The sequence below is a fragment of the Rhinopithecus roxellana genome, chromosome 4 (assembly GCF_007565055.1).
Source record: "Rhinopithecus roxellana isolate Shanxi Qingling chromosome 4, ASM756505v1, whole genome shotgun sequence".
Taxonomy (NCBI): Eukaryota; Metazoa; Chordata; class Mammalia; order Primates; family Cercopithecidae; genus Rhinopithecus; species Rhinopithecus roxellana.
In genome coordinates, this window is record NC_044552.1 from 47,851,629 (window position 1) to 48,139,986 (window position 288,358).

A 288,358-nucleotide genomic window follows, 5' to 3' on the forward strand; every position below is an offset into this window, starting at 1 on the left:
TCTGTTTCCATACAGTCTCTGTCACAACTACCCAACTTTGCTCCTACAGGGTGAAAGCAACTGTAGGCAATATGCAGAGAAACCTCAAAAAACAAAAAACAAAAAAAGATCATGGCTGTGTTCCAATGAAACTTTATTTATAAACACAGGTACCAGCCCAGATTTGGTCCAAAGGCTGTAGTTTGCCAGCTCGTTTTCTAGAATGTTCAGTACTTTCTAAAAAGATTTTGTTTTCTAATTTTATATTAGATGTTTATGACATTCATGAAGCTGATTTATCTTCAGACTTTTGAATTTTACTTTTGCTTTGATTTTTGGTGGGAAGAATGAACATGACCTAAGATAATACTGACTAATTCACTGTCTTTTGTCATCAGCATTAATTAAGCTGTAAATCATAATTGTGTTAGCATGTTTTGTTAGATTACAGGCCTATAAAGGCTACTGGTTACCCAGAGTAAAATTGCCTCATTAAAAGCACTGGAACAGAGCCTTTAACAACTGCTGAGGCAAGGTTCATGGGCCTCTTTAAGTTAAACTTAATCTTTAATAAACTTTAGTTATGAATATGTATTTACTTAATCTTTCTTCTCATAGATAGATGGAATATAATTTTCTTCTAAAGCTTTTGCACTATAAGATTTCAGGTAGTGAGGAGGGGCGGAGCAAGATGGCCGAATAGGAACAGCTCCAGTCTCCAACTCCCAGCGCGAGCGACACAGAAGACCGGTGATTTCTGCATTTTCAACTGAGGTACTGGGGTCATCTCACTAGGGAGTGCCGGACAATCGGTGCTGGTCAGCTGCTGCAGCCTGACCAGCGAGAGCTGAAGCAGGGCGAGGCATCGCCTCACCTGGAAGCGCAAGGGGGAAGGGGATCCGTTTTCCTAGCCAGGGGAACTGAGACACACAACACCTGGAAAATCGGGTAACTCCCACCCCAATACTGCGCTGTAAGCATACAGGCATTCCAGGAGAATATATCCCACACCGGGCCGGGAGGGTCCCACGCCCACGAAGCCTCCCTCACTGCTAACACAGCAGTCTGCCGCGATCTATCCGCAAGGCAGCAGCGAGGCTGGGGAGGGGCGCCCGCCATTGCTGAGGCTTAAGTAGGTAAACAAAGCCGCTGGGAAGCTCGAACTGGGTGGAGCTCACAGCAGCTCAAGGAAGCCTGCCTGTCTCTGTAGTCTCCACCTCTGGGGACAGCGCACAGCTGAAGACCAACAGGGGAAGTAGCGGGAGCCGGTGCAGACGCAAACGACTCTGTCTGACAGCTTTGGGGAGAGCCGCGGATCTCCCAACGCGGAGGTTGAGATCTGAGAACGGACAGACTGCCTGCTCAGGTGTGTCCCTGACCCCTGAGTAGCCTAGCTGGGAGAAATCCCCCACTAGGGGCAGTCTGACACCCCACACCTCACAGGGTGGAGTACACCCCTGAGAGGACACTTCCAAAGGAAGAATCAGACAGGTACACTCGCTGTTCAGCAATATTCTATCTTCGGCAACCTCTGCTGCTGATACCCAGGCAAACAGGGTCTGGAGTGGACCTCAAGCAATCTCCAACAGACCAACAGAGAGTCCTTCTGACTGTCAGAAGGAAAACTATCAAACAGGAAGGACACCCATACCAAAACCCCATCAGTTCGTCACCACCATCAAAGACCAGAGACAGATAAAACCACAAAGATGGGGAAGAAGCAGGGCAGAAAAGCTGGAAATTCAAAAAATAAGAGCGCATCTCCCCCTGCAAAGGAGCGCAGCCCATCGCCAGCAACGGATCAAAGCTGGTCAGAGAATGACTTGGACGAGAGGAGAGAAGAAGGCTTCAGTCCATCAAACTTATCAGAGCTAAAGGAGGAATTACGTACCCAGCGCAAAGAAACTAAAAATCTTGAAAAAAGAGTGGAAGAATTGACAGCTAGACTCATTAATGCAGAGAAGATCATAAACGAAATGACAGAGATGAAAACCATGACACGAGAAATACGTGACAAATGCACAAGCTTCAGTAACCGACTCGATCAACTGGAAGAAAGAGTATCAGCGATTGAAGATCAAATGAATGAAATGAAGCGAGAAGAGAAACCAAAAGAAGAAAGAAGAAAAAGAAATGAGCAAAAGCCTGCAAGAAATATGGGATTATGTAAAAAGACCAAATCTACGTCTGATTGGGGTGCCTGAAAGTGAGGGGGAAAATGGAACCAAGTTGGAAAACACTCTTCAGGATATCATCCAGGAGAACTTCCCCAACCTAGTAGGGCAGGCCAACATTCAAATTCAGGAAATACAGAGAACGCCACAAAGATACTCCTCCAGAAGAGCAACTCCAAGACACATAATTGCCAGATTCACCAAAGTTGAAATGAAGGAAAAAATCTTAAGGGCAGCCAGAGAGAAAGGTCGGGTCACCCACAAAGGGAAGCCCATCAGACTAACAGCAGATCTCTCGGCAGAAACTCTACAAGCCAGAAGAGAGTGGGGGCCAATATTCAACGTTCTTAAAGAAAAGAATTTTAAACCCAGAATTTCATATCCAGCCAAACTAAGTTTCATAAGTGAAGGAGAAATAAAATCCTTTACAGACAAGCAAATGCTTAGAGATTTTGTCACCACCAGGCCTGCCTTACAAGAGACCCTGAAGGAAGCCCTAAACATGGAAAGGAACAACCGGTACCAGCCATCGCAAAAACATGGCAAAATGTAAAGACCATCGAGGCTAGGAAGAAACTGCATCAACTAACGAGCAAAATAACCAGTTAATATCATAATGGCAGGATCAAGTTCACACATAACAATATTAACCTTAAATGTTAATGGACTAAATGCTCCAATTAAAAGACACAGACTGGCAAACTGGATAAAGAGTCAAGACCCATCAGTCTGCTGTATTCAGGAGACCCATCTCACATGCAGAGACATACATAGGCTCAAAATAAAGGGATGGAGGAAGATCTACCAAGCAAATGGAGAACAAAAAAAAGCAGGGGTTGCAATCCTAGTCTCTGATAAAACAGACTTTAAACCATCAAAGATCAAAAGAGACAAAGAAGGCCATTACATAATGGTAAAGGGATCAATTCAACAGGAAGAGCTAACTCTCCTAAATATATATGCACCCAATACAGGAGCACCCAGATTCATAAAGCAAGTCCTTAGAGACTTACAAGGAGACTTAGACTCCCATACAATAATAATGGGAGACTTCAACACTCCACTGTCAACATTAGACAGATCAACGAGACAGAAAGTTAACAAGGATATCCAGGAATTGAACTCATCTCTGCACCAAGCGGACCTAATAGACATCTATAGAACTCTCCACCCCAAATCAACAGAATATACATTCTTCTCAGCACCACATCGCACTTATTCCAAAATTGACCACATAATTGGAAGTAAAGTACTCCTCAGCAAATGTAAAAGAACAGAAATTATAACAAACTGTCTCTCAGACCACAGTGCAATCAAACTAGAACTCAGGACTAAGAAACTCAATCAAAACCGCTCAACTACATGGAAACTGAACAACCTGCTCCTGAATGACTACTGGGTACATAACGAAATGAAAGCGGAAATAAAGATGTTCTTTGAAACCAATGAGAACAAAGATACAACATACCAGAATCTCTGGGACACATTTAAAGCAGTGTGTAGAGGGAAATTTATAGCACTAAATGCCCACAAGAGAAAACAGGAAAGATCTAAAATTGACACTCTAACATCACAATTAAAAGAACTAGAGAGGCAAGAGCAATCACATTCAAAAGCTAGCAGAAGGCAAGAAATAACTAAGATCAGAGCAGAACTGAAGGAGATAGAGACACAAAAAACCCTCCAAAAAATCAATGAATCCAGGAGTTGGTTTTTTGAAAAGATCAACAAAATTGACAGACCGCTAGCAAGGCTAATAAAGAAGAAAAGAGAGAGGAATCAAATAGATGCAATAAAAAATGATAAAGGGGATATCACCACTGACCCCACAGAAATACAAACTACCATCAGAGAATACTATAAACGCCTCTACGCAAATCAACTAGAAAATCTAGAAGAAATGGATAATTTCCTGGACACTTACACTCTCCCAAGGCTAAACCAGGAAGAAGTTGAATCCCTGAATAGACCAATAGCAGGTTCTGAAATTGAGGCAACAATTAATAGCCTACCCACCAAAAAAAGTCCAGGACCAGATGGATTCACAGCTGAATTCTACCAGAGGTACAAGGAGGAGCTGGTACCATTCCTTCTGAAACTATTCCAATCAATAGAAAAAGAGGGAATCCTCCCTAACTCATTTTATGAGGCCAACATCATCCTGATACCAAAGCCTGGCAGAGACACAACAAAAAAAGAGAATTTTAGACCAATATCCCTGATGAACATTGATGCAAAAATCCTCAATAAAATACTGGCAAACCGGATTCAGCAGCACATCAAAAAGCTTATCCACCATGATCAAGTGGGCTTCATCCCTGGGATGCAAGGCTGGTTCAACATTCGCAAATCAATAAACGTAATCCAGCATATAAACAGAACCAAAGACAAGAACCACATGATCATCTCAATAGATGCAGAAAAGGCTTTTGACAAAATTCAACAGCCCTTCATGCTAAAAACGCTCAATAAATTCGGTATTGATGGAACGTACCTCAAAATAATAAGAGCTATTTATGACAAACCCACAGCTAATATCATACTGAATGGGCAAAAACTGGAAAAATTCCCCTTGAAAACTGGCACAAGACAGGGATGCCCTCTCTCACCACTCCTATTCAACATAGTGTTGGAAGTTCTGGCTAGGGCAATCAGGCAAGAGAAAGAAATCAAGGGTATCCAGTTAGGAAAAGAAGAAGTCAAATTGTCCCTGTTTGCAGATGACATGATTGTATATTTAGAAAACCCCATCGTCTCAGCCCAAAATCTCCTTAAGCTGATAAGCAACTTCAGCAAAGTCTCAGGATACAAAATTAATGTGCAAAAATCACAAGCATTCTTATACACCAGCAACAGACAAGCAGAGAGCCAAATCAGGAATGAACTTCCATTCACAATTGCTTCAAAGAGAATAAAATACCTAGGAATCCAGCTTACAAGGGATGTAAAGGACCTCTTCAAGGAGAACTACAAACCACTGCTCAGTGAAATCAAAGAGGACACAAACAAATGGAAGAACATACCATGCTCATGGATAAGAAGAATCAATATCATGAAAATGGCCATACTCCCCAAGGTTATTTATAGATTCAATGCCATCCCCATCAAGCTACCAATGAGTTTCTTCACAGAATTGGAAAAAACTGCTTTAAAGTTCATATGGAACCAAAAAAGAGCCCGCATTGCCAAGACAATCCTAAGTCAAAAGGACAAAGCTGGAGGCGTCACGCTACCTGACTTCAAACTATACTACAAGGCTACAGTAACCAAAACAGCATGGTACTGGTACCAAAACAGAGATATAGACCAATGGAACAGAACAGAGTCCTCAGAAATAATACCGCACATCTACAGCCATCTGATCTTTGACAAACCTGAGAGAAACAAGAAATGGGGAAAGGATTCCCTATTTAATAAATGGTGCTGGGAAAATTGGCTAGCCATAAGTAGAAAGCTGAAACTGGATCCTTTCCTTACCCCTTATACGAAGATTAATTCAAGATGGATTAGAGACTTAAATGTTAGACCTAATACCATAAAAACCCTAGAAGAAAATCTAGGTAGTACCATTCAGGACATAGGCATGGGCAAGGACTTCATGTCTAAAACACCAAAAGCAACGGCAGCAAAAGCCAAAATTGACAAATGGGATCTAATTAAACTAAAGAGCTTTTGCACAGCAAAAGAAACTACCATCAGAGTGAACAGGCAACCTACAGAATGGGAGAAAATTTTTGCAACCTACTCATCTGACAAAGGGCTAATATCCAGAATCTACAAAGAACTCAAACAAATATACGAGAAAAAAACAAACAACCCCATCAAAAAGTGGGGAAAGGATATGAACAGACATTCCTCAAAAGAAGATATTCATACAGCCAACAGACACATGAAAAAATGCTCATCATCACTGGCCATCAGAGAAATGCAAATCAAAACCACAATGAGATACCATCTCACACCAGTTAGAATGGCAATCATTAAGAAGTCAGGAAACAACAGGTGTTGGAGAGGATGTGGAGAAATAGGAACACTTTTACACTGTTGGTGGGATTGTAAACTAGTTCAACCATTATGGAAAACAGTATGGCAATTCCTCAAGGATCTAGAACTAGATGTACCATATGACCCAGCCATCCCACTACTGGGTATATACCCAAAGGATTATAAATTAGTCTACTACAAAGACACATGTACACGTATGTTTATTGCGGCACTATTCACAATAGCAAAGACTTGGAATCAACCCAAATGTCCATCTGTGACAGACTGGATTAAGAAAATGTGGCACATATACACCATGGAATACTATGCAGCCATAAAAAAGGATGAGTTTGCGTCCTTTGTAGGGACATGGATGCAGCTGGAAACCATCATTCTTAGCAAACTATCACAAGAAGAGAAAACCAAACACCGCATGTTCTCACTCATAGGTGGGAACTGAACAATGAGATCACTTGGACTCGGGAAGGGGAACATCACACACTGGGGTCTATCATGGGGAGGGGGGAGGGGGGAGGAGGGAGGGATTGCATTGGGGAGTTATACATGATATAAATGATGAATTGATGGGTGCTGACGAGTTGATGGGTGCAGCACACCAACATGGCATAAGTATACATATGTAACAAACCTGCACGTTATGCACATGTACCCTAGAACTTAAAGTATAATAAAAAAAAAATAAAAAAATAAAAAATAAAAAAAAAAAAAGATTTCAGGTAGCATCAATCATTTTATTCATTATTTAATATTTTCAAACTATCTAGGAAGATATTTTTTCCTAAAATGTTTCTGTCAACAAGTAGTGTTAAATCCTCCCCCAAACAAACAAACAGACCTTTTGAACATGGAAGAAGCACATAAAAGATCTAACTAAAAGATGGAGGTCTTTTAGTTTATTTTTAATTAGTCTTAATATTCTAAGTAGCTTGAAGACTTCCACTTCCAGCCACTGTCTTAGCCTTGCCATCTCCTTTCAACTGTCCTCTCCTCCTGCTCAAATAAGCACAGTGAGAAAATCCAAAAGATCTCCATGTAAGCAGATGTAAGCAGGCATCTACTGTGAAGGTAGAGGCAGGTCTATTGTCCACTGGATAAGATGGTGTGATCTGTCACCAGTGGGAACCATGGGATATAGGTCTTCTTTAAGTAAAGGGATTTTGCTTATGCACTAAGTGTTTTTGAAATAGACTTTAGATTCACTTTGCAGTGGGGATGGGGAGTATCATTATCTGCCCTTGAATCAGACCCTTCTGGTAAGTAGAACAGTAGGAAGGACGGGAAAGAGACAGTTGTCTCCTTAGTTGGCTCTGTTGTTGGCCTTGAGCTGTTGTTTCCCACAGTTTTTTGGACTAACACTGACCAGACTCTAGTGATTCAAGTGTAAAAGGCATGCAAATTCTGGCTTCTCATGATGAACATGTATGTATATTCCATTACCTGTTCCACTCCCCATTTAGCATCTGTTCTGGACAATCTACCCCAGAGCTTCTTGTGCTTAGGGTCCCCATCAAGATTTGTGGGACAGCCACTTGACCCATGGAAAACTCATACAGTCTTACTTTTCCAAGGAGCTTGAAGACTTCCACTTCTAGCCCCTGTCTTAGTCTTGCCATCTCCTTTCAACTGTCCTCTCCTCCTGCTCAAATAAGCACAGTGAGAAAATCCAAAAGATCTCCATCTAAGCAAGCATCTACTGTGAAATGAGATCTTGTTCTCTCTTTCTTGTAGGGACCTCTATTTTCTTATAGTCTTTTTCACATTTGTTTGGGTGAGGCACCTTCTCTTTGCTATTGGTAGAAGAGAGAAAATGCCCTTCATCAAGAACTATGATGACTCCTGAGAAACAGGAAAGTCTCACTCAACACACCACTTCAGTATGTTGGACTTAGTTGATGGTGATGGTGAAGGATAGAAGTGAATAGATTAGAAATATTTAGAAGATAACATTTATAGAACTTGGAGTTCAGATGATATGCATTAAATTTAGGGTGTACAGAGAATGGTATGAAACAGAAGAACATCAGACTAGTATCGGATTGAGGTATATGCATAATAAATTCAGTTTTTGAAATGTTAAATTATAGGTGGCTTGTAGGCATTTTGATGGAAATATCACACTGACAACTAGTTAAATGGGTCCCAACTTTAGAGGCCAGGTCCTCAAGTAGACATAAATTTGTGAGTCATGTGAATAAAAACTTCTAGTGAGGCAGTATCGGATTAAAGGGGGAGATTGTTTAGGATTGATTTTTGAGTGTCTTGGATTCTGACATTTAATTGTTGGGTGGATAGGAATAAACATCCCAAAATGAATGAGAAAGAGCCACCATAAAAGTAGAAGGAAAGCCAGGGGATAGTATCCAAGGTAGACAAGATGCTTAAGTCTGAGAGAAGTGGTGGGATAAGAGTAGGTTTCTGGAGGGTGATTTGTGGTTATTCCATTTATGTTGCTTCTACTGATGTATGAAGACATTAACCAAATTGAAATGCAAATGGGAATGGACGTGTTATGAAACCCTTTTCTTGTGGATTTATTTGAAATGTTTATGTTGCTAAATAAACATTTATTCCAGCAATTTGCTTTCCATGTGTGATATAAATAGTTCCAAGGAGACTTCATTCATCATAAAGACATATGATAAATATGTCTTATGTGCTACATATCATAAGGAAAACATTATAAACAGAGAAATTGTCCTAAAAGGGAACATAATTTCATTGTTTATAGATATTTTCATCTTTGTGTGTTTGTGTGTGTGTCTGTGTTTGTGTATGAGAGTGTTTCTCTTTCTGAAGCTAATATTATCATTTGTTCTTTCTTCTATGATTTTCTTGTGGTGTCTTTTTATGTTTTGTGCAGGATTAATGATCAAATATCACGAAAATGTTTAAATAACCGCATGAATTGTATGAAGATTATTGTAGCAAGAATGTTAAGCAGCTGTTTTTCATTTCTCTTGATAGAAAGCAAGAACATAGCTTCACATTAAGCCATAGAGGTTTGGGTAACAACAAAATAGAACTTTTGCCTAAAACAGAATGAATGATTGTGGGTTCCTAGAATACAGAATGAAACACAGCTAAAGTGAGCTGTGATTTGGGAATATTCTGGGGACATACGCTTCGCTTCCCTGACTGTGGGCATTGTTTTGAGTGGGACTTTCTTTTGTAATGAACACAGTTTTTGAGTTATCTTCAGCTTAAACGTCTTGTTCACCTTGAAGATGGCAAGCTTCCAACAATTGATACCAAGTTGCGTTTTAAGTCTTATTTCCCACCACACCCATATTTCCATTATCCATTCACTACTCCATAGAGTATTGCAATACTTCCTGTAGTAAAACCACAATCTCCAAACATGGCCTTTGTGTCATTGGGTCAGAGCTTTCTCTAAATCTTTGGAAGATCTAGCTCATATGTTACTTCTGCCATAGACCATTCCAGAGTATCCTAATGAAATGTAACCTCTCCTTCATATTAATTTCTTTGGCCCTTTATGAAATACCACTGATTTAAAAACTTATTCTTTCATTCACTTATTAATTCATTCATTCAACAAGTATCTATTAAGCATACTATGCGTTAGACTCTGTATTTGTGCTAGGTGCTAGGAATAAAGCAGTTATTGCTTTTGTGGAGTCTGCATTCTTGCAGGAGTGGAGTGGTTGGGATTGTATGGTTTAGGGCCAGTATTTCTGGGTTTGCATCCCATGTCACCTTCTAGCTGTGTAACCTTGTTCAAGATTATATATTTTTATGCATTAGTTTCTTCATCTGAAAACTGGAAATAAATTACAAGAACCTGAACCAAATTATTCTGAATTTGGTTGCTGTAGCACACCAGATCTGTGTCCTCACCTTGCTTTCTAGCTGGAGTAGTCCTTGTAACATCTTCCCTTGGGCATAGAACCAGGCTGCTGCCACTACTGTAGACCTGGGAGCTGCATGGTGGCTGCTGCTTGTATAATTAGAGAGAGGTTGGATTTTTAGATTCATTGCAGTGCGTTTCTACCTCCCCAAATTGCTTGATTTCCTGTAAATTTGTAGCTTGTCACAAAGCTGTAGCCAGCTCTGTATCCCAGTCCCTAATAGTATAAAATATGCTAGAATATTTTATATTCTAGTATAACTTTGACGAATAAAATACAATTTTAGATCAGATCTACAGAAGAAAAACAGACCCAAATCTAATTATAATATGTTCCCCTTCTTTCCTGACACATTGCTGTCTTCTTGCCCTCCTGCTTCCTGGGGACTGTCCACTTTCTACAGGGCTAGCATTATGCTTTTGGCCGAGGCTCTGTTTTCTAGGGAGCTCAGACTAAGATACCATGCCATTGGCTTATTGTGAGGATTAAATATAAAGTTCTCAGAACAGTGCCTGTCGTGGAGTAGATGCTTACAGTATTTACTAGCTAGCCACTAGTAAATGTTAGCTACTGTTATTGTGGGAATAGTGAATGAGAGTACAGAGGATGGTCTAAGTTGAGAGAAGGAGGATTATTTAAGAATTTCAAAGAAATACTATTTAAGCCCAAAACCTTAAGGTTCGGTAGTATTTTGCAGGTGTAGCATTTAGGGTGGGACACATTTATGGTGACTATGTCAGGCAAAGGAAACATACTTGAAAGCCTAGGGATAAGAAAGACCCTAGCTTTGAGAAATTGAATGCATTAATAACTAAAATTTCTATCTGTTCTATTCAGTTGTTATTTATATGTAAGTTTTGCAGAGACAGTAAGCTTATCAAAGATTCCATTTTCTTTTCCATATTTCCTAATCCTCTTGCAGTTTTGGATAATAAAATGTGGAGAAAGTGACATGTGTCACTTCAGAGCTGAGGCAGGTAAAGTCCACATTCTTCCTCTGCTGCGGGGATCAGAGACCACATCTTCCAGATGAATGGAATACAACATGGTAAAGCTCCCACCACCCAATTCCCCAGGTAGAGCTTCCCGCTGAACCACCTGTAGTGAGAACAAGAAATAATCCCTTGTTGATTTAAGCCCACCGTAATTTTGGGACTGATTTGTTATTGCAGTATTGCCTAACTATTTGTCCATTCAGGATACTATCACAAAAAAAAAAAAAAAAAAAAAAAAAACCCTTAGACTGGGCACCTTAAATACAATAAACATTATCTTTTTACAGTGCCAGAGGCTGGGAAATCCATGACCAAAGTGCCTGTAGATGCAGTGCCTGATGAGGGCTTGCTCTCTGGTTCACAGATGATGTCTTCTTGCTGTATCCTCATAAGGAAGAACAGGTCTCTTGGGTCTCTTTTAGGTGGGCACTAATCCCATTCAAGAGGGCTCTGCCCTTATGACCTAATATCCCCCCAAACACCCTACCTGCTAATACCATAGCCATAGAGGTTAAGATTTCAACATGTGAATCTGGGAGGGATACAAACATTCAGCACTGACTTATCCTAACTAATACAATGAGTAGTCTTGTAATCTGACTGTAATGCTAGCTTCTGGACCAGGACCATGATTCGGGTGAGGCAGGCAAGAGAGGTGCTTAGGGTGCAAATCTGAGGGAGGTGTTCCTTCTCAGGGCTGTGCTAGTGAGTGCCAGAATAACCAAAGCAGAGTGAGGGAGAGGGAGAGGGTGGGGCATGAGATCTGAGAGGTCACGGGTTCAAACACCATTGAAAGATCTTTGGATTTGTAGTAGAATTATAGTCAACTCCTTATTTTCTATAAAAAGTGAAGACAAAGAAGTGTCAAGAAAACCAAGAACCAGAGGAATTCATTAAGACATTAAAACTTGTCTTTCAAATAAATATATTTATTAGACTTTAATATGTAAGAAAATAATCAAGAAGTTTGTGATTTACTTCTAAGGTTTTTTTTAAATGTATAGATATAGCTATAAAAGGTATATATACACACACACACACACACATACACAGAGTGAATTAAAGCAAAGTGTGTTCCAAAATGTGGCTTGTTTTAGTACAAAATTGTTTTCCACTTTACTTTCTAAAAAAATCCTCCCTGTAGATTCGATGTTTCCTTCCTTTCTCTCTTCTTCCTAAGGGAGAGAGGGGAAGGAAGAAAGAAAGAAAGGAGGAAGGAAGGACAGGAGAGGAAGAGGAACTTCTTCTGTAACTCCCTCCTCTCCTCCTCCTCTTTCTCTCTCTTTCCTTCTTTTCTTCTGTCTTCTTCTTTCTTCTTTCTTTCTTCTTTCTTTCTTTCTTTCTTTCTTTCTTTCTTCTCGTTCTTTCTTTCTTCTTTCTTTCTTTCTTCTTTCTTTCTTTCTTCTTATCTTTCTTTCTACTTCTTTTCTTTTCTTCTTTTTTTTCTTTTCCTTCTTTATTTTTTTTGACAGAGTCTTGCTCTGTCACCCAGGCTGGAGTATAGATGTGTGGTCTGGGCTCACTGCAACTTCCACTTCCTGGGTTCAAGCGATTCTCCTGCTTCAGCCTCCCAAGTAGCTGGGATTACAGGTGCACACCACCATGCCTGGCTAATTTTTGTATTTTTCGTAGAGACAAGGTTTCGCCAGGCTGCTCCCGAACTCCTGACCTCAGGTGATCCACGTGCCTTGGCCTCCCAAAGTGTTGGGATTACAGGCGTGAGCCACTGCGCCTGGCCAGATTCCATGTTTTCTGTAATAATATAATAGTACCTCACATCTTTTGTTTAATTATTTTATCCAAGCCTTTCTTGTGAGTTAAGTCCATGGTTACAGAGTCATTTAGAGTTGTGTCTTGAGGGAGGATAAAAAATAATATAACTTAATTCTACAATCTAAAGGAATATTCTCCTGTTAAATTGAACTCATTGTTTGGTTCCAAGTCTCTTTCACTTTTGTTGAGTTTGAAACATGCTGTGTGTGTGGAGGGGAGGTAGTGGGTCACATCTACACTCTGGGTTAGAATTCAAAGGTTAATGTGGGAAAGTATGCCATGCTTTCTCTCCTCAATAATGAGACATCTGAAAATGCCCAGAATGACTCCAGTATATCATATTACGGCACAGAAAGCAAAGGCTGAACTGGCTGTGTGCCATGTGTTTCTTTAAGCTCTAGTTATAGAGAGCACATATTTGCGTCTGAAATAATTGGTTTTATGAAAGTAGCAGCAATATTCTATGTCCTTTGCAGATTGACTGTAGCATTTTGCTTTTGGGAAAAGTGCATGTTTTTCTAAGAAGCTATTAATTAAATTAAAGTATAATGCATAACTCTCCCGAGTGATAGGACTTTTGAAAGATACTGCCAAAAGAGAAACAATGAAATGCATTCAGAGAAGACTATATTGGATGTGCCCAATTCTTAGAAAAATAAATGCAAGAACATCTAATCTCATCACAGTTGGATACATATGTTTTTGCAGACAGAATGTAATTTTCTAAAAATGTCAGTTGTGTTTCTCATAAATACTGAAAACATATCCTAATATTTGGAAGCAGCCAGGAGAAGCTATGATTTTTCAATTCAAATTTAAATACATAATTAGTGAGTGAGCACTCAGCAATGATGGGAATGTAGTAGAATGATAGCGCCAGTAGTGTGGAGTCAGAGATGAATGGAAGGAAAAGCAACAAATGGAGATGGAGGGAGTGGAAGGCACTCAGTAGTCTAAGTAGAAATGCAAATGGCAGCATTGAAGAAGCATTGGGGGAATGCAGTAAACTCCAGGCCAGGATGGTTCTGTCTCAGTGTCTCCGACCATCACAATCCAATGTAGAATGCTTTGAGGGATGCTAGAACTCATTATTCTATTCTCCCCTTCCCAAATCGTTTCTTCTACTGGCCAAGTCAGGGTATCTCCAAGAGTTCCTTGAGAACACTGCTTCTCCTGAATGTCTATGTGTTCCTATTAAAACAAAGGGGGAGTACAAATAAGTTTGGGATACAAGGAATAAAAGTTAAATGGGTATTTTTAGTTTTGGATTTTGCAGAGCCCTTAATATGTTAATAATGAACTGTAAACCTTAGGAGATGAGATATTGTATGCAGCAGCTCTCGAAATAATCCGAATACAGATCTGTTGTTTTTTTCTTGAAATATTTCATAGGACACATGTTTGTGAAACACATTTGAGAAATGCTGGCTTGGATGCCTGAAAATTGCTTATCAGCTAATTATTCAACTGAATTAAGATATGAAGATTCCAAAGCTTCTTTAAAATAAATATAAAAATATTTCTGGAGGTCCTACAAAGTGAGCCATTATCAGTTAAAAACTTGCCAGCACTGACTCAACAAGTGACAGGTAGCTTGCCACCTGTGAGCTAATAACAGGTCTAGAGATGCGCAAATAGAGTGCATGTGTGTGGCCTTTGACTGGTGAGCACCTAAGGTTAGACGGATGCATTTGAGGTCCTCCACTGGATGCAGGTAGAGTGGAGTAGTTGGAGGTGTTTTAGTGCAATTTCAGGGGAGCTTGGCAGTATGCATTTGCTAAGTAGCTGGGCAGAGGCTGAAGGGTACCTAAAAAAAGAGCGTAGGGCAGACTCTGACTTTAGGGCTAAAATCTAAGTATTTAATTTTAAGAAGTATGTACCCCTGAAAATAAATAAATTATTAGCTACTGCTTAAAAAAATGGTGTTGTTTAAAAGTTATTGCTAAAAATACATTGTGAATGTTGTCAAGAATTTCAGAAAGTCCAAAATTTCTGAGTAATGTTTAAAGAATGAGAAAGAAATGAATATTTTTCATCAAAAAGGCACCCCTTAAGAATATCATTTTTATCACAAAATAAGATGTACTTATTGTAAAAAACTTCAAGAATATGAAACATAAAGAATAAAAGAAAAATTACCCATATTATCCATATCCTCAATCCGTAAATACCCGTGTATTATCTTCTAGTTTTCCTCTCTCTCATTGTATAATTTCTGACTGATGAAATAATGAACATAAATTTTAATGATGACACTATAATTTAATGCAGGGGTTGACAAATCTGACCTGCCACCTGTTTTTGTGAAGCCCATAAGCTAAAAATGGTTTTTACATTTTTAAATTGTTGAAAAGATTAAATGAATATTTTATGATATTTGAAAATTACATGAATTTAAATTTCACTGTTCATTAATAAAGGTTTATTGGAATATGGTGATATCCACTTATTTACTATTTTCTGTGGCTGCTTTCACAGAACAATGACAGAGTAGTGATTATAAAATTGACAGCATAGCCTACAATATTTATTATTTGGGTCTTTACAGAAAATGTTTGCTAACCCCTGATTTAACCTATCCACAATTTGGGGGCTTCTGGGTTTCTTTCTTCATTTTTTTCTTGCCCATTATAAAGAATGTGTTAATATTATATTTGTGTGTTAATATATTTATATCTTGTATACAAATATTTACCTACTTTTCTGATTGTTCTATTGGATATTTTCCTAAAAACAGAATTACTTTGTTAAAGGGTATGAATATTTTAAGGCTCTTGCTGCATAATGCCAAATTTATTTCCAAAAAGCTCAAACTAAGTTATACTCTCACTAGAACCATATGAGAGCTACAAACATTTTCCTTTGACAAAATAAGCTCCATAGTACCCTGCCTTAAACTATTTTAAGTGCAATAATAAAACAAAGTGTTAATCAGGTCCAAACTTGCTAGTAGTGAGAATTTTCTGGGAGAATAAGATTCCCATGCTTTATGATTTTTATCTCTTTTTTCAACACAGCCCTACATTTATTCAGCTTCTGCTTTTGACACATCCTGTTGTGAGATCTCATAGAACTTGCTTACTCCCCAGACATTGTAAATCAGTGTTTAATGGAGAAATCTTTCTTTATATTATGGAAAATATAAGATTCATCAGAGACTGTATCTGATTTTGTATAAACTTAAATTTAGAGCTCCTCTGTGCAATGACATGAATTTACTTGTATTTTGAATGATTGATTATGGACAAATTCTAACTGAACCTGCCCATGCTCATTTCTCCTTTAACTGATAAATTTATCGGCCTCTTGAACAATGAAGCATTGTTCAACTAACATTGAACATGTTAGTTTCACTCACACGTGGGACTGCGAAGAATATAGCAGTGACCATGAAAGGGGCCTCATAACCCTTTTTTTTTTTTTTAAATATTATTTGGCCAGAGAAATGAGAGAACAAATAATTAGACTTCAAAATCTTCAGTCTATATTTTACCCTCTTTAATGTGAGTTATATTGTATAGAGTACAGCTTTGAATCTCTTCTTATTGGAAGCTTTACTTTCAATACTGCACGTAAGTTATGCTGATTTTGAGTATTTGCTTATTAAGTTTTCAACAATCTAATTTGATGCGAATTAAATTTTTTTTCCATCCATGGAGAACTTTTTTAAAAAGTAAGAAACTGTCACAAAACAAATTTTCACCTAGAATGAAAATGCTGGAATTAAGATACATTCTGTTAGGATTTGAAAGGAAAACACAATGTTGTTTATGAGATGAGTATTTTTCATCTCTGTTCACAACCCTATATCCACCAGAAATAAAAGTGTCGCATCAGAAGCCCTATAAGATCATCTTCACATTAAGTTTTCCAGATCTGTAAAGAACACAGTGAGAGCAGCTGGAGCTGAGAAGTGTTATGAGACCATTGAATTGACTTTAGTAATTTTAGCCTGGTCTTTAACCTCGTTGTCATCTAGAGAACCTTATTTCTTTGTTCAGCAACTATTTAATGGGCTAAAGTCTCAACTAAAACTGTTCAAAAGCTTCTTAACTTTTCCTTAGGAAAACATCAGAATAATTCACAGGGAGAGTCTAGAAGTATCCTCTTACATCCTTAGACTTCAGCAATCACTGAGAACCTTGGGTGAGGGCCTTTCTTCCAGTGAAGTCAAGCAGACCTCCTAGAATTGTTGCGGTTCAGGTTTAGAAGAACCCTGTGGAGCCCATCCTGTGCCGTCCCCTCCTCTCAGACAGCAGCTGTGGTGAGAAGCAGGGATGGGTTCCTTTTGGACCTTACCAGATACATTGTGGCTTTCTTGAATTCAGCCCCCAAAGACTTATCAGACATGAGCTTTTAGAAGCATTGAGGGTGAAGCCACATCTTCCAGATATATAGGATCCAGAAGATGACTCTGCCACAGCAGAGGAACTGCTCTGTTTTAATAACTTGGCATCCTTGTAAATATGACACGCAGAGAGCCAAGGCATTCATGCCTACCCATTGCTGCTACATAAGGCTTCCTAAGTATGCTTGTAGCCAGAGAAATCGTTGGCAGAGCAGGAAGGAGATATTTCCCTCTCTGTTCCTTACAACAGGATGTAATGCAGGCAAGTGGCCTAATTTCTGAAGACAAGTTCTAGACATAACATCTGATAAAAAAGGCATTCATATCATTAAGAAAAGACTCGCCTCACAGCGCTCTATGCAATTAGACTGAGGCAAAATCCATACAAACACTAAACACACACACTCACACACACACACCCTCTTAACAACAATGATCACTCTATAAGGTTAGGAAAAAAAGATTTTATACCCAGAATTGAAAAAGAAAGTTATGAATTTAGAAGACTATTTATTCAATTACCTATGGTTTATAGAACACGAGAAATAAAATATGCGGCTTGTAATGTATGATTATGATTATGACTTGACCGACCCCATAGCAATTAGAGCTGGAAAGAGCCATAGACAGCATTTCATCCATCATCCTAATTTTTCATATGACATATAATGAAATATCTCTTAAATCTAATCAAAGTGACCTGTATAGTAGAGTATTTGAAATTAAACAGAATTGAAATCGAAGGGAATGAGTGCGGAGTCATTTACCTGAAGAAAATAATGCGAGTTGGATCATAAATGGCTTATCATGACAGAAAAAAAATCTAGGGATAATATTTTTTTTATTATACTTTAAGTTCTAGGGTACATGTGCACAACGTGCAAGTTTGTTACATGTGTATACTTGTGCCGTGTTGGTGTGCTGCACCCATCAACTCGTCAGCACCCATCAACTCGTCATTTACATCAGGTAAAAATCTAGGGATAATTAATGAGAATTTGTGAAACTAAATAGTACAGGATTCTTTTTCTTTTCTGAAGCAAGCAGCATACTGTGGGATGTCTTCTCCAAGTAGTCTTCACTGATTTTCTGCATGAAAAATTAGCTGGAGACCTTTGCAGCACTTGAAGAAAACGAGGACTGCTAAGAGAATGGCTGGACTAATAAAAATATGGCCTTTAAGAAAAGTTAAGGAGCTGGGATATTTATAGCTTTTAGAAAAACACACCAAATAACTTCAGTATTCTCAAATATTTCCCATTTTTTTACATGTGCTCATACACATCCAACCAAGGGAGCTTTATAAACAATTATTTTGATATATACTCATAAGTTAACTTCAAAATTAATAGAAATTTAATTCTGTTATTGATCCCAGTCTGTTACTAACCATGTCTGTAAAGAATTCAAGTGCTTATAGAATCCTTATTGATAAACCTCTATTTTCAAGGTTTAACCATAATTCAAGGGGAAACCAGTACTTGCCATGTGCTTTCACTTTAGATACATTTCAGTCAAAATAAATTAACTAACAAAAAATATATCTTCCCTCTGCTTTGAGGATGCTTGTATATAAACAATTTCAACACAGAGGTCAACCACCTCTTGTCCTCCCTCTTCACTGGGTTACCACAAAGAATCATCTCTTGACGAGTTTCTGTAAGAAGAGGCCTAATAGGAAATCATCTCTATAGCTAGTTAGAAATAAGGTAGTTTCTTATTTTTACTTATGGTTTAATGTGAGGAAAGTTGAATTGGACTTTCAGCCCTAAGATAAAAATATAAGAAATGTGAGCTAAACCCTAGAAAATATGATTTCACTCAATGTTCTCCTGGTGAGAAGATTTTGGGACTCTGAAATTGAGGATGATAAAATAGAAGAATTATGTCCAAGTAGTCTGTGACTACACTTCAGTGTATATGTGTGATTTTTTTCATCTTTACCTGTCAATTTGGGGTGTTATATCTGGATCTAAGAACATGCTTCAGAAGTAAGACTTGCAGGTGACTCAACCAAATTAGAATCAGTCAAATTTCCTTGGAGTTTTGGACTTTTAAGAGAACTTATTAAAATAGTTATTATTTTTGCCAAGCTCTTTTAAGCATTGATATTTAACATTTAAAGCAAAATGTCTGAGCAGAATTTAAGATACAAAAGGATTTTATATGGACCTTCTGTTTTCTTAAGAGTCTTTCAGTATCTGAATTGGTTTTGGGTGTTCAGTTTAGAGTTCTTCTGGTTGAGAACAACAGAGACTCAATTCAAATGAGCTTAAACAAAAAAGGCTCACTAGGAAAAAATATAGAAGTAGGCCTAGTTTCAGTAACGGCTGAATGTAGCTACTCTAATGATGTCAGTAGCTTGTTTTCTGTCTTTCTTGAGTTCTACTTTTCTCTTTGTTGGCTTCATTCTCAGTCAGTGTCTCTCCTAGGAAGAGCTAGGCTTACATGGTACTTGGAGTTCACAATCTAAGAAAACAACTAACTAACTCTCTTTCCTTCCAAAGTCCTGGAGAGACCTCTAACTGGCCCCATTGGTTCAAAGGTTCATGTGTAAACCAGTCCATGTGGACACTGGCAGGTTGAATGTCCCAGTGATGTTATCATATGAACCCAAACCAAGGACTACTACAATCACTCCTGTAAAATCATGGGCCTCTGGGCTGTAATGTTTCTGGAAACAGCAGCCCAAGGTCTATAGTTCAGCAGTGAGCATCTGAAATATTTCCCAGTTATTTTCAGGGTAGGGCTATGAATTCATGACTTGTGCAGCACTTAAAGAAATATCAGAGGTTGCTAAGAGAATGATTGTTGTAATGAACATATCACTTTTAAGAGAAGTCTGGAAACTGGGATTGTTATATTTTCTTAGATAGAATACATAGGTCATATCCTCTTAGATAGAATACAGTTATTATGTGTTAGGCCCTTCGATTTAATGTGCTTATTCTAATGGATGTGCTTATTCTGAACATTTTATATTGACAGAATTATACAGTAAGTGTTTTGTTTTGTTTTGTTTTGTTTTGTTTTTGTGACTGACTTCTTTAGTTAACATGCTTAGGTTCAACCATGCTTTAGTATGTAGCGTTTCATTCCTTTTTATGGCAGAATAATATTCCATTGTAGGGATAGAACACACTTTTCTTATCCATTCATCTGCTGATAGACATTTGGGTTGTTACCACCTTTGGCTTTATAAGTAACTTTCCTATGAATATTCATATACAAGTGTTGATGTGGATATACATTTTTGATTTTCTTGGCTATCTACTGAAGAATGAATTTATCAGGTCATATGTTAACTCTACATTGAACATTTTAGAGAATGGCAAACTGTTTTCCTGAAGTGGCTGAATCATTTTTACAAGCCCACTAGGAATACATGGGTGTTCCAATTTCTCCACATCCTCCCTAACACTTATTGTTTGTCTTTCTTATTTTAGCCATCCTAGTGGTATAAAGTGTATCTGCTTGTGGTTTTAATTTTCATTTCTCCAATGGCTAATTATGTTTAGCATTCATTCATGTTCTTATTGGCCATTTAGTAGATCGTCTTTGGAGAAACGTCTGAATATTTTGTGCATTTTTAAATTGTCTTTTTACTCTTGAGTTGTAAGATTTTTATATATCTGTACACAAGAATCTAATTGTATATATGGTATCCAAATATTTTCTTAGTCTGTGGGCTGTTTACTTTCTAGATAGAGTGGTTTGAAGCACAACATTTTAAATTTTGATGAAGTCTAACTTACTTTTTCTTGAATTGCTTCTGCTTTTGGTGTCATATCTAATAAGACGTTACCAAATCCAAAGCAATGTTCTCTTATCATATTTTCATAACAGTAGAATCCAACATAAATGAATAAGGAAATTCAGGAAATGATAATTCGAAGATGTTTGTATCACACCTGAATTAAGTGAGATTTAGTTATTGAAGAAGGCATTTCTTTGTGAACCTATTCCCACGGGAAGAAATTAATTCACTACATTCATTTAGCCAATATTTATTGAGCACCTTGTGTATTCCAGGTATTGTTCTAGGCTCAGGCAACACAGCTGGGAACAAGACCAATTTCCTGCCCTCATAGAGCATAGCTTGAGTTGGATAGGAAACAAACAAGCAACAAACGTATAAAAAACTTCAGATAGCAATAAGTGATCTGTTGAAACCAAAGTGGGGCTGGGCATTCCATTTGGATGGGATGTACAGGATGGACTCACTCAAAGTGTCATTTGAGTGGAGAACTTGATGAACAGAAGCAGACAACTATGATAGGACAAAGTTTTGGAGGCAGAAGAAATGCCTAGTGAGATGAGAACACACTGGTGTGTATAAGAAAGGGCAACAGGTCTTGTTTGTGTTGGGGTAGGAGGGGTGTGGGGTGGAAAAGAAGAGTGACAGGTAATAGGGAAAGCACATGAATGTTAAAGAACTTTCTGGCTGCTCTGTGAAGAATGGACTCAAACGGGCAGAGCAGACAGAATCTTTATCTTGTCATAAGGCTGTCACCTTATTCCGAGGCTTCCCTTGTAATTGCTAAGTCCTCAAAGGTCACTGCCCACTTGACCATCTGAAAGTGAACTTCCCTCAGGTTTTGGAGCAGCTATTACTTTTGGTTAAAAGCAAGGAACATCAGTCCGCTGCAACGGACCTTGATGCCCCAGAGGGGAGTTCTTCTTCGGCGAGGGAGGCAGGCCTCCTCCGATCAGTGCAGGCGATGCTCTGGTTTTGCCCACGTGTTTGCCTCCTTTGGTGCTTGTCCTTTCAATGAGTTGCCTTTCCTGCTTTCCTGGCAGTCCCTTATTCTGCCTCTCTCCTCGCGCTTCCCTGGTCCTCCTCCACCCTCGTTTTCAATCCTCAATCGTGCATTTTCTGATGCTAGCAGGATTTGTACTGAGTGTTTCCACCAGGGCGACACTAGCAGTTCGCCCTTCAAGATCCAGATCCAAAATCCACCCTCTGGTCCTCGGCCAAGGAAAGGGGGCGGGTGGGGAGCGCGAACCTTATCTCCCGGACTCCGCCTCCAGGGGGCTGAGAGCGAGTTTCTGAGCCTCTGCGCTCTGCACTGGCCGCTGCAGGGAGAACGGACTCCGGGCGGAGGGCTGCCAATCTGTTTCAGCTCAGGTCTTGCTCGGGTTGGGCTTGCCACTGCCTGAAACATACCTGTCCCCCTGGTGCAACACTCAGCTGGCAGCGACTGCAACCCCGAGCCTGGATACTGCGCCAGGTAAGGAGATACCTCCTACTCCCCTCTCGCTGCCAGAATGACATCTCGGGGGGCCTCAGGGCTGGCCCTCCAGTGGCTGCAATTTGGCATTTTGGGTTTCCCGGGGGTGCCGTCTTCTCCCTGCGCCAAAGCAGTTGGTGAACCGTCCGGTGAATTCCGCGCCCAGGCTGGAGGCTGAGATGTCAGGATTTGTCTTGCAAAGTTACTTCATGTTAATGAATCTTGTGAGGTTCTCTGGGTGCAGATTCCTGCCTTGGAGTGTTTGGCCTCTGAGTACGATAACGTGCGTTGATTTACTCCCCTGAGCTCAACCCCACCCTCTGCTTTTAGCTTCTTGGAAGGGTCTCCAGCGTCCGTCCACACGTGGCGCTGAGCGCGCAGAGCTGTGGGTCTGGGGCTGTGTTGGGTGGGCCAGAGGTTCCTTACGGTTGCTGCGTTATGGACTTATTCCGGGACCTTAAAAAAAATCGATGCTTGGGCAGCACCCCAGACCAATTACTCAGAATCTCTGGGGGTGGGACTTTGAGCATTAACATATTTAAAACTTTTCTCAGGTGATTCCAACGTGCAGTCGACTATAGAAAGCAGAGAACTACGGCAGTGATTCGCTGTGTGGCATCTGGCCAGCAGCAGCAAGCACCTGGTAACTTTGAGAAATACAAACAAAATCTAGGGCTCTAGCTCCGCCCTAGACCCACTGAACCTAAAACCTGAGGTTGGGGCCCAGAAACCTGTGTTTTAATGAGCCCTCCAGGTGACGCTAGTGCTTGCTCAAGTTTGAAAACTGTTGGGTTGGATCTTATTTAATCAGGGAAGACACCTGCAAATTTCCCTCCACCAAGGGAGGAGGCAACAGACCACTTTTCAGAAAAACTTTAGTTATTTATTAGTAGAGTTTTGCCCATATTTTTTAAAAAAGCATACTGGGCACTTTAAAAGATCTTATAAAGGGGAGACTTAACCATCACCGAATAATTTTTAAGCAGTAGAATTTGAATACTTGCTTTAGGAGAGAATAGGAATTTTTCCTTTTCTAAAAGTTGAAATGAAGCCAAGGAAGAAATATACATGAGTCTTCCAGCTGTAATAACAGGAATCTTTGACCCCTGATGAGATGTTCCTGTATCATCACTGTCATCAGTGCAGGTTACAGAACTCATATGCAGTATTTTTTCTTTTCCTAAAGCAGTTGAGGGTTTAAGGGATTCATGCCAATTCTCTTTAGTCAAAGGGAATTCAGTGTTGCAGGCCTCTGGATTATTGAAGTGGACCATTTTTTTTCTTTTTATAGATATCTGAGATTTCAAAATTTTGGCTAAAATAGTTCCAGCTGTTTCTAAGCCATTAGTACAAAAATAGAATGACTTTGCAAATGGGCTTAAATGGATTAGAAATCTGACATTGGATAAGAAAATCTGGAATAGGCATGACTCCAATACCAGCACATGTGTGCTGCAATGAACACAGTGCTAACTCTACCAAGATTTTCTGTACAGAGAACATTTATTTTCCAAACTGCTTTTTTTCTGTGCCAATTTGTGACTGAGGTATATAGACTTGTTAAGGGTTAGGTACTAAGCTTGCATTTAAAGAATTGGGGGAAATTTACATAGTGCTTAGGAACAGGAACTTTGGTCTGAGGCAGACCTGGGTTCAAGATCTGCTCTTCTACTTCTCTGTGCTCTTGGATAGTTAGTTGCATAGCTTCTCCGAGCCTCACTTTCCTCATCTGTGAAATGTGGGGCGTACTAGTACACTTACCTCATAATTCACATTCACATTGTTGTCAGAGTTAAATGAAATAATGCTTCCAAAGTGCCTAGCATAGTAAGTTAAGTATTTGTTAGCTTAAAATACAAACTCATGTATACATACCATAAACAACATAATCCTCAAACACCTTAAAATAATATCTGTGTTGACACATGATTAGATTTTGTATTTAAATACCAACTGCACCCTTAGAAGGTGACTATATGGACATCCTCAGATTATCCTTGTAATTTTATTACATACTTTTTGGAACTTTCTGGAAAAAAGTGTTAGATTAGCTTCAAATCAATAGCCTAGTTTTTCTTTAGTCACTGTGGTGAAGGATTTCACCTTCTGGTAGCCTTTATAATGTATTAACATTCATATTTAAATAGCCATGAAATCTGGTTCTTCAGAATACTTTTTTTTATAAAAGGAAATCCAAATAATGAGAGAGCATCTAAAAGTGGCATGGTGTAGTCTTCAGGAGAGCTAGTTTAGAAGTACTATCTGGTGTTTCTTAGGTTCTTAACAGAGAGAATAAAGGAAACCCTATCCAGTTACATTATGGTTTGTTCAAGAAAATATAAGAGAAAGCAAAATGAGGACGCAGAGCATGGACAAGCCTAAACTGGCAAAAGGGGTAGGTGAGGTAATGAGTCCTTTTCTTTCTTAGCTGCAATAATTTCAAAATACTTCAAGTCACACACGCATACAATCAATTCCTTTCACATTATTTGATTGGAACTGATCTCTATTATCCTCTTAGGACCAAGTAGATCTAGTGAAAAATATTTATGGTATTAATGCCAAAAAAGATGCCAAATTATTCCGTACTTTGAAATTAATTTCCATTCTCTTTTATTTTAGTGATAAGTTGAATAGTGTATTACTGAGAATGCCTTTTATGACTCATCTGGCATGTTTAAATGCAAGAGGTTGTAACCTGCCTGTTACCAATCTTATATGACTTCTATAAGACTAAACATAAAGCAAGTTCCAGCATCTAAGCACGTTAGTAAGTCCTCCAGGAAATCAGATCTTCATTAGGATACTTTAAAAATTATAATTTAATGTTATTAAAATGATTAGAATTAGAATTTAATGTTATTAAACTAAATGTAATTACAATTTATAATAAGTAGGGTTTTCTATTTGACTTACTGTGGAAAGAGGAGTAGCTGTGGGGATGAAAAAGAAGGTCAGAGGCATATCTCTTGATGGGAAAAATGGAGATATATAGGAGCAAATTCAGACTCTCAGTAATCAAATGATGTGTTCTGGATAACTTAACTGAAAAGCTAAGAGAGTCTATGATGTTGCAATTCAGAGTGACAGATGTGGCAGCACTGCTTGCAGTGAATGGCCAACTAAGAATGATCAATATCGCAATGCCCCACAGTGACTTTATGATTCTCCTCGCATAGACGTAGGGTCCAGAGCAGATATGATCATAAAGAAGTTGTACTTGGTTTACATAACCTGGCTCACTTAGAAATATTTTGATGAGGGTTAACTGGCATTCATTTAGGTTCATTTTCAGGGCCCTCTTTGTTCCATAGTGGATGGTTTTACTATTAAGGTCAATCTTGAAACTGTTATGAATAAAACCTATCACAGGAAATGGATATGTGTTTTTATTTTGTATTTATTATCTTTGGATTATATTTCTTAGCATGCAATGGTAATTCTTTAGTTTGCTTCATTACTATTTTTGTGAGAAACAAAGTTGAAATGTTTATTTCTGGTAAGTGGTCCAGTCTCATAGGAAGAAAATGAACCATGAGACCAAATTCCTCAATTTTCTGCATAGACTCTTGGTTAAAGACAATGTGCTCTGCAGCCAGACTGCCTAGCCCTGAATCCTGACCTCATTACTGTCTAGTTGTTTGAACTTGGACAAGTTACATAATCACTTTTTGCTTCTGTTTCCTCATTGGTAAAATTGGGGTAGTAGAACCTACCTCAGTAGGGCTGTTGTGAGGAGTAAATGAGTTAACATATGTAAAGTTCTTTTTTTTTGAGACAGAGTCTTGCTCTGTCACCCAGGCTGGAGTGCAGTGGCCAGATCTCAGCTCACTGCAAGCTCCTCCTCTCGGGTTCATGCCATTCTCCTGCCTCAGCCTCCCGAGTAGCTGGGACTACAGGCGCCCGCCATCTCGCCCGGCTAGTTTTTTTGTATTTTTTTAGTAGAGACGGGGTTTCACAGTGTTAGCCAGGATGGTCTCGATCTCCTGATCTCGTGATCCACCCGTCTCGGCCTCCCAAAGTGCTGGGATTACAGGCTTGAGCCACCGCGCCCGGCCTGTAAAGTTCTTAAAACAGTGCCTGGTTCGTAGTAAGTGCTATTATTTTACTTTGGGCCTTAATGAATGCTTTAAGCTGAGCTCTCTCTTCTGTTTTCACCTCTGAAAGTGAGATCCTAAAAGGAGATAGTAATTTAGGTTATTAATGTGGTGTTCATTTCATGATTTTTCTGTTTTATTTAGTGGGATAATTTGTCTCAGAATAAGTGAAGTATTTAAAGTTTCTCAGAAAATAATATATAAAGAACAACATTTTTATAAGGTCCCAATTGATACTGCTGTGGCTGGCCAGAGACCACACCTAGGGAATCACTGCTTTAACCCACTGGTTCCCAAACTTGACTGGACATTTGAATCACCTGAGAACAGTTTTTTAGACGTGTTCTGTGTTAGAATGTTTGAAATTTATTGTGAAAAGAGTAAAGTAATCATGTCATTTATAAAGAGAGTCCCTGGAACATATCTACACACTAACTATTTCCATAGGATTTTCATGTACTCATAGAATTTTTAGAATGGTTAGGGATGTTAGAATTTGTTTAATATAAATGAGGGAACAGGTTTGGATATGTCACTCTTAGGGCTCATGAAGAGTTAGTGGTGGCACTGGATAACAATTCATATTTTTTGTATTCTACTTAGTACATTTTTCATTCAACTGTCTTGCATTCTGAAAAATCAGATAATGTTGACAAAGAGGTACATAATCCAACTTACAGAATACCATTGGAATACTGTAGTTATACCTGTTCCACTGATCCCAGTTAAATTTCAGGGACATTTACTTAAAATATTTCTTTAATTAAAGAGCACTGAAAGTAATATGTTTACAATGCTAAGAAAATAAATCTGAAGTTACCAGTTGTGAAAAGGATAATTTTTTCACCTGTGTTACTTCAAATAATTCAATATAATTTTTTCTCCATGTTTTTTCTTGGGCATTTTGGTTTTTACCCATGAACTACTCAGAGAGATCTTTGAAAATTTCGGGAAACATTGACAGTTTTCTGAAGTCCAAGCTTAGTGACCTTCTGGGAATCCTGCCAGATGCTTGTGTTTGATTCAGTGCTTAGTTTTTGTTTGGACTTGTCTTGTTTTCATCTAGGTCAATTTAGCCATGATTACAGTGTTATGCTACCCCTTAACTGTTTGTTTGTATACTCACTGGTGTCGAGAAGAAAAGACTAAGGACCAAGAAAAAAGTGTTTTTTTTAAATTCAAAGTAAAATGTTCTAGCGAAGTTTGAGCTTTTCAGAAAGTTCTTTTAAAAAGATTCTTTGGAATTTTAGTATTTTACATTAATTATGTGATGAGTAAATAAAAACACTCAAAGCTTATGTATTATATTTTTATGAGAAACTTTAAATTCATAAGTGATTCAATGGAAACAACTTATTAAAATACTAAATTAATATACTTTAACATTTTTAGACCTTGTTATATATGTATTTTGCAACTTCATTAGGAAGAGAGAGTTTGGTTCCACTTATAGGGTGTGTCTAGGCATGTGTTTTCCAGCAGTATTCAGAAGATGGAATATTAAAGATAAAACATGGAGGAACATTCCTTGTTAGTGTTCAGCCATTCATCACATAGCTATTAAGTATCTACCAAGTGCTTGGCTATCTTAGGTAAAGGGGATTCAGACAAAAAGTTGCTAAGGTCTGTTTTAGATAGTCTATTAATAGTCAATCTGCCGTTTCTTTTTTAAAAATGAAAAACTGCCTTTAATTTATTATTAAAAAATAATATTTTATAAACACCTTGAACAATGTAGAAGGCAAAAATGCTTCTAAATTAAATTTAAAAACCTCAACAAGCATAGCGTGATGTATCACTGGATTTCTTAAACCATTTTTGATTATCGTTTGACATAATGTTTATTAATCTTTAGAAAGTGTTCAATGTGGTTTGAAGTAATGTCTTGGCAACAAGTGGAGAGATTATCCCAGAGAGAAGCATTGTGGAGAAAGTAAATACCCAGGGTGCTGAGAATCAGGCTGCTCTCCATCGTTTCCCTATTGATCATCACCTGTTCTCCTTGGCAGTTTACCTTTGGATCATTTTACAGCTCCTTTACTTTTTTTTCTCCCTGTTCAGGTTCCTTGTTAGCTAGCAACCCTGGGCTAAGTTTTGAAATGACATAAAGAGAAATATCAACTGGGGAAGAGGGATGATATCTGTCTTAGTTAGCCCAGGCTGCTAAAATGAAATTCCATACAGCAGGTGGCTTAAACAACAGAAACTTACTTCTCATGTTTTTGGAGGCTAGGGAGTCGAAGATCAAGGTGCTGGTCAATTTGGCTTTTGAAAGACCTCTATTTCTGGCTTACAGAGAGTGATCTTTTTGCTCTTTTCTCACGATGAAGAGAAGGAAAACAAACTCTCTGTCTATTTATAAGGGCCTACCCATCCTGAGGGCACCAGTCTTGTGATCTAATTACCTCCCAAAGGCCTGGTCTTCAAATATCACCACGTTGGGAGTTGAGGCTTCTACACATGATTTTTGGGAGAGCAGCTTTCAGTTCATAGCAACATGATAATTGCTTTAACCAGAGTGGTATAGGAATGGGCAGAGTTTCTACTTGGGTGCCTATGGAATGAGGAGGGAGCAGGGTTGAAAGGGGAAAGAAAGATGCAGAGCTCTTAATGGAAGCAGAGGCACATGGAATCTAATTCAAACTCTTGTATTTTTGTAACGACAGCAAACGTGAGTGTGAAGTGTAAACGATAGGTACCTATAATCTAAATTATATGTCATTTCTATACTACTATTTAGATAATATTAATATTGATGTGTCAAATACTAAATAAAGACCAAGAAGACCCTGGACCGGGAATTGGCTTCTCATCCAGCCTGCCGCCAACTTACTGAGATGCTGGAAGCTTAGAAAAGCCTGCAGTAAGGAGAGTTAGACAGGTGTGCTTGCAAAGTTCTTTTTCATTTTGCTATTTGTATATTTTTCTTAGTTAAAAGCACCATTAGAGGCCATCATGGAACATCTAAAGGGTTGCATCTGAGAGCATCTCTTTATAGAGTTTAAGTCAACATGAAGTCATTGGATCCTTTAAGAAATCAGTCTACTGAGAAATGTAGAGTTTATTTATTCCTAAGATTCCTATTGAGGTATATCTTAGTTCATTTTATGCTGCTATAACAAAATACTTGAGACTGGATAATTTATAAAGAACAGAAATTTATTTCCTCACAGTTCTGGAGTCTGGAATCCAAGATCAAGGCACTGGCAGTTGTGTTGTCAGGTGGAGGATGCTTCCAGGGTGGGGCCTCATGGCTGCACACCTCCAGAGGAGAGAAACACTTCCACATGGTGGAAGGCTAAGGGCAAGCCAGCTGAAAGCTGCCTGAAACCTCTTTTATAATAGCTTTTCACAGTTCCCCGTGGCTGGGGAGGCCTTATAATCATGGTGGAAGGCAAATGACACATCTTGCCTGGTGGCAGACAGAGGAAATGAGAGCTAAGTGGAAGGGTTTTCCCCTGATAATACCATCAGATTCGTGAGGCTTATTCACCACCATGAGGCAGTATCGGGGAAATCATCCCCATGATTCAGTTATCTTCTACTGGGTCCCTCTCACAACACATTGGAATTATGGGATCTATAATTCAAGATAAGATTTGGGTGGGACACAGGCAAACCATATCAGGCTTTAATCCCTTCATATTGGAGGAGCCCTTATGGCCTAATCACCTCCTAAAGGCCTCACCCCTTAATACAATTACCTTGGCATCATGTAAATTTTGGAGGGAACACATTGAAACCATAGGAACATACTTGAATGTTCACTGAAGATGGATGTTACTGTGAATAGGTGAATAATAACAGCTTTTTCTTCCAAACAAATTGTAAATTCTTTTTCATGATGACTAAACAAATTTATCTTTGACTTCTATGTGGAAATTATATAAAAAATTTTTTTCATTGGTCTTTCCAACACTTGAAAAAAATTTTGAATTTGAATTATGGCTTTTCGTTGGAAATCATGTTTATGTGAGTAATCAAATTATATTTTTGAGCTCTAAATTATATGTTTCCCAAAATGTTAACAGTTGTGTTTGGGTTGTGAGATGATAGACTTTTTTATGCTTTTCTTTTGTTTTCTCATGTGTATTTTTAAATACATGTATTATTTTTATAATGCAAAAATAATACTTAGATACATGCTTTTTATATGGAAACATTTGGAATTATAATTTCAAATTCCCATACAAGTGAGAGATAATGATTGTTAGAATGTGATTAATTCATGTTCCTATAATTCATAAAGTACATGTTGTACCAGATGTACTTTTAAATACCAGACACTAAATAGAGATGGCAACGTCTAGGGAAAATGAAATAATTATTTCTAAAAAGCAGAAAATATTATTACTCCTTGTGAATGCCAAAAAAAGTTACATGCTCTAATACATTGAGGCCATATAGAGTAATAGCTAAGACTATGAGTGTTGTATGGTTGTGGCTCTGACATTTATCACTTGTGTGACTTTGTGCATGGTGCTTGACCTTTTGAAGCTTAATTTGCTATCTGTCAAGTGGGTATTCAGAGGACCTACTTCATAGTATGGTCAGAAGTGTTAAATAAAACAATGCACATAAACCTTTAGCATAAGGGCTGGCAGATACAAAGTACTCAGATTAGTTCAAATTAGTTATTATCATAAGTAATATTCTCCTAAGCTTTTTCATACTTATATTTGAATTCCCCTGTTTTGGAAAGCTTGTTGCTTCTTGAGGTGAGAATATTCTTCACATAACTGAGGACCTGGAGCAGATGCAAAACCAGGTTTTAGCCATTATCCACCTTGTACTTGGGAGAAGGAAGTGAGAATGTGGGAGAAAGGTGTCTGCTGAAGGTGGCAGGGCAGTGGCAGCTCTAACAAAAGCTTTTGAGCTAAAGCTTTGTGGCTGTAGGTGTTGATTCTAGGGTCCATGAGGCTGTCAGCCTTTTCCGTAATGGCACAGTTGCAGGTCACTGTGGTGGTTGGGTGAGATTAAGAGTATCCTCAGATCTTGCTAGTAACTGGAAGTGGTTTGTGGTAAGCTCCTGGGTTTAGTGATTGTGGAGGCCTTTTTTTTTGTTAGAAGACTGCCCCAAGTTTCAGCATCCACTGCCTCCTCAGCAGGTGCCTTCATGTTTCTGCAGTCCAGATTTGCTGTATCAGTATAGCCATGCATTAATTTATCCATTCAACAAATATTTATTCAGCCTTTTCCAAAGATTTGACGAGGTGCTAGGGATGCAGCCCTAAATATGACATGATTCCTGTCCTTGAACACTCAGTTTGTTGGTCAGTTTCCCCTTAGATTCTCTGGATGCCATGGTTGGTTGTCATATTACAAGGCTCCCAGCTCTAATCAATTGCTGCTTATAGTAGAGTAATTTGAGCAGGTTGTTGATTGTTCCATACCCAGTAATGTGAAGGCTTATAATTGGAATATGTTGTCAGATCTATGTTCTCCTCAAAACTGTGGTGAAGTCTGTGTATGTAATGTACATAAATTTTTACATGGTATTTAGACTAACCATGTAGTCTCTTAAGCTAAAAATAAAACAACAAAAAGAACATAATTGAATTGAATGAACTGAGGCTTCATAGAAGAAAGCCGTGGAGGCACTGGGAGAATCAGAATCAATTACTTTTAGGCTACACATCTCAGAATACTGGAAAAAATGTGAATATTTGACCTCTGAGTCATTCTAAATTAATTAAATGAATGTCCAGTTGGCTCTATAGAATAGTTAGAGCCATTTATGTATGTGTGTTTCCTTAACTGTGCCTCCAAATATTTTTAATTTTCAGGTGGAGAGTGTGATTTCACATTGGACATTTTTGGCCAGACTTATGACATTATTAAATGCTAAGGTTGACTAATTTATTAAGTGTACATTTTAAATGATTCTATACCATTTTGGATATGGTTGCTAAGTTGAATTCCAAATCTCCTTTCTAGTAATCTGTCATATTTTTGAGCCTTTGGCCTAAACAGCCTAAGCAAGATTAGAGAAGCAATTATATTTTTACATTTTCAAACTTGATTTGAACACTAATGACTTAATTTAAAACCTAAATGTGTTTATGCTTTCTACTTTATCTACTCTTTCATTTTATCCCTAAGGATTAGCATTTATCATAAAGTTAACTGAAGAAAACATTTTCCTTTTTAAAAATTTCATTGTTTGGCCGGGCGCGGTGGTTCAAGCCTGTAATCCCAGCACTTTGGGAGGCCGAGGTGGGTGGATCACGAGGTCAGGAGATCAAGACCATCCTGGCTAACATGGTGAAACCCCGTCTCTACTAAAAATACAAAAAACTAGCCAGGCGAGGTGGTGGGCGCCTGTAGTCCCAGCTACTCGGAGGCTGAGGCAGGAGAATGGCGTGAACCCGGGAGGCGGAGCTTGCAGTGAGCCGAGATCGCGCCACTGCACTCCAGTCTGGGCGACACAGCGAGACTCTGTCTCCAAAAAAAAAAAAAAAAAAAAAAAAAAAAAATTCATTGTTTTAGTATTGCCAATGCTTAGACAGGGCAAACCTGTTTTACTCAAGAGAGTGTTCTCAGGTAATCAGGACAGTATAGAGCTGCAGATTTTTCAAGTTGCAATGAAGAAGACATGTAGCCCTGGTTCTTGAGAGTGTAATACTTTGCTACTGTCTATTACTGTAGACTCTAGAGAATTTTAAAATTTGGCTTTTTTTCCTTTCGAATTTTTTCTTTTCCTGGGATTTCTGTATTCTCAGAGCCATCTATTGATAGGTTCTCAAGTAAAAACGGGGAGGAAAAGGCAGATTTTGCTCTCATCAAAAACTGTAAGAATGGATTTCAGTTTTTATAACCATTGTTTTCAATAGGGAGTTGAGAAGTTTTAAATGGAAAACTATAGAAAATTTAATAAGATAGAGAGGCACCACCAGGGAACTCCCAAATACTGTATATTTCATCACTTTTACAGCAGGGAAGATATTGTCAGCTGTAAAAACATTGAATATATGCCATATAAAAAACAAGAGGAGCAGTGAGTAGACAAGTTTAATTTCAGTGGCCATTAGGTACTTAGTGGATTGAGGCAAGCCGTAGCCAGATTGCTTATGATATAGTTGTGAGATGGACTATTTTAAATACAATTTTTTAGAAAGCAAACTAATACTCTGTTTAATTGAGTTCCATATGGTCTAATACTAGAGGTAAGCACTGTGGAAGATATGATCTGTTTCTGTCATGATTTGCTTCATGGAAGAGATGGGGCTTGACCTAGCCTTTTGAAGCATGCTTCAGTTTGAACAATAGTTCTGTTTAGACACACTCTAGTTAACACAAGTCATAGGGCTGGCAGTATCTTACAAATTGTTGTTCGTGATACGAATATTGTTTATCCCAACAATACTTGATGCCTTCACCCCTCCCTATAGCATACATATTGAGCATACTTTCCAATACCAGACACCTCCAATGATGGGAAACTTTCTATTTTAGGGAAATCCTCATCTATTGAAAACATTTTTCTTAAACTGAAAAGCTTCTCCCTGGAGTTTCCAGGTTTTGGACCTAATTGTGTACTTTGTGAGTGACAGAAACAAGCCTTATTTCTTTTTCCTTGTTCCCAGCATTTGAAGACAGCTAATATGATGCCCCAAGTGGAACATCATACTCTGAAACCACTTCTTTGAGATGGTTTGTATTTATATCTCCACTCTGGTCAGCCTTCCCTAAACACATTCAGTTTTGATCTCTCTGGCCATTGGTGGCTGAATATAAAGGATGTAGCCCTGTTCTTTCCTCAATGTAGTTCAAGAGCAAATTAATTCTTGACAGCCAGTTCACACGAATGAATTCAATTTGGCATCAGCTAAGACCATTTAGTCTACTCAGACCTGCTGCTGTTAAGCCACTTTGTTCCCAATGAGCATTCTACAATCCAAATTTTGGATCCCAGAAGTTTTGTATTTCTTTTGAATTTTGCTTTGTTGCAGTGATCTATTATTTATTCAGTTGATTTTTTTTTTGTCCAAAGTCTTCTATTCCATCAGTTAGTCATCTTTCAAGGTTTGCTTTGTCTAGAAATTTAATTTCCAAGCCATCATCTTCCCTCATTCAAATTATGAATAACCAATTAGACAGGGCAAAGCATAGAACTCTAAAACATACCACCAGAAACCTCCTACCAGGCTGACATCAGGTGTTATTCTTCATTAGGGGGCATTTAAATAGTCTTATATCCAACTTACATTAATTCATTTTCATTTTTGAACTATCATGAACAGTATTCCCCTGATGTCAGCCTAGTACAGCTATCAAAGAAGTACAGGTTAGTTTTATACGATCTATTTTTGGCACTTAGCAAGCACTGCAGAGTGTTCAGTGACTCATTCCTTTTGTAAGTTTTGTAAGTGCTCACAAATAGGAATGAGGCTTAGAATATTAAACAATCAGAAAAGCCAGAACATCAGCCAATTGGAGTGGGTTCAGATCCAGTCAAAACAGCTGTGCATACACAATCTGTACAGCAACCTTGCTTTGTACCAGCTGAGTATAGGCCTAGTTCACAATTGTTTTTAACCTTCAGGCTTGTGGGTTTACCAGAGGCATATATATGCATTGCTATTCATAGCTATTTATGTTCCCTTTTGCCTCCCATTTCTTTTTTTTTTTTTTGAGACGGAGTCTCGCTCTGTCGCCCAGGCTGCAGTGCAGTGGCGCGATCTCGGCTCACTGCAAGCTCCGCCTCCCGGGTTTACGCCATTCTCCTGCCTCAGCCTCCCGAGTAGCTGGGACTACAGGCGCCCGCCATCTCGTCTGGCTAGTTTTTTGTATTTTTTAGTAGAGACGGGGTTTCACCGTGTAGACCAGGATGGTCTCGATCTCCTGACCTCGTGATCCGCCCGTCTCGGCCTCCCAAAGTGCTGGGATTACAGGCTTGAGCCACCGCGCCCGGCCGCCTCCCATTTCTTTATTGTATACACAAGATTACTTATACTAAGTTTCTGTAAATTTATGGTGTTTATTACCTAGACCCTGAACATTAATCTATAAGCCACAAATTAAAGTGTGTTTTGAGATAAGCCTTAGAACTAGGAATGGAAATGGCTTAAGGGACTCAATGTAACATGCCTAGTAGGAATGGAAGGTTTAGGTGTAGAGAGGTAGGAAATAAGATGTTTCAGTATGCAGGAACCGAAGTCCTTGAGTGGAAGCAATCACTGGAGCAGGGGAAGATGTTGTGCTTTCTGGATGAGGGGCAGTGTTCAGTTGGCTGAGAATACATTTGTAAATAGCCTGACAAAAACAAAAAGGCCAAAAGAAAATGACCAATCAAGAGAAAGGATAGCTTTTAAGAGATGGATATGAAAAAGCATGAGAAGAGTGATTAAGAGGGTGTGATTTCTTTTTTTTTTTTTTTTTTTTTGAGACGGAGTCTCGCTCTGTTGCCTAGGCTGGAGTGCAGTGGCCGGATCTCAGCTCACTGCAAGCTCCACCTCCTGGGTTCACGCCATTCTCCTGCCTCAGCCTCCCGAGTAGCTGGGACTACAGGCTCTAGCTGGGACTACAGGCTCCCGCCACCTCGCCCGGCTAGTTTTTTGTATTTTTTTTAGTAGAGAACCGGGTTTCACCGTGTTAGCCAGGATGGTCTCGATCTCCTGACCTCGTGATCCACCCGTCTTGGCCTCCCAAAGTGCTGGGATTACAGGCTTGAGCCACCGCGCCCGGCCCAAGAGGGTGTGATTTCTAAGCAGACGAAGATAGAGAAGTGTGAGAGTGTGGGTGAGGAAACTATTGAATTGGGAAATGAGGAGGTCATTAATCTTCAGGTGAGCATTTCCACTGGTGATGGAGATGAAAGTGCATGTTTTTTGTATTTTAGAAAAAAAATCCTAAATGTGTACTATTAGGGAAAACATTGCCTTTTGTATCGTTTATGAAGGAGTGTTAAAAATGATGTTTAACAGTAAATTTGTCTTTAGATATAATAGAAAATATAGAAAGTAAATAACTTTATGGGAAATGTTCATGACAAAGTATTAAAAGAAAATGGTTACAGTTTCATAACTTATTTCTTAGGAAATGCATCTTATATAAATATGAAATATTCCTTTTGATCCTGTTTAATACTTTTGCTTTGAATTCTATTTTTCATACTGTATTTATTTTCTTTTATTAGTGTTTACCTAGTAAATTATATTTCTTCCCTTTATATTAAACATTTTCTGTCACTGAGTTTTAGGTGGATTTCTTGTAAACAGCATATATAAAGACTTAAAAAAACACAATTTCAAATTTTTCTGGATTCTAAACAGGCAAATTTAACCCATTAAACTTTATTATGATTGCTAATATGTTTGGACTTTTTCCTTGAAGTTTACTAATGTTTTCTGTTTTTACCATGCTTTCTTGTTTTTTGTTATAACTACTTTTTTCTGTTATTTGGAATTGTTTGCTTTATTTTCCTTTTCTACCAGTTATCTTTGGAAGTTATAATCCTATTTATATCATAATTTTTATAATTATATTTCTATGTATTAACTAAAACATATTTTCCTATTAATGGCTGATTGGTATCAATTACCCTCTCATTGTTTTTAGCTTCACTTTTACGATAAGAAGTCTCTAGACAATCTAAATTTTATTTCTTTTTAGGCATCCTGCCCATCCCCCAAACCCTTAGGATTTTTTTGCTCTATTCTTTGAATTATAACTTTTTGCAAAAATATGAAATAGGTCTTTTTTTGCCTATTCAAGCAGCTTGATATTTGTAACGCTTTTTCAGTTTGAAGATTCAAATGTTAATTTAGCACTGAAATTTTTTCCTTTACCATTTCTCTCCTATATTTCTCCATATGTCTCTTTTTAGTTTTTTCTTCTGAATATTCTTTTGAAATATTTTGTAAAATCTGTGTTCTTTTACATTGTAATCTGGTAGAAGTCTTCAACTTGATTTTCCATCTAGCTATTTCTATCTTCAACTGTATCCATTATTAAGTTTTTAATTTTCTGAGATGCTAATTGATTCTCTTTTTATTCACTAATATTCTTACATATATATTTGAATATATCAATTAGATTTAAATGAGTCATTTTACTGTTATTAAGTGTTTCTATGGCTATTAATGTATTCATAGAGTTCATGGTTTTTCTTCATGTTGCTGGTTTTTATTGATATTTGTTCACTCTTATTTGTATGCCTATTTTTGTGTTTGCAATTTTGTATTTAAAACTATCTGGAGCTTGCCCCCAATAATTATAAAGTTGGGCAATGTATTAGTGTCTTATTTATTGGATATGGCTGCTTACTGCTTCTCTTGGGTTTTGCTAGTGGGGAAGCTACCTGGGGCCTGTCTTGTCAATCTAGTCTAAGTGCCCAAACTCATAGATTACTGTGGATACAAACAGAAAGAGTTGCACAGTGTTCAAGAGGCCACTCTTCCTCATTTGTGTAAAGTATATCCTTCTCTGAAAGGCACCTACTTCTGCCAGAGCTCTTTTCTTCCTCCTGCTCTGAGAATTATTTTTCTTCCAGCTCTGAGTATTATTGTTCTTCTAATCTTCCCAGCAATGTAGGCCATGGAGTTGTAGAGGTATCGCATTCAGTGTTAATCTGACAATATTCTAAAGCACCTGTAATTATAGAAAGGAACAAGAGTCATTTTGATAGTTGCTTTATTACTTCTACCATGTAGTGAACATTTTGGGCCAAGCAATATGTGGCTCTGGGGATCTTGTTTGCAGTTTCTTCTGAAAAGCATTTGGATGATGTAGTAAAATAAGAGCATCTCCTTTTGGATAAAGTCTGACATATTGTAATTCTGAGACTGCACTTGGCAGATGCTTGAGAAATGTCTGTTTTTCAGGATGAACGAAGTCCAGTGCAGCTGTTTCTGCTTTACACCATTGCATCTGAAAGTCTGTATAGCAGAACGTAACCAACTGACTTTGGAGTGCACAATGAGATAGGAGAGTTTCCCACCTCATGAATCTCCTGCTTTGTAGGAAGCAAACTTGATAATAATACTGTCTTCAGTTTATGCAACATGACCCCTTTTAGAGATCTATTCTGCAAGAATTTTTCTAAATATTTAATGACAGTATTAATGTTTGTAATTCACTTTGTCACACTAGTGTAACATAGCAGAGTTTAAAATGTCTTTTTAAACATTGCATATTGTTCTTGTTTTCTAAGATGTGAGCCAAAATATTTACTAACTAGAATGTTTTTTAGTTCTCTTGAGTTGCTTTTTCCTAGGATGTTTTCATTGTTTACTCAGTTGAAAGTACAGTATTGTCAGTTTTTAGAACATCAGACATAGTTTTATTCAAATATAAGAATAAGACACATTCCAGTGCCCAATTATATGTCTTCCCCAACTCTCCACAATTTAAGGTTATGTGTACTAGTTCTCTCTTGCCATCCCACTTAGCAGATAGTCAACGTTTGACTGTGGTATTCATTTGCTAACTTTTTTTGTGTGTGTTGAAAACAATGTCAAATAGTTTAAGAAATCTCATATGTTGGAGTCCTAAACCATATACTGCAAAAATTCAGCTGGATTTTTGTAGTGCTTGTTACTAATTTAAAAGAAAGCACATTTTCATGGGATTATTTTTCATCTTGATAGCTTAGCAATCAAAAAACTTATGAAAAGAGAATGATCTGAATATTACTGTATATGTCTTTTGGAGCTCTTTAAAAGTAATAGAATTAGGATAGATATTATAATTTTTGATCATAAAATGTTAATTATAGAAAATTCATAACATATTAGTTCTAGTGTATTCAGTTTGAATAATGAAAAGAAATGACTTTTTTTTTGCAGCTTTAGAAAGCTGATTATTAACCATGTATTTACTAGTATACATAATCAGTAAAATATTTAAGACAATGGAACTGTAGCCAATTGGAAATGGAAGAGATTTTCAAATTTGCTTATCTTCTCACCCCCTGGTTTTACAGAGGAGTTCCTGAAGTCTAGCCAGGCTTGTTTTCTTGCTCAAATCCCTGCAATGTCTTAGTGGCCTTCGTTGGGATACAGAGAGTCTAGTTCCCAGTACTATCCTCTTTTACCCACACGTAGCTGAGTAACGCCAGGAAGGAAGTGAATATTGTGACTCATCACTTTTTAAAAAGTTGCTGTTACTGAACTGAATATAATGCTTCCTTTATTAACAAATGCAGGATGTTTATCATTTTTCCATACCAGAGCTTCCTTTTATATGGTAAGAAATCGCACACTAAGTTATTTTTGAGGATAATCTTTTTATTTTCCATTCTTTTAAACGTAGTCATGTTTTATTTGGGTCTGCTGAATGTCAGGATAGTATTAATTCACATTGATTGTTTCTTCCTCAGGAAACCTCTTCTGGCATCCTTAGTAAGTGGCATTAGAGTCATCTGGGAGGTAAAAGAAGATTGTACCATGTGAGGTGTGTTTTATTCTTGGCTGGTCAGCAAGCATTTTTCCTGTAGAAACAAAAGATTGGCTTTTGAACTGGTGGTGCTATGAAGGGTAGGTAGGAAGGGAAGGGTAGAAAACATTGATTGGAACTTGTATATTTAAGTAAGCAATTATAAACCTTTCACATGGGTGATAGAAACTAAGAGTTAAGATGAATTTATTTTGGAAATGAAAAATTTGAAACAAAATTGATAAATGCCATGTTTCCCATAAACATGTACAGCTAGTGTATTTCAAATTTGTGTTTTCTCAGTTGAAAATAAGAAATAAAAGATTTAAAATTGTGCATGTTAAGCATGTGATAAGGAGTTAGATACTTATACAAAAGGTATTTTGCAATTGATTATGGTTTTGAGTTGTGCTTTCTTCCCTTAAACATCAAAAAATAAGTAAGCCTGATAAAAATTATCACCTTATAAAACATGACAATACTTTATGTTAATAGCAATACAAACTAAAAAAAATTATATTACAATTCATCCTGGTCAAGGATACCATTTGAATTAATATAAAAAGTATATCTATTCCTTAAAAAAATAAAATGAGGCTGTATGGAAATAAGAAAAACTTTGGAAACTTGACTTTTTTATTTTAGGGTAAATAAAATGTAATTATACTCTTAGCACTTAAAGGATGCTAAAAATTGAGTTTGCTTTATGATATTTCTCAACTGATTTATCATTGAGAGACCATACTATTAAAGAAAGAGTAAAACTTTGACTGAGTTTTTTGAGATTGATACAAGATTTCCCCAGCCTTTCAGAGTCACAGGGCACTGGACTAGAAAAACCTAGTATGCAAATTGTTATGTTTCCATATATGTGCCTTAGTTGGGACTCCCATAGGAAAATGACTTTCAACTTTTTTTACAGGACCCACAGAAAGAAATACATTTTACACTGTGACACATCTGTATTTATTCGAAATATGTGTATCAAATATATCATAATATTTACCTTTTGTACATGCAATGTGCCCTGACATTTTCTTTTCCCTTCCATTCTATTAAACACTATTGATCATAGACCACTGAGTTGATTTCAAGATCAACCAACAGATCATGATTTGCCTTTTAAAAAACACTACCATAAAAATTCCTCCAGTTTTTTGTCGCTGCTAGTGGTGGTGGTGTTGGAGGGGATGAATTTGCAGTTATAAGAGATCCTTATTAGTTCTGTTTGTCAAATAAATTTCAGGTACACAGTCAGATTATATTTTTTGGCCTCATGATACTCATGGCCAATGAGTTGAGTGGAAATTAACATATATTTCTGCACTGGAGCATTTCATTTTCAGTGTGAGAACCTCCAGAGCTCTTTACCCTTGCCTTGGAAAATGACCATACTCCTCAGACTCAATCCTAAAATAAGGAATGTGGAGCAGAGCCACTAGAAAGCTCATAGTGGACATAGAGTATAAGCAAAAAATAAATGTTTGTTGTTATAAGACATAACAATTTTTGGATATATTTGTTACTCAGCATAATCTAACCTCTTGGGGTTAGTGTAGGATAATTCAATTATGTGTTTTGCTGGTGGAGCAGAGAATCTCCTTTTGAGATATTAACTTTATCTAAAGCACATGTAAGTTTAAAAATGTGTTTATTATTTCTGATTTTAAAATTATGCATATTCTGTTGTTGTTTTTGAGACAGGGTCTCTCTCTATTGCCCAGGCTAGAGTGCAACAGTATAATTCAAACTCCTAGGCTCAATGGTTCTGTTGCCTCAGGCTCCTGAGTATCCAGGACTACAGGCATGAGCCACCATGCTCAGCTAATTAATTAATTTTTTTTTTTTGGTAGAGACAGGGTTTCTCTGTATTGCCCAGGCTGGGCTCGAACTCCCGACCTCAAGCAATTCTCTTGCCTCTCAGCCTTCTAAAGTGCTGAGATTCCAGGTATGAGCCACCATACCCAGCCAAAATAATGTATATTCTTTATAGAAAAATTGGAAAACATTAAAAAATAAAAATTACATATCCATAATGCTATTATCTGGAAGTAATAATTTTTGACATTTCTATGAAAGAGATATAATATCACATAATTAGCTTACTATATAGTTTTGCATTTTTGAATTTTTTTCTTTGATTGATATTTTTTAAATTGTCATTAAACGTTCTTGGAATATTTGAATTGTATGCCTCTGTAGTACTCCATCATATGGATGAACCAGCAATTACTTATTCTTGTACTTTAGTCATTTGTTTTATTCCATACAAGGAGTTTTAATGGACTAAAAATCTCATCTTGATACTCAAAAGCAAGCAGTAAGCCAGACCAGGATCCATGTCCACTCACTCTGCTTAGCATCAGTTGCATCTCCCCATTACTCAAATCCTGGCACACAGTGGGTCCATATATTCACCTGTCAAGTAAGCATTTTCATCTGTGCATACTTTTTTAGAAAATTAAGCATAAATTTCATGTATGAACCATTTCATATCCATACATGACATTTACGCTTAATTTTCTAAAAACTAAGATGCTTTATATTTCTTCTACTCTACCCTCTAGCAAGAAAATTTGGTTTTCTTTTTCCTGAATTTTTTCAGGGAAAGACATCACCATCTACAAGATGTTCAAGCCAGAGGCTGGGGTCATTCTCTTTCTGCTGTCCACACCAATCAAATAGTCATAGGACCTAGCCTGTTTTAACTCCTGAATGCCTCTCAAATCAATTTCTGCCCTCACCATCCTTCAGGCCCTTACTGCCTCTCATTTGACTGCTGCCATGAACTTTCCGTCATCCTGTACACCATTCTCCCTATTGCTGTCATTGTGAGCTTTCTAAAACGTGAACCAGAATATGTTTCTGCTAAAAATCACTCCTATAGTAAACTTCAAAGACAAAGTCCACTCCTCTTCACTGAATGCAAAAGGCCGTGTTCATGCTGTTTCCTGAGTACCTGTCCCATCATTCATTTCCTTCACCCCTCACCCCATTCCCACTCTCCATGAGCAGTTCACTCCATAAATACCTTTTCAATGAGCACATCTCATTCTTTAGTGTTTTTAAGCATTTTCAGGTACTGTCTTCCTGTCTTTTTAAGGTCATCTAGCAAATTCCTGGTTTGCTTTTAATTCACAGATCAACTTTACTTCCTCTCAGAGAATTTACCCATTTCCTCTCAGCCAGCCAGGAACTAGGTATTCACTCCACCAAGCTCCCAATACCTTGCACGTACCTCCATTAACATCTCTATTATTGTACTATAGTTACATATTTGATATCTTTCTCAATAAAACCCTGTACTTGCTGAGGCCATCACTAGACTTTCTCACCTGTGTATCCTCAGTGCTTAGCACATTGCGTGGATAATAGTAGATGACTATACATGTTGTTGAATGATAGATAAACAGACAAATAATAGTGGGAAAATATTTATGTATTAAATTTTATCTCTCGATGATTCTTTCTCTTTCTTTTACAATCTAAACAATCAAGCTTCATGTATTTTTCATATCAGAACCAACTGTCAAGACGTGATCTGAAGTTCATCTACTCTGAAGTGTAATAACTGATAAAAGTTTATGTCTCCCAGGGGAGTTTTTATTTAACAAGGATGGAATGCTTAATCTAAAGAAAGGAACCTTACTTAGTAGAATTTCCCAGAGGCTTAACAAGCATATGAGATTAATTTTAATTGGGAATTGCAGATGGGACTTGTAAGTTTTCTTAATGGCCCATAGGCTTTATCTAAATCTGAGACCAATTCTCTTGCTTGCTGGCTCACAGAATGAACTAGCATGTCGTATTACAATCATTTTTGTTTCTATTATACAGCATAGATAATATGAACTTCACATCTGGTAAACATTTGTACATTGAATGTGCAGCTGCCAAGAATTGTGGTTTCTTGGTAACATCCCAGTGACGCTGAGTCAAGGTCACAAAACCAGCATTGCAGAGTTTTGGTGATCTGGAACTGTATCCTGCTTTTACTTATTGAGAAAGTTACTCTCTTAGTTCCTTTGAGGACCTGTCATGGCATCATTTTAAGTTTGGAAAATAACTTGGGCGATTCAAAGCCCATCATACTGTTTGCGGCCTCCCCCTACACAAGCCATCGCACAGAGATGGGAATCTTATCTACTTTAAAAAAAATCCAAAGAAAGTATTTGTTAATTCTTCTCAGTGACCTGTTTTCAAAGTTTGATAGTCTCATCAACAGTTTCATTGTCATACCAATGTAACTCCTCCCTAATTTAGTTTTATCACCTTGCGCTGTTTTTTATTATGGAAGTGAGGAACATTTGATTTTCATATAAACTGCAGTGCTGAAGATACCAGTGCATTGTACCATAAAAACAAACCAAACAATACCATTACACAAACAATCCAAGATAAATTAAGGTAGGAAAGTGGGGTTTCACAGTGTGACTCAAACTAGGCTTGCCAGTTAGCTTTTGCCTCCAAATGGAAGTCTAACATTTTGGTGTGTGGTTTATATTTTCAACATCCTCAGTGAATTCTGTCTTGAAAAGCCAGATGCCATTAATATAGTGGAGGAACTGGTTTATTTTATATTGATATAATTTATAAAACTTTTAAAAATATTTCATGATAGTTATTTCCCTCTGGGATTATGAAGAAGAGGGACAAATACCTATCTCTTGAAAGTTACAGTAGAATCATTAGTAGATGTGTTCATATACATTAAATGATGAGGAACATTTTTAAAAAGTTACTTTGCTCTTCTTTCTAGAAAGGAATGATATAGCATTCCTATATTTCCAGGTGAAGAAAGCAAAGTGACTTTTGTTGGTATACACCTGACTGTAAAAACTACCCTGTAGGTAATTCAGCTATGCCCTATACTTATTTTTCTCCCTATTGTTTTTTTTTTTTTTTTTTTTTTTTTTTTTGAGGCGGAGTCTTGCTCTGTCACCCAGGCTGGAGTGCAGTGGCCGGATCTCAGCTCACTGCAAGCTTCCCCTCCTGGGTTCCCGCCATTCTCCTGCCTCAGCCTCCCAAGTAGCTGGGACTACAAGCGCCCGCCACCTCGCCCGGCTAGTTTTTTGTATTTTTTAGTAGAGACGGGGTTTCACAGTGTTAGCCAGGATGGTCTCGATCTCCTGACCTTGTGATCCGCCCGTCTCGGCCTCCCAAAGTGCTGGGATTACAGGCTTGAGCCACCGCGCCCGGCCTCTCCCTATTGTTAGATGAATTAACAGTTGGTAACATTTCTAGTGTTAGATTTGAAAAGTAAAATTCAATATATTTGGATTCTTTAAACAGTTCTGTTTACTATTTGTACTGTTGGGAAGAATATTTGAAATAAGGTGAAGAAAGGACATCATGAAATAGCAGGCATAATACTCTTTGTAACTTCTAGAAACATGTACACCAACATAAAGACAGGATGCTCTGTGATTAATCTATTTAAACACTGTATACTTCCAGGGATCTCCTACCCAGGAAACAAAGCCCACAGGAAGACCATCACATAGGAATGGTAAAACATCACAGGTGCTTGGGTGACTAGCTGTGTCTAATTTTACCTTCTGCCATTCTAGAATTATTCAAACTTAATTTCAAAATATTTTTTTGTTCCCATAATTATTGTGTTTCTTTTTAAAGTAATTAAATTTTAAAAAGACTAAAAAAATTAAAGACCATGAATATGTTTAAAATTTGGAATCCTTTTGTTTTTATGCCAAAGTTCTCACCTGATTATTTTCTGATGTAGATTATTTTTCATTGAGTACCTGAAAATAGCACATCCTTTGGACAGGAACAAGCTGAAAATTTGCCCAAGTGGCAACCTGTAGGCAGACAAACACCAGGTCTCTGCTGTCAAGTACATTTTTGTTGCCTTCATTCTACCAGCTACTGTAGATTCTGTCTGGGCTAGAGTAGAGAATTTAGCTACTTAAGGCTTTCAAGTTTCCTTATTGAGGAGTGAGTAGTAGCCCACTCAAAGTGAAGCTCTAAAAGAGTTCAGAAATTTTGAGTCATTCTATTACTCAGCAGCAGGTGTTAGAATCAATGAAGACCAGTTGACCTAGTGGTTAGTTTCTTGATAGCTTGGGGGTTCTCAAAATGATTTAAAGAAATGATTGTTTAGTACAGGGGCAGTTGTTTGCTTTAGTAGAAATCTTATTGTAACTTGCATAATGTTAAAGGAAAATGAAATGTTTTAAGGCTTTGTGGGGAAAAATTTTAAATTCGTGGCTTTGGAGGAGTCAGTGGTGTTTAAACTAATTTAGTGGTTAAAGTGATCATTTTTTAGAATTTGAGAAAAGGGAAATCTTTTCTGACTTTTTTTTTCCTGGAGGGTCAGAATTTTGTTTTTCTTTCCCTGTTTATTACACTTTAGTTTTATGTTACAATTTACACTGCATGCATGGTATCTTGCTCAAGAGCATTGCTGTTCTTTATCACCGTCAATTTAGAGAGAGGTAGGAAAAGTGGTTGGTGTGCTTTGGTTCACTAGTTGTGATAGGTTAAGTAGTACTTTTTGTTAAATAATAGAGTTTAATTTAACTGCTCTGCTCATGTTACCATCAGTCATGATCGGCCTGTGTTCAGATGAAGAGACAACAAATGCATGAACTGATTATCCCAGAAAATAATGTTGGAAGAACACGGTTTATCCCAGAAGTGACTGGTAGAGTAACGGCAGTAAAAGCTTATCCAGGGATTCCAATTTTTTAAAATTCTGAATAGAACATGGGCATCTCTTCCTTTAATATACACTGTGTCAGCATTTAATACAAAAATAAATACTGAGTGAGTATTTCAGCATATTTGTCCAAATTAAATCCAATGTGTCATTATTTTCATTTAATGGCTCATATTGATGTGCTTTTTCCATTAAGGGACTTGGTAAAACAGAGCAATATCAGAGAAAGAGCAGCCCATAATGTCATTGTTTTTGTTTTGATTTAGTTACATCTGCTGATTTTTAGAAACCCAATCCTTTTTTGGTATTAAATATGATTTTTAAAAAATTCGTTTATGTCTCCCATGTTCCAAAAAGACTGTGAATTATTAAGTAGTATCACTTATTGACATAAGGTATATGGGTTTCAGAATGAGAAGCATTAAAATAGTATTTTTGTTTTAATTACATATAAAATAAAGTATAGACTATGACACACTTTTGCTAAAGAAAATTGTAAGCCTCCACATTAAGTCATGGAATTCAGCTATACATGGCTATTTGTGCTCTTTATTTAAGAAGTAATTATTGTCTATCTACTATTTTTATGTCAAGAACTATGAGCCTGAGATTTTACCCTACTTGCAAGCTAACTATTCTGGTACAGTTTTATAGGTGTTGGCAGAGAGGAGACTGTTGAGTCAGGGACGAAAGACTTTATTACGCTCAATTTCATGTTTGCATTGGTTGCTTTTTCCCCTAAGCCCTGTGGGATGATATGGAAGGACCCAGATAGACGTTGTGTGCATAGTGGGTGTGTGTCATGGCCAAAGAACTCTAAGCTCAATAAATCCCCAGTCTTATAAAAAGGGTACTTGTAAATCTCTCTAGTATTTGTACTGGAAAAAATTACCTTTATTATTCCAGTCAGGAAACAAATTTGCCCTTATCCCAGGAGAGAGACCCTGTCTCCCAAGGCTGTAGGGGATGTATCTCAACATCTTTGGCAAAATAGGTGGAAATAAGATACACAGAAAACTCCATGAGTATCTTCCAACATTTTACTAGTTTAAAAAATCAAACAAAATGTAAAATCTTAATGCATGTATCAATTAATTTAGTTCTCATAAGGTGAAAGTCTTTTGGTGACTATCAAGATGAATCATGGTACATTTTGTTATTCTGGCGATATCTAATGATGTTACACAGCAGAGCATCTTTGATTTAAAGGCAGTTTACCATGAATGCATCATGCAAATATCATTCTACATTGCTTACAATTTTTATGTTTTTTTAAAAATTAGTATTATCCCCTTACCCAAAACCCCAATGTAATAGCTATAATTATCATAAGAAACATTTACTGGTGACTGGCAGAAAATTTTAATGTGCTTTGTTTGGCATATTAAACAAATGTGCTAAGCATGTAAAGAAAATTGCATAAACTTCGTACCTAAAATTTAGAAGAATTTAATATAGTTTTTAAATTTAATGATTCGGTTACTTGGAAAAGCAAATAAATAGATGTTTCAGTCCATGTTATAGAATGAAGGATATTACTTATGGCATCCAAACAAAGCCTGAATAAAATATGAAATAAGAAAGTACAGTGTTTCCCTTCGTATTAGAGGGACACTTTTATTTCTCAGTGGGAAGACAAAAATAAACTCAAGACAATAAGGAGGAAAATAATATAGAAAAAAATAACATGCTACTGTCCTCTCATCTGCTCATGTTACCATCAGTCATGATCGGCCTGTGTTCAGATGAAGAGACAACAAATGCATGAACTGATTATCCCAGAAAATAATGTTGGAAGAACACGGTTTATCCCAGAAGTGACTGGTAGAGTAACGGCAGTAAAAGCTTATCCAGGGATTCCAATTTTTTAAAATTCTGAATAGAACATGGGCATCTCTTCCTTTAATATACACTGTGTCAGCATTTAATACAAAAATAAATACTGAGTGAGTCACATGATAGTCACTGGTATGAAAGCAAAAAATGTAAAAGGATGGTAAAAGTCAAGGACATAGATTAACCCACTCACCCTCCATTGCCAGAGCCACCAAGTCGGCTTTAGTTTTTTGGAAACTGTGAGTACTCATCTGTGTGACTCACTTTGAAATTCTTGCAAACAGTCCCTGGGAGTCCCCTTTTTGTTTCTTTTTTTAAAGAATAGGAGCTTAAACTGAATAAAAAGATATCTGATTGACAACCTCATGAAAATCCTCTAGGCCGAAAGCCAAAGGATCTTTGTGTACATGGTTTTTTTCTGAATCTTAAATGTAACCAGATGTATTTTCTTTTAATACTATCCTACTCAACTGATTTAAATGCATGATTTGTCTTCTAATGAGAAATCTGCGTTTCATCATAGAAATGGATTACATATCTTAAATTTAATTACTCACTAGAGAAGCAATGCCTCTTTTGTATTATATTCTTTGAATGTACTGAAGACTTATGTAACAATTTTATTATAGGCATGGAATATTAGAGCTTTTCAGATGTATGGATGGAGAAACATGAAAAATATAACCACCATTATCATGTGAATGAGTAAAGTATAATAAAAATCCTCGTAGACAACATTATTAACCTCCTATTTTATAATTAGTTGCCTGTAAAGCTAAAATAAAATAAAATAAAAGGAGAACACTTGTTTTTTTTTTTTTTTTTGAGACGAAATTTCAGTGTTCTTGCCGAGACTGTAGTGCCATAGCACGATCTCAGCTCGCTGCCACCTCCACCTCCCGGGTTCAAGTGATTCTTCTGCCTCAGCCTCCCAAGTAGTTGGGATTACAGGCATGCACTGCCATGCCTGGATAATTTTTGTATTTTTAGTAGAGATGGGGTTTCACCATGTTGGTCGGGCTGGTCTCGAATTCCTAACCTCAGGTAATCCATCCGCCTCGGCCTCCCAAAGTGCTGGGATTACAGGCGTGAGCCACCACACCTGGCCAACACTTTCAATTTTAAAGGACTCTATAGTTCATGGCTAAAGAAGGAAAAGCAAATTTAAACCGTGAAATTGTGTGTATGTTTAGTAGCTTTCTTGATTTGCTTTTAAATTGGTTTTTGGCAATACTTAATCTGTTTCAAAAACATTTTGATTCTGAAATAGAAGCAATACCCTGGAAACACTGATAGTAAAAGAATAGAACTATGTCAAACCTGACACAGAGAAGACTCTCCAATAAATTCAAGTTCTTATAATATTTTATTTTTTATTTTTTAGAGGTAATCTTGTTCTGTCACTCAGTGCAGTGGTGTGGTCATGGCTCACTGCAGCCTGGAACTCCTGGGCTCAAGCATTTCTCTCACTTCACCTCCTGAGTCACTGGAATTGTAGGTGTGTGACACCACAGTCAGCTAACTTTTAGAAAATTTTTATAGAGGCAGGGTCTTGCCATGTTGTCCAGGCTGTTTTAAAACTTCTAGGCTCAAGTAATCCTCCTGCTTTGACCTCCCAGCATGCTGGGATTACAAGCATGAACCACCGTGCCCAACCGTTTTTAATATTTTAAACAAATTGAGCTTTTTACCTTATTGCCTTATTCTTTGGGCAGAGGAATGCGAACATGGTGGCTGATTCCTAGTCTGGAACCTAAGACTTAAAACTTCAAAGTCAGTTTCATTAATTAAGGTCTAATTATCAATCCTTGAGGTAAGCCTCCATTCATTGACTAAATCAGTGATTTCCAATCGAGGAATTTTGTGCCACAGAGACATTTGGTCATATCTGGGAACATTCGTGGTTGTCACAGCTGGAGGTGACGCTACTAGCATCTGGTGGGTGGATGGATGCTGTAAACCTCCTAAAATGCATGAGACCGACTCCACAATAAAGAGTTAATGTGGTTTCAAATGCCAGCAGTTGAGAAACTCTGGACTAATATACACAACAGTACACTTAATGCATAAAGAAGAACTACAAAATATCAATTAACAAGAGGCAGAGTTTTCCCTTAAGAATGGAATTGAATTGTGTAGTGGAAAGCAGAGGTCATATGACCTCAAAGGGACTTTGCTAAAACTCTGGGCTCCACCTTTTTGTGACCGGCTTCCTTTAAATATCTCAGAGCCTCACTGTGGTCTTGTAAAATTGAGGTAACAGTATAGATTTTCCTTCAAAGTCTTTTAGGATTAAATAAAATAATTTGTGTAATTGCTTAGTCCATTGCCTCGTTCCTATAGGATCTCAATAAAAGTCAGCTATTTTTTCAAAGTATGAGAACGAAGAAGAGCCTTGTAGCAATTAGAACTGTCTAAAGATAGGATGGTTTGTTTAGAAGGTAGCAAGTTTCCTCTTCTTGGATAAGTTCAAGTACAGTGTGGACATCTTGTGTCCTTCCGACTCTGTTATGAATGAATGGCATTCCATCATTCTTAGTTATACAGAACCATTCTTAAATAAAACATAAAGTTTTTGCGAAACATAAAGGTTTTTCACAAGTCTTAAGCAGTTAAGAAATTTTAGGTAAGAATGACCCCAAATAAGCATAGACAATACTGATATTGTTCAGCAATTTTAAACTTCCTTGGTGTTTTAATACCAAATGTTGACTAACTTTTTGAAAGCATATTCCCTTTGTTCCTTCTACTAATCAGTGTCAGTTATTTGCTTGGATTCCCCGAGGCTATTTTCTCTGCTTCTGTAGCACCAGAATTCTTTGTACATCTTTTTTGTGTTATTGCCTGTTACAAATCATGGCTGGCCTGCCATTTATCTCTCTGTATAACATGACATTAATTGTGCACTCCTTGTATGCCAGTACTGTGCAATGTGCTGTATATGTATTATGCTATTTGATAAGCAGGCAATAAATGTTAATTCAATGAATAAATATGTTAAGCATAAATGCAATATGATTGCGCTTCAATGCATTACATACCAATACAGTCTATTATTGAAAATTGAAAAAAAGATAAAATACACCTGGAGCCCACCCTCCAAAAACTCTTTTTTTTAAAGAAACAGGATAATTTATAATAAACTTCCTGTACACAGTCAAGTGCCTTGATTGGAAGAATTGTGATTATTATATCTTCATAACACCACAGTGTTTATCAGGCATTTAATAAATAGAGGTATTCAGTAAATCAGGCACTGAATACATATTTGCTTGAAAAATGAATAAAGTGTAAGTCAGTGGATAGATGGGCAAAAATATTCATTGCAACAAGTCAGCTTCTTGACAAAATGCTGTCTTAATTGGGTAATAAAATGAAATGTATCCTGATGATATCACAAAGCATAATTGAAGCATGTCATCACATCCATCATCAGGATACAGTAATATGCTTCAATTATGCAATAGATGTTTTATTGCAATTTTTTTGTTACAGTTTTGTAAACCAGATCATGTTTATTTATTTTAAATAATTTGAACTTGCAAAAAGTCAAGACGCTTGAAGAAATGGTAGTCGGTTGGCAAAAGGTCGGGTGAATAAGGCGAATGAAGCAAAATTTTGTAGCCCAATGCCTTCAACTTTTGAAGTATTGGTTATTTGATGTGCAGTTGGGCATTGCTGTGGATAAGAATTGGGCCCTTTCTATTGATCAGTGCTGGCTGCAGGCATTGCAGTTTTCAGTGCACATCATCAATTTACTGAGCATACTTCTCAGATGTAATGGTTTTGCTGGGATTCAGCAAGCTGTAGTGGATCAGACTGACAGTAGACCACCAAACAGTGATCATGACCTTTTTTTTGTTTGTTTGTTTTTTGGTGCAAGTTTGGCTTTGGGAAGTGCTTTGCAGCTTCTTCTGGGCTCGGCTCAACCACTGAGCTAGCAGTTGCTGGTTGTTGTATATAGTCCACTTTTCATTGCATGTTACAATTTGATCGCGAACTGGTTCATTGTTGTTGCATAGAATAAGAGATGACGCTTCAAAACAATGATATTTTTGATTTTCACTCAGCTCATGAGGAACCCACTTATTGAGCTTTTTCACCTTTCCAATTTGCTTCAAATGTTGAATGATGGTAGAATGGTAGAATGAGTTCTTCAGCAACTTCTCATGCACTTGTAAGAGGATCAACTTCAATGATTGTTCTCAACTGGTCATTGTCAACTTCTGATGGCTGGCCACTGTGCTTCTCATATTCAAGGCTCTTGTCTCTTTTGCAAAACTTGAACTGCCACTACACTGTACATTCGTTAGCAGTTCCTGGGCCAAATGCGTTGTTGATGTTACAAGTTGTCTCTGCTGCTTTAAGACCCATTTTGAACTCGAATAACAAAATAGTTCAAATTTGCTTTTTGTCTAACATCGTTTCCATAGCCTAAAATAAATATAAAATGAGCAGTAACAAGACATTAGTAAAAAAAAAACATAAAGCAAGAAATGTGCATTACAATAGTATATAACATAACTGCATTTATTTAAGAATGTATTCCAGTATGAAATGGCAAATTTCAACAAGGCAAAAAATACACAATAACGTTTGCACCAACCTATTTCCATCTAAGAGGGAGCTGTTGTCTTATAGATTTATAACAATAATAAGCCATGTGGTGATTTTATTATACAGTTAAAGAGCAGCTTTTGATTCTAGGAAGGTTGGGAAATGTACTAAGAACAAAACAATGGTATGGCTAACAACCTTCATGAATTTATTCTGTTGTTTTTCTTATTATTTTTTTTTTTACAAAGCCATATACTTTTATGCTAGGAAATAATGTTAGAGGACAGTTCTGGGTATTGAATATTCATCAAGTGCATTTTCTTTGCACTTTGAAAACAAGGTAATTCAGCAAAGTTTGACTATCCCCCTAATATTTTGTACCAAATTTGTGATCTATAAATATTTTTAGTGTATTCCTCTTAAAAGAGGGTACTAAATTGTATTTAGACAATTTTATACTACAGATTAAGCAATCTTCTCATTTGAAGACACAGAATTTTAAATACTTTGCATAGCATGTCATAACATGTGAAGCTCTTGAGGTTTCATCATTACATGTCATTCTCATGTGAGATGGATTAGAATTGGCTTGCCATCCCCTTTTATACATGCAACCTCCAGCTCTCAGAGGTACTTAAGTGATCAGGAGGATCACATACCTCGTGCTTTGCAGTTAGGACTGGAGTTGACTGGAGTTGGGATGGTTTTGCTCTGTGTTGAGGAGTGAGTGAAGTTTTCTTGATGTTGCTAGGATACCACATGTGGGTGGAAGCCTTCTTCATGTTTAAGCCATGCACTGACTCCTATAGGTTGTTTCTAGAGCAATAACATTATGCCTTTTCCCATTTTAAGGGAGACAGTGTGGTAGATTGGAGAGAACACAGTTTGGGGAGTCAAGGCACTCAAGTTCTGATATTGGTCTGTCATTATACTTAATATTGGTTAGAATATTTAACCTTATTGTGCTTCAGATTCTATTGGCTAAACAACGAAATCGAGTTGGAAGGACTTTCTGGTACCTTTCAGTCATTGGGTTTGTTTTTCTTAAGGAAAATTCTCTTTATTTTTCTATTTATAGGGAGTTTCTTATTGAAATGTATTTAATGCACACTCTTCTGAATTTCTGAGAAAATTCATTTTTGACAGTGCTGTTGAGGGTGAGAGTCCCATTTGGGATGGAGTTCTGTTCAGACAGGTAGTTATCTGAGATAAAGCATTGATTTAATTGGTAGTTTTGTTTCAGATGACCCAGGAGTGGGAACCCACCAAGTTGAGTCCTCCTTATTTACTGCCAGTTGTTTAGACAGAGGACACCATTCACTGGAACTCATATAGTGTCCATTTACAGAAATTTTATTTAAAAAGCTAGCAATATACTTTTATTACACTTGAGAGTATTACTCTCCAACATTATTTCTTTTTATTTGGAAACTTAATATATTTTATAATTAGTACCCAAATGCTACACCTTAAAAGTTTCTTAAAAATATGGATTGGCCATATTTTTATAATGATTTTAACATTTGAAGAATATGTGCACAACTGAATGAGTTTGCTTAATACAGAAAATATTGTATTCTGAAAATACTGTATGTTGCTTTGGAACATATAATCAGGTCTTACTTTCTAAATATATATTCTCATGTTCTTAATTTTCAGAAAGAAATTATTCTGTTATCTTGTTATTTTAGAAATAAAAATTATGCTGATGTAGATGATCTCATAAGATGTTTCATTGTTTAAAAATGTGAGCAGGTATGGAAAAATCCAGGTTAGTGCCCATGTGTTAAGAAGTTTTGGCCTGAGTAAAAAGATATGTCAAGAAAATATCGCTTCAATATTCTACAGGTGGTTAGAGAAAAGAATTGAACTGGAATCTTCTCTTGGTCAGAGGCTGCGAATAATGTTGACCTAGCATTGGCTGCGTACAACTCATGAGTCTCACATCTATATGATGTTGACCCTTGTCAAGAATTGCTTCTGATGATTCCCATGGGAATTATTTGGATAACAGAGTAAAAAGAGATGGAGCAGAATTTTCAGCACATTTAAAAGTATCCTAGTATGAATTGGGCTTTAAAAGACTTCTTTGGTCAAAAAGGAAAGTTAGATGCATGTGAGCGGAAAAGGGACAAATTTTTGCTGTTTGTATATTTAGTTGTATCAACTTTTGGCTCTACTTGGTTCATACTTTCAAAGCTAAAATATGGATTTCCTAAAAATAAATTATCCAAAAATAATAATGTTGGTCCTCTCTGTAGGGTTGGATGTATCTGAGTTGGCTTGGTTGGTTGGAACATGGCCACTAATGCAGCAATAGGTCCCACATCGCAGTGAACTATATAGTGTTGCACATGTATTCTGTACACTTTGTCCTAGCCAGTCATTCCACAGATATGTGGCTCCAAGAGAAGCCATCACAGAAAGTGTAGGTGGATTAGCATATATCTATCACCATTGTGAAAAAATGAAACTAAATACCTTACCAGTGACAGGTGAGCCATTAAAATCTTTAATTGATTGCCTGTAACATGTAAGGAATTGTGAGGTTAGAGAATTATTGGCTTTAAACACTGCCCTCAAGGAACTCACAGGTAACTAGTCAAGCAATTGGAATATATACACATATACACATGAATTTGTAATACGTTATAGGAAAATGACAGATGACTGCTTGAAATTGGCAGATAATGCATTATAAGTATTCAGGAAAAGGGGATTCCTTTCAACCATAACAATCACTTGTTTTTCCACTCATGCTGTTGCAAATTCTGCTGTTAAAAATTTAAAGGAAGGGAAGAAAAATATTTAGTTAGCTCTTACAGTTGGTTAGAGACTGTGGAAAGTGCTTTTATGCCATTTTACTTAGCATTTTACTTAACAACCCTTCAAGGTAGATGGGGAGCATTTTACTTAACAACCCTTCAAGGTAGATGGGGTAGATTTATCCTTGCTTTGAGAGAGGAGGATAGTAAGATTCAGAGATAATTAAGAAACTTGCTTTAGTCACACAGGGAGTGAGAATTTAAGCATGTTTTAACTTAAAACCAGTACTATTTCAACTATGCCATAGTTTCTAGCAGTATGTGCAGGAAAACGCAAAAGTGCCTAGATCTGGGCAAATCTCCGGAAACATTTCCATCTTGATCCATAGTTGCACTGCCAGGTGAGGATGAGAGACCCTTTTGCAAGTAGAAGGAGTAAGTCTGGAGTGGGGAAGGTGTCCAAAGAGAACACAGCTGCAGGATAAGGTGTCCTACACCAGTCTTTGAAAAGCGGATATTTGTGATAAGTAAGGATACAGAAGGAGAGAGATGCTACCCATACTCTCAGAGATATTATTGCAATAGGTTAAAGATTCAGCGGGAGGTGAGAAAATGGAAGGAATCAAATGACAACTTCTATCTCATCAGGCTTTGCCATGAGGGGAAGGAAAGAAAGGAACATGCAAATAAAAGAATCAAGGGAAGAACAATACTTTAAGCGTCAAATTTCTCAGTTTTGAAATTGCCTGTCACACATATATAACATAGGAGGTTAAGCATTTGTGAACATGGTTGAGAGATAGTTATTGGATGTGATGAAGAGCTGACCAAGGTTACGTGACTGGACAGTTTTAATTTCAAGTTGAATGTTCAGCTATATATTAACCTGGCCTTTGGCTCTTTTTATTTGTTGTGCCTAAAAGCATTGAGTCACATAAAAGAAACTTACATGAAGTAAAGTCAAAGACTGGAGCTAATCCTGGGTAAATGATGAAGTGCTTAAATAAGGGTAAAAAAGTTTAATAAATGGAAAACATAAGACAAAATCTTTTAAAAATCATTAATGTAAAATATAACCATTTTGGTTCTTATTTTTGTTTTGCCTAACAACCATATGCCATGATCAAACGAATTTCTAATTTGGAAAAAATGTTCTAAATGGAAAAAAAAAAGTGGCCTTGATTGTTTAGGGTAGAATGTTGAGTCTATTTTGGTTATCATGATTCAGTAAAAGCTATTAAACCCACAGACTCTGCTAGTCTGTAATAGAATAATTCCTTGTCCCTGTTCTTTCTCCAACATTGGAATCAGAGGATAACCATACTCTAGATTCTATTTATTCTGGCACAACTTAGTTCATTGGATTTGTTTCCAATTTAAATGATATTTTTGCCAGGTGAAGTTGGTAATGAAAAGGAATTTTAAAATATGTATTTAATTCAGTGAGATGCTTTTCACATATTTAGCTATCATTTAGAAATTACATTCATGATAGGATGGATAAATATTTTAAGTTGCCAAATTTATTTTTATAGTTGAAATTAGCCCAAATTACCAACTTAAGTTGGATTGCAACAAACCAGTTCAGGGTTTCCATGGAAACATGATTTCATCCCATCTATGAAAACCATTTTGTGTTTTCTCCTTTATCATGGAACTTGAAATTCTGCAATGTTTTTCCTGTGATTCCTGCTCCAAGAAAAAGAAAACAGGTTTCCAATTATACAAATATTCACATTTAGCTTATTAAAGTCTAACTCCAAGGGACATTTTAATTTAGAGAGATAGACAATGGATATAGCCTGAAGTCTTTCCTATTTAGGTACCACTTTGTGTTTTTGTTATTTTTGTTTTTATTTTTAAATACTTGGGTCACCCTCCAGTCGCAACTGTTCTTAGCTATGTTAAATTCATACTTCTAATGTCCCTATTTGGTGTTTAGCTGATTTAGAAATCTTCAGTGAAAGAGCTGTGACATTCTTCATTTTTACTTTCTCCCATGCCTGGCGCAAATAGGTTCTCAGTAAATATTCATTGAATAAATGATGCATCTGACATTTGTGTGCCCTCTGTGGGCTTAGCACTGTTAAGGGCTCTGTAGTACACACACACACACAAATATATATAATATTACTATTTTTTCTGTAAAGGAGTGCTCTACGGAGGGAAAATAATGAAATGTGTGTGCTTGATACTTACTATTTAACCTCATATACGCCAGAGTTTACTATTTCGTTTAATCTTTACAACAATCATTGAAGGGCCAGTGAATTACACTGACGTTTTCAGATGAAGATACTGTGGCTAAGCAAGGCTAGGTAAGTCGTCCATGAGAGTGGTTGTTGGGCCAAGGTTTCAATACCAGCCCAGCATTGGCAAGTACACTTGCTAGTTGGAGAGACAAGTCCCTCCACACAAAGCAATTAGTGAACTAGGAGGTATTATTGTCTGTGAGGAGTTCAGACAAGGAAAGGTTTATGTGGATGAGGGTAATCATGGATAATGTAAAGGAAAATGTCACTACATAATGAGCTCTATACCATATACTAATCAATACTACATATTTGTATTTTATCTATCGAAATAAAATGTCTTGGCTTTTGGATTTGTTTATTAAATGTGTACAATTTTTTTTAAAAAAGAAGACTATGAAATGGCATAAAGATACTTTTGTCATAGAAACAACCAAAGGAATACATGCAAATTGATTTATCATAGAGTCACAGAATATCAGATTGGTCAGTCCTCTACTTTTTAATAGAAAAGAAAACAGTTTAAGATAGCAGTCACACCTAATTTTTTCTTTCTCTTTTGCTTAAATTCATATGGTGGCAGAATCAGGCAAAACTCAGTCTTCCAGCATCCAGTCTAATATTCTTTAAGCTGTGTAATGCTTTCACTCTTTCATTTGTAGCATAGGTACATATTAATGAATAAAAATAATTATAAGAATTTTGAGTATATATCATTCATTTTTTTCATGCTCCAATAAACTGTTATATAAACATGTTTCACATCCTTGTGCAAAATATTCTTAGAGATCACTGAGATGTTAAGTGCTGTATTAAGTGAGGTGAAAATGATGCTCCATATAAATTCATTACCGATTTTTCTGTGCCTTTTCCTTGGTTATATTTTGTTTCTTTGCTGACTCCACGTTATAAATTTTCCTAGGTTTTCTCTTGGGTTCCATGCAAGTGTTACGCACTTTTGTTTTTCATGTTTAGTTGTTTTCCTTGAAAGGGAAAAGTTTCAAGTTTAGAAAGATAATTGTAAACATTCTTAAATGCTAAGTCCTTGTCAATATGTTGTTATTCTAACACTAGAATTTCTCCTATACACCTAGAATCCCTCACAATAGGAATAGGTATTTTATTGGTTGCAAACCTATGCTATAAAATTTCTTATTAAGTAGTGTATATTCACAGTTAGAATAATATTCTTTGGGGAAGGGGCTGTGTTCTTGATTAGCAATTAACATTAAATAATATGTATCAATGGTGATCTCAGAATAGCAATCATAGAACCAGGATAATTCAAAATAGAAAAATAATGATGCAAACTTCAAAAATGAACCAAATTAGAGAGTACAAATCAATTGTACAAGGCTCCAAAGAACCATAATGCATTTCTAGGAAACCCTCTAGTGTGTTGCATATATAATTTGAATATAAGAAATGTTAATGAAGTACTTAGCACTAATGTTACTTGCCCTTCTTTTTTTTAATTTTTTAAAAATTTTTTAATTTTTAATTTTTTTTTTTGAGATGGAGTCTCGCACTCTAGCCCAGGCTGGAGTGCAGTGGCGTGATCTCGGCTCACTGCAAGCTCCGCCTCCCAGGTTCAAGACATTCTTCTGCCTCAGCCTCCCGAGCGCCTGGGACTACAGGCGCCCGCCACCACGCCTGGCTCATTATTTTTGTATTTTTAGTAGAGGTGGGGTTTCACCGTGTTAGCCAGGATGGTGTCGATCTCCTGACCTCGTGATCCGCCCACCTCGGCCTCCCAAAGTGTTGGGATTACAGGCGTGAGCCACTGTGCCCGGCCGCCCTTCTTAGAATTAAGAATAATTTAGGAGCAAATGATTCAGGTTAGACCAAATTTCTTAAACTTTCCAGGAAATTTGAGTTGATACCATCTTTTTCTCCAGTGCCTATGTCACAATTTTACAATCTTTCAAACTCATCAAACTTGGTTAGAAAAATTTGAAAAATAATTACTCAACTCTTCCTTAGAATTGCTGACATATGCAATGCACAAATATTCATTGGGTTTTGATAAAAGTGTTATAGACTGACGTATTTTATTAATTAGCCTGGCTTAAATTCAACTGGAAACTAGGGACTGGTAGAAGGGGCAATTAAAAAATAAGTAGTTTGAATTTTTAGAGCCTGACCCAGTGAAATAGCATTTGTTTAAAAAAATGGTGACAATCACAGTAATTCAATTATGTGTATCATACATTTGAGTGACGTCTTCCTCCCTCCCCCAGTTTGGTAATTATTCTAGAAACACTGCAAATCAGATGAGTTTTTTTTTGCCTTTCGTTTTGCTTTGTTTTGAATTGAGGTAAATAATTCAATATAGGACTTTCCTGCCTGCCACGGCTGTTTACATTACTACCCTTCATGCTCTGTGAGAATAATGCTGCTATTGACCACACCTAAGAACAGGTTAGCATATTTCTGACATATTTTTTTAGTAACTCTAACTATTAAAAAGGTCTAAGAGAAAAACAGGACTAACTGGGTTAATTTTTTTCTAACTCATTTTAGAAACAAACTAGAAATAAAAAAAAATTTGTATTTAGAATACAAATTCCTTGGTGACTATGTGCATTACAAATATTTTCTCCCACTGGGAGGCCTATCCCTTCATATATACACACACACACACACACACACACATAAAATTTACACATATATAGAATTTGCTCTCAGTTTATAAAGATTATATATATATTTATAAATAAAAATGTATATATAGAATTCTCTCTACATAAAGCTTATATATCCATTTGAATACTTAAGGACTTAAAGGAAACACAACCTCCTTGCTATTGTCACATTTAAAAAAAATACATTTTTTAAAATGGCGAATATCATCTAATGTCCTGTCCATGTTCAGTTGTCTCTGATTGACTCAAAAATATCTATTTATATTCAGTGGTTTAAATTAGGATCTCAACAAAGTCCACAATTGCATGTGATCGATGTCTCTTGTTTCCATACCCTTGTCATACCATTCATTTATTGAATAATTTTAGAATTTCTAGATTTCACTGATTTTGTCCTCTTGGTATCATATAACACAGTACTGAATTTCTTTTATTTAGGTAGCTATACAGACTTGAGTAGATTCAAGTTTTACTTTTTATTAGCAAAAACAATTCACAGAAGAGGGTGATGTGCTCCTCCTATTATATCTTGTTTGGACGAATATATGTCTTATTCTACTTTAATGATGTTAAGGAAGATTAGTGGGTTCATATGTAGTACAGCCTAATGCATCTGTCATAAATTTTCTCTCTAACCTTCCAACTAATAATATTAGCAGCCACTGGTAGCCCTTGCCTATATTTATTATTCATTAGGGGTTGAAAAACATGAATTTTGAATTCTGTTACTCTATAATTTATTAATTGTTTCTCTATCATGTTTTGTTACCTTGAAATATCATACATGTAGGAAAAGTAGGATAAATGTTTATTCTCTTACTTGTGCCCATTTATTAGCAACCTTCAAAGGTGACCCATCATGTTTTCTTATATTTGTCATTGTAAGCTCATATGTAGTTCAAGCTATTTAAATTATTCTTTTTTTTTTATAATTATACTTTAAGTTCGGGGGTACATGTGCAGAATGTGCAGGTTTGTTATATAGGTTTACACATGCCATGGTGGTTTGCTGCACCCATCAAACTGTCATCTGCATTAGGTATTCCTCCTAATGCTACCCCTCCTCCAGCCCCCCACCGCCCAACAGGCCCCAGTGTGTGACGCCCTCACCGAGTCAACATGCTGTCATTGTTCAACTCCCACTTATGAGTGAGAACATCCGGTGTTTGGTTTTCTGTTCTTGTGTTAGTTTGCTGAGAATGATGGTTTCCAGCTTCATCCATGACCCTGCATGGAATATGAACTCATCCTTCTTTATGACTGCATAGTATTCCATGGTGTATATGTGCCACATTTGCTTAATCCAGTCTATCATTGATGGACATTTAGGTTGATTCCAAGTCTTTGCTATTGTGAACAGTGCCACAACAAACATACATGTGGATGAGTCTTTATAGTAGAATGATTTATAATCCTTTGGGTATATACCCAGTAATGGGATTGCTGGGTCAAATGGTATTTCTAGTTCTAGATCCTTGAGGAATCAGCACACTGTCTTCTCCAATGGTTGAACTAATTTACACTCCCACCAACAGTGTAAAAGCGTTCCTATTTCTCTACATCCTCTCCAGCATCTATTGTTTCCTGACTTTTTAATGATTGTCATTCTAACTGGAGTGTGATGGTATCTCGTTGTGGCTTTGATTTACATTTCTCTAAAGACCAGTGATGATGAGCTTTTTTCATATGGTTGTTGATTGCATAAGTGTCTTCTTTTGAGAAGTGTCTGGTCACATCCTTTGCCCACTTTTTGATGGGGTTGCTTGTTTTTTCCTTGTAAATTAGTTTATGTTCTTTGTAGATTCTGGATATTAGCCCTTTGTCAGATGGATAGATTGCAAAAATTTTCTCCCATTCTGTAGGCTGCGTGTTCATTCTAATGATGTTTTCTTCTGCTGTGCAGAAGCTCTTTAATTTAATTAGATCCCATTTGTCAATTTTGGCTATTGTTGCCGTTGCTTTTAGTGTTTTAGTCATAAAGGCTTTGCCCATGCCTATGTCCTGAATGGTATTGCCAAGGTTTTCTTCTAGGGTTTTTATTGTTTTAGGTCTTACTTTTAAGTCTTTAATCCATCTTGAGTTAATTTTTGTATTAGGTGTAAGGAATGGATCCAGTTTCAGCTTTCTGATATGGCTAGCCAGTTTTCCAAACACCATTTATTAAATAAGGACTCCTTTCCCTGTTGCTTGTTTGTGTCAGGTTTGCCAAAGATAAGATGGTTGTAGATGTGTGGTGTTATTTCTGAGGCCTCTGTTCTGTTACATTTGTCTGCATACCTGTTTTGGTACCAGTACCATGCTGTTTTGATTACTGTAGCCTTGTAGTGTAATTTGAAGTCAGGTAGCATAATGCCTCCAGCTTTGTTCTTTTTACTTAGGATTGTCTTGGCTATGCAGGCTCTTTTTTGGTTTCCATATGAAACCAAATTGTGTTTTCCAATTAGAAATGGAATCCGGGAGCTGGTTTTTTGAAAAGATCAACAAAATAGATAGACTGCTAACCAGACTAATAAAGAAGAAAAGAAAGATGAATCAAATAGGTGCAATAAAATATGATATAGGGGATATCACCACTGATCCCACAGAAATACAAACTACCATCAAAGAATACTATAAACACCTCTACACAAATAAACTAGAAAGTGTAGAATAAATGGATTCTAATTCTGTGAAGAAAGTCAGTAGTAGCTTGGTGGGGACAGCATTGAATCTATAAATTACTTTGGGCAGTGTGGCCATTTTCACGATATTGATTCTTCCTATCCATGAGCAGGGAACGTTTTTCCATTTGTTGTGTCCTCTTTTATTTCCTTGAGTAGTGGTTTGTAGTTCTCCTTGAAGAATCCTTCACATCCCTTGTAAGATGTATTCCTAGGTGTTTTATTCTCTTTGTAGCAATTGTGAATGGGAATTCACTCATGATTTGGCTTTCTGTTTGTCTATTATTGGTGTACAGGAATGCTTGTGGTTTTTGTACATAGATTTTGTATCCTAAGACTGTTGAAGTTGCTTATCAGCTTAAGGAGATTTTGGGCTGAGACAATGGGGTTTTCTAAATATACAATTATATCATCTTTCTAAATATATAATCATGTCATCTATTTGAATACCCTTTATTTTTTTCTCTTACTTGATTGCCCTGACCAGAACTTCCAATACTATGTTGAATAGGAGTGGTGAGAGAGGGCATGCTTGTCTTGTGCCGGTTTTCAAAGGGAATGCTTCCAGTTTTTACCCATTCAGTATAACATTGGCTGTGGGTTTGTCATAAATAGCTCTTATTATTTTGAGATATGTTTCATTGATACCTAGCTTATGGAGAGTTTTTAGCATGAAGGGGTGTTGAATTTTGTCAAAGGCCTTTTCTGCATCTATTGAGATAATCATGTGATTTTTCTCATTAATGCTGTTTATGTGATGGATTATGTTTGTTGATTTGCATATGTTGAACCAGCCTTGCATCCCAGGGATGAACCCGACTTGATCATGGTGGACAATCTTTTTGATGTGCTGCTGGATTCGATTTGCCAGTATTTTATTGAGGATTTTTGCATCGATGTTCATCAGGGATATTTGCCTGAAATTTTCTTTTTTTGTTGTGCCTTTGCCAGGTTTTGGTATCAGGATGATGTTGGCCTCATAAAATGAGTTAGAGAGGATTCCCTCTTTTTCCATTGTTTGAAATAATTTCAGAAGAAAGGTACCTGCTCCTCTTTGTACCTCTGGCAGAATGCGGTTGTGAATCCATCTGGTCCTGGACTTTTCTTGTTGGTAGGCTATTAATTACTGCCTCAATTTCAGAACTTGTTATTGGTCTATTCAGGGACTCGACTTCTTCCTGGTTTAGACTTGGGACGGTGTTAGTGTCCAGGAATTTATCCATTTATTCTACACTTTCTAGCTTATTTGTGTAGAGGTGTTTATAGTATTCTCTGATGGTAGTTTGTATTTCTGTGGGATCAGTGGTGATATAACCTATATTACATTTTATTGCATCTATTTGATTCTTCTCTGTTTTCTTCTTTATTAGTCTGGTTAGCAGTCTATCTATTTTGTTGATCTTTTCAAAAATACAGCTCCTGGATTCATGGATTTTTTGAAGGGTTTTTCCTATCTCTGTCTCCTTCAGTTTTGCTCTGATCTTAGTTATTTCTTATCTTCTGCTAGCTTTTGAATTTGTTTGCTGTTGCTTCTCTCGTTCTTTTAATTTTGATGTTAGGGTGTCAATTTTAGATCTTTCCTGGTTTCTCTTGTGGGCATTTAGTGCTATAAATTTCCCTCTACACACTGATTTAAATGTGTCCCAGAGATTTTGGTATGTTGTGTCTTTGTTGTCACTGATTTCAAAGAACGTCTTTATTTCTGTCTTCATTTTGTTATTTACCAGTAGTCATTCAGGAGTAGTGTGTTCAGTTTCCATGTAGTTGTGCAGTTTTGAGTGAGTTTCTTAATCCTGAGTTCCATTTTGATTCCACTCTGGTCTGAGAGACTGTTTGTTATGATTTTCGTTCTTTTGCATTTGCTGAGGAGTGTTTTATTTTCATTTATGTGGTCAATTCTAGAATAAGTGTGATGTGGTGCTAATTAGAATATATATATTAGAATCTATATATATATATATAGAATATATATCTAATATATATTAGTATCTATAGAATTATATATATATATATAGAATACATATGTATCCTAATCCGCACCACATCACACTTTTTCTAGAACTGTTTTTGCAGTGGCTGCTACCAGTTTTTCCTCTCCATGTTTAGTGCTTCCTTCAGGAGCTCTTGAAAGGCAGGCCTGGTGGTGGTAAAATCTCTGAGCATTAGCTTGTCTGTAAATATACATATTTCATTGAGTTGGGGTGGAGATTTCTGTAGATGTCTATTTAGGTCCACTTGGTCCAGAGCTGAGTTCAAGTCCTGAATATCCTTGTTAATTTTCTGTCTTGTTGATCTGTCTAATATTGACAATGGGATTTTAAAGACTCTGATTATTACTGTGTGGGAGTCTAAGTCTCTTGGTAGGTCTCCAATAACTTGCTTTATGAATCTGGGTGCTCCTGTATTAGGTACATATATATTTAGGGTAGTTAGCTCTTCTTGTTGCATCGATCCCTTTATCATTATGTAATGCCCTTCTTTATCTCTTTGATCTTTGTTGGTTTAAAGTCTGTTTCATCAAAGACTAGGATTGCAACCCCTGCCTTTTTTTTGCTTTCCACTTGCTTGGTAGATATTCCCCCATCCTTTTCTTTTGAGCCTATGTGTGTCTTTGCACATTAGTTAGGTCTCCTGAATACAGCACACTGATGGGTCTTGACTCTTTATCCAATTTGCCAGTCTGTGTCTTTTAATTGGGGCAGTTAGCCCATTTACATTGAAGGTTCATACTGTGATGTGTTAATTTGATCCTGTCATTATAACGCTGACTGCTTTTTTTGCCTGTTAGTTGATGCAGTTTCTTCATAGTGATGATCATCTTTACAATTTGGTTTGTTTTTGCAGTAGCTGCTACCAGTTTTTCCTCTCCATGTCTAGTGTTTCCTTCTGGAGCTCTTGTAAGGCAGGCCTGGTGGTGGTAAAATCTCTCAGCATTTGCTTGTCTGTAAAGGATTTTATTTCTCCTTCACTTATGAAGCTTAGTTTGGCTGGATATGAAATTCTGGGTTGAAAATTCTTTTCTTTAAGAATGTAGAATATTGGTCCCCACTCTCTTCTGGCTTGTGGGGTTTCTGCTGAGAGATCTGCTGGTAGTCTGATGGGCTTCCCTTTGTGGGTAACCCGACCTTTCTCTCTGACTGCCCTTAACATTTTTCCCTTCATTTCAACCTTGGTGAATCTGATGATTATGTGTCTTGGGGTTGCTCTTCTCAAGGAGTATCTTTGTGGTGTTCTCTGTATTTTCTGAATTTGAATGTTGGCCTGTTTTGCTAGGTTGGGAACGTTCTCCTGGAAAATATCCTGAAGAGTGTTTTCCAACTTGGTTCCATTCTCCCTGTCACTTTCAGGTACACCAATCAAACATAGATTTGGTCTTTACACATATTCCCATATTTCTTGGAGGCTTTGTTCGTTTCTTTTCATTCTTTTTTCTCTAATCTTGTCTTCTCGCTTCATTTCATTAAGTTGATCTTCAGTCTCTGATATCCTTTCTTCCTCTTGATGAATTTGGCTATCGATACTTGTGTATGCTTCACGAAGTTCTTGTCCTGTGTTTTTCAGGTCCATCAAGTCATTTATGTTCTTCTCTAAACTGGTTATTCTAGTTATCAATTCATCTAACATTTTTTTCAAGGTTCTTAGCTTCCTCACATTGGGTTAGAACATGCTCCTTTAGCTCTAAGGAGGCTATTACCCACCTTCTGAAGCCTATTTCTGGCAATTCATCAAACTCATTCTCTGTCTAGTTTTGTTCCCTGGCTGGTGAGGAGTTGTGATCCTTTGGAGGAGAAGAAGCATTCTGGTTTTTGGAATTTTCAGCCCTTTTGCACTAGTTTCTCCCCATCTTCATGGATTTATCTACCTTTGGTCTTTGATGTTGGTGATGTTTGGAGGAGATCCCTGAATAGGCATCCTTTTTGTTGATGTTGATACTATTCCTTTCTGCTTGTTAGTTTTCCTTCTAACAGTCAGGTCCCTCTGCTGTAGGTCTGCTGGAGTTTGCTGTAGGTTCACTCAGACCCTGTTTGCCTGGGTATCACCAGTGGATGCTACAGAACAGCAAAAATTGCTGCCTGTTCCTTCCTCTGGAAGTTTCATCCCATAGCGGCATCTGCCAGATACCAGTCAGAGTTCTCCTGTATAAAGTGTCTGTCGGCCCCTACTGGGAGGTGTCTCCCAGTCAGGAGATACAGGGATCAGGGACCCACTGTGGAGGCAGTCTGTTCCTTATCAGAGCTTGTAGGCTGTGCTGGGAGATTTGCTGCTGTCTTCAGAGCTGTCAGGTAGGGGCGTTCATGTCTGTTGAAGTTATGCCCACAGCCACCCCTTCCCCATGGTGCTCTGTCCCAGGGAGATGGGAGTTTTATCTGTCAGACCCTGGCTGCGGTTGCTGCCTTTTTTTTCAGAGATGCCCTGCCCAGAGAGGAGGAATCTAGAGAGGCAGTCTGGCAGCAATGGCCTTGCTGAGCTGCGGTGGGCTCCACCCAGTTTGAACTTCCCTCTGGCTTTGTTTACACTGTGTGTGTTAAAATGCCTACTCAAGTCTCAGCAATGTTGCATGTCCCTCCCCCGACCAAGCTCAAGTGTCTCAGGTCGACCTAAGACTGCTGTCCTAGCAGCAAGAATTTCAAGTCAGTGAATCTGAGTTTGCTGGGCTCCACCGGGGTGCCACCCGCTGAACCAGACTTCTTGGTTCCCTGGTTTCCACCCCCTTTCCTAGGGAGTGAATGATTCTGTCTCGCTGGTGTTCCAGGTGCCACTAGGGTATTAAAAAAAAATACAAACTCCGCAGCTGACTGGGTGTCTGCCCAAATGGCCACCCAGTTTTGTGCTTGAAACCCAGGGCCCTGGTGGCAGAGGCACCAGAGGGAATCTCATGGTTTGCTGGTTGCAAAGACCGTGGGAAAAGTGCAGTGTCTGGGCCAGAGTGCACTGTTCCTCCCAGTACAGTCTCTCACGACTTCCCTTGGCTCAGGGAGGGAGATCCCCCAACTCTTTGTACTTCCCAGGTGAGGTGATGCCCAACCCTGCTTTAGCTCACCCTCTGTGGGCTGTACCCACTGTCTAACCAGTCCGAATGAGATGAACCGGGTACCTCCGTTGGAAATGCAGAAATCACCCACCTTCTGTGTTGATCTTGCTGGGAGCTGCAGACCGGAGCTGTTCCTATTCGGCCATCTTGCCAGCAAATTAAATAATCAAATGATTTCATCTTTAGTCAATGGAAGCCTTTCAAATTGGCTCTTGGGTCCCATTGATCTAATCCCAGTAGATTTTGAGGGTTTTCTTGTTTTCAGAATGACAAGATATCTGTCTTATGTCTCACATGCCCCAGATCTGGAATCTGCTATTTTTCCAAAGAGCTTTGGTTCCTTTTAATAGAAAATGATATTTAGAAACCACAATTGGGGTGCTAGAGTTACTTATTGATGATTTTATTCATATCACTTAATGTCTCAAAAAGTGCTCATTTCCATTCATTTCCTTTCACTGACTCCTCTTTTGTCTATGCCATGTATTATGATTTACTATCCTGTATTATTAAACCCAGGATATGCCAACACTGTATTTTCTAAGTAGGCAAATTAGGCACATCAAGGACTGGAACTCACATCACTTGACTTGCTATCCAGAATTCTTTTTGGTGTATCATGAATGAATTGGAAGTTTAGATAGTTGGAGAAAAATTTCGACCTGAGTTAGAAATTTAAAGTTTTATTAGTTTTCCATTTGGAAACCAGTGTCTTTACTTTTCTAATATTTTATTGTCAAAATTAAAGCTGAGTCAAGCAAAATAAGTTAGAAATTAGGCTAATTAATGTAATGTAAGAGGAATTTAGAGCTAGAGAAAAAGGCTGCATTTGTAAGCACAGTTTAAAATCACTGATAGAATCCTGTGGCCTGTTTTCAGTGCATTTGCTGGCACAGGCAAATAAAATACACTGTACACCATTTCTTGGCTTGTAGTGGTCTCATTATATAGACATGTATATTCTATTGTTGCTTGAATATTTAGAAGTTGCTATGGCCAGATTAGATTTTTAAACTATTCCTACAAACTCCAGACAAGCAAATTACTACAGTTCTCTCTTTCCTGTGTGGTTTTGACGGATATTATGTAATATAGTGTACAATCCAATCAAGAAATAATTCACCCACTCTGCAGTGTGAAAACAAACTCTGAAACTAGTAGTTTAAATTAGATGAGGATGTGATAGTAGTTAAGAGATCACTTAGGTGGATACCACTGTAGACTAAGTGTGAGACGAGGAAGGCGTTATCAGTGGTATTAAATAAGGGGATGATAGAAGAGATGCTGGAAGTCGAAAAAGATCTAATTAAACCAACATTCATTGAGGGTCAGTGATTTGCCAAGTACGATTTGAGGCACTAATCATGCAGTGATGAAAGAGAACGGCAAAGTGGTCCTCCTTATGAGTTATCCGTTAAATATAGGGGAGATAAGGAAGATGGATGTGTGGTCTTAGGATTTTAGCTACAAAAATGGCTAGAAGCCAGGTCATTACTGTAGTGATAGGAAATGCTGATTTCCCCCTTTTTCTCCAGAAAAACAATACACGGTTTTATTAATTAATTGACACATCTATGATGCCTTTCTCCCTACGTTTTTGGGGGCATACTCTTTAGTTACCTTTTCACACCACACTTTTTTTTAAAAATATAACTTTCTTTGGAAAGAGTGAAAACTTCAGTCTTGATCATCTAGGTTGAAAGATAGATTAATCTTTCATCTGTACTATCCTTGATTAGGGTTAATCAAAATCAGTCTTTTAGGAGATTTCCTTTGATCCTGAACTTTTTCAATTGGAAATGGATTATTATTCTGTTCTTGTCCTTCAAGCCAGGTATTCAAGTAATATTAAATAATATTCAGTAACCGAGGGAAGAGTAAACATTTTTATGAAACAAGTTTAAAAATGAATGCTTTAGTTTCTCATTAATTTTTAGTAAACTAAAATGTGACAGTTATATTAAATAGTGGGTTGGCTATAAGTCTTTATGCTTCTTATTCAAGCATTTATTGTCATTTTAAAAATTGAAATGTATTTTTATCTATAATTATGACAATAGCTTCTATTTATTAAGAGCTCACTAACTGTCAGACCCCTTTCTTTATGGTTTCCATACTTTAACTTAGTTCTCATAGCCTTATGAGAAATTAATACATATAAAGACACATAAAAATGAATTCTTAAATTTTTTACAAGTTTTCCAGCATTTTGCCCTGCTAAATTCTATTCTGTTCCAATTGATACTTCCTCCTAATACCTTAATGTCAGAATATAGAACACTATAGAAGTCTGTGTAAAAGAGCAGGGACCAGAATTTCAGCCTCTCCACCTTTTCCTGTTTTACAATTTAGTTCAAAGACAGAACCTTTAAATAAGCATGAGTTAGTGTCTAAGAGTGGACTGTATTTAGTCTTTACTTTTATTTAAAGTTTCATAACCAAGCATAGTAAGCAAATTTTGAGAAGGCATCTTTCCTGACAGTCCCTCATTTTGAAAACTTTTATTACATTCCTGGTGGCTCCTCATGCTAATTCCCATGACTCTCTGGTGATCCATTGAAAGATACATTCATTGTGAGGGGACAAGGAACTTGTTCTCATTTGTGTCCACTATTCTGAGAAATTTACTCACAAATATTTATTTATTTATAAATATAATCTAGCAATGATGACACTGGAATATAATATATAACAAAATGGAAGAGATGTGAAAGGCAAAAGAGGACATTAATAGATCAATTGCGCTTTTGATTTCCTACATCTTAAAATGAAATAATAATAATTATTATTTTTTGAGACCGTGTTTCCTTCTTGTTGCCCAGGCTGCAGTGCAATGGCGCAATTTTGGTTCACCACAACCTCCACCACCAGGGTTCAAGCGATTCTCCTGCCTCGGCGTCCTGAGTAGCTGGGATTACAGGCATGCGCCACCACGCCTGGCTAATTTTTTCTATTTTTAGTAGAGACAGGGTTTCTCCATGTTGGTTAGGCTGGTCTCAAACTCCCAACCTCAGGTGATCAGCCCAACTCGGCCTCCCAAAGTGCTGGGATGACAGGCGTGAGCCACCGCACCCGGCCAAAATGAAATAATTCTTGCATTTTTATGGAGCACTTTAGTTTTCAAAGTGAGATGACCAACTTAGTATGAAAAGCAGATCTTGATGCATCCATGCTTAAAACCCTTTAATAGACAAGCTTTGCATTTAGGAAAAACAATTCTAAACTGAACATAATGCTTGTGAATCATGCTACTTTACTTTAGTCCCTGTCATTCTTCCTCTTGCTCTCACACGCATGACTCACCGACCTTTCTGTTCCTGGAACAAACCAAACTTACTCCATCAAAGGAATGGAAAGCTTGTCCTGAGGTCCAATCAAGTGTGGCTCCTTCATGTTGCTTAAGTGTCAGCTCAAGTGTTACCTTTTCAGAGAGGCCTTCTTTGACCTCCAAATCTAAGGGAGCCCTTCCTCTCCTCCTGGCCTCAAGTGATACATTACTGTTTTCATTATACACTTAACAGTATCTGAAATTATCTTATGTATTTTTTTAGTCTGTGGCACAAACTGCATGGAAGCAGATTCCTTATTTAGTTTTGTCACCTCTGAATTCCCAGCACCTAAAGAGTATCTGTCACACAGTAGGCACTTAATAAATGTTTGTTGTTGAATGAATGTAATGGAAAGGACTCTGGAGTCAGCAAACTTGGTTTTTGAGTCTGTTGCTTTTGAGTACATGCAGGAGGCAAACCATATGACCCAATCAGGCCTATTCTCTCAACATTCTCAAGATTAAATAAACCAAAGTTTTCTCAAAGCAGTTTTAAAAGTATAAATTTTAATTATCACAACAATCCTTTGATGACAGATAATATGAATCATTGTTTTCATAGTTGAAAGGCAGATACAGATTACCAAATTTACCTCTCTTTTTCCTAAGCATTAGAAAACCACTAAGAAGGATGTTCTTTAAGTTATAGTTAGTTAATGGCAGTGTTAACTCTATAACCTGGATTTCTTGATGTCTATTTAGCCTTCTATATATTCCATATTAACAGGTGAGCTCAGTTTAAATTCCTACATTCTGGTAAAAATAATTTCTTCTTTTTCTATCACCTATTAAGAATGATTTATGTACCATTGAAAGGCTGATTAAAAAAAAACAGAATTCCATGTTTGAGAAGGTAGCATATATATCAATATTCTTTACAGTCTAATTCACTAGAAGTGAGACAAGTAACTAAGGACTTTCTGCTGTTAAGGATGTAAGCATCATGTAGTGGAGACCCTGAAACTGTAATAGTTACCATCACAAGCAGGCTTTAAGCAGTTCTGGGTACAAGTTAGACCCAATTCTGCAGGTGAATTGAAGCACTGTACCTCTGTCTCTGTGGTAGCATTTCTCACAAGGTTTTGTGGGAAGATCTGGGAAGGGAAAGATTCAACATCTATGCCCAGGATCTCTGACTCCAAATATCATCCTAGTCCTTCTACATCTGTAGAGCCACTTTCAGTTAATAAAAAAGAAAACTCCTGTTTTAATTAGTAGTCTCATTCTTGAGGGAAACCATTATTTTCCGTCGTAGTTCACTCCTGACACTGTAGTTATTCCAAATTCCTATCAAGACAAATGTTAAGCATACATATTCTAAAGCTTTTGGAAAAGTAGAATTTAGGCAAAGTGTCTAACGACCCATTTAATTTCTTACTGAGAAGGAAGATGAGCTATGATATAGTATTTCCAAATGACATGTGAAATAGACCTGAAAGCATGGCCTCCTTACTCTGCCTTTCACTGTTTGTTTCTTAGCATAAAAGACTTTTTGTTTACTTAGTATGCCATTCACTGGTCTACAGACTGTGCTGCAGGCCTTGTTGGCCTGTATTCCTTTTTTCTTATTTTAATTGTTATTTATGTGAGGTTAAACAGTTTTACCCCAGCTTTTTGAGGTATGACTGACAAATAAAAATTGTATATATTTTAGGTTGATAACATGATGTGATATAAGTATACATTATGAAATGATTACCATAATCAAGCTAACTAGCATATCGATTACCTCATTAGTTATCTTTCTTTTTTGTGGTAAGGAAACTTGAGATCTATTCCCTCAGCAAATTTCAAGTATAAAATAAATTATTAACTGTAGTTACCATGCTGTACATTAGGTCTCCAGAATGTATTCATCATATATATCAAAGTTTGCACCCTTTGACCAGCATCTCTCTGCCTCTTCACCAGCCTGGGTTAATCAACATTCTACTCTCTGTTTCTGAGTTTGACTTTAATTTTTTAGATTTCAGCATGCGATCATGCAGTATTTGTCTTTCTGTGAATGGCTTATTTCACTTAGCTCACTGTCCTCCAGGTTTATCCATGTTGTTGCAAATGGTAGGATTTTCTTTTTTTGTAAGTCTAGATAGTATTCCCTTCTGTGTGAGAGTGTGTGTGTGTGTACACACACCCCAGTTTCTTTATTCATTCTTCAGTTGATGAACACTTAGGATGTTTCCATAGCTTGGCTACTGTAAATAATGCTGCATTGAATATGGGACTGTAGATACTTCTTTGAGATAGTGATTTTATTTCCTTTGGAAATATATCCAGTAGTAGGATTGCTGGTTCATATGGTCGTCTTAATGCTGCAATGAATATGAGACAGCAGGATACCTATTTGAGATAGTGATTTTATTTCCTTTGGAAACATATCCAGTAGTAAAATTACTGGTTCATATAGTAGTTCTACTTTTAATTTTTTGAGGAACCTCTATACTATTTTTCATAATGGCTGTACCAATTTAAAGTTCCAACAAGAGTGTACAAGTATTCCCTTTTCTCCAGTCTTCACCCATGCTTGCTATCTTTTGACTTTTTGATAATAGCCTTGCTAACAGGTATGAAGTGGTGCCATTTTGATTTGCATTTCCCTGATAACTAGTGATGTAGTGATGTTGAACATCTTATATACTTGTTGACCATTTGTATGTCTTCTTTGGAGAATTGTCTATTCACGTCATTTGCCCATTCTTTAATCAGTTTTTTTATTTGCTATTGAATTGTATGGGTTTCTTTTGTATTTTAGATACTAATTCTTTATCAGATACATGGTTTGCAGATATTTTCTTCCATTCTGTAGACTGCCTTTTTATTTCATCAATTGTTGCCTTTGCTGTGCATAAACTTATTAGTTTGATGTAGTCCCACTTGTTTATTTTTATCTTTGTTGTCTGTGCTTTTGTTGTCAAATCCAAAGAGTCATTGCCAAGACCAGTGTTATTAAGCTTTTCCCGTGTGTTTTCTTCTAGAAGTTTTGTGATTTCATGTCTTTTGTTTGTCTTTAATCCATTTTGAGTTTTTGTGTATGCTATAAGGGTCCAATTTCGTTCTTTTGCACATGGATATCTAGTTTTCCCAGCACTATTTGTTGAAGAGATTATCCTTTCTTGACATTTTGTGGAAAATTAACTATATATGCGTGGATTTATTTCTTGGCCCTCTATCCTGTTCCAGTGGTTTGTGCAACTGTTTTTATGCCAGTACCATTGTTTTAATTACTATAGCTTTATAATATAACTTGAATCAGGAAGTGTGATGCCTCCAGTTTTGTTCTTCTTGTTCAAGATTGCTTTAGATATTTGGGTTTTTTGTGGTTCCATACAAATTTTAGGACTTAATTTTTTGATTTTTGTAAAAAATGCCATTGAGATATTGATAATGATTGAACTAAATCTATGGATCCCTTTGGGTGGTATGGACATTTGAACAATATTAATTCCTCCAATTCATGAATGTGGATATCTTTCCATTTATCAGTGTGAAGAATTGTATTTGTGTCTTCTTCAATTTCTTTCATCAATGGTTTAGAGTGTTCAATGTACAGATATCTCAGCTCCTTGGTTGAATTTATTCCTGAGTATTTTATTCCTTTTGATGCTATTGTAAATTATATTGCTTTCTTAATTTGTTTTAGGATTGTTCATTATTAAGACATAGAAATGGCAACTGACTTTTATGTGTTGATTTTGTATCCCACAAGTTTATTGAATTTATTTGTTTTAATACTTTCTTGGTAGAGTCTTTAAGGCCTTCTACAATAAGATTATGCCACATGCTAATAGAAACAATCTTACTTCTTCCTTTCCAATTTGGATGCCTTTGTTTCTTTTTCTTGCCTAATTGGTTTGGCTAGGACTTCTGGTACTATGTTGTAGAGAAGTAGTGAGACTGGGCACCCTTGTTTTTTTCCTGATCTTAGAGGAAAAGCTTTCAGCTTTTAACCATCAGTATAATATTAGCTGTGGATTTGTCATATACGGCCTTTATTATGTTGAAGTTCATTCATTCCATACCTAATTTATTGAGTTTTTTTAAATTATAAAATGATGGTGAATTTTGTCAGATGCTTTTGTTTTGGCGTGTATTTAGATGATCATATAATTTTATTCTTTGTTTTTAATGTGGTATATCATATTTATTGATTTACCTATGTTGGACCATCCTTGCATCTCAGGGATAAATCCCACTAGGTCATGCATATGACACTTTGAATGTACTGTTGAATTTAGTTTACTAGTAGGTTATTGAGAAATTTTACATCCATGTTCATCAGGGATATTGGCCTGTGATTTTTTTTTTCTTGTAGTGTTCTTGTCTGGCTTTGTTATTAGGGTAAAGCCAGCCTCATAAATTGAGTTTGAAGTATTTTCTTTTCTTTAATATTTTGGAAGAGTTTGGGGAGAATTGGCATTAATTCTCCTTTTAAAGTCTAATAGAATTCATCATGAAGCTGTCTGGTTCTGGACCTTTCTTTGTTGGGAGGTTTTGTTTACTGATTTAATCTCTTTACTAGTTATAGGTCTGTTAGGATTTTGTATTTCATCATCATTCAGTTTTAGTAAGTTTTAAGTTTCTAGAAATTTATGTTATGCAGTTTGTTAGCATATAATTTTTATAGTAGTCTCATAATATTTTTGTGTCTCTGAAATACCATTTATAATGGCTCCTCTTTATAATTTTATTTATTCGAGTTGTCACTCTTTTTTTTTTTCTTACTATTCTAAGTGAACTAAAATAGATATTAAAATACTCTTGGTTCATGCTACTGGGGTCACAGTTCTGCCCCTCTTTACCTCCCCCACCACATTTGTTTCAGGAAGACAGAGAGACTGGGGTTCAGATCCTTAAAACCAGGGAGATACTATTCCTGATATTTTAGAAATTTCAGCACTCTTTTTACTTTTGGGAAAAGAACAACAAAAGACAAAAGCTTTTAGCACCAAAATACACAAAGTGTGGTCTATGGACCAGAAGAATTAGCATCACCTGGCAGCTTGCTAATTGTTTTAGTAAGTTTTCTATTGCTTGTAAGAGAATACTCAAAATTGCATAATTTTAATGAAAAAAAATCATTTCTTATGAAGGCTGAGAAATCCAAGGTCAAGAGGCCACATCTGGTGAGGCCTCCATGCTTGTGGTGACTCTGCAGAGTCACAAGGCTGCAGAGGGCATAACATAATGAGGGGACTGAGCATGCTAGCTGAGGTCTCTCTTCCTTTTTTCATAAAGCCACCAGTCCCATTCCTATGCTAGTCCATTAATTTATTAATTTATTAATCCACTAATCTGTGAATGGATTAATCCATTCAAAAGGGCAGAGCCCTCATGACCCAATCATCTTTTAAAAGCCCTGGATCTCAGTACTGCTGCATTAATGATTAAGTTTTAACATGAAACTTGGAGGGGACAAACATTCAAACCGTAGCCAAAATGAAGACCCTTCATCTACAAACTAAAGCTATGTAATCATTATCTACATTTTAGTAAGGTCTCTAAGTGATTTTTATATACCTTAACATTTGAGAAATGGGAATGCTAACGGTCACCTGATTACTCTGAGTATCAAGGCTTTATAATTTTTTGCTTGTAGAAATTCTGAGTTATAGTACCCTATTTAGGGTTGCTAATGTACTTCTCTACCACGGAAATAGGGACTTTTTTTCTTATTTATCATTTTGCATTGCCCCATACTAGAATTTATAAAACTTTGGTGCACGTTAGCATATGAGGAGATTCATTTATTTATTTTTAAAGAATAATTGGTCCCTTCCCCTACAGTCTGAAGCTACTGGATTAGGGTTAGGGCATCCATATGTTTAACACACTCCCTATTCGACTAAGTGTTAAAACTTGATAAGCCTAACTTCATTTGAAGAGTACATAAACATATGTATAATGAAATATTTACGAACCACACCAGTTTTAATGATTAAATAACATGGTAATAATATGCATTTAGTGTCCTTTTGAATCTTCTACTTTAATGATTGTCAATTTAAATTATAATAACATTAGGGAATTAACTTTACCCAAGAAATCTGAATGAATTACATATACATAGAAATACTGAGATTTTTTTTGTAGAGGAGCTTAATAATTTTGAGGCTTTTGGGAAGGAAGTTGGTGAAAATTTCTTAGGACATGTTGTTACCATAAAACAGCACATCCTGGTGATGACTCATTAAAAATGCCTCTCGGCTGGGCATGGTGGCTCACGCCTCTAATCCCAGCACTTTGGGATCATGAGGTCAAGAAATCAAGACCATCCTGGCCAAGATGGTGAAACCTAGTCTCTACTGAAAATACAAAAGTTAGCTGGGCATGGTGTCGTGTGCCTGCAGTCCCAGCTAATCAGGAGGCTGAGGGAGGAGAATCACTTGAGCCTGGGAGGTGGAGGCTGCAGTGAGCTGATATAGCACCACTACAGTCCAGCCTGGTGACAGAGTGAGACTTCTTCTCAAAAAAAAATTTAAAAGCCTCTTTTTGGTCCTTTATAACTCTTTATGCAGAGGGGCTGGCCTAATTTGGAAATTGATAGTAATGGACTGATTTTCTTTCATTTATATATAAAATAAATTATACAGATATAACACATCTGGTTTAATTGCCTTAGATGAGTTCATATATCTGAACACTGACTTTGCAAACATAGCCTGTTTCTGTTACCCAGGAAGTTTACTTGTGCCACTTTCAGGCAAAGGTTTCCTGGTTTCTAACACCATAGATTAGTTTTGCCTGTTTTGGGGCTTCATACAACTAGAAACATACTGTATGCATTCTTTTGTGTCTGGCTTCTTTTATTAAATACAATGTATTTTAAATTTATTCATGTTGTTTCCTGTAACAGTTCATGATTTTTTGATTGCTGATTAGTATTTCTTGTTTTAAATTATTAAATTATTATTTTTTATTATACTTTTAAGTTCTGGGATACATCAACAGAATATACAGTTTTGTTACATAGGTATACACATGCCAGGGTAGTTTGCTGCACCCATCAACCCATCACCTACGTTGAGAATTTCTCCTAATGTTATCCCTAGGCCTCCACTCCCCAACAGGCCCCAGTGTGTGATGTTCCCCTCCCTGTGTCCATGTGTTCTCATTGTTCAACTCCCACTTATGAGTGAGAACATGCGGTGTTTGGTTTTCTGTTCTTGGAATAGTTTGCTGAGAATGATGATTCCCAGCTTCATCCATGTCCCTGCAAAGGACATGAACTCATCCTTTTTTATGACTGCATAGTATTCCATGGTGTATATGTGCCACATTTTCTTAATCCAGTCTATCATTGATGGGCATTTGGGTTGGTTCCAAGTCTTTGCTATTGTGAATAGTGCCGCAATAAACATACCTGTGCATATATCCCTATATTATAATGATTTATAATCTTCTGGGTATATACCCAGTAATGGGATTGCTGGGTCAAATGGTATTTCTAGTTCTAGATCCTTGAGAAATCACCACACTGTCTTCCCCAATGGTTGAACTAATTTACACTCCCACCAACAGTGTAAAAGCATTCCTATTTCTCCTAATCCTCTCCAGCATCTGTTGTTTCCTGACTTTTTAGTGATCATCATTCTAACTGGCGTGAGATGGTATCTCATTGTGGTTTTGATTTGCATTTCTCTGATGGCCAGTGATGATGAGCTTTTTTCATATGCTTGTTGGCTGCATAAATGTCTTCTTTTGAGAAATGTCTGTTCTTATCCTTTGCCTACTTTTTGATGGGGTTGTTTTTTCTTGTAAATTTGTTTAAGTTCTTTGTAGATTCTGGATATTAGCTCTTTGTCAGTTGCATAGATAGATAGATTGCAACATTTTTCTCCCATTCTTATGGTAGTTTATTTTGCTATGCACAAGCTCTTTAGTTTAATTCAATCCCATTTGTCAATTTTAGTGTTTGTTGTCATTGCTTTTGGTATTTTAGACATGAAGTCTTTGCCCATGCCTATGTCCTGAATGGTATTGCCTAGGTTTTCTTCTAGGACTTTTATGGTTTAAGGTCTTTTGTTTAAGTCTTTAATCTATCCTGCATTGATTTTTGTATAAGGTGTAAGGAAGGGGTCCAGTTTCACTTTTCTGCATATGGCTAGCTAGTTTTCCCAACACCATTTATTAAATAGGGAATCTTTTCCCTGTTGCTTGTTTGTGTCAGGTTTGTCAAAGATAAGATGTTTGTAGATGTGTGGTTTTGTTTCCAAGGCCTCCATTGGTCTCTATATCTGTTTTGGTACCAGTACCATGCTGTTTTGGTTACTGTAGCCTTGTAGTATAGTTTGAAGTCAGGTAGCATGATGCCTCCAGCTTTGTTCTTTTTGCTTAGGATTCTCTTGGTTATGTGGGCTCTTTTTTGGTTCTATATGAAGTTTAAAGTAGTTTTTTCCAATTCTGTGCAGAAAGCCAATGGGCAGTATGGTCATTTTCACGATATTGATTCTTCCTTTCCATGAGCATGGACTGTTTTTCCACTTGTTTGTGTCCTCTCTTACTTCCTTGAGCAGTGGTTTGTAGTACTTCTTAAAGAGGTCCTTCCCTTGTAAGTTGTATTCCTCGGTATTTTATTCTGTTTGTAGCAATAGGGAATGGGAGTTCACTCTTGATTTGGCTCTCTGGTGAGTCTTGCCCTGTTGTCTAGTCTGGAGTGCAGTGGTGTGATCTCAGCTCACTGCAACCTCTGCTTCCCTGGTTCAGGCATTTCTCCTGCTTTAGCCTCCCCAGTAGCTGAGACTACAGGCAACTGCCGCCACACCCAACTTTTTGTTGTTTTTTTGGTATTTTTAGTAGAGACAGGTTTCACCATGTTGTTCAGGCCGGTCTAGAACTCCTAACCTTGTGATCTGCCCACCTCCACCTCCCAGAGTGCTAGGATTATTGACTGTCTGTTTGTCTGTTATTGGTGTATAGGAATGCTTGTGCTTTTTGGACATTGATTTTGTATCCTGAGAGTTTGCTGAAGGGCTTACCGGCTTAAGAAGATTTTGGACTGTTGTTTTACTGTGCATTTCCCTGATGACTAGTGATGATGAGTACTATTTCATGTGCTCATTGGCCATTTCTGTATCTTCTTTTGTAATGTGTCTGTTCAAGACCTTTTACTCATTTAAAAAATTGTGTTGTTTTTCTTTTTATTATCTATGTTTTCTGATATGAGTCATTTGTCAGAAATATTTTAATGCGAACATTGGCTTGTATTCTTAAATGGTGTCTTTTAAGGAATGGAAATGTTTAATTTTGATTAAATCTGATGTACTTATTTTAAAACTGCTAGTGGTTTTTGTGTCCTAAGAAATATTAATCACCTTAATCCTAAAGTTGTGAAGATATTCTCTTATGTTTTTTCTTTGAAGACTTATAGTTTTAGCTTTTACATTTAGATCTATGTTCCATTTAATTTTCTTATGTGAAATGAGGTAGGAGTCCAGGTTCATTTTATTCCATGTGTTTTTTCAGTTGATTCAGCAATGTTTGTTGAAAAGACTTTCCTTTCCTATGCAACTACTTTGACATTTTTGTTGACAATCAATCAGTTGACCATGTAAGTGTGGATCTGTTACCAAAACTCTATTGTGTTCTGTTCTATGCTTATCTTTATGTCAATATAGTACCATACTTTCTTGATTTCTGTAGCAAGTTGCTATGGTTTGAATGTTTGCCGCCTCTGAAACTCATGTTGAAACTTAATCTCCAGTGTAAAGGTACTAGGAGGTGGGTCCTTTAAGAGGTGATTGGGTCATGAGGGTTCTGTTGTCACAGATAGATACATCCTTTTCATGGGTTAGTTGATTAATGGATTACCATGGGAGTGGGTTAGTTATCAGGAAAGTAGTTCTGTTATAAAAAGCCAGGTAAGCTCTCTCTCTTGAGCCCCCTCACCATGTGGTACCCTGTACCACACAGAGACTCTGCAGAAAACCCCCACCAGCTGTAAGGCCCTCACCAGATTTCACCCTTAGACCTTGGGCTTTCCAGCCTTCAGAACTGTAAGAAATAAATGTATTTTCTTTATAAATTACTCCATCTCGGGTATTCAGTTATAACAACAGAAAGCAGACTGACATAAGTCAGTATCAGATAATACCAGTTCTCCGACTTTGTTATTAAGAGAGTTCTTTTTCAAGATTGTTCCAATTCAAAATCATTTGCATTTTATTCATGTTTTAGAATATTTGTTAATTTTAAAAATTGGGATTTTGTTGAATCTATAGACCATTTGGGAAGGGTGGACATGTTAATAATATTGAGTCTTTTAATTCTGAATATGGATCTCTCCATTTATTTGGTTTCTTTAATTTTGCAATGTTTCAGTACAGAGGTCTTTCCATGTTTCATTAGCTTTATTTCCACATTTATAATACTTTTGATACTATTGAAAATGGTATTTTTTTCCCAATAACGAAACCATTATCTTGTGTCTTGTGACCTTGCTAAATTCACTTTGTTCTACTACTGTTTTTGTAGATTCCACTTTCTATGTAGATTATCATGTTTTCTATAAATAATGACAGTTTTATTTTTTCCTTTATAATCTTTACATGTTTTATTTCTCATTTGTGCCCATGGCGGTTGCTAGAACTCCCTGTACGTTTTTGAATAGAAGTGGTATGAGAATGTATCCTTAGCTACTTACTGATTTGAGAAGGGAAGAATTTAGTATTTCACAACTCAGTGTGATGTTGTATGTAGATTTTTTTATAGACAGCATTCACATTCATAGGTTAAGTCCTACTCTTAGTTTGCTGAAAGTTTTATCATAAATGAGTGTTAAATTTTGTTAAGAACTTTTGATGCATAAATTGAGATGTTCATGTGATTTTTTTTTCTAGTCTCTTACTATAGTACATTATATAAGTTGAATTTTGAGTGTGAAACCCATCTTGCATCTCTCTAATAAATCCCACATGGTCAAGATATTTTAAAATATATTGTTATATTTAATTAGCTAATATTTTGTCATAGATTTTTATGTCCTTGTTCATAAAGAATAATGGAAAATTTACTTATATGCTACATCAATGGACTATAGTTTTTTGTAATATCTTTGTCTAGGTTTTTTTTTTTTTTCTTTTTTTTTTTACTAGGGTTGTGTTGGCCTCATAATAAAAATTGGGGGGAGTTCACTTCTTCTTTATTTTCATTTAATTCCACTGAAACAAATAGTTTTATTTTATTTTTTTCCCTTGACTGTTTTGTAGAAATTGTTGGAAGAAATTACTGGTGAAGCTATCTGGACCAGGAGTTTTCTTTGTGGGAATGTTTTTGATTAATAATTTAACTTCTTTATTAAATAATTGGACCAATTTCAATAAATAGTGTTTTTCAAAGACTGTTCATTTTGCCCGTCCAGTTACCCTTTTAATGTTTGTAGGATCTAAAGTGGTGCTTTCTATTTGAATACTGACTTAGGCAATTATTTATGTTTTCTCTGTGTTTTCTTGGTTATAATTACTAAGGCATATTGGTATATTTATTTGTCCAAATAATTAACTTTTTAATTATTTATTTTTTAAATTGTCTTTCAAATTTATATTTCATAGTTTTTTCTACTTTTTGAGTTTAATGTATTGTACTATTTTTAGCTTCTTAAGGTGGAAGCTTAGATACTGGTTTCATTTTTGTTTAATATATGCTTTTAAAGCTAAAATTTCTCTCTAAGTGCTGCTTTAGCTGTATCACAAAATATTTGATTTTAAAAATTATTGAGTTTGAAATATTTAAAAACTTCTTTGACTTTTAAAAACTCATGGATTATTTAGAAGTATGTTGCTTAATTTCAAAGTATTTTAGGACTTTCACTTCTGAAAGTCTGTAGGACAACTACAGATCCTATAGATAACAGAAAGATGATGAGTGGAGAGGTGAAATAGCCAAAGTCCTAGAAAAATACTATTTATTGAAACTCATCCAATTATCTACTAATAAGTTACATTTTTAATAAAATGCTTTTCAAGAAAGAAAACTTCATATCCAGATGCCCTTTGGTCAAGGAACACAATCTGTATGGTTTCAATTTTTTGAAATCTGAGACTTGTTTTCTCTCCAGCGTATTTTTTGGTGACTGTTTCATATGCATTACAAAACAATATGTTTTCTTCTGTTGTTAGTTGGAGTGTTTTGTAAATATTAACTAGGTGAAGCTGGTTAATAATAGTGTTGTCCAAACCTTCTGTTCCACTGATTTTTTCTGGTCTAATTAAATAATACTGAGTGCTAGATATTAAAACCTCACATTATTTTTAATGTGTCTCTGCTTATTTTTTTTCATTTTTTTGTTTCATATATTTAGAAGCTTTAATATTGGATGTCTACACATTTAGGATTTTTATCTCTTTCTGATTGAGTGCTCAGTTTATTACTAGAAAATTTCTGTCTAAAATCCTTACTGCTGTCCCTCTGTAGGTAATGTAACATTTTTCCTCTGGCCAGTTTTAGGATTTTTTTTTTTTTTGAGATGGAGTCTTGCCCAGTTGCCCAGACTGGAGTGCAGTGGTGCGATCTCGGCTCACTGCAAGCTCTGCCTCCCGGGTTCACGCCATTCTCCTGCCTCAGCCTCCCAAGTAGTTGGGACTATAGGGGCCAGTCACCATGCCTGGCTAATTTGTTTTGTAATTTTAGTAGAGACGGGGTTTCACCATGTTAGCCAGAATGGTCTTGATCTCCTGACCTCGTGATCCACCCGCCTCAGCCTCCCAAAGTGCTGGTATTACAGACGTGAGCCACCGCGCCCAGCCCAGTTTTAGGAATTTTATATTTTATTTTGATTTTCAGTTGATTGTATATGATGTATGCAGGTATGATTAACTTTGTGTCTCACTTGGGGTTTGCTGAAGTTCTTTGATCTGAGCATTGGTGGCTTTCATTAATTTGGAAAACTTTTGGCCATGTCTTTTCAAATGTTTCTTCATTCTCTCCTTTTTTGTGAGAAAAATTTACTTATATGCTAAATCAAGATCACTTGATATTGTTCCGTAAGTTCTAGATGCTCTATTCCTTTTGTCATGTTTTTATGCCTTGGGGTTTCATTTTTTGATAATTTCTATTCACTTATCTTCAAGTTTACTTATCTTTTCCTCCAATGGATGCAGGTAAACCCATTGTATAAACCATTTTCCGATGTACATTTTTAATTGCAAGAGTTTTTCTTTGTATCTTTATGTATAGTTTTCATCTGCCTTCTGAAATTTTCCACATCTTTGTACATGTTTTCCATCTTATTTACTAGATTCTTTAATGTATTTATCATTGCCATTTTACAAACACTTTTTGCTACTTCTGATATTTAGGATTTAGGTAATCTTGGGATCTGCTTATGCTGTTTTTCTCCTGATCAGGTATAAAAATCTCTTGCTTCTTTTCAAGTCATGGCCACCGTTTTATATTTGAGAAAGTCTCTGGGTACCTGGATAGGAAGAGGGACAGACTCTAGGCTGTTCTATACTGTTTCCAACTTTCTATGTACTACTTATCTACTCTGTATATTTAGTTAAGGCTCACCAGAAGAAACTGCTGAATGAAGGAATGCTTGTTTTGTGGCAGAAACTCCTCAGATTTCCAATCTGTTACACCAGCTTTGAGTGATTTTTTACATGCTATGGCAAATTCCTTCTCATCAGTATTCCCTTTCTGCCAGAGATTACAGCAGTTGTGAATCACTTCTATATGACGAAAGGTTAATAACTTCTGGAATTTTGTTCTTTTGGGTTTCTTTAAATTATTTCATTTCTACTGGGCTTAAAAAACATATGAATTTGTACTTTATCTGGTATGTACTCGTTGTGAATGACAGTTTCTCGCAAGTTTCTGCATTCTAACCAGAAATGAAGTTCTAGGACTTATTTTAGATGGTGTATGAAAACTATAAAACTGAGTGTTTATGAATTAAATAAGACAGGTCTTAATGTTTACAATTATATCTTATTTTAAAAATTAAATTCTATCAGCTGTATCTTAGAAATATTTTCACTAAATACTCTTTGAGTGTCCCTTATATGCAAGCCCATATTTAAAAGAAAAATGTTTGCTAATATTCACATAGTAAAAAGAATGAGATAAGGTTCTACAGGCTATGCCCAAAGGATAAATTCCAGTAAATATTTTGCAAAAAGCTCAAATTTTAGAAAATGTGTATAAGACAGTTATGAATTAAGATTTATCATGCTCTTCAGCCGCTATTCATTGTCCTCCTGCAATAACATATTTAGAATTTGGCTATTTTAAACAGATTTAAGTTAATTCTAATAGTCACAAAATTAACTGTATTTCAACTGGGTCTTGTAATTTCAAAATGTAAATGTATAATGGCCAGATGTTGACTTTAATTATTATGTTTAACTTGCCTTTTTTTTCTCCCTAGGAATCCTAAAACCAAAATTTTAGAACGAAAACAGAAACATGGCTCACTATATTGCATTTCTCTGCATGGTTTTGGTGCTGCTTCTTCAGAATTCTGTGTTAGCTGAAGATGGGGAAGTAAGATCAAGTAAGAACTATCAGCATTGTCCTTTTTTGTTATCAACAAATTAATCTGGAAATTAAACTAGGGGAGTTCAAGTAATGGTTTTAAGCGTCTCATTCTTACTGTTTTTGATTCTGTAACTCCCTAAAATAAATGAATTGCTATGTTACTCATTAACTGAAAAGAAAAGCTTCTTTCAGAGATAATTTTGAGAGGACTCTATGGTAATAGTTTATTCAATTAACACATCAAGCTTTGGAACAAACAGTCTGGTATTGAGTCCATGTTCAGCCACTTTTGAGCTGTATGATAGGAAGATAAAGCCTTGTAGATTGGTTATCAGGACTGAAGGAGATAATGCATGTTAATGGTTTAGCACAGTACATCTCAGTGAATGTTGTTATTGCTTGTAAGAAAGCTTGCATATAGAGATAAAGAGCTATATTAATTATAGTTCTGTTACCCAGACTATCATTTAGAGATAGCATACTTTAAAAAAAAAAAAAGTTTGCTTATGTTCACATTTAAAACTCATAAACATTCTACTTTAAATTAACTATGGTCTCTATAAAAGTTAAATGAGATGGTTTGATAATTTGATTCAACTTGGCTTAAAATTTATTAATACAATGATATTTAAAGCTTGCTTAACACTTTTATAGTTTAATTCATGCAATCACTCTATAATGTGTATACCCTTTCCTTTTTTTTTTTTTTCTTGGGTGGGAAAAGGGATTTTAAAAAGTTAAGGGGCTTACCTAGTATAATACAGCTTGTGAGGGCAGTAATTAGTATTTGAACTATGTTTTTGCTCTTCAATCCCATTCCTTTTCTATAATGGCGTTCATTTCTCTAAGGAAGAGGTTCTCAGGACGGATATTATGTCTAGGGCTTATTAATGGCATTATTTGCTTGTGTGCCCATGCTCTTGACTAACTTTGCAGTTATGAAATACATGTTCTGTGGCTCTGTGACAGGGAGAAGGGTAGGAAGGGTCAGGAATAACCCTCTAAGAGTGAATCAGGTGGCACACAAACACTAGCAGCTTCAGACAACAATGAGTCTCAGTATTTAGGAAGGGCCAACATTGAAAAGCTCTGCCAACAAACTTTTCTATCCTTTTGTCTCCTCACACAAAAAACAAACAAACAAACAAACAAACAAACAAAAAAAAACAATAAAAGCATAAACCTTTAATCCTAGTCCATCCAGCTTCCAAGCTTCCAAAAATAGAAGAAAAATTGCATTCCCTTGGGTTAGCAAGTTTGCCTCTGGGCAGAACTCTGTTTCTGCTGTCCCTTCCTTGACCTCTGGCAGTGACCACCATGGCAGAGGTTGTTGGAATTGTGTCCGTTACACCTTCTGAGGATACTACTACCTGTAGTAGAGCACTTTAGGAATAATGTCATAATCACAGATACATTTTTGAGACAAATCCCTATTTTGGCAATTCTTTTTATTTTTTGAACTTCTTGACTGTTATAAACTTAGGAGGCGGTGGCAACCTAACTGTGGAAGGTCAGAAAAGGTTTTATGGTAAAGCTGACAGGCAATCAGGGATCTGGAACAAGAGTATTAGTCGGGTAAAGAGAAAGACATTCTAATAAAAGGGAAGAGCAACTGCAAAGGCCCAGAGTTGGGAGACTAACACAGACTAAAAGATAAACTGGTTTGTTGGGGCAATACCGATAGTTTGGAATGGCTAACAAAATGCACAGAAAAGAACAGCTGTATTTGTCTTTTTCCGTAACCTCGGTACTCAAATCAGCAATAATAGCTATTATTTATAGCCCGTATGATAATGAGATAATTCATGCTTTGTTTTACATTTAGCATGCTAGCATTTATCACAGGGAAAGTATTTTTCTTCTTTTTTTTTTTTGACTTTTTTTTTATTATACTTTAAGTTCTAGGGTACATGTGCACAACGTGCAGGTTTGTTACATATGTATACTTGTGCCATGTTGGTGTGCTGCACCCATCAACTCATCAGCACCCATCAACTCATCATTTGCATCAGGTATATCTCCCGGTGCCATCCGTCCCCACTACCCCCTCCCTAAAATAGGCCCTGGTGTGTGATGTTCCCCTTCCAGAGTCCAAGTGATCTCATTGTTCAATTCCCACCTATGAGTGAGAACATGCGGTGTTTGGTTTTCTGTTCTTGCGATAGTTTGCTGAGAACGATGGTTTCCAGCTGCATCCATGTCCCTACAAAGGACACGAACTCATCCTTTTTTATGGCTGCATAGTATTTTATGGTGTATATGTGCCCCATTTTCTTAATCCAGTCTGTCACTGATGGACATTTGGGTTGATTCCAAGTCTTTGCTATTGTGAATAGTGCCTCAATAAACATACATGTGCATGTGTCTTTATAGCAGCATGATTTATAATCCTTTGGGTATATACCCAGTAATGGGATGGCTGGGTCAAATGGTATTTCTAGTTCTAGATCCTTGAGGAATCGCCATACTGTTTTCCACAATGGTTGAACCAGTTTACAATCCCACCAACAGTGTAAAAGTGTTCCTATTTCTCTACATCCTCTCCAGCACCTGTTGTTTCCTGACTTTTTAATGATTGCCATTCTAACTGGTGTGAGATGGTATCTCATTGTGGTTTTGATTTGCATTTCTCTGATGGCAAGTGATGATGAGCATTTTTTCATGTGTCTGTTGGCTGTATGCATGTCTTCTTTAGAGAAGTGTCTGTTCATATCCTTTGCCCACTTTTTGATGGGGTTGTTTTTTTCTCACAAATTTGTTTGAGTTCTTTGTAGATTCTGGATACTAGCCCTTTGTCAGATGAGTAGATTGCAAAAATTTTCTCCCATTCTGTAGGTTTTCTGTTCACTCTGATGGTAGTTTCTTTTACTGTGCAGAAGCTCTTTAGTTTAATTAGATCCCATTTGTCAATTATGGCTTTTGTTGTTTTAGACATGAAGTCCTTGCCCATGCCTATGTCCTGAATGGTATTACCTAGGTTTTTTTCTAGGGGTTTGATGGTTTTAGGTCTAACATTTAAGTCTCAAATCCATCTTGAATTAATTTTCATATAAGGAGCAAGGAAAGGATCCAGTTTCAGCTTTCTACTTATGGCTAGCCAATTTTCCCAGCACCATTTATTAAATAGGGAATCCTTTCCCCATTTCTTGTTTTTGTCAGGTTTGTCAAAGATCAGATGGCTGTAGATGTATGGTATTATTTCTGAGGACTCTGTTCTGTTCCATTGCTGTATATCTCTGTTTTGGTACCAGTACCATGCTGTTTTAGTTACTGTAGTCTTGTAGTACAGTTTGAAGTCAGGTAGCGTGATGCCTCCAGCTTTGTTCTTTTGACTTATGATTGTCTTGGCCATGCAGTGTCTTTTATGGTTCCACATGAACTTTAAAGCAGTTTTTTCCAATTCTGTGAAGAAAGTCATTGGTAGCTTAATGGGGATGGCATTGAATCTATAGATTACCTTGGGCAGTGTGGCCATTTTCACGATATTGATTCTTCCTATCCATGAGTGTGGAATGTTCTTCCATTTCTTTGTGTCCTCTTTTATTTCACTGAGCAGTAGTTTGTAGTTCTCCTTGAAGAGGTCCTTTACATCCCTTTTAAGTTGGATTCCTGGCAATAAATTGCTTTTATTCTCTTTGAAGCAGTTGTGAATGGAAGTTCATTCACGATTTAGCTGTTTGTTTGTTACTGGTGTATAAGAATGCTTGTGATTTTTGCACATTGATTTTGTATCCTGAGACTTTGCTGAAGTTGCTTATCAGCTTAAGGAGATTTTGGGCTGAGATGATGGGGTTTTCTAAATATACAATCATGTCATCTGCAAATAGGGACAATTTGACTTCTTCTTTTCCTAACTGAATACCCTTTATTTCTTTCTCTTGCCTGATTGCTCTAGCCAGAACTTCCAACACTATGTTGAATAGGAGTGGTGAGAGAGGGCATCCCTGTCTTGTGCCAGTTTTCAAAGTGAATGCTTCCAGTTTTTGTCCATTCAGTATGATATTGGCTGTGGGTTTGTCCTAAATAGCTCTTATTATTTTGAGATACGTTCCATCAATACCGAATTTATTGAGAGTTTTTAGCATGAAGGGCTGTTGAATTTTGTCAAAGGCCTTTTCTGCATCTATTGTGATAATCATGTGGTTTTTGCCTTTGGTTCTGTTTATATGCTGTATTACGTTTATTGATTTGTGTATGTTGACCCAGCCTTGCATCCCAGGGATGAAGCCCACTTGATCATGGTGGATAAGCTTTTTGATGTGCTATTGAATTCGGTTTGCCAATATTTTATTGAGGATTTTTGCATCAATATTCATCAGGGATATTAGTCTGAAATTCTCTTTTTTTGTTGTGTCTCTGCCAGGCTTTGGTATCAGGATGATGTTGGCCTCATAAAATGAGCTAGGAAGGATTCCCTCTTTTTCTATTGATTGGAATAGTTTCAGAAGGAATGGTACCAGCTCCTCCTTGTACCTCTGGTAGAATTCAGCTGTGAATCCATCTGGTCCTGGACTTTTTTTGGTTAGTAGGCTATTAATTATTACCTCAATTTCAGAGCCTGCTATTCGTCTATTCAGGGATTCAACTTCTTCCTGGTTTAGTCTTGGGAGAGTGTAAGTGTCCAGGAAATTATCCGTTTCTTCTAGGTTTTCTAGTTTATTTGCGTACAGGTGTTTATAGTATTCTCTGATGGTTGTTTGTATTTCTGTGGGGTCGGTGGTGATATCTCCTTTATCATTTTTATTGTGTCTTTTTGATTCTTCTCTCTTTTCTTTTTATTAGTCTTGCTAGCAGTCTATCAATTTTGTTGATCTTTTCAAAAAACCAGCTCCTGGATTCATTGATTTTTTGGAGGCTTTTTTGTGTCTCTATCTCCTTCAGTTCTGCTCTGATCTTAGTTATTTCTTGCCTTCTGCTAGCTTTTGAATGTGTTTGCTCTTGCTTCTCTAGTTCTATTAATTGTGATGTTAGAGTGTCAATTTTAGATTTTTCCTGCTTTCCCTTGTGGGCATTTAGTGCTGTAAATTTCCCTCTATACATTGTTTTAAATGTGTCCCAGAGATTCTGGTATGTTGTATCTTTGTTCTCGTTGGTTTCAAGGAACATCTTTATTTCTGCCTTCATTTCATTATGTACCCAGTAGTCATTCAGGAGCAGGTTGTTCAGTTTCCATGTAGTTGAGCGGTTTTGATTGAGTTTCTTAGTCCTGAGTTCTAGTTTGATTGCATTGTGGTCTGAGAGACAGTTTGTTATAATTTCTCTTCTTGTACATTTGCTGAGGAGTGCTTTACTTCCAACTATGTGGTCAATTTTCGAATAAGTGCGATGTGGTACTGAGAAGAATGTATATTCTGTTGATTTGGGGTGGAGAATTCTGTAGATGTCTATTAGGTCTGCTTGGTGCAGAGATGAGTTCAATTCCTGGATATCCTTGTTAACTTTCTGTCTCGTTGATCTGTCTAATGTTGACAGTGGGGTGTTGAAGTCTCCCATTATTATTGTATGGGAGTCTAAGTCTCTTTGTAAGTCTCTAAGGACTTGCTTTATGAATCTAGGTGCTCCTGTATTGGGTGCATGTATATTTAGGATAGTTAGCTCTTCCTGTTGAATTGATCCCTTTACCATTATGTAATCGCCTTCTTTGTCTCTTTTGATCTTTGATGGTTTAAAGTCTGTTTCATCAGAGACTAGGATTGCAACCTCTGCTTTTTTTTATTCTCCATTTGCTTGGTAGATCTTCCTCCATCCCTTTATTTTGAGCCTATATGTATCTCTGCATGTGAGATGGGTCTCTTGAATACAGCAAACTGATGGGTCTTGACTCTTTATCCAATTTGCCAGTCTGTGACTTTTAATTGGACCATTTAGTCCATTTACATTTAAGGTTAATATTGTTATGTGTGAACTTGATCCTGTCATTGTGATATTAGCTGGTAATTTTGCTTGTTAGTTGATGCAGTTTCTTCCTAGCATTGATGGTCTTTACATTTTGGCATGTTTTTGCAATGGCTGGTACTGGTTGTTCCTTTCCATGTTTAGTGCTTCCTTCAAGATCTCTTGTAGGGCAGACCTGGTGGTGACAAAATCTCTAAGCATTTGCTTGTCTGTAAAGGATTTTATTTCTCCTTCGCTGATGAAACTTAGTTTGGCTGGATATGAAATTCTGGGTTGAAAATTCTTTTCTTTAAGAATGTTGAATATTGGCCCCCACTCTCCTCTGGCTTGTAGAGTTTCTGCTGAGAGATCTGCTGTTAGTCTGATGGGCTTCCCTTTGTGGGTAACCCGACCTTTCTCTCTGGCTGCCCTTAACATTTTTTCCTTCATTTCAACTTTGGTGAATCTGACAATTATGTATCTTGGAGTTGCTCTTCTTGAGGAGTATCTTTGTGGCGTTCTTTGTATTTCCTGAATTTGAATGTTGGCCTGCCTTACTAGGTTGGGGAAGTTCTCCTGGATGATATCCTGAAGAGTGTTTTCCAACTTGGTTCCATTTTCCCCCTCACTTTCAGGCACACCAATCAGACATAGATTTGGTCTTTTCACATAATATCGTATTTCTTGGAGGCTTTGTTCATTTCTTTTTCCTTTCTTTTTACTCTAGACTTCTCTTCTCACTTCATTTCATTCATTTTTTCTTCAGTCATTGAAACTCTTTCTTCCAGTTGATCGAGTCAGTTACTGAAGCTTGTGCATTTGTCTTGTATTTCTCGTGTCACGATTTTTATCTCTGTCAGTTCGTTTATGGCCTTCTTTGCATTGATTATTCTAGTTATCCATTCTTTTATCTAGTTATCTTCCATTCTTTCCATTCCATCTAGTTATCTTCCATTCTTTTTTCAAGATTTTCAGTTTCTTTGCGCTGGGTACACAGTTCCTCCTTTAGCTCTGAGAAGTTTGATTGACTGAAGCCTTCTTCTCTCTACTCGTCAAGGTCATTCTCCGTCCAGCTTTGATCCATTGCTGGCGATGAGCTGCGTTTCTTTGGAGGGTAGATGGGCTCTGATTTTTTGAATTTCCAGCTTTTCTGCCCTGCTTTTTTCCCACCTTTGTGGTTTTATCTGCCTTTGGTCTTTGATGCTGGTGACGTACTGATGGGGTTTTGGTGTGGGTGTCCTTTCTGTTTGTTAGTTTTCCTTCTGACAGTCAGGACCCTCAGCTGTAAGTCTGTTGGAGATTGCTTGAGGTCCACTCCAGACCCTGTTTGCCTGGGTATCAGCAGTGGAGGCTGCAGAAGATAGAATATTGCTGAACAGTGAGTGCTGCTCTCTGATTCTTGCTCTGGAAGCTTCATCTCAGGGGTGTACCCCACCGTGTGAGGTGTGAGGTGTCGGTCTGCACCTAGTGGGGGATGTCCACCAGTTAGGTTACTCAGGGGTCAGTACCCACTTGAGCAGGCAGACTGTCCGTTCTCAGATCTCAATCTCCGTGCTGGGAGATCCACTGCTCTCTTCAAAGCTGTCGGACAGGGTCATTAACATCTGCAGAGGTTTCTGCTTGCTGCCCCTTTTTTTTTTTTTTTTTTTTTGCTATGCCCTGTCCCCAAAGGTGGAGTCTGCAGAGACAGGCAGGTCTCCTTGAGCTGAGATGGGCTCCATCCAGTTCGAGCTTCCTGGAGGCTTTGTTTACCTACTTAAGTCTCAGCAATGGCGGGTGCCCCTCCCCCAGCCTTGCTGCTGCCTTGCAGTTAGATCTCAGACTAATGTGCTAGCAATGAGGGAGGCTCCGTGGGCGTGGGACCCTCCCAGCCAGGTGTGGGATATAATCTCCTGGTGTGCCATTTGCTAAGACCCTTGGTAAAGCACAGTATTAGGGTGGGAGTTACCGGATTCTCCAGTTGTTGTGTTTCTCAGTTTCTAAGGGGATTCTCTTCCCCCTTGCACTTCCCAGGTGAGGTGTTGCCTCGCCCTGCTTCAGCTCTCGCTGGTCAGGCTGCACCAGCTGACCAGCACTGATCGTCTGGCACTCCCCACTGAGATGAACCTGGTACCTCAGTTGAAAATGCAGAAATCACCCGTCTTCTGTGTTGCTCGCGCTGGGAGCTGGAGGCTGGAGCTCTTCCTATTCGGCCATCTTGCTCGCACACCCCGGCAAAGTCTTTTTCTCTCCACAACTGCTTATAACTTGTTCCAGTGTAACTTGCATCAAAGATGGTATTTTTTTCCCCAAAAAGGACCTTAGGATGTGCTGACCACATGTGTTTCCTGGTAACTTGAAACGAGAATCTCTATCTCTACTAAGTAAGGAATAGCTTTATACCTTTAACCATAGATTGTTAGGACAATTTGATGCTCTGACTACATTATTCACTGAATATGAGACATCAGACCTTTAGAAACTCATCTTGGATATAATGCAAGAGTTGATTCATTGGGTGATCTTGGTTCATTTAACTTTTATCAACTATTAATATATCAAAGATGAAATTTTATTGGCTAGCTAAGTCCTGAAGTTGGTAGAAAATCTGTTTTTAATTTTTTTCTCCCTATTCACTGGCTTATATTTTTGTAAATATTTCAGGTTAGCATTAAGCTACACATATTTCATTGACAATTTAAAATAAGCCATGATGTTAGTGTATAGCTGAAACTCATAAATTTAAAATCTCTCCCTTTTTGCTTTTTATGTAAAAGATATGCTATGATGGTTTTCTTTTGCACTTAGGTTGTCGTACTGCTCCAACAGATTTAGTTTTCATCTTAGATGGCTCTTATAGTGTTGGCCCAGAAAACTTTGAAATAGTGAAAAAGTGGCTTGTCAATATCACAAAAAACTTTGACATAGGGCCAAAGTTTATTCAAGTTGGAGTGGTTCAATATAGTGACTACCCTGTGCTGGAGATTCCTCTTGGAAGCTATGATTCAGGAGAACATTTGACAGCAGCAGTGGAATCCATACTCTACTTAGGAGGAAACACAAGGACAGGGAAGGCCATCCAGTTTGCCCTCGATTACCTTTTTGCCAAGTCCGCACGATTTCTGACTAAGATAGCAGTGGTACTTACGGATGGCAAATCCCAAGATGACGTCAAGGATGCAGCTGAAGCAGCAAGAGATAGTAAGATAACATTATTTGCCATTGGTGTTGGTTCAGAAACAGAAGATGCCGAACTTAGAGCTATTGCCAACAAGCCTTCGTCTACTTATGTGTTTTATGTGGAAGACTATATTGCAATATCCAAAATAAGGGAAGTGATGAAGCAGAAACTTTGTGAAGGTAAGCCTTAAAATGCCTTAGTATAATTTGGAGACAATTAATAATTGTGCTTTTTACATTTTGATATCATCTCTGCATTAACACTGGTGTAGATCATTATATTTAATGTCAATTATAATGTTACAACATTTATAATGTTATAAATGTTACATTTACACTGTGAGCACAAATTTTTCATGTTATATGTATTTAGGATAAATTTTGGTTTTTAGAAATAATTTACAAATCTACATATGGAAAATACAGTATTTTGTAACATTTATTATTTTTCTTTTCAGTTATAACATGTCTATGGTAGAGATTGTAGAAAAAAGGCACAAAGAATAAAAATATATATAAATCACACATAATCGTATCACCCCATTAATGAGTTTTTCTATATTTTACATTCTAGTTTTTTTTCCTTTTTTCCCCGGTATGTTTTAGTTTACCCTTCTGCCTAAATCAAGATACTATTGCATATATAGTTTCATACTTTATTTTTGTATTATATACTCTTGTGTATAAAATTTTTATACTCTATTCACGATAGCAGGCAAGTTCCTACTGTAATTTATTTTAAATTTTTCCTGTTTTTGTACATTTAGTTTATTGCTGTTTTGCTAATATAAATGGCAAAAATGAATATTCTTATACATAGTTCTGAGCTAGAATTTCATTATTTCTTGAGAAAAAAAGCTTCAAACTACTGACATTTTTAAAGTTAGGGAAAAACATGTTAAAATTCCACTTTAAAAAAGCTTAACTTCCCTTTCACACAACATTTCAAAATAAAATAACAGTTTATTATTTATGTTTATATTGTTTCATAAAATCTAACTTCATGTTCATGATAATTGCATGGTATGGGAAGGTCCCAATTTTGGTAAATGTTAATCCTATTAGGGCATACACATGCTAATGTTCACATTATTTTAGGGGAGAGTAATTTTTTATATCTCTTATTTTTTAATAATATAGGCATTTAGTGTACCATATTAAAGTAATATTCATATAAAGTGAGTATTAGTCTGTCTACAAAAGCTCCCAAAGTGGGTGGCTTCACAGTTGACAAAAAAATTCTGTGTGTTTATGGGTTAGGAAACAAATTATATCATTAATTCCTCTGTTTTCTTCACATTTGCTTGTGGGATATGGTAGAGGAAAACATTTTTAAATTTTCATATTTAAGAGACTATAAAAAATTAAACATCTTCTTCCATGAAACTTTAAGTAAAGGTACTATAATAAGTACAAATCACCACCACAGTTCTTCTTTTTATGAATCTCTAGTAGTAAGATTTTGTTGACGTTTATCATCCTGAACAGGCAAATAGGATTTACATTTTTAATATGTGGTCATATTAGTTAGGATTCTTTGGTTTTGAAGCCAGGTATTTTTCATTCTTAAAACAGACGTTTCCTGGAGAAATTTCATTTATCATTCATTTTTATCTTTAAATATAAATGTAACTGATACAATGTTTGTTCAGTATTTGCTTCAGAGACTTTTTCTGTGGATCTGTATTTTGGTAGATGCATTCTATTTTAATGATTCTAACTACACATGAAAGAGTAGGTGTGCTTAAAAGAGTTAAACATTCTTTTAGCTAAGATATATCATCTATAAACAATCAAAATTGAAATCTTGTCAAATATATTTTCTTCCACACTCGAAAAGATGTAAATAATTTCTGTGTCTAATCAGCACATATCTGCTGCACAATAGCCATCTTTTAAAATGTTTTTGAAATTGTACTTATGGAATTTATATAGGTGTTCTGCACTTGACTTTTTATACTTGATTAGAGTATGATTAATGCAGTAAACTAAAACATTGCTATATTACAACAGCCACAAACCATGTAATCTGTATTTGAATCATCTGACAAATTCACAAATGCTTTTTCTTTGATACATACTTAACTTCTACTTTGAAGTGTTAACATGTAGGATGACCATTTCCTAATACTGTTCATTTTTACACTCTGCTGTAGTTAAATCACAATGAACAAAGTATTATTGAGTTAAGTAATATTTATCACAGTTTATTTCATCTTTATGGACCTATAATTTCTTTGAAAGAGTTGTATCTAATACTCTCCTTTCTCTGATGGGTGATGGTTCCTTTATCTGTGTGAAAGACTTCTGCTGCTGCTGCTGCTGCTGCTGCTGCTGCTACTACTACTACTACTACTGCTGCTGCTGCTGCTGCTGCTGCTGCTACTACTACTACTACTACTACTACTACTACGACTAGTACTACTACTACTACTACTACTTCTACTCTTACTACTATTGCTACTACTACTACTGCTACTTCTTTTTCTTCCTCCTTCTCCTACCTCCCTCCTCCTCCTTCCTCCCTCTTTCCTTCCTCCTCCTCCCTCCCTTCCCCCTTCCTCCCCCTTCCTTCTTCTTCTTCATGTTTCTCTTTCCCCCTCATATAAAAGACATTAACATGAAACCTAGTCTCCTAACATTTTTTTAATGTATAGTATTGTGAATTATAAGCACAATGTTGTACAGCATATCTTTGGAACTTTTTCATCTTGCTTGACTGAAACCTCCATACTTCCTTCCCTCCCTCCTTCTCTTCCTTCCTTCCTCCCTTCCTCCCGCTTTTCCTTCCTCTTTCTTTCTTTCTTTTTTTTTTTGGTAATGGTCAACCTAACATGTATTAAGTAACATTTCATTGTAGTTTTGATTAGAATTTTTCTGATGATTAGTGATTTTGGACATTTTTCCCGTATGCCTGAGGCCATTTGCATGTCATTTTTGGAGAAATGTTTATTTAAGTCCTCTGTCCATTCCTTAAACAGTTTTTTTTTGTTGTTGTTGCTGAGTTGGAGTTTTTTATTTATTTTGAATGTTAACCCCTTATCAGATATATGGTTTGCAAATATTTTATCCTACCTCACAGATTGCCTTTTTACAATGTTTTTTTCTCCTTTGCTGCACAGAAGCTTTTTAGTTTGCTGTAATCTCAGTTGTCTATTTTTGCTTTTTTTGTTGCCAGTGAATTTGGAATAAATCCAAGAAATCATTACCAGACTGATGTTATGAAGCTTTTCCCTAGTTTTCTTTTAGAAATGTTATAGTTTCAGGTCTTATGTTTAAGTCTTTGAATTGTTTTTTGTATGTGGTGTAAAATAAAGGTCCAATATTATTCTTTTGCGTGTGGATATCTGGTTTTCCCAGCATCATTGATTGAAGAGATCCTTTCCCCATCAGGCAGCCTTACCACCCTTGTCAAAGATAATTTCATTGATGCATGCAAGAGTGTTTTCTGGGCTCTCTATTCTGTTCCATTTGTCTATATGTTTGTTTGTATGCCTTTAGCATACTGCTTTGATTACTCTAGCTTTGCAATATATTTTGAAATCAGGAAGTATGAGGCCTCTAGTTTAATTTTTGTTTCCCAAGATTGTTTTGACTTAGGTATTTTGAGGTTTCATATAAATTTTAGGAAAGCTTTTTCTATTTCTATAAAAAATGTCATTGGGATTTTTATAGGGATTGCATTGAATCTGTAGATCACGTTAGGCAGTGTGGAGTTTTTAAGTAATATTGTCTACCAATCCATGAACACAAGATATATCTCCATTTATTCCTTCTTCAGTTTCTTTTATCAATATTTTGTAGTTTTCAATGTACAAGTCTTTTTGATTCTTTGGTTAAGTTTATTTCTAAGTATTTTATTATTTTTATGCTTTGTAAATGGGATAATTTTCTTAATGTTCTTTTTAAATTGTTGTTACTGTATAGGAACACAACTGATTTTTGTATGTTGAATTTGTATTCTCCAACTTTGCTTAATTGGTTTATTCTAACCATTTTTTTGGCATGGAATCTTTTATGTATAATCATTAGGGTTTTCTATATTTATTCATGCTATCTGTGAACAGAGATAATTTTCTTTTGTGATTTGAATCCCTTTTATTTATTTTCTTGCCTAATTCCTCTGGCTAGTACAATGTTGAGTAGAAGTGGTGAAATTAGGCATCTTTATCTTGTTCCTCATCTTAGAGGAAAATCTTTTAACATTTTACCATTGAGTATGATGGTGGCTGTGAACTTTTCAAATATGGTCTTCATTATGTTAAAGTAGTTTCCTTCTATTCCTTACTTGTGTGCTTTAATCATAAAATAGTGCTGATTTTTGTCAATTTTTTCTGCCTCCATTGAGATGATCATGTTGTCTTTATCCTTCATTCTGTCAATGACACCTTTATTGATTTTATATGTCAAACTCTTTCATCCTGTGGATAATTTCCATTTGGTCATGGTGTATAATGTTTTTGATGTACTGTTAAATTCAGTTTGTTAGTATTTCATTGGGGATATTTACATCTGTATTCATCAGGGATATTGGCTTGTAGTTTTATTTTATTATGGTATCTTTTACTGGCTTTGGTATCAGATTAATGCTGGCCTTATAAAAATAAGGCCAGTGTTCACTTCTCTTCAATTTTTAGAAAGACCTTAAGAAAGATAGGTATTAATTCTTCTTTAAATGTCTGGTAGAATTCACCACTGAAGCCACCTGGTACTAGGCTTTTATTGTTGGGGTGTTTTGATTACTGATTTAAATTTCCTTTAATCTGTAGTTATAGGTCTGTTCACATATTCTATTTATTCATGTTTCAATTTTGGTAGGTTATGTGTTCTAGAAATTTATCTGTTTCATCTAGGTTACCAGTTTGTTGATATATAGTTGTTCATAGTGGTCACTTAAAAGCTTTTTTATTTCTGTGGCATCAATTGTAATATCTCTTCTTTCACTTCTTGTTTTATTTGAGTCTTCTCTCTTTTCACTTAATCTAGTTAAAGGTTTGTCAATTTTGTTGATTTTTTTCCAAAAAAAGCAACTCTTAGCTTTGTTGATTTCTTTCTATTTTCTATTTTATTTATTTCTGCTTAAATCTGAATTATTTTTTTCTTCCTGCTAACTTCGGGTTTAGTTTGTCTTTTTTTTTTTTTTTGTAGGTCCTTGAGATGTAAAGTTGTTTATCTGATATCCTTTTTCTTTTTTAATGTAGGCATTTATTGCTATAAACATCTGTCTTAGTACTGTTTTCCTGCATCTCATAAATTTTGGATGCTGTGTTTTTGTTTTCATCAGGTATTTTCTAACTTTGTCTCTGATTTCTTCTTTGACCTAATGGTTGTTCAAAAGTGTGCTATTTAATTTTTACATATTTGTGAATTTTTCAATTTTCCTCCTGTTGTTAATTTTTAGTTTTATTCCACTGTGGTTGAAAAATACACTGGTGTTGATTTCAGTCTTCTTAAATAAGACATGTTTTGTGATTTAACATATGGTCTGTCCTGGAGAATGCTTCATGTGCAGTTGAAGGGAATGTGTATTCTGCTGCTGTTTGGTGAAATATTCTGTATGTGTCTGCTAGGTTCATTTGGTCTATGTTCAAGTCTTCTATTTCTTTATTGATCTTCTGTTTGAATGTTCTAATCATTGTTGAAATCCTCTACTGTTTTTGTGTTTCTGTCTATTTCTCCCTTCAGTTCTGTAAATGTCTGCCTCATATTTTTGTTACCATGGTGTTGGCTGCATATATAATCATAATTATTATATCTTCCTGGTGAATTGACCCTTTTATCGTAATAGGATATCTTTCTTTGTCTCTTGTTATTGTTTTGTACTGTGTGATATAAGTATAGACATCTCTGATGTCTTTTGGCTACCATTTGCATGGAATATCTTTTTTCATTTTTTCACTTACAGCCTATGTGTGTCCTTAAATTTAAAGTAATTCCTTTTCATTTCTTTTCTCTTTTCTTTCTTTCTCTTTTCTTTTCCTTTCCCTTTTCCCCTTCCCTCCTTCCCTTCCCTTTCTTTCCCTTCCCTCCCCTCCCCCCTCCCCTTTCCCTTTCCCTTTCCCTTTCCCTTTCCCTTTCCTTTGTCTCATTCTGTTGCCCAGGCTGGAGTGGAGTGTCATGATCATAGCTCACTGCAGCTTCAACCTCCCGGACTCAGTCAATCCTCCCACTTCAGCCTCCTGAGTAGCTGGGACTACAGGCACAAGCCACCATGCCTGGCTAACTTTGTTGTTTTTGTTTGTTTACTTTTGTTTTTGTTTTTGTAGAGATGGAATTTTGCCATGTTGCCCAGGCTAGAATCTTTTATAGATAGTACATAATTGGATTTATAGCTCTAAACCATTCAGCCTCTCTATGTACTTTGATTAAGGAATATAATCACTTACATTTAAGGTAATTACTGATAGGAAAAATTATTATTGCCATTTTGGTAATTATTTTCTGTCTTTCCTGTAGCTTTTTGTCCCTTTTTTTGTTTACTGTCTTCCTTTGTGTTTTATTGCTTTTTTTGTAGTGATGTCCTTTATCATTTTATTTATCTTCCACAAATATTTTCTTTGAGGTTATCATAGGGGTTATATGAAACATCATGTAATTATAACAACTTAAGTTGGTATGAAATTAAATTACATATAAATATTCTATATTTTTATTACCTCTCCTTTGTTACTGATGCCACAAATTGCATCTTTTTATATTTTATATCTGTTAACATATTTTTAAGTTACAGTTTTTAAAAATGCTTTTCTTTTAACTTTTACACCAGAATTAAAAGTCATTTATGTACCACTATTACAGTATTACAGTATTCTCTGTCTATATATTTACTTTTATCAGAAAAAATTTATACTATCTTATGCTTTTATGTTGCTGTTTAGTATACTTTTGTTTGATCTTGAAGGACTCCTTGAGAATTTCTTATAAGGCGGGTCTGATGGTGATGAACTTCCTCAGCTTATGTTTATCTGGAAAAGTCTTTATTTCTCCTTCATTTTTGAAGAACAGTTTTGCCAATCGTAGCATTCTTGGTTGGCAGGTTTTTTTTTTCTTTTTTCCTTTCAGCACTTTGAATATGTCATCCCACTCCTGGCCTGTAATGGTTCTATTGAGAAATCTGCTGATAGTCTTACCAAGGTTCCCTTGTACATAACAAGTCTCTTTTTTTTTCTTGCTGCTTTCAAAATGTGATCTTTGCCTTTAACTTTTGACAGTTGGATTATAATGTGTCTCAATGTGGATTTCTTTGGATTTAACTTAGCATATATTAGGCTTCTTGAATTTGAGTGTCCATATCCTTTTCCAGATTTGGGAAGTTGTTGGCCTCATTTCTTTAAATAAGCTTTTTGTCCCCCTTTCACCCTCTTCTTTTTTTTTTTCCTGGAACTCCCAAAATGCATATATTGGTGTGCTTGATGGTGTTACATAAATCTCTTAGGCTTTCTTCACTCTTTCTCATTCCTTTTTCTTTTTGTTTCTCTAACCGGAAAATTTCAAATGACCAATTATTGAGTTTGCTGATTCTTTCCCGTCTGCTTGTTAAAGTCTGCTATTAATCATCTTTAGTAAATTTTTTCAGTTATTGTATTCTTCAGCTAAAATATATCATACTTATTACTTATATAGCTGACTATGTAATGCTAATGATTATTCTTAAGAAAATACTCTTTATAAGTATGATTAATGTATAATTAATTATAGATGAGGTAATATGTCCAATTGAAGAACTTTCATGACTAGATGGGACCCAGGTTAAGTTTTTTCCAGAGAGATAGACTAATGATATTTGAGCTGTAGAAATATAAGCTGCTTGAACTGGAAAGAAAATCAAGAACAGAAAATAATGTTTACCCCTTAAATGCTAAGAATGCAAGGAAAGAATTTCAGTGTTCATTTTTGAATTCAATAAATTAAGAGCATTATCCAAAGTTGTATGACTAGTTGATAGGAAATCCTGGATGAGAATCACAAATCCTGTTCCATTGCTTTTCTTTTCCATAGGTGTTAGATTGTCTCATATTGCTATTGTCTCAATTTTTTGCTAAAGACAACACATTAACAAATATTTATCTTATATTTTTGTTTTACATTTATCCCCCATTTTTAGAGAAAAAAGCATATTAAGATCTCACTCTTAAATGTGTAAAATACTTCTACATTTTCTCAGAAAATGTATTCATGTACATTTATATACTATACATTTGTATACATATGTAGATTTTATAATTCTAATTATAGAATACTATATTGTTTAGTATTTCTCCCTTGATTTTTCTTTTCTTGTTTGAGTTGTCCATGATTAATCAACTTTTATTGCTTTTGCTTTATAGAATCTGTCTGTCCAACACGAATTCCAGTGGCAGCTCGTGATGAAAGGGGATTTGATATTCTTTTAGGTTTAGATGTAAATAAAAAGGTTAAGAAAAGAATACAGCTTTCACCAAAAAAGATAAAAGGATATGAAGTAACATCAAAAGTTGATTTATCAGAACTCACAAGGTATATATTATACGTTGACACAACTTTTTTGGGGGCATATGTCTATGGACATGTCAAGAATTCTTTAAGCTTACACTTGCTCTTCTTTTTCTAGCAATGTTTTCCCAGAAGGTCTTCCTCCATCATATGTGTTTGTGTCTACCCAAAGATTTAAGGTCAAGAAAATATGGGATTTATGGAGAATATTAACTATTGATGGAAGGCCGCAAATAGCAGTTACCTTAAATGGTGTGGACAAAATATTATTATTTACAACAACCAGCATAATTAATGGCTCACAAGTGGTTACCTTTGCTAACCCTCAAGTTAAGGTAAAGATGCCTGGGATAATACCATGATTATGATATTAATGGGGAAGCACCATTGGGTTTATGTGTGTTGGGAAAAATAGAGCTGTAATTTTAACATGACTGGAAATATTTTTACCTTAAATTTTAATGTTTCTGTGTTGAGGAAAACTAACAAAGAAAGGAAAATTGTTTCTTGATCAATATGGGGACAAATGCTGAGGGGAACTGACATATTTTGAGTGCCTGCTACTAGGTACCAGGCACATTTAATTATAATAGCCATCCAATAAAGAAACCATTGCTCCCATTTTGCAGATGAACTAATATTCAAGTATGTTAAGTTCTCCCTCAAAGTAGAACAGATAATAAGTGATGACATCAGGAATTAAATTTTGGGTCTAGTTGACTTCAAAGTCCATATTGGTCTGTTTTACACTGCCATGTTCTATAGGATATTTACATAAAGACATATCTCTTAGAATATTAAATACCAGGTAGATAATAGACATGAAATTTACCTTAATTTAGGAGGACATTTTATTTCCCCAAATGGAATACACATTTAATAGAATATGTAAACTTTAAAAGGTTTATTTTCAAAATCATGTTTTCAGAATCCAGATGCAATAATAAAAGTAATTAAGTTTTGCTTATTATTATAATTATGATAATCTAAAGGCATATTACACAGTTCAGGAAATATATATGGTAACATAAAGTATGCAATTTCTTCATTTAGTAGGTATATTACATTAAAAAAATTTGTTGTCTGCTATCTTCATTAAAGCTAATGTGCCAGATTCTGTAAGAAATGACAAACGAATAAGGCATGTTTTTTACCTTCAAGGAGTTTATTTATAATAGGATATTCAAGGCAACTGGTATCAAATAGAAGTACAAAATGTTAGTGGAGTGTGGATGGGAAAATGTGTTCTAAAATAAAGTAAGAAGAAATCTGCACAAATGAAATAATTTTTGAACTGGACCTTTCAGGATGTATAGCATTTTGGTGGAGATGGATATAAGGGCACATTAAATAAATGACTCAGTATTGAGTCATCATGTGTGTAATAAAATGCAGGGTTTTTATTTAGAGAATGCAAAGTGACTCTTCTGTGTTTAGAGTATAAGATGCATGGAAGAAAAAGCTATCTAGGTGCAAGCCCAATTTATGAGGGGCCTGGAAAGCCAGATAATGTGGTTTGGACTTCATTCAGTGAGTGTTTCATCAAAAGGTCTTGACCATAAGTGTATCAGGGTCAAGGCAATCTTCTCTACTTCTTTTTCTTCTTCTGTCCATAAATAATACTTTCAACTTTATCCTAAAATTAGGCCAGATCCTGGGGATACAGAAATTAATAAGATGGAACATTTCCCCTAACAGAACTGTAGGGAGAGAGATTAATTCTAGTGGTGATCTGAAGGATGACTTGGAAATGCAAGGGTCAGAGATCGAGACAGATTTGAAAATTATTGAAGTAAAACAAGAGTTCCATGAGCCTAAATTATGGTGGTGACAATGAAAATGAAGAAATGAATTTGAGTCATGTTGAATAAATATATTGGGTAGAACTCTGCATCTGGTTAGTTACTGCAACTCAAAGAAAGAAATTTATGTTTAGAGGATGCTATTATGTAGGGACACAGGGTCGGGTATAAAATTCTGGGGAGTAGTTCAAGTTTATTTTGTTACATACCTTGTTGGGCTAATTGTGAAACATCTGAAAAATTATTCTACCTAGTATTAGAATTATAGGACCCATGCGTAGGAGAGGTACAGGCTGTTAGTGTAGACATGGGAGTTATTACATAGCAGTGATAATTGGCCTGGAGGAATGAATGAGTCAAAGAGAGAGTGAAAAATGTCCAGAACAGACCTATGAGGAATGCCTTCATTAAAGGGTAGGTTGAGGGAGAAGAACACTCAGAGACAGAGAGAGAGAATCAGCAACTAGAGAGGAAGAAATGAAAATGATCAAGATGGTTTGAATCCCAAAAGTTGAGTGAGAATATCAAGGAAGATTGATTAGTTATGGGGCCCAAAGTTGCAATGAAATAAACAAGATGAGGCAGGAGAGAAGCCATTTGGATTCAGAGATTATTAAACTCATTTATGATTTTGAGGGAGTTGCTTTAGTAAGTTATTTGACACAATTTCTTTGAAATATGTAATAGGAACTCAGATAAGGATTAATGAAAGAATTGGTGGGTAGCATATGAGGTCCAGCTTGGGTTAGGATGAATTAATGTATAATACAGTCAGTCTTTATGGGATGAAGTTTCTCAGCAATGGTTAGGAGCAAGGGAGTAAGAACAAAGAAAATAAAATATTGTTAGGGGCTTTATTGATGAATCTTCCACACTTTCTTTTTGTAGACGTTGTTTGATGAAGGCTGGCACCAAATTCGTCTCTTAGTAACAGAGCAAGATGTAACTCTGTATATTGATGACCAGCAAATTGAAAACAAGCCCTTACATCCAGTTTTAGGGATCTTGATCAGTGGGCAAACTCAAATTGGAAAATATTCTGGAAAAGAAGAAACTGTTCAGGTAGATAAATAATGATTCACTCTTAGAATTATATAGAATGAAACTTTTGCTCTCCTTTGTAATAGTTTTCACCACATTTAATCGTATGTAACTTAATTATGAATTCCCTTAAGTTGTTCACCAAAATGTAGTCAGTTCATTAGTGAAATTTTGTGTATGTATATGTATTAAAATGCAGAATTGGACTTAATCTATTTTATAAGAGTATTTAGAAAAATGTTCCCCTGGGTTCAGGATAGAATTCTACATTTCTAGGAAACATTAATTTCATGTTTCCCAAGATAAACATAGTTTAAGTAATGAATTTGGAAAAGAGAATATAGTTTCATCTGTAAGTGGGGCTATAAAAATGTCTTTGCAGCTGCAAGGATAAAATTAGATTAATTCATGTCAGGGTTCTTCACAAACAAAACTGTTCCTTAAAAATAAAGCAATTGTGGTATGTTCACATTATACCTACAAGTTTTGTTTTGACTTTTTGATACCTTCTTAAACTGGAGTATCTGTTTTTGAATGGAGAAATGTGTCTGTAAACGCCATGTCTAGAAAAATCCTTTATTTGAAAGGTATGTCCCTCCTGCACTGTTTCTATTAAAAGAAGACTCTGTCATTTTCGTATGTGTGTTTACACATGTGGCCTCTATGAATTAATGCTACATGTCAAATTGTAGTAAATAGTTAAACATTAACAGGTGCTGGGCCTACTAATCACACAACACTCCATGCCGGCAACTAAATAGCAAAGACCAAAGATGGTTTCTTGAGTCCACCCTATACCATGAGGAATGTTGTCGAGATTAGGATAAACACAGAAAACCTGGGAAATCTTTTAAGTGTCCTACAAAGTGCTCTTTAGATTAGCTTTTAATACAGGAGTACTAAAAAAGCCTCACTGAGTTCCGGGAGAAAATTGGAGATTTGCTCTCGGTGCTAGGGAATTTTTCTTCGGTGGTTATGTCGCATCACATCTTTATAGTGTATGTTAAGTATTAAAATTTTGTATTTTTATTGTTTTAGTTAAATGCTGTGATGTAAACCTTACACAATTACTAACCATAGTGGATGTTTCTATGTATCTGAGTTGCTCTTGTAAAACAATTTGCTGTGCCTCAACTTTAATTCTACTGGATTTATGTTTTTAGTTTGATGTCCAAAAGTTGCGAATCTACTGTGACCCAGAACAGAACAACCGGGAGACAGCATGTGAGATTCCTGGATTTGTAAGTAGGAGGGATTGTTTTTTTCCCAGATGTTGCTTTAGTACTTTCAAAGCAATAAATAAAAAGCAGATAATATCTGAGTATTAATTTAATGTGTAGAATTAATTTTATTTTTTAATGCTAGTGGAAGTGAAGTTACATGAAGAAAACGTATTTTGAGGTTATAGTTGAAATGAAGTTGTTATGAGTCATTGTGCGAGTGTGAATGAAAGACCACAAGAAAATGTTTTCTTGTTTTGTTTTGTTTTGAGTCAGAGTCTCACTCTTGTCACCCAGGCTGGAGTGCAGTGGCGCGATCTTGGCTCACTGCAACCTCCGCCTCCTGGGTTCAAGCAATTCTCCTGCCTCAGCCTCCCGAGTAGCTGGGATTACAGATGCCCGCCACCACACCCAGCTAATTTTTGTATTTTTAGTAGAGACTGGGTTTCACCATGTTGTCCAGGCTGGTCTTGAACTCCTGACCGCGGGTGATTCGCCGGCCTCAGCCCTCTAAAGTACTGGGATTACAAGCGTGAGCCACCGTGCCCGGCCAGTAATATTTTTCCCATCATCTATGACTATGACTATTCCAGTGCTCAGGTAAAGCAAGATGAGACCTACTCCAGAAAAATGTAAGATGCTTTGTCTGAATGCTAGTGTGTGAAATGCATTATTATACTTAATATAATCATGTATAATATAACAATATAATAATGTATATTAAACATGTTGACAGAACACCCCAAACAGCACAGTTCTGAAGAGCAAGAAATAATTATTTTTCCTTAGTGAAATAATGAATAGATACTTTTCTTGTTGATACCTAAGTAAAAGTTTATTATAGTTCTAGAATATAAGCAGTGTTTCTATTTATTTAGCTATTTTCATTAATGTGTTAGGAGGAAAAAAATTATAAGCTAAAATGTTATTTTATCTCATAGTGTGTGTGTGTGTGTGTGTGTGTGTGTGTGTGTGTAATCAATCCCCTTTCCCCTGGGCAAAAAATTGGTGTGTTACTGCTAGTGGAAATATGGTAGAGTGTTGTACAACTTTTTGACAATGTGAATTCCCAGTGATATTTGAGTCAACCACAGTTTTTAAAATGTGTGTAGTTATGTTGTCATCATCTTCTTTTTTCCTATCAAATGGAATAATGTATGGATCCACATATTCTAAAACCTTGAAGACACAGAACAGCACATTGAAAAAATCTGTAATCAAACAGAATTTTCTAGAAAGGATTTATTATGGGTTTTCTGGATAAATAACTGTTTAAGCACTATAGTTTTAGATATTTATTACTTGAAATATAAACCTCTTTTAAAAGTGTTAATAAGTCATGGCATTTGAGAATTCATTGTGCATACTTCATTTATTGATGTCTCTGCATTGACATATGATAATTACCATTATCCTCCCATATGATGAAGCACAGCTTTAGATAGCTGATTTTGAATGCTCACTTCCACTTTATCTTTTAATGTCTCCTTCCTTACTCTCAGGTGTGACTTTCTGTGGCCTGTTCGCCTTTTGCACCTTCAATCCAACCTTCTCATTTTTGAACTAGTTTTTATTGTTTGGAAAGATGATTGTTCTTTTAAAATTGTATGTTATGTAATAAAACACAGACTATTTTAGGAGAAGCTCTCCTAAAGTGCAAGATTTTAATGCATGCAGTTTGTGACTTGCTAAGATGTGTTTCGACATTTTTTTTTCTGGTTCTTAAATGATTTCCTGAAATTTCGAGACAACATATAAATCTCATCTGGAGATATTTTTTATCTTGCATGGCTATTATATCAAGCCGCTCTGGTGTTTTAATCTTCTTCTACTCACCTTAAAAAAATATATCCTTTCTGTATTCTCCTATATGAATGGAGTAGTAGCATGTATAGATAAGTGACTTTTTAGGATAAATACAGGGAAATATTTTGGTTCTTGTTGGTTTTCATACTTCATATATCTCTAATCTGGATGGTGAAATATCTGTAAATTAGGCTGATAATTTATAAATTTTATTAAAAATATTTTAAAACACATTTGTTGTTTTTCTTTCAGAATGGAGAGGTAAGCTTGGATACTATTGTTCCGCTTAAGGTAATATTTGTATTGTGGGACCATTTAGCTCTTTTCCAACAACTGTAAGTATGAATATTAGACAAATAGAACCCATTTTTATGTAACTTCAATGTATTTAATATTTATAGATTTTGTGATTTGGAATTTCCTGTTGGGTTGGGCTAAATAAAATTTGAAAGTAAATGTAGGATATTTTTACCATTTTACACAAATATCGAAATGCATAAACATACGTGTGCATGTACCTATATGTCTTTCCATGCTTGTTGCCTGTTTCCATTTTTGTGCTTGTAGTGCCTTAATGGTCCCAGTGATGTAGGTTCAACTCCAGCTCCCTGTATTTGTCCTCCGGGAAAACCAGGACTTCAAGGCCCCAAAGTGAGTAACACCTAACTTGCTGTTTTTGTTAAAACACACAAACAAGAGCTGGGTAAACCATACAATTCCTAATCACCATTGATCCTGTTGAGAAATTTCTATCTGATGTCTTATATAGTTTAAAACCTCAGTTTTAGTCATTTTTTATCTAGAAAAACAAGTGTATTCTAATCTAGTCTAGATTAGACTTTTGAACCTAAAACTGATATCTGTCATCCACATTAAACTGAGACAGTATTATTTGTTTGGTTGTTTTCTTTCCCCAAATACTGCTGCTAGATCCCAAGAACAATACTTCCTTAGAATCTGTTAAAAAATGAAGAAAGAGCATTTGTTAAGACATGGTCTGAATTCTTAAATGTCTGAATTCATAATTTGTCAAAATAATTTTTGGATGGAAAAAATGAAGTAAGAAATTTAAAATTGATTTTATTATTGTGAATTTGATTTGAAGTTAGAGCCACATACATTTATTTAACTTAATCATGTACTTTCGGGGAGTATATTCTTTTAGTCATTTCCATATTTCCATATATGCACTTGTTCCAGTTACATTTACATATTGATTTGTATACAAATGTACATATACATTTTTATATGATTGGAGCCATTGTGTGCATACTACTTTATAACTGGTTGTTTTATACATAATATGTTCTGAATATTTTTCTATGCAATTTAATATTAATGACTAAATGTTTTTTTTTTGAGATGGAATCTTGCTCTGTTGCCAGGCTGGAGTGCAGTGGCACAATCTTGGTTCACTGCAAGCTCTGCCTCGTGGGTTCAAGCTATTCCCCTGCTTCGGCCTCCTGAGTAGCTGGGATTACAGGCACGCACCACCGTGCCCAGCTAGTTTTTTGTATTTTAGTAGAGATGGGGTTTCACCATGTTGGCAAGGATGGTCTCAATCTCCTGACCTTGTGATTCGCCCACCTCTGCCTCCCAAAGTTCTAGGATTACAAGTGTGAGCCACTGCACCTGGCTTAATGGCCTAATGGCTAAATTTTTAAGTAAGTTGTGTTACTTGTGGCATCACTTAGACACAGCCTAAGTAAGACACTCAGAAGTGTAGTGGTTTGTCCATGATAGATAAATCTTGTTTACTTAACATTATATTAAAATATCACCTAAATAAAATAATGTGTAACTTGAAAGCAGGTATGTTTCCCTAAGCAAAAATATTATGTTTACTTGTATTGATCACCTCTTACTTGAAGTAACCATAATCATTTTTGTTAAATATGAATTATAATGTTCATTTAGACCGAATTTTCTGATTAGTGTTTCAATTTTAGTATATATGCTGCCAAAGTCAGTTTGTAATTAGTGTTTCAATCGTCAAAACTGAAAAAGTTTTATTTTTTGGACTGTTGGCCCAAGATAATTTAATTCTTTCTTTTATGTGTATTTCTCTATTCATTTCAGGCCTAACCATTAAGATAAAGAAAGACATGGAATTTAAGAAGTATACATTTGATCTGTCATTCGAAGTAAATCTCTGTCCGGCTTTAAATTTGAATACAATACATGATAATCAATGTATTATTGTAAATTATTTTTAGATAGCATTTAGAAGAGGTAATCCAAATCGTCTTTAAAGTAACCACCTATTATTTAATATGTCTTGACATAAAGGAGAAATACCTATAAAATACTCCTGGGAGACTATAACCTGGAAGACACCTTGGTGTATCCTACCAGTAGATTCTTTTAAAAATATATATTCATATAGTTTATTCACCTTGGAATATTATACATAAAAATAATTTGACCTGCATTAGATATAATGTAGAAATCAGAGACCTGTGCTATCTGACCTATCAAAGCCTATAGTGCTTTTCTGACTCTCAGTGAGATTCAAGCCACTTCCAGCATCTCCAGGGTCTCCAAGAGGCTGTTCACTTTTGGGAGGCACCTGAAGCCTCTGATGTTTTCTGATTGTCATTTGTGGTCCAATAGATGTCTTGTAGTGTCACCTATTTTTACTCATGTACTTTCTACACTAAATTTTTAGCACACCCATTCTCTTATCTGATGAAGCCTCTAATGTTTAATATTTTCAAGTTTCATGTGTTTCTCATTTTCATTTTCTTTTCTTAGTCATAATCTAGCCCTATTGCCACCTACTACTCTAAGTGAAATTGCAGTTTTCCACCAATCTTCAAGTTGGCGTGCCTTTTTGATCTGCTTTCCATTTTCTTCAGAAAATCTGGCAGGAGGACAGGAACACACACACACTCTTCCATCCATTTAGGGCTCTTTATCCTGGAAGTGGTTCCTTACCCAGAACACGGACCTGTATGTAAAAAACAGAATCCCTAGCAACACTCTAAGTTGCACTTCTTTCCTGGCTTTGAAAGTTGATAGAGTTTTAATTAGTTCAACAGAACCTGAATTAAAACAGATGAGACAAGTTTACTTTAGGTTCCACTGAGGCTTATTGGCCATTTTTGTTATATGCTTTCTGGAAAGTTTTGCAGAAGTCCATCAAATAGAGTGACCTGTAAAGAACAGATCTAGCTTTTCTGTTAGCCAGAAAACTTTTAGGAGATGAGTGTGGGGTCGAGACTGAAACAGAGCAGAAATTTTTGTATTGATAAATGGGGAAGTGCTGATTCTAAGATAGTTGTTTTTTTTTTTTTTTTTTTTTTTTTTAAGTTCTTTAGATTTCTGGAAAATGTGACAACACTGTTGCAAAACCAGGTCAAAATGAACAGGTACACCACACTTAGACTTATCACGTCATTGACTTTTTATCAGGCATCAAAAAATTATCTGTCACTAGACTGTGAGCCCCTGGAAGAATAGCTTATTTTTTATCCCTAATGACAAACATAGGGAATGATTAATGAATTCGTTGGAATCATTTGTATATGCAAGCCCTTCTTTTGTTCACAATAAAGGTTAATAAAAGGTTAATAAAAAGAAAATTCTCCTTTGACACTCCAGTCTGGCACAGTGCTTAACAGTAATAATAATTTTTGTTAAAGGAATTGTGAAATTGTCAAAACAATAAGATCCACCCCTCCCCCCATTTAACCTATGTGGAATGCGCTTCTGTTCTGCAAGAAAGATGCAGGTCAATCCCAGCTTGCAAATAACTTCCTTTCAAATGACCCATGCATGCAAATGACAGCTTCTTCTCCTACTTCAGTAGACAGAGGAACATTTGTGGGAACAAACTCCTGCATTTGCTCTAATCTTAAATATCAGAAGTGGAAAGAAGACATTTTTGATTTTTTTAGTTTAGGACAATTTTTTAATAACTTCTTTGCTCCGAGATACCACTTTTACTATAGCCATATCTCTGTTGATACCTTTTGTTACACCCTAATAATTTTGCCAATTAGAGATTCATTGGGACTATCAAGGTACCCTCTGTCTATAACACAAAAGCCTTTGGAAAATTTCAAGGGCCAAAGGTGTTTACATTTTTATGTTAAAAATTTTCAGACTGAGTAGAGTCCTTCTAGATTCAGGGCGTGGTACTTGGGTTCTGAGGGAGGAAAGAGGTTGGCTTTGGAGAATGTAATACATCTTAGGTCAGATGTTCTTGTGGAGACCAGAGGGGTAGCATGAAAGCATAAGGTTTTTGAAATGAAGGCTTATAAACATCATATTTGGGCCTATATGAAGAATTCCAAAGTTTTGCCTTGGATGAACAACTTAAAATATTAGCTTATTTTTATAAGCACAACTGTTTCATACTTTATTTATATTTACATTACTTAAGAGACCATATTCAGAGATGTTTTAGTTTAGTCCATGACATTTCCACTCCTGTCAACAACTTAAAAATCCAGTGGCACAAATTCAAATAAACATAAATAGATACTGCTTTTCAGCTGAGTACATAGTTTTGAAAACTCAAAATGTACAAATGTTTCAACTAAATTAGAATAAGGTGGATTGGGAACTTAGTCACAGTTTTGTAATAATAAGTCATGTGTCTAATTTAATGTATTGGGGAATTTTTTCCATATTAAATTTTCTAGTATTCCTCAGTCTGGTTCTGATCAGTGTATTACTGTGGACAGGAATGGTAGTGTTTAAGAGCTTGGACCCTGGAGCTGAACTGGTTGGGTTTGAATCCCATCTCTATCACTGCTGTGTGACCTTGGGCAAGTTCCCTAACTTCCCTGGCCCTCAGTTTTCCTACATAGAAAATGGGAATAATAAAAGTATCTGCTTCATAGGATTATTACGTGAATTTGGTAACTCAATATATGCAAATCTGTTGGACCAGAGCTTAGTGCATAACAGTCAATAAAGGTTGAGTGTCAGCTTTTATTAAGAGTAATAAAATTGGCCTTCTCTCCATTCAGCTATAGTAATTAGGATTTTACTTTATCCTTCCAGTTTTATAGGAACAATACCAAACCTACCTGAGTTTTTGCAAATAACTTAGTGACAGCAATAATCAAAATAACCAGTAAAATCTAACAGCAATAGCAGAACCTACAAGAAATTATTTTCTTCTTGGGGCTGTTGACCAGTGTTATGGTCTTTATGAAGTCACATTGGATTTATCTTGTGGGTAATTTTTTTTCATTCGGGAACTTAATTTTGATTAACTGGAAACATTATTATTAAATATCTTTTTCAAAATTTTATGTAGCATAAAAATCACAAGTCCCTTTTCTGTGCCAAATTTTTATTTCAGCCTGATGATGATAGAGATTAAACCCTCTCAAATCCTTTTGATATCTTAGGTTTTGCTGATAATTAATATTCTACAAATGAGTGGGTCAATGACAGATTGTATTTGAAGCACATCAGACAAAAAATAGTTATTGAATCTCTACTTGATACCCAGCATTGTACCAAAAAAATAAAAATAAAAATAAGTAAGGCCAGGCATGGTGGCTCACACCTGTAATCCCAGCACTTTGGGAGGCAGAAGTGGGCGGATCATGAGGTTATGAGTTTGAGACCAGCCTGGCCAACATGGTGAAACCCCGTCTCTACTAAAATTACAAAAATTAGCTGAGCATGGTGGTGCATGCCTGTAATCCCAGCTAATTGGGAGTCACGGTGAGGCAGGAGAATCACTTGAACCTGGGGGGTGGAGGTTGCAGTGAGCCAATATCATGCTATTGCACTCCAACCTGGGTGACAGAGCGAAATAATAATAATAATAATTCAGACTTTGCTACAGTCTCAATCCAAATGATAAATGAAGACTAACTAAAAGAAAACTTTGAGAAAACACTAGTTATGAATAAGTGATTTAAGAGCTGTCGTAACATTTCAGTAGAAAAAGACACCAGGAAAAAATGGAGTAACAAGAAAGATACAGTGAGGAGAATTTTCTTGTGTTAGCTCTAGAGTGGAAAAAGAGAAAAAAATTTATTCCAGGGAGAAGAAAAAGTTGGAATTTCTTGAAAGGCGACAAGTCCAGTCAGCACATGGATAAGGAAGGATGGCAGGGAGATTAATGTGCACCTTCTCAAAAATAAGAGAGAAATTCTAACTTCCTAGAGACAAAGTTGTTTCCTAATGCCCAGCCAGCATTGCAAGTCCTTGGATTAGAAATACAAATTATATTTATTCAGCGAGACATTACATGGTTCAGAATTATTTCCCCCCCTTGGATTTACAACTCTTCTTTCTGTCTTTTAAAAATGACATTTGCCTTCTTCTCAGCCTTTCCTCAAGCTAAGCCTCTTGGGGGGCAGCTGCTAAGTGAACAGCTCATCCCTGCTTTATTGGTTCCTTATTAGAGTTCACTTAGTTCTTTCCATTTTTTTTCTCCTGTTGTTTCAGGAACAAATCTCCCTAGCCAGGAGTCTGAAGTAGTATTTCCATGAAATTTGGCTCTATAATAATACCTTAATCACAGGGTAGGTGACTGATTTCTATGTGAATGATTTCTTGACAAAAAATAGTAAAGAGGTCAGGCTCAGTAGTTCATACCTGTAATACCACCACTTTGGGAGGTTGAGGCAGGAGGATCACTTGAGCCCAGGAGTTCAAGACCAGTCTGGGCAACATAGTGAGACCCCACCTCTACAAAAAATATGAAAATTAGCTGGGCATGATGGCTTGTACCTGTGACCCCAGCTACTTGAGAGGCTGAGGTGGAAGGATCACTTGAGCCTGGGAGGTTGAAGCTACAGTGAGCTGTGATCACACCACTGCACTCCAGTCTGGGTGACAGAGTTAGACCCCATCTCAAAAAACACAACAAAACAAAAAAACCCCCAAAGTGAAGAATTAATAGAAATCATGTGCCTCTCTATAGGGACACCCTGATACTTATGGCAGCGACTTCCTATTTTTCAGCAGGATGCTCCATTTAGATTTCACGAATTCATAGATAGATACCTATGATATTTTTTAGTGTTTCATAGAATTAAATTATAAAACATCCTTACCTCACAAAAAGTGTTGCTTTCATGTTGTTTTTACATGGATGGTGGCCACCTGAATGGTCAGTACTGGCCATTGGGCAACATGGAAGTGTTCCATAGAGTGTGATTGAGCTCATTGCCATGTGATATTAAACAGTGTTCTTTAAAGATCTTAGGTTTTTGAGGATAAAGGTTTTTTTTTCTTCATTCAAATATTACATGTATTCAAGGATTATGGGACTTGGAATAGAGTTGGTTGGCCTGGGCCTTGCTCTCATAGTAATATTATATTAATTTGAGATTGCAAGTATAGACAAAGTAACACAGCAACACACTTATAGGATTGAAAGAAATGATAGTTATGCAGCTTTAAACTTGAATTCTACATGAGAGATCACATGGTCTACAGACTATTTTAAAAATAAATATGAGTTAAGTTGTATTGTAGGACATCGATACCTGTATATATAGAACCTATAGGATATAATGAAGTCTATATGCCGGGCGCGGTAGCTCACCTTGCACTTTGGGAAGCTGAGGCAGACAGATCACTTGAAGTCAGGAGTTTGAGACCAGACTGGCCAACATGGTGAAACCCCATCTCTACTAAAAATATAAAAATTAGCCAAATGTGGTGGCACATGCCTGTAGTCCTAGCTACTTGAGAGGCTGAGACAGGAGAATCTCTTTAACCTGAGAGGTGGAGATTGCAGTGAGCTGAGATCGCAACACTGCACTGCAGCCTGGATGACAGAGCAAGACTCCATCTCAAAAAAATAAAAAAAAAAAAGTCTTATGAGTCAAATATTGCTATCATGGAGACCATATTTGCTATGACACTTTACAGTTTGTTCAGAATTCTAAAAATGTATCCTACCATAAATATGCACATTTTGCATCAGTGAAAAATACTTTACTTGCTATAGTTATACTTGGTGTGGTCACATAAATAAATCATTGAAAGTTCAATATAATAAGATGTATTATTTATTAAGTAAGCATTTAAAATATAGCTTTTTGGGCTTTTTTTTTTTTTAACTTTTGTTTTTAACATACAAAAAGCCTCAAATAATTTGAACTTTTATTGATCCTGACTGCACCAATGTGCCTGTTTGTTTTGTACTCAAAAGTTTGTTTGCTTCCTGCTTAGGGTGACCCTGGACTGCCTGGGAACCCTGGCTACCCTGGACAACCTGGTCAAGATGGTAAGCCTGTGAGTACTGAAAGCTTAGTCATCTCCGGTATATCTGGGATTGTAGTGTCAAAGTAAAAGTTTTGCTGAGCAAAGTTAAACAGATAAGGAAAGCTTTATTCTCGACTGCTGCCATAGGAAGGAGAGACTGAACTCAACTCTGTTGGAACAAAAGGAGCTGGGGTGTGTAAGCACTAGGACAAGTTAATGGACAAGTAGTAGAGGACTTTAGATGGGAGATTGATCAATAGACTTAAGCACATTGAGTTATTCCACAGTTTGCAAATGTTGTCCTCTGTGATTAGGCCATCTCCCTTTGCTAATTGGTTCTCATCAAAGTTATGTATATACCCTCCCTCAGAGACTGGAAGATAGTGGGGACACTATCTTCCTTGATGATTACATTTCAAAGGGGTGGCTCTTAGGTCCTTGAGAAAGACATTTCTGTGTTATAAAATTGACAAGTAGCTTTTTAGAGTATTTACATTTCAAAGGAGCAGAGAAGGAATTTACAATTGTAAGTTCTCTAAAGCAAATGCTCTAAGGAACAGGGAGGTCCAGGATCCACCATCAGGAAGAAAGCTGCCTAAGTTTAGTCAAGTTGAAGAGAATGTTAAGGCCAGCTCGGGAATAGAGTTAGTGTCCTAGTCAGCTTTTAGTTATCTTACTTCAAAATTGCATACATCTTTGCTACAAAAAAATACTGTCCAGTGAATTCTCAGTATCATGAAGGGCTGGTTTTAGAAATTCTATTGTCTTTTCTCTACACGTCTCTGGAAGCTTTCAAGTTAAAAACCCCTTTAAAGGTAATGTTATTTTCCTAATAATGTATACACTGGAATATATTAATAGTCTGACTAAAAAATACAATATCCTCTAAGGCTCAAGGAAACTTTAGAGATGTAAAGGGAACATAAATCAACTTTAAAGCACTTTAGGCAAATATTTACAGTTAAGTCACTATCAGCATGTTTATAAGAGTAAACATTAAGAATTAGCTTTTGGCTGGGCACTGTGGCTCACGCCTATAATTCCAGCAATTCACATGGCTTATGTGGGTGGGTCACTTGAGACCAGGAGTTTGAAACCAACCTGGCCAACTTGGTGAAACCCCATCTCTATTAAAAAAAAAAAATACAAAAATTAGCAGGGTATGGTGGCACACACCTATAGTCCCAGCTACTTAAGAGGCTGAGGCACAACAATCACTTGAACATGAGAGGCGGAGGCTGCATGAGCTGAGATCATGCCAGTCTGGGTGACAGCACAAGACTCTGTCTCAAAATAAAATGAAGAGGAATTAGCTTTTGAATGTTTGAATGTCAAATTGTAATTGTCACCAAAATGAAGCATTTCCTGAGATTTTCTTTATCATGAGGCATTAATTCTTACCGTGAAAGAGTGAGAATGTTTGCATTGTGAATCGAAATTGTTCAAGGAATGAAAGAACCATAGATATAATGCGAAATCATCAATACCTTAGCCATGAGGATGAAAGAGTTGCTTAAGTTTCTGAGAGAGATTTCCTAAGAAATTAAAAAACAAAAAACAAAACAAAACAAACAAACAAACAAAAATCTAGCCAGATTTTGAAGAAGTAGTAATGTGCTAAGACTTTTTATACTAGTGTTGCATGGGAAGAGGATGGATAAACAGGTAAACCTCTCTAGAGAAAGATTATCAAAAAAGGGAGGTAATTATCCTTAGCAAACTAACACAGAAAACGAGATACCTCATCTTCTCACTTATAAGTGGGAGCTAAATGATGAAAACATATGGATGCATAGAGGAGAACAACACACCCTGGAGCCTATTGGAAGGTGGAGGGTGAGAGGAGGGAGAGGGTCAGGAATAATAACTAATAGGTACTAGGCTTAATACCTGGGTGATGAAATTATCTGTGCAACAAATCCCATAACACAAGTTTACCTGTGTAACAAACCTGCACGTGTACGCCTGAACTCAAAAAAGAAAAAAGAAAGCAAACTTGGGGAAATTTGTTTTTCTTAAAAAGTAGGGAGGCTGAAGGGGTAAACAAAAGTGGTAGCCACCTGGAGATGCAGAGAGCTAAGGTGATGTTGTGTGGTTGCTGGGGCAGCATTTTTTCAGCTGACTCACAGGGATTCAGAGTGTGAGGGCAATCTACTTACAGACTTTGATAAAGACAGTGATTTGATCTGTTTTATGATTTAGAAGGATAAATATAAATGCTATTTAGAGAGAAGATTATATGGGGTCAAGGGTAGAAGAAAGGAGACTACACAGGAGGTTGTTTCATGACTGTGAGTGGTAAGAGTAGTTTGTAATAGGGTGATATGATGGGAGAATGGAGAAGTCAGATTCTGGGTTATTCTTAATGGAAAGCTGACTACAATTGCTATCAAATTTGGGTATGAACGGAAGAGAGGAATCAAAGAAGAATCAAAGGAGTATAGCTTGAGCAACTGGGTGAATTGTGGTGCCATTTACTGTGCTGTGCGAGACTCAGGGAGATAGAAATTTTATAGACATGTCTTAGTCCATTTTCTGTTGCTATAACAGAATACCACAGACTAAGTAATTTATAGAGAAAGATTTATTTGGCTCATGATTCTGCAGGCTGGGAAGTCCTAGAGCATGACACTAGTATTTGGCAAGGTTTTGGCAGAAATCATCACATGATGAGAGTGTGAGTGAGAAGCAGTGGAGTGGGAGAGAGCAGGAGAACAAGGGAGTCAATCAAAATCATCCTTTTTATCAAGAATTCAATCCCTTGGTAACTAACTCACTCCTCACAATAATGACCTTAATCTATTCGTGAGGGAAATGTCTCTATGACCTAACTACCTCTTAAAGACTCCACATATTATTACAGTTACAATAACAATTAAATCTCAATGTGAATTTTCGAAGGGGCAAACATTCAAACCATAGCAGGTGGGAATTGAGACTATATTTTTGGACAGGTTGGAGGTGGCCAGTTGGGACTTATTTTCATGCAGATGTATGCAAAACCATAAGAGTGGATGAGATCACTTAAGAAATGAATACAGGTAAATAGAGAAGAGAAGGTGGCAGGGGATTGACCACAGGGCTCTCTTACAGGGGAAAAAGAGGAAGTGGGTCCAGCCCAGGAATTTGGGAAAGACTGATCAGTGAGATGGGAGGAAAACCATGGGGGTGTCATTCTATTAGGGTGTTATTGCTGTCAAGAGATCCAGAAGAATGAGGCCTATGACTAGACCATGGATTTGCTATAGGAGAGTATTTGAGGACCTTGATGAGTAGGATTTCAGGGAGGATAGTACAAACAACAGATTGAAATGAATTAAGCATAGAGTGGGAGATAAGAAAAATGGTGACAGTGAATATAGATGCTTTTTTTTCCTGAGAGATATAAAAGGAAGCAGAGACACAGAGCAGTAGAATTGGCACAATGTTTTAAAGGCAGAGTTTTTAAAAAATGGGAGATATTGTAGCATGTTTTTATAATGATGAAAATGAGGCAAAGGAAAAAAATCAAAGTTTGGAAGATGGGGATATTTTCAGGAGGAAAATCCATAGGTAGGTTGGAGGGCGTTGATTCTAGTTACAAAAGTAGAGCTTGGCCTGGATGGAGAGTGTGGGCAATTAAATATATGAGACAGAGGTCAAGCTGATGGCACTTTAAAATGTGGGCTATTTTGGGGGAATAAATTGAGGGAATTATCATAAGACAGCCTCTATTTGAATGAAATTGAATTGAGGGAATAGACTCCAAACCTAACCTCTCCTCTTTTGTATTTATCTCATTATATGCCAACGTTTGCCTTATAATTTCTCTTATAACCCATTCGTTTCTCAGTTTTACTTAAGATGTTATATGACTTTATTGCATTTCCTCACCTCAATTCCTTAATCTCACTGAAGATACTTCCCTGAGGTCCCATGTGAGTTTTGCCCTAATTACACTGGGTGAGCTGAGTTTTATAAATGTGAGCCTCGTTGGCCTGCAGACCCCTTTCCTGGGACCTACTTTATTCTGAGACTGGCAGCTGAAGTGCTGTACTGACTCCAGAGCCAATGCAGTTCACACACTGACATCTGCTGATGCCTCATAATGACACAGAGCTCTCAGACAGCACTGCTAAATGAGTTAGGTCTTCTTTTTAGTGATAAAAAATCCTGGGTAATGTTTGGAAGTGAGTGCTGAGCAGGCCTTCCACAGGCTATCAGCGCTTGGTTTTCTTTGTTTAAAAAAAACTCCTCCCATGCATGAAGCACTGGAGGTGAATTATTGTTAGTCTGATATAATACTCACGGATATTACTCTATGACTCTAAGTTATAATAGACTTATTTATTGTCTCATCTCATTTAGTACATGTATGTGTTTTGGTGTCTGTGTGTATGATTTTATGTGTAGGTAACTATGGTAGTATCTGATAGTAGTCTCAAAGAAAAACACAACTGTGGTAGGAAGAATAATGGTCCCTCAAAGATGTCCATGTCTTAATCTTTAACTCCTGTAAATGTTACTTTACATGCAAAAGGGACTTTGCAGATACCATTAATTCAATGATCTTGAGATGGGAGATTGTCCGGATTGTCTGGGTAGCCAGATATAATCACAAAAGTCTTTATAAAAGGGAGGCAGGAGTGTTGGAGTCAGAGAAAGAGAGTCCATGATGGAAGTAGAGAGCACAGTGAGGTAATCATGAGCCCAGGAACAATGGGAGCCTCTAGAAGTTGGAAAAGGGAAGCTCCCCTAGAGCCTCCAGAAGGAATGCAGTCTGGCTGGCACCTTAATTGTATATAAGATTCCTTTCAGTTTCTGACCTCTGAAACTGTAAGGTAATGAATTAGTGTTGTTTTAAGCCACTATGTTTGGAGTAATTTGTTATATCAGCAGTAGGAAACTGACACTCAGCCCAAATCCTGTCTTCCCAAAGGTATGACTTTTTCTTAAATATCCAGCCCCTCCCCCAGTCTCCCTACCTCCCCCACGTTTCTTTTCCTCTGCAGGGGATGTGAGGTTGGGTGGTCAGGCAGGAAGAACAAGCAAGCCTGGGAGCCAAAACAGCTGAGGGTCATTAGTATGTGTTCAAGGCCAGCACCCAGTGGGAGTGGGAAGGTGTGGGTGGGGCCTCTGGCTGGCTATTGGAGCCATCTGGACCAAGGAAACTTGGATGGAACAATTTGAAGGGAATTCTGCTTTGTTTGGACTTGATTCTGTGCAACCCCCCTCAATAAAGCAATTTGAATCTCTTTCACACATTATAACCAGGCCAAGCCAACTGAAACTTTAAATAGGAAATTATTTCACTCTGGAGAAATACTAATTTTCGTAAGAAAAGTGCCTTCAACCAAAATTAAAGAGCTATTTCGGATCCTTCCATTTCTTTCTCAGTTCTCTGTCAGTTAAATAAGTTCTATTATCACAATGTCTGAACATGTTATTGCTTTACTATTTTAACATTACAAAAGAGGTAGGGGAAATATTTATATATCCTGCCAGGTAATTCAGAGGAGTACAACTACTGAAGGCATTATAGAGATATGGCATTGATTTGTTAAAGAAGGCCATATGTGGAAATAGCCCTAGCTTATGAGTTTATAGACGTTTATATTTTTACAGTGCTCATTTCTGTTTTATCATTAGTTACTCTTTTTTTTTTTTTTTTTTTTTTTGAGACAGAGTCTCACTGTTGCCAAGGCTAGAGTGCCCTGGCACAATCTTGGCTCACTGAAAGTTCTGCGTCCCGGGTTCATGCCATTCTCCTGCCTCAGCCTCCCGAGTAGTTGGGACTACAGGTGCCCGCCACCACACCTGGCTTTTTTGCATTTTTAGTAGAGATGGGGTTTCACCATGTTATCCAGGATGGTCTCGATCTCCTGACCTCGTGATCCACCCACCTCGGCCTCCCAAAGTGCTGGGATTACAGGCGTGAGTCTCTGCACCCAGCCTAGTTACTTTTTATGAAGTAAAGTACTTTACTAAAGCAAAAGCCCAAGCTGGTCATTAGAGAGATCTGAGATTGTTTCTCTTTGCTGAACATAGGTTGCTTTGCTTCTATGGGCCTCAGTTTCTTTGTCTGGAGAGAAGATGGTTCCAGATGAGGCCCAGGTTCTCTCTAATCTGATTATTTTAGGATTCTGTGAAGACCATCATATTGACTAAGAGAGAAGTAGACTAAGCTGTAGAATTCTAGAGATGATTTTCTATATTAATAGGCTCAGGAAGTGAGTTGGGAAAACTGATAGCTCACTGCTACCGATAGACAAAAGAGTGGGTTGGTCACTGGGTCACAGTTCATGATTCAGTTCCCCCCACTCTTTAATGTGCCACTGAGTGAACTAGAGGTGCAGACAGGGGCCAGCCTTCTATTAAACCTCATAGAAATAACAGTCATTACAGATGGGGAATTTCAAAGTTACATGATTGATCAAACCACAAAAATATAAAGTACTAGTTGGGGGAAGGTTAATAGGAAATGAATTTGGATATAGAAGAAAGAGAAGGAAGGGAAGATGGCATGGAGTTCTTTAGGCCATTGTTATGAGTTTGGCTTTCAGTTGAAATGAGCGATGGAGTAACTGGAGTAGAAGACCGATGTGATCTAACTTATTTTTAAAAGAAATTACTTCGACTTCTGGGTTGAGAGTAGATTTTAGGGAGATGAGGGAAAACACAGAAGGAGAAGTCAGGAGGCTCTTGTAATAATCCAGGGGTGAGAGGATGGCAGCTAGGGCCAGAGTGATAGTGGTGAGGTGAAGAGAACTGCTTACATTTTGCGGGTATTTTGAAGTTAGAGCTAACAGAACTTGCTGATCTATTGGATATGGGTTTGAGAGAAAGAGAAAAGCCAAAGGAGATTATGGATTCATGGGAGAATGGAGGAGATAGTATTAAGTGAGGAAAATCAAGAATGTGGTTTTGGCAGTGTTTAAATTTATATGTTAGACATTCAAGTAGAGATTTTAGGTAGGCAGCTCAATATAGAAGTCTGACATTTAGGGTGAATGCTCTTCTTGTGAAGTGTCTTTTCTTGTCCTTTGCCTATTTCCTATAGGAGGGTATATTTCATATGGACAAATAAGATCCTATGCATTAAGAGAATTCTTTGCTATATATGGTGTAAATGTTTCTTCTGACTACTAATTTGGTTTATAATTTTGTTTTTAAGTTTTAGAAATGTAAAATTTCCCCAGAATGTAATGTTTTCTTGTTATTAGTTCTAGTGTTATTTTTCTTTAGCCTTAGATACCTATGTATGTTAATTTAGCTTATTATGATTTTTAATGTCTATTAAGTCTTGATTTCATTGGGAACTTATTTTTGCATTTGAGGTAACATGAAGATCCAAAAAGATTTGGAGAACTTAGAAAATGAGCTATTTACAGTGAAATTCAACTAGAATAAATGTATGGGTCTTACTTGTCTTTGAGATGTTATTTAAGCTTGATGAAAAAGGGATTAATGTATTTAATAGGACTGCCTCAAAGGCTGATGCAATTTTTTTGGCATAGTTTGTAAATGCATAACATCTGCATTGAAAGAGATGACAGCCCTGCCTCTGGAGTGTTAGATTTGGTTTAGAACTCTACACATGAGGGACATGAAGGAACTGGAATTCATTCAGAAGAGTATAACTTGGAGTGGGCGAGATCTCAGAAGACAGCCTGTGAGTGAAGGTTCACGGAACTTCAGGTATAATCCAAACAAGAGATGCTACTTTCTTTTCTTTTCTTTTTCTTTTTTTTTTTTTTTTTTGAGGCGGAGTCTCGCTCTGTCGCCCAGGCTGGAGTGCAGTGGCCGGATCTCAGCTCACTGCAAGCTCCGCCTCCCAGGTTTACGCCATTCTCCTGCCTCAGCCTCCCGAGTAGCTGGGACTACAGGCGCCAGCCACCGCGCCCGGCTAGTTTTTTTTTTTTTTGTATTTTTTTTTTTTTTAGTAGAGACGGGGTTTCACCTTGTTAGCCAGGATGATCTCTATCTCCTGACCTCGTGATCCGCCCGTCTCGGCCTCCCAAAGTGCCAGGATTACAGGCTTGAGCCACCGCGCCCGGCCGAGATGCTACTTTCAAATATTCAAGAATAATGATAGAGAATAGGAGGACGGGGTGGACAAGAAGCACTTAGGTTTGCAGAGTACACTTGTTGAGGGTGAATAATTAAAAAAACAAGTAAGAACTATGAGATAAGCTTGTTTATTATGCTTTCCTTTTTCCAGACCCTTAACTGAACATGGTGCCAGTTGTGGACTCAACAGTTTAAGAGCTGTTGGGAATTTGGGGCTGAGTGCCATGAAGATTAAAGAATTGGAAAATGGGATACAGCTGGTTAAAGGCCAAAGAAATGGCTATTATTTAGCTTGGAGAAGAGAATTACAAGAGATGGCTTAGTTACAAAGTATATGAAATACACTCTAGATAGAACAGTGTCTACCTGAACTCTCACTTCTGTTTGAACTCCTTGAAAAATAGATTTATTTGTTTACTTTATGTGTTCTCTCTCTCTCTGTCTCTTGTCTCACTAATAAGCTAAAATATGAACTATTTACTACAAATGAACTATCCTACACTTGGGCAGTTTATCACTTTTTTAGTTATTTAAAACTATGCCTTCATAAGGCTTTCCAAGGAAAGCTTTAACCCTGGTGAAAAGGCATTGCTGTATGAAATGTGGCTGCCTAAGAGGCTGATAAAAATTTTGGCGTAGTTAGTAGATATATGACATCTGTATTGAAAGAGATGACAGTCCTGCCTATTGGAGTGTTGGATTTGGTTTAGGACTCCACACTTGAGGGGCATGCAGAAACTGGAATTCATTCAGAAGAGTATAACTGGGAGCATTTAAAACTCAGAAGACAGCCTATGAGGGAGGTTTTACTGAACTTTGAGTATAATACAAACAAGAGATACTATTTTCAAATATTCAAGAATGATGCTAGAGAGAAAGAGGACAGGGAGGTAGGCTTGGCGGGGGCTGAATGGTTAGTAAAACAAGTAGGACCCATGAGATGAGCCTGACTAGCTAATTCATTTTTCTTCAACATTCTCCTTTGTGAAAATCATATGTAGATTATTCCGTGTTTATCTCACATGTCTCTTAAATAGATTACTTATATATATATATTATAGATAGTATATACAATAATGTGTGTAGACATGTATACATGTATACACACTAATGTTATTGGTATCCTAAATTCTTCAAAGAATTGGTCAGTGACACATCTAACATCTGTGATTTTAAAGACAGGTTTGTGCATGTGAATGTAGGGCTGTTTCTACTATTAGAGTTCTCGGTTAGTGGTGACTAGTTGAACTCAGTAATTATTAATTTGTTTGCTTATTTATTCTGTCCTCCACTCGGTCATATACCTATACTCGCTGGGTGCTTACTGTATTCCTGGCACTCTTCTAGACTAAGGATGTATAGCAATGAACAAAACAGAAAAAAAAAAAAAAAAAAGCAAAAACAACCCCCAACCTTGTCATTTTGAAGCTCACATTCTATTGGGGAAAAATAGGTAATAAATACACACACAACGTCAGATGGTGTTAAGTACTATGGAAAAAATGTAGCAGGACAGCAAGAGAGGAAATGAGGTGAGCTATTGATTGCCTCTTTTTGAGTATGAAAAGGACAATTACTAGAGATTTATACTGGGAAGTAAGAAGTACTAAAGATGGTTTAAGTTACCTTAAAAAGTTGCACATTCTCCTTTTGAAATAAACTTAGTATAAGTTTAAGTGTAACCTAACTCAGGGAATGAGGCAGTTTACCAAAGTTTAATTAAATTCTTTGAATTTAAGGACCTAGCTCTATCTGGAGAAATTATTCGTCAAAGGTAGGCAAGGTTTTTCATTTATGTGCTTAGCTCAACGGAAATACTGTAGGAAACTGGATGATGTTGCTCTATATTTATCTATCCCCTACTTACCTTTCTCTATATGAGGGAGGATTAGATTTAGGCTAAATCTCATTTATAGTTAATGTAGTTTTCTTTAATTTGAGGTAGAAATAGTTTACTTCACAGTAGCATATAACTTCTCATTGTCCAGTAGAAGTTACTTATGTTAATCCATAATTTTTTAATTTTTTAATATTTTTTATTTTTTAATTTTATTTATTTATTTATTTATTTTTGAGCAACTTAACATTTTGCAACCAATTAAACTCTACTTTCCTCTGGAGTCCCCTCTTAGTCAGTGGTATCATCAGCCACACTCACTGCACAAGCCAGAAACCTACCTCAGCATCATTCCACAACTCCAAATTACTCACCTCCCATAACCCATCATTAGGTTAGACTAAATATACTTTGAGTGGAGTTGGTTGTACCTACCATTCTCAACCCCTTCAGGAACCTCCCACCTGGTCTTCATGTTTTCTCCTGCCTCTTCTAATCCATCCTCCACAGGGCAGCAAGTGATCTTTTCAGAGTACACTCTAATTGTGTGACTCCCTGGTTTATATGACTTTAGTGGCTTGGATAAAGGTCAGAGTCCTTTGTAAGACCCATGAGCTGGGCAGATAACCTCCAGTCTACCATTCTGATATGCTTTTCAGCCTGGTTCCCCTTATTCTCTCTCTTTTGGCTCTGTGGATATGGTACCTCTTTTCCTGATGCATGGCATATAGGAAGAATTCCTCTCAGGCATTGTGCTTCTTTAGTATTCCTTTGTCTCTTAGAAAAACTCCCAACTGCTTGCCCTTCACCTCCCATAGCCTTGCAGTTCTTGCATAGCACTTAGCTCAGGTGTAATTTTACATATGTTAATGGGAAGTGTTAATGAAGTAATCCGAGCAATCAGTAAAAGTATATAAACCACTTGACTAATAGTTGGGTTAGGTAGCAAACTAGTTTCTATATTAGTTATACATAGAATGGCAGAGATTTATGAATTTTCTTGAAATTTAATTGCATAGAGCTATAAAGCTTGCCAACAACTAGAAGATTCCACAGTGGACATTAAAAGTACACACTTGGTTTTTGTTACCTAGTTACGTTGGCTGTGTACCCAAGAGTATCTGTTGGAATTTTGGAAATCTTTGAAGAAAATTATTTAATGGAATAAACTTTAAATCACATTCTTATATTTTTAAAAGGAGGGTGACATCCAAAATTATTTCTTTGGAATGTATTCTTATTTTTAAATTTAGAGTATTTCAAGGAAACTAATATCTCTACCCTCCTCACTACTTTGAAAAAATATATATATTTAGATTGGCAGAATATTTTATGACATGATTAGAAAGGGGCACAGAAGAGTTGGTGACCCTTGCACATTTGGTGATTTTATTTCCTTAATTTCTATTTCAATGCTATACATCTTTCCTGGAGCTTTGTAACTATGAATCATGGAGGAAAATTAAATTGATTCTGTATTCTTTTCTTCAACCCTACAATTTGGCAGTGAGAATATTTTTTTCCTAAAAAAAAAATGACTCATTTATAAAGAAGTTTTCTGTGAACATGGAAAAGACTTAAATACTGTCAGATATCTTGCAGATGGGGGTAGGGTGGGTATTTGGACCTGCTAATAAACGCAAAATGGCAAAATTCATGTTGAACAGTATTAACTAGTCAAAGATCATAGGAAAGTTACAGTTCTGAAATGAGACATGAAATGTGTGTTCTGAAAAATAAGAACTCAGTAAGGTATATAAACAGATTATTTTTTCCTGTTTTAAGGCATTTTCCTTTCTTTAAGGTTGACGCTGCTATGAGTCAACCAATGTTTTATTTCTTTTTCCTCTTGGAAATTGTTCTGTGTTGTAATATTCCCCCTTTTAACCTTTATTTTCCTGGTTTTTAGTCCAAAATTTGTTTTTCTGAATTTCATTCTATTTTTTTCTGGTGTTTTGCCCTAGGATTCCCCCAGTTTGGATGTCGTTTGGTTTTCTTTATTTTGTTACTAAGCATGTTTCCTGTAGCTTCTAAAACAACATTTGAATTTCTTTCTGCAATTAGTATTTTAAGAATGCATCTAATTGTAACCTTAAAAATATACATATCACAACATTCTCAAATTGTGAGAAGCACTTATTATTCCTATATTGTAATTCCTCCAAAGATATAACAAAGAGAGCCATTATAAAATACGCTGAGGCCTTGTTTGCATGTTTAGCATTAGGTCTGTCTAATGTTGGAAAAGAGTCAAATCATAAAGATGATGACTGGACCTGCCATTCCCAATGTACTAATGGTGGCTAATAAGGCTGTCTAGTAACATTCTGCAGAAGTGTTCTTGTGGTTTTGTACAATAGTCATTGAGTCTGAAGAAAAGAAAGAAACTCACATTTATTGAGTTCCTAACGTCTGCCAGAATTTTCACATGTGACTCCATTTGTTTCTTTTCAAAAGTGAAGTGGATAATAATACCAGTTTATGGTAAGACACTAAGCCTTTACTAGGCAAAGTGACTTAGCCAACATCTCATAGAAAGTAAAAGGAAGAGCAAAAATTCAGCGCAAGGTCTTTTCCAATTTCAAATTCATCGTCTTTCCACTTCACTGTGTTGCCTCCCAGGATTTGGGGATTGATGACTCTGCCTGAGGTCACATAATGAGTCAGAGGTAAGCTGGGAACACAGTTAGGGCATCTCCATGTTGTTTTAATCTGTTAAAATGCAATGTGTCCTCTATAACAAACACCACATCAACTTCTTCAAAGAGGAGAGGCAGCACAGCAGCAGTTGATCTTTTATGAAAGATTAATTTTCCTAAAAAAGTAGTAAGGCAGATATGACATTTGGCTTAACTTTCAAAAAACTGTAAAAGAAAAATAATTTGTTAAATGTGAACTTTGCAGAGGATCAACCATTTTTATCAATAGCCAACTTCCATGGTAACTTTCTTTTGAGGAATTTTATGAACATTCCTTTCCTCTGGGCACTCAGAATTCTAAACAATTTAAAAATAGTCTTGCAAAATGGATTTCTTTGAATCAGATGAGTCAATCTACAAGGATCAGATCTGACCCACCATGAAGCACTTTCTAATAGAGAATGTTCCCGCTGGCTCTATCAACTTACTAGCTTTGTAACTTTGGGCATATTACTTAACTTCTGTGCCTTAGTTTCCTCATCTGAAAAAAAGATAATTTAGAACCTACATTAAAAAGTGATTGTAAGGAGGAAAGTGAATTCTAGATTTGTAAATTGCTAGCAGTGACAGAATTGAGAGTGAATTCTAGGCCTATCTGATTCCAAAGTGGCTGAGGGAAGGAGATTCAATGATAACTAGAGTAGTAGACATATAGGGCTGAGCAAATTCTATGTAGATTGAATTTCTTCTTACTTTTGAGTAATTTCGAGAACAGGAAACATGCGATTACTAAACATTTCAATTTTCTACTGAAAGGTGCACAAACATAACATGATTCCTTGGAGAAGGAGATTTTTTTTTTTTAACACATTCGTGTATAGAGTTGGTGACTTTAAATTATTCCAGTGTTTTTTCAACAGAATTGTACCAGACAATGTGTTCAATGCCAAAAATACAGAAATGAATTAAACCTGGTCTTTGATCTCAAGGGGGCTCATAATCCAGTGACGGAAACAGTGCTAGTCTAGAGAGTAGATGATGGGTTGGAAAAATGCACGTTGTTTTGTCTGGAGTATGGAGAGGTTGATAATCAGACTCATTGTTTCCTGGTGAAGTGCAATGGTTAAGGATTGGGCAAAGAGACGCAAGAAAAAAGTTTGTATCTGAGAAGTAATGGAGAAATCATAACAATATATTCTATGAGAACTGAATAGAGTATGAAGAAAAGATGATGGTTGGTGATAAAAAAAATTGTATAGTCAGCTGGGTGCGGTGGCTCACACCTGTGATCCCAGCACTTTGGGAGGCTGAGGCGGATCATGAGGTCAGGAGATCGACACCATCCTGGCTAACATGGTGAAATCCCATCTCTACTAAAAATACAAAAAATTAACTGGGTGTGGTGGCGGATGCCTGTAGTCCCAACTACAAGGGAGGCTGAGGCAGGAGAATGGCGTGAACCCGGGAGGCGGAGCTTGCAGTGAGCCGAGATCACTCCACTGCACTCTAGCCTGGGCAACAGAGTGAGACTCCATCTCAAAAAACAAACAAACAAACAAAAAAATTGTATAGTCATTGTCATTCTGGAAGTAACTGAGAAGGCAATTTACACAATAGAAAATGTAAAGGCATGTAAAAGGAGAAAAAAATAAGACTGATCTTTCAGAGACAACTCATTACTAGAGGTAGCAAAGAATATTATAAAGGGTATTTAAAAATGTGAATAGAAAAACGGAATTATGATGTCTCTAACATTACAGTTAAAAATGTATTGACAGGTGAGTGGATGAATATGAAAGACCAGTGCAGATACCCATGAATAGCCGCATAGAAATGAAGCTTTTAGATTTATGAATGAAGATGTAATTGGAAACATTAATGAGATCTGTGTTAACATAGTTGACAATGGAGACTGGTATCCAAACAATAAGATCTAAGAAAAATGGAATCTGAATACAGAATATGAGAAAGATGGAATTTGATAGTGGTTATTATGTTTGTAGGTGCCAGGTGGTCTGTTAATCTGACAATCAGCCCTAAGAAACCTAGATAAATGTTTAGGACCTACAAGTTAATTTGGAGACTTTAGCTGCCATGTGCTAAACGAGCAATAAATAGTTCAACTCTGTCTAAACAAATTGCGCTATTTTACCAAAGTTCCAGTTTTTGAGGAGGGATGTCTAAGAAGCAGTGGGGATGAGAATGACTTCTCTCATCCCCCTCCCCTAAGCAAACAGCCCAGCCTTGGGGGACTATGGGGGATACGTCATAACCACCTTCTTACATTTAACATCAGCAGCTTTCTAAAATGAGTAAAGATTGAAGAATAATATTAATCAAGGGTTATTAATTTATTCTAGAGATTAACTCAGATGGTCATTAATTAGGTGGTTTATAAATACACATTTGTCTAATCCTCCAATCTCTTGAAGTGTTTTTCTCTTGGATATGTTGAATATATTTCTAATAAATCCAGTACATTTCTTAAGAAATTGTGAACATTAACTCTCCTCTTAATTTAAGATTTTCTAAATATTTTTATTAATTTACAAATATTTAGGACCCTATATACTTTTTAAAGGATTTCGTAAAGATCGAAGGGTATGAATTCCTTATTAAGCATTTAACACTTTATTATTTTGGAGTTGTCTGTAAGTGAAGTTTTAGGCATGAGAAATGAGATGAGTGAATTCTGAAATGAAGAACTTCTCGGTAAATATGAAATATTAATGTTTTTCTTTTTTAATTGTTCTTTAGGGATATCAGGGAATTGCAGGGACACCAGGTGTTCCAGGATCTCCAGGAATACAAGTATGTGATCCACTTCTATACATCTTATAAATTTTATTTTTAGTAAACTAAAACCGATAATTAACAAAATTTTATTTTGTGGTTAATTTAGGGAGCTCGAGGACTACCGGGTTATAAAGGAGAACCAGGGCGAGATGGTGACAAGGTAAACACACACAAAAATGCAGTCAACGGTATTAGTCCCTCAAAGATAAAGGATGTTAGCTATGATGGTTTCCATTCAGTAGTCTTTATCTTGGTGAATTCTAAGATTTGTGGGCTCAGAAGTTTGTCAGTGGCTATTAGCCAATAAAGCTTAGAGAAGGCTTTATCACTGGATAAAAGAAGTTATCACTGACTACTATCAAATGAAACAGACATTGGCATTGCCCTATGCCATGTTCTCTCTCTGTGATTAAGCTCCACAGGGAGTTACCTTCTTAGAGGAGTGAGTTATGTGAAAGAAATATGTTATTATGTTAACTCCAGATAGCCCAATACCCAAGGGACCATCTCCACAATAGGTATCTATCTGGCATGTGGCCTATTGGCTCAGCCTTAATGGACTTCACCCTTAAGGCTTCAGTGAATACAGATAACATTTCTATTATTGACTCTTTACAACTCTGAGATTCGCCAAGCTTCCTATGAAGTGTATGTTGATTAAATATGCTAGTACTTTCCCATGGATCCAGTCAGCACCTACTGGTTCTGGTGGCTGGTCCATGATCAAGATGCCCAGTTGTATTTGCTCAGATCCCCATGCTGATTTGTTAGGTTAATTCTTAAAGTACAATCTTATTTTCAAAGTCTTTGAAGGCAGTTTGCCGTTTGCCCATGATAAAAACCTACAATGATTTTCTAACTGTCATCCTTGCAAAATTCTTGCTTTGTTAGAATTTACACAAGTGTTAATAATGTGCAGTGTTCACATCTGAAACACTGATCTAGACTGTATCCATTTTATGAGTATATGGCTGCTTATGTTGGTTACATAAAATTATAGCTGTTAAAAGTACCATCTCAAGTCTGATGGATCTGTTCCTTTCAAACTGTTTGATGTGGAGCAAGTTACTTAATGTCTCTGAATCTTATTTTCTTCATTTACATAATGGGAATTTTTAATAGGTTTAGTGTGTGGGTTAAATGAGATAATACATGAAAACTACACTGTATGGTTTCTGGAACAGGGTTTCTCTTAAATAAGTGGTTCTTTTTGTGGTTCTGTTTTACTTATCAGTTAGCATGGTTGTAGTTGCGATGTAGCATAGGTTGGGCTGGCATTGGGTCATGAGCAAGTCATGGGTGAGAGCAGTCATCAGGGCAGATAGAACAGTTAGTTACTGGAAAAGAGGCAGAGAAAAAATTGTATGACTAAAGGCAGAGTTATAGGGAGAATTAGAGGAGGTAAAGCAGAAGAAATAGTTGGTATAAATACCAAAGAAGAAGTGTAAAATCCTCTTTTCTACTAAGTGGCCCTGGGCCTCTATAAGACTTTTAGCCACTAAACAATCTCTGCCAGTTTTAAATGATAGAGGAATCTATAGAGAGAGTAGGGAGGAGGCCAGGCCACAGGCATGGGACGTATCTTATAGAGTCATGCTCTGGAAATATCACAGGAAACAGTCTGACCTTCTTCAGGTGAAGGGAGATTGATTGCACTGGCAGGGCGGGGACACATGTTCTAAGGAGACCATGTGCCAGCCACCTCACCTGCCTTCTAGTCTACTGGATCATGGTTATCTATCTTCTCAGAAATAGCCTGGTATGGGGGACAAATGTATGAAATATATATGTTTGAATGAATGAATAAATATATTATTTTCCCCTTTAGTTGAGTGTTTTAATTTATATTTGACAGAAAAAAATGTATATATTTTCCATGTACACTTTTTTAAAGTATATATACATTGTGGAATGACTAAATCTAGCCAATTAACATATATATAACTTGACATAGTTGTTACCATTTTTGTGGTGAGAACACTACATCCACTCTCTTAGCATTTTTTAATAATACAGTAATCATAATACAATAATATGTAACACAATAATTAACCATAGTCACCATACTGTACAAAAGTACTCTTGAACTTATTCCTCATATCAAACTTCAATTTTGTATCCTTTGATCAATGTCTTCCCAGTCCCCATCCTCCCATCCACCCCAGCCTCTGGTAATTACCCCTCTACTTTCTATTTCTATGAGATCACGTTTTTTAGATTCCACATATAAGTGAGATGTTATGGTATTTGTCTTTCTGTGCCTGACTTATTTCGCTCAACATGGCATAAGTATACATATGTAACAAACCTGCACGTTATGCACATGTACCCTAGAACTTAAAGTATAATAAAAAACAAAAAAACAAAAAAAAAATAATGTCTTCCAGGTTCATTCATGTTGTTGAAAATGACAGGATTTCCTTCTTTTTTTATAGCTGAATAGTATTCCATTGTGTATAAATACCACAATTTCTTTTATCCATTCATCCATTGGCAGAACTTAGGTTGAGGCCATGTCCAGGCTACTGTGAATAGTGCTGCAATAAAATGGGAGTGCGGGTATCTCTCCAATATACTGATTTCATTCTTTAGTTGAGTTTTACACACTTAACATAAAAAGGGGGATTTCTTTTGTACATCTTAAAATAATTGAACTAAATTTTTGTGGGAATAAATGTTCCTTATTTTAAAATAAAAGAATAACAGTAATTCTATTAGTGGCATCTTATGCTAACTGCCCTATTGTTTTGGGTCATTGTGTTATCTTTTAAATATAGGTCTGTAAATTTTACAACGTCATACATTCTACTGGATAAGATAAATAAGACGTATATTTATGCAAGGTCTCTGTTTTCAGACCAGTCATGGATTTTATTCAGAGTTGACTGTTTTCTGAAGTTCACTGTTGGGGTTAAACTCTGATTTGACATAGTCATTGTGGGTCTAAAATCACCACGTGCTACCTTCCAAGTTTCCGCCTCACATTCCATGTGGCTTCCGAGAGTTTTTTGCCCAGAGCTGAAATAATTTAGTAAGTTAATTGAAGGTTTTCCCTTGATTATTCCTTTATAACCTGGTTCCTTGATTTTTGGAAATGAGGGGTTAAAAAACATACCCCTGAGGTGACTTCGACTTGTGGCAGTGCTGGATAATTTTCTGGGCATCATGCAGTGGCCTTTGGAAGATTGTTCCACACAATACTGTTCCCCATTAGGAGATTTTCCCAGAATAATTTCCATTTTGTGGATTTTCTCCGAAGACTCCTACAGTAGGAATTTCCACTTAAGATAATTGAAATTAGATGTGCTTTCTTGCTGACTTTAACATTTGTTCTTCACATATCACACAATAGAATATATATAGATTTTGCAGGATTTTTTTTCCTGAATTTACAAAATCAAAAGGAATACTTACTCAGCAAATAGTCTTCAGTTGGTGACTCATTTTATTACATGCTTTAAAGCTATTCTTTGAAATCTAAAAAATACTTTAAATGCTTTAAAATACTTCCTCAATATTAAAAAACTAATATATTTAAATTGAATGGAGAACTATTTTTTTGTTAAAACTCACATTAGGCTATGCTGGTTAATTGATATGTATTTGTGAATTTTCAAATTGAGTATGAAACTTTTCTATGGCAAATTCAAGTTTACAGATGTAGGAAGTATAAGTAATTTATTTTTTAACCTATCCAGACTCTGTACAAACTCATTACTTGACTTTTCTGGGCTTAAGAAATAAAGCATCATAATTGCATCTAGGGTATTACTGGAAAAACTATAGATTTTCTTTGTTAGTACATTCAACTTTTAAGTGGTCCCTTCAAAGCCTCACTTTCCCATTGTCCTCAGCATCCAGACTGGAGCCTCATATGGTGGGTAAGACTTCCCTACCTGAAGAAAGTTCCTTACTTCTGGGCCTCCAACATCAAAAAACCTAAGTGGTTTTACAGTGATTTCTGTTATAGAGTCAGTCATAACCAAGGAACTCCAATATGTATTTTGAGAGAACACGGGTCAAAAAACTTAAAAATGTTAGAGATAACAAGTTAAAACTTACTATGTTAGTGGTGTTACTTCTTTCAGTGTTCCTGAAGACCAAAGAAACAAAAATTACCAAAACAGGGAGAGTCTACCCATATGATTTTCTGATAACACCATGCCCAAACGTGTGTGTGTGTGTGTGTGTGTGTGTGTGTGTGTGTGTGTGTGTGCATGTGTACATGTGTATGAGATTTGGGGCTTTAAAGCAGTTACAGACCATAGATTATAGACTTAGTTCTGAATTCAGACTGCTTATCTCCCAAGTCACACTTCTTAATCTCTTTAAACCTGATTTTTATCATCTAGAAAGTGGAAGCCATAGTATTACTTACTGCATAGGCTTTTTGTGAAGATTAAATGAGGGCATGCATGTTGTTGGCCTAAATTAACTGCTATCAATTGGTGATGATAGTGATGATGATCATCTGATGATGATGATGATTTGTTATTAGGGTCACCATTCTGCTGATTAATTAAGGCAAAATTTTTGGAAATATCTTTGAGTTTTCCTTTATCCTTCCTCTCTCTGTTGAAGTGCTGCATCTGAAACAATCAGACAGAAATTCCCTAAATGTCTTCCCACTATGTCTACCCTCCTGCCCATATATGTACCTATATTCTGCCTTTCCTTCTCTTATTATGGGCGAAGTGTCCATGTGGAGTCCACAGGCCTCCTTTTGCACTCTGGATCCCATCTTTCTCCATTGCTCTCTGTTATTAACTAGCCCTTCTCTTCTGTGTCATTGGTTATTTTCTTTTCTGGTTAAATTTTCCCCATAGCCTAAAGGATGATCCATTTGAAACCACCCAAACCTCCCCCACTTCCTTTACCACACAGCTTCCTTTAGCTACCAGGCCATTTCCCTGTTTCTTATTGTAGTACAAGTGCTCCAAAAGGTTTGCCTTTATTCCCTGTACATTTTCACTCCCATTTCTCTCTCTGACCCACTCTAACAGGACTTCCATCCCAACCTTCTGCTGCATATTTAGATCACCAGTCTTCCATCTTTGAAATCCAGTAGTCAGTATTTTTCAATTATTTCTTCTTGTCTTGTTGTATGTCTCTATAGCATTTGACATTGTTGACTATTCCTTCCTTCTTGGGACAGTTTCTTCTCTTGGCTTCTGGGATACTGCATGCTCCTAGATTTTTCCTTGTCATCACTAGTTACCTTTTCGTGTTTTCTCATTGGCTCTTTCTCTTCCTCTTCCACACATTCTCTAAATGTTGGGTGCCTCCAGGATTCAGCCCTGTCCTCTTCCCCTTCCTCATTAAGAGATTTTATTATTGTAATATTAAGAAGTATAAACATATATGGGTATAAATGTATATATAAAATATATGTGCATATATTTTATAATTACAGTAATAATTATTGATATGATTGATTACTATAGTAAATAATAAGAATATTAAATACAGACATACACATATGCACAATCTCTTTTCCAAAAAATATTTGGCTTCGTCTGAATCTGGAGAAACTTGGAGTTGTTACAATCAGGGGTTTTCAGAAAACAAATATCTCTACTTTTTATAGAAGTGGTGGTACTATTAGGTTGGTGCAAAAGTAATTGCGATTTTTGCCATTACTTTCAATGGCAAAAACTGCAATTTCCTTTAAAAAAAAAAATCCTTAGAGGATTTTCTCCCCAAGCAGCAGTAGCTCTGCCCTCCCTAAGTATTCTCTGATATTAGGCATTGTTGAGTGTCCTTCCTGTACACATGGTGCTGACTTATGTGTGCTCAGGTTTTAACTAATTATGTGACTGTGTTTGCAATCTTGATTATCTCCTGATCTTTCAACCTTTTTTCTTTTAAAGCTATATAATGGATTTAACATCTTAGTTTATTATGAAGAACCATTAATTCCATGTCTTGCCTTATTTATTGGCTGTTATTCCTCTTCTGTCCTTTTTTCCCCTTTTTTTCTACTGGTATTATTAAGGAAACTTAAAACTTTTATTGAATTTTTGTAGAATGCTTTATATTTTGTTGGTTCTAAACTCGATTTTTATCTTCTCTTTAGATATCTTCTGTTGTATGGTCATTGAGAAACTACTGCAGAGACTCAGTAGTAGAAGTTCGGAAATCTATTTCTTTTGTAGGCATGAGTAGTTCAATGGTAATCCCAAACCTCAAATGGAATCCCCATCACTGTGTTAAAGAGAGGAATTATTTTAGTAGATTAAAATAGTTTCCCATAAGTCATTATTGCCTGAGCTTGTGTAAGACTTAGGATTTGTATTTTTTTGTTGTTGTTTTTGCTTTTATTTTTCCTGAATGGAAAAGAAGCAGCAGATCTGTACAAAACTTTATGTATTGGGTGCTTGCAGAGTTTTTACTGTGGTGCGTACCTTTTTCTATTTTATTCCTGGATATGTTTTGCATCGATTTTGTCCATATGCAATCCCCTTCACATTAAATCCTCACAAAAAGTCCTGTGGGGTTAGTACAGTAAGTCATATTGTGCTCATTTTATATTAATTGTGAAGTAAATTATCCTTATTTTACATTTTGGAAAACTGAAAAATGAAGAGCTTAAGTCATTTGTGTAAAGTTACTTAAGGATCTAGGGGATCGAAATAAAATACCTTGATCCCAATCTGGCTTTCTTTTTCCTGTATTTTTCTGCTTTGGCCAGAGTAGTTTTTCACTGCGTGACTTGTGCCTCTTTTAGTCTACTGCTTGCACTGTGAGAAGAATCCCTGAATGCCTGTCAGGAGCCAAGAAGATAGGCAGGGGAGGGAGCAGATGGATGAGTACCCACGGTCATGCTGACTGGGCCATTAGAGTGTTCATGGACTACATTTCTCTCTAGGGAAGAGGGATAGTTCATTTTATATCATAGGTCATCAAACCTTTAAATTGCAAAATGTATTGCAGTAAAAGACTTTTAGACACGTAGCCTCATATATAAAAATTATATATCTGTGCTACTGGGCAAAGTATTCTGTGAATTTGAAACACGCACACACGAAGACTTTTTTTTAATGAATTTAAAAAATAGTAGTTCTCATGTTCTTTTGCTGGCCCCAAAAATAATCTTGACCTGACTGAAGACTATGACTCTAGATTGACTCAAAAGATGGACAGGCTCATCAAAGTTATATTAGTCATGAAAGGTTTGGAAAGCAGCCTCTGGGAAGTGGAATTATCTTACTATCTTGGATTCTCTTTGACTTTAATCACTTGTAAACTCTGATAGGACCAAGAGTGTGACTCCCCCAAATATTTGTTTTATTGAAATTTTCTTTGAGCACTCAGGAGTGTTGACTGTGTTTTGGGAAATGAAAACATTCTGTATATTCAGCAAATTATTATTAATCACAAGCAAGACAATAGGTAGGCTAGAGTAGCTTATGCTACAATAACAATCAAACCCCAAATGCTTGTAGCTTAAAACATCAAAGGTTTATTGCTCATCAAACTACATATTTATCAGCAGCAGTGAGGAGCTTCCCGTGTCTTCACAGGGAGACTCAGATTAACATAAATTTCACCATCTAGATCATGACTAATTATGGTGGCAGGTGTAGAGAGAATCAAACATTGGCTTTTAAATCACTACCATTCATGTTTAATTAACTAGAGCAAATTGTGCAAACCACATGGATTTTAACAGATTAGGTAAGTATGATTTCCCATATGCCAGACAGTGGAGAGGAATCTGGATATTGGTAAATAGTAGTTGTACCAAGAAAAAAAAGGAATGAGTTATGGATGAATTGTTTCCTCAAAGAGGTTGGAGTCTGGTAAAGGATATAACACAAAGTAATTGTATTTCAAGATAGTTAATGTTAAGTGCCAAAGAAGAAAGTCAAATAAAATTCTCTAGGAGTTTAAAGGAAAGTTAAAAATTGGAAAGACTTCATGAGAGGAAGTGTAAAGAAAAGGTTAATCATAGCTATACAATGTCGGGACTGTTTTTATAAAATTTAAAAAATCTCTAAGAAAGATTGCCTTGGTTCTTTATTTATTTTTATTATTTTGGTATTACCAATAAGACTGTAAGAAACATCTCTGAATATATTTCTCAGTAGTTTTTCATGAGTTTATCAACAGGAAAAATTCTCAGAAGTGAAACTGATTATTGGATCAAAGTGTTAATTTCATAGTTAAACTTTGATTTAAATTGCTTATTGAGTTCCCAGAAAGTTGATTCTCTTTCAACAAGTGTATGAAAATATCCTTCCTCACATTCTTATCAGCACTGCTTTTCTTTTTAAATTCTATTTTTCACCAGTATAATTTAGAGATGATACTGATTTGATTTTCATTGCTTTATTAGTGAGTTGGGTAAGGTATCTTGACCTGCACTTTGGGGGCATTGTGTTACTTCTCTGTAATTTTCCTATTTTCTCATATCTTTTATTTTTCTACTGGGCTGTGATCCTTTTAAAAATTGATTTTTATATGCATTTCGTAAGTTGTTGTTTGTGTGTGTGAAAATATCTTTTCTGGGTTGTATTATGTGTTTGACTTGGTTTTTGAAATTTTAACCATAGAGAAAATTTTCATTTTCATGTAAAGTAGTTTTTTCTTCTTTTTTTCCTCCTATCTTTGTATATAAATAGAAAGATTGCACATTCTAGCATGTTGATTATAATTACTGATGATTTTATTTTTGTAATTTTATTATTTTATTTTTAACCGTGAAATTTTTGGTTTTTGGAGTAAAGTCAGATGAGCATTTGTATTAGTCTGTTTCCACACTGCTAATAAAGACATACCTGAGACTGGGCAATTTACAAAAGAAAGAGGTTTAATGGACTTAAAGTTCCATGTGACTGGGGAGGCCTCACAGTCATGGTGGAAGGAAAGGAGGAGCAAGTCACGTCTTACATGGATGGCAGCAGGCAAAGAGAAAGAGTTTATGCAGGGAAACTCCTGTTTTTTAAATGATCAGATCTCGTGAGACTTATTCACTATCACGAGAACAGCACAGGAAAGACCCGCCCTGTGATTCAATTACCTCCTGCTGGGTTCCTCCCACAACAAGTGGGAATTATGGAAGTTACAATTCAATATGAGATTTGGGTGGGGACATAGCCAAACCATATCATTCCACTCCTGTTCCCTCCCAAATCTTATGTCTTCACATTTCAAAACCAATCATGCCTTCCCAACAGTACCCCAAAGTCTTAACTCATTTCAGCATTAACTCAAAAGTCCATAGTCCAAAGTCTCATTTGAGACAGGCAAGTCCTTTCCACCTATGAGCCAGTAAAATCAAAAGCAAGTTAGTTACTTCCTAGATAAAATAGGAGTACAGGCATTGGATAAATACTCCTATTCCAAATGGGAGAAATTGACCAAAACGAAGGGGCTAAAGGCCCTATGCAAGTCTGAAATCCAGTGGTGCAGTCATATCTTAAAGCTCCAAAATGCTCTCCTTTGACTCCATGTCTTACATCCAGGTCACGCTGATGCAAGAAGTGGGTTCCCATGGTCTCAGGCAGCTCTGCCTCTGTAGCTTTGCAGGGTACAGCCTCCCTCCCAATTGCTTTCACAGGCTGGCATTGAGTATCTGTGGCTTTTCCAGGTGTGTGGTGCAAGCCGTCAGTAGATATACCATTGTGGGATTTGGAGGATGGTGACCTTCTTCTCACAGCTCCACTAGGCAGTGCCCTAGTAGGGACTCTGTATGGGGGCTCCAACCCCACATTTCCCTTCCTCACTGCCCAAGCAGAGGTTTTCTATCAGGACCCTGCCCCTGCAGCAAACTTCTGCATGGGCATCCAGGCGTTTCCATACATCCTCTGAAGTCTAGGTGGAGGTTCCCAAACCTCAATTCTTGACTTCTGTGCATCTGCAGTGTCAACACCACGTGGAAGCTGCCAAGGCTTGGAGCCTGCACCCTCTGAAGCAATGGCTCATGCCATACCTTGGTCCCTTTTAGCCATGGCTAGAGTGGCTGGAACACAGGGCACCAAGTCACTAGGCTGCACAGAGCAAGGGGGCCCTGACCCTGGCCCATGAAACCATTTTTTCCTCATAGGCCTCCAGGCCTGTGATGGGAGGGGCTGCCATGAAGACCTCCGACATGACCTGAAGACATTTTTGCCATTTTCTTGGAGATTAACATTCAGCTGCTTGTTACTTATGCAAATTCCTGCAGCCAGCTTAAATTTCTCCTCAGAAAATGAAATTTTCTTTCTATCACATTATCAGGCTGCGAATTTTCCAAACTTTTATACTCTACTTCATTTATAAAACTGAATACCTTTAACAGCACCCAAGTTACCTCTTGAATGCCTAGCTCCCTAGAAATTTCTTCTGCCAGATACCCTAAATAATCTCTCTCAAATTCAAAATTCCACAAATTTTTAGGGCAGGGGAATAATGCCACCAGCCTCTTTGCTAAAACATAACAAGAGTTGCTTTTACTCCAGTTCCCAACAAGTTTCTCATCTCCATCTGAGATCACCTGAACCTGGGTTTCATTGTCTTATGTCATTGTCAGCATTTTGGTCAAAGCCATTCAACAAGTCTCTAGGGAGTTCAAAACTTTCTCACATTTTCCTGTGTTCTTCTGAGTCTTCCAAACTGTTCCAACCTCTGCTCGTTACCCAATTCCAAAGTTGCTTCCACATTTTTGGGTATCTTTTCAACAACACCCCACTCTACTGGTACCAATTAATGGATTAGTTCATTTTCACACTGCTGGTAAAGACATAACTGAGACTGGGCAATTTACAAAAGAAAGAGGTTTAATGGACTTACAGTTTAATGTGGCTGGGGAGGCCTCACAGTCATGGTGGGGGCAAAGGAGGAGCAAGTCAAGTCTTACATGGATGGCAGCAGGCAAAGAGACAGCTTGTGGAGAGAAACTCCCATTTTTAAAAACATCAGATCTTGTGAGATATTCACTATTATGAGAGCAGCACGAGAAAGATGCGCCCCCATGATTCAATTACCTCCCACTGGGTTCCTCCCATGACAAGTGAGAATTGTGGGAGGTACAATTCAAGATGAGATTTGGGTGGGGACACAGCCAAAACCATATGAGCACTCTTATTTTATAAAATCATTTTCCTAAATAAATAGCCAGTTGCCATAGTATTCATGGAATACCACTTTTTTCTACATTTATTTCCATTAATTTTCCGTTTTCATTTGGGCCTGGTGTTTTGGCTTTTCATTCTATTCCATTGACCTGTCTACATCTTCTCCACTGCAGAATTGTTTTAATTATTGTCACTTCATGATCTGACTTAATATTGGCAGGGCTAATCCTTCCTCATTATTCTTTATAATCAAAATTTTCCTGGCTATTTTTGAATACTTATTTTTCCAGATAAAGCTCAGCATCTTTCCTTCAGTTTTTTAGAAATTGCTATTCACATTTCAATTAGGATTCCTTTGCACATATGGATTAGTTTTAGAAGCACTGACAACTCTCCAATTGCTATTCAAGATTATGGCTTACTTTTCTTTTTACTTCAATCTTGAGTTTTTTGGTATTAGTCCTGAGCATTACCCAATTTTATTTTAACCTAAATTTTTTCATCTCTTTTTCATTTTTATTATAAATGGAGCCCTTTAAAAATATTTTTCATATTGGCTATATTATATATATAAAAAGCTATTTATTTTTTATATTTTTAAAGCACCGAGTGAATTCATTTCTCTTACTCATTTAGGTTATGAGATCTATTGACACATTACAGGTGTAATCTTAAAAATAATTTTTCTTCCTTTTATTTTTAGCCTTATTTCTATATTTGTCTAAATTTGTTGGTAGTCCAGAAAAACTATTAAAAATAGTGCAAATACAGGGTAACTTTGTTTTCATTTTAAATCTCAAACAGGCAGAGTCTCTTTTAGTTCAGGTTGGTGGTTCCTTTGGTATTATATAATAACTCTCTCAACAGCATATAGTATATGTATATGAGTGTGTGTATTTGCAATTTTATGTTTTTGACTTTTGATTCCAGCCAATAGCAGCATTCACAATCTTGTTTCGATCACAGCTCCTTCTCTACACTTAATAATAGGTAACCTAAATTAATCAGGCATCCACTACACCCTTTGTTTACTTTTCATGAGCCACACTGTCCGGCTTGACAGAATTTATTGAACCTCCTCTTAATGGACTCAGAGATTTTAAGGGTGGCGTTAATAGCCATATCTTTGATTTCATCCCTCCAAGAGGCTGAGTTTTTACTGGACTTTTATTTTTTAAAAGTATTCCCCATTACATTAGAGATGAGAAAAACAATTGTATCTCCCAATCTCAGTGTCTTTACACTTGGTCTATTTCTTTTAATTACTACTTGCAACCTGGCCAATTATTTTCTGAGCTCATGTTTTTTTAAAATAGTACCTTGTCAAATACTGCCAATAACAGTCAATTCATAATATATATTTACATTCTGTTTTCTCAGTTCTTTACCTCTAGCTGTAAGTTCATTTGATACATTATTTGCCTGTGCAAGTTATTACAAGCCAGGCTTTTTATCAATTATTTCACCACTATTTTACATAAGACACCACTTTTTCAACCTTCAATAATTGTTTTTCATTGGTCACTACCTGTCCCCAAAGCCAATGACATATATACATTTTAATATTGTTGTTTTGGCAGTCTCTTATTTTTAATATTCCAACTGTACTAATTAACTTAGGCTAAGCTGCATTATAGTAACAGATGACCCAGTGGCTCAGAGGCCAACATGGGAGACATTTATCTTTTATGTTATATGCCCATCCTGGATAGGCTTTGGCCCAACTTTATCTCTTCTTTGCTATCCATTGCTATTTAACCTTATAAATAACTTGATTGAGTATAATGTGTTTGAGCCATACTTTTTTGTGTTCCATATTTTGTACATATTGTTTCAATATTCCCCAACAGTTTCGCTGACAACTTGCTGCTGGTTGCTCTCTCTCTCCTTCTTTCTTTCTCTCTCACACTAATTTATGTTAACGTGGATACTATACTTTTTACTATACTTAAAAACTTTCCTTCTGCACGTACGAGTAGCTTTGTCCAGACTTTGTATTTTTTCTGTCCCAACGTGAGTGGATGTTCCTAGTCTTCCTACTTCATCTGAGATCTGTTTGCCATCTCCAGTAAAGGAAAGTTTGGATATTATGTCTTTTATAACTTGTAGCCAGAGAATGGAAGTCATAGCTTGGACTTTGTTCAGCTTTAATAGGGAATCCCAGCTTACCTCTTTCTCCTGTAGTTTTATTAAGCATTCGTTACCCAGCTGAATTCCATCTTATTGATAGTATATCTTAGTCTAGCTCGGCCTTTAACTGGTTATCTCAATTTAGAGTTTTCTAAATAGTCAACTCAGATTATTCTCTTAACTTCAGTCCTCTTTCTATCTCTCAGAACTCTGCTCGCTCCTTCTGCTCCAAGCAGAAGGGAAAAAAATATATATATAATATACACATATAAAATTTGGAATTTTAATTTCCAAATATATAATTTGAAATTATACATATATATTTATATATATATATACACACACACACACACACACACCCTTTGAATGACACACACACACACTTTGAATATATATTTATTCAAAAGGTAGTTTGGGTTAGGTTCTTGTATTAGGAGTTCATATGGTAGGGGAAAGAACATCCAGTTTTCTTGTGTTGTTTGGTCTTCCCCTAAAATTTATTTATTTTTTCTTTTGTCCTGTTTGAGTAAATTGTTGAATTTGGGGAATAGTTAGTTCTAGGGTGTTATAGGCTTTTATTGGGTCTTTTCTCTCCCTACCTCTCTCTCAGTCTTTCTGTCTCTCTCTCTATCTCACATACACACACACACAACAGAGGAAGCTGTTATTCTTGAGAAAGGCATTTAGTATAAGCTAAAAAATATGGTTCCTTTTAGACTGGAAACATAGTTATTCTTTGTATTTGTTAGGTGGATGGCAAAGATCTATAACAAATAGACCAAATGCAGTAGTTTAAATGAGAAAGAGGTTTATTTTTCTCGTGTAATTGCTTGTCTGCAAACTCATTCGGGGACTTGTGTTTTTCCCTCTTGTTGCTTTAGTCTCTCTGAGTGTTGCTCTCGTTTATAAAGTCAAGGTTGTATCACCAGTCACTATATTATGTGCATTCTAGGATACTGGGAAGCTGAATCCTAAAATTAGAAGAGATCTGATTTATATAACAGAGGCCCCCTTTTGGCCAGTACACACACACTCATATGTACACATATGTACAGATACTCCACAGGTTCGGGAAATGATAATATCAATGTTTCTAAAATGGAGGTGAAAGCAGAGTTAAAAATGCAAACATGACTGACTGTGCATTTAAGAACAGTTAAATCCCACTATCCCTTCCTCAACTCTGTGTAGCTAAGTGAATCTCTCTTCCACTGTAGCAGAAACACAAAAGTTTATTTTCTGGAGAAGAGAAAGCTGAAGGTCTCTAGCCTGGGGAGAAGAGGGAGAGTTATACTAAAATTAAAACAATGGGAATAGGCTGAGCATGGTGGCTCACACCTGTAATTCTAGCACTTTGGGAGGCCGAGGCAGATAGATCACCTGAGGTCAGCAGTTTGAGACCAGCCTTGCCAACATGGTGAAACCCTGTCTCTACTAGAAATATGAAAATTAGCCAGGCATTGTGGTGGGTACCTGTAATCCCAGCTACTTAGGAGGCTGAGGCAGGAGAATCACTTGAACCTGGGGGGCAGAGGTTGCAGTGCGCCGAGATCACGCCACTTCACTCCAGACTGGGTGAAGGAGCAAAACTCCATCTCAAAAAACAATACAAAACAAAACTAAAACAATGGGAGTTGGCGATAGTTACTCATGTGGCAACCTCCTTCTCCTCTTCTTCTGTCTGGCCTCCGGGATGCTGTCAGCCAGTCCTATAAACTAGAGACATAGAAGATCCTCCTATGGGAAATCTACTGACATCTAGAACAGCATCCAATGAAATGACACAACCAGGCCACATTATAGTGAAGTTCAGAGTAATTGAACTCTACCCACTGAGAGATTCTCCTGTCAACCTCCATATGAGCTGACAATAAAGAATCACCAAATATCACAGGAACGTTAAAGATCAACAAACAAAAGTCTTGGAAGAAACTGATGCAAGATAGTGAGAGGAAGACTTGAAAAAACCCTGTCATTAATGCTCTCAGGGAGGCAGAACCCCTGCTAGACCCTGCTTCAGCTGTGTTCCTCAGTGTTGAGTGAGGAGTTTTCAGAACCTGAAGAACACATTCCATCACACCATTGAGCTTTAACCAAGAACAACAAAAAACATATTCTAGATATTAGATTCTGGCAGTCCCTGAACAATCTAGCCCAATGCCATTTCCAGGATTTGCTGTCCCCTTTCCTGCTTTTGTCTTCCTAAAGACCTTCCAGCACAATCGTATGTCTATTCCTATGCTTACAGGTGGCTGACAGGAGCCTGTTTATGTGATGTATGGATGGGGATGGAGCTTGGAAGTGTAGTCCGAGATGTCCACATGTATGGGCATTAGTTCTCAATAGATGAGAAGACTTACAGAGTGCCTAGCATAATGGATGGTTATAGACCACACCAGTGTATAATAGTATAATACTTCAAGACACTGGAAACAAGAGGAAGATCTGCAAGCTTCTTCAGGGAAAAAACTGCACCAGTCCTACCACCCCTACCCTCCCACTCCTGGCCCCAAAAAACACACAAGAAACAAAAGGCTACATACAAATGATCAGGAATCAGAAAGGCTTCACACATCTCATTAGTGACATTGAACTCAAGAACTGAATGAAGCAGAGCCTTCAAAAGTCTGATTTAAAAATTTGAAATTATAATCAATTATATAAATGAATAGAATAAGGACATTTTCAGAGATTTAAGGTATCAGAAAGTAATCTCCTATGTATTCCTTCTCAGGAAACCATTGGATAGTATATTCCCCTAAACAAGATAATGAACTCAGAGACAAAGAACATCAAATTCATACTGAAATGAGACAGGTCTAGGAGATATTTATTAAAGAAAATGAAATTTTCAATGCAAGTGAATACAATCAGAAGTGATTGTTGGAAAGTTGGAAAGATTTTGGAGTTCAATATAATAATAAGTTTATAGGAAACTAAACAATTAAAATGGCAATATTTGACTCCAAGAAATATAAACACTTGGGCAAGAAAAGGCAAGGAATGAGAATATATTTTTAGCTTATCTGCAAATCTTAACAAAATAAACCCTGACTACTGATTTAACCAAAGCTGTAATTGAGGGTTAAGGGGATTTGTGTCTGTTAGAAGTGGAGGTGGGGAGGAGGTGTTGGGTGCTATGAGAGATTAATCCTCTGCGTTCATGGTGGGAAGTCAGTAGATAATGCAGAAAATGGAAAATGTAGCTATAACCATATGGTTTGGTGGTTTGAACTCAAAGAGATGAGGAACTTTGGAATAAAAAATGTTGCCTTTGGAGGGTTCTATGAGCCTTGAATAAATATATCACTCTTTAAATCATGTGAATGAATAACTTTTATAAAAATTACATCAGTCACAGATGATATAATCTTTAATATGTCTACCAGACAAGCTAGGAGTATAATTAATTGCTTGTGTGTAATATCTTAATTTGTCTAGATAAAAGTGAATCTGACCCAAATTTTTCCATGAAAGTCATTGGTTCTTTATTTACTGTGTCTTCACAATAAAGATTTTGAAACTAAAGCAATACCATCCAACATATCCCGCTGAACTAAATACTAAACCTATATCTACTAAATATCAAGTTGTTATGACTTTTCTTCATCTTTTCTCTTTTGGAGAAAACTTAGGGCCTTCATGTTTATAGACACATATGAACAGATACCTTCTGTGAGTAATTAGTAAGATAAGCAATTTTTAAAAATTCCACAGAGTCCTAGTCTGTGTTGAGACTTTATGTCTAGAATCTTTCATTACTGAGCTGGATAGGACCTTAGAGGTTAACTGTTTCCTGAGTGTATTGGGTCTAGATCATTTCAATTAATTCATGTGTCTTTCCCCTGTAAAAGCCTAAGACTTTTTCAGAATAGATGGTGGCTAACTAAGGGTGGAGTCAGGATTGCTAGTGAGATTTTCTTAACTCCAAAATACTTTTCTTCTCTGATTATAAATGAAACCCTGAAAAGTGAGGATAATTTTTCATAGAGATAGGATTTAATGCTGATATGAATTGAACTGTTTGCAGATATATTTGAAGTGGATTTTGACAAGGGTGAGATTGAAGAATATGTGATGATATTGTTTAGGCTGGAATGGTTTTTCTTTAATTAATTTCAATTTTATTTTCAGGGTGATCGTGGACTTCCTGGTTTTCCTGGGCTTCATGGCATGCCAGGATCAAAGGTTGAAGAAATCTGTGTCTTTTAAATATAGCAATGCCATTTTTAAAATTCAAATTTAAAGTACCTTTATATTACAAATGTGTTATAAATAAATACTCATGTATAATTAAAGATAAAGTAAACAATGGGCTAAGATTAATATTAGTTTATACAAAACTTTACAAAATTCCCTTTAAAGTCTCATTATAAATGTATGATTTTATAGTATTTAAAAATTGATGTTATACTGTATGCAAGTTTTCTTAAATATAAGCCTTAAACTATAAGCCCTGTTATAGCACTAAATGTTATTTTTTAAAATTTTCTTTAGAAAGCCTGGAAATGAGGGCTTTTTAAAGCAAACTTTAAATTTTTTTTTTCTATTTTGTTTTGCTTTTGGCATATTAAACTCTGTTGCTTATAATCTGTATTTTTTCTTTAAGAGAACAATATTGATATTTCTTTAATATTCGCTATTTATATTTTGTCTTTTAGGGTGAAATGGGTGCCAAAGGAGACAAAGGATCACCTGGATTTTATGGCAAAAAGGGAAGTGTAGATCATACAACAAAGTATTCATATTGAACTTTTAATGTAATGGAAACAGAAAACTTGAATTGAGTTCTAGCCCAGTGTTGCAGCAGTTAGCTTTGTTCACCCTTCTTAGGGGATTAATTCAGAACAATGGGGGAAAAAAAAAGAACTGGTGACTGCAGACTGCTATGTATGGTATCCTGTAAGACTATGTTGTATTGTCGATCATTCTGAGCTTTTAAAAGATTTACAGGCTGGGCGCAGTGGCTCACGCACGTAATTCCAGCACTTTGGGAGGCTGAGGCAGGTGGATCATGAAGTCAGCAGTTCGAGACCAGCCTGGCCAACATGGTGAAACCCCATCTCTACTAAAAATACAAAAAGTAGCTGGGCATAGTGGCGGCCACCTGTAATCCCAGCTGCTCGGTAGGCTGAGGCAGGAGAATCACTTGAACCCGGGAGGCGGAGGTTGCAGTGAGCTGAGATCGCACCACTGCACTCTAGCCTGGGTGACAGAGCAAGACTCTGTCTCAAAAAAAAAAAAAAAAAAAAAAAAAAGATTTACAGTGAGAGATGCCTTAGGAAGCAGTAGTTGCTTAAAAATATGTCCACTGAAGGCCAGGCATGGTGGCTCACACCTGTAATCCCAGCACTTTGGGAGACCAAGGCGGACAGATCATGAGGTTGGGAGATCGAGACCATCATGACTAACACGGTGAAACCCTGTCTCTACTAAAAAGACAAAAAAATTAGCCAGGCATGGTGGTGGGTGCCTGCAGTCCCAGCTACTTGGGAGGCTGAGGCAGGAGAATGGCATGAACCCAGGAGATGGAGGTTGCAGTGAGCCGAGATTGCACCACTGCACTCCAACCTGGGTGACAGAGCGAGACTCCGTATCAAAAAAACAAAAACAAACAAAAAAAACATGTCCACTGAAATTTGATGGTATGGGCCTTTCTAGTTCCTCACACTGAGGGAAGAATATTTAAAATACTCATTGCTTTTTAATTTTGCCAAGATGTTATTTCTATGTTTAGATGCTTGTAATGATAATTGTGCATCTATCAACATTTTTAATGTCTTGATATTGTATCCACTGGCTTGGTAAAATAGTACTTTGCAGAGTCAACATGAGTTGTAGTTCCACGAATTTTTACTACATAATGTTGTTAACTTAGTAGCTTTTCTATTTAAGTTTTGGTTAGAACTTGAAAACATTATTGTAAAGATCGTGTTTTAAGTGTTTATTTTCGATACAGGGTGCAAAAGGTGAAAAGGGGAATGCTGGCTTCCCTGGCCTCCCTGGACCTGCTGTGAGTTTGATAGAAAAAATCTCTTAATATTTTGCTTTACATAAAAACTATCTTATAGTATCTGTCTTTAAAGAGAAAAAGTAGTGCAAAAATATATTAAAGCACATGTATTTATTTTTTAGGGAGAACCAGGAAGACATGGAAAGGATGGATTAATGGGTAGTCCCGGTTTCAAGGTATTTACAAAAAACAAAGGACGAAACAAAAAGATTTTTGTATCTTGTGAGGAAACATAAGAAAAAATGTACCAATATTAAAATTTTTTAATATGTAGCATTGGGATAAAATTCATGAGCTAAAAGGTTTTTTACATGTGATTTTAAAATGCTACTGAATTTCTTTTGACTTTATTGTGGACTCTTAGGTGTCAGAAGTGAAATCATAGGCTATTACAAGGTTGAGCTTCTTTGATAAGCCCTTCAGATTGGTTCGTTTGGCAGGTTAGAAGCAGAGGTTCTTGGCTCTGTCTCCCAAAGATTAAGGTTTCAGTGGGCTGGGAAACTGTCTTCTTAACTCTGGCTTTTTTATCAGTTGTGTGGTATGGGCAGGAGAGCATTAGAGTAAGTGGAGAACTGCAAAGTGTCAATAATTCGCTATCTAGGAAAAAACTCAAGGGGACATGCCCTTGGGGTGGTCCGTTAACACCATCATATTCTTACAGTTAGGATTTAGCTAATTAGGATACCTAAGGAGAAGATTTGTATAAGCCATCAGAGCTGAAGAGGCCATTTGGTCAAGCATTGGACGTAGGGATGTTATCTTGTTTTCTAATGGTCTGTTCTTTGAATCCCAGAGTTGCTCAGAAATTCAGTCCAAATTTTCTTGGTCTGTGGGTGTTTTCCAAAGGAAAAATTATTCATTTATTTGCTTCAAGTTCTATGAAGGGTTTTCAAATATCCATGATTCTTCAGAGTATACTTTGAAACAACACTTCCTAAGACAGTAGTAACCTGACTGTAAAATATGGGAACCCATTTTGAAGCCCTTGGTCCCTTCTTGTTAATTATGCTTCAGTGGTTTTGTATTTTCTCACTTATTTAATTGAACAGATTTTATTGATATTTATTAGAAGCTAGACATATAGAGGAGAATAAAGCCATCATGGCATCTCCTCTTACAGAGTTTATAATCTAGACTATGTGAGATAATACAGATATTTTTTCTTTGCCTACAACTTAAGCATTCATTTTAATTAATTTTTGTCCTCTGTTAGCATAAATTCATATGCCCCAAGAAATGGGACTATTCTTTTTGGGAGACAGGAGAGCTTAGAGAATAGAATGGAGTTGGATTTCCAGCTTGCAATGACTTTCTCTAACTAGTTGTATGTTCTCTGGCAAATATTTTGACAGTTTCTATTTCAAAAATAGAGTAAATGTTACCTATCTAGAATGGTATGAAAGGGACTTGAGTACGACAAAGCACTCAGCACAGTTCCTGGCAAAGAATAAGTGTTGAATAAGGAATTAGTTCTTTTATTCATTTCCTGATTTGAACACAGATTTGATTCCTTTTTTAGTCTTAATCTGAGTAGTATGTGCATTCATGTACCTGCAAATGTAAACATCAGTTCACTGTTTTCTAGCACCTATATACCATAAAATTCACCCACTTAATGTGTAAAATTCAACAGTTTTTGTGTATTTACAGAGTTATGAAACCTCATTAGAGTCCACTTTTAGAACATTTTCATTATCCTAAAAAGAAACACCATGCCCATGTAGTGGTCACTCCCCATTTCTCACCAAGCTACTATTCCGTACATTAAACCCTTGGCAACCATTACTCTGTTTTCTGTCTCTGCAGATTTGTGTATTCTGGACATTTCATATAAATGGAAACATGTAATATATGGTCTTTTGTTCTTTCAATTACCATGACATTTTTGTGGGTCATCTATGCTTTGGCTTGTATTGGTAGTACTTCATTCCTTTTTAATGCTAATAGTATTTTATTGTAGGGATATATCACTATGTTCAACATTTTGAGGTCAGTTCACTCTTGATATTTGCCTTCTTTATAGGTTCATACCACCCTTCATATTTGACCTTGGTTATGTCTCCTGTTTTCTAATTACTGTGGGTCTCCTAAAAACAATGAACTTTTTCTGTCTTGTCTGTTTGTAAATTTTTTATAGAAATCATTCACGAATTGACAAAAAAAAGCTATTTACTTTTTTTGTTTAAATTACTTTATTTTTAAAAACAGTTTTAGGTTTATAGCAGAATTGAATGGAAAGTGCAGTGTATTCCCACACACCCCCCGACACTTCCCAACCCTGTAGAGGCTCTCCCATGATCAACATCTCCACCAGAGTAGTACGTTTGTTACAGTTGACACATCACTATTACCCAAGGTTCATTGTTTATGTTAGAGTTAATTCTTGGTATTGTACACTTGACAAATATATATATTCGACAAAAATAACATTGTAGTATCATAGAGAATAGTTTCACTCCTCTAAAAATCCTGTGAGCTCCACCTTTTGATCCTTTCTTCTCTTTAACCACTCACAACCATTGATTTTTTTACTCTCTCCAGAGTTTTTCCTTTTTCAGGATATCATATAGTTGGAATCATACATTATGTGACCTTTTCAGATTGGTTTCTTGCTCTTAATAATATGCATTTAAAGTTCCCCCATGTCTTTTCATGGTTTGATGGCTACCCTTCCCAGCCTCTGGTAACCATCCTTCTACCCTCTATGCCATGAGTTCAATTGTTTTGATTATTCGTTCCCACAAATACATGAGAATATGTGATGTTTGTCTTTCTGTTTCTGGCTTATTTCACTTAACATAATGATCTCCAGTTTGATCCATGTTGTTGCAAATGACTGGATCTAATTGATTTTTATGGCTAAATGGTACTCCATTGTGTATATGTGCCACATTGTCTTTATCCATTCATCTGTTGATGGATACTTAGGTGACTTCCAAATCTTAGCCATTATAAGTGCTGCAAGGAACATAGAAGTGGAGATATCCCTTTGATATGCTGATTTCCTTTCTTCTTTTGGGTACATACCCAGCAGTGGGATTGCTGGATCATATGGTAGCTCCATTTTTAGTTTTTTTTTTTTTTTTTAATTGAAATGGAGTTTCGCTCTTGTTGCCCAAGCTGCGGTGCAATGGCATGATCTCGGCTCACTGCAACCTCTGCCTACCGGGTTCAAGCAATTCTCCTGCCTCAGCCTCCCAAGTAGCTGGGGTTACAGGCACCCGCTACCATGCCCGGCTAATTTTTGTATTTTTAGTAGAGACAGGGTCTCGTCATGTTGGCAAGGCTGGTCTTGAATCCTGACCTCAGGAGATCCACCCTCCTTGGCCTCCCGAAGTGCTGGGATTACAGGTGTGAGCCACTGTGCCCAACTCATTTTCAGGTTTTTTGAGGAATCTTCAAACTGTCCTTCATAGTGGTTGTACTAATTTATATTCCCACCAACAGTGTACAAGGGTTCCCTTTTCTTCACATCCTCCCCACTAGCATTTGTTATTGTTTGCCTTTTGGATAAAAGCCATTTTAACTGGAGTAAGATGATATCTCATTTTAGTTTTGATTTGCACATCTCTGATTATCAATGATGAACATCTTTTCATATGCCTATTTGCCATTTGTGTGTCTTCTTTTGGGTAATGTGTATTCGTATATTTTGCCCATCTTTTGATAAGATTATTGGATTTTTTTTTCTACTTTTTATATTTTCTGGTTCCTAATCTCTTATCAGATGGGTAGTTTGCAAATATTTTCTCCCATTTCATGGATTATCTCTTAACTTGGTTGATTGTATACTTTGCTGTGCAGAAATTTTCAGCATGATTTGTTCATGTTTACTTGGGTTACCTGTGTTTGTAAGGTATTGCTCAATAAATCTTTTCCAAGGTCAATGTCCTGGAGATTTTCCCCAATGTTTTTCTGTAGTAGTTTCATAGTTTGAGGTCTTAGATTTAAGTCTTTAGTCAATTTTGATATGATTTTTGTTTATGCCAAGAGATAGGGGCCTAGTTTCATTATTCTGCATAGGAACGTCCAGTGTTCCTAGCACTATTTCTTGAAGAAACTGTCTTTTCCTTAGTGTATGTTCTTAGAAGTTTTGTCAAAAATGAGTTCACTGTAGGTGTGTAGATTCGTTTCTGGGTTCTCTGTTTTGTTCCATTAGTCTATGTATCTGTTTGTATGCCAGTACCATGTTTTGGTTAATATAGCTCTGTACTATAATTTGATGTCAGGTAATGTAATTCCTCTACTTTTATTCCTTATGCTTAGGATAGCTTTGGCTATTCTGGGTCTTTTGTGATTCCATATAAATTATAGGATTGGTTTTTGTATGTTTCTGAAGAATGTCATTGGTATTTTGATAGGAAATTCATTGAATCTGTAAATTGCTTTGGTAGTATGGACATTTAAACAATATTGATTCTTCAAACCCATGAACATGAATTTTTTTTATTTTTATTTTTTGGTGTCCTCTTCAATTTCTTTCATTAGTGTTTTATAATTTCATTGTAGAGATCTTTCAATTCTTTGGTTAATTCTTAGATATTTAATTTTATTTGTGACTATTGTAAATGGGATTACTTTTTAAATTTCTTTTCCAGATTGTTCACCATTGGCATATAGAAAAGCTACTGATTTTTGTATGTTGACTTTTATCCTGCAACTTTACCAAATTTGTTTATCAGTTTAATAGTTTGTTGGTGGAGTCTAGGTTTTTCTAAATATAAGATTATATCATCAGCAAACAAGGATAATTTTACTTCTCCCTTTCCAATTTGGATGCCCTTTATAGTTTTCTCTTGTCTGAATGCTCTAGCTAGGACTTCCAGTACTATGTTGAATAACAGTGGTGACAGGGGACATAGTGTCATGTTTCAGATCTTACAGGAAAGGATTTTATTTTTTTTCCCCTATTCAGTATTATACTAGCTGTGGGTTTGTCATAGATGGCCTTTATTATGTTGAGGTATATCCCTTCTATATCTACATGTTTGAGGGTTTTTATTATGAACAGATATTTAATTTTATCAAATGCTCTGTCAGGATCAATTGAAATGATCATATGGTTATCTTTCATTCTGTTGATATGATGTATCATATTGATGGATTTGCATACATTTAACCATTCTTTCATCCCAGTGATGAATCCCACTTGGTTGTGATAAATGATCTTTCTAATGTATTGTTGAATTTGGTTTGCTAGTATTTTGTTGAAGATTTTTGCATCAATATTCATCAGAGATATTGGCCTGTAGTTTTGTTTTGTGGTATGTTTTTGTCTGGTTTGGTGTTGGGGTAATACTGGCCTCATAGAAAGAGTTTGGAAGTAGGCCTTCTTCCTCTATTTTTCAGAATAGTTTGAGTAGGATTGGTATTAGTTCTTTAAATGTTTGGTCAAATCCAGCAGCGAAGCCATTAGGTCCCAGGCTTTTTTTACTGGAAGACTTTTATGACAGCTTGGATCTTATTACTTGTTATTGGTCTTTTCAGGTTTTGGATTTCTTCCTGCTTTAATCTCAGTAGGTTGTGTGTGTCTAGGAGTTTGTCCATTTCATGTGTATTTTCCAATTTATTGGCATATAGTTGCTCATAGTAGCCACTAATGATCCTTTGAATTTCTGAGTGTCAGTTGTAATGTCTCCTTTCTCTTTTCTGACTGTATTTTATTTGGGTATCGTTTCTTACTTTCTTGGTTACACTGGCTAAAAATTTGTCAATTTTGTTTGTCTTTTCAAAAAAAAAAAAAGAAAGAAAAAAACAACTTTTTGTTTTATTGATCTTTGTGGATTTGTTTGTTTGTTTGTTTTGTAACAGAGTCTCACTCTGTCGCCTGGGCTGGAGTGCAGTGGCGCAGTCTTAGCTCACTGCAAGCTCCACCTCCTGGGTTCACACCATTCTCCTGCCTCAGCCTCCAGAGTAGCTGGAGTAGCTGGGACTACAGGCGTCCAACACCTTGCCCGGCTAATTTTTTGTATTTTTAGTAGAGATGGGGTTTCACCATGTTAGCTAGGATGGTCTCAATCTCCTGACCTCGTGATACGCCCGCCTTGACCTCCCAAAGTGCTGGGATTACAGGCATGAGCCACTGCGCCCGGCCCTGATCTTTGTGTTTTTAAATTTCAATTTCATTGATTTCTGCTCTGATCTTCATTATTTCTTTTCTTCTACTAATTTGGGGTTTAGCTTGCCCTTGCTTTTCTAGTTCTTTAAGATGAATTGTTAGATTGCTTATTTGAAGTTTTCTCTTTTTTGATGTAGGTACTTACAGCAATAAACCTCCCTCTTACTACTGTTTTTGCCGTATCCCATAGATTTTGGTATGCTGTGTTTCCATTATTACTTGCTTCAAGAAGTTTTTCAATTTTCTTCTTAATTTCTTCATTGACTCACTGGTCATTCAGGAGCATATTGTTTAATTTCCATGTATTTGTATAGTTTCCAAAATTCCTCGTTATTGATTTCTAGCTTTATTATATTATCGTCAGAGAAGATACTTGATATTATTCCATTTTTGGAATGTTTGAAGACTTTTTTTTTTTTTTTTTTTTTTTTTTTTTTTTTTTTTTTTTGAGGCGAAGTCTCGCTCTGTCGCCCGGACTGGAGTGCAGTGGCCGGATCTCAGCTCACTGCAAGCTCCGCCTCCCGGGTTTGCGCCATTCTCCCGCCTCAGCCTCCCGAGTAGCTGGGACTACAGGCGCCCGCCACCTCGCCCGGCTAGTTTTTTTTTTTTTTGTATTTTTAGTAGAGACGGGGTTTCACTGTGTTAGTCAGGATGGTCTCGATCTCCTGACCTCGTGATCCGCCCGTCTCGGCCTCCCAAAGTGCTGGGATTACAGGCTTGAGCCACCGCGCCCGGCCTGAAGACTTTTTTTTGTGACCTAACCTATGGTCTGTCTTTGAGAATAATCCACATGCTAAGAAAAGAATTTGTATTCTGCAGCTCTTGGATAAAATGTTCTGTAAATATCTATTTGATTTGTTTGGTATGTAGTGCAGATTAAGTCTAATGTTTCTTTGTTCATTTTCTGTCTGGAAAATCTGTCCAATGCTGAAAATGGAATGACGAAGTCTACAGCTGTTATTGTATTGGGGTCTATCACTCTCTTTAGCTCTAATAATATTTCCTTTATATATCTGGATGCTCGGGTGTTAGGTGCACTTAAAAATCTTATATCCTCTGCTGAATTAACTCCTTTATTATTGTATAGTGACCCCTTTCTCTTCTCATAGTTTTTGTCTTGAAATCCATTGTGTCTGATATAATTATAGCTACTCCTGTTCTCTTTTTGGTTTCTATTGGCATGAAGTACCTTTTTCCATCCCTTTATTTTTAGTAAATGTGTGTCTTTATAGGTGAAGTGTGTTTATTGTAGGCAATAGATCAGTGGGTCTTGTTTGTTCATCCAGTCAGCCAGTCTATGTCTTTTGATTGGAGAGTTCAGTTCATTTACATTAGATGTTATTATTTATAAGTAAGGACCTACTCCTGCCATTTTGTTATTTGTTTTCTGGTTGTATTTTGGTCTTCCTTTCCTTCTTTCTTTCATTCCTATTGTCCTCTAGTGAAGATGATTTTCTCTGGTATATATAACTTAGTTTCTTGCTTTTTATTTTTTATGTATTCATTGTATGTATTTATGAGGCTTACAGATACTATCGTATAACCCATTATTTTAAACTGATAACAACTTAATGCTATTTGCATAAACAAACAAGCAAAAAGAAAACTAATAAAAATTTGCCTTAACTTTGTCACCCTACTTTTTAACGTTTTATTGTTTCAATTTATATCTTATTGTCCTGATTATGTCTTTTAAAGTTGTTATAGTTATTATTTTTGATTGGTTCATTATTTAGTCTTTCTATTTAGGATAAGAGTAGTTTACATACCACAGTAACAGTGTATAATATTCTGCATTTTTCTGTGTGCTTGTTATTACCAGTAAGTTTTGTACCTTCAGTTGATTATTTATTCCTCATTAATGTTCTTTTCTTTCTGTTTGAAGTATTGCCTTTAGCATTTCTTGTACGATGGGTCTGGTATTGATGAAATCACTCGGCTGTTTTTTTTTTTTTTTTTTTTTTTTAAGCTTCAGCACTTGAAAAATGTAGTGCTACTCTCTCCTGACCTGTAAGCCTTCTACTGAAAGTCTGCTACCAGACATATTGGAGCTCCATTGTATGTTATTTACTTATTTTTGTCTCTTGCTGCTTCTAGGATCCTTTCTTTATCCTTGACCTTGTAGAGTTTGATTATTAAATGTCTTCAGGTAGTCTTCTTTGGGTTAAATCTGCTCGGTGTTCTATAGCCTTTAAGTACTTGGCTATTAATATCTTCTCTAGGTTTGGGAAGTTCTCTGTTAACCCTTTGAATAAAGTTTCTACCCTCCATCTCTTTCTCTACCTCGTCTTTAAGGCCAATAACTCTTAGATTTGCCCTTTTGAGACTGTTTTCTAGATCCTATAGGCATGCTCTATCATTTATTATTATTATTTGTTGTCTCCTCTGACTGTTTATCTCCAAAGTCTCTCTTCAAGCTCACCAATTCTTTCTTCTGCTTGATTCATTCTGCTATTGAGGGACTCTGATACATTCTTCAGTATGCCAATTGCATTTTTCAGCTCCAGAATTTCTGCTTGATTCTTTGTAATTATTTCAATTTCTTTGTGAAATTTATCTGAAATTTATCTGAAATTTCTGTGAAATTTATAAATTTATAAATTTATGTGAAATTTATCTGAAATTCCTTCTCTGCGTAACTTGAATTTGTTAAAGTTTTCTCAACACACCTATTCTGAATTCTTTGTCTTAAAGATCACATATCTCTGTTTCTCTAGAATTGATTCCTGGTGCCTTACTTAGTTCATTTGGTGAGGTTGTGTTTTCCTGAATGGTGTTGATGCTAGTAGATGTTCTTCAGTGTCTGGGCATTGAAGAGTTAGCTCTTTATTGTAGTGTTCACTGTCTGGGCTGATTTGTAGTCATCCTTCTTGGGAAGCTTTTCCAGTTATTTGAAAGGACTTTGGTGTTGTGATCTAAGCTGTTTCTGCTTTAGGGTACACCCCAAGTCCAGTAAAACTGTGATTCTTGCAGACTTGTAGAGGTACCACCTTGATCGTCTTGAACAAGGTCTGGGAGAATTCTCTGGATTACCAGGCAGAGACGCTTCTTCTCTTCCCTTACTTTCTCCCAAACATACAGAGTCTTTGTCTCTGTTTGGATACACCTAAAGCTGGGGATGGAGTGATACAACCACCCCTATAACCACCACCACTATGCTCTGGGTCAGATCTGAAGCCAGCACAGCACTGGGTCTCACCCAATGTCTGCTCTGACCACTCTCTGGCTACTGCCTATGTTCAAGGCCCTAGGACCCTACAATCAGCAGGTGGCAAAGCCAGCCAGGTTTGTGTCCTTTCCTTCAGGGTGGTGAGGTCCACCAACCCCCAAATGGGTCCAGAAGTTCCATCTGGGAGTCTGGGACTAGAATCAAAAGCCTTAGATGTCTACCTGGTATACTGTTGTATTGCAGCTGAGCTGGCACTCAAACCACAAGATGCAGTCCTTCTCACTTTTTTCTCTCCTTTCAAAGGCAGAGGAGCCTCACCTCGTATCCTCCACCATCCCTAGCCATGAGGAGTACTGCCAGATGACCACTGATGTTTCCTTGAGCCCCAAGGTCTCATAAGTCAGCTTGTGGTGAACGCTACCTGACCTGGGACTCACTCTTTAGGGTAGTGGGATCCCCCGTGGCCCAGGAAAGGTCCAGAAATGCTGTCTAAGACTCAGGTCCTGGAATTGGAGACCCCAATACTCTGTTTGGTACTCTACTTCCCCTTGGCAGTGTTGGTACCTAATGTGTAAAAGTGTAAGACAGAGTTTCCTTTACTTTTCCCTTTGCTTTTCTCAAGCAGAAGGAGTTTTACCCCGTAGCCACCACAGCTTGAGGCTGAGTCTCACATGAAGCCAACAAGTCTCAGAGGTTCACCAAGGCCCTTGGTGTAGTACCTAGGTATCGCTGCTAGTTATTCAGGGCCCAAGGGCTCTTCAGTTAACAGGTGATGAATGCTGGTAGGACTGCATCCTTTCCTTCAATGCAGTGAGTTTACTTCTGGCCCAGGGTGTATCTAGAAATATCATCTGGGAGCTGGGGCCTGGAAAGGGGGCCTCTTGACTCTAGCCAGTGCCCTATCCTGCTGTGGCTGAGCTGGTATCCAAGATGCAAGACAAAGTCCTCCTCACTCTTCCCTCTCCTCTCCTCAAGGATTATAGAAGGAAGGGGTCTCTTTTGGAGCCATGAGCTTTGCAGTCTGGGGTCAGGAGAAGGATGCTGCCAACACTCTCTTGGCTGCCCCAGTGTGTGTCTCAGTATGTTGTGTGCCTCCCCAGTCCACTGTCTCTGGGCCTAGTTTAGCCCTAGGACTCTCTTATGAGTTACAGACATTATGGCCTAGGCTCCCTTTTAAGTTTATTTGGAGGCTGAAGCACTTTGGCCCTGGGTGGTGAGGTTTGCAGGCACTCAAGTTCAGACCACTGGGATGGGTGATTCTTCTTTGGCTGGGGCTGGTTTAAATGCTTCCTCTGGGCTGGGCGCTGTGACTCAAGCCTGTAATCCCAGCACTTTGGGAGGCCAAGGTGGGCAGATCACCTGAGGTCAGGAGTTCGAGACCAGCCTGACCAACATGGAGAAACCCAGTCTCTACTAAAAATACAAAATTAGCTGGGCGTGGCGGCACATGCCTGTAATCCCAGCTACTCAGAAGGCTGAAGCAGGAGAATCGCTTGAACCTGGGAGGCAGAGGTTGCGGTGAGCCAAGATCATGCCACTGCACTCCACATGCATGCCTGGGTGACAGAGCGAGACTCCGTCTCAAAAAAAAAAAAAAAAAAAAAAAAAAAAACCTGCTTCTGTGGGCGGGCATCAGTGGGGTTTGTTCTGGTTTTTCCTTTCTGCTTTAACAGGACAGCACTGCTTTCAGTGCTTCACAATTGCTATGTTCTCCCTTTGTCAGCACCCAGAAATGCTTTCCACTCCATGCTGCCTCTGCTGGGGATGGGGAAGGGGTGGCATCGGTAATTCAGGATTGCTTTTTCTCTCTCTTCAGTGCCTCTTTCAGCAGTATGGAATTAAAACCAGGTACTGTGAGTGCTCACCTGATTTTTGGTTCTTTGAAGGTGTTTTTTCTTTGTAGATAATTGTTAACTTGGTGTTCTTGCTGGGAGGGGGTGACAATGGGTCGAGCTTTCTACTCTATCTTGCTTGTCTCCTTCCTGATTTATTTTGAATTAATTTCTATGTATGGTATGAGATCAAGGCTCATTTTTTCCCCATATGGAGATTCAGTTATTCTAGCACCATTTATTGGAGACTATCATTTCCCTTTGAATGACATTAACACTTTTGCCAAATATGAATTGATCAATATGTGCATTCCACTAATTTCTACCCATATTCTTTCCTCAACAATGCAGTCTTAATTATTATAGCTTTAAAATAAACCTTGAAATTATGTGGTGTTAAACACTCTAATTGTTTTTTTTCCTAGAAATTGTAATGGATATTATAGATTTACATAAATTCCATATTATTTTTAGTATCAGCTTTAAAATTTTTACCAAGAGAGCCTGTGAGATGTGTTGAAATTTTTTCTTTCTCTTTTTCTTTTTTTCTGAGACAGAGTCTCGCCCTTGTCACCCAGGCTGAAGTGCAATGGCATGATCTTGGCTTAGTGCAACCTCTGCCTTCCAGGTTCAAGACATTCTCCTGCCTCAGCCTCCTGAGTAGCTGGGATTACAGGCACCCACCACCATGCCTGGCTAATTCTTTTTTTTTTTTGTATTTTTAGTAGAGATGGGGTTTCATCATGTTGACCGGGTTGGTCTTGAACTCCTGACCTCAGGTGATCCACCTGCCTCAGCTTCCCAAAGTGCTGGGATTACAGGGATGAGCCACCATGCCTAGCCAAAGTTTTTAGTGTGAAATAATTGTAGATTTACAGAAAAGTTGCAAATATAGTAGAGAATTCCTCATACCCTTTATCCGACTTCTGTTGAAGTTAACATTTTATATTACTATGGTATATTTGTCAAAACTAAGAAACCAATATTGGCACGTTACTGTCAGCTGGACTTCATACTTTATTTGGGTTTCATTAGTTTTTCTACTAATGTAATTTTTCTGTGCCAGGATCCAGTCCAGGATATCATATTACATTTATTTGTTGTGCCTTCCTATTTTGCACTGATCTGTGATAGTTTATCAGTCATTTCTTGTCTATCATGACATTGATGATTTTGAAGAATATTGACCAGGTATTTTGTAGAATATCACTCAGTTTGAGTTTGTTTCATGCTTTCCTCATGATTAGATTCAGATTATGGTTGTTTTTCTTTTTCTTTTTTGGAAAAGGATAACAGAGGGTTCAAGTGTCCTATTGATCAAATCAGAATGTACATGCTATCCAGATGAATATTCACTGGTGACATTAATGATGATCACTTGTTTTGTAGTATTCACAAGCTTTCTTGCTACTTTTTCATCCCATATTCTGTTCTTTGGAAGCAAGTCACCAAATTCAAGCCCTACTCTAGGTGGAGTGTAGACTTCAGCTCCAAATCTTAGAGGGAAGAACATCTTCATGTCTCTAAATTTATTTGGGGAGAGTTGCTATCTTAACAATGTTGAATTTTTCAATCCATGAACATGGTATTTTGTTTCACTTATGTGAGTTTATTTTAACTCAGCAAAGTTTTGTCATTTTCAGATCTTGTAAGTCTTCTGTTAAGTTCATATCTAAGTTTTTTATAATATGTCTTCATACTCATAAATAGACTTTGAAAAGTTTATTTTCAGTTTGTGGCTAACATATGGAAATATTATTAGTTTCAGTATATTGATTGTATATCCTACAATCTTGTTAAATTCACTTATTAGTTCCTGCAACTTTTTTTGTTGATTTCTTAGGCTTTTCTACATAGATGATTATGTTGACTACAAATAAAAACAGTTTTCTTCTTCTATACTAATTTATATGAATAAATTATTTTAATTTTTTTATTTATGTATTTTAATATTTTTATTCACTAAACAAGCCCTCAATACAATAACGAATAGAAGGGGTAAAAGCACATATTTTTGCCTTGCTTCTGACCTTAGGTAGAAACCATCAGTCTTTTAACACTGAATGTTAGTTGGTTTTACATAGAAGCCCTGCCTCAGGATGAGAAAATTCCCTTTTATTCCTAGTCTATTGAGAATTTTCTTTTAAAATATCATGATTAGATGTTGAATTTTGCAAAAAAAGAAAAAAAAAAAGCTTTTTCTGCCTTCACTGACTTGATTATATAATTGTCCTCTCATATTTTCTTAATATGCAACATTGATTTTTGTATGTTACACTAATTTTGCATTATTGGGATAAACCACAATTGGTTATCTTATAATATTCTTTTTATATATTACTGGATTCAATTAGCAAAAGTTTTATTTCATATAATTTGTGTCTATGTCCATGGATGATATTGATCAGCAGTTTTCTTTTTTGTGATATTTTTGTCTGGCTTCAATATCAAAGCAATACTGGCATTTATTTTCTGAAAGCATTTGTATAGCATTGGTGTCATTTCTCCCTTATATGTTTGGTAGAATTTGCCAGTGAAACCTTCTGGGCTTGAGCTTTGTAGTTGTGTCGTATGTCTAAGGAACATTTTCATTAATAATACACCTATTTAGATTTTATCTTTCTTCTTGAGCAACCTTCAGCCATTTGTACATTTCAATGAATTTGTCTATATCATTTAACTTGCAAATTTCTTAGCATATTTTGTTCACAATATTGCCTTATTCTTGTCCTTTTAATGTCTGTAGGTTTGTAGTAATGTCCTTTATTTCATTCCTGGTATTATATGTATTGTAACAATAATTTCTTATTGATACTTTACAATTGAAATCAAGCGCTGCAGAATTTTTCCTACTCTTCCCCTTTGTCATTTGAGCCTGGTTCTTTTTTGTTCTTGGATAACTTTCTCTTATTTTTTCCATGGGGATTTGTCTGTTTAAGCTTTCTTTCTCTCATAGGGTCAATAATAATAAGCTTCACTCTCCTAGGGAACTAATATTTCATCTGTATTTTTCAAGTGACTTGTATAAAATTGTGCAAGTTCCTCTCATGATTTTTAAAAAGTTTTCTCTGTTTTAATGATTATTCTCCCTTGGTCATCATTTCTTATTTTGAATATTTATGCTTTCACTCTCTACTTTTTTATTTTATTTTATTTTATTTTATTTTTTTTACTTTTATATGTTTCTGGTTTCCCTCCTGTGTTGGATTTTTTCAAAGATCCAACATTGTAATTTATTTTTTGTCTTCATTTAATTTTTGTTTTTTATTTTTATCCTATTTTATTTCTTTATTCTTTTTTCCTACATTTTTTCTAGCTTTTACAATTGAGAATTGAAATCATTTACATTCATTTTTTTTTATCTAAGTAGTTAAACTATGAATATTTTTCTCATCATTGTTTCAGTTGTATCCTCTTGATTCTGATATGCAATGTTTTCATTAACTTTTTTAAAAAGAAATTTTGTAATTCTAGTTTTTCTGTATTTCCTAAGAGTTGTTTAAAGAGTTAAAAGTCTTTTTAGGGTGAAAATCATTTTATTTAGATTTTGTTGCTAATTTCTGATATTATTGCACTGTATCAGAGAATGTTTGTATAATCTTCTTTATAAGTTTTAGTGAATTTTTTCTTTGACTTATTGTATGTTTAATTTTCAGGAATGTTCCCTGTGCATATGAGAAGGTAAATCTCTATTTTCAGAGTGTAAAACTCCATATACATTCATAAGAACTACCTTACTGAATATCTTATTTAGGTCTTCTGTAACTTAATTCTTTGTTTGGCCTGTCTTGAACAGAGAGTGATGTATTAGTGTCTAGTATTCGTGCATTTTTGTCTATTTTTTCTTTCACCTTCTGTTTCACGAATGTAGTTTCTACGTTATTCATTGTATAGATATTTTTCACTACTACATCTTCATTTTGAATTGTGGCTTTGGCATTATAAAATACATTTTTTGTTTCCTTTAATAATTTTTCACTTGAATTCTACCTTCTCCAATATCAGGATTACACATTTTCTTTTTGATTATTTTTATTTGCTCGCTGCACCTTTGCCCATCCTTCTATTGTCTAGCTTTAGCTTTTTGAGTCACTTTGTTGTAGTTGTGTCTCTTGTATCAAGTGTAGAGTTGTTCTTTGCTTTTTAAAGCAATCTGAATTTTTTTATTTTAATAGATTAAGTCTATTTTCACTCATCGTCTGATAGGTTTGGTCTTATCTCTGTCAAAATACTCCCTTTGTAATTTTGTTATCTTATTATGTAAATTATGCTATACTGATTGTATTTCTTTCTCAGTGTGATTTGTTGCCTTTTCCTATTCTGCTTTTAATTTCTTTGGGATTTAGGAAAATTTATATTTTTATTTTAGTGGTCTTTATACTATGTTTACTACTCCTTGTAAATATCCATTTCAGAATTCTGTTATTCTCCCTTTACATACCTTGAGCATCAACTCTTTGTTGTGTTAAATTTAAATTATACCCTATTATCTATGTGGAAATTAATGAATTTATTCTATTTTCTCCTTTTCCTTATACTTTTCTTCTTGTTTAATTATATTATTTCTACCTTATCAGATTATATAATATTTATAAAATACTCTTTACACTTTACCTTGTTTCAGATCTGCAATTAAATATACTCGGTGTTTGTCACCAGCACCTTTACCAGTATTCCACAGTCACATTTGGGTTTAATAAAGGTTTTCCTCCTTTGGAAGGGCTTGTGAATACAGTACTCTGAATTCTTGATATTTTAGTATGTTTTTCTACACTTTTATTATTTGAATGACAACTTGGCTAACTATAAAACCCTTGTCTCACTGTTCTTCACTGTTATTTTTTCTGAATTTCTTAGAAATACTGCTTACACTGCCAACATGTATGTTGCTGATGTCAATCTAATTGTCTTGTCTTTGTGACTCTTTTTCTTATGAAGATGAGAGTTTAAAACAAAAACAATTTTTCATTTAGAGTCTAATAGCATATGTTTCAGAATTTAAAATCCCAGTTATTCCAAAAAGCTTTAGAAAGGAAGATTCAGGGTTTTATTTTTTTTCTGGAATGTTCTTTTGAATTATAGTTTAAAATATAAGTTCTGTTATTTATTTATTTATTTTTTTTTGGTTTATAGCTCAAGGACTCCAATTACAGATACGTTGAAATTTCTTTGTCTTCTATCATTTCTGATCTTTTTAATGTGTTTCAAAAGTCTATTTTTATTGGCTATGCTTGTTTTCTCTTCATTGTCATTTATAATTTTAAGTTAAATCTGTTTTCCCCGGGTTTCTAGTAATTTAATCATTGTTCTCATCTGAGATGATTTTGCCTTTTTGATTCCTGAATAAATTATTTCATGTATTCCTTTTATACATTTTCAGTCTGAATTTTTTAACTAATAAAAATACTTGTATAATGTTTGTTAATCCAGGTTACAGCATTTTGTTTCAGTTTTCTTTATGTTTATTTTTGTGTGAGGAAAATAAGAAAAGTTTTTATTGTGTTTTTCTTTTTACTCTTTTTTTTTTTTGGATGCTATCTGCCAATTCTTTTCAAATTTGAAATATCCTGTATGTATTTTAACCTGCAATAATAAGCAGGGTTGTACATGTTTGGGTAGCTTGCTGGACTTCTTAGTTGTAGATTGTCTCTTCTTTTATGTATAATGAAGTTAGAAGTTTCTTTAGCTAATGAGATTACTGGGTGGGACTTGGTGTGTTTTTTGCTGGGGATGTGGAGGAGTGAGAAACATAATGTGTTGATTTTAGATTCTTGTGGCACATCCACGGGAAGATGTTGAGTAAACAGTTACACACAGAGAAGAAGCTCCATCTTATTTAGAGAAGGGGAAAGAATGGGATATAGAACAGAGTTGTAAGGAATTATCTTAGATTGAATGAAGGACCCCTGTTTACTGTAATAAAATAAAAGAGGAATGGATGAGTGCAAATGCAGGTAGGTGTGTTGGTTTGGTGGCAGAATGTTTGTATCCCATTTTTTCTTAGAATGTTGGGACAAGGAGAAAAAAGCGTTTGTTGTTTGGCGAATATTTTATATAGCAGAAACTTTCTATATACATGAAAAATGTGGTAGAGAGGAGATACAGGAAATATAGAAGTTGCATTGAAGTCCAGTTGAAGCTGGAAGTTATAATCTGTGTGATTACTGTAGTATTTTTCCTCCATAGCCATACTTAGAACATAAGCATAGGCTGAGGCTGTTTTCAGTTTGGTTTACTCAGCATTGGAATTTGAATAAGCCAGTATGGTGGATGCAGAGTGAGGTAAAGGGGAAGAATTTTAGTTAGAAAGTGATTGAAATAATTAAATGTAGTATTTAAGCTGGATATGCAAAGAACCAAAGACAGAAAAGGACAAATTATAGCAAAAGGCGTAACTCATTGGATATTTTCCAAGAGCTTGGCTCTTTTTACAGCACTGTACAGGCATTTTCTCATTAATCTCATAAATCATTATGAGTTGTAAGTGGAAAAAATTTACCCTTTCACAGATGAGGAAGCAAAGAACTAGAGTAAATAACTTGTCCAAGGTGACATAGCCATAACTTAACAACCAATGAAAATTCTGCTCACCAACTGGTTAGAAATCATGTTATACCCAAATATTCTCTCGTAGTTACAGAAAATAATGATGAAACTGTTGACCCTACTGCTTTTAATAATATCTATATATCTATATCTATATATTTTTTTTCTTTTTGAGATGGAGTTTCGCTCTGTTACCCAGGCTGGAGTGCAGTGGCACAATCTCGGCTCACTGCAAGCTCCACCTCCCAGGTTCAAGCCATTTTCCTGTTTCAGCCTCCCAAGCAGCTGGGACTACAGGTGCCCACCACCACGCCCGGCTAACTTTTTGTATTTTTTGTAGAGACGGGGTTTCACCTTCTTAGTCAGGATGGTCTCGATCTCCTGACCTCGTGATCCGCCCGTCTCAGCCTCCCAAAGTGCTGGGATTACAGGCATGAGCCACCGTGCCCGGCCTTTTAATGATATCTTAACTAGAATAAAGAAGGATTGGCTTTATGTTTAAAAATACTCATTTTGCAAAAATTATAATGGCAAACTATAGCAATTCAAGTATTAAAATAATATATATTATTTGAAAATAATATAGCCAAAAAATACATCATGAATAAAGGATTGTTAAAACCTCAACTTTTTGGTGGCAGTGGATCTCCCTTTCTGTGCCAAGAGTTGCATAAGGCATTTTCACAAAGGCTCTTGTTTTCTTAAAAAACAAAATATATGAAGTTTGGAGTATTAATGTCATTTTATGCATAACATCAGGTTCAAAGAGATGAAGAGATTTAGTTAAACATGCACAGCTAGTTCCATGGCAGAGTGAGGGTTCCAGTGAGGTTCCATAGTTTGTGTGCTCACTGCTGTGCATGATACCTTCCAAATGTCTGTTTACTCGGTCAGCCAGGAGAAGCTTCCTCAGCCTTGCATCTTCAGTACATCTGCAGGCATGCTAGAGATTTGTTTACAAATGAAGAATAAACTATGCCATAAGATCAAAGTCAAAATAAAGTGTTTCCTTAACAAAGCAAGGATCTTCCTCAAAATTAAACTGTATTTTCATGATCAGTAAACCATACCTTCCACCTGATTTTGAAGATTGTTATAAGCAAACTAAATTACTTTCCATCCTTTTATTTTTTGTGGGTAAATACCAAGGACCACAGCATGAAAGGAAATACACATGGAGTGCAAGTTTTACATGCCTGGTTTTAGTTAAATTTCCTTTTTTTAAATAACTGTTTTGTTGTGGAATAAATCATTTTTGACGTTAGCTGCAGAAATTAAATGGAGGAATAATGTTAAGCATGACATTTTCTCAATTATGTTATATCAAGAAGGGAGTTAATAACAGAATAGAAAAACAATAAATTGGAGATGGGGCCATGTTTTATACTTTTTCAAATGCCAAGCAAAGTGGCCTGCACCGGGTTATCCAGGTTGTAAAAGTAATCAAGTGATCAGGTTAAGTTCTGGTAACAATACTAAAGTTCACAAGCTGGTAGTGTCTTGCGTTTGATTATTTCGAGGAAAATGCCAAGTAGAAATTATCCTTTCATTTCTTGATGAAACATTATTAAAATCCATTATTTAAAAATGAAGAGAGTGTTCTTAGGTAAAGGTGACTGGTCATTATCTTGTAATAACTAACTGCATAATTGTCCAACAGTAAATGCTAGAGCTTTATCCACAAATGCTATTCCCTTTTCCTTTATCCCCTTGAAACTGAACATTGAGGAATAAATAGTCTGTTCCTCCTTCCTTGATATACTCCAATGATTGTAAAGAAGGGTACCTGTAGTTTTATATTATGTTTGGCACTAGTCTAAGTGTTGTAGGTGATTTAAAAAACTCATATAAGTTATGTTTTCTACCTTTAAAAGAATGCTTAAGTCAAGCAAATAACACCTATAAACAAGACACCTGCTGAACAACTTAGCATAATAAAATTCAGTACTAAGTGAAAAGCTATACAATGCTATAGAAGTTCATAGAAGAGAGGGATTCATAAATGCAGAAAGAGTCTGTAAGTCTATTTTGAGATCTGGGCTACAGTAATGTTTCTCAAAGTGTTGTCCCAAGACTAGCGGTCTCAACACCTTCCGTAAACTTATTAGAAATGCAGTTTTCGGGAGTTTGCCCCAGACCTACCGTATCAGGAACTCTGGGTTGGGGCCCACAATCTGCAGTTTAACAAACCTTCTGGGTGATTCAGATGAAGCTAAATTTTAAGAATCACTGCTATAGATAATAAAGAATGTGATGTTTTATTCGGTTAATATGTTAAGTGTCTAATATAAAGTAGGAAGAACACAGTCAGTTAAATCTTCAAATAATTGTGGAACTTCATTATTGATAAACTTTGCTGATGGCTACTTACGTTTTTTAAACTCCTGCTAATTAAAATAAAATGATATTAGGTCATTGGACAGGTAGAAAAAAGTAGAGATTTTATAAATCAAAGTAGTCATGATTTTATAAATCAAAGTAGTCATCTAATCATGTATTTTACCATTACATTTGATGGCAAAAACTGCAATTACTTTTGCAGCAACCTAATAATTTCAAATTAATTGTTTCTACTATTTGGCAACTGCCTTACCCCCTTTATTTTATATACAGAAGATATAAACTACAGATTGTTTTGTAAGTCACATATGACAGTACCTGGAAGTAGGAGAAGTTAAATGATCGAATGCCTTATAGCAGTGCTGGTTCTCAAATGGCTGCATTAGAATCACCTGGAAAAATTATTAACACAGATTGCTGGACCCCACCCAGAGATTCTGGCTTAGTATGCTGCAGTATGGCCTGAAATTTTACATTCTGAAGAAGTTGCCATGTTAAATGAAGAAGTTGATCTTGCCTAGTCTGAGGACCATATTTGAGAACTACTAATATGAGAAATTCCTTCTGACTATTGATACAAGTATTGAGTTCAGATAAAAATATTGCATTGTTTCTCCATAGTATTAGGATCTAACATATCCTTGTCTTGAATTTTTTAGGCTTCTTAAACTGTAGCTTTCAAACTAAGTAGATCCAACATTTTTTCCTCCAATATTTTTATACGCTTTTCTGTAGAACTGTTGGATTAGCAATAACTTCTCTCCCTCTAATTTGGCTAATTTTCAGGAAAGCATTAATCTTTGCTCCTTTTATCCTCAATTGTCATCTAGTGTTTGTAAATAAAACTGTTATAGATGAAATATTTGGCTTTAGTTAGCATTTCACAGTCTAATAAAATGCAGGAATTCACACAAGTGGGAGAATTGTTGTTTAGATAATGTAATATGGTTGAATTTTTTTCTAAGTGCTGATTATGTTTGCCACATTTTAGAGGCTCTTCTGTGCTTTATTTTCTATAATTTTGGGAAATTTATTAGAATATGAAATTATGGATGACAGTATTGTAATATGCTTCAATGCATTGCATTCTGAGACTCTTTTTCCCTTAAACTTATTTCAACTCAGGTATTTGAGACATTTACAGGAAAAAATGCTTTTGTTTTACTTCCTATCTTGCTTTCATCTAGGATAAAATGTTCTTTCTGGTATGAATCAAGTGTGGCAAATTGCTTGCAGAGAACTTTGCTTGTTGTGATGTAGCATTTTGCTGGACAGAAACAAACGCATGGCTCATAATGACTGTTAGATTTCAAAAAGTCTGGGGTGTGTACATGTGTGTATATGTTTCAACAGGCTCTTCCTTGCTATCCTTTATTTTGCTCGGACAGTTTAATAGTTGTACTAATCTGCAGATATTATACATTTTAGGATTATTTTCAGCTAATATTTATTGTTTTAGTAGATAAAGTGTCAGATACTTTTGTATTCACTAGCAATTGATTCATTTGGGGAAAAAAGTTAGCTTCCAAAAGGTAGATGTAAAATAAGATGCTCAACTTGAACGTAGTAATATAAAGGTATATATAACTAAAAACAATTATAATTTTAACAGCTACCTAAAATATGCATTTTAGATGTTTATTTTAAATAGGTGTATGCTAAAGTGCCAGATAATTTCAACTAATAACCTATACATAGCTCCATTCCTAATGAAAGTTTTGTTTTTACTTTAAAATGTAACTCTTTGAAGGCAAGGTCAAATTAGGTCCAATATAATGATCAGTTTTAAAGTAAAAATGAAAAAGTAAATATGAACAGGACTGATATAGAATATTGGTCACATTTACCTTGGAGATAAGATGGTCTATGCTCATAAGAATGACTATACAGTACCACACTTATTTTATAACTTAACTCAATTATCTGCCATTATGTACACATTTTTGTTGTTTATATGGTCACTTTATGAATTTCTGAAAAAGTTATTTGATGTCAGGAAAAGTTAATATCAATAGTCTAGAAGTAATATTAATTTTTCTGTTTGTATCTAATGTTCTTTAATATGTAATGTTATATGTTGTTATTTTGGTAAGCAGACCTCAAAACTGAATTCTCTATTTCTTTTTATCAAATCATTAAAAGGGAGAAGCAGGATCCCCTGGTGCTCCGGGGCAGGATGGAACACGGGGAGAGCCTGTGAGTACCTTCTCATTTCAGTTCTAAAAGATGAAGTTCTTTTCCTGTTTTGAAATCCTTTCGGTTATTTAAATTCTTCTCTCAGACGCCCTATTATTTGTTCAGTGACTTCCAGATTTTAGATGTTGTAGAAGCTCCTTGTGAAACACCATAAAATGTTGAAATGTTGAATCCTCTTTTAGAAACCAGGAAGAATTTTGCAAACAGGGTGAGTCACAAACCACAAGCACTCATGCCCAAACAAATGCATGGTTAACACAAACATCATGGTCTGTTGTTGAGCCTTTAGTCAATGTCACTTTACCACTCATCTATTGTTTCATAGTATGCTCTTTGGGATCTTGTGTTCAATAAAAATCATGGCTAGAGAAACATGACTAAGAAAGTACTGAATCTGAATCCTAGATATCTACATTTTTAGCAAGTGTCCCAGGTGATTCTGAACTTCAGGTGAGTTTTAAAAATATAGTGTGCCCTCACGTTTTATTCCTACAACTCATGGCCAACATTTAAATACCAGCAGATCTTATTTTATTCATCAAAGGTACCTACCCTCAAGAAATTTGAAATTTGCTTTGTGGGGAGCTAGGTTAAGAAGTGAAGTAATAGTTGAGATGTATTTTTATCACATTTATCACAAAGCGTTCAGTTGAGATTTCAGAATTTAAATATTGTACATAAGAGGGAGAGAGGTACCATCAAAGCTTCTTAAATAGGGTAGAGGGTAGAGGGATTAAACTGCTCTTAAAGTTGCTTAATAAAATTTTCATTGAATTTCATCTTGTGTATGATTATGTACTGGGGCAAGTTCTATATAATGCTATTGCCTTCCAGAAGCTTATAATTTAATTTGGAAGACTGGAAAAATTGATGCGAATAATTACCAACTGTTTATAGTATGGGCCAAATACGAATCTGATATGGAGTCAGAAAGCCAGGGTTTGGAGATGATTACTGCTACATTTCATCAGGGTGAGCTTGGAGAAGTCACCTCACATCCCTGAATATCTTTGTCTAAGTATGAATAGTGTAGATGCTTATAATGCTTACTGCATAGGGTGGTTGTGAAGCTTACGTAGGAAATTTTTAAAAATCGTAAGAACATTGCACAAATGCATGGGGCTGTTCTAAGTGCTGAAAGAGTATAGGAAGGTAATTCTGTTATTGAGGTGCTTGAAAAAATTTTTACCAAGGGTTTGGGCCAGGTTTGTTCATGAAAGGATGACTGGGAATTAAAGGAAGACGGGAGAGAGAGAACTCATCTGAATGAAGACACATATGTGAGATGGTTAAAGGTGTGCCCAGGAAATAATGAAATGATCTTAATAAGTTCCTGAATCTGCACAGAATGGTCTCTGTTGGGTGTTAGAAAGTAAGGGTTGAAACTTGGCTAGGGCCATGAAATGGAGAGCCTTGACTGCAAGTTTGAAAAGTAAACCTTATTCATTTGTCATTGAAGTTTTGTGAGAAAAAAGGATGATATAGTAAAAAGAACAGTTTTCGAGGCAGTGTATGAGCTTCTGGTGTGTGTGGAATGATTGGAAAGGAGAAGAAACTGGAAACAGGGCACTAGTTAGCAGGCTGTTTTGACAGACCAGGCATGAAGTAGAAGGCCTCGACTAGGGCATTAATAAGCATAGAGCGAGTTCAATAGGGTAGCATCAGCTCAACATATCTGAGCCATAATTGATGCTATTTAAGAAAAATTATGAGCTTTGGTAACTGGATATAAGACTTGGTGTGATTATTTGTTTATGGTATTGTTTCAGGGTATAAAATGTGTGTGTGTGGATGTGTGTGTATGAGGGAGAGAGAATAAGAAACACAAAGAGAGGTGAGAGAAAGAAAGGGGAATGGGTAGAAGAGAAGGAAAAAGAAGAAGAGGGAAATAAGAGGCAATAGACATGAGAGCTTGGGTATAATTTAGGATGTGGCTGTGTTCTAAATGTTTGTGAGTCAGTTATTTGGACTCTGTAACTCATTCTCCTGTAGAAACAATGTTAGAAAGGGCAGACTGACCGGCAGATCTGTGTAGACCATAATTCAATGTGAGGAGCACATATTTACTTTGAACACGATTCTATTGCAATCTCTTAATAAAACCTAAAAAGAGAAAAGAAATATTAAACATAGGCCGGTGTGGTGGCTCACGCCTGTAATCCCAACATTTTGGGAGGCCGAGGAGGGTGGATCACGAGGGCAGGAGATCGAGACCATCCTGGCTAACAGTGGTGAAACCCTGTCTGTACTAAAAATACAAAAATTTAGCCGGGCGTGGTAGCATGTGCCTGTAATCCCAGCTACTCGGGAGGCTGAGGCAGGAGAATCACTTGAACCTGGAAGGTAGGGGTTGCAGTGAGCCGAGATTGCACTACTGTACTCCAGCCTAGGTGACAGAGCAAGACCCCATCTCAAAAAAAAAAAAAAAAAAAAAGAAGAAAAAGAAAAGAAATATTAAATACAAAATGAGGAGTGCTTAGAATATGCTTTCCTTTCCCATGGCTGCTTGTTTCTCACTTTTATCCCCAAAAAGACACTGATTTGGGTTTGCTTTTGCCCTGCCTGCTCCCACTTTGTTCAAGACTTATTCCTGTCTAGAGTTGTTGCACTAGAATAATTTACCATTCCAGGGAGTGTGGTCCTTTAGATTTTAACCATTTCCTTCTTTCCTCCCAATACTCCTTACATCCCTGTAACGTTTAGCTTCAGTGGTGAGGGAAACACAGTTGCTGCCTCATGGAGGCTTACAGCCTAGTTGGGGAGATAGATGGTAAAAGGATAAACAAGCAAAAACTAAATTACCAAGTTCGAAAAGATAGACAAACAAGGTGCTGAGGCAAAGATTAATGTAAATAGGGTAGTAGAGGTTATTGAGATGAAATTTTTCCTCCTAAATCTAGTGGGTAGAAAACTGGGAGTTACTGAGTGAGACTCTCCTACTCCAGCCCAATAGATTGGGGAAGACAAGAGGGGCCCCTTTACTTCTTTTCCTCCATTCCCCTCTCTTTCTTGATGAATGACAAAAAGGAAGCCAAGTTTCCTATGCCAGGAAATGCACCCTGTTAGGAAAGCAATTCATAGGTTAAGTGTCTCAAATTTGCTGATGTCTGGAAACAATTCTTCTGGTCTGTATTTTCTTCCAAATAAGAATAGATAGCGTTACAAGCTGTTTTTTTTTTTAATTTTATTTTTACAATTAATGAAAGCTTGGTTTTTATTATGCTGTGCAAATGGATTCTTATCATTTGTGGAAAAGCTTTGAAAATAGAAAAAAATCCATAAAGTTTATATATTTTGTGACACAAAGAAATAAACATTCTTCTGTTGTGTGGGAATAATGATTCTAAGTAGTTGTAATAAACGACTTGGCTCTACTATAAAGGGCATATTCACTTTATTCTATAATGTGGCAGCCAAGAAAATTAATGGAGCTTCAGCTGGAAGGACAGAAGCTCTTGGAAAAATGCTTTAAAGCTAATTAAACACAGCTTATGTCAGTCTAATGGTGATTCATCCCTATAAGCAGATTGATACATATGAACACTAACTCCCAGAATTAAAATTCATGGCTAGTGCTATAATTTATTAGGAAATGATTATATTGCTTCAAAGTACAAGTACATTCACATGTCAATACTTTGAATTTGAAAGCTAGTATGTGTCAATCCTAAAAGTAATTCAATCCTAAAAGTAATTTACTTTCTAAGTGGTAAATTATACCTAATTAACTTCAATTCAGGAAACTGTAAACTCAGGTCTAATAATGGGTAGATTTATTATAACCTGTTTCAACCACGAATTGCTGTGTTTAAAGATTATATTCTTTCAATTATTTATTCAACAGTATTTACTAAGTGTCTACTTTGTGCCAGGCATCATACTAATTGAGGAGAATGTGAAGATTAATGAATCGTGGCCTGGCCATCAAGGAGTCAGATGAGCCAATAGATGGCAACACAGTATGAATGTTATGAATGTAGGTATGCGGGGAGCCTGAAAGGCCGTGGAAGATGTGTATAAGCTTACATGAGTCTGCGAGCATTGCCAAAAGTTATGCATTCTTTAAAAAAAAAATTGCATGCCGGTCGTGATGGCCCATGTGTGTAATCCCAGCATTTTGGGAGGCCAAGGCAGGTGGATTACTTGAGCTCAGGAGTTTTAGACCAGCCTGGCAAACATGGTGAAATCCCATCTCTACTAAAAATACAAAAATTAGCCAGGTGTGGTGGGGGGCACCTGTAATCCCAGCTACTTGGGAGGCTGTGGCCGGAGAATCGCTTAAACCCGGAAGGTGGAGGCTGCAGTGAGCCAAAATCATGCCACTGCACTCCAGCCTGGGTAACAGAGGGAGACTCTGTCTCAAAAGAAACAAAAACAAAAAAAAAAAACAATATTATGAGATATAATTCACATACAGTTCACCTATTTAAAATGTATAGGGATGCCTTCTTATAAACACAACTCTCTTGGCCAAATTCTGGATGATAAATATGAGTGGGCTCATCAAAGTTATTTGGCCTGGCAAGGCAGGAGTGTGCAGCATGTGTGTTCCAAAATATAGAAGCAGAAGAAAACATATTCTGAGAAGAATTGACAGTAGTTCAGGCTGCCATGTGGTACATGAAAGGAAAGTGATAGAAACAGTAGGTAAGGTTTTAGGGATAGATAGAGGCCAAACCAGGAAGGACTTTAGATGTCTGTGCTGTTTGCACTTAATTCTGAGAGTAATGGGAGCCCTACTTCCCTAGTTAAAACTTTTGACTGGAAGCAGTTAGTGAGCTCTGTCACCTCTAGTAACAACTAAAGCAAGAATGGTCAGAGTTGGGAGGGGGAGAGTGGGATGGATTTGAAATGAACTAAACAGGTACTAGCAGGGCTTGAGGATCCACTGGATGTGGGTAAGATAAGAGATGACTCTCTGAAGTCTTACTGCATGGATGGATACAGAAGAACACCAAAGAGTAAGCAGGGAATAGAACACGAAGAACCAGTTTTGGCTAGTGGAAGTGATCCTAAAATATTTTTAAATGGAACGTATCGAAATAATAACAAAAGTATTTAAAGAGAAAGTCTATATTTTGGGATAATTAGAAAATAATAGGCTTGAAAAAATAGAAATTAATAAAATTGCAATAAAAATTTGTGGGTCAGATCCAAGGAAATTTTAGATGAATTTCTTTAAATACTAGTGGTAGTAGGTTAAAAAAATGCCTCTCCCTAAAAAATATCAGATCTTAACTTCTGAAACCTGTAAATGTGGTTTTATTTGGATAAAAAGGTCTGTGCAGAAATGATTAAGTTAAAGATCTTCTGATGGGGAGATTATCTTGGATTTTCTGGTGGGCATGAACCAGTCAGTTGAAAGTTCGGAGCAAAACTGAAGTTTCCTAGAGAAAAAAGAAATTCTTCCCATGGATTACGGTATCAACTCCTGCATGAGAGTTTCCAGCTTACACCTCCTAATTGTCTGTCTTATGGATTGGTGTTTGCCTAACCAGTCCCCACCCCACTCTTGCATAAACCAATATTTTGCAACAAGTCTCTGCCATGTATATGTGTGTATACATACATTGATATATCTCAGCTGGTTCTGTTTCTCTGGTGGAATCCTGACTGATGCAGATTTTGTTTCCAGGAGTAAACTACCTAAGTACCTAAAATGTAGAGTGACTTGGGAACTGGGTAATGTATAGAGGCTGTAAGAATTTTGAGGCACATGGTAGAAGTAGTCTATATTGCCTTGAACAGACTATTGGTAGAAAAATGAATGTTAAAGATTGATAGTGAGGGCTCAGTGAAGAAGTGGAAGTTGTGTGGAGAAAGTCTTTCTCATCTTAGAAAATATGTATAGCATCATCAAGACACTGTTGCTAGATGAATGGACATTAAAGGCACTGTTGATAAAGGAGGAAAGAGGAACATGCTATAGGAAACTGGAAGAATGGTGACACCTTGTCATAAAGTGGCAGAAAATTTAGCTAAATGATATCCTGTAGTTATGTGGAAAGTAAGACTTCTAAGTGATGAACTTGTATATTTAGCTGACAAGATTGCCAAGCAAAGTGCTAAAGATAGAGCATGATTTTTTTTTTTTTTTTTTTTTTACTGCTTATAGTAAAGTGTGAGGAGAGAAAGATATTTGAGGAAAGAACTGTTTAAGCAAAAAGGAGCCAGCGTTTGATGATTTGGGAAATATCCTGCTTATACAGATTGCAAAAGATGTTAAAATTAGCAGCTTCACTGTTACACATGCATGCTGGAAACAGGGTTAAGGTTGTGGCTAGACAAAGTTTGCTAGTGCAAAAGAGATTAGATATGGGACTCATGAATCCATTCAACCAGCCCAGTGGAAGCCACAAATAAAGATATGAGACTATCCAGGAAAAACCTGGGGAGGAGCCTCTTGTATAATTGTGTAAATCCTCATTATATGTACAGGAAACTTACAAGGTTTTGATAATGTTATATCAGCAGAAACTCTGTCAGTTTGGAATGAAAGGTACAGAGACAAGACAAAGTGAGGGAAGGCTGTTGGACACTCAAAATTTTTATAGGTAGGAAGCAGGCTGATAAAACTACTCAACTTCAATTATGTACTATCTTTCAAGTAAAAAGGAATAGTGATTCCAAGGCTGGAATCGTGGGCACAGAGGCCAGAGCTTCTGACCCAGAGGGCAGGGTCCCAAGCCCAGAGGGGTGTTCCTAGGTCATGAAACCTGATGGAATTTTTTTCTGCTGGATTCAGCATTGCAGGGGATCAGTGACTCTTTTCTTCTCTTTGAATGGGTATGTTGATAACTTATCCTTTGCCTGTCTTAACATCATAATTGGGAAATAGATAACTTGCTCTGTAGTCTACAGGTTCATAGATGGAAAGGGATTTTGTCCCAGGATGGATCACACCCATAGCTGATTTAGATAACAAGATTTAGGACTTTTGAGCGATTTATTATTTAGATAAGAATTTGAACTTCACTGTAATAAGTTGAGACTTTTGTGGACATTGGGTTGGGGTGGATGTATACTGTATGTGGGATGAATGTGAATCTTTGAAGTCCAGAGGGTAGACTGTGTTAGGATTGAAAATTACCCTCCTCCGAGACATCACCTCTTAATCCCCGAAATCTGTAAATATTACCTTATTTGAAAAAAAGGTCTTCTGTAGATATGAATGAGTATCTTGTCACAGGGAGATTATCTTGGTTTATCCCAGTGGACCCTAAATGTCGCACTAGTGTCCTTGTAAGACAGAAGCAGAGGAAAATTTCACACAGAGAAGAGGAGGGAGTAATGAGACCATGGTGACTAAGATTGGAGTGATGTATCCACAAGCCAAAGAATGCTGGCACTGACCAAAAATTGAGAGAGGCAAGTAATGGAATCTTCCCTTGAGTTTCTGGAGGACACACAGCCCTGAAAAGACTTCACCTTCAGACTTCTGCATTCCAGAACCGTGAGGGAATAAAATTCTGTTGTGTAAACCAAGTTTGTGGTAATTTGTTACAGTAGCTATTGGAAACTAGTACACTAGACTTTTCATTTAGTCTAATTCTTAATCATTTTATGTAATGAACCTATATAAAAATGTATATGAGTACATATTGGTGTATATTGCAAACTGTTGGTAGCATATATGTTGATCAAAAATATTTGGGCTTTCAGCAAGTCAATAAACAAGTTGGTTTCAATGAGAATTTGAAAGCAAGACTCTTCAGTCAATATTTTCTGTACTATCAATTTTGTTATATTCTTATGTATTTTTAAAAATTTAATTTGTTTAATTTCTCATTTTCCTACATTTTTCATTATTGTATTAGTAACTTTTAGCCCGTATTTTTTCTCTATATTATCGTATTGTAAATTTGAAACAATTAAATGGATATTTAATATGCTATATATAATAGTTAAAAAATATATAAATATGTATGCATAAAAAAGGATCTGCATGGATACAAATCATATGGTTTAATTATGTTTCAATTACTTTGCTTATTTTTCCCCTGATGGGTTTTTGATGTCTGTTATGTTGCATTTTTCTTGCCATTATTTTATTTTCTCCTATGAGCATATATTGTTTTTGTACTATAACAAAAATTGAGGCCTAGATTTTGAGTGCTTTTTAGTGTTTTTTTTCTTTTAAAAGATGCCAACTTTGCTAGACTACATTTTAGTTTTTATTCCAAGACTAAAGGACAAAATTGTTTCAAAGAATCCTTAATGTTTTGGAAATTTCTTTTCCTAACTTAATATTTTGGACTTTTCTTTTCTGAAAAGCACTCTGATTTTATCTTGGACAGCTAGGTGGATGGTGAGGACAGAGCAATATGAGGGCAACAGTAGACTAAATTTACTAGTAGTTGAAAAAACAGTAACAGAAAATATTCATTTTCAACTGAATTCACTTTTAGACCCAAGTTATCATGTTGACCAGTTAGTCTTCTTTAGCCAATTCTTGCCAACCAAGTTACCTGCAGAATTGTTTCCACTGCTGCTTTGTCATAGCTATTTTTGTCCTGGTGCTCAATCCTGATGGCATGTTGTTTTTGATGTTAACGTTTTCATCAGGCAATCTAAATCATTTGCTTTCTAGTTCTCTGCTTACCAGCTGGCCCCATTGTGTACAGGGAGCCTTATGGCTCACAGTGAAAATTTGTAGGCAGGGACTGGGTTCTGCTGTGAGCTGAGATCCCTGGAGCTCCATGAAAAGGAGAAAAAGAATGCCATGTTTCCTGGATCTATGGAGGTGAGCGCGTATTTCTTAATGAAGGATGGCCTTAGCAGTTTTATTTTGGAAATGTTTGCTGTCTCATTTTTCCAGGAATAAAGACATGGGGATCACTGTAGTGTGGTTGAAACACTGGCTCATAGAGGCTTTTATTGTTTCCTTTCCTCATGCCTTTCGAATTCTTGCTTAACCACATGTTATGCTTGTCTTTATGATGTAATGTTTACTGCTGAGCCAGTCCAAGTTACCATGTACTTAAGAGACAAGTAGATCTTTTGTTTAATCATCTTTTCTGCACTGTGATTATTTGGCATATCAGTTTTATGCATGTACACAGAAGACATGCATAAAATTATTGGGGAATATTAATTTCCCATGTGGAATTACCAATCTACTTTGCGATGCTAGTAAAGTGGAGGTATCTTTATTTGCCTGCTTGATGGTATTTTTTTATTTAGATTGAAAAGAAAGAGGAGAAAAACCTACTAGTTCTATTATTGTTTTTACTTGGTTTGCAATCATATAGTAAGAAGTTTCAGTCTTTTGTACAGATTTGTAATACTTTTTCTCCAGGCTCCAGGAGTGGCACATACCAAGTATGTGCCAAGTAAACCAACTTTAACTTTAAACTCATATATCTGCTGTTACAAATTTCACACAGCAGTTCTTAGTGTGAAGGCAACCCACATGTAACAATTTGGATAGTACAATTTGAAAATGCAATTGTATTTATTATTGTAATAATGTAGTTATGTATATAATTATCAAACAATATTACTATATAAAACACTATTACAATAATATATTGTCATAGTAATTATGCTTTAAAATATGATTGAGAATAACTCTTGCAATGCATTTTGAAATAGGCTTTATCTAAAATAATGTAAATGCTCAGTTTATCTATAGGATTGACTAAATTTGTAAGCAATATCTGTAACTGTTTGGTCTTCTACAATATGACATTTGGCAATGTAGTGACTGTGAAAATATTGTGTCGTTTATTTTGACCTTGCAAAGCAAATGTTGGCTCATTATCTGTACAAGTTAGTTAATAAAGTCCCACCAGGTTTAATCACAGATCTGTTTTATTCTTTCCTATTATAAATGACATAAATATCGTTGACATAATAAGACTGGACTACCATCAAACAACAACATAAAGTAACATTGTTGATTTTAAATTTAGAAGCTCTGTGTCTATGGCACTGATCATTTTTTTGTGTTTTTCTAAGAATTTTTTTTTTTTCTTTTGACAGAGTCTCACTCTGTTGCCAGGCTGGAGTGCAGTGGAGCGATCTCAGCTCACTGCAACCCCTGCCTCCTGGGTTCAAGCAATTATCCTGCCTCAGCCTTCTGAGTAGCTGGGACTACAGGCACACGCCACCACGCCCAGCTAATTTTTGTATTTTTTAGTAGAGACGGAGTTTCACCATGTTGACCAGGATGGTCTTGATCTCTTGACCTCGTAATCCGCCCTCCTTAGCCTCCCAAAGTGCTGGGATTATAGGCATGAGCCACTGTGCCCAGCAAGAAGTCTTTTAAATTACTGTTATTGTAAGAACCACCGATAAGTATTAAAGTATTTTATTTGAATTTTCCCCTTTCCTATCCATCTCTTTATAATTTGAAAGAGGCTTTATTGAGCCCTGAAATTTCAAGAGGAATAAATGCAATTGCAAATATGAGATGATGTATGATTAACTCTTAGAATGGATAATATATCCTCTAAGTAAATAGAATCTCATTGTTGCTTATGTAGGCTCAGTAGTCTCACTGGTATGGGGACTCATTAAATTGATCTCTGATTTGAAGAGAATGGGTGAAAGGAAACTTACCATGTATACAGGATATCAAGTCTAGATTTTATGGGTTGATATCATGTAAACAGACTTTGACTTTAACAATATGGATTTGAACTGTGTGGGTCCACTTATGTGTGCTTTTTTTCAATACATATAGTGAAAATTTTTTTGGAGAGTTTTGACAATTTTAAAAACTTGTGGATGAACCATGTCACATAGAAGTATTTTTTAAAATAAAAAGTTATGCCACAAGTGCAAAAAATATAGATAGATATTACTCTGTATTATTTACTATAATGAAAATTTCACAACTTACATATACAAACATTTACAGAGCATACATAGTGCCATTTGCAGTTGAGATAAATGTAAACCAATGTAAAGATGTAATATTAAATCATAATTGCCTAAAATTAACTGTAGTGCATATTGTATTACTGTAATAATTTCATAGCCATCTCCTGTTGCTGTTGTGGTGAGCTCAACTGTTGCAAGTATCAGCTTAAAATGCCATGTGATGCTAATCATCTCCACAGGAGCAGTTTATCTTTCAAATAAATTGTGTATTACAGTAGAAAGTGATCTCAGCTGGGTGTGGTGGCTCATGCCTGTAATCCCAGCATTTTGGGAGTTCAAGGTGGGCAGACCACTTGACCAAGCCCAGGAGTTTGAGACTAGCCTGGTAGCATGGCAAAACCCCATCTCTACAAAACATACCAAAAATTAGCCAGATGTAGTGATGTGTGTGTGCCTAGTCCCAGCTACTCAGGAGGCTGAGGTGGGAGGGATCACCTGAGTCTGGGAGGTCGAGGCCCCATTGAGCAGAGATCACATCACTGTACTCCATCCAGCCTGGGTGATAGAGTGAGACTCTGTCTCAAAGAAAAAGATCTCTCGTGGTTTTGCGTATTTTTCATTGTTTAGTGCAACACTGTAAACTTTGAATAACATTATGAAAAAATAGTACATAGAAAGTACGACTAGTGATTCTGGAAGTGCTCCCAAAAAGCAGAAAAAAAGTTGTGACATTTTAAGAAAAGGTTTTATTGCTTGATTGAGGTCTGCTGCTGCTATTGCCCACCGTGTTGAGATAATACAGTGTAAGGACCATTGTAAAAAAAAAAAAAAAAAAAAAAAAAGAAAAGGAAATTTGTGAAACTGTTGCTGCAGCTATGCCGGCAGGTGCAAAAACCTTGCACTTTTTGCAAAATTCCTTTTTGTCTCATATTGAAAATTCAGCTTTTACGTGAATGCAGGATCGCTATAAGAAAGGCATACTAATAGACACAAATATGATTTTTAAAAAGCAAAATTATTTTTCCTTTTGAGATGGAGTCTCGATCTGTTTCCCAGGCTGGAGTGCAGTGGCTCAATCTCAGCTCACTGCAACCTCCGCCTCCCAGGTTCAAGCAATTCTCCTGCCTCAGCCTCCTGAGTAGCTGAGATTATAGGCATGTGCCACCACGCCTGGCTAATTTTTGTATTTTTAGTAGAGATGGGGTTTCACCATGTTGGCCAGGCTGGTCTTGAAGTCCTGACCTCAGGTGCTCCACCCACTTTGGCCTCCCAAAGTGCTAGGATTACAGGTGTGAGCCACCGTGCCCGGCCTACAAAGCAAAATTATTCTATGACAAATTAAAGCAAAACAAAGATGAAGAATCCAAAAGCTGGAGAATTTGATGTCAGCAAAGGATGGTTTGATAATTTTAAAAACAGATTTGGCTTAAAAATTGTCAAACACAGGAGAAGCAGCTTCTGCCAACAAAGCAGCACCACAAGCATTTCCAGATGCCACTAAGAATCTCATTGAGGAGAAATGGATATCTTCCTGAATAGATTTTTAATGCAGATAGAATTGTCCTATTCTGGAAGAAAGAAATGCCACAAAAGGCACTTATTAGGAAGAGAAACAAATCCCAGGATTTAAGTCAGGAAAGGATAGGCTAACTTTACTGTTTTGTACAAATGCAGTTGGGTTTATAATCAGGACTTCCTTTATCTATAGAGCTGTTAACTCCCAAGCCTTGAAGGGAAACTATAAACACCAGCTGGTAGTCTTTTGGTTGTATAGCAAGAAAGCCTGGATGAGAGAATGCTTTTTCTGGATTGGTTCCATCAATGCTTTGTCCCTGAAATCAGGAAGTATGTTGCTAGTAAGGGACTGCATTTTAAAGTTCTTCTGATATTAGACAATGCCTCCAGCCACCCAGAACCCCATGAGTTCAACACTGAAGACATATGAATGGTCTACTTGCCCTCTAAGACAATGTATCTAATTCAGCCTCTAGACTGTATCATAAGGAGGACCTTTAAAGCTCATTACACATGGTACTGTATGGAAAGGTTGTCCATGCTATAGAAGAGAACCCCAGCGGAGGGAATGTCATGAAAGTCTGGAATTACACCACTGAAAATGCTATCATTGTTATAGAAAAAGGCACGAAGCCTGAAACATAAAATTCTACTGGAGAAAGTGGTGTCTAAATGTTGTACACGATCTTATGACACAACCAGTCAGGGAAATCACAAAAGAGACTGTGGATACGGCAAAACAAAACAAAAAAGGTGAAGGGACAAGGGTCCCAAGATACGGATCGTGGAGAGATTCAAGAGGTGACAGACACCAAATCAGAGGAATTAACAGAAGACAACTTGATGGTGATGAGTGCCTCCAAACCAGTGCTAGACTATAGGAAGAAGATGGAGAAGAAGCAGTGCCAGAAAACAAATTGACATTAGACAAGCTGGCACAATGGTTCGGATTATTCAAGACTGCTTTTGACTTCTTTTACGGCATGGACACTTCTATGATATGGGTACTGACACTGAAGCAAATGGTGGAAGAAGGATTGGTGCCTTATAGAAACGTTTTTAGATAAATGAAAAGCAAAAAGCCAGGCAGAAATTACAGTGTGCTTTCACAAAATTACACCCAGCATGCCTTTTCCTCCTTCCCCTTTTACCTCTTCCACGTCTGTCTCTGTCACCCCCGAGACAGCAAGACCAATCCCTCCTCTTCTTCCTCCTCAGCCTACTTAACATGAAGATGATAAGGGTGAAGACCTTTATGATGATCCACTTGCACTTAATGAATAGTAGATATATTTTCTCTTCCGTATTATCTTAATAACATTTGCTTTTCTCTAGTTTCTTTATTGTAATAATATAGTATACAATACATATAACATGCAAAATATGTGTTAATTGACTGTTTATGTTATTGGTAATGCTTTCAGCCAAAACTAGGCTATTAGTAGTTGCATTTTGGGGGAGTCAAAATTTAACCATGGATTTTCAACTGTGCAACAGTTTGGCACCACTCACCCCTGTGTAGTTCAAGGGTCAACTGTATATAAAAATTGTGTGGTGGGTTAAAACTCCTAAAATCCATTAAAGATAAGCAAATGTAATCGTGACAGGCGGAGTGTTAAGATTTTGTTCAAGGGTTATAGATTGGTGGAAAAATAATCTATATGTAATGATTTTTAAGCAGAGAGGCATAAAATGGATTATTTTAAAATTTAATTGGTAATCAAATTTAAAACCCCTGATTGATCCAAGCTTAACACCTATAATACAGATAGTTTTCAAGAGTCTCATTTATATAGAAATAAGTTAAATATTTGTATATGTAATATATATAAATTGAAGTCTTGAAAATTATCTGTATTATGAATATAAATATATATACAAATGATACTCTCTTGAAAATGATCTGTATATTTATCTCTTGAAAAAATATATAAAGAACACTATTTCTCAAGCTCTGATCCACAGAGTACCTCAAAATTACCAGAAATGCCTATTAAAATTCAGTTTTCTGGGGGCCATTCTGCTCCTAATGAATCAAAATTTGGGGTCAAAGCCCAGGAAACTACATTTTTAATGGCAACTGCATGTGAGTCTGATGTAAAATTTAATAACTTCTGATATTATATCAGTTCAAGGGTCAATTGTATATACAAACTGATAGACTTTGAGACAGGTAGATCAAAAAGAGGACTATGAACATGGTAGGAAGACAGAAGTTACCTACTGGAGGAGAAAATTAGTTTTAATGATATTGGTACAAGAAAGTAATTCTGACATTTTAATATTTTTTAGACCATACATGCTTTAATATGTATTTCTCTGGTTAAATAAGCTTTTATGTTATCATAAATGATAATATGAAATTATGTTTCCAACTGGGTTCAGTTTCCTTTGCTTATTTAAAATATTTTGTGTTTTATTTATTGACAAAAATAACAAAAACAAATCTATTTTGTAAAACAAAAACACGTCTATATGCAATTGAAGAGGACTAAACTTGCATATATGAAAGAGAGGTAAATCCTCACAAAGATGGAAATTAGATAATTTAAATTTATAAGTTTTATTATACCTTGAATTTTAATGAAATTTTTGGGTTATTAATTTTTCCAGATTTAAGAAATTTTATGTAGTAGTCAAAAATAACAACCTACAATTGTAAACCTAATATATTATCATTTTTTGTTTTAGAAAAGTTCTATGACTGTGGGAAAATGGGGGAAATGCTCCCTGGGAAAGCCGATTTTGCCAAATGTCGAATTCCTAGCTCTTCTGTGAAAGAAAGCGCCCCTTAAACACAGCCTTATCCTTCCCTGAGCAACATGAATGCCTTTGTCCAACACAGTGTACTGAGCAATATGGGAAAATTATTTGCAAGAATAACCTCCCAAGGCATGAAAACCTAGCAAATGCATTACACAGGGAGGTCACAGCAGGGAGGTGTATTAAGATCCCCCCAGCACTGATTTCTGAGTCTGCAGTGTAATTCTTTCCGGTTGTTCTAGTTCTCTTACCAAATGATAGCCACAACTTTTAATATCTTTACTTTTTTATTTTGAAAGACCAATGTTTAACAGTAATTTATTGAATGATTTAAATGTGAGGAAGAAAACTCTCAGACATGTTTTGAGAATTTTTTAAGATAAGAAATTTGTGTGGGCCAACTTTTCATTTGTTTGTTATTATGCATTGTATATTTGATTACATTTTTTTTAGTTGTATCTAATCCTTTTATTCATTATTTATCACTTCTTACATATATTTATTTACTTAGTTTATCTTAAGTACTCAAAAAGTATAAAAGTTGTGTTGTAAATCTGAGTATGCTTTCACTTACCCAAATTCCATTCCCATTCCCAGCAGTAACAGTTGTTACTCATTTAATGAGATTATGTCTGGTCTTTTTCTTTGCAAATACAAATACATAAGAGCATACACAATTTTTTTAAACAACAAATTGGATCCACTGAAACTTTTATTTAACTTTATAATATGAACATTTACCATATAAGGTTATAAGACAGAATATAAAATCTATCTCATTTCATTTATAGCATAGCTATAAATCAATCTAATCTCTCTTATTAATGTTATATGTATATATGTATTTTTCTGCCTACTTAGGCAATATTTTCCCTGAGGGATATATCCCTATAAGTGTGACTACTGGTTTAAAATATAGACTATGGTTTATTCCTGAATTTAAGTAGAAATGTCTAGTGTTTCACCAAGTCTGATGTTTAAAATGGGTTTCTGATTGATTCAGACTTTGGTTTCAAATATTAGTTCTATTCCTAGATTATTGGGAGTTTTCACAAATATTGCATGATAAATTTTTAATAATGAATTTTTGATATATTTTGAGGTGTTTTTGTGTGTTTTTCTTCTAAATTGTTAATGTGGCAATGTCGTTAGTATAGTATATTATACAGATATATTTCTTTATATTAGACATTTCTTGCATGCTGAGACAAACCCTACTTAGCCATGCTCTACTTTTGTTCTGATACACTGCTATATTTATCTTAGTAGCCTTATAGTAAGTCCATTTGCATTTATTTTAACAAACTACATCAGCTTGTAGATTTCTTTTTTAGGTATTATTATTGACAATATTAGTGGCTTCATAATTTGAACTTAGGTGATCATCCTTTTAATGCCTTGAAGGAATTTAAATTACATAGAAACTATCTGGTCCTTAGATATTAGATAATATTTCTGTGGTAGACAAAATGTGACAACTCCCTCCTCTCCCCGAAGATAGCCATATTTGAATCCCTGGAAACTGATACTTTCCACAGCAAAGGGATTTTGCATATGTGATTAAAGTTATAATAAAGCAGAAAGTGTCATGAGTTTCACCTTACAGGCTACAAAAAAAGAGAACAAAGATATCATAGGAAGGAAAAGCCATTTGGAGGCCATTTTCAAGGCTACTCCAGTAATTGGCATTTCTTTTCCAGACTTGGTGAAACACTAGACATTTCTACTTAAATTCAGGAATAAACCATAGTCTATATTTTAAACCAGTAGTCACACTTATAGGGATATATCCCTCAGGGAAAATATTGCCAAAATTTTAAACATCCCATCTTGAGATGGAAATTTTATTCCAGATTATCTAAGGAGGCCCAATCTAATCATGAGTAATTGAAAGTGGAAAAGTACAGAACAGGAATGGGGCAAAAAGATGTGACTGGAGAAGGAACTGACCCATTTGAAGACAGAGAAAATGAAGGACAGATTTCTTGGGGCTGTAAACCAAGGAATGTAGTCACCCCTGGAAGCTGGAAATGGACCTTAGTTTACAGCCAGTAAGAAAATGGCTACCTTGGTCCTACAGCTGCAAGAAACAGAATTCTCCCATTAACCTGAATGCACAGGAAGCAGATTCTTCCCGAGAGACTCCAGAAAGGAGTGCAGCATTGATGACTCTTGGAATTTAGCCCTGTGAGACCCATGCTGGACTTCTGACCCACAGAGCTGTTAAGATAATAAATTCATATTGTTTTAATGCACTAAATATGTGGTAATTGGTTATGGATCAATAGAAAACAAATTTAAATTTTTTACTTTAATCATTGCTTATTTGTCTATCAATTTTTTGGTTATTTTTATAAGAAAATGAGATTTACATTATATAAACATAAAATTCACAATGGGCTGTATTATGCAATAACTAGAGATTTAGATGGAATAGCATATGTATTTCAAAAATATGAGGTAATAAATAAGAGATATAGAAGATATTAGATTAGATACAATTTTAAATACCTAGTTATTTTTATCATATAAATTAACTAAGCTTAAAAATTCACTTATTAGTGTGTTTCTTTATCAAACTAATTTCATTTTTTATTTGGTGGGGATGGTTAATGGTGCTTTAAAATATTTTGGTATGATTACCTCTATTATATATAAAATTTCAAAAAAATAGTAAAATTTTCAGGTTTCTCTTGAAAAGATTTAACTTCTATTTTAACTTCGATTCAGCACCAAGTTAAAGTTTTTAAAGTTAAATGGGGTCTTTGAAAAATTCACTTTTAGTTTTTTCCTTAATGAGAAATTGACTATAATTTGTTTTGAGTTATGTAGTAACAAAAAAACTGTACCCAAAAAATGTGGTAGGTACTTTTCAGGCTTTCAGAGGATCAGAGTCCATTTTAGAACAACTCTAGTATTATTTTGGAACTTTCTCTTTCAAAATGGAATTAATTTTAAGTTTTACATATGTCTATACATACATGCTTGTTTGTTTGTTTTTTAACACATCCATGTATTTCATATGCATTTCACTTACTGATATAAAGGGGCAGGTGGTTTTTCTGGACCTTTTGGGCTCTGGTGGCTACATGACTTTCCCACCACGTGACAGGGGTACCAGATCTCTTAATCCTTTCCCTTCCTCTCCAGATAGTCTTCCCCCTTGTCTGAGTTTTCAGGTTTGTTATTTGCTAAGAATTTGTGATTTTTGTCTTGTCCTGGAAAAGGATGCTTTTGCAACAGTAACATTGTTCAGACTATTTTATTGGTTTATAAAAATATAGAAATGCCTTTAGGTGTGGAAAAGAAATGCCAATTACTGGAGTAGCCTTGAAAATGGCCTCCAAATGGCTTTTCCTTCCTATGATATCTTTGTTATCTTTTTTTGTAGCCTGTAAGGTGAAACTCATGACACTTTCTGCTTTATTATAAACATGAGTAGCCTATAATCATTGGCTAAAGTATTTTCTACTTAAATTATTTATCTTTGGGTAACTTGGGTCCAGTCCCAAGTGGGCCATTGTCTACAGACCAGGGTGAATAAGTTGATCCAACGTTCTTAGATTTTTTTTCCCTTGAAGATTAATGACAGCATAATGTGGGAATAGAAGACTGGTCATTTCCTTATCAAGGGTTTATTGCAAGTACTTGTATATTGGTTTCTTTTAGGTCTGGCAACTGCGATTGTAAGTTACTTCTCCCTATAGTTACCTTACCACAGAATAATCTGTTGTAAATCATTCATAATAGCCTGCCAGTTACTGTGGAAAAAAAAAATTGAAAAACATTGCAGGGTTCAACTATATATAAATATAAATATATTTCATACTTTTGATACATATTCAGAAAAATATATTTCATCTTTTTCTGAACAGTGATGAATTATTTAAAATATTTAAAAAGCAAAAGTCATGATAGTACTATTCTGTAATCAAGATCAACCAAACATGAAAAGGAAAGGTACTGAATGGGGGTGGCGGGGGGGGCAATGCCGACTTGTTGGCGCCCCCGAGTGGGGAACTTTAGATTGCTAGCATCATCCTACATATAATGGACATTTTTGGAAATGAAAGTAGGGAAAGGCAAGGTAGAAAGGCAAAAAGAAGAAGCCTCACAATGGAGAAAGAGGAGAAAACCTAGAGACACCGAAAAAAATTGACTTCAAGTATTTCACAACTTTCAAAGGTCAGGGAGGAGCTGTGAAGAGACAGTTATAAAAATTTATTCAATATTACGCCAGCACTGAGCTAAATATTTGTGAAAGCTAATTGATAGAATGTACTAACTCTATCAGATGGGTTTTATTATTTTTCCCACAAAGAAAACTGGAATTCAGAGATTTTACAGTTTAAATAACTGGCCTGGATTGGATCCGGACATGGGCTGGCTGACTCCAGCATCTATTTTTTTAGCTGCTTCATATGACTTCTACTATGCTCTTTACTGATAACCATATTGGAATCTTTTTAGTTAATGAGAATGATACTTTCAACATGTGAATTTTTCCTTCATTGAATCTTTAAGAATGAGTAAATCACTTCTTGATATAATGAAGAAAACATGTAATATACTTCTGATATTTTGATAACTGGATGATATTAAATAGCTCTACCATTGTGTAGAAAGGTAGATAATTTGATATAAAAATACCATTAATAGTTTAGATCTTTTTAAGTGAATTGAAAATATTGCATTACTTAAAAGCAAATTTGATCTAAGGTGGTCCAATTTCATAGATAAGTGAATACATTCATTACATATGGGGAGTATAATGTGATATTTTGTCTTTCCTAAGTAATATTGTCATAGACACACTCCCTTCATTACAAAGTATTCTCTAGGAAATAGAAGTGAAATCCTTTATTCCAAAGTATGTATTTCTATTCTTAACAACTTGTTTGTTGTACAGCAGTGGTTTAAATGGTTACAAAGAAGCTTCTAGAACACTTTTTATGTCAACATTCTTTAACCACAACATTATGCAGGATTTTCTGGTTGACTTTCTGCTCTTCCTCAAACCCAAACTGAAATCACAGAAGTAGAGGAAATATGTCCACTTACTCTTACTTGTTTCTGTCTTTATTTGGACATTGTCACTGTTGCCTGAACCCAAAACCACAGCGAAATAGAAAATAGTCTCCTTGGAAACACATTTGCTCTATAAAATAATTGTCACTAAATACTTTGCGATCAACAAACTGTTAACTTTCAAATGCTTTTGGATAATATTACTGCTAATGTAAAATTAGCAAAGTTTAGTCAATTTCAATACACATATTGGGAGCCCAGGAAAATATTACCTTGGAGAATTTTATTAACTAATATAGCTCTGAATAATTTCAGTTTCCCTGGTTAACCTCTCCCTCAATAAGCTGGTATTCTATGCATGCTTGTGGTATTATATTAGTTTTGCCAAGAATTCCTTAGCTAAATCAGGCCTACATTTTGTTTTTGATATCATATAGTTTTTGTATTTTTACTTGGTATTTGTAAAAGAAGTAATAATTCTTAGCATAATTGGACATAGAAGATCTATTAGGACTTCATGGATATACATATCTATGAAACGTATGTAAATTTTTGGCCAGTTTGAGAGGATGAACAAAAAGAAAAGGACTATTGTTTTATAATCTGGAATCTCCCCAAAATAATCTTAATATCAGATATATTGAAATAATGTAACATTTGCGGCTATGTTCTTCTACAGACCAAGTTCAGTATTAGAATGTCTCAGAAAAAAGGGTGTCGGCCGGGCGTGGTGGCTCATGCCTGTACTCCCAGCACTTTGGGAGGCCGAGGCGGGTGGATCACGAGGTCAGGAGATCGAGACCATCCTGGCGAACACGGTGAAACCCCGTCTCTACTAAAAATACAAAAAAATTAGCCGGGCGTGGTGGCGGGCGCCTGTAGTCCCATCTTCTAGGGAGGCTGAGGCAGGAAAATGGCGTGAACCTGGGAGGCGGCAGAGCTTGTAGTGAGCCAAGATTGCGCCACTGCACTCCAGCCTGGGCGACAGAGCGAGACTCCGTCTCAAAAAAATAATAATAATAAAAAAGGGTGTCAAATCAACTCCAGGGAGTAAACAGTGGGGAATGGACTCTCAAGGGCTTTGAGGAGGTGGAAGCCAAGATGCTATTCATGGAAGTATAACTGTTTTCTCCAGGGAAAGGATGTGAACTTGCTAACACTGGGATTGTCTTCAGGATATCTGCAACTAATTCTGCTAACATCACAGACTGTGTAAGGGCACAGAGACTTGAATAGTGATGAAAACTTTAAATGATAAAAGACTAGTAAGAAATGCAGCTTCTCAGGTCTGACATTGTCATTGGTAATCTCATGTGGCCGTTAGGAACTCTCGGGGCCAATGTTATTACATTGACAGAACTGTACCAGTTTTCCAGCATAGAACAATGTATAGCCACTTTGCTTCTGAGAAGAATTTACACACGTCTTAGTTAAATTCAGAACTTGATCTCAACTTCTAGTGAATTTTCATATGTGTGTGGGTATTTGAATGGGAGGAAGTCACAGAGTGGTTTCACACCAAATTATGGTTCATTGAAATGGAGGCTCTTATTTTGAATAATGTTTATCTTAATTGACTGCATTGAGAATATGCATTTTCTGCCTAAGAAGATACAATTCATTTTATATTCGTAACTCAGTGACTTTATTTTTACTTTATGTTTTAGAGTGCTTATTAGGTGTACTGTGATCGTGTTTTATATTGTTACTTTAAGGTATTTTTTATTGTTTTCATATTATTCTCTACTTATGTTTATAAAGGCTTGTCTTTTCAACTAGATTGAGTCCCTTGTTGATAGCCATTGCTCACATACCACTTTTGTTCCCTGCAAAGGGTATAGTGAAGTGGCAAACTGAATTGAGCTGAATAGAATCAAACTGAATTCCAGTGTATGATTTAAGTTCAGATTTTAAAACTAGAACTATGTGCTTATGTCTTGCCCTGTAATTGTGATTAGCACATGGATCAATAAAGGTTGTATTTATAAACTCCAGGTGTGAAAATAAATATAATGGCAGATTCTGCCTGTAATAGAAGAAGACACTTGATCTCATTGGCAATGGCAGCTCTAGCACCTGCTGTGATTTACTGAAGAGTACTGCTTTCCTTTGGAAGGCCTGCTAGTGCGGAGGGTTTTCAAAGTCATATAGATGTGACCCAATTTCCTTGTCTTTCAGTTTCAATACATATATATATAAATATAAATGTTGTTAACAATTTCAGCTAAAATGTCACCAAAATAGGTACTAAGAAAATGGAATAAAAAGCAAAAATTGATTAGTACAATCAGTGTTTTGCATGATAAATGATCATTTTGGGTAAATGCATCAAAAGGCAGAAAATATAACTGTTCTGCAAGTAATGAATATGCTAAATTTATTCTTAACTTGATGGAATTAACATTAATTTTTTCTGAATGTTGCTAGAGACATGTGCATATGGGTTCAGCCATGTGAAAGAGTGACTTGTGCTTCTTTATGTCTCTTCACAAACTGTGGTCTTCATATTCTTCATGATTACATCAGTAAGGGAGTTATTAAGAGAAAAGATTGCCATTTTTTATATGAATATTTAGGTTATTGGATATTTCGAGGCTCAGGTTGGAGGAAATCATTTAGTTAAATTAATTTTTAACTAAGGTGGTGAGACTGAGGGCTTGTGGAAAGGAACTGTTGCGCTAAATCAGAGCTTATATCATTTAACAGATTTTCTTGCATGATTCATTACAAGTAATACAAGAATATGTTCAAATGAAACATCGTTTTAATTTTATCACTTGTGTTGGGGTGCAAGAACTGAGATTAATTTCCTCATAGTTTCTTTTTCAAAAAACCGTTATTTAAAGCTCTGAATATCAGTAGTAGTCATATAATACTATATCTCATAAATTGTCTTTTCCATATTAGGTTATTATAAATAGCAATATTATAATATGTATACATTTGAAAATATGTGTTATTTACCAGTTAAAATTCCAATTGTGACTGATTCTTCTTTAATGATAAAGTCTTTAATTTTTTATAAGTCAAAAATCTATTTTATTTGTTTTTAGGGAATCCCAGGATTTCCAGGAAACCGAGGATTAATGGGCCAAAAGGTAAGTATTCATGAGAGTTAGCTTTGGGGCTGGAGCTGCTCATTTAATGCACTGTTGTCTACGATAAAATACATTTTTACATTTGTGGTAACAGTTAATTTTTCAAATATTATATAATTTTAGAAGCTGTTGTTCTGGCTTTACAAATTTGTATATATTGTTTTGTGGTTGTTTTATATAGATAATTTTAATTTAGATTTACATTATATGCTTCCTCCTTTACTTTGCTACTTTTCAACTTTGTTCTCTAAGATAATCATGGTATAATTTACCTCTTTATAGCTAATTTACCTAACCATGTTTTTGAATGTCTTTTTAGTACATGTATCTTGGTAAATAAGTTTTTGTTTAATTACAAACTTCTTTATTTTGCTCTTGTTTTGAAGGACAATTTTGTAGACTATACAACTCAAGGTTGACAATTCTTTTTCTCTTAGTAAATTGAAGATTTTCTTCTATGGTTTTTTGGCTTTCATTGTTAACTGTGAAAAATCTGCTGTCATTCTAATTATCATTCTTTTGTAAGTGATCTGTCTCTTCCTTTTGGATCCTTTTAAGGTATTTTATTTGTTTTTAGTGTTCTTCAAATTCACTACAATATATCTTGATATGGATATGTCTTTATTCATCTTTCTGGGAGTTCAGTTTGCTTCCTGGCTCTGTGGAATTATTTCCAGTAGTTCTGGAAAGAATCAGTCATTATCTCCATATAACCTCTGCTCCATTCTCTGTTTCTGGAATTCTGGTTAGACATTTTTTTATTTCTTCTAATTGCATACTCTACATCTCTTTTTAGCATTACCTACTATATTTCCATATTTTTGGTTGTCATACATTCTGGTTAAATGTTTTAGATATGCCTTATAGTTTACTTATTCTTTCTTTATTGTGTCTAATCTGTTAGAATGATCAATTGATATTTTTTAAAAAATTATAAATACTCATAATTTTCACTTTTAGAGTTTATAATTTTTTAAACCACAACTTTTTGTTCTTGAAGTCTCTTGTTATATTTTCAGTACTAATAGTCTTTCATGATTCTGTTTTTTTAATTTAAAAAAATCTCATATCTAATTCTAAATTCTGTTTCTAACAATTCTAATATCTGCAGTTTATTATTTATTATTCTCATTCCTGTAGCTTGCTGTCTCTTGTTTCTATATTGTTTATCATGAGTTTATTGCTTCATCTTAATTTAGAGGCTGTCCTGTCAGCCTAACTGGGAAATGAAGACCTGCCTTCTGCTGGTAACCATGGATACCATTTCAGTCCCCTTTGAAAGTCCCGAGTCATCATAGGTATTGAAGATTCCTGCTTCCTTTCCATGGCTGGCCAGCATTCAGTTTCCTGAGAGCTGCGGATCCACCCTCAGATACTCCCACTTTGCTTGGCTTGGCTCCTACAGTTCTGTCTCTGCCATGGGTCCTGTATAGTTCAAATCCTCATAATTATAGCCCCAACTCAAAGTATACTTCATTAAAATGAAAGATCTTTGAATACATCTCCTACTTCTCAGAAGACCAACACTCTCTCACAGAGGATGTTCCTTCTAGGATTTTTATTCTGGACTTAAGAGGGTCCCTTTAGAGGACCTAGTCAACTGCAACCCTGGAAGTTGAAGTCTAATGCTGCAACCCCAGAAGTTGAAGTCTAATGCTGTTATTTTTTTACTCTATTTTTCTTTATTAATTTATGTTCACTATCATATTTCTTAAACTCTATGATAAATAGGAAAATTTTTCACCTGATTTTTATTTCTGTTGTTTACCTTACCAAGTCCATCTAAGCTGCTAAGTTTTCCTTTGAAAGAATGGCAAGTGTCACTATAAATGTCATAATAAAAATATTGACAGTAAATCTTTAGACTCTATGCCAAGGTCTTTAAGGTGTTAGGTTCCAATTTTTGCCTTGCCTTGCTTCTTCCTTACAGTAGTGGAAGAGAAAGCAGGAAAAGTTGAGCTGATTGATATTCAATTGTCATTCCACTGTGCTTTGGCAGAAACTTTCTTGAACTAAATCGATAATTTACAGTTTACAATTTTTTTTAATATTTGATTTTTTAGGGAGAAATTGGGCCTCCAGGACAGCAAGGAAAAAAAGGATCCCCAGGGATGCCTGTATGTTGATGTCATTATTATCAAAGTGTTTGCAATGTTGCTACTACCTACTAGGAGTTCATATTCAAGAGTTCATAAAAATGTAGGGGATACAACAATAAAATATTTGAGGTCCATGAATTCCATTCAGTTGTATGAAAAATATTATGTCTGTGTGCATTTTTCTAAAAGAGTAAAAATTTCTTCAGTTTTTCAAAAAGTTGGCCACCCAAATAAACATCAGGGACCCTAACTGTAGATAAATTAGAAAACATATATTCTAGCTATTAATTTAAAAATACTAAGTATGGTTAAGTCTAAATCTCAGTGAATTTTATTTTAACTTACATTTACAAACATATTACACTAATGGGAAAGAATATGTACAGAAGACATAGTATGGGAAGATCCTAAAACAGAATAATTTTCTAAATACCATATTATATTTTCAGATCTGTATTATAATTTGGTGAATTATGAGAATGTATAACTTGGAAATTGATTTAATATTTTTTAATAATCTTGTCTAAGTTGCTCTTGAAATTCCTTTTTAAAATTGTAGGGTTTAATGGGAAGCAATGGCTCACCAGGTCAGCCTGGAACACCAGGATCTAAGGTAAATATGATAAAATTAACAAGATTGGGAACTTTGTGTAATCACAGTTGCCATTTATAACTTTGATGAAAATTTTAACTACTACCTTGATTGTATTTTAAATGTGATTTTTATTCTATGAAAAAAATCACTTGTAAGAATTAAGTCTGCAAAAGCTCAGCATAAGAAACAGGCTAAAGTAAAGCTCATCCTGTTATGTTGGAAAGGGTCCAGAATCTTCTGCTACTCAGCCCCCTTCTCCCTTTTTGGTGTCTTGGTGTCTAGTATTGAGGAATACTAGAGCTCTATGGAACTCTGTGCCAAAACCACCAGTCTAGAGCATTTATAGTTATAAAAAAGAATATCTCTTACAATACCCGTTTTGCAGTCTTCTTTTTGGTATTTTTATTTAGTGGAATGTATATAATATAAAGTGCCTTGTGGTAGATTGTACTAGTACTGTGAGTAAGAGCATATTATCTTTACTTTTAGATTTTAAATAAGTAAGGCAAGCTTGACAAATATATTTAGGATATGAGGTTAGTTATTCTCAAGATAGAACTGAAACTCTTTGAATGTCATTATTTGACCATTTTCTAGGTATATATAATCCCGAGGTGAGAGAACTATTTTGTTTTCTTGGTTAATCAGAGGATCAGACAAAACACTCGGAAAACTGTTCCCAACTATTTTGCAAATAGATTCTAGGACAACCTTCCAAAAGGAAGTGATGGGATTGCTATTTTGGAAGCATTCAACCTTTGACTAGGCGTTGCCTCGGGGAAATAGACCCTGGCGTATAAGATGAGTAGATGACTTAATCTATTTTATTTTACTTTTAAATTCTAAAGTATTTAGAAAAGAGAGAGAGAGAGAGAGAGGAAAAAAAAAAAAAAAAAGACATGGGAGCCCAATAATGAGAAAAGTTAGCTGCTCTTCCATCAGTGGTAGACCCTTGTGGATCCTTGGAGTATTGTGGGCTCCAGCAACTATAGGTACACACAGAGTTGGTCTAATACACTGGATTGACTGAGCTTGCTAAGCAAAAGGTCTCCACAGTTTCTCAAGGTCATTTTGTAAGAAAATACCCCTTATTAGCTGGTGCACAATGGACTCTCTCATTGTCTGTTGGATTCTCTAATTCTTAAGAATGAAGCCTAAAATTTCATCAGCTTTTTTTTTTTTTAATTATTATTAGATACACTGCACTGTTGACTCACACTGAGTTGAAGGTCAATTGTATCTGGTGGACTTTCCGTAAAAGGTTTTAGAACAATGTGTTTTTGCTGTCTGCCGCTTAAGCAGATTCTGCTGATTTGGCTGGGTAGGACAGTGAGCATTTCCAGTATCACAGTTTATTTTTACATGACTTACTCTAAAGTTGGTTTTCTGCCTCTTGTGCTGGTACAATTATTTTGTTAAAAATAGATCCAAAATGTTGCAGATATTAAATATAATCTTTTCAGTGAAACGTTTTAATTTTTTTCATGCAGTATATTAGGTGTTGGAAACTTTTTCTGAAAAGGGACAGAAAGTAAATATTTCAGGCTTTGAGAGCCATACAGTCTTTGTTGTAACTACTCAGTTTTGCCATTATAGTGCAAAAGTGGCCACAGGCAATACCTAATCAAATGGGTATGGGGTGCGGCTGTGTTCTGGTTAAACTAAGAACTTGCATTGGACTGGATTTAACCCATGGGTCATAGTTTACTGACCTCTATATTAGTTTCTTTCTGCTAGTTTTGTCAGCTTATGTTTGTTGCTTGTACTGTCAATATGACTGATAGAAGTTCTAGGTGAGACAAAAACGTATTCTGTAGGGCAGAGATGAGGCTGAAACTGAGGCAGATCTTTCGAAAACCTCTAATGTATATTATAATACTTAAAAATCGCTGTGGAAATATTGATAAGTCTATTTAACTATACTATGTTTTGGTTTTAAAAAAACATTATCTGCCCTTTGCTGGATATGTACCCAAAGGAATATAAATCATTCTGTTACAAAGTTACAAGCACACATATGTTCATTGCAGCACTATTCACGATGGAATGAACCCAAATGCCCATCAGTGATAGACTGGAAAAAGAACCATGGAATATTACGCAGCCATAAAAAAGAATGAGATCATGTCCTTTACAGGGACATGGATGGAGGTGGAAGCCATTATCCTCAGCAATCTAATGCAGGAACAGAAAACCAGACACCATGTGTTCTCACTTAGGAGTGGGAGCTGAACAGTGAGAAGACATGGACACAGGGAGTGGAATAACACACACTGGGACCTGTTAGTGGTCAGGGAGTGTTGAGAGTGGAGGAGTATCATAAAAAATAGCTAATGCATGCTGGGCTTAATACCTAGGTGATGGGTTGATAGATACAGCAAACCACCATGGCACACATTTACCTATGTAACAAACCTGCACATCCTGCACGTGTAACCTAGAACTTTAAAAGATAATAATAATTCTCTAAATAATACTAGGATATATTAGCTTTATCAAGTCAGGTAACTTTCAACAAATCTCATGTCTGTGAGTTTCAATTTAAACCCCTATAAAATTAGAAATTTTAAGGAATCATTCTGTGGTTCAATAACACTGTTATGTGCTAAATGCTTTAATTAACTCTAATATGATCTTCATGTGTTTCTTACCGCGAGCAGCCTACAAAAGTTTTTTAAAAGCTGAAAATGGCATTGGTTTGTCTCACTGGTTAGTAAACCCTAGTTGACTGTAGGTAATTATTGTGTTCCCCTTCTAGGTGTCACACCAACCTGTTTAATTATGGGCTTTTGCCAGACATTGGGTTGTGATTTCAGATATCAAAGTATTCGAAAACCAGAACTACATTTGACAATCTCTCCTTATTGGCCAGAAGACTTGTTTTCTCTTTCTCTATCCACTTTTCCTTTTCTGTATTACATTCTTTATCCTGTCAACTTAGTCTTGTACTCCAAGTTTCCATCTGTTAGAAAGAACTGCACTGGAATTCTGAAAAAGCACAAGCTAAACATTTTCTGATTCACACTTCTTCAAAAGAAGCCATTGTGCATTTGAAGCTACTTTTCTTTCCTTCAGTTGCATACTGAAGATGAGTCCTACTGAGAAAGTGAAACAGGATAATGATGAGGGTCTCAGCCTGGAGGATGCTGTTAAAATACATGGCTCCCACCTGTGCAGTGTGTTGGCTGGACTTATTAGTGCTGGCCATTAAAGATTTGACTCTCCTCCCTTGTACTTGATGCTACCAGCTTTAGCACAGGTTTTTAGAGGCTTATGAATGTGTGGAACCACTTCCTTGCCTAAAAGAATTTTTCTTAATAAATAGGTCTGATGTACAGAGTCTATCAAACAATTGGAAAGTTAAAAATGTAAAAATTATTTTAAATATATTCCCTTTAGTGTCTATATCAGATATATTATGACAGAATTGTTTTTAAAAAACGCCAATGTTTTTGATGTGTTGACAGGGAAGCAAAGGTGAACCTGGAATTCAAGGGATGCCTGGGGCTTCTGGGCTCAAGGTAATTTTGATGCATTTGAAAATATTTTCAAAGAAATTGTAATGTAAATTCTTCTCATCATTTAAGAAAATTAACATTTTATATCTCTTAAGAGATACATGAAATTAAGGATTACCTTTATCATGAAATGAAATTGTCAATACAGAGTTTCATTTCTGTTTTTTTAGATACTTTGTCATTGGATAATAAAGACATAAACTTTGGCTTAATTTTTCTAAAAATGATAAAATTGTATGCAAACATAAACTTACTTTCTGGTCCAGAGAATAGACTTCTCTTAAACAGTTGAAAACAAGAGTGTGTAGTTCTCACGAATGATACTGTTCTTTGTTTGCTTATGGGAGTTTCGTCTTTAATATAGAACTCAAAACGGCCTTTACAAGTTTCCTCCAAACCACATGGGTTGATGTTTATTTCAATGAGTATTTTAATTCACTTCCAACCTTCAAAAATCTAGAGAATGATTAGATGGCTAGGGAGTAACTACAGTAAGCAAAAAGAATAAAGCCTCATTTTCTTTTAAAAAAGAGAGTGATCTTTAGTTGATGTTATAGAGTTTTGGACTAATGGTAAAACAGAAAACAAAACAGAACCATGAAGCACATTCAGGATTATGTTCCATCGCTTACGAATATTGTCAATGCATTATTAATATGTGCTTGCAAATAATTTATTTAAGACTTTAAAACAAAAAACTTTATTTCAGAAAGGACAATTTCTATAGGATGATGGAGAGTGGAGAAATGGAATTAAGATAGCTCATGTAGTATACCCTGTACTGAAAAATAGCTCAAGAATTTATTACTAACAAAATAATATTCCATATATATAAATAAATATATATAAATAATTAAATTTAACTACCAGGGTGTTCATTCCAACATTGTTTATAAAAATAAAAATTGTGAAAACTGTAATGTTTAACAGTAAGAATTTTATTAAATAAAATATAGTTGATAAATATGAATGCTCTTTCATAATTAAAAATTATGCTATGAAAAATGATAGCATAAGAACCTTATAATATTAATATATTTAGAGGTTAAAAGATATAAAAGTATGCATATATATGAGCACATTTTAGTAACTATGTATGTTTATGAATTAGAGTTAGCAAAAAAATATATAACAAAATAAAAATATTGGGTTATAAGATTTTTAATAGTTTTTATTATTTCTATTATCATTTTGTAACAAGAAAATAAACTTTTTTAAAAGTAGCAATTTGAGAAAAAGCAGTTTCAAGGAGAAAAAGTGTTAGTAAATAGGTAAACAAAAAAGATACTTGTGTTTACTATTTTTACAACTTTTTAATTTAGTTTATTATTGAAATTATAAAGTATGATAAAAAATAACAAATATTTACAGAATTTTAAAATATGAAATGCTGTGAGAATTTTTCACCTGGAAAAGACGGAGAAAAATACAAGAAATTTTACTGGGATTCTAGTAAACATTTTATTCTTTACTATTTATGTAGTAATAACTGTCAATAATTTTTTTTACATTCATTTTAAAATTGAGCTATGTAGAGTTAAAAACAGTGGTATTTTTCCATAAGCAGTAGATCTGTGACCTTTGTGGAATTTCTGTGTTATGTAGGGAGAACCAGGAGCAGTGGGTTCCCCAGGAGAACCAGGATACATGGGTTTACCTGGGATTCAAGGTAAAAAGGTATGCATTGGTTAAGATTTACAGTTCACTTTTAGCCAGTTACTTGCATACAAGTTTTTCTTTTGTGAAATTCTTGAAGTAAGACTTGTTATTAATATATTTTTAATAAGGTACCCTATATATTCCATGTATATATAATGTGTTCAGCCCCACGCTAATAACTGTGGCATCTTTTGTATACCCGCATGGGTATTGTCTCCTAGATGAAGACCTTAGAGAATGGATGCAGATCAGAAAATATGAATGTACAATTAAGTGATATCCTGTAAATTCAGGTTTTTTCACAATCCAGGTGAGCTAAGAATTTTTTGAGGAAAATTATCCAATGTCAGGCATTCCTATCAAAATATGAATACCCCTCTTGCCAAAACTGGATCAAATTCTGGAAGGATAAAACTTATGCCCAAAATGTTTGACCATGAAGTTCCTGTCTATGAAACAATTATGTTACATAGAAGTTTATTTAAAATTAATTTAAGGAGTTTAGAAATACAAGTCAAATATACTAATTTAAAGTATTTTGGCGAGGAAAGACAGCAAAACTAGGTTCTCTCTCATTTTGGTCAAGTAAGGGAACCTTGACTTGTATGTATATAAATAATAAATGCTTTTATTTGTTTGGAGGTTTTAAGCAACAATTGATGCCTGTGTGCCTAAGAAATCCAAGCTACCACAAATACAAACATTTCAGGTTAAAAGTAAATCTATTGGTTTTTATTCTGGAAAAGACACAAACTCCATATCCATCTTCATGTCCCCTGCTATTTATTTTTCAACATCTTATTTTCTGTCCCTCATGTGTTGTCTACAGGGTGCCTAGATCATACACAGTATGATCCTTGGCCTTTTTGTTCTGATAATAGGTAGGCAGCACTAGCTGAGACAGAAATGTCCCCACAGAGCAGCAATCAAGTGACTCTTAGTAAATGTTAAGTAAATCTACTATGAATATGTGTTTGGGATGAAGAGAATTTTCTTGTTCAAAACTTGTCATTTAAAAGAAAATCTGTGTTTTTTTTGTTGAAAATGCAAAACTGTACACTAGATAGCATGGTGAGGTATTAATAGAAAGGAAATTCAGAAACCGTGTCCAAGTTTAACTTTGGGCAGGTGCTTAACTGGCTGTTTCATTATCTATAAAAACAAGGGCATTGTATAAGTTGGTTTCTAATTACCCTTCTAGCTGATAATCTACAAAACTTATTTTTATGGAATATAATTTTTCTTCCAAAAGCTCACTTTTGAAATATATGTTTTCTAAAATATCACTTAAATATTATGCTTTACTTTGTCATTGTTTCCTATAAACTTATGGTTACTAATAGCTTAATGGAAGATTTTCAGTTTGATTTCATAGAACAACATTTGTCAAAATAAGTCCTCTCTTGTTAGTTTGTCTAATCTAAAACTGTGAACCATGTAGAAGTTTTCTCCTTTCTGGGAAATTAAAGATTGTGGTGAATTTTCTTTCAAATGTAGGAGCATACAAAAGTGTTCTTTTACAATATAATTTTGACATAATGTGGTTCTTCTCTCTTCCCAAATATTGTCTTAGGAGTCAGCTTCTGTGTATACAGGCGCTTGTGGAATTTGCATGAGATGTTGTTTTTCTTCAGCAGAGAAAAATATATGTTTATTTGAAACTGTACAGAATATACTAGATTATGATACAGATCAAACTGCCTTTTTGTAGGGGGACAAAGGAAATCAAGGTGAAAAAGGTATTCAGGTATGTTGTTTGCTTTTTTTTAGTAGGCTAAGCAATAAAATCAGAGCTTTTAAAAAATTCTTATTTTACTTTTAAATTCCTTTGTTTCAACATTAACATAAAGTTGTTGAATCCTATTTTCTCCTTTTGCTATTGAGCTTCTCAGACAAGACCAGATCTGACTTTAAAATTCCTCACCACTTTTCTGTTGTAGAAAACTTAGAAACAAAATGATTCAACAAAATAAAAACATAGATTTTATTATATACTTCTAATATGTATTTATGTACATATATACATATATATACCACATACACACACATATGTATACACACACACACACACACACACACAATGTTTCCAAAAATGATTTGAAATTGTTTTATGGCAAAAATTTGATAAAAAACCTTTAACCCTAAATATAAAACATATTCAAATCAACATGTGAAAGGAAAAATTAAACCAGAAAATTATAACAGGCTAGGGAAATCTAGGGTGATTTAGAGACATTTAGTTTTGGGTGTCTTAGCAGCAAAGGCAAAGAGGAGAACTATGTTACTACCTCAGGAGACAAGGGTAGTTTCACCTCAATTAAAGTGTCTATGGAATGGGTTTTTTCATTCACTGAAGACTGACCCTTGAATAGGATGCCACTAACTGAGTCAATGAAATAGTTATCTGGAATAAATTATATCCGATGGTCTTTCAACTTTTTAAGTTTTAGAAATATAAAACTTTTCCAACCATAAATTACCAATCAAGTGTTCACAGTATTTTAATGATGTTTTTAAGTTTGTAAGTCTCAGTTATAGTGTCTGAGCTTTGCTATGCAGAATAAGCTGAAAATACAAAGAAAAATACTCTGAACATTTTCACAAATGTAGAATTCTGAATGCTCTAGAATTTCTGGAATTGTAAGAGAAAATTTCAGATTGAAATAGTCATAGGCAAAATTTGCTATATCCCTGGTTATAACAGTTCATGTTAATGAACTTATTCTTCATAACATACATAAGATGTTTTAGAGTGGTATGACAAAATTCAGTTGTTTTTCAGACAATTTTTATTGAAGATCTTCAAGTACTATGATAATAGGCTTCCTTTAAGTTAATATTGAAGTTGGGAGTGAGGTAAATGTTAAGGAAGTGTCTGTGAGCTCTAGACCCATATATTCTAATTTCCTTCTTGGTACTGCATTTAGATGACTCATGGGTACCTCAGGTTCAATATGTCCAAAACCGAACTTGTCATCTTTCCCCATAAACCACTTCGTACTCACAGATTTCCTGTCATGATAATCAATGCTGAATATCTCTTGAACTTGACATTTTCTACCTTTCCCAACTGTACTAGTTATTTCTTGTCAGGGGTCCTGGGCTACTGTGGTATCTTCCTGACCGGTCTCCTTGAGTCCAGTCTACTTCCTTCTTCCACACTTTTATATGCATAAAATAGCTAAGCTATGTATCTGCTTAGCAATCCTTTAATGGTGCCCCACACATGTTAAGATAAAGCCTGTCCCATCAAGTGCCTTCTGGGCTGACTGAATCTTCTTTAGTGTTTTCTCTTGCCACTCCACCCATTCTTATCCAATCCTGCTCTGCTGCTTTAGCCAAAAGAAACTACCTGCCTTTCACCTGTGTCTTCTCTCCCTGATATACCCTCCTATCCTTTCTCCAATTGGCTACCTCTTACTCATCCCTCAAGGCTGCACAAAGGGTGAGTCACATTCCCTACTCTTTCTGTCAGATGCCCCTTCCTAAGTTCCAATAATATCCAACCCAGATGTTTATACATTGTAGACTTATCAGCAGTATTTTCATCATTCTAGATTTATCTCTCTTACCACACAGTAAGTGACTTGAAGTCTACAGTGATATCTTTGTTTCAGTCCCTAAGTGCCAGGAAATAGGTGCTGCTTAATAAATATTAGGAATTCACTTATGTAAATTGATGAATTCATTACTAGGCAAGGGTGATGTAAAATTGTAGTCACTAGATCTTTCATCGATTACCTTATCTAGATATATATCTTCCTAGAAACTGCTAATTAATTTGTGCAATAAATGTAAGGATGAAGTAGTGCTTCAGAGTCTAGCACAATGTCCCATGAATGGTAGATACCCAAAAATATTTATTGAACAGATAAATGTGTTTATACCTTTATTAAGTTTTCTGTTCTCTTATTTATACTGACTTAAAGCTCTTCATTTAAATGACTTATTTACTAAAATGTGACAGTATATTTTAATTTTTAAAAATAAAATTTTCAACAGGTCTTCTTGTCCTCACATGTCCATAGTCAACAATGAACATAATTGCCACTGAAATTAATAAAATGTCCATATCCATTGAATTTTTAAACTATTTTCCCACTGTTAATATGGACTTAGAAGAACATCCTTATTGTCTAGAATTATTTACATGTTTCACCCAAATCAGTAATTTGTTCCTTATCTCTGTCCATTTTAACTATAAGATTAGGATGACTTTTCTTCTTTTTCTCTGAGTGACTGACTTTCCCATCTCTCATGTAATTTATATATTTGTATCACTGCTTTTGTTACATTTCTTCTGGAACTCAAGGTAATACATAGTTTGTATTGTATATATGATTGCATCATAAGTGTGCAAACGAATCAATAATGTTTATTTATTTTAAAGGGTCAAAAGGGAGATAATGGAAGACAGGGAATTCCAGGGCAACAGGTATTTTTTGGTTTTCTTCTGATAAAAAATGAAATAACAAGTCACATAACTGGACAATGTTGAGAGAGGATTACTTGCAAATAAAAATGGGTGGGGAGAAGGATAAGTACAACATACATTCTAAGCGTAGAAGGTTGAACGTGTAGGTAGTGTGGCGATAATGAGTTTCTTTAATTATTTGTTTTATATTTTCACTTTCTCATAATGATAGCATTGGTGGCTCTGAATTTTGTTTTTTAATGTATCTTAGCAAACAACTGAAGGTAGAAAATTCCACCCATTTCTTAGGGGTAGTTATTGGCCAGAGAGAGCCAGTCACACGATGACAGCTTGTTCATACCTGCTGGTTTGTCTTGCTTTTCTTCTTGAAAATCAGTTGGGGCCACATGTAGTGGATAAATGTACTTTTTTCCCTTTAGTTTGTTCAGAGAGACAATTTACTGCTCTGGAGATATATTAAAATGCTATCCTGAGAGACAGTGTTGTAGAACAGACACACACAGTAAGATGGCTTTGCTTGTCTCTTGACTAAACCCTTCTCGTTAGGTGGTATTTCAGTGAGATTGCCATGTGACTGTAAGTTCAGTCAGAGCCAAAGTGGATGGACAAAGGCATAAAGGAGATTGGTCCTTAGGTAGTATGTTTGCTGCTGTGTTGCTTGTAGCTGCAGAATGCTGGACATGGTTCCAACTTCGTCAGGTCTGAAAGGGCAAGCTGGATATGTGAGTCCTCCCAATGGGGTGAACCTCTTTCTCTGAGGGTGAGTGGGAGAAAGATTCTGCAATTATACCAACTCTGGAGATAGTGGGATAAAACTGGGTGGTGATGTCTCCAAGGACAGGGGTCTCTGTGTCCCTTAGTTGGAGGAATCTGAGAGACCATTGGGAAGAGTGTAAGCATAGGGCCCCAAGGTTATCTGCAATATGGGATGGAAGGTGAGTGCCAGGTATTAAGAAGAATTGAGAATTTAGAAGCTAACAATAAAAGTAAAAGCAAAAGTAACCAAGAGGAGGAATGATTGGAATTGCCTCAGTACAATTATGTTCAATAAAATATCTTTCCGTTTTCTTGATCCTCCACTTGACTCAGACCCACCTGATGACACAAACAACTCCATCCCTATTCCCCAACCTGGCAACACAGATAAACTCTTTGAGTTTCCTTAAGTTAATCACAAAATATCTATAAACCGCTGTTCCCGTAGGACCTTCGCCCCTTCATCCATTTAACCTCCACAGCCCAGACCTTTTATCAAAAAAGGTTACTCACAATAACTCTCAGAAAAGAAGGATATTTCCTTTAGAATTTGAACTCACAACTTAGCTAGCTCACTGGCGTATGGATCACTCTTTCTCTAAGGTTTCACTAACTTTTTCACTTCTCAAGGAAAAGAGTGTGTCTGCTCTCCTAAGGCAGGATTTGGGTTCCCTAGAAAGCTTCTGCCCTCGATTGATTGGAAGCCACATTTCTCACCACCAGAAGCTTAACCTACATGGAGTACCCAGGGCCAGAGCAGCTGTTGCTTTTCAGCGGCTGAAGAGTCATCCCACACTCTTCATGTAAACACAGTCTTAATTACCTGTCACTCTACCAAGCACAGCACATATTTTTTTTTGGCCCTCGTTTTGTGAATGGAATAAAAGTGGATATTTCTCTCACAGAATTGTCTTAATGAGTTCTCAGGTGACAGCTGTTTTTAGTTTTAGCTGTAATTCAATTCCCATATTGAGAACTTAACTATTTCGTCTCCCTTCTTATGTTGGGACTAGTTGTTGGATTGTATCTTGTAAGGATCACTCCTTCATTTCTTCAGAAACAAAATTCAAGTATGGCCATACAAAGTTCGTTTTACTTACTAAAAGATTCGTATACAAAAACTAAATATTGGTTCAACATTCGCAAATCAATAAACGTAATCCAGCATATAAACAGAACCAAAGACAAGAACCACATGATTATCTCAATAGATGCAGAAAAGGCTTTTGACAAAATTCAACAGCCCTTCATGCTAAAAACGCTCAATAAATTCGGTATTGATGGAACGTACCTCAAAATAATAAGAGCTATTTATGACAAACCCACAGCTAATATCATTCTGAATGGGCAAAAACTGGAAAAATTCCCTTTGAAAACTGGCACAAGACAGGGATGCCCTCTCTCACCACTCCTATTCAACATAGTCTTGGAAGTTATGGCTACGGCAATCAGGCAAGAGAAAGAAATCAAGGGTATCCAGTTAGGAAAAGAAGAAGTCAAATTGTCCCTGTGTGCAGATGACATGATTGTATATTTAGAAAACCCCATTGTCTCAGCCCAAAATCTCCTTAAGCTGATAAGCAACTTCAGCAAAGTCTCAGGATACAAAATTAATGTGCAAAAATCACAAGCATTGTTATACACCAGTAACAGACAAGCAGAGAGCCAAATCAGGAATGAACTTCCATTCACAATTGCTTCAAAGAGAATAAAATACCTAGGAATCCAACTTACAAGGGATGTAAAGGACCTCTTCAAGGAGAACTACAAACCACTGCTCAGTGAAATCAAAGAGGACACAAACAAATGGAAGAACATACCATGCTCATGGATAGGAAGAATCAATATCATGAAAATGGCCATACTGCCCAAGGTTATTTATAGATTCAATGCCATCCCCATCAAGCTACCAATGAGTTTCTTCACAGAATTGGAAAAAACTGCTTTAAAGTTCATATGGAACCAAAAAAGAGCCCGCATTGCCAAGACAATCCTAAGTCAAAAGGACAAAGCTGGAGGCGTCACGCTACCTGACTTCAAACTATACTACAAGGCTACAGTAACCAAAACAGCATGGTACTGGTACCAAAACAGAGCTATAGACCAATGGAACAGAACAGAGTCCTCAGAAATAATACCACACATCTACAGCCATCTGATCTTTGACAAACCTGAGAGAAACAAGAAATGGGGAAAGGAATCCCTATTTAATAAATGGTGCTGGGAAAATTGGCTAGCCATAAGTAGAAAGCTGAAACTGGATCCTTTCCTTACCCCTTATACGAAGATTAATTCAAGATGGATTAGAGACTTAAATGTTAGACCTAATACCATAAAAACCCTAGAAGACAATCTAGGTAGTACCATTCAGGACATAGGTATGGGCAAGGACTTCATGTCTAAAACACCAAAAGCAACGGCAGCAAAAGCCAGAATTGACAAATGGGATCTAATTAAACTAAAGAGCTTTTGCACAGCAAAAGAAACTACCATCAGAGTGAACAGGCAACCTACAGAATGGGAGAAAATTTTTGCAACCTACTCATCTGACAAAGGGCTAATATCCAGAATCTACAAAGAACTCAAACAAATATACAAGAAAAAAACAAACAACCACATCAAAAAGTGGGCAAAGGATATGAACAGACATTTCTCAAAAGAAGACATTCATACAGCCAACAGACACATGAAAAAATGCTCATCATCACTCGCCATCAGAGAAATGCAAATCAAAACCACAATGAGATACCATCTCACACCAGTTAGAATGGCAATCATTAAGAAGTCAGGAAACAACAGGTGTTGGAGAGGATGTGGAGAAATAGGAACACTTTTACACTGTTGGTGGGATTGTAAACTAGTTCAACCATTATGGAAAACAGTATGACAATTCCTCAAGGATCTAGAACTAGATGTACCATATGACCCAGCCATCCCACTACTGGGTATATACCCAAAGGATTATAAATTGTTCTACTACAAAGACACATGCACACGTATGTTTATTGCAGCACTATTCACAATAGCAAAGACTTGGAATCAACCCAAATGTCCATCAGTGACAGACTGGATTAAGAAAATGTGGCACATATACACCATGGAATACTATGCAGCCATAAAAAAGGATGAGTTTGCGTCCTTTGTAGGGACATGGATGCAGCTGGAAACCATCATTCTTAGCAAACTATCACAAGAAGATAAAACCAAACACCGCATGTTCTCACTCATAGGTGGGAACTGAACAATGAGATCACTTGGACTTGGGAAGGGGAACATCACACACTGGGGCCTATCATGGGGAGGGGGGAGGAGGGAGGGATTGCATTGGGCAGTTATACATGATATAAATGATGAATTGATGGGTGCTGATGAGTTGATGGGTGCAGCACACCAACATGGCATAAGTATACATATGTAACAAACCTGCACGTTATGCACATGTACCCTAGAACTTAAAGTATAATAAAAAAAAAAAAGAAAAAAAAAAAAAAACAATATCTAAAGGTTTAAAAAAAAAAACTAAATATTTGGTGTTTTATGAGTTTTATCTAATTCTTTCCTTTGTCTAATTTGGACGCCATATTTGAAGAGCCTGAAAATGAATCAAAAGATGTACCCCCAACTCAGACTTTATTGTGTGCAACATTATACATTAAATTTCATATTAAATTTCAGAACACTGATTTTTTTTTTTAAAGTTGAATAATGAAAACCTACCTGTTATGAAAGTTTTATCTTTTTACCTGAGTGAATATTAGGAGATTTTTGAGCACAGGTGTACATTGAATTGCAAAAATGGAAAATGTTAATACCTTTCCTGAGAATTTTTTCCTGTATAATATACCACTGAAATAAATATGGAAAAGAGGAATGGGAAAGACTTTAATGGAGCCATCCAGATGTAGCTAGTAATTATAGTTGAATGGGCTTCATGCATGGGCTCCCCAGTGTTTATATCACTGTGAAAAAATACCATCTTTTACATGACATTGCTTCTCTGGTCTCTTAATTACTGGCAGTGAATGGTTTAAGCACAGGACAGCTGGGGGTTTTCTCTCTTGCTAGTCACTTTTAATGGTATCTTTGTTTTAACCCATCCTTTGTCAATAGCACCCAATCAAAATTTAGTTTTGAGAACATAAACTTGGGAAAATAGATGATTTATCTTAATACTGAATACAAGAATAAATATACCTAATATTTAATCTGATTTGAGTTTTGATTTTTATTAAAATAGTGATATATTTTAAATTCAGTAGAATCCCATTCTTACCCATGTGGTTCAACGTGCAGCATTTGAAAATATTCATATCTAAGAAGGAAACAGTTAAGCAAATTAAAATTTTTATATTATTCGGTTAACATATTTCCTAGTCATTAGCCTTCTCTAAAAGGCAAAAAGCATCTCTTTTATGTGTAATTCTGTCACTAATGCTATCAATATTTTCCAAATTGAAATTTTAAATTTGATTAAGTATGTGGTAAAATGTGGATGCCATGTTACAGTACTGTAGCTTGCACATTTATTATAGTTTTTTTCCTATTAATTTTCAAAGGGAATTCAAGGCCATGATGGCGCAAAAGGAGAGGTATGTTTCTTCATATATTATGCTCTGTTGCTCTCGTTCTTCAGTCCTTTTTGCTTGGGTTTCAATACTATATAAATCTAGCTTTTGAGTAAAAACCAGAAAGCGAAACGTTTTTCATCTTCTTCAGTGGAAGTTCCCAATTAGCAGTTTTCAGAATATGTACATTTATACTGAATTTGATATGAAATGTGAATTGTCAGTGTTACTGGTTTTTCTGCCAGACTTGGAGCTGAATTTTTTCTCCATATTTTTGAATAAAGAATATTGTGCATTTCTGTATCTGTTGGACTCACTAAAATGCAAGCTCCTTGTGAATAGAACTGTGTTATGCCCATTGTGATATCTCTGGCAGTGTGCATATTACCTATGCAATATACTCAATCAGTAGTGGATGTTTGTAGGTCTGGCTGATTGGATGGATGGATAAATGACAGTTTTATATGATATGAAATTTCCCTTCTGGTCAATGACAATATTTCCAGCTAGTCCTTACGTAGCTTACATATGTATACATTCATATTCACATCCTTAAGGAGTTTCATGATGGAATTATATCTTCTGAAATATTTAAGTAGAACTTGTAAACATTTCTTTTGCTTTTAGAGAGGTGAAAAGGGGGATCCTGGTGTCCGAGGTGCCAGTGGATCAAAAGGAGAATCTGGGGTGGATGGCTTGATGGGGCCTGCAGGTCCTAAGGGGCAACCTGGGGACCCAGGTCCTCAGGGACCCCCAGGTTTGGATGGGAAGCCCGTATGTATTCTGCTTCTTCCAGAGTTATTATATTTTCATTGATTTTTGCTCATGTTCTTTATGTGCGTGTCATAACCCCTAATACTTTGATGTAGGGAAGAGAGTTTTCAGAACAATTTATTCGACAAGTTTGCACGGATGTAATAAGAGGTAAGTATCAAATACAGCATTTTAATCACTTTTTTCAAATTACAAAAGTAATACAAATTCTTAGGCCAAATTGTAGAGGATATAAGTGAGGTGAAGAATAAAACAGATAACATTTATAAGCCTCATCTACTTTTCTTCAACTAGTATTTTTATAAAGATTTATCATATATACTCTTTTATAATCTTTTTATTAAAGAAATTTATTATTTGTCATTATTAGAATTTTCTTTTGTAACATATTTTTTGATAATTTAGTTCATCAATATGAATATCTATAATTCCACCAATTTCTTTTGGGGGCACTTTTACTTTTTCCCCTATTTTAAGCAATTTCTGTAATTAAATGACTGCATAGAGCAATGAATATTTCCATAGTCACATTCCTAGAAGTCAAATTATTGACCAATAAATATGCACATATTCAGTGCTCATAGTTGTTTTCTCTGTAAACTGAAAAAAAAAATAGAAATATAATTAACACCAACTCACTATTTAAACATAAAGGATGGGGTTTCTTTGTTTTTAAAAGCCCAGCTACCAGTCTTACTTCAGAGTGGAAGAATTAGAAATTGTGATCATTGCCAGTCCCAACATGGCTCCCCGGGTATTCCTGGGCCACCTGGTCCTGTAGGACCAGAGGGTCCCCGAGGATTACCTGGTTTGCCAGGAAGAGATGGTGTTCCTGGTTTAATGGGTGTCCCTGGACGTCCAGGTGTCAGAGGATTAAAAGGTATGCAGTTTGTTTGAACAAGAAAATGAATTTTAAAAAGTTATTTTTTTAAAAATTCATATCCTATATCCATTTAATAGTCAAGAAATAACTTTGTTTTCATGATAAAAAAATCCGTAAATGCTCGTCTTTACATAATTTGCCAACTGAATTAAAGACAAATTTATTTTTTTAATGCAATATTCTCAAATAGAGAAGTCAAATTTATGAACACACGAAGTTACAAATTAGAAAATGTTGCCAATGTACTGGGAAATTTTGCTTGAGTCTAGAAAAGTTTTTAAATGGAAAATCATGGATGCCATTTCCTTTGTTTTGACTTTGTAACTTTCTGCACTGTTACCTTATTCATTTTTTTTCTATTATAGGAAAAAATAAGTTTTGCAGTAAAACTTCCTAATAGCCCACAATTTCTCCTTGCCTTTGAAAGTTTATATGAAATGTTGATTGATAATTCTTTCGTTTTTGTTTAATAGTATATAAACAATTTAGATGTTTCATAAAGTAATTTTTAAAAAACTATGATTAACACAAAGGGCTAATAATTCCAAACCATTTTCTTTTCTAAATATTTGATTCCCATTAAGTCTTGCAACTAAACCACTGATCATTTTAGAAATTATTGCTTCAAAAATTGTTATCCATTAGTAAGAAAAAATAGATGGCAAGCTGGTTTTTAAAATACATTTTTCTTTCATGTGTATATTAACAGCTTTGAAATAAACAATCTAGAAGGCAGTGATTTTAAGTAAACTTACTCAGATGTTTGACACCCTGCAGGCCTACCAGGAAGAAATGGGGAAAAAGGGAGCCAAGGGTTTGGGCATCCTGGAGAACAAGGTCCTCCTGGTCCCCCGGGTGAGAATTGCCACCTGCTCATAAGTGTTGCTGCTCATTTTGCTTTAAGAAAAGTCATCATAGATCTATGTGAAATAAATTGAAACCAAGACATCTGTTTTCTTTTCTGAGTGATTCACATTTAACACACTGAAGTACAACTTCTAGAATATTTTTCATATATTATCCTCAATTTATGAATTCTTCAATATTATCTCTTGCTTATCATTTAGTTTAATATCTATTCCTTAGCAGAGTTCTAGAATCGTTTGTCACCCCTGCTTATCTGGTGTATAACACTGTTTAGTCTTTATGACCCTCAGAGAAACAGAGAAATGCTGAAGTGGTTAAGTAATCTCTGCTAGCTGTGCTATTTAACTCTGTCATGTCTCAGTTTCCTCACTGGTAAGATGATGATGATAATGTTATCTCCATCATGACATTATTGGGAGATTAAATAGTTTCTATATGTAGCTTTCAGAACAATGCAGGACAATCACAGTTATGTTTTCAATAAATGTTTGCTATGATTAGATGTTATTAAGAGGCTTTGGAGTTGATCAAATAACTTAATACTTGTTTATGTAAAATACTTTGAACAATACTTACAGTTGCAGTTAAGTGCTAAATAGATGATTATTATTAGTAGTAGCAGGGAATAGAGGAGTAATAAGAGGCCCAAACCACTGTGCTCCTTCCCAAAATCTGAATATTTTGTTTTTGTTATTTTGAATCAACTTTAAAAGGCCAGTATCCTAAGCTAGCTTTTGTTTCCTTGAGCATGCTAATTTAACTAATCAGGCTATGTTGGACAAATTAGGGCTTTCATACCTATGTGTATTGATGACTATTATACTAAAATAAGAATAATGCATTTAGATATGGAAACTAAAAATATGTATAATAGAAACAGTCATTTATTTGCTGTAAATATGGCACAAAAATGACTCAGCTTTGGCTTATATATCACCTGTCAATTTATAATAATACTGGTAAAAGATAGGCTGAAACGAAGAAATAAGATTGGACAGTACACAAAATGGAATATTATAATGTTAGCTAAATGTTTTAATCAGTAGCATGGTTGCTATGTTAATATAGCTAGTTTTCAAGAAGTACCGATAACTTTTGGATGCCTCTTTTCAAAGCAGAAGACATGTAGAATTATCAAGAAAATGCCTCTACTTTATAATTAGTGCAAATATATAAAATATTCAAGAGGTTTTTCCTTTTTCAGTTTAAGTTTCTTGCTGAATCAGCTATTTCACTATAAAAAGCTAAAGTTCTCTGTTTACATCTTGCCAATGTCCCATTTTAGGTCCAGAGGGCCCTCCTGGAATAAGCAAAGAAGGTCCTCCAGGAGTCCCAGGTCTCCCTGGCAAAGACGGAGATCATGGAAAACCTGGAATCCAAGGGCAACCAGGCCCCCCAGGCATCTGTGACCCATCACTATGTTTTAGTGTAATTGCTGGAAGAGATCCATTCAGGAAAGGACCAAACTATTAGTGTCTGATGCCTCATTCAGCAGCCTAGGTATGGTGCTTTTTCTGTGGTCTTTTGCATCTCAGGAAGATAACCAACAGTAATCCCTTGAAAAGAAACTTAAGTACCTCGGTGTTTTTATTTTTTTTTCTTATGAAAAAAATATAAAAAGTCACATATACTGATTTTAAAGGCTCCTCAGTCATTTGGAGCCCTTGGATTAGCAGCATTAATTAAATCTCAAGGGTTTCTTATAAAGTTCATTTATGTTAATCAAAGTTGAATATAAAAATCCACCATTACCTGTTAGCCAGTCAGTTTTAGTCACTGTGAAGTATTTCACATTCAGCCTCCATGCAGTAGAGATTTGAGTTTAATTTCATGTCTATGTGACTTTCATGTTTCATATCTCATAGCTCATGCTACTACAAATAAGCCAAAACATGTATCTGGTCATTGGAAGTAAGATCAGGGCTGATATTCACCTGGGATAGACAGTATTGGTGAAGTACTCATTTACTACAGTGTCTCTGCCTTGATAAAGGGCAGTGGATTGCCTCTTGTTCAGTGTTGTGAATAGCACCTCTGAATAAGATTAGTGTGTTTCTTAATTCATGTCAAATTCTAAAATTAGATTAATGGTGGTGTAAGAGTATTAATTACTTTGGGAACTGTCAAAATTAACATTAAAAACATTTTACACAAAAAGTTTCATTGTACATTCAAAGAAAATGTAAGTTCAGAAGTACTAAAAGCCTGTATTTTATACTTGTTGATTAATCAGAATGTTTGTTGTATGCCTTCATTTTCCATTTCACTGCTATGTGTATGTCCATATATGTTAATTTTCATTGTAGCAAAGCTAATGGAAATAAACGCTCTAGTTGAAAGAAAAGGAAAACTCCTAAAGTCCTAGAATGTCTTGTTATTTTTAGCTGACTGTAAAATATTATGAACAGTCTTTGTGTATTGTTCTTAATGCTTTTGTAAGAAACAGAATTTGAAATATTTCTTCCTTGTCATGCTCAAAATTTTGTTACATGCTTGTTATTCAGAGTATAATAAAATGTGTACAGGCCTGATTACAATGTCTTTTTTTATAACTAATTTTAACTGATTGTTGAGTATGGTATGTGTATTATATGGTCACTTATTCAATGGATATAATTTATTAAATCATTCACTCTATTCTTAAAAAATGTGTTCACCTGAAATAAGAAATTACAAATTGAATTGGTGTGCTGCACACCTGAACAGTTGCAACACTTACTTCCTAGCACAGTCATGGCTGTTGCCCAAAGTTTAACTTTATTGTGATGCAAATTCTACTATTTTGATGAGGACTTTGGAGGAGACTAAAATTCATAATGTTTAGTGGCTGAATGAGCATAAGGCTTGTTTTGATGTTTTATCTCCAGTAAAGCCCCAGGTATCTGCTTAAGCCAACAAACCTATTACCCCTGCTTTAATGATGCATTTGCTTCTAAAAGCTGGTAAAGAAGCAGAATAAAGCCATTGGTATCATTGATTTATTCATCCAACAGTACTCACCACATGGATAGGTTCTGTGCCTGGGATACAATGGCAATATAGTTAGAATTTGGCCTGAGGGAACACGTGTATACCGAGACACAGGTAAGTAAACAGGTGATTGCAATACATTAATTCTAAGAAAGGAGAAAATGGGCAATTGAAATGTAAAAGATGATGTTATGGACTGAATTGTATGCCCCCAATTCATATATGGAAGCCCTTACCCCCAGTGTGACTATATTTGAATATAGAGCTTTCAGGAGGTAACCAAGATAAATGAGGTCATAAGGGTGGAGTCCAAATCCCATAGAATTGGTGACTTTATAAGAAGAGGAAGATGTTGCTCTCCCCTACTACCCTCCCTCCCATCATTTCCTTCATCTACCTCATGGCCTTCCAGCTCTCACACCCAGGGAAGACTATGTGAGTACATTGTGAAAGGTGACTCTCTGCAACTTGGAAGAAGGATGTCACCAGAACCCGACTCTACTGGCACCCTAATTTCGAACTTCCAGCCTTCAGAACTGTATGAACAAAAATTTCTGTTGCTTAAGCCAGCAAGTCAATGATATTTTGTTATGGCATTTCAAGCAGAGTAATGCAGATTATAGTAGGCTAGGAGGTATTGGCATAACTAAGTCATGTAAAGATAATGAAAATGAGCAAAGGGTGGAGGGTTAGAAAAAGCATGAAGAATTCCAGGAACAACAAAATCTATGGAATATAAACTATATTTACTTTCAGTATTTCTGCTTTAAAATTTGGCATCTCAGGATGAAATATTTCCATAATTTAGCATGGCATATGTTGTGTCATAGTTTTGCCTTGGAGAAACTTAAGACTAACTCATAACACATTGATTTTCAAGGATGAATAGGTGAATAATCTTGCTCTGCAAGTACATTTTTTTGCAGCATAACTATGTTATGTGCTCAGCACCATGTTATATGCAAGGCCTTTTAGTGTGGTTGCTGAGAGCATGGTTTCTGTCCTGAGATTTCCTGCATTCAAAGTCCTACGTTTTGTTTCCAGCTGTGAGGCTTCAGAATATTTATTTACATCTTTGTGCTTAAATTCTCTCATATGATAAGTTGGGGATATTAATAATACTTACCTCATAGTATTAAAAAGATGAAACGAGACAAAACAAAAGAAATTCATCAGTGAAATCAAGTCATACAATTTACCAGAACTCTACAGAAAATATGGGTTACCAAATCTTTTTTTATTTTTTGAGACAGAGTTTCACTCTTGTTGCCCCCAGGCTGGAGTGCAATGGCGCGATCTCTGCTCACTGCAACCTCTACCTCTGGGTTTAAGTGATTCTCCTGCCTCAGCCTGTGGAGTAGCTGGGATTACAGACATGTGCCACCATACCCGGCTGATTTTGTTTTTTTTAGTAGAGATGGGTTTCTCCATGTTGGTCAGGCTGGTCTTGAATTCCCGACCTCAGGTGATCTGCTGGCCTCGGCCTCCCAAAGTGCTGGGATGACAGACGTGAGCCATCACGGCCAGCCTTTTTTTTTTTTTTTTTTTTTTCTTTGAGATAAAATCTTGCTCTGTCGCCCAGGCGGGAGTGCAGTGGCGCGATCTCGGCTCACTGCAACCTCCGCTTTCCGGGTTCAAGTGACTCTCCTGCCTCAGCCTCCCTAGTAGCTGGGATTACAGACACCCACCACCATGCCTGGCTGAGTTTTGTATTTTTAGTAGAGACGGGGTTTCACCATGTTGGCCTCAAGTGATCCGTCTGACCGTGGCCTCCCAGAGCGTTGGGATTATAGGCATGAGTCACCGCACCCAGCCAAGGTTACCAAAATTTTTTTAAAGTACTAACATCATTTTATATGCTTGTAACTGATACTGAATAAAGCCGATCTGACTCATTGGTATTCATCCTGAACGTCAATTCTGAATGAAACTCTCAGTCTTAGGGGTAAAAATCATTCTCAGTAAAGGCTGTCTTTGCATGATTTCAAAGATTTTCCTCTAAAATGTAAAGTATGGACAATTGAGGGGGGGGAAAAAACAAACAAACCCTAGGGTTTATAGTCTTGTGGTACTATACTTTGTTTCTGGTACTTAGAACTTTGCTAGGTGCTTGATTTAATTTTTATCATGAAGAGATTTTCAATTGGAATTGAGCTGGTAGAACTTAACGAGAACTCGTCCTTTGATCCCCAGTAGAGGGCAGCAACACACACACACCCCCACACCCACACACTATGATAATTTTTTCTTCATTATATTAATCTTATGAGTCTTGTAAGTTATCACTATATATCTTTAGCCTGAACATTTTCTCATTTTTTAAAGTATGGCTAGATTTATTTTCTTACAACTTAATTATTCCAAAGAAGAAGAAAAAGTTTTCATAAGTTGAATACCTAAATCACAATTAATGAAGCCATTTATATTTTAATGTGTTGCCTATCTGCTTTACCTTTGTATAGTTCCATCTGTTAAAGTCCTTAGCTAGGAGGTCTGGTTAATTCTTCTGATTGATAACATTATCACCAAAGGCAAGGTTTGAAGCTCACTCCTGGTAGTCTTAAATTATAGATCTGGCCTATTGGCTATGCCTTACCTTGGGGAAGCAGAAACTTGCTCTTTTTATCTAGCGATTGCAATTAATAGTCAAAGGACATGCCACCATAATCCAGGCACAATAGGTTGTATGAAATAACACAAAAAGTTAGCACCTCTGTGCCTAAAGCACCGAGAGCCTCATCTTTGAGGACTGGGAAACAGAATGGGGAGCACAGAGCAACACCTCAGATTCAGAGTCACTTCTGTAGTTTTAAGGTGAAACACCAGAAATCAACTCATAGTTTAAATTTAGCTGCAAAGATTTATCTTTGGAATATGTTAATCAAAGTTTTATTTTGCCCCTAATAACACATTTGAAATAAGGAACATAAATGATAATTCCTGGGTTATGCCTTCTCAAAAGTAGGTTTTCACAAAGAAATTTTAAAGATTCCAAAATTCTCATATTAATATCTGTTTTAACTTACTTTAAATTCAGGGGTGCCTGTACAGGTTTGTTACGTAGATAAACTTGTGTCATGCAGGTTTGTCGTACAGATTATTTCATCACCCAGGTATTAAGTCTAGTACCCATTAGTTATTTTTCCTGATCATCTCCCTCCTCCCAGCCTCCACCCTCCACCCTCCACCTTCCAATAAGCCCCAGTGTGTATTGTTCCCCTCCATGTGTCTATGCGTTCTCATCATTTAGCTCCCTCTCATTATCAGTGAGAACATGCAGTATTTGATTTTCTGTTCCTGGGTTAGTTTGCTAAGGATAATAGCCTCCAGCTCCATGCAACCCTGCGAGGAACATGATTTCGCTGGTGAGATTGTGAAGAAAAACGAATGTTTACACACTGTTGCTCAGAATGTAAATTAGTTCAGTGTGGAAGACAATCTGATGATTTCTCAAAGACCTGAAACCAAAAATACCATTCGACCTAGCAATCCCATTACTGCGTATATACCCAAAGAAATATAAACTCTTCTATTATAAAGATGCATGCACACATTATGTTCATTACAGCACTATTCACAATAACAAATACATGGGATCAACCTAAATGTCCATCAATGATAGATTGGATGAAGAAAATGTGGTACATATACACCATGGAATACTATGCCGCCATATTGATATCTTAACTAAAAATGATAACCCGAAATAGCTGACTGTAGGATCATTTTGAAGAAGGCAAGAACTGACATGCAGCGCACGTGTTTTTCCATTTTCCATTGTGTCCCCTGTTTAGTTGCTACTTCAAAATATTTAAAAATCAAATTTAGAAAGTGTCTATTGCTGTGATTGACATTCAAAGAATCATTAAGACATACATTATTTTGGGGAAACAAAAGCAAAAAGAATCCTGTGACACGTGATCTTGATAAACTTGATAACTTCCCTGAATTTGTTTTTTTTTAATTAAGCAAGGGTTTAAATTACTATGTTTTCCAACACTGGCTGTACATTAGAAGCGCCTGGGGAGCTTCGAAAAAATACCCTTGCTTGTGCCCCACCCAGAAGTTCTAGTGTAACTGGATTGGCTTCCAGGAGGGGAAACGGCTTGTATCAAACCGTGAAAGGCGGGGAAAAGGCCTTGAGCCTGAGAAGATAGCTCAATGGGAGGGAAAGTAATTCTACATTTTGGGATTTCAGGAAACTGAAATGATGGTGGAGAGAGGTAAAAGATAAGGGTAGAGATACTGGGAGTAGGAAAAGGGATGAAGAGGGAAGGAAGAGATATCAAAAATCTTGCAAATTTTGAGGAGGAAGTAGCATGAAGAGATTTGCATTTGAAACAGATCGCTCTGGCCGCAGAAAAAACACAGTAGTCCCTCCTTATTTGAGTGGGTTATGTTCCAAGACCCCCAGTGGATGCCTGAAACCACATACAGCACTAAATCCTATATACACTGTTTTTCCGGTAAGTACATGCCTAAGATAACATTTAATTTATAAATTAAGTACAGTAAGAGATTAACAACAATAGCCCATAATAAAATAGAACACTTATAACAATATACTCTAATAAAAGTTATGTGACTGTGGTCTCTCTTACACACACACACACACACACATAATATTATATTGCATCTAAAATTTTCCATCCAAGTGAGAGGTGACAACTTGCTAGCAGCCCTCGCTCACTCTTGGCGCCTCCTAGGCCTCGGTGTCCGCTCTGGCTGTGCCTGAGGAGCCCTTCGGTCCGCCGCTGCGCTATGAGGGCCCCTCTGGGGCTGGCCGAGGCCGCAGCCGGCTCCCTTTGCTAACGCAGAAGTGTGAAGCGAGAGTTCCAGGTGAGCACGGGCTTGGCAAGCCCCGCACTCCGCGCGGCCCCCCCGCACCTGCTGGCTTGATCAGAGGCTGAATACTGTGTGTGGACCGCCCTTCCCTCTTTGCGGAATCGCTGGTCATGATAGCAAGTCTCTGTCTCTTTCTCACTTCCTCTCTTTTCCTCTTGATTGTCTGGGATGAGCTCCCTCTGGGCTGCCAGAGTGCCTGGGCTAGGTGCAGCAAAGTCCAGCCGGGAGTGCCAGTGAGAGGTGAAGCTGGCTGGGCTTCTGGGAGGGGTGGGGACTTGGAGAATTTTTCTGTCTAGCTAAAGGATTGTAAACGCACCAATCAGCATTCTGTGTCTAGTTAAAGGTTTGTAAACACACCAATCAGTGCTCTGTGTCTAGCTAATCTGGTGGGAACTTGGAGAACTTTTCTGTCTAGCTAAAGGATTGTAAATGCACCAATCAATGCTCTGTGTCTGGCTAAAGGTTTGTAAATGCACCAATTAGCACTCTGTCAGAACGGACCAATCAGCCCTCTGTGAAATGGGCCAATCAGCTCTCTGTAAAATGGACCAATCAGCTGTCTGTAAAATGGACCATTCAGCAGGATGTGGGTGGGGCCAAATAAGGGAATAAAAGTAGGCCACCCAAGCTGGTCGTGGAAACCGGCTTTGCTTCCTTCAGGTGGTGTGGGAGCTGTGTTCTTTATGTCTTTATTATAAAAGTCTTGGTGGTGTTCGCTTTTTGGGTCCCTGCTGCTTTATGAGCTGTAACACTGGCGGCGAAGGTTTGCTCCTGAGGCCAGCGAGACCACAGAACCCACCCGGAGGAGCGAACAACTTGAGAGGGGAGGAATGAACAACTCCGGACGCACCATCTTTATGAACTGTAATCCGTAGCTTCATTCCTAAAGTCAGCCAGACCGCAAACTCACCAGAAGGAAGAAACTCCGGATACACCAGCTTTAAGAACTGTAATATCGCGAGGGTTTGGGGCTTCATTCTTGTAGTCAGCGAGACCAAGAACCCACCAATTCTGGACACACAAGGTTGGTGGTGGGTAACTGAAACTTTGACAACTGAAACTGGATGTAAGGGGATGACTGCTGATGAAACCGAGCAAGAGTGCAAGTAAAGAAGCTAATTAAAAGTCATATCAGTGATATTGAGGATAATGATGAAAATAAGAGTATGAGACAGAAGCAGAGGGTTTAGGGAAAAAAAGCATCAATTTATTAGTTCTACTATAATCATGGTGTCACGGAGGGCTGCCAGGGTACACTGCCTTCAGGAGACAAAACACAGGGTCAGCCTAGCACCAGACCTTGGCTGCAGGAGGGTGGCCAGGGACACACGACAGGCGGAGACGTGACAGGCACACAGCACCCTCAGTGACTTGAGGAAGTTGGAGGATTTACCATTCAGTAGTGTGAAATAAATGCCTGAACAAAATGTTTTAGGCTTCGGATCTTGTCGGACATAGAATAAGCTTGTTTGCAGGGATAAAGGCCTCAACTTGGGGACCTCTTGAAATGTTGGCAGGGTCAGAGTGAGGACTGTGGTCTAAAATGTGAATGCGGAAATACTTCTTTCAACTTCAGCTGGGACAAAATGCACCAGTCTGTTTTTTTGACTCTACCTCTGATAGTGACCAGAAGTCTCCACTTCCAAATCTTACACACAACAAGGTTTTACTGATTACAACAGTGAAATTTATCTGTTTTTCTCTGATGCTTAAGGATTCAGGAGAGTATTTTGCTGGTGTTGGGATCTTTTTGGAACATCTAATGGCTAAAGTGCAGTGGCCTGTGTCATAAACCACAGGTGTAAGAATGCGATGAATGAGCTTTGTTTTTTATGACGTAACACTACAGTAAAATGAACTATATTGGATGAGGAAATGAAAGTCTATGTAATGGGTGTCATTTTGGATGGAAAGTCTCTGTTAATCCAATTAGCTGTTTGATAAAAGGATACACTTTGGTCTCCCCCAGAACACGTGCAGTTGGCCTAAATTCTAGGAAGAAACACCAGCGCCCTTCAACCAGAATTGGTAAGTAGAAGCTTTTAGAGTCATATCCTAGCAATTGTTTTAGTGGTTGCCTGGAAGAATGCAAAATGTAATTTAGATGTGATTTTCCTTGCCTTAAGGATGAAGCAGTGAGATTAAAGGAGTTATGGAGTAGAGGAGAAAATGAGGATCTGTGTGTTGGGGGTGAATTTAGAGGAAAATCTGTTTGAAACTGATTTTTCCATCTGTGACCTCTCCCAGGGATTTTGGAGCAACAAACTTGAGTTTGCAACTTTTATAATGCTTTTATTTATCTTGGTATTAACTATATAAAGTATGTAAATTTTATATTAGATATTAAAGAAACTCAGGTGTAGATTTTTCATGGTTACATAGGAATTAAAGAGAACAGCAAGGATTCAAATCTAAGTCTTGTCTCCAAAGATTGGGTCGTCTTCCTTCATACTGTCTTCTCCTATGAGAACTGATAAAGGAAGTGATATAAACGCCTCGGTATCTCTTCTTAAGCGGTTTTCACCTACTTCTCCTCATGGTGAATTTCATGATTTTTAAAAATTCTTAAAGCTCTGAGCTCAACTTAAAAATTATTAAAAAGGGGAGAACTTGTGCAACAATGTCCAACTCATTTGTCAGTCATTTGTGGTCACTCTATAAAGGTCTTACTGGAAATGTCTGTCTGGCAATAGCTAAAACAAAAATATTTTTAGATCCAGAGATTAAGAAATACATTTAATAACTCATCCTAAATGAGAAGTTAAGAAGTGATAGAAACTAAGAAAATCAGTAGTATTAGATGTAATTACAGAAATGCTGTCAAAGATTTATTGTCTCGAGGTTCATTAAACTTTTCTATTAGAAAGAATTCACTGGACAATTGAGCTTTGAGGATTGCTCAGTGTTTTGAAAAAGAAAAGGATTTTTTCACAATCGGGGCAAAAAGGAGAAGGGGGAAGCTTGTTTGGTATGAAGTGACTCACTAGAAAGAACATCCTCAAGGTTAACTTGGAGAGGCTTAACCTTAGTTAAGTAATAGACTTCAGATATTATTTGGAAAGAAATGAGTGGGAACATAGAGTAGTGATTGGTGCTTGTATGGTTTTCATGACAGCAGTGAACTTACATGTATTCAAAGATGAATTTCCTTATGCTCACATAATGAAAGACAAGTAGAGTCCATATTTCTGTATGTTTTATTTCCATAATTATGAGTCCAAGGAATCAAAGGGCCTAGTTAAAAAAAAAAAAAAAAAATTGAGAGAATAGTGGAGAGTAAGGAGCAGGGTGTAATGGCTGAAGATGACTTTTATCACAGATCTTGTGAGTTAACTTTTTATTTTTAGCTGCAAAGTTTTAAGGTTAATTAGTATTTTGTTTCTACCAAAGAGTAATGTGGAAGAAACAGAAAATATTTGGTTAAAGATGGTGGTTGCTGTGGATAAAAGGAAAGAATGTTAAGCAAGCAAACATTTTCTAAAATTTTTCTTTAAAAGTTTAGAAACATCTAAAATTATTTCCCATTTACCTAAAGGAGAATTATCAGGATGCCTGTAATCCTAGGATGGTGCTGAGTTCTTTTGATAATAACATGTTTAATTCCACTTAAGACAACCAACTTTTCAGCTTCTCTAAATTTAAGTGACAGCAGCTATTCTGGCTTTCATTTAACTGACAAGGACTCTCTCACACCTTGTGCAGACTTGGGAAGTGGGGAAGATCTCGTTATAGGAATAAGTAGCACCCACGTAGGAAAGAGGGGAAAAAGATAGCTGGCGCTGATTAGTTTTACTGCCACGTCATACCGTGATTCTGTTGTTCATTTTAAGGCAAACTAGTAAAATTTTAGAGGCATAAACTCACATAGGAAATGATCACTATCTCCAATAACACCAAGAGTAAAAGAGATGAATGTTATTGCCTGTCCCCATGAAATGTTAATGGGCCCTTGCAGGTTTTAAGAGTCCTAAGAGACTGGAGGAAAAGAAATTAGTGTTGAGCTCTCTAAAGGAGAACAGTTACATTAGGAAACCACAACCGAGACACAACAGCTGCTGTTGATTCAGTGATTTCAAAAACATTCCACCTTCAGTCTTCACAGCTTGCTTAGGAGTAGGTAATGTTTTCATTTCATAAAGGAAAACACTGAGCTTCACACTAATAAGCAGTGATAAATCTAGAACGCAAACTCAGATCTGCCAGGCTCCTAAGCTCCTGTTTTCAGTTTTACTATAACTAAAGTGTGTTCTCTAGTTCCTGTTGCAATACAATACTTAGTTGGCAATTGGAGGCCAATTAATTATTCCATCACTGTGTTGAGCAGAATTTTTCACTGCACTAAATTCTTTTCTTTTGGAATGTTATTTGCAGGTTTCATTCCGAGTGACTATTCCAGGTCATTTTTTGGACCTCTCCCAGGTGTTCTTACTAATATCCTATATAGTGCCCCATGATAACATTTGTTTTTAATCCTATATTGCAATTGTTCTTCGTCGCCCATCCCTATGAGACAGTGAGCTTGTTAAGGGCAAGCCTCATGCAGTGTTGAAAAATGTTTTGAAGTACATCTTTTACCAAGGTTGATTTGAAATTCTTTTTGAACCATATTTGTTAGTATAAAGATCACATAAAGGAGAATTATGATGATGCCTGTAGTGCTAGGATGTGGGTAAATTAATAGAGTAAAATTCCTAGACGAGTAGCTGGAACATAAGTACCTAATAATGTTTAGCTGTTATTGTTACCTATTACTACAATTTTCTGATGATTGGTTTTTTCTATTAGGTTCCCCCATTCTGTTAGGTTCCCCCAGTAATGTGAAGAACACAAAATGGGAACCAGAAGTTATTTAACATCCCAAGTTTGGGACAGACTTTCTAACATTTCCTAGCTGTGTGGCCTTGAAATTAGTTGCGATAAGCATCAGTATTTGAAAGGGAATAGTTGTGATAAACCAAACTAGTTGTGATGAGCCTCACGTTTGAAATGCAATAGCAATAATATCTCGGGATCTTTTTCAAATGTGATAACTAAAAATACGTAACAGGTGTTCAGCACACAGTAGTAGGCTGTTATATGATTACCAGTGGAGACAGCGGTTTTACATTAGCCTCTATATTGTCCTTTGTGACTAATTGCATACATATTGAAACAAATTTGAGACACACAGTTTTCAGATCTCATCTCTTCGATCCTAAACGTCTCTCTAGTCCTCCATGTAACAGAATTAATGCAGTCTCCTCACAGAATGTCCTACCATCTGTGAATGTAGAAAGCAGAATTCAATATTTTCACTCTTGCTACTTAAATGCTGTTGTCACTGTTGATAGCACCACTATTACCCTAGATTAGCCAGGGAACTGCTTTTTTTTTTTTGAGATGGAGTTTCACTCGTTTCCCAGGCTGGAGTGCAATGGTGCGATCTTGGCTCAAGGCAACCTTTGCCTCCCAGGTTCAAGTGATTCTCCTGCCTCAGCCTCCCGAGTAGCTGGAATTACAGGTGCACAGCACCACACACGGCTTATTTCTTGTATTTTTAGTAGAGATTGGGTTTCACCATGCTGGCCAGGCTGGTCTCGAACTCCTGATCTCAGGTGATCCACTCGCCTCAGGCTCCCAAAGTTCTGGGATTACAGGCATGAGCCACTGCGCCCGGCCCACTGCTTTCTTTGTACAGTGACTGAACAGGCTGCCTGCCATCTAGGTGTGGCTTCTGTGGTCACTGTTGGCAGGGCCACAACTAGTTGCTCTGTTTCTCTGCTTCCTGATTGCCACAACTTGTTGTTCTGTTCCTGTGCTTCCTGAATTATGTGACAACCTTTTTTTTCCTGAATAAATCTATCCAACTTAATTAGGATTGTTTAGAATCAAGCCTCACTGTTGCTGAGAATTGCAGCTAACTGCAAATTTTTAGGACATTTTGGGGTATACTTTGTAAGTTACTATTCCTATTTCGTGTAGTAACTCATTAACTCATAAAATAACTTCATAGAGAAAAATGAAAGTATTTGCTGCTTCTGTGATTTTGGAGAAAAAAAGATTTGTATTACAACAATGAAACTTACTACATCTGTATAAAAAGTGTTCAAACTTTTTTCCATTTTAAAATTTGTGCAAAACAATAAGCAATGTGGTGTCCCTTCTGTTAATATTGCAAAACCCTATATTACTTTATAGGAAATGGGAAAATAAGGCTTTAAATTTTAAGCACTTGGGCTAATCTAATGCCCTAAAAACATTGAACAGATAGAAAATTAGTCAGTTTGGGGAAATGTGGGAAACGGGAAGAAAAATACATATATTGCTAAGGAAAATTATAATTCAGTTGCATTTTCTTCTGATGTTCCAGTAATTTAATATTGGCGCTCTAAGGACATGGCCATGTTATCTAATTGTCAGTGGAATAATGTGATTTTCTGGCACCAAATTCTGTGTTCCACAAGAGTAACTGCTAATAAAATTAAGAGTTTGTTGAATATTAGAGATTCTGGTCTTTTTGGCATGGAAATTAAAAGCATTCAACCACATAACTTTTTATGCCTAGTATTTATCTAATTTCTACATTGGAAATTGGCAAAGAAACGTTCTTTCCCAAATATGTATTTATATGAAAATCTATCCAAATGCCTGTGTAATGAAATTTGTACGTAATGTTACTCAGAAGAAAGAAAATTCTGAGGGCAAAACTAATTGCAATGGTTTTGTAGTTTTGATTACACAAAAAACACTTCAAATAAATAGATAAACCCAAATCAAATAACTATTCTACCTCCCCATTTTACAATTTTGAAAGAACCTGAAATTGACCTATATTCTATTTTTTCTGCCTCTTGCCTTCTCGTTTTTTTCTTTCTGCTTATAAAAAGCTTCAAATAGAAACTGAAACTTAATTTTGTTTACTGTGTATATTTAATAAATAGGGAACTTAAAAATTTTTATTGGGGTATAAAATTTACATACAACAAAATGCATCCATTTTTAAGTCTGTATTTTGATGGGGTTTGACAAACATATGCACCCATGAAAGCATCACCACAATTAAGATACAGAACATTTCCATCACCCTTGAAAAATTTCCTTGTGCCTTTCCCCAGGTCATTTACCCCTCCTCCAGGTCCAGGCAATCCCTGGTCTGCTTTTTCACATAGATAATTTTCTCTCCTAGAGTTACATAAAAATGGAATCACCCTTTATGTAATATTTTGTTGACATCCTTCATTCAGTATAATGTTTTTGAGATTCATCTATGATGTGGTATCAATAGTTTATTCCTCTTTTGTTTCTTTTGTTGCTTGGTAATATTCCTTTGTATGACTGTATTTCTATCTGATTATTTATTCACCTGTTTATGGACAATCAGGTTATGCCCAGTGGGGCTACTCCAGATAACACTGTTACGAACATTCATTTACAAGTCTTCGTGTGGAAATGTTTTCATTCTTCTTAAGTGGAGTTATTGGGGTATGTTCTAAGTGTATTCTAAACTTTGTCAACAACTATGTTTTCTGGATACAAGTCCTCTGGTACATATTGCAAATATTTTTTTCAAGTCTGTGGCCGGCTTTTTTGTTAATGTAGTCCTTCAAAGAGTAGAAGTTGCAAGATTTTTATAAAGTATAATTTTATCAATTTTTCTTTTATAATTTGTACTTCGTTCTATTTAAGAAATTCTTTACCTATCCAGAGATTGTAAATATTATTTACTTTGTTTCCTGCTAGAATAGCATTGTCCAACAGAAACTTATCCAATGGAATTTTGATTGGGAATGTAATAAATATATTGGTCATTTTAAGGAGAATTGACATTTAAAAAATATTTAGTCTTTCCTTCCGTGAGCATGGTATATCTCTTCATTTACTTGTCTCTCCATTTCATTTCTCTCAGAAATGTTTTATAATTTTCATTGTATAGGTTCATGTACATTATTTAACAAAATTTATCTGTAAATCATGTTTGTGGATGCCATTACAAATGCCCTGTTTTAGACATCAGTTTTCATTTGTTCTTTGCTAGTTTATCAAAATACTGTTGATCTTTTGTATATTGACTTTTATCCTTGGGCCTTGCTAGTAAATGCACTTGTTATTACTAGTTCAGGTAGCTTTTTGTAGAATTTCAAAGAATCAGATAAGATGTTAGTTATATAAATGTTCTACATTTTCCTCCATTTTCTTTCATTACTTTCAGCTCTTATATTTATTGCTTTACTCTGTGACTTTGGATTTAATTTGCTCTTTTATTCTAGCTGCTTAAGGTAGATATTGTTTAATTGAATTTATTTAGATCTTTAAGAAATAAAATCAATTTTACTGTAAGCATTATTTAGTGAAATTTTAAAATTTTGCTAATACTGTTTTTTTATTTTCATGAAGCTCAAAATATTTCCTAATTCCTCTTGTGATTCCTTCTTTGACAGATGGTGCCTTAGTCAGTTTCCTGTTGCTTATGACAGAATATGTGAAACTGGGAAATTTATAAAATTTATAATTTCTCAGTTATGGAGGCTGGAAAGTCCAAGGTTGAGGGGCACATCTGGTGAGGGCATTCTTTCTGGTGGGAACTCTGCACAGACCCAAGGCGGTACAGGGTATGGCATAGCAAGCAGGCTGGGAGTGCTAACGTGGTTGGTCAGGTTTTTTTCTCCCTATGAAGCCACCAGTACTCCCATGGTAGCCCATTAATTCATTAACTTGTTAATTCATTAGTCCATGGATACATTAATCCATTCATGAGAGCAGGGCCTTCATCATCCAGTCACCTCTTAAAGTCCCCACTTTTCAGTACTGCCACATTGGGCATTTAGTTTCCAATACATGATATTTGAGGGACACATAACAACCATAACAGATGGTTATTTAAAACTGTGGTATTTGATTTTCATATATTTCGATATGTTTTAGATGTCTTTTGTTACTGATTTCTATTTTAATTTTGTTATCAGAAAACAAACTATCACTTCTTTTAATGAGACATTTTATGAAGCATAACATAGTCTGCCTTGGAAATATCATTTGCACTTGAAAAGGATGGGTATTCTGCTGTCATCAGATTGATAGTTCTATAAATAAAGCCATATTGGTTAATAGTATTGTTCATGCTTTCTCCATTCTTAATAATCTTGTATCTACTTGTTCTCAGTTCCTGAGAGAGGAGTATAGAAATCTCCTGTGATTGTGGATTTGTGTTCCTTTTAATTCTGTCAGTTTTTTGCTTCCCGCATTTTTTTAGATCTCTTACAGCATTAGGAATGTTATGTCTTTTTGATGAATTGACCTATTTTCATTATAAATGCCCCCTTTTTATCCCGGATAAAGTCCTTCTTCTGGAGTATACTATCTGACATTAATATAGACACTTCAGCATTCTTTTGAAGAGAGTTTGCATAGTAATATTTTTTTCATCCTTTGACTTTATCTTATCTGTATCTTTATATCCAGAATATATTTCTTGTAGGCAGTCATTGGATCTTTCTTTTAATCCAGTCTGGTAATTTCTGTTTTTACTTGGAGTGTTTAGACCAGGAGTCAGCAAACTTTTTCTGTAAAGAGCCAGATAGTAAACGGCTTAAGCCTTGCAGGCCATATGGTCTGTCCTTGAATCTACTCAGCTTTCTTTGTAGTGTGAAAGCAGTCATAGGCAATTGGTAAACAAACAAGGATGGCTGTGTTCCAATAAAACGCTATTTACAAAAACAGTTGGCAGGCTGGATTTGTCCCATATGTTGAAGCTTACCAACCAGGGGTTGGACCACTTAAATTTAAAGTAATTTTTAACATGGTTAGGTATATAGCTATCATCTTTCTATTTTTTTGTTTCATCTGTTCTTTATTTCTTTTCCCCCCTTATTTGTGCCTCTGATGCGATGGGTATATTTTAGTATTCCTTTTTATCACCATTATTGGATTATTAGCTACACTTACGCATTTTATTTTTGTAGCAGTACCTCTAGCATTTGTAGCATACATTTTTAATTTACTATAGTCTACATTAAAATATTATGTCATTTACGATACAATGAGTATACTTTTCCCTGCTCATCCTACATGCTATTGACATACATTTTGCTTCTACCTGTTCTATAAATCACAGTGCATTTTTATTATTTTTGCTTTATATGGTCAATATTATTTTAAATAACTTAAAAATGAGATAAGAGTACTTACTCTTCTGTTTACTACTTCTGGAACTCTTCTGTTGCATAGATTCAAATTTCCATCTGTTACCATTTTCTTTCTCTCAGGAGAGCTTCCTTTAACATTTGTTCTGCTGGTGAGACTATTTTGGCTTGCATATTTATGGAAAGAAGTCCGCAGTTATTTCTATCTTTGATCTTTTGTTTATAAGGTGTCTCTTTTCTGACTGCTTTCAAAAGCATGCCTTTATCAATCGTTTCAAGAAATTTTATGCTGCTTGTTTGTCTACATACGTGTGTGAGTGCATGCATTTTATGTTTACCTTTCATGGGATTTGTAGAGATTCTTGGATTTGTGATGTTATAATTTTCAGTAAATTCGGATGATTTTTCACCTTTACTTCAATTATCTCCCCTTTGTTGACTCCAGTTTGGCTTATGTTAGAACAAGTAATCTTGTTCTGCTAATCATGATGCTCAGCATTTTTTTTTTTCTCCCTCTATGCTTCACTTCGTATAGATCCTATTATTATGTTCTCAAGTTCAGTGTTTTTCTTTCTGAACTATCTAATCCACTGGTATTTCCATCTAATACATTTTTATTTCAATATTTTTCTGTATTTTTCATCTCTAGGAATTGTATTTTTTATATCTTTTGATCTGCTTTTATATCTTTTGACATGCTTCCGTTTATATAGTTGAACATAGTCACAACAACTATTTTAATATGCTTGAATGGTGAACTCATAACCTATGTCATTTCCGTTTCATTGCTTTATTGACTCTCTTGTTTCTCAGGGACACAAAGGGATTCAGAATGAGCGGGGTCACTCTCCCTGACTTTTGCAGAACCCTCAATGCCTTAGCATATTGGTGATTGGGTTTGTTAATGGTATTGTGAGACTTTAGCTTTGGCACAGACATTGGTGTGCTCATGATGTCACATTCAGAAATGGGAATGATCAGAACCGATCAAGTAGATTTGTAGATATCAGATATTTTGTGCCCCAAGGGAACATGAGCAGAAGTAGAAGAATATATGAATGCCAGATATTATCTATAACTGGCCAGCTAATTATGACTCCTGTGAGCGTTACCAGAAACATTTGTAACATGAAAAGTTCTGAAAATATGGGTAGAGGGAAAACCACAAACTTTGGTTTCTTGGCATTGCAACTTTGTATCCACAGATAAGTATTTGGAACATGTACAATTTTTAAGAAGGAATGTGGCAGACACTCTTGATTTCCTCCTCTGAAGACGTTCGATTTCATTCTTTTCTAAGACAGCTGCTAGTTCAGGCAGCAATGCATTTAAGCCAAGAGAAATGTTTTGGATGAGAAGTAGATCATTGCAGTCCTAATCCATTTTGCTATCTCTGGAAAAACTCCTGGGAGTCTCTGATCAAAATTTTCTGCTCTGAAAAGAATGCAGCATGCTCCTTCCTTTTTTTCTGCTATAATTTTGTCATATGGGGCTACAATACCTGGAGCTGCCGTCTTACATACACTGGGGGAAAGTGTTTCTGAAACACTGAGGATGGAAGATTAGGAAGATAGAACCACATACACTAGGGGAAAGTGTTTCTGAAACACTGAGGATGGAAGATTAGGAAGATAGAACCATAAACATTACTGAGCTACTAAACAATCTCTAGGACTTCCTATTGCTACACTTCTTGTTAACTTGATGGCAGATGTCCTTTTACAAGGTTTTAAGCCACTGTTAGTTTATATTATATTCAAATGTGGGCTAAATGATACTGATACAACTTGTGGGAAGGAGTTTGAAGACTTATCATGAGTCATCTTTCTGATGAAACTTCCACTCCTTTAACCTTGTTTCTAAATCAGTGGGTAAATTATGTATACAAACAATTGGCTCTACAATATACAGTCTAACTGCAGCTGAGAAAAATGTATTTTCAAGTTTTCCTTGCTGTTAGGGATAATTATACTAGTTTACCATTTCCCAAAGTGTATTCCATGAAATGCTAATTTTAAACAAGGTGTATCATGTGAACTCAAACTCATATATAGTAATTTGATTTTGGAAGCATAAAAAGTAGGTATTAGAAAACCAGTAGCAAGCTTACATAGAGTTTGAAGATATTATTGAATATTGAGCAAACACAGTTAAGTGAAACTTATAGCAAAGCAACAATAAAAAAGCAATTATTGTTTAAATGATTAACCAAATACATTCATAAGAAAGAGAAGGGGGCTCACAATGCATAGGGCTACTGCCATCTTAAATAAATAAATACAAGTTTGAGAGATTGTGTAAGGATGATGAGAACTTTCCTTACATATATCAAAATGTGAAATTTGATACTAAACCTCAGTATGTCTCTTTGATCATGTTTGTAAAATGGGCGGTTAGAATTAAAGACTCAATTTATCCTTTGTGTCTGATTTTTTTGAATGATATGAAGGAAAACTCTGAAATTTTCTTACGCAATGAACCCTGGATTTGTTGTAAAAGCAGGTGCCAGCCCCCTACAAAATTAGCCAGTCTTGGCATATGAACATTTAAATGTCCTCCTTTAAATTTGCATTCTATGCCAGCTCAGCTTCTAATTCAGCTTCCCTGAATCACAGTCTAGCTATACTCTGATAGCATCTGTGTCTATTTCCAGCAAAGCTTATCTCCTGTGGTTTTAAGCTGGATGAAAGCAAATACAGTACCATGTTACATAGCAAGTTATAAACTTATAGGATTCATTATCCCACATGACAGTGCGTAAACAAAATCTGAGAGAAAGCTTTGAGCGACTTTAAGTTCAGAATAAGTTGTGTATTTAGTCCATTCTCACAATGCTATGAAGAAATACCTAACACTGGGTAATTTGTAAAGAAAAGAGGTGTAACTGGCTCATGGTTCTGCAGGCTGTACGTGAAGCCTGGTGGTGTCAGCTTCTGGGGAGGCCTCCGGGAACTTAGAGTCATGGTGGAAGGTGAAGTTGGAGTGAGTCATTGTATATGGGGAAGCAGGAGCAAGAAATAGAGAGGGGAGGTGCTACACGCTTTTAAATAACCAGATCTTGTGAAAACTCACCGTATAGTACCAAGGCGGGATGGTGCTAAATCATTCATGAGAACTCCACCCTATAATCCAATTACCTCCTACCAGGCTCTACCTCCAGTACTGGGGATTGCAGTTCAACATGTGATTTGGGTGAGGACACAGATCCAAACCATATCAAGTTGTAAAGAGATACCAGAATATTCAGATGCAGTCATCTCCAATAGTGTCCTTGAGGACCACTTCTGAGACAACCGTAGAAAAACCAGTTTCCTGACAACTGTTAACAAAGTAGAGGAGTAGATAGATAAATGAGGGAGTAGGGAATGGTGGAGAGAGAGAAAGAATATATTGATTATGAGAAAAAGGGGAAGAGAGTAACATATATACAAGAGTACTTTCAAAAGTTGAGTGAAGTCCCACACTTTTTGCGGACTTCTGTAAAGAGTACAGGAGTTGGCTGAACTTTGAAATGAGGACAATGGGTGTCTCTAATGTTGCTAGTAAGCACCACAACACTGTATTTCAATCTGTGTGTGGAGAGAGTGGTGAAATCCTCTTGGATGTGGCTATGACTGGAAAGAATGACCTTAGCCCATTGTAGAAGGCCACAGCTCCCTCAATGTTTATAGCCACCAAACACATGTATTGAAAACACATCATGTAGAACTTTTAGATAGAATTGTTTGAGTTCGAAATTAAGTGTGTGTGTCTATAGTTTTTGCAAAGAAAGGAAGGAAAGGAAAACAAGTAAGTTATGAAATACTTGTATTTCTTGAAAACAGCCTGTGAAAGCAATGGTATGCTTGGAAGAAAAATGTTATTGGTATCATTAGAGAAATCTCAGTTTAGAAAGTTCAGAAAATCTGTGAACTAAGACAAGTATTTTTATCTCATTTTAGAGAAGGATGCAGAGGCATAGAATCATTGACTTTCCTAACATTAAGTACCCAGTTAGTAGTAGAAAATATGCTGTAACTTTTATCTCCTAATTCCCAGTGCAATATATTTTCTTGTCAACTCTACTGCCTCACTCTATGCTCATATCAAAATAGCTCTTAAAAATTCTAGTGAAATCATGGAGTTTAACTTAAGATTAATAAACAATGTAGGTTAGCTAGCCTTTGAATAGGTACAGCACATATTATAGACTCTGCATTTGAACAATAAGAATTTGACATATTTATTTTAATAGACTGGTGTGCCTGCTGACTTCTTGAAGTAAACATTTTTTCCAGTTGTGAACTTCACTATATAATTTTTTAAAATACCAGGATTGGAACACATTTGATTTTTTTTATTGGTATATTTTAGACAATGTAGCACATTTGTATGAACTTTGAAGCTGTTCACTCGGGATTACAAGTCATTTTTTACTTGGATTTTCAAGATATGAGAGTCTTGGCACAGCTTCTGTAGCTCTGTCTTCCAATAAACAGTCTGAATAACCATGACATTGAAGGAAGATCATATTTGGAACTAATTTTACTTTAGCTACTGCTTTTCAGAACATGCGTTTACAGTTCCTCTGAAATGTGTATAATTCTTCGGGTCTTTGAAACAAAATTAAAAGATACTATAAATACACCTTGAAGGTTAGAATAAAAAGTAAAAAGTTAATTCTTTATCACTTTAAAAAAAAAAAAAAAACTTTGGACCTTTATTCAAACATACCAGCTGTAACAAGATATTTTTGGGACAGCTGGGAAATCTGAATATGAGCTGATGATGTATGGTACTGTTAATTTGTTAAATTTGATTACAGCATGGTGTGTGTATTTCATAAAATTATAGATTTAAAGGTGTAGACTGAAGTATTTATAGGATAATAAGATTGTAACAATATTAATAATTATTAATGTTTGGATGATAGATGAGGAAGTCTCTATACTATTATTTCTAACTTTGTGTATGTTTGAAAATATCCAAATACAAAACTCTTAAAAAATAAAAAGTAATGAATGGGGGTGGCAGACGGAATGTGTAAAAGATGTTGTAAGACTAAATAGGGATATTAGAGATGGCCCCACTAAAAAGATGACTTTACAGCAAAGATTTGAAGTACGTATAAGAGAGAGCTATGTGAATCTCTGTGGAAGAATATTCCAAGCAGAAGTAGAAGCTAATGCAGTGCCCTGAGGTGTGAGTATACCTACCATGTTCAAAGGATGTGAAGACTGACCGCTGGGAAGAATGAGAAATAGGTAAAATAGTAGGAGGCAGAGTTAACATGGATGAGTAGGGAGGAGAGGGAATGCATTCAGTACCGTATCTGACAATAAATTTATATCCAAAATAAAGAGAATAGCATACCTCCAAGCTGGAAAGAAAAGCAGGCAACCCAATAGAAAAATGGGCAAAATACTTGAAAAAGTACTTCATAGAAATAAAATGAATGACCAGTAAAAACTTGAAACTGTGCTCTAGTTCATTAGATACCGGAGAGATAGAAATTAAAACAACAATACTATACCCCTGCACAGAAAGGTTGAAATTTTAAAGGCAAGCAATACTGGGTATTAGAAGGGAAACATAATTAGCGTATAAGCCGGTATAAACTGTGATATCTACTAAAATTAAAAATAACGCATATCTTATAAGCCAGCAAGTAACATCTAGGTATATATTCAAAAGAAAAGCATGTGTATCAATGATAGACTAGATGAAGAAAATGTGGTGCATATATACCATGGAAAACTAGACATAAAAAGGAATGAGATCATGTCCTTTGCAGGGACATGGATGGATCTGGAAGCTGTTATCCTCAGCAAACTAATGCCAGGACAGAAAACCAAACACCACATGTACCAACCTGTCCATTGATTATTTGTGCACTTTCCTATATTTCCTATACTACTTCTATGAAGACTTAAAAAAATCCTATGGGAGCATCTTTATTTCCATATTTTGAGGTAGAAGTACCATATCTAGCACCCAGACTGTGCTACCGAGGCTGCATGCAGCTTAATACTTTGTTAGTTTTCAAAAGGAAAGAGTAGAAGACTTGCTTTGCCAACCTACAGCTGCTATCTCTGCATTTCAAGATGCTGAAAGGTAGATAGTTCAGTGACTTGTGGGAAGGAGAAATCTCCAAAGAAACTGAGGAAAACAGTTAATAAAAAATGAAAATATGATGAAACCCAGCTTCCCCTCAGCTTCATTGATGTAATATACCCTGTGTGTTACACAACAGAACATTTTTGTATAATTTTATAATGTCAATTAAACATTGGCATTGTTTTAGAACAAACAGTTTAAATAAAGAGAAATAGAATATTTTAAGTATAGACATTATGAGCTCTTTAAAAGCCAAAAATTATAGTAGCTTTTCAAACTGGAAATGAAGATGTCACCAAAACATCCTACAGCTTTTAATTTCCAATAAAGTAAATATTGATAGTTATAACCCATATAAACAAAATGCTCCTTGGGGTCTTCAATAAATTTATTTTGTTTTGTTTTTATTTAGTTTTTAGTTTTTGGGTTTTTTTTCCAACTTTTATTTTAGGTTCAGGGAGAACATAAGCAGGTTTGTTCCATGGGTAATTTGTGTGTCATGGGGGTTTTGTGTACAGATCATTTCGTTACCCAGGTAATGAGCATGGTACGCAATAATAGTTTTTTTTAAAACAGTAAAGTGTTCTTGGGACTAAAATGCAAGGAAACCACTGTGGATCATCCCCAGACTTGATGGGTCCATGCTTATTGTTGTGCCATTGTTGTGAAATTTCACCCTCCCATTCAAATCTTTCCATGGCTTAAGAAGCTGGTTTTCAGTGACTGGAATAGGTTTGACCCTCAGGAGGAAAGTTGGCTTATTTCTTTCTTGGCATTGTGGAGGTTTTGTTTATTATTTCTTTTTTTAAAAATTTTAAATCTATTTTGAGACTAGGTTATAAGACTGGCTAATTTTTGTGTTTTGGGTAGAGGCAGCGTTTTGCCATGTTGCCCACGTTAGTCTTGAACTCCTGGGCTCAAGCAATCCACCTGCTTTGGCCTCCCAAAGTGCTGGAATTATAGGTGTGAACCACCTTGCCGGGATATTCTTTTTAAACTTCTTATCATTTTACTATTTTTTTTCTTTTTCTCTTCATTTTTTTTTTTTTTTTTTTTTTTTTGAGACAGAGTCTCGCTCTGTCGCCCGGGCTGGAGTGCAGTGGCCGGATCTCAGCTCACTGCAAGCTCCGCCTCCCGGGTTCACGCCATTCTCCTGCCTCAGCCTCCCGAGTAACTGGGACTACAGGCGCCCGCCACCTCGCCCGGCTAGTTTTTTGTATTTTTTTAGTAGAGACGGGGTTTCACAGTGTTAGCGAGGATGGTCTCGATCTCCTGACCTCGTGATCCGCCCGTCTCGGCCTCCCAAAGTGCTGGGATTACAGGCTTGAGCCACCGCGCCAGGCCTTCTCTTCATTTTTTATTTAATATTTTTTCTGTTTTTCTGTTATTTTTTCTCTTTTTCTCATTTTAAAATTTTGAATTTTTTGTCTGGCATTGTATAGTTTTTTTTTTTTTTTTCCCTTTCCAGAATGGAGTCTTGCTCTGTCCCAGGCTGGAGTGCAGTGGCGTGATCTCAGCTCACTGCAACCTCTGCCTCCCAGGTTCAAGCAATTCTCCTGCCTCAGCCTCCTGAGTAGCTGGGACTACAGGCATGTGCCACCACACTCAGCTAAGTTTTGTATTTTTAATAGAGACAGGGTTTCACCATGTTGACCAAGATGGTCTTGATTTCCTTATCTCATGATCCACCCGCCTCGGGCTCCCAAAGTGCTAGGAGGCATTATGTTTTGATTCCATTATAAAGATTGGTTTGTCAGGAGGACTTTGGAAGTGACTTTCTTTTGACGTGATTTGGACCAAGTTTCTCACCCCCTTTTCTCAATCTTAAGCTAATCCTGGGACAGCTTAACTCTAAGCCAGGAGTAAGGCCAATATGCTGCAAAGCCTGTTTGCCAGCCAGCTCTGCCAAGGAGGAGACCCATATTGGCAGCTACCAGTTTCTCAAGACCATGGCCAAGGTCTTTCAATTACGTTTTTTCCTAGCCAGGATGTGCTGGGTCTCAAGATCTAGGAAAAAAGTAATTGAAATAAAAAGTTCATTGACCAGATTCAACAGAAAGGATTTCTAGAGGTAAGATGTACATACTGGGAGTATAAAGATCTTGAGCTTCTCCTGAAGCCCAAGAAGATACATCCTGATTAGCAAGATGCAGGAAGAAAACAGCTGCCGGTGCAAGCTGAAATAAATACGTGCAGCTGTGCATGCATGGTGTGGTGTGCCAAGAGGATTTTATGCAGTGGAGGATAAACAGCAGTGACTGCGCTAGTGTGTTTCACTTGATGCACTTCTCCTTTCCTGTCTTTCTACCTCCTTTCTCTTCTTTGTCCAGGAGGAGAGACAGTTCTTTAGGACAAAAAATTTCATCTAGTTATTGTCAGACAAGTGGGTCTCTAATTTTCTCAGAAGAAAGGGGCACTGGTGTAAAAAACATCTTAATGACATCACAGTAGCTGCCTTCTACAGAACACTTCTGCCACTCCACCTCTTCTGCCACTCCACCTCTTCTGCCACTCCACCTCTTCTGCCACTCCACCTCTTCTGCCACTCCACCTCTTCTGCCACTCCACCTCTTCTGCCACTCCACCTCTTCTGCCACTCCACCTCTTCTGCCACTCCACCTCTTCTGCCACTCCACCTCTTCTGCCACTCCACTTCTATCACTGAAGAAACTTTGGCTTAGAGAAGTAAAGGATGAAGATGATATCAGTCTTCTGATGAGTTCTGAGTTTACATTTTAATTCAAAATGTAAAACCACAGTACACAAGGATCTTGAGTAGCCATTGTGCATCTAAATGCTTCTAGTATGCTCTGCTCATAACAAAATGATTTACTGTGTTTTTCCTCTTAAAAAATACTATTGGAACTTTTGATTTCCAGTTTGGCTTGTAAGAAGCTTAGAAGTCACCACTCTATTTTAACAATAAGTAAAAAGCTAAGCAAAGTGAAAAATCAACAACTGTTTTTAGATCCATAAGAGAAAGGAGGTAACAGGGCGTACCACTGCTCCCCATATTGAAGAAAATGACAGGAGAATACAGAGAATCACAGCTTACTTGAGAACCTGCTAATAGAAACCTCTGTGGGAACCAGTGCCAGGAGAAACTTGGACTATTATAACTGATGAATTGCTGGAGGCTCTGTGGACAAGTCAGAGATAAGAACTCTTAAGGGGACCATGTCGTTAAAAGGCCTCCACGCTTCTGTGATTTTGATCACCTGAGGCTCTATGAGGTTCTCACAGTGAGTATCAGAAAAATACTCTTATGCTTCCAGCAGAGGGAGGGGCAATGGAACCATTTAAAAACCACCATACATTCTGTCCTTCTTAACAAAATCTGCTTGAAAAAAGAAAGTATTTAACTGGGGCCTAATTTTCTGGGATTTTATCAGAGTCTAACTGACCTGGGAGATGACAATATCCAACTCTAGCTCTAGCCATCCAGTTCCACCTAAAGGGATGAGGAGTCGGGGACTGACAGCCACTTGTGGAGTTCCCAGTCCAGGGGAATATGCTCACTAAAAGACTAGGACCTAATCATAGGACTACAGAAAACATCTCCTTCACTGACACCTTACCAGCCCATTACTAAAGGCCTGCTGACACTAGCTTCTTTTACCCGGTAGTATACCATGTTTGGCTATCAAGAGCATTATAAGCCACACTAAAATTCAGACAACAGAATTTGAAGAGACAAAACAAGCAGCAGAATTAGACTCAGATATGACAGTCATGTTGGAATTATCACATCAAAATTTTCAAAACAATTAAGATACTAAGGGAGGTAATGAATAAAGTAGGCAACATACAGGAAGACATGGATAATGTAGGCAGAGAGATGAAGTTCTAAGAGCTAAAAAGAAGTAATAAAGATATTTTAAAAACACTAACAGACCAAAGAATGCCTTTGATGAGCTTATTAATAAACTGGTCATGACTGAGAAAAGAATCTCTGACTTTGAGTATATTTTAATAAAAATATCTAAAAATGAACAGCATAGAGTGAAAACAACAAAATTTCAAAGAACTGTGGGACAACTGCAAAGTTAACACAGGCATAATTGGAATACCAAAGGAAAAGGAGAAGAAATATTTAAGGCAATATTAATAGAAAATTTTTACAAATGTCAGAAACAAAAGATCCACAAAGCTCAGAGAACACCAAGCAGGATAAATAACAAAATAGCAACATCAAAAACAAACCCCAGACTACACCGAGGCATATCATTTTCAAACTAGAAAATGTCAAATATGAAGAAATAGTCTTGAAAGAAGCCAGAGGGGGGAATAAAACAACACCTTAACTATACAGAATAAAGATAAAAAATACATCTGACTTCTCAGAAAACGTACAAGTAAGAGTGGAGTGAAATATTTAAGTTGTTGAAAGAAACACCAACTTAGAATTTTTCACTGTGAGAAATTATCCTTCAAAATGAAGTCAAAGACTCAAACAAAAATTGAGGGAACTTATTGGGAAATTACCTGCTTTGTAATTATGTTAAAATAAGTTCCTTAGAAAAAATAAAAATAATGTAGGTCATAAACTTAGATCTACACAGAGAATAGCAGGGAAGGAAGAGGTGGAGGTAAAATAAAAACGTTTATTTTTCTTATTCTGAATTGATCTAACAGATAACAATTTGTTCAAAATAATAGCAATAATGTATTTGATTATACTTTAGTATGTTTTCTTATGCATTTTTAATGTAAAAATAAATGACAGGAACAGCAGTAATACAAAGGGAAAAAAAGGGAGGAATTGGACCATTTTGTTAATGTTAGGTACCCACTGTACTTGTGAAGTGATATAGTGTTATTTGAATATGGACTTGGATTAGTTATAATTGTGTAATGCAAACTTTAGGGCAATTCAATCATTAAACAATGCTCAGTGGAAACCACAAAGGCATAAAGAAGACAAAAACAGGAATAAAGATCAAGGGCAACAAATAGAAAACAATAACATATATGGTAGATATTAATTTAATCATTTTTGTTTTTGTTTTTGAGACAGAGTCTTGCTTTGTCACCCAGGGTGGAATGCAGTGGCACGATCTCGGTTCACTGCAACCTCCGCCTCCTGGGTTCACACCATTCTCCTGCTTCAGCCTCCCTAGTAGCTGGGACTACAGGCGCCGGCCACCACACCTGGCTCAGAGACGGGGTTTCACCGTGTTACCCATGATGGTCTTGATCTCCTGACGTGGGGATCCGCCTACCTCGGCCTCCCAAAGTGCTGGGATTACAGGCATGAGCCACTGTGCCTGGCCTAATTCAATCATTTTAAAAAAGTAATTGGATTTTAAATTAAAAGATACAAATAATCAAAGTGGATTTAAAAAAAGACCCAAATATATGTTGTCTACCGGAAACCCACTTAAAATATAAACACACATATAGATTGAAAGTAGATGGACAGAAAAAAGACATACCATGTGTATTAGTCCATCCTCATGCTGCCAATAAAGACATACCTGAGACTGGGTTATTTATAAAGGAAATAGATTTAAAGGACTCACAGTTCAGCATGGCAGGGAGGTCTCAGGAAACTTATGATCATGGTGGGAGGTGAAGCAAATATGTCCTTCACATCAGCAGCAAGGAGAAGTGCAGCTTTTGTAGGAAAGCAAGCCCTTTTTGTCCTCGGATTGATTTTTAACTCTTTTGCCATTTTTGATAATTTCTACTCATGGGCACATTGTTGTAATAGAGGGTGATGTTCTCTTGAAGTGGAGTAGGGAGCAGCTACAGAAGGATAATTTTTTTTCTTTATTTCTCATCATGTTCCCTTAGGCCATGAGTTAAAGGCCACCAAAGTGCAGCTTCTTTATTGAGAAGTAATTTGTTCCAGCCAACCTAGCAGTTTGCCATTCTTTTTTTCTTTCCTTTATAAAGTGGAGAATGGGCCAGTCTGAAATATGGAATCATATCTATATTCAAAGGCATACAAAATGATAAAGCTCTGTTACCAGGATAGTTTGCTTTTGAATATGATCATAACATCAGTTTTCCTATTCAAAGACATGAGTTTTCCATTTCTCTTCTACTAGATTTTCCTGGGTGAGTGTTTTCAGCCTTAAAATTTGACTAAGTTTTCTGTTCTCATAAAAGATACAAACTTAGCAAACTTCTGTTGCTCAAGTATTTTTTAAAGATATTTAACGTTCTTTATAATTTTTATAAGCTCTCATCTATGCACCATTTCACCTCCTGATCTGCACCATGCTTCTCCTAAATGATGTATCTTTTTGCATCATAGTTCTTTCTATATTATGACATATTTGCTAAGAAAGCAGTTTGTTGTCGTTAAATGTTTCATTAGCCAGCAACTGAAATAGAGCTGCTTAAATGCAAGCTTATTTTGCACTCAATGGAGAAACCTTTGGGGTAAATATTTCTGGCATGGGGCTTGTTTAAATCCTAGTTGTGCTATAGGAACTTGCACTGGATAGAGGCTGCCGGTCAGGCTAAAAAGGCACAATTGCAGTTGGCATCACCAAGTCAACATCTTGCCATGAAAGTTAGAGATACTCATTCTCACATTTGAAATTTTAGTCAGAAAAATCTTCAGACTGAACATCATTTATGGATCAGGAGGTCTCCCATTTTTATTACTCTCCTCAATGGAAGACGATAAAGACATCTAAATGGTGTTCTGACTGGAGCACTTGTTAGAAAAGATGTAATCTTATTTTGGCTTTCCTGGTACTTAAGGCTACATCGTATTACATGTAAATGGCCCTTCTTTTCTAGGGTCAAAAGTCATAATAGTCATCACTAATGCTTGATAAAGTGAGAGAGAAAAGAACTAAGCATGAGGAAACTTTTGAGTTATGGCCCTAGTTTTCCAACTTTCTGACTTCAGACAAGTCAATTTAATATGGGCCTAATTCTAGTTAAGATTGAATAAAAATAAAACTACATCTAGGATTTAGTAAATGGAAATAAATGGACTTTTGGCTCAAGACCATGTCACAGTGGGCCTATCAGGTGTGAAAACTTAGCCTCCTACTATGTATCTTCTATTTAAGAATTATTGTTAGATTTAGATATACTCAGCACATTTCCAAAATGACATGAAGATTATTGTGGAAGAAGAGTCAAGCAGTAGATTCTGCAATACTAATTCCCTACCAAAATGTAAGAAGTACTGCAACTCCAGGGAACTATAGAGACTCATTCCACTATCAGAAACTGTAAGATGCAGATGTGGCTATCTTTATTACAGGCTTATTTAGCTCACCTGTTTTACTTGTGTCTTGGAGAATAAGGGTTATGTATGTAGGCTTAGTAAAGTGGTACCTCCATTGTAGATGTGGTCTCTGAGATGGCTTGGACCTGTGTTCCTGCCTAAATCTCATGCCAAAATTGTAATCCCCGATATTGAAGGTGGATCCTGGTGGGAGGTGATTGAATCATGGAGGTAGTCTCTAGTAGCACCATCCCTCTAGTCTCGTGATAGTCTAGTTGTCTTGTGATAGTTTGCATGAGATCTGTTTGTTTAAAAGAATGTGGCACCTCTACACCACCTCCCCTTCCTTCTACTCCAGCCATGTGAAGATGTCTGCTCTTGCTTTGCCTTCTGCCATGAGTGAAAGCTCCCTGAAGCATCCCCAGTGATGATTCCTGTACAGCCTGTGGAATTGTGAGCCAAACCTCTTTTCTTTATAAATTACCCAGTCTCATGCATTTATTTATAGCAACATGAGACCAGACTAATACAGTCTTTACTAGATCAAATTAACACAGTCCTTCATACTTGATTGAGAGTTATTGATCTGAAAAATGCTGTTCTCAGCACTCCCATCCCCACCCCTCAGTTCAATAACTGGTTCTGAAAGAGTTGCTTCCAACCAGCAGAGACAGCAGTACACTTTCAGGGTCAACAGGAATAGCTTCAGTAGATACAATCATTGCTCCAGTTTCTTAGCCCTGATTTCAGGAAGGCACTAAAACTAGAGATGCCAAGGGTGATCAATGGATCCTTGATAATGGAATAGCAGATTGAACTATACTGTAGTCTTATATTTTATGTTATATAGCATCAAGATTAATATAATCTATCAGGTTTGGGTAGTATAGTCACTGGCACTTATCCAGAGTAGTCTGTGTGACGAACTTCTCAAGGTTTAAATATATTCGATTGGGATGGAAGAGGAGCATTTGGGCTTCCAGAAACTTTGACATAAGTTTTAGTCAGATTTTTCACCTGCAGTTATTCTCTTTTTTAGGGGCACATGGACATTTTTAACAGCATTTATTAAAGGATAATTGTCCTGATCCCTTTGCAATATTCTGATTGCACTAACTTTTTTCTATAGTAGGATAAGAAGGTCTTACTTAGATAAGTAAACCTTATTTTACTTATGTCTATGTCTAATCTCACCAATAGTCTGAAATGACTGTAAATCTTTTCTAATATGAAGGCTTTCCAGCTCAACATGGATGTTCCTTCGTAAGAGCTCACCAGGTTACTGACACTGCTAAGTACCTAGGTTTTTAGGGGTAGTAACCAGTGCTGACACCACCTCCCTCCCCACTTCCCATTTCCTGACCTTTCAAAATACAGTTGGATATTCTGGAGGATTGGCAGCCAATTGATAACATATTAATATGATGGACACTTTCTATTGTAGACAGGAAAGCCCTTTGCTCTCACTGGAATACACACGTGGATTTAGATACGTCTTTTCTGACTACCATGCTTCTGAAAGTCCTTCCATCAGATAGATCCATGCAGGTCTTAGATTTAGAAGTGAGCAGTGTGAGGAGATAGCTGCATTTGGAAGATGTGATTTGTTATGGTTGATGTCATAGGGGACTGCCAAGATTCCCTTTTCAAGATTAAGGCACTCATCTTGCAGTTGCCATGAGGGTTGCTGCTGGTAGCAGTCAGCTTAGTCTGTCTCTGAGCCTTGTTCTTGGAGGGCAGCCAAAGGACACTGCCTCTGTCTCCCCTCCAGACAGCTTGTATCTAATGACTGGTAAATTCTGGGGGTCCAACCTTTTGGTCTAAATTGGGGATAACTCAATGTCCAAAGCTCCCTAAGGGCTTTACTACAGCCTCTGGTACAGTTTTCTCTCTCTACCCAGTGTTACTTCCTTCATTCTCTTATAGGTGTTGTTCCTAGGAGTGTTTCCTGATAAACTCCTTGCACAGAAATCTCTACCTCAGAGCCGGTTTCCCCAGTAATCTGACGTAAACATCTGATTAGCAGAGAGGTGACGTATAGTGCTTTTAGGGACAAGCAGTGTGAGAGTTTCTAGCATCTGGTCCCAGACATTGTTGGGCTTGTTTTATTCATTTTATTAATTTTATTCTGAATGTGCACCTGAAGTGTTCTGGATCAGAGAGATTTTTTAATTTCTTTATTACCTTACAATAAATACACATGTAATTCTCCCTTACTTCAGTCCTTACCTTTGGGGTGATATGATGAAAGCCAGTTGGAAAAATCTTGTATATGAGTAGCTAGATACTTGCTCAGTGAGGGGCAGAGAAAAATGAATTCTCTTCTTACACACAGGAGAAAGAGACAGCTGTTTCCCCCTTCCCTCTAAAAAGGGAGGAAAACCTTTGCCCTGCAGAGATGGAGTGCAAAGGATCCTGAGTTCTCACTCTCACCTTCTGGAATGCACATACATCTTTCCAGGGGCTGCATAAGCCTTGCATATCTTTCTGGCTTTTTGTAAGCTATGGATATCTCCAAGGTCCTGGGACTCATTTTCTCTTAAAATGTTGTAAACTATCCAGAGTTAGCTAAATCTCTCTGGACTTCTCTTACCATGTACTCCACTGTAAATTAACTTCCCAAGCCTGGCTCTTATCCCAAAATGCTGAGTTTTCAGGAAATTTATTCAGAAAGCCCAGACAGTGCAGAAACAAAAATATTTCCTCTACATCCCATAGCTTCATGGTTGCTGATTAGAAGTATGAGTGTTTTTATTAGATACGATTTTGTGATGTGTTGGACTGTGTATTTTCAGATGCTAACTTTCTTAGGATCTTAGAGAGTCTCTGAACTACATAATATTCTATGATAAATTACTTTTGTAGTTAAAGTAGCTAAAGTCGATTCTTTTGTGTTTGCAGCTAAGATCCCAAGCAGATAAAGATAACATTTGAATAATACTCTAAAACATGCAAATAAAGCTACACATTACATATTGGAAATGTACATATTTAGTAGAACTATGAAAATAATAAACAGTGAATTCAAGATTACTTGATGGTAACTTTGGAAGTTGGGGGAAGGGAAAATTTGGACCAATATAGAGTATGCAACAGATGTAGCCATGTTGGTAATGTTTTATTATAAATGAAGGGAACAGGGATAGTCACTGTTTTTTCATTTATATCTATACATCTAACTTAAACATACGCACACGTACTTTATGATAATTTAAAAATATCTGCAGAAAATCTTTCAGCATAAAAGCTGCTACAACAAAGAAGCTCCCAAATATTTTGACTCAAAGAAAAAATTAATTTATTCTTCTCTCACGTAACGATCCTTAGATAAACCGGATTGTTGAGAAATCTCAGATCCACACAGTGATTCAGGGACCCAGGTCTCTTTTACCTTATTATTCTGTCTTCCCCCAGGGCATTGTCCTCATCTGTATGCTAAAAACTGGGTCACAGTTTTACTGGGGGTCCTTACTCGCACAGCTCCCAAGATAGTGGCAGCCACTTCCAAGATGGCAGCAGGCTGCCTCCTAGATGGTGGCAAACGTCTTGTTCTCTGACCTGGGGTTCTTGGCCTCACAGATTCCAAGGAATGGAATCTTGGGCCATGTGGTGAGTGTTATAGCTCTATTAGAAGCTGTGGGTCACAGAAGAGAACCATGGAACCCAGTGATTAGTGTTCAGCTCGATTAGGACCAACCTGGGCTCTTAGCTGTGCAGTAACAATGGCAAGCCTTTAGCCTGATTGGGAGCAGCAATGGGCGCCTTGCTGGATGAGGAGCACGGTGGACACCTTGCCAGATCTGGAGGGATGGAAGTCAGCGGCGGGTCTGCGACGGCGGCCAGCTGCAGTGGTAGATGGTGAGCGAAAGCTCAGTTCAAGCCGTAACAAACGTGGAGCAGAAGAGTGCAGTTGCAAGATTTAATAGAGTGAAATAGAGTGAAAACAGAGCTCCCATACAAAGGGAGGGGACCCAAAGGGGGTTGCCGTTGCTGGCTCGAATGCCTGGGTTTATATCCCGATCATTGTCCCTCCTGGTATGCTCTCAGGTAGTAGATGATTGGCTATTTCTTAACCTCCTGTTTTTGCCTAATTAGCATTTTAGTGAGCTCTCTTTACTATCTGGTCAGATGTGAGCTAATTGCAAGCCTCATGTTTAAAGGTGGAAGTGGTCACCTTCCCAGCTAGGCTTAGGGATTCTTAGTCGGCCTAGGAAATCCAGCTAGTCCTGTCTTTCAACAGGTATGTGCATTCCAGTGCACAGGAAGGGAGAAAAAATAATAAATAGCAGTGTTAAAACAAAGACAAGGAAATGGCTCACATCTCTGTTTACATTGCAGTGGAGAGAACTCTATGTACATGACCAAACTGGGCTGCAAAAGAGTCTGGGAAATGTCTTCCCAGCTAGACAATGTGCCCAGTGACAACATTTTGTCGTGGAGGAAAGGAAAAATGGATTTTGATGAAAACCAGCAGTTTCTTCCAAAGGGATTTTATGAAAGCTGTATTCAAAAATGATTTAATAAGATATAAAAAATCTGAGTACAACTTTCTTCTCTGCTCACAAATCTAATATTATCAGTCACCCTTTAATATCACTTCAGAGGTAAAATTCTATATCTTAGAGTCAGAATAGCTCTAGAGAAAATACCTTGTCTATTTACTTCATAGAGGGATCAAGGACTTCATGTAACCTACTTTAGACTTCAGAGGAAAAGAACTAAGAACTTTCATAACCCGCCTCATTCCATCTCTTGCCACTATTTATCAACACCGCATATGAGGAAACTTAGTTGTTTGCTACACAGGTCTTTCTCTGTTCTACTTGGCTGGTTTAAACTCCCCTTTTAATTGTACATTCTTGGTTGTTTTCTCTTAACAAAGAATAAAGAGAAGAGAATGATTTTCTTTGTATGTGTTTGAACTTGTGATGATCTTCCTCAAATTAGGAAAAGGTTACCTTGGCAGCAGTGTTTCTAAATTATTCCCTCCAACTAACTAATCCTGATTCCTGTTCATTCTTAAATTTTTAGCCCTGGTTTTCTGAAGCAGAATTTCAGCTGCTCTGTTAATTAGTTTGTATATTCAGCACAAATTTTCTCTGAATATTTTTATTTTTGAATATTTTTAATCATCTTGAAATAATTGTTAGGTAGAAAAATGTTTTTAAAAAATATTCTACCCTTTTCAGCTGTAAAAGTACCAAATTAAAGGAGGTCTAAGTGACAGGCATTCCCCTCTCATTCCACTGCCAGGGCTTCAGTAGGTTTGGGACTTTAGTTGGAGTCATAATTTTAGTTTTGGGTTAACACACATTACTAGATACCGTGAATTCAGGTCTTAAAAACAAAAAGAAAACTTCAGATGAATTAAATGTAACAGTGTTCAATTGAGCAAAGAACAGTTCAAGAATAGGCAGTCCTTAGAACTAGAAGAGGCTCAGAGAGCTCCCCTCAGCAATGTGGGAAGGCAGCTTTTATGGATGGAGAACAGAAGTGAGGTACAGAAACAGTCTGACTGGTTACAGCTTGATTGGTTACAGCTAGGCATTTGCCCTGTTTGAACATGATCCAATCAATAGGAAACCTGTGATTGACTAAAGCTTGGCTGCTTGATTGGCTGAGACTCAGCTGTTTGTTACAAAAGTAACCTCCTAAAGTAGATTTTCGATTAGTTTACATACTAAGGTTGCAATTCCTTCTGTAAGGACTGCAACTACAGAGGCATCCTCAGGCCACGTTTAGTTGAATGTAACACAGTTTTGGTTTAAAACACTCTCCGTTAAGATGCCTTGCCTTGCTATAGTCACTATAGTTTTTCTTTCCTATTTTATGTTGATATCCCTTCCTTAAATCGACTACATCTTTTTTCTCCTTTGTAAGATTGTATATAACAAAAAATTGATAGATTTGGATTTTTAAAAATAATGTATTAAGTGCCTTCAAATTATTACACGTGGTATATAATCCTTAATGGTGAAGGGAATAGACAGAATCTTCTTAGACCTCGTAACTGTGTTTGATGTTTTATGTTAATGTCATGAGATTTCTTTATGGGATTATTTTAGCTACTGGTGTGAAAAGAAACAATGATTTCTTCTTGAAACACTTTGACATTTTGTTTTAGTAAAACCATGTGTGGCGTATAATTGTAATATTATCCAGTAAACACAACTCTTAACAAGCTTTTGAATCAGATTTTGTGACAATAATCCTGAATTAGTGCTTTTCATTAAATTTTTCTGAAAAAACTTCTAAGATGAGTTATATATTTACAATGTATATGGTAATCAGTAATCTTAAGTACTTATTCCTAAAATGCATGAGTGTAATTTGCACACATTTATAATTATAGAACTGAAAACAATCTTAGATATGACAAAATCCAACCCTGTTGTTTTACAAATAACAAAGCTGAAAAAAGGACTTGGAAAAAATCACACAGCTGGTTAGTTGTGGGCAATGTTGGTTAGGACAGGGATGCCACACATTCACCACTTCCTCCCTCTACCCAGTGCACACTGCTTTCCATACCTATCCATGGCAAAAATTGCTAATCAGTGTTTTTCTTGCTGAACATGATGTGGCACCTAACTCATTCTCAGCAAAGTGTTCCAGATACGCCTTGTTATTTGGAATTCATACTTGAGTTGAAGCTATTTGTTATCTCTAGTCTAGATCTTTGTCTCTTGAATTCCAGTTCAGCATTTTAATATTTGTTATAGCATAATTTTCACCGTTAAACAGATAATTTAGATGTTTTATTTCCATCCGGACTCTATCAACATTTTATGTAAATCTCACAACTTCTGGGGTGTCTAGACAGCCAATTCATATTTTTCCAAAGCACATTATTTCATTAAAAATGAAATTATTTCTCCTATTCTTAAAATTCTATAATTTTAGTCTTCTCCAGAATATACTAACAGATACATTAACAGACAACAGGTAAAGTAACGGCTGCTGAACCGGAAAAATATGACAAAACAGAATGCCCTTAAGACAGGATGTTGGGCCAAATTCTATCATAAATGTGCGCACGAGATTTTCAGTAAAACATTCTCTCCAAAATGAAGGGGGAAATTTAGATTTTGATGGTTATATCTGTGTACAACTTGAAGGATAAAAAAAGAAGGGGGTTGAAATAATTCAGAGTTCTGGCCATTGTTCTTTGTTATGCTTTTGGTAGACTTTGTAAATAGTTTGAATTAGACTCCAAGAAGAAAGACCACACAGAAAACCAATCTTTCATCTCATTCCAGCCTTACAAGTCAGTTTCTCCATTTCTTGTGATAATGAATACACATTTAAGAGAAGGAAAGTGGCTATTCAAATTTCCATGGTCTCACCATTCAGCAAAGAATGCCATGCTAATTAGATTACAGTCTCTCTGTTCAGGGTAACTGCTGCTTTCTGGCGCCCTGGATAGAAACTGAAGTTTTGAGTATCATTTAGTGCCTAACTATGAACTAAAATTATTGCTGCTTTTAACTAGAAAGGAAGCTTTCAGGTTCTCTATTAGATTGTTCGTGATTTTTGTGTGTGAGTAACTGTATTGATAGATGATTCAAGATTCATGAAAAGTCATAGTAAATTATAATCCAGGTTTATCCCCCGTATTGTGTCAAAAAGTAGATTTCTAAATGTGTTATCTGAGTTTTCTTGGATCCACTATCTCTTTTAACTTGCCTTAATTACAATATTCGTGTAACTGGGTCTCCAGGAACTTAAAAGGCTTATTGTGTCTGTCTTCCATCCCTATTCCTTAGTGCTGCCCTCTTCTGTAGAAGAATCAAGTGGCAGCACCATAGATAATGGCGTTTTCTCACTTTTGTTTTCTTTTTTCTTATTGTGAGTTCTTTGTAGAGTCATAAAAGTGCTAGGATTACAGGCATGAGCCACTGTGCTCAGCCAGAACTGGCATATTCCTTGAGTTAGAGAAATTTGATTATGGGGGCATAAATTTCTGCAATCATTATCTTATACCTGAATTATGGTTGAAAAGATTTTATGGATAGATTCTAGGTTTTTCTTTTTCTTTGGTCTAAATCTGCAGGGTTTTTTTGAAATTCACCTACACTGCCAGTGGCAGAAATGTTACTTTCTAAATTATACCCTCAGAAATAGAAGTTCTTCAGCCTTTTTTTCTAGAGTGACCCTAGTGATGTGACTTACCTTTACCCCATTATCTGTCTCTCTCAAGCATTAAATTCTTGGAAGACAGTTTCTGAATGGCCCAGTTCAGGTCAGAAGACTACCTGTGAATTAATAATATGGTCAGGGTGTCTGGTCTCTTAGCCTAAAAATGGTTTCAGAACACCCACATCTGTATGTTAAAGACATTCCCAGAAAAGAATGAGTTGCTATGAATTGAGCTTCACCCCTTCCATACTAGTTATCCGTTACTATATATTAGTATAAACGTAGTGGCTTCAAACAGCATACATTTATTATAGTATACTTTGGTTACGTCAAGAATCTGGGTATGACTTCACTGGGTCTTCTGCTTCCAGGGTCTTTTATGATGCATTCCTCAAGATTTTCACCAGGTCTGGGGTCTCATCTGAAGGCTCTACTGCGGAAAGATCTACTTCCAACTGGATAAATTGGCCAGAATTCAGTTTTTCAAGGGTTGATAGATTGAAAATATCATTTCTTAGCTGGCTGTTGGCTATATTTTATTATGTAGATCTCTTCAACATTGCACCCTGCTTCATCAAAGCATACAAGCAAAGAAAGCAACAGAGAGAGTCAGCTAGGAAGATGAAAGTTACAATATTATTTAAACTAATCATGAAAATATTTTATCACATTTGACATCTTTTATGGGTAGAACAAGTCATGGTTTCTGTCTACACTCAGAGAGAAGATTACACAAGATAATGAATACCAGGGGGCAAGGATAGTTGAAGAGTGATACTTGCCACATCCCCCACAAGCACTGTTAATCAACCGTAAAGGCCTTTATAAATTAGCTTGACAAGTACCAAGTATCAGGCACTAGTTAGATGCTTAAGGATCAAATAGACAGGATTCCTTCCCTTGCCCTTATAAAATTGTAGTCTAGCACATAAGATTTTAACATAAATTTAACGTAGAAATATATTTCTCTATTTAAAACCTTTCAACTGCTTTGTGTTGCTCTGAGATTAAAATAAAATTTCTTATCATGGCTAAGCAGGTTCTATGTTATCTTATACCTTCCTACTTTGACATTTTCATCTTGTGTTTTCCCCAATATTCTACTATGCTCAACCCACATTAGCTTCTCATATCCTAGGATATGTGTATGTTTGAAAACATTTTTTAAGTTTTAAAGTAAAGTGATGTAACTGAATTCCTACCATTAAGAACTCAGTCACCCAAAGAATGCCTAGCTTTAAACAATACAATTTCATACTCTAATCTCTTAAACTAGTCATCAAAATATACCCTTTGGTAATAAACTGCATTGAATTGCTTTCTAAGATTGTTAGTTACATTGGTTGATTATTGAAAGCAACCATCCAAAGATGAATGTTTTGATTTAAAGAAGTAACTAGCCCTCAAATGTTTGGAACACTGTGGAAGTGTTGAAAGTATTCTTACAGGTCACATATACCAATAATATTTTGTTTGTTTGTTTTGTTTTTTCCTGCATCACCAAATGTCTTCTTACTGAGAAACCCAGAAGAAATTCTCTCTGTTCCAAGAAAAGCTTCTATGTAGTCATTGTCTTTACCTCATCTTGCAGATACGAATTGTGAAACTGATCAGAATCCTGTTTCTTTGTCAGAAGATCCCTTTGAAGTCACAGCTACAATTCAAATTTACATAATCTGACTCCAAAGTCCACGGTGTTTCTTTCCTGTGGAGTTTACATATTTTCCTCTAAGTCCTTGTTTCTGCTTTAGAGTTCATCCAAATTAATAAGAAATGCCTGCATTATAACAGCTCCTTTTCATTTTTAGTTTGGAGTCCATCAAACTACAACCATGATTTATTTAAGATTCTGGAAGATTTGGGGTGACATGTATTAGTTCCCTTGCATGTTTTCTTCACTTGTTACTTTAATATAAAAAAATCTGATCCAAGAATTATGAATGAATAAGAAGACAGAAGAAAATTCTCTACATTTCCCCCCTTCTTTCTTTTCTCTTGTACTTCTTACCTTTCTTCGATTTCTCCCTTCACCATTCATCCTATACATATTTTTGTCGTACCTATGCTTAAGGTAGAATATGCAAACTTCGAACAACAACAACAAAAACAAAACACATACACACCCACAGAAACCAGAAATTCTCAGGTTCCATGATAAAGTCTATAGAGTTGGCAAATTATACATATACTTGTGGCCTTCCTTACTTTTCCATATAAGTGACTATGTTGTTTGAGAATATTTTATTGGTGTTGCCTGGAATAAGAAAAGAGAGAAAAAAAGGAAAGGACAGAGAAGAATGACTTCATAATTAGCCTGAGGATACACACTTTCACAGTGTGAAGTGTTTTCCGTCAAGTGAAAACTTACAAATGGGTTTAGCTACACGTTTTAGGTGTCTGAGGGACCTTGACTTTTACTTACGTTATTTAAAGGTGATTGCTCTCTGGGTGAGCCAAGTTGCGGCCAAGAGAACAAGGCTCCCATGGCTCTCATGAATGTGTTGACATTTATTTCTCTAGGTGGCCTAAGTGAGTACTCATTCATTCCAACCAATCACCCTGTTTTCGTTTAGAGATTCATATGTTATAATACCCAGAGAAAACTGGAGGAATTAGTAATGATATATTTTGAGAACCTTCTTACCATAAAACAAATAGAAAACATAGGGTGTGTTGTATATTTAGATATGTAGAAAATTGTAGGAGATTGCCTAAAGGGATAATAATTTTGAAACCTAGGGCAAGGTACTAAAGAATTAAAGCATTTCTCTTCCACATACATTTATAAGAAACCACCAAAGAAGTTACATTTAGGATTAACAATCTGTTACGTTGATTTTCATTTTTGCTGTTAGGATTTATTTACATTCATCCCATCCCATTTAAATGTAATTCGTTCACTTATCCTTTCAGTTGATTCAATAAATATTTGTTGTGTGATAAATACATGCTAAGTTTAGGATCGAAAGATACATAAATTGTACCATCCTGCTGCAAGGAATTTATAGACCACTGAGACAGTCTCTGAGGAGCTGCTCCCTCTCTTCACCCCTCCTTTTACTTCATAGGATTAGTAGAGGAAAATGATGAAATAGAATTTAATGCTATTTTGAAATTAAAAGATATATATCTAGAGTATGATACACTCATATGATCATATTAGTTAATATTCTCAAAATCGTCTAATTCCGTATTTATTAATTTGGGTTGTATACCTCCCATTTGTCCTTCCAAATCCAGTCCTCACATCAAATGGTGTTCTTGACTTCTGGCTTCTTCAAGCTGGGTTTTATCAATGAGAAGCCCTAGTAGATTAGATGGAGGCTGGAGAGTAAGGTCAGGGTATTGATCCCTTCCTCCATATTTGTAAATAAAATTCTCCTAGAATGTTTCTATTTTGAATTTTGGGAACCTGATTATTGCAATGTCCTTTCAGTTATGGTATCATGTTCTATTCATTTATTTGCTTTCTGCCTTGTCCTGAAAAGATCTAAGAAAATTCATGTAGTATATTTTTGTTATTAAATATAAATTTTTAATTTTAAACTGTATAAATCTAATTAAATATTTAAAAACCAGAAATATTTTTTCTTAAACCAGTAGATATTTTCTCACCTGTTTTCATATGCTTTATGATGATTATCAATATAAATTGCAAAAATACAGGTCAAAATAGGATTAATAAAGTTGTGTCCTGAATAGAAATAATTTACTCTTTAGCCTCTTTGGTACTTCTTGTTCTTGGTTTTGTTTTGTTTTGTTTTGTTTTGTTTTGTTTTGTTTTTTGCCATTCATCAAAACAGAAATAAAATACTTTGATTTTTTTATTTCATTATTATCATGGTCTTCTCTTAATGGAGCATGTGTAGTCTTACAGCATGACAAATTTGGCAAGATTCCTTAAAAGAAGCAGAAGTAACATTGCTTGATCAACAGGTGTTCTGTTATTCTCAGAGGCTCAATCAAGTGACTGACTTAAAAGTTCAAATGAAGTTTAGCAAACTTGCTTTAGATGAAAGAACATTTTTTTTTTTTGTTAAGATGACTCAATGAATATTTCTGAAAGTGAAGAATAATGGTAGATTAAAAAACTTTTTAATTATTATGTATCACAAATGTTTAATATATTCCTTTATATTTAGTCCAAGGAATATTTTGATGTGCATACAAACAGATTATGATTTATAGTCAGCAGGATTATATTCTGGCTTTCTCAAAATACCACCTTTCAATTTCACAAAAAATTATTAACACTTGTCTAAAATTTCTCCAGGTCCGAAACTATAAAACATCAAAACTATTTAATCAGGGGTTCTTAACCTGGAGCCAATTGCCTTTGGTTCTTGGGTAGATTACAGGGGTTTCACAAAGCCCAGGATATTATGTGTGAAATATTTACATTTGTTATGTATTTGGACTTTTCTGAAAAGGGAGTCCAAACCTCCCTAAGAATCCAAAGGAGGGTAAGAAACACTAGTTTAATTTTTACTGAGCGTGGGAGATTTTATTATTGTTCTCAATATTCGGAAACCTTACATATGGGCAGAGTCCTTCCCAGATGATGATAAGTATGTCATTAGTTTTGGTTAGTAAAAGATGGGTGAACACTGATTTGTTTCCTGTTTGAGCAGAAGCTATAAGACATTTTGTAGTTTCAGCACTTTCTCATTTATCTCTGCCATCAAACTAGTTATATTCCAGAGAGAGGCCACTCCATCATCCTGGGTCCTATGATGGAGCAATAAATAAACTTTTGAGGGATTGCTTTGTGTCTGCAGCAAAAAATTACCCTAAGCTTACTGATAAGTAAGGTGGTCAATTTCCACATATTTTCTAAGTAGGTTAAACCAATCTTCTTGTGTCTGGGTTAAATAATAAGTCAGTTAAATTTTCATTCTTATTTTCTGTGCTATATCATAATGACTAGTAAGTCATCATGCATAATTTCGTCTCAAGGCTTTCCCTCTTTCAAAAACTTTTCATGAATCCCTTCTTGTTAAAATGTGTTTAAATACTTCATCTTCCAGCCTAGAAGTTATAACAGAGTCTGAAACTACCTCCCCTCCTGGAACAATAGCAAGAAAAAGAAAAATACAGACAAAATTTATGAAACAAATGTTTTCAAGATACTGGACATTAGGCAACAAAGGAGAGTGGGCCCTGAGAGACAAGAAACAAACGGTGTGAATCCTACCTACCAAAAATCCTTCAACTGATTTATTAACCTACTAATATTTAAAGTTGAAAATTAGTTTAGCCCATTAAATAGTAAGTTTAAACCCAGAAACATATTTTTTTTCTTTAACATTGAAGGTATTTTCATTGCTTGGCTAGCCTCACCAACAGAAACAAGAATGCCATTTAGACATATGTAGATTTAATGCTAAAATAGCTGAAGTCATCTATTCTGCAGCCAAACAATTTGTGGTTTATTAAACTAGAAAAAATTATAGTCAGATGACAATTAAACAGCTTCTGAGTGTGAGTTATCTTTGAGGGTTTTAAAAAACTATAAATAGAATTGCCATATGATCCAGCGGTCCCACTCCTGGATGTACAGTAATGCACCACATAATAACAATGTTTGGTTAACAGTGGACTTAGATATATGATGGTGGTCTCCTAAGATTATAATACCATATTTTTACCGTACTTTTCCTATGTTTAAATATGTTTAGATATGCAATACTTACCTTTGTCTTACAATTGCTTATAGTATTCAGTACAGTAACTGCTATAAAAGTTTGTAACCTAGGACCATAGGTTATACTATATAACCTAGGTGTGTAGTAGGCTGTGCCATCTAGGTTTGTGTAAGTACAGTCTGTGGTTGCACAATGGTGAAATGGCCTAACAAAATGTTTCTCAGAACGTATCCCCATTGTTAAGTGATGCACGACTGTTTGTTGAAAGGATTTTAAATTAGTATTTTGAAGAGATATCTGTACTCCCATTTTCATTTTAGCTTTATTCACAATAGCCCAGATATGAAAGCCACCTAAGTGTCTATCAGTAGATGAATGGATAGATAAAATCGAATATAAATATACAATGGAATACTATGCAGCCTTAAAAAAGGGAGAAATGTTGTCATCTGGGACATGGATGGAACTGGAGGACGTTATACTGAGAAAAATAAACTAGGCATAGAAAGACAAATACTGTATGATGTCACTTATATGTGGAATCTAAAAAGTTGATCACATGGAAACAGAGTAGGAAGGTCATTACTAGAGGATGAGGGAAAGGGTAAGGGTTGGGAAAGGGAAAATGTTGATAAAAGGTGCAACATTTAAGTTAGACTACTGAGGAATAAGTTTTAGTGGTGTATTGCACTGCATGGTGACTACAGTTAATAATGCATTACATATTTCAAAATTGCTGAAACAGATTTTTAACATTCTTACCATTAAAAAATGATAAATTGGTGAAGTGATGGATATGTTAATTAGCTTGAGTCTTTGTATAATGTATACATAGATCAAAACATGACATTGTACCCCACAAATATACATTGTTGTTATTTGTCAATTAAAATTTAAAAATATGTTTAAAAACTCGAGACTTTCTTATCTAAAAGGACTTCCACGTGAGTTGGCTTACAAAATTCAGCTTGTTTCTCGTTGCTTTTGGAAATTCAAATTTCATCCTAATGTTAAAGTATGACACTTTTGCTATAAAAGATTAAGAACAACTGAAAATTCCTTCTTTGAAATTAAAGATTTTATGACCCTGGGATTCCATTAGGAAATAATAGTCATAGCTTTCTGTAGGTATATGTTTGAGGAAATTTTTAGTTGGTAATTTTATTTAGAAAAATCACAAGAGTAGAAAATACATGACATTGTGAATGTGGAAAGTTGCTCTCGAATATTAATATTATATATATATATGAAAGTTTTAAAAAGTAGAATATAAGATGATTTTGAAGGTTTTGAGATTTATTTTGGAATAGGGGGATCTCTCTAATAAGACATAAAGCAGGAGGGAAATGGGAAGCAAGACGCAAGATTTTATAGGCAGATCTGACACTAGCAGCTGTCTCTAGGACTTTGAGCAAGGTAATTAATTAAGCTTTGCCTTTCTTTCTTCATGTTTTTTTTTAAAAACTTTTAGGTTCAAGGGTACATGTGCAGGTTTCTTAAATAGGTAAACTGTGTGTCATTAAGGTTTGGTTTACAGGTTATTTCATCACCCAAATATAAGCATAGTATCGAATAGGACTTTTTTTTTTTTTGAGATGGAGTCTCACTCTGTCACCCAGGCTGGAGTGCAGTGGTGCGATCTTGGCTCACTGCAAGCTCTGCTTCCCAGGTTAATGCCATTCTCCTGCCTCAGCCTCCCGAGTAGCTGGGACTACAGGCGCCCACCATCACACCCGGCTAATTGTTTGTATTGTTGTTAGCAGATACTGGGTTTCACCGTGTTAGCCAGGATGGTCTCGATCTCCTGACCTCATGATCCACCCACCTTGGCCTCCCAAAGTGCTGGGATTATAGGCATGAGCCACCACACCTGGCTTCCAATTGGTATTTTCTTTGATCCCCTCCCTCCTCTCACTCTCTTCCTTCAAGTAGGCCCCAGTGTCTGTTCCCCTTTTCGTGTTCTTGTGTTCTCATTGCTTAGCTGTCACTTATAAGTGAGAACATGTGTTATTTGATTTTTCTGTTCCTGTATTAGTTTGCTTAGGACAATAGCTTCTAGCTCCATCTATGTTGTTGGAAAGGACATAATCTCATTCATTTTTATGGCTGTGTGCATGGTATTCTAAGGGTGTATGTGTACCTCATTTTCTTTATCTAGTTTTCTATTGATGGGCATTTAGGTTGATTCCACGTCTTTGCTATTGTGAATAGTGCTGCAATAAACTTTACGCGTGCATGTATTTTTGTGGTAGAACAATTTATACTCTGGGTGTATACTCAATAATGGGATTGCTGGGTCTAACGGTAATTCTGCTTTAAGTTCTTTGAGGAATTGCCACATTGCTTTCCACAATGGCTGACCTAATTTACAGTCCCACCAGCAGTGTATAAGCATTCTGTTTTCTCCTCAACCTTGCCAGCATCTGTTATTTTTTGACTTAGTAACCATTCTGACTGGTGTGAGATAATATCTAATTGTTGTTTCCTCATTCTTAAAGTGAAAATTTTGGAAGTCTTGCTCCACTATAAAATTCTCTAATGTTATGAAACAACATAAGATAGCTTTCCAAAGAAATAAAATATAGCTGCCATCAATTTCAAAATGTTACAAAGCTTTCAAACAATTGCCATGCTACAGTGAAATGTGAGAAAAACAAAATAAATCTGTAGTTTTCATTTTGAATTCAAACTCTTACTTATCCAGGAACAGATTTTTCTGGAGCTAGTCAATTTAAGCTATTGTAATATATGAAAATGCTACAAGTTCAGTTTTAAACATTTTGCTTTTTATTAAAAATACACATCTAGACACACATGCACAGACAATAAACATTAGTTAGAAACATTAGTTGGATAAAGAATTAATCTGTATGCATTTGATGGTATTTGTGTTCTTTCTTCTCTAGAGAATACACAGAGAGGTATCCACACATCTGTGTGTCTTGGCCAGTTTGTAATCCAGCTTGGTGCTGGGAATGGGTGAGGATTTACTTCTATGCTTTTTCTGACATCAACTCAAGATTTTTGTCATTTACTTTAGATTCCAAGAAGTCATCAGTTTTATTTTAAATCAGTGAAGATATTTTGGATTGCTACTGCACAAATATACAGCTGCTAGAAATGTTGTAATCAATATTTAAGGCAAAAATAAATGGATAATGTCTAAAAGTTAAGGGCACTTGAAATTTTGATGTCTTACTTGGAATACACATTCAATAGACAATTATTGATACATAAACTTACAAATGAGATTCTACATATGCATTTTTAAGTAAAATCATGAACATATCTGACTCCAGATGGGGTCACTTATTTTATTTACCATATATTTGAGCGTCTCAGCTTAAAACTATGATTTTCATATAGCTGTAGTAGGAATATTTTCATCTGGATAATTAATGCCAACAACTCTGAAAATTAAGTGGCTAAGCACAATAAGAGTTAATTCATCAATGACATCATACCCAGTTGTAGGAATGGGTCAGTGTATTAGTCCATTCTCACAATGCTATAAAGAACTACCTGAGACTGAGTAATTATAAAGAGAAGAGATTAATTGGCACATGATTCCACAGCCTGTGTAGGAAGTATGGTTGGGGAGGCCTCAGGAAACTTAAATCATGGTGGAGGGTGAAGGGGAAGTCAGCATGTCCAACATGGCAGGAGCAGAAGAAAAAGAGAGTGAAGGGGGAGGTGCTGCATACGTTTGAAAAACCAGATCTCGTGAGAATTCTATCATGAGACAGCGCTAGGGGGGATGGTGCTAAGTCATGAGAAACCACCCCCATGATCCAATCACCTTTCACCAGGCTCCACCTCTAATACTGGAGATTACAATTCAACATGCGATTGGGGTGACTACGCAGAGCCAAACCGTATCGGTCAGGCAGCTCCTTTGTTGGCTGCCCTTGGTCAGTAATTCAGGGGTCCAAGCTTCTTCCAAAGAAAGAGTATAGCGGCTGTCACATTTGAGAAAAAGGAGAGTGTATGGAGGATATCACTGGAGGTTTTTGGGCCAGACCCGAAAATGCAGCATCCTCCTCCTTTCACACCCCATTGGTTGGAATCAACTCTGACGGCTTCAGCCTAATGGAAAGGATGGCTGGGAAATACCATTTTCCTGACTGCCCAGGAAAAGGAAACCCGATTGGAAGATCTAGTCAGTCTCTGTTACAAGGAAAAAATGTTAACATTTTTCATCAATATGTTTTTATTCTTCTCTCTCCAAATTCATGTTTCCCACCAGCCATTCTGCCCTTCTCCAGGCAAGGAAAAACAAAACTATGGCTTGAGTAAAAGTGAGTAAGACATGAGAAATGCTCTGAACAAATAAAAAGAGGAAGTAGTAATGTGTTTGGAGGGACTCAGTGGATGATAGGAAAAAGGAAAACAGAAATGAGAAGGGGGTTTCTTACAAGTTTCTAAATTTAAAAACCCTGGTAATCCTTCTGGTAAAACACGGAAATGCTAGAGACACAGTATTCCTTAAAATAGATAGAAGAGCTCAAAAGAAAGTTAGGGAAATACTTAGCAGCAAGAAAATGAAGTTTTGATGGTCTGCATGGAATGCTGTAAGTACTCTGGCCATGGGTAGTGGTGTGCTGTCTTAATATTCCAGGGACTTGGGTTGTTACATCTATGTGGTGGTAGGAGATTGGGTCCATGTAGATTATGGAGTTGAAACTAAAGTCTCAGTATAAAGTCAAATCCTTTGGAAGGCTAAAAGAAATGTACCTGCTGGGAAAGGAAGATGATAAAGAAGTTTTCTATATTGGTCTAAATTCTAGGTATCTAATTTAAAAAATAGCTTCCTTTTGAATGTTTGAAGACTTTCTACTGATTTTATCACTTATATTTATTACCCCTGTTTGCTATTTCAGGAGGTGAGAAGTGCTATGGTAGCAAAGGGCAGAAAGTAAAAGAGAAAAGCAAATGTTACTAGTAAAAGAATATTAGTAAGAAAGTTGTGTTCAAATTTAGTTCCATTTTGTATTAGAAAAATGTGATTTCAGGCAAGCTAAGTCACTCAGTTCCTACTTTTGTAAAATGGGATAATATCTCCTTTGAGAGTCAAGCAAATGCAAAGTGGTTAGAACTGTGGTATAGTGAAAATGTTAGCTTACAAATATTAACACACAATGTACTTTATAAACATCTAATGGATGTTATTAAGATAATACATTTAAAATATTGGAACAGTTTAAAGCCACATTGCCATTTTATTAGATTCAATTATGCGTGAATTCATCTAAGATATTCATGTGGTCACAAGTAAACTGAATACTTTTGTTTCTCCTTTATTACCCACACATTTCCAGTGCCAGATGCCACAGAACATTTTTGAATCACGACTTTTATGTCTTGCATCATCGTGCCTTGATGCTGGATGAGTTGGCGTAGTATGATAGTTCCTGAACATCATGTGTACACTGAGGTGGTTAACGAGTATTTAACCATACCTGAGAATGACTTCGAACTGCATGAATATATCCCACCAAATCAAAACTAAAGGAATTCACCAACTGAAAATACCCTTAACCAGATCCCCTGAATGCCCATGGTCACTTCACCACTACCCAACATGAGGAAAAGTATGATGGAGAAAAGGCCCTTGTGGAAAGAAACGGGAGTTTTCACCTGGTTGCAGTTAAATGATCAAAAACATATCACCATGTAAATACACTGCTAGGGGCCCCTTCGAGGGCCTTGAACGAAATCCATACCCATGAAAGATTCTGAAGTTCAAGTTTTGTTGGTGTTACAGTAAATATAATTTGGGTAGAAGACAATAGAATTTGATGATTGCAGTTGCAAAATCCAAATTAACCTGAACTGCCCAGAGTGTAAGCTCCTGAAGAGCAAGGCCAGGACAATTTAATGTGTTTTTCACAGTGCCAGGAATGATACTCATCTTTGTGGATACTAAGCAGTTAATTACTTGATTGTTAATTAGTTCCTTCTACATTTTAATCTTAAATAATTTATTTTTATAAAGTCACACAATTATACACCATTCATTTTGTCTAATAGCATATTCTGTTACAGCAGTAGAAGGACAATATGTGATTTCTGACTGCCAGAATAGACTTTTTTTCAGTTTTAATTACCATTTGTATACTGTCATTTGTATTAGGCATCAGAACATCTTCTTGGACTTCTGCTGAGTGGGTTTCTTAACATTGAATCATGAATGTCAGCTGAGTATTTCTATGTTTAACCACTGGATTAAATGGTTGGATGTTATTGTTAGAATGTTTTGCAGAAAAATTTAAAACTTACACTTAAGACTTATTTGACTGCTATTGTTCTATGGACCTTGATTCTGGACTGTGTTTGGGTATTTAAAAAATTTTTTAAAAAAGGCTATGTGTTCTCCAATTCTTGAGATCATAGATTATTAAAAGTTTCACGTTGACTGGGCATGGTGGCTCATGCCTGTAATCCCAGCACTTTGGGAGACCACGGTGGGCGGATCACCTGAGGTCTGGAGTGAGTTCAAGACCAGCCTGGCCAACATGAAGAAACCCCGCCTCTACTAAAAATACAAAATTAGCCGAGTGTGGTGGTGCATGCCTGTAATCCCAGCTATTTGGGAGGCTGAGGCAGGAGAATCACTTGAACCCGGGAGGTGGAGGTTGTGGTGAGCCGAGATCCTGCCAGTGTACTCCAGCTGGGGCAACAGAGTGAGACTCTGCCTCAATTTAAAAAAAAAAAAAAACTTTCACATGTCCGAGAAATTCATAAAAATATTGATAATAAAATTTATAAATAATCTAGTTAATTATTTTAATCCACTTATCCCTGATCTTATTTCTAATTACTTTTTGGCAGAAAAGATCTATCTATTAAGTAGATATGGGCTTGTCATTGGCCTTTGTTACTTCATAGTTTCTTACTTCAGAGGAAGTTAAATCTCTTATGGAAAGCCTAGACCGCCTTCATTTGTTTTATAAATGGGTACTTCACTACTCTGGAAACAATTGTTTCATTCCACGTATTTTGAACAGTCCCCCATACTAAATGATTATGGATCTGTTATATAGTGGAAATCTGTTATTACCCAATATCTGCAAACACATTTTGAAGTAATACTTGTATAACTTCACTGGGCATCCTGTTCATGAAAATAACTGGTGCACCTGATATTTATTACTGATGAATCAAGATTCTTTAGATGGTGTCCAAAAAATAACCAAAAAAGTGTCAAAAGATCAAGTGAGCCTGTTCTTGTTTCTTCCTGGGATAAATCTGAGGCCAGCTTTGCAACAGAATCTTCTGGGAATTAGGAGGGAGTCATTAATCTTTCAAACTAGGATGTCAGAATGTTCAGAAAACACCTCACATGCGTAAGACATTTCTAAATTTTCCAGATTATAAAGGGCTTTCAGAGATTTTTGTTCAATACGTGATGAAATAGAAACTTAGTCGTAATGCTCCTGGGAATAAGTATGGAGTCACTCATCACTCATTCAACAAATTCCAAGAATCTTTATGGTCTTATTTGACCGATTGTTCAACCCCAAGAGGTCAAAGTTCATCAAATTCAGTTTAATATATAATATGATCTGTGTAGAGGAATTAATTCCATAGGACAAGTTTTCTTTAAAAACTTTAGCCCATACATGCAAAGGAAGTTTTTACCATTGACGATGGTAGTGAGTATTTAACTCAGAAAAGTTTGGTCATTTGAGTGAATGTCTCATTTTTTCATATTATTAAAAGTCAGATGCTTTGTTTTCTCATGGGAAATTTCTTTAAAAAATCTCTACTCTGGGAATGGCTTTGGAATTTACACACCAAGGTTAAATCAAAATGTCTTGGACAGTATGAGAATCATTTTTAATCTATGACAGAAGTCATGCTTTGGGAATTCTGTAATATGAAATTACAATTCTGGAATCATGTCTTAGATAATAAAAATAGGTAATGTCCATTCCTTGCATCCAATTTTAGTTTCTCTCAGATCTAAAAATAGCAATTCTCTTGTAGAATATAAATTTATCATTTACTAAAATGAATGAGGTTTGATATAAGTGTTTGATTTGAGGAAATTAGGTAGAATTAGTTCTCAGTATAGAATAATAGGATTCAACATCCTGTCTTCTCCCATTTTCCTCACCTAACCCCAAAGTATGTAAGAATGAAAAGAAAAAAAGCACGTAGCAAGTGTTCTACAAATGGCAAGATATCAGCAGAAGTCAATATCTACTCTTTAAAAAAATAACACACTTGGCGCGGTGGCTCATGCCTGTAATCCCAGCACTTTGGGAGGCCAAGGCGGGTGGATCACGAGGTCAGGAGATCGAGACCATCCTAACAGGATGAAACCCCTTCTGTACTAAAAATACAAAAAATTAGCTGGGTGTGGTGGCAGGCACCTGTAGTCCCAGCTACTCTGGAGACTGAGACAGGAGAATGGCATGAACCTGGGAGACGGAGCTTGCAGTGAGCAGAGATAGCGCCACTGCACTCTCCAGCCTGGGCGACGGAGTGAGATTCTGTCTCAAAAAAAAAAAAAAAAAAAAAAAAAAAAAAAAAAAAACCAAAAACACTTGTTACTTATTTTCTGATTTAAAAGGAAGTACTGTACATTTTTATGTTAGATAATTTGGAAAATAACCAAACAGAAAAAACAAATCTCATTTAAAGCACAAGCCAGAGAAAGCTACTCCTATCATTGATGTACAACTTTGTGAATATTTGTGTGTGAAAGCGTATGTTTTGCAGATATTCGTGTGCATGCGACTGAGAATCTTGTTTTTTTAAAAAACTCAAGTCATGTTCTTTGTAATATTAATTTTTTATTTAAATCCAAGAGAGAAGACATCTTTTTCTCTTGTGTTCATTGATCTATCCCAGTAGACCATCAATACTCACTTGTTGAACTTACTAGTACAGAATGATCTTTATTTACTAGTAAATAGTCTCTTAAAACATCACATTTACCAGATACATGGTAGTCTATTGAGCAATGCATTGTAACTCATGTAACAAACATACTATAGCTGACCATTTAGTTTATTTCAGAATTTACATGTATAAAATTACCAGAACATCTTCTGTGCATGTTTTCTTTCTTTGTACAGCTTTGATTACTTGAGATAAATGCAAATACTGGAAATGTTTGAAATTCATGATTTTTAAAAGGCTTTCATAAAAGTTACATTATATTACAGCATTCCTTCAAGGAACTATTAATAGTGATCTCCACCTCCTTTATCCTTCAATGGACCTTCCCTCTCATAGTATCATCTAGAGGGTGTTAGAGGGATTGGCCCCTGTGAAGTTACCCTTCAGGCCAGAGTGAATGGCTCAGGGATATGGACCCATAACTTAAGGCATTGAGGTGAGAAACATTTTCTTTTTCAGAAGTATTAGAAAAATCATTCTCTTGGCTTCCTGGTGCAGAGAGGAAAAATACAGCTGTGGAAATTGCTACAGTCCCATGCACATGTGGAGATAACATTAGGGTCAAGCAGTCAGGAGAGACAAAAAGAACCTCAATTTTTATATATTGGGCCAGTTCTTACTTGAAACTTACTTAACTTTAAACTTTTCAGATTCTTGAGCCAAAGAATTCCTTCCTATTCCAATGTGGGGCAAGTTTTCTGTTAGCTTAAATATAAAGATACTGACATGATAAATATCCCCTGCAGTGTATAAAGGGATCTTTTTCCCAAACTCTACTCAGTGTTGGTTATTATATATTGGGTGATTTTATAAGAAGCACATTCTATCTCATGTTGATTTGTGTTTCTTCCGTTGCTATCAAAGGCGAATATTCTGCATATGATTATCAGCACTATTTAATTCTTCTTTCTTGGTTCTAGTTCCTTGTGAGTTACTTCAACCATTTTGGTTACATGACATAGATCAGTATCCTTTTGTTTGTTTTTATATAACCTCTTATTTTGGAAGAATTTTAGATTTGCACAAAAGTTGCAAAGATATATTACAGAGAGTTCCTGTATACCTTTACTCTCCTTTCCTTAATATTAACATCCCACATAACCATAATACAGTCATCCACACTAAGAAATGAACATTGGCACAATAAATACTACTAACTAAACTATAGACTGTATTTGGGTTTCAACAGATTTTCAGTAATGTCTTTTTTATGTACTGGAAGCCAATCCAATTATATTTAGAGCATTTATCCTTGTTAACTCCTCTCTGAAGACAAGCTCTTAGAATCAAGTTTCACCTAACTAAATCACCCATGAACGTAAAAAGTGCTAAATGATTCTTAACATTAAGCAAACTGGAGGAAGATCTCTGTATGGTAATACTTTCATTATTTTTGTTATTACTGTCTATAATAATGCTTAGCAAGGATGCAGAATGATACATACATACAAGGTTAACTCTGTTTGATCAGTAAGTAGGCTAGTTCTATGCTGTGAATGCAAGATGAATAAGATAATTTCTGTGGTCCTTTCTAAAGTTGGATTTACTTTGGAATAAGGACTGAACTTTAAATGCTAGAACATGATAATTGTCTTTGGGTTCCTTGTCTGTAAACTGTCACTTTACTGGGCATTCCAAATTTAATATGCTTAAAAAGGAACACTTGATTGCTTCTTCCTCCCTCCTCCCTGTGCTTTAAACTGTTTTTCCCCTTTCTTAATAGGTATTATCATCTTCCACCCTATTGGAAATGTGGTGTAAAACATAGTTGTTACCCCTCATTTGTCTCTTCCTCGTCCCCTACATTGAATCCATCCACAGGTCCTCTCAGCTGACTTCCCAAATTAAATTTAATTCCTCTTCAACTGTTAGAATCCTCGATCAAGGCATAATCATCTCATTTAGATTACTGTAATAACTTCCTAATTTTCCTCTCTATGTCTACTTGGAACAGTATAATCCATTAACCACATTGTAGCTGGAATACTATTTCAAAAATGCAAATTATGGCTTAATTCCACTTTCTGGCTTAAAAATCTCCAATAGTTTTTCATTTTCATTGGAGTAAAACCTGATCATCTTCTTTATTGCTGCCTGAAAACTGCTACAAGTTCTGGGTCCTGACTACCTCCTAGCTTGATCTTTTATTGTCCTTCTCACTCAGGATGCTCCATCTACACTGGGTTTTGGTTTGTTTCTCAAACATACTCAGCTTGCTGCAGTCTTGGGGCCTTGCCCTTGCAAATCTCTCCACCTGGAATACATTTTCTTTACAATGTCTCAAGGCTGAATTTTTCCTTGTTATTTAAAACTCATGTCCAACTTAGTGAGGCCTTTCTCATTTAAACTCTAACTGATGTAGACTTGCGTATTTATTTGTCTTCTGCCTCTGTAATTCCATGAGAGCAAGAAATGTGACTGTCCTTGGTGCTGGTATGTGAGCAGGACATAACAGGCATTCAATCAATGTTTGTTGACTGACTGAGGGATAAAAGATAAAATAATGTCAGTTTAGCTAATTGAGAACAATTCTGGTGAACTGGAGAAGAGAAAAAAGAAAATAGAACTTTTATTAATGAATAGAAAAGAGAACTGCTTTGTGAATTTTTCATGACAAATCTGAAATTATCTGAATTGTTACCTTATGGCTAATTTATGGGCTTCCATTCTATAGGAAGAATCACATTTTCCAACATTGTATCAGCTGTAGACAAAAAAGCAATTGCTAAGTGATTCAGTTCCAGAAACCACTCTTTGTTTTTCTGGGATTAAGGAGGTGTGTATGTGTAGGAAACATTACATGCTTTTGAGGCAGTGGATTTTTGGTTAACTCAGGCAAATGGAATTAGGTCCAGTGTTTCAAAAATATAATTAGAATATGTAGTCCTTACATTAGCATTTATTCTAGGCAGAAATCATAATGGAATGTATGGTTATAGTGTTTCATCTATAATATATTTTGGAGGATTCCAGCAGAGCAAGATGGCCTAACAGAAGACTACACCAATCAGCCTCCTTGCAGGAACACCAAAATGATCAACTGTCCACACAGAAGAGTACCTTCATAAGAGCCAAAAAATAAGGTGAGCAATCGCAGAACTTGGTTTTAACTAGCCAGGCAGTGCCTCTGTGGGTCTGAGGCAGTGGTGGCCATAGGAGGAAACACCTCTGCTTGCACAAAAGGGAAGGGAAGAGTAAGAACTTTGCAGAGAGTAGGAAAGATGGTCTTGAATTGCCAATACCACCCCTCCTGCACCCCTGGCAGCAGCTGCATGGCATGGAGAAAGAATCTGTATGCTTAGGGGAGGGAGAATGCAGTGTTTGTGGAACTTTTTGTTGAACTCAGTGCTTCCTTGACAAGGCAGAAAGTAACAGTGGACAGAACTCAGCTGGTGCCCATAGAGGGAGCATTTAGACCAGCTCTAGCCGGAGAGGAATCGTCCATTCTAGTAGTTGCAACCTGAGTTTCAGCTACCTCTGCCACCATGGGTTAAAGTGCTCTGAGGTCCTAAATAAACTTGAAAGGTAATGTAGGTCACAGTGACTGACGTTCCTGGGCAAGTCCTGGTCCTGTTCTGGGCTCAGAGCCAGTGAACCCTGGGGGCATGCAACCTAGTCAAACACCAGCCAGGGTTGCCAAGGTAGTGCTTACACCACCCCACCCACCGAACCCCAGTCAGCGCAACTCATAGCTCCAGGAGAGATTTCCTCTTTCTGCTTGAACAGAAGAGAGGGAAGATAAAAGAGCTTTGTCGGTTGGGCGGAGAGACTGGTGGCATTTTTCCCCTGCCCTAGAGATCTATGGAACTTTTATATTTGCAGGAGATGATTAGGGTATCTGGCAGAAGATACTTGTAAGCAGCAAAGCATTCAAGATATAACCTGGCTGTTTCTACAGGCAGTGGCTCATGCCTGTAATCCCAGCACTTAGGGAGGCCAAGGCGGGCAGATCATCTGAGGTCAGGAGTTCAAGACCAGCCTGGCCAACATGGTGAAACCTCATCTCTATTAAAAATACAAAAATTAGCTGGGTGTGGTGGCACTCACCTGTAATCCCAGCTACTTGGGAGGCTGAGGTGGGAGGATTGCTGGAACCTGGGAGGTGAAGGTTGCAGTGAGCCAAGATCGTGCCACTGCACTCCAGCCTGGGCAACAGAGTAAGACTCCGTCTCAAAAAAAAAAAAAAAAAAAAAAAACTTTGTTTTACAACTTGGATACTAGCTTAGTCACAATAGGATGGGGTACCAGGCAGAGTTGTGAGACTCCCATTCTAGGCCCTAGCTACTGGATGACATTTCTAGATACACCATGGGCCAGAAGGAAACATGCTGCCTTAAAGGGAAGGACCCAGTCTTAGGAGGATTCATCATCTCCTGACTAAAGAGCCCTTGGACCCTGAATAATCAGCAGCATATCCATGCAATACTTATAGTGGGCCTTTGAGGCTCTGAGACATGCTGGCTTCAAGTGTGACCCAGCACATTCCAAGTTGTGGTGGCTACAGGGAGGGACTCCTTATGCTTCAGGAAAGGAGCTGAAAGAATAAAGGGAGCCTTGTCTTGCAGCTTAGGTACCAGCTTGGCCGCAATGGGGTAGAGCAGCAAGCAGGCTCTTGGGGTTCCTGATTCCAGGCCTTGGCTTTTAAATGGCATTTCTGGACCTTTTCTGGGCCAAAGGGGAGCTCACTTTCCTTAAAGGAGAGTCCAAGGCCTGGGGGCATTCACCACAAGCTGATTTAAGAGCCTTTAGATGTTGAATGAACAGTGGTAGTAACCAGGCAGTGCTCATTATGGGCCTGGGCTGACGGGGTCCACAGGGGAGAGATGCCTCTCTTTGTAAAAAGGGCAGGGAAGAGTAAGAAAAACTTGTGGCTTGGGTGCCAACTCAGCTGCAGTAGAAGAGAGCACCGTGGAGATTCCTAAGGTTTCTGACTCTGCACTGTGGCTTCCAGATGCATCTCTGCACCTCCCTGGCATTGAGGGGAGCTTGTCACCCTGAAGTGAAGGACATAAGCCTGGCTGGCTTTACCACCTGCTGATTATAGAGCCCTAGGGCCTTCAGTGAACATAGGCAGTAGCCAGGCAGTGGTTATCATGGGCCTTCTGTAAGGCCCAGGTCTGACACAGCACAGTCCCAGTGGTGGTGGCCACAGGAGTCCATATGTCACCCCTCTCCCAGCTCCAGGCAGCTCAGCACAGAGAGAGAGACTCCATTATTTTGGGGAGAAAGTAAGGGAAGAGAACAAGAGTCTCTTCTAAGTAATACAGATAATTGTTCCGGATCTTATCCAAGACCACCAAGGCAGTACCTCTATGAGTCTGCAAGACCCACAGTATTACTAGAGTGAAGTGTCTCGTACTGCAGATAACAACTGCAGTGACCAAAAACATGAAGCACAGCACTTAAGTGTCTTTGAATACTTGGAAAGCCTGCCCAAGAAGGACAAGTAAAAACTTACCCAGACTGTGAAGATTATAATAAATGCCTAACTTTTCTATGCCCAGACCTCCAGAATATCCACAATCATCAAGACCATCCAGAAAAAACATGACCTCACTAAACATACTAAATAAAGCATCAGGATCCACTCTTGGAGAGACAGATATACATGACCTTTTGGACACAGAATTAAAAAAAAACTGTTTTGAAGAAACTCAGTAAAATTCCATAAGGTATTCAGAATCCTATGAGATACATTTGACAAAGAGATTCAAATAATTAAAAAGAATCAAGCAGAAATTCTGGAGTTAATAAATGCAGTTAATATACTGAAGAATGCCCAGGAATCTCTTTAAGAGCAGAATGAATCAAGCAGAAAAAAGAATTAGTGAACTTTTGAAGCAAGCTATTTGAAAATATGCAGAGGAGAGAAAAGAAGAAAATGGAAAAGAATGAAACACACCTACAGGATGTAGAAAACAATGTCTCAAACGGGCAAACTGAAGAGTTACTGGCTTTGAAGAGGAGGTGGAGAGAGAGAGATAGGGGGAGGATGTTTATTCAAAGGAAAAATAACAGAGAACTTCCCAAATCTAGAGGAACATACACATTTTCAAATACAAGAAGGTTAAAGAACAGTGACATAGTTTGTCTCTGTGTCTCCACCCAAATCTCATGTTGAATTGTAATTCCCAATGTTGTGGGAGGGACCTGGTGTGAGGTGATTGGATCATGGAGGCAGATCTCTCCCCCTTGCTGTTCTTGTGATAGTGAGTTCTCATGAGATCTGATTGTTTAAAAGTGTGTGACACTTCCCCTTTAGCTCTTTTTCTCTCTCCTGCTGTAACATGGTAAGATGTGATAGCTTCCCCTTCACCTTCTGCCATAATTGTAGGTTTCCTGTGACCTCCCAGTGATACTTCCTGTACAGCCTGCAGAACTGGGAGCCAATTTAAACCTCTTTTCTTCATAAATCACCCAGTCACAGGTAGTTCTTTATAGCAGTGTAAGAATTAAATAATACAGAAAATTGGTACCAGGAGTGAGGAATTGATATAAAGTTACCTGAAAAATGTGAAAGCAGATTTGGAACTGCGTAATGGGTGAGGTTGGAACAGTTTGGAGGGCTCTGAAGAAAACAGGAAGATGAGGAAAAGTTTAGAACATCCTAGAGAATTATTGAACTGTTTTGACCTAAATACTGATCGTAATATGGACAGTGAAGTCAAGGCAGAGGGAGGGTCTCAGATGGAAACGAGGAACTTATTGGCAACTAGAGTAAAGATAACTCTTGTTATGCTTTAGCAAAGAGACTCGTGGCCTTTTCCCCCTGCCCTAGAGATCTGTGGAACTGTTAATTTGAGGGAGATGATTTAGGGTATCTTGCAGAAGATATTTTTAATGCAGCAAAGCATTCAAGATTTAACCTGGCTGTTTCTAAAAGTGTATACTCATATGCATGAAAAAGAGATTATCCAAAACTAAAACTTATATCTAATAGGGAAGTGGAGCATAAAAGTTCGGAAAATTTGTAGCCTGATGGTGTAATAGAAAAGAAAATCCCATTTTCTGAGGAGAAATTCAAGCCAGCTGCAGAAATTTGCATAAGTAAAGAGGAGCCAAATGTTAATAGCCCAGGCGAAGAGGAAAATGTCTCCAGGGCATTTCAGAGACTTTCACAGTAGCTCCTCCTATCACACGCCCAGATGCCTTGGAGGGAAAAATGATTTTATAGGCCATGCCCAGGTTTCCTCTGCTCTTTTCAGCCTTGGGACATGGTACACTGTGTCCTAGTCTCTCCAGCTCCAGCTGTGGTTAAAAGGGGCCAAGATATAGCTCAGGTTGTGACTTCAGAGGGTGCAAACTGCAAGTGTCGGTGGCTTCCATGTAGTGTTGGGTCTGCGGGTGCATAGAAGGGAAGAGTTGAGACTTTGGAACCTCTGCCTCGATTTCACAGGATATATGGAAATGTGTGGATGTTTAGGCAGAAGTCTGCTGCAGGAGTGGAGCCCTCATGGTGTACCTCTACTAGGGCAGTGTGGAGGAAAAAATGTGGGGCTGGAGCCTACACACAGGGTCTCCACTGGGGCACTGCCTAGTGGGGCTGTGAGAAGAGCCCCATTGTGTTCCAGATTCCAGAATGGTAGATCCACTGACAGCTTGCACCATGTACCTGGAAAAGCCACAGGCACTCAGTGCCAGCCTGTGGAAGTCACCATGGGGGCCGTACTCTGTGAGGCAGAACTACCCAAGGCCTTGGGAGCCCACCTTTTACATTGGTGTGCCTTGGATGTGAGATATGGGGTCAAATGAGATTTCAGAGCTTTAAGATTTAATGGCTGCCCAGCTGGATTTCAGACTTGCGTGGGGCCTGCAACCCCTTTGTTTTGGCCAATTTCTCCCTTTTGGAATGGGGGCATTTACCTGATGACTGTACCTCCATTGTATCTTGGAAGTAGTGAGCTTGTTTTTTATTTCACAGGCTTTTAGGCAGAAGGGACTTGCCTTGTTTCAGATGAGACTTTGGACTTGGATTTTTGGGTTAATGCTGGAATGAGTTAAGACTTTGAGAGACTGTTGGGAAAGCATGATTGTGTTTTGAAATGTGAGAAAAACATGAGATTTGGGAGGGGCCAGGGGAGAAATGACATGGTTTGTCTCTGTGTCCCCACCCAAATTTCGTGTTGAATTGTAATTCCAAATGTTGGGGGAGGGACCTGGTGGGAGGTGGTTGGATCATGGGGGTGAATTTCCCCTTTGCTCTTCTTATGATAGTCAGTGAGTTCTCATGAGATCTGATGGTTTGAAAGTGTGTGGCACTTCCCTCTTCACTCTCTTTCTGGCTCTGCCATGGTAAGATGTGATTGCTTCCTTCTCACTTTCCACCATGATTATGTCTCCTGAGGCCTCCCAGCCAGGCTTTCTGTGTAGCCTGCAGAACTATAAGTCAATTAAACATCTTTTTTCTCACAAATTACCCAGTCTGTGGTAGTTCTTTAGAGCAATATGATAATGGGCTAATACAAACAGCAAGCAGATTTAACCCAAAGAAGAATATCTCAAGACATTTAATAATCAAACCGCCAAAGGTCAAGATAAGGAAAGCATCCTAAAAGCAGCAAGATAAAAGAAGCAAATAACATAAAATGGAGCTTCAACACACCTGGCAGCAGACTTTTCAGTGGAAACCTCAAAGGCCAGGAGAGAATGGCATGTCATATTCAAAGTGCTGATAAAAAAAAAAGCCCCTTTAATCCTAGAATAGTATATCCAGGGACAGTATCCTTCAAATGTGAAGGAAAAATAAAGACTTTCCCATACAAGTAAAAGCTAAGGGATTTCATGAACACTAGACCAGTCCTACAAGAAATGCTAAATGGATTTCTTCAATCTGAACAGAAAGGATGTTAACAAACAAAATCATGTGAGAAATTCAGTTAATAATGCATACACAGATAAACAGAATATTATAACCCTGTAATTGTGGTGTGTAAACTACTCATATCTTGAGTAGAAAGACTAAAAGATAAGTTCAAAAATAACTACAACTTTTCAAGTCAGTACAAGATACAAATAGAAACAATAAAAAGCTGAAAAGCAGGGGGACAAAGTTAAAGTGTAGTTTTTATTACTTTTCTCCTTGTTAGTTTGTTTATGCCATCAATGTTAAGTTGTCCTCAGCTTAAAATAATTGGCCGTAATAATTGCTGTTGTTTGCAAGCCTCAATCGATACACAAAAAATAGAAAACATGCCACCAGAGGAAAACACCTTCACTAGAAAGTAGACATGAAGGAAAGAAATAAGAGAGAAAAGACCACGAAACAACCTCCCCCACCCAGAAAAAAAACCCCACAAAGTGATGGGAGCAAGTCTTTACTTACCAATAATAACATTGAATATAAATGGACTAAACTCTCCCATCAAAAGAAGAAGAGTGGCTGACTGAATAAACAACAAGACCTAGTGATCTGTTGCTACAAAAATCACACTTTCTATCATTTTATTTTCAGCTTAGGTGTACTTACAAAGATACACCTAGGCTGAAAATAAAAGGATAAAAAAAGATATGCCATGTCAATGGAAACCAAAAAAGAGAAGGAACAGGTATACTTATAACAGACAAAATAGATTTCAAGAAAAAAAACTATAAGAAGAAACAAAGAAGGTCATTATATAGTGAAAAAGGGTCAATTCATCAACAGAATATAACAATTTTGAAATAGATATGTGCCCAACACTAGGGCATCCTGATATATAAAGTAAATATTATTAGAGCTAATGAGAGAGATGGACTCTAATACAATCATAGTTAGAAACCTCAAGATGCATTTTCAGTGTTAGATCATCTGGATGTAAAATCAACAAAGAAACCTCAGACTTAACCTGCACTATAGACCAAATGGACCTAAGACATATGTACAGTACATTCATCCAATGCCTGCAGAATACACCTCCTTCTCCCCAGCATGCTGATCATAGGCCATAAAACAAATCTTAAAACATTTTAAAAAATTGAAATTATATCAAGTATCCTCTGTGACAACAACAGAATACAACTAGAAATCAATGAAAGAAGAATTTTAGAAACTATACAAACGTGGAAATTAAACAATATCCTCCTGAGTGACCAGTGGGTCAATGAAGATATTAAGAAGGAACTTTAAAAATTTTCTGAAACAAATGATAATGGAAACACAACATACCAAAACCTATGGGAAACATCAAAAGCATTACCAAAGGAAATTTTATAGCTATCAGCACCTACAGCAAAAGAGTAGAAAAACTTCAAATACTTCATAAAATAGTTTTGAAGTTTTGAAGAAAAACTTCAAATACTTCATAAAATAGTTTTGAAGTTTTGAAGAAAAACTTCAAAAACTTCTATTTTTTTTTTTTTTTTTTTTTTTTTTTTGAGACGGAGTCTCGCTCTATCGCCCAGGCTGGAGTGCAGTGGCCGGATCTCAGCTCACTGCAAGCTCTGCCTCCCAGGTTTATGCCATTCTCCTGCCTCAGCCTCCCGAGTAGCTGGGACTATAGGCGCCCGCCACCTCGCCCGGCTAGTTTTTTGTATTTTTTAGTAGAGACGGGGTTTCACGGTGTTAGCCAGGATGGTCTCGATCTCCTGCCCTCGTGATCCACCCGTCTCGGCCTCCCAAAGTGCTGGGATTACAGGCTTGAGCCACCGCGCCCGGCCTAAAAACTTCTATTCTTAAAGGAATGGAAAATCAAGAGCAAACCGAGCCTCAAATTAGTAGAAGAAAAGAAATAATAAAGATCAGACCAGAAATAAATGAAATTGAGGAAAACAATACAAATCATCAATGAAATAAAAAGTTTTTGAAAAGCTAAAGAAAGTTGACAAACCTTTAGCTAGGCTAATTAAGACAAAAAGAGAATACCTAAATAAATAAAATCAGAGATGAAAAAGAAGACATGACAACTCATGCCACAGGAATGCAAAGAATCATTAGAGGCTACTATGAGCAACTATATGACAACAATTGGGAAATCTAGAAGAAATAGAAAAATTCCTGGACACATATAACCTGCCACGATTGAACCATGAAGAAATCCAGAAGCTGAACAGACCAATAATACATAATGAGATTAAAGCGATAATAAGAAGTCTCCCTGGCGAGTGGGGGCGAAGCCCAAGACCTGATATCTTCACTGCTGAATTCTACCAAACATTTGAAGAAGAACTAATACCAATCCTACTCAAACTCTTCTGAAAAATAGAGGAGGGACTACTTTTAAACTCATACTATGAGGTCAGTATTACCCTGATGTCAAAACCAGACAAAGACATATCAAAAAAAAAAAAAACAAAAACAAAAAAAACAAACCTAGTGTTCTCTGATGAACATTGATGTAACAACCCTCAAAACATTGGCAAACCAAATTCAACAACACATTAAAAAGAACATTCATCATGACCAAGTAGGCTTTATCCCAGGTATTCAAGCATGACTCGACATATGCAAATCAAATAATGCAACACATCCTATCAACGCAATGAAGGACAAAATCCATATGATCCAATTGATGCTGAAAAATATTTGCTAGAATTCAACATTCTTTTGTGATAAAACCCTAAAAAAAAATGGATATGGAAGGAACATGCCTCAGCATAATAAAAGCCACATATGACAGACCAACAGCTAGTATCATAGTGAACAGGGGAAAATGGAAAGCCTTTCCTCTAAGATTTGAAATATGGGAGGGATGCCCACTTTTAGCAATATTATTCAACACAGTACTGGAAGTCCTAGCTAGAGCAGACAGTCAAGAGAAAGAAAGAAAGGGCATCCAAATTGGAAAGGAATAATTCAAATCACCTTTGTAGATGATGTAATCTTGTATTTGGAAAATCTGAAGACTCCATGAAAAAACTGTTAGAATCGATAAACAAATTCAGTAAAATTGTCGAATACAAAATCAACATACAAAAATCCATAACATTTCTAAATGCCAACAGCAATCTGAAAAAGAAATCAAGAATATAATTGCTTTTACAACAGCTACAATTAAAATTAAATACCTAGAAATTAACCACAATTAACCAAATAAGTAAAGGATCTCTACAGTGAATATTATGAAACATTGATTAAAGAAAGTGAAGAGCACATGCAAAAAAAATGAAAAGATATTCCATGTTCATGGGTTGGAAGAATAAATATTGTTAAAATGCTCATGCTATCCCAGACTATCTATAGATTCAATGCAATCTCTATCAAAATACCAATGACCTTCTCCACAGAAATAGAAAAAAAGCTATCCCAAAATTTCTATGGAACCACAAAAGGCCCAGAATAGCCAAAACTATCCTGAGCAAAAAGATTGAAAGTGGAGAAATCACATTGATTGACTTCAAGTTATACTGTAGAGTGAAAGTAACCAAAACAGCATGATACTGGCATAGAAACAGACACATGGACTAAAAAACCAGAACAGAGAACCCAGAAACAAATCCATACATCTACAATGACCTCATTTTCAAGAATGGTGCCAATAACATACGTCGGGGAAAGAACAGCCTCTTCAAGAAATGGTGCTGGGAAAACCGGATATCCATATCCAGAGGAATGAAACTAGACCCCTGTCTCTTGCCATATACAATTATTGAAACTAAATGGACTAAGGACTTAAATCTAAGTCCTCAAACTATGAAAGTACTAGAAGATTTTGCAGGGTGCGGGGGCGGGAACTCTCCAGGACATTGGAGTGGGCAAAGATTTTTTGAGTAATATCCCACAAGCATAGGCACTCAAAGAGAAAATAGGCAAATGGGATCATGTAAAGCTTAAAATCTTCTGCACAGCAAAGGAAACAATCAACAAAGTTAAGAGGCAACCCATGGAATGGGAGATAATATTTGCAGACTGTCCAGCTGACAGGAGATTAATAACCAGATATGTAAGAAGCTCAAACAACCCAATTAAAAAAATCCAATCCAATTAAAAAAATGGGCAAAATATTTGAATAGACATTTCTCAAAAGAAGACATACAAATGGCAAACAGGTATATGAAAAGGTGTTAAACATCATCGATCATCAGAGAAATGTAAATCACAACTACAATGATACATCATCTCACCCCAGTCAAAATGGCTTTTATCCAAAGACAGGCAATAACAAATACTGGTGAGATGTGGAGAAAAGGGGACACTTGTACACTGTTGAGGAGAAAGAAAATTAGTATAACCACTATAGAGAATAGCTTGGATGTTTCTCAAAAAAACTAAAAGTGCAACTGCCATATGATCCACCAATCCCACTGCTAGGTATATATCCAAAAATAAGCACATCAGTATATTGAAGACCTAACTGTACTTCCATATTTACTGTTTTGCTATTCACAATAGCTAAGATTTGGAAGCAAGCTAAATGTCCATTAGCAGACAAATGGATAAAGAAAATGTGGTACATACACACAAGGGAGTACTATTCAGCCATAAAGAGAATGCAATCCTGTTATGTGCAACAACATGGAAGGAACTGGAGGTCATTATGTCAGGTGAAATAAGCCAGGCATAGAAAAACAAACATTGCATCTTCTCACTCAGTTATGGGAGCTAAAAATTCAAACAACTGAGTTCATGGAGATAGAAAGTAGAATGATAGTTATCAGAGGCTGGAAAAGATGACTTGGGGTTTGGGGGAAGTGGGGATGATGAACGGATACAAAAATATGAATGACTAAGGCCTAGGATTTGATAACACAACATTGTTATTGACTATAGTCAATAACAATTTAAATATACATTAAAAAATAGAGTATATTTGGAATGTTTCTAACACAAAGAAATGACAAATGTTTGAGGTGATGGATACCCTAATTACCTTGATGTGATTATTAGACAAGGTATTCCTGTGTCAAAATTTCCCATATACCTCATAAATATATATACCTCTTAAGTACCCACAAAATTAAAAACAAAAAAACCATTTTGGATGTTATTCATTTCTTTCTGGGTAGCATTGTTTATGTTTTATTATTTGTTGAGCATTTTAATACATAAAAATGAATTATATTCCCCACTATTTAAATATTTATATACATTAAGATTCCAAAAAAGGATTTAATGCTGGTTCCTCTGATGCTTTATATATGTGTGTATGTGTGTGTAAATTTGTGATTTTTAGTGGAAGGTCAATTTGGAAGTTACTGGCTATAGGCAGAGTTGTTCTAATGGCCTCTGATAATCAGAACATGTTACTCACCACAATGGACATCTTTAATGTGTTTTAATTTCCATGAATCCTGAGAGGTAACTCCTAGTGTTTGAGATAGTTTAAGATACAGAGCTGATATTAGTCTGAGGATGTCCTGTGTCTCATAAGGTGGAATGGCATGTGCTAATGCAAAAACATTTTCTAATTACTACAGGTGTTATCACCCCATATTTTGTTTCATAGGGTGGTAACTTTGCTCTTGTAAAGCATTCCCTTCATACTTGACCTTGGAATGCTTCTTACCATGCTCACAGAAAACTGAAGTTACACTGCTACAGTCTTCAGGATCCCAGAACGCAGATTAATCAAGTCAGAGAACCAAGCTGGTGTTTTCTATTGTCTTCATCTCTCCTTTCCTCCCTCTAACAGATACGCAGTGCATGTCTAATGGCTGTCAGGCCTTATGCAAGGCACCAACAATATTGTGTTGGAGAAAATAGAAATATTTTCTGCTCTCATTCAGCTTACAAATAATAGGAGAAAGTAGGCATTAATCACAGAATCACATGAGCATCTGATCACAACCTGAGACAAATACTATGAAAATACAGCTCAAGCTTCTCTAGAAGTAGAAGGATCTGACTTTCCAAGAGGCAAGGTGTGGCCAAGGGATAGATGGTCTTCCTCAAGAAGGTGATATTTGTCTGAGACAGGAGGTATGAAAGGGAGGTCAATAGGGGTGTAGAATGGAATGGGGTGGCCATTTAGAGGTGTAGGTAATATTCTGGAGAAATTTCTAGGTAGAGAGTAGCATGTGTAATAGCTCTGGGGATTGAGGGAGGCATAAAACAGGCTATTAAGTGAGCTAGTGAGGGAAAGGTAGAGGAAGCATTCTTTGGGGAAGAACCTGAGTGGCGTGGAGAAATGGACAAGAGACAGCAGTGCGTGTTGGGGGCTGGGGAAGTGGAGAGAAAATGTGCATGGATGTAGTGGGGAAATGGTTGTCTAGTGGGAACTATACCCACTTTTCAGTTTTGTCCTAAGGACATTCTTCCCTTACACCCATGCAGTTTTCTGCTTAAGAGTTTATATATCCTCTGACAAACCCATCACCTCAGTCTAATCATGAGAAAAACATCAGACAAACCCAAACTGTGGCAGATTTTACAAAATAACTGACAACTACTTCTCAAAACTGTCGAGGTCATCAAAACCATGCAAAATCTGAGATAAGAGACCAGAAGCACATGACAAATAAATGTAATGTGGTATCCTGGACAAGATCCCGGAACAGAAAAAGGACCTCAGATAAAAGACTAAGGAAATCTGAATAAAGTATGGAGTTTACTTAGTAATATCAATTTGGGATCTTTAATTGTAACAAATGTATGATACTACTGCAAAGTGTTGATAGGGAAAACTGAATGTAGCATATGTGAGAACTCTCTGTACAATCTTGCGCTTCTCTGTAAATCTACAACTATTCTAAAAAAGTTTATAAAGAAAAGATTTCACAATTCAGAAAATGTATTTTGAGGGTTTCTGAGTGCCAGTAGCCAAAATCCCCAAACTATATGATACGGTTTGGTTCTGTGTCCCCACCCAACTCTCATCTTGAATTGTAATCTCCATAATCCCCATGTGTTCAGGGAAGGACCTGGTGGGAAATGATTGGATCATAGGAGCGGTTTTCCCCCTGCTATTCTCATGATAGTGAGTGAGTTCTCATGAGATCTGATGGTTTTATAAGTGTTTGACAGTTCCTCCTTGACATTCTCTCTTGCCTGCTGCCATGTAAGATGTGCCTGCTTTCCCTTCCTCCATGATTGTAAGTTTCCTGAGGCCTCACCAGCCGTGTGGAACTGTGAGTCAACTAAACCTCTTCTCTTTATAAATTACCCAGTCTTGGGTAGTGTCTTTATAGCAGTGTGAAAACAAATACACTATATATGCTAAAATTTCTGAACTTAACAGATCAAATACAATAATTCTATTGAAGATTCCACCACTGACTTTCTTCCTTGAACAAAATAAACATCTCTGCCACACATTCTGAATTTGTTCGATGAAAGTAAAATTGCTTACGTTAAACCTTACATTCGAGTCATAAGCCTTTTTAAATTCTCTAACCGGGTTATCTGAGGCTTTTATCTTCCGTGGCTGATCCCACTACCAGAATATACTTTTGCTTTTTCTGGGCTACAATAATGCTTACTCCTTTTTGGTATGCCTGCCCAGCTTTAGTGATCATTCCTCCTAGAAGCTATCTCTGATTTCTTCAAGTGTGTTTTCTTTCTTTCCCCATCGCTCCTTTTGCCTCATTCCATCACAGCACTAGTCACACTATTTTGGGGCTAATGATTTACTTTCTGTAAGCTCCTAGGCAGGAACCCATGTCTTATTCAACGTGATATTCCCAATATCAGTCACAATTCCCACAACTACAGCAAGACAGTCAAATAGTTTGGTTAAATGAATAACTGAACAAGTGTTGGTAATCCCTTTAGGATACCTTGAATCATATCACAGGTGCTGTATAAATGCACAAGGATAACATCTAAAAACTTGCTCACCATAGGAT

At 36.4% G+C, this 288,358-nt stretch overlaps 1 protein-coding gene across 5 annotated transcripts; it reads left to right on the forward strand.

Annotated features, from left to right (window-relative positions):
* Nucleotides 1-22,218: 22,218 nt before the first annotated feature.
* On the forward strand, nt 22,219-220,273 carry COL21A1 (collagen type XXI alpha 1 chain). 5 transcript variants are annotated; one of them, XM_030929568.1, is made up of 30 exons: nt 22,219-22,374; nt 85,965-86,090; nt 94,736-95,287; nt 103,435-103,603; nt 103,698-103,914; nt 106,270-106,443; nt 107,586-107,663; nt 109,701-109,709; nt 110,016-110,099; nt 117,606-117,668; nt 132,921-132,974; nt 133,066-133,119; nt 150,281-150,334; nt 150,808-150,861; nt 152,106-152,159; nt 152,282-152,335; nt 174,307-174,360; nt 197,547-197,591; nt 199,655-199,708; nt 200,250-200,303; nt 203,753-203,806; nt 205,409-205,480; nt 207,174-207,209; nt 209,853-209,897; nt 215,210-215,242; nt 215,846-215,992; nt 216,088-216,142; nt 216,672-216,872; nt 217,653-217,730; nt 219,028-220,273. In XM_030929568.1, exons 2-30 carry the CDS (start codon nt 86,003-86,005, stop codon nt 219,213-219,215), a joined length of 2,874 nt encoding a protein of 957 aa, XP_030785428.1. In that variant the 5' UTR covers nt 22,219-22,374; nt 85,965-86,002; the 3' UTR covers nt 219,216-220,273. The 5 variants fall into 5 exon arrangements, with proteins under 5 accessions (XP_030785428.1, XP_030785429.1, XP_030785430.1 ...); XM_030929569.1 differs by lacking the exon at nt 209,853-209,897; XM_030929570.1 differs by lacking the exon at nt 199,655-199,708.
* The last annotated feature ends 68,085 nt before the right edge of the window (nt 220,274-288,358 follow it).

Excerpts from the sequence above, each read along its gene's own strand:
- COL21A1 (XM_030929568.1), top strand. The coding sequence starts at position 86,003 with ATGGCTCACTATATTGCATTTCTCTGCATGGTTTTGGTGCTGCTTCTT. Across the intron at positions 215,243-215,845 it reads ATGATGGCGCAAAAGGAGAG|AGAGGTGAAAAGGGGGATCC; the intron begins GTATGTTTCTTC and ends TTTTGCTTTTAG. Across the intron at positions 216,143-216,671 it reads TTGCACGGATGTAATAAGAG|CCCAGCTACCAGTCTTACTT; the intron begins GTAAGTATCAAA and ends TGTTTTTAAAAG.